Source organism: Amblyomma americanum, chromosome 2 (genome assembly GCF_052857255.1).
Source record: "Amblyomma americanum isolate KBUSLIRL-KWMA chromosome 2, ASM5285725v1, whole genome shotgun sequence".
NCBI classification, from domain to species: Eukaryota; Metazoa; Arthropoda; class Arachnida; order Ixodida; family Ixodidae; genus Amblyomma; species Amblyomma americanum.
In genome coordinates, this window is record NC_135498.1 from 110,019,840 (window position 1) to 110,308,197 (window position 288,358).

Here is a 288,358-nt window from a genome sequence, read left to right on the forward strand (position 1 = left end):
TAGGTACACTAACAGGGAATGCAATTCGCAGTCCCGGTAAGTCGTCGATAAATTTTATTTCCAGCCTTCTTGGTGAGTTATGCGGCCGAGGCCAGCCGAGGGAAGTAGGCAGAGGCCGGCACAGAGAGGCTAGTTCAATCTCTTGACGATCAATTTCTTCTGTCGTACATGTATTGAATGCCTGGAAGGCGAAGTGCTCGTGTCCTCTTCACAGACGCGCGTAATGCACCAGAGCACATATTCCACTTCATTCCTTCGACGTAAAATAAGCCTATTGCTTGATCGCTTCGTCGCTTGCTGTGCGAAAGTTCGCGTCGAAATTTTGAAACAGGTGGCCCCTAAAGCTGCATTGGAATCTTATAGGTCGATGACAATAAGCACAGTGTCGGCGGACAACAATTCCCAGAAGCATAAACTATGAGAGCTTGCGTACATGCAACGTCTAGAAGACTTCTAGCCGGACTTTTTCAGCAAGAACATGGTGGACGGAGGCAGCTTCCATAACGGAAGTGGGCGCGGTTCATTAGTATGCGTAGGCGGCGCCGCCAACGTTTTCGGTACTTAGGAAAGCTTATCTAGTGGCTTTAAAACTGACACATGCGCCGCACTCAATGATCAGCACGTCGAATACACTAACGAACACGGCATAGTCAGCCGTTTGTCCACACTTCCAGTGTGTTTCGCACGCCGTCAGTGAATGTTCGCATACGTAGCGTGAAAAATGTGGATTTGTTTACCCGGCACTGCGACCGTTCGATGGCTGAAGAGCCGTGGTGGTTGGATCTGAAGACTGGCGCACTCTGCCTTGCTGGTCCGTGGCTGGGCGATTGGTGCTGACCCGAGACTCGTGCGGGAGCGCTTTTATGTAGAGATGACTACGGCACGGGCGGACCGACGGCGCTAATCGGTCTTTATATATACGTCATGAGCACAGCAATGGCTGCACCGCATGTTGTTGCTTTTGCGAAAGAAGGGCCAGGCTGCTCAAGCTGGATAGTTGCTGCGTCCACTGGCATTTTCATACGCGTCTCCCGCAAAACTCCACAAATTTGCACGTGCAGGCATACGATAGCTTTACGGAATCAACTGATAATAAGGCAACCATGCTGTTAATCTCAAAGGTGTGTTTTGATTGGAAATCACTATTTTTCATTGTGCGGAATTCAGGCGCACTGCCTTTTTTACGACGTGAATCGCAACCTACACCTGCGTAAATATGATGGAATAGGAAACTTTATTGTGGATGTGGACACCTTGTGTCACTGCCTTACTTTTGTTTACGCATGAATAGTGTCGTGCTTTTAAAATTGTGCAAAACTCGTAACCTTGCAACGCACTCGTAGAGAAAGTTTCATTTTCGCTATAGGTGACGTTGGACGTCTGCCTTTTATGGTGCCTGTTTACCACTGTCATGTACTGTGCCGTGTCATGTTGTGCGTGTAGCTCATAACTTTGTACTTTATTAGAAAGGAGTACATTACCTTTACGAAATGCGGGTGTCCTTTAGATTTCATTAACATAGACTTCACTAGAACAGCTGTGCACGATTCTGCTTATGTTACCTGAGGCTGCTCAAAATCTGAAGCTTTGAAATGTACCTATTTGCTTGCAATAGTTTTAGTTGCCAAAATTCTAATAATAGTCTGAAAGATGTGGATCACGTTTCATTTCTTTTTTGTTTGGCATTAAATTTTAAAGTTTTTTGGCAGAAGAGAATTGGTGTAAATATATGTGAGGTGTAACATCCCGAAAACACATACGGATTGTAAAGTATGTTGTAGCGGAGCGATCCGTACTAAGTTGTGTCTTACGAAGTTCTTTAACATGCGCTTACATTGCGCACCATGGGATTTACGCTCCCCTTCCTTCGAATTAAGGTCGCCGCTCTCAGGATTTGACCCACGACGTTGGGTTCAGTAGCAACGGGTAGGGTGGCTCCTGTTACGTTATATGCAGGGCGTTTGAGTATGCGTACAATGCGTGTTCTCATTTCAGGGGTCTCTAAGCGCTTATTCCAGTTTGAACGGGGGCGTGCCGCAGGACTGTGTGTTTTCAGTCTTTCTATTTAATGTGGTGATGTCGGGGGTGAAACGCCAAAGCCGACAAGCCACCAGGGCGGGTAATTTTTGCAAGCTTGTTAACCCCTTCGGAAACAATGTTAGTTCCTATGTGTATAGCAAAAAAACGATATCTGCAGCTATCATTTTGTTAATGAGATGAAGTCGCACATCAACAGCCAAGCGTACACATGAACCAATCTGACCATGTAGACTAGTGCTCCCAAATCACAACTGCTGACAGGTGTCAGGCGAAAATTAACCACTCAACGCATTTGCTGATTTTGTTTTTTCAACCAAGATGTGCCGAGTGACAGAGGTTACAGCATACATTGTGTCGACAGTATCATCTCTGCTCAAATATTGAGAAGTTCGAAAAGTTACTATCTGAAACTATATGTTTTATAATGTATGTATTATTACGATGAGTTTTTTTCGATATTTTGTCTTATTGGTAGTGTGGAAATTAAGACAAACACTTCAGCTGTTTCGCAAAGAGTTGGACCTTGATGCTTTTACATATTACGTTTATCTCTAGTGTCATATAGCAGTGCTTTCAAAACGAGCACTAGAGTGCTGGATCCCTAAATACAGCGCAGAAGGCGATCATTTTTCTCTCACACCGTTTTGTGCAGCTGGCTCAGGCGTCAGTAGCCGACCGTGTTACGGTGGTGCCAAAGAATATAATTCATCGGGCATCAGATATTTTTGTCAAAACGTTTGAGGAACTACGTCCAAAGGTTCCCTTTCTCCACTGGCGTTGTAGTTTGCTGGCAAGCGTTGGACTGCTATCAGCAGCGTTGCATGCAGGTACGCATTGCCGGCGCTCCGTGGCGCAATGTTGCTGGACTCTACGACGGGCAAATATTCGACAGTGGCTTGACGTGTCGGGGCTTCAAAGTGAAGCACATTCAGCATATACGCGCTTGTGGGAAGTTTGAAAAATAAGTAACTGCAATCAATTGTACTTCGTAGTCGGGCATCGTTTCTCTTGCGCACTGAGCTTGCCACACTGCAGCGGCATCGATGATGAGACCACTCTCGCTGAGCACCGATCGATCTCTACTTCTTATTATCTCTGCAACTATAGAAATATTCTTTAGAGGAGGACATGAAGAGGAAATCTGAGCCCCTACCTTCAGCCACTGTGGCTGCAACAGCCTGATTCACAAATGTGTACCAATGAGGGGTAGCGCGGCCAGCGAACACCCCCCGCCCCCCTTCCGCTATTTCTAGAACCAGCCACAAAAGTGATTTCAGTAGCGCCTCAAGAGGCGGCGCTTATGACGTAGGGTGCGTCACGTCTGGTTTTCACATGTCTCGCATCGCACCAAGCCAGGCCCGCACACATACGTAGCGTCTTCCACACTCTACACCGCGTGGGAACCTGCTACAGACGATAGGTCAACCGACCGTCTCACAAGTTTGAAAAAATAGAAAGATGAACGGGAAGCCAGGGAGGTTAACTAGGCGATGCCCAGCATGATACCGTACACATGGGAAGGGGAACCGTGGGAGAGATAGAAAGAGAAGAGAACAAAAGGAGATCATTTTCTCACGTGTCTGCAGGCAGTAATTAACAGGGTACACAGCTCTTAAAGCTTACGACCTTGAAGTAAATCCTGAGTACTTCAAGAACTTCAAAAGCGCCTTCACAGCTGTCCTCTATGATGAAGGTTAGTCCAAGGAACCAGCATCTTGGCTTCTGTCAGGGGACGAGGACGTGGGCGGCAGAGCGTTGCAGCCAGAAGGACATGCTCGCGCTCAAACCGAATGCTTTCACAAAGTATGCGTCCAGCTGTCTCAACGCACCCACAGTTTACACACACAGGACAGTGTGCCATTGGGATTAAGTGAGTATAGGCATTTACAACACTTGTTCGGAAAGTTTCAAGACTAAGTCACTTAAAAAAATTAGTTTAACATTGAAATCATTTGTGCAGCACAGAGTCGAAATAGTCTCCATTGCAGTCTATACAGAACTTCCAATGCTTATTGAGGTTTTGAAACAGTTGGAAAACGCTTTTTTGGGATGGTCTCTCAGCTCCTTTGTCGTGGCGCTTTGAATGACATCCACGATTCCCATGCAGAGACCTTTTAGGGCCCTCTTCACAACAGGCAACAGGTAAAAATCACATTGGGAGAGGTCAGACGAGTATGGCGGATAAGGAAGTACAGTAATGTTGTGCTTGGCGAGAAATTTTGTCACAGAGAGAGCAGTTTGCGGCCTTGCGTTATCGTAGAGAAGGCTCCATTTTCCAGATGTCCATAAGTCCGGGCGACGCGTGCATCACGCATGTCTTGGAGCACGCGGATATAAAGCTCCTGATTCACCGTCTGCCCCTGTGGGACGAACTCGTGGTGTATGACACCTCTGTCCTTGAAAGAGGCTATCGGCATCGTGTTTGTTTTGATCCTCTCTCGTCGCACCTTTCTCTGCACCGGAGAGCTTGTGGACCTCCATTCGGCGCTCTACCTCTTTGTTTCAGGATCGTATTGAAAACACCACGTTTCGTCTTCAGCAATGATGCTGTTGACGAATGCAGCATCCTTCTCTGCCTCGAAGAGAAAATCAGTGCTCACTGATGCCTGCGTGTCTTTCTGGTCCTGAGTGAGGGAGTGCGGCACAACTCTGGCATTTAGCTTTTCTTTCCCCATGTCCTCACGCAAAATTTGGTGGCATGTTGTCTTATTAACGTCGAGAGCATCTGATAGCATGTTGACTGTAATGATGCGGTCTTGCTGTACGATTTCTCAGATCCGAGTCACGTTGTTTTCATTCCGTGAGGTTGAAGGGCGCCCCTGCTTTGTGTCGTCTTCCACCGAAACGAACCCCTTTTGCCTTTCGAAAATTCGCGCCCGCAATAATATCTCCTTGCCGAAGCGTCACGAAGGACGTCATACATGTTTGTGCGTATCTTGATAAGCTTCACGCAGAAATTTACGTTTATACGCTGTTCGATGTGGACGTCCATCTCTCCGCATTCACTCAGTTGAATGCGCAGAGCACTAGTGACAACGTATTTTTGTACATGTAATGCCATCTAGCGGCTGCCGCAGGAATTATTATATATAGCTCAGGTTAGCCTCAAAAGATATGCTACACATATGCGCAAACAATTGTTCTGGAGAATCATTTCTAGAGAAGAAAATGAACGAGTCTCGAAACTTTACGGACAAATGTTGTGTTGTGTTGTGTTGGGTTCAATGGCGCATAAGCATCTAAGGCTATCATGCGCCAAGCTCAAAGTGTAGGAAAATTGTTTTCTGCTGAATTTTACAAACGTGAAAACCTGTTAATTGTGTAAAGGGCCTAAAACTTTAGTTGATGCTTGTTAGTATTGCGAAAGTAAAGGAACTTTAAAAATGGTTATTAGTGAAAGGTTTAAGAAGAATGCGGACGAGATGGTCAGTAGCCGAACAAGATTTTTTAAACCCCCATTGATGGATGTCGAGAAGTTCAAGAGATTGAATAACAAACACCAGTCTGATGTTCACAACATTTTCAAACAATTTATCAAGACAGCTAGTAAGGGCTATTGACCTATAGCTACTGGGGGACGTTGGCGGCTTTGCAGGTTTCAGGAATGGTACTATAATAGCTTTTTCCACTCCTCAGGTATTTTTTCTTGTATGAATAATATGTTGAAAAAATTAAAAAGTGCCTCTACAGCAGGATTGCAAAGATGGACAAGTATTTCATGGTGTATTTGGTCGGGTCCTGGAGCAGTTTTCTTGCCAGCAGACAGTACAGTATTGATTTCTTGGAGTGTAATCAGACTATTGTATTTTTCATTTGCACGTCCACTTTATAGGAGCATTCGTTTTCTGCTACTTTTTGTACTTTCAAAAGAGTGGCTATAATGCAAGGAACTTGAAACCGCAGCGAAGCAGTCCCCCAATATGTCTGCCTGTTCCACTATACTTGTTTGTGTACCAGGTGTTGTTAAAAGAAGAATTGTGAAGGGTGAGTAGGCGCCATTTAGTTTTCGAACTTTTTTCACATTTTTTTATGTTGCTGAGCTGTTTATAGAAGACACGTAAGCTTTCCAAAATCATTTTTCGGCATTGCGCCCAATATAACGCGTTCGTATTCTTACCTTTTTGAAAACGATAAGGTTCTCGTGTGTTGGGTATCTGCGAAAAACTCCCCAGGCTTTCTTTTGTTGTTTTTTCGACTCCTTGCTTTCACTTGTGTGCCACACTTTATGGTTCTGGCGCACCACTCCTGAAGATTTTGGAATTGATAGATGTGCGGCAGTAAGAATGCATGTTGTAAACATTTCATTTATTTAGTATATGCTGAGATTTTCTGAAGCAGTATTATCTAAACTGGCGTTTTTTGTAAACAATTCCCAGTCAGCTAAACGTAACTTCCAACACCGGGGTTTGGTCGGTATGACAGCTAGTGAGGATGAGAGGCTTATTATGACAGGAAGGTGATTGGTTCCGTACAGGTTGTGAAGAACATCCCATTTAAAATCGGTAAAACACTTGGCGAACAAGAAGATCTAAGCAAATCATTTTCCCACATGCTTCTAGTGTGTTTGCCTGTGTTCAGGAGGCAGACCTTGTTGCAGATGGTACAATCTTCTAGAATCCGGCCTCTGACGCCCGTTTGCTCAACAGTGAGCATTAAAAATTCTCAGCTAAAAGATATCGTTCCGGCAGTTGTATTTAAACTCTTTCTAAATTGTGAAGTATGATGGCTAGGTTAGGTTCAATGTATATGGAACATATTGTTATTGTTTTAAAATCCAGGACAGTGACAGCAACGGTTCCATATGGGGTTGAGGTTTTACGGTCAATTTTCTTAGTTGGAACACCACCCTGAACCACAATAGCGGCACCTCCAGAGAGCCTGCTTGAGTTATCTCAGTCGCCGCGAGACTTGGTACATTTCAAGAATATCTGCAGCGGGAGCGAGGGAGGACTTGTGTCCATCACCTCACGAGAGGTGCTGGAGGAAAGTAGTGTTCAACGTTCACTTTAAGGTATCCAACATCAATAGTTTCTGGTAACGTGCTTGTGTTGAAAGTCTGGACCAAGTGTTTGGAATCTATTTCTTTTTTGTCTTTGCGGATTTTGATTCGGTATACATCTTTCACATTTTGGTCGGAGAGCCTTTCCAGCATTTCTTTCTCTGTGACATAAAGAAAATCATTTTCTGAGACGACGCCACGGACAGTGTTAAGGAATTGATGTGCTGTGATGGATACGGTAGTGTCTCCAATAGAACCTATGTTGGCGAGTTTAGAGGTTTGGACATTTTCTCAGAGTTCCAGTAGTAAAAAACCGCTGACCTTTTTCGACACTTTGTAGCCAGGACGCAAGGCCTGTGCTAAGCACTTCGATACCATGAATGGAGATAGCAGTCCAGTTTTTTTATCTTGTACTTCGCTGTGGACGACGTGGAATTTGGCGAATTTTGCTTTCTGTTTTGGAAAAAAGTTTCTTGCATCGGTGCGCACTCTTCTCAGAGTGCGATCATGTTTTGAAAGGAAGGCAGCCATGAAATGCGTATATTTTTTGGCCACGCTGCCAGCGACGCACCACGGAGCCCAACAAGGGGACAGCACAGGAACTTGCAAGCAAGCCCTGCCCCCGCCAGCTGTACAACCCAATAACCAAATATGACGCAACTCAAGGTAGTTGGCCGCAAAAAGGTTGACCCATCCCGACAGGAAAAAAGGAATACCAACAAGAGAGGAGAGGACTAGAGAGTCGTAAGAAAGAGTAAGGAAAGTGAAAGATAGAGGGGAGGACACGAAAACGCGACTGCCGATTTCCCCCGGTCGGGTCAGGCCGGAGGTTGCGTCTACAAGAAGCTGGGGCTTAAGTGGTGTGTTGCCTTCGCCGAGGGGCTTAAAGGTTCTTAACGCCCGGCATCGGCTCAACCACCAGGAAACCCTTTTTCCCCGGACAAGGCGATGCCACGCACGGCTAGGCGCGGGTGCTCGTGTAAGTGGTGATGAACTGTTCACCTTCATCCCCCTAGGGGGATGTCCCTGCGGATTCTCGGGAACCCGTGGTGTCGCCACTCACCAACGTCTGGAAGCTGCAGATGTCCCTCAGCGGGGAGGACAAAAGTCGTATAAACGGCACATTTGCCAATTGTATAAGCCACAGGCTACACAAGAGCGTAGCATCCCAGCGTTAGAAGCCGGCCAGTGGATTGAGCTGAAGGAAAAGGTTGATGTGGTGCAAACATCATGCCGAGTTTCCAGGGGTAGACCACGACGCTTAAGTGTCGTTTCGACAAGTCTCCCATGACAAAGACATTCAAGACGTGCGCAACGTGCAGGATCCGACGTTGCCCTCGCCGAGCGGCTGATATCCGTCCGGCAGGCGGGAGGCATTCTTGCTGGTCCGCTGAGCTCATCTAAAATGCTGAACGATTAGTAAATCCACACAAATTCGCCAGCCGGCGATGAACGGGACCTTGGTAAGCCATGCTATGCGTAGCTGACCGCAAGCTTAGAGGCCTAGTGGCCGCGCCAGAAAATATTTAAGCATTCGGCAATGGCCTTGAAAAACCCTGCCTTAGGGAAGGCACGGGCACACTTGCCAGGACCCCTTTAACCAGAAGACCCATCAGTGTACATACAGATCATAAAGCGGTGACGTTGGAAGGCCCATCAGCACCTACTTTGGGACAAGATCTGAACGTCCTGCGGACGAGGACGCCTTATTCAACCAAAGGCAGAGGCGAAACCGAGCGGTACCCAGGCTGTTGTCCGCAGCCTCGAAACAAGTACTGCAGTATCCTCGCCGTTACGACAGAAGCTTGCCTACAGCGATGTGGAGGAAGTAATGTGCCACCTCCAAAGATTGGAAATCACCGCCCACATCGGGTGGGAGAGCCAGGAATGATCGGAGGAATGGGGATGAAAGCTCAGGGAGTTCCCTATTGCGATCCCCATGGATAAGTACATTTACTTGGCTTTTCGAGCAACACAAGACAGCGCGGCCTTCGCTATGACGTATGCAAAAGCGTGCGGAATTTGTTGCAAAAGACCAAGGCTGCACTTTACGTGCAATCGGCATTAACCAAAGCAGCATCCGCATGCACCGTGACGACCCTGGGCCCGCAAGCTCATACTGATGACTGAGGCGGAGCAAATGCCGACAGGCACCTGTAAGGCTAATCCTGCCCGTATTTCTGCACCGCGATCACCACTCAAAGCGCACAAAAACACCATTTATTATGGAATGCATTTAAATTAATCAGGCGTATCGGCCAAGTCGAGGTGATGCTCTGTATTAGAGCGAGTGATGCATCCGCAAACGACGGAAGTGATAGATAAGTGTATAAAACGAATCCTTCTCTTTATACCATTTCAGGATCATTTCATAGAGAAGTTAGCTATACAAGAAAGCCAGATTTGTGAACTAATCTCTTCTCTCTTTCATTTAGAGGCCGCGCGATTTTAATTTATTAAGCAGCGTTTTCTTTGTCTAGATTGCAATGGCATCTTCTATTACTAATCTGCTTCTTTTCTTTTGTCAAAATGGTCTGCCGTTAAATCTCGGATTGGAATAGATGTGGTAATGATGATGATGTCCTCAGGCTAAATAGTACATGCCCACGGTGATAGATTGGCCAGGGTGCATTGCAGATAACGGTCGTTGTTGTTGTTGTTAGCCTATCAAAAGATGGCACATACCCACACTGGGGGATCGGCCAAGAATCGGGTGGCTATTCACCTGAACGCAGTTAACAAAAAGGAAAAGCACGTGGGAGCGCAACACCGGTGAATTTTTCGTCATGAACAGAAAAGGGATGAGTGTTTTGATTTTAAAATTTTAAGAATAATAATAAAGAGAGGGATTAAATATTAATGATTTAGTCAAAATGTAATAATTGATAGAAACGAAAAGGTTGGAACACTTAGCAAGGCAGTCGGTGAGATTCTATCAGGAAATTTAGAACAGCGGTACAAACAGATCTGTGACGGTCCGTGTTTGAACAATTGCCATCTTCGTCTTTCAAACATCGCACCAACTTAACTACTGTTTTCTTGTGCTATCTTTAAATGAGTCTTCATTCTCTTCCCTTCATATCTTCCGAATCCACGTATACGATGATGGATGAAAGAAGACACAATAAAAAGATGTTGACAAAGAGTTGGAAACTACTTTTGTCGCACAACTGACTCACTTCTCGGCGAAGTTCCCAACCAAAACGTTAGGGAAGAGATGAATGAGCGAGTGAAGGAAGGAAGACAGAAGGAGCCGCCATGGAGAAGGGCTTGGATGAAAAATTCCGACTACCAGGGGTTTTTTTTTACGTGCACTCAAACCACACACCACATGGACGTCTTTTGCGCTTCGCTTTTATCAAAACGCGATCGTCGCGGACGGGATTGCCATAGGATGGTCGAAAGAGGCGTTCGCATTGGGGTGTTTTTGTTGTTGTTGTTGTTGTTGTTACCTTGGGGTGGAACGCGCAGTTACGCTGACGACGACGAGAACCAGAAGAAGCTCGTGGCCGGCAGCAAGCGCGCGTGTCTCCGCCTCGCTCCGGGACCTCAGACGCTCGGCGTTCCAGTCATCTCCCGGCCCGCGGCTCAGCAAAGGCACCAAGGTGAGCTTCCTGTCTCCCTCTTTGGCCCAAAGGCCTTCTTTCAAGGGAGACCACGACAGGAAGGGCCCTGTACATATGGCACAGGCCATTCCATTAGTAGAAGTGATTGTTTTCAGTACAGGTTTAGGTATTCGGTTCTGGTACGCTCTCTCGCCGGGCCAGGAAAGACGCCTCGCGAGTCTCTTACGGAGGCTGTCGTTGCTCATAGCGTTTTCTGCTTTGCGCTCATGAGTAAGCCTACGGAATTTTTTCAAGGTTTTCTTTCACCGCCGCAGTGCGCTCCTCTACTAGCCTAACCTATAGCTCTGAGCCCATGGATCTGCCAACGGTCGCGAACATTTCGAGAATGCGCGCAAACCGAGACAACTGCAATCGTAGACAAACTGCTGCGAGCACACAGCCCATATCCTCTGCCAGAAATTGGCTAAGAGCTACTCATCTCTTTGTCAGCGCCACGCTGGTTCAGTTTCGGCGTAGGGAGGCCCGGACAACGCTATACATTGCTGGAGCGTGCAGAAGGCGTGTAGAGGGAAGGAGTTTGGTCTTTTGGAAAAACTATTGGTGTTCATTTTGTGGCATAGCTAAATGTCCCTGACTGGGAGCGCCACGATGCACTTGAGATGAGGGCAAATTTAGATGGAGCTTACATGAACAGAACAGATAATTTGGAATCCTCCCAGTAGCAGTTTTAAATGTCATATGCTTATCGTGCTTTTCACTGCGCCTTTGCATTCTCCTGGGGATAAAACATTGGACTACAGCTACACAGCTTTTTCTGGATACAACGCAGATGCCTAAAAACCGCGCCTGCACTGAGACAGCGTGCAAATAACCATGCGCTAGCATACAAACCGCATGGTCTATGTCTTTGCTCGTTCTGACTATCGCTGTTGCTCTTGAGGCTGCTTTCGCATTCATGAGTGCTTTTTGACCGCAGAACGGAAATGCAGTGGCTGAGCGAATGCTATATTTTTCGTAGATGATTTGAGGTGGCAGCTTAAGCATTTGATAGTGCTGTCGTTCTGCCAATCCACTACTTTAGAGTGCAGCATCTACCACATTTTTGTTTTAAAAGTACGTTTGGCAAGTTATCGTCGCAGGTGACTGGTAAATCATGTAAAATGAGTTTCGCAATTCAAGGAGCGGTAATGTCAGATCGATGAACTTTCGAATCATGTTGGCGACCGGTTTAGCGGGGTTACTAATGCAGGCTTTTGCGTGCACAGAATACGTGCATTACTTCTGGATTTCGGTCCCTCTGTTAGGGCGTACATTGGGTTTGTTCGTTTGATATTTTTAAACAATTGCTTTAAATCAAGTCGTAAGGCGCGATCAGCCACCTTGCTTCCATTTCGTCATCAGCTTTCCAGAAAACGCATATGATGAAAGCAGCCGCTAAAGCAGCACCGACAAGCAAGTGCAGAAATTAGATCGCAATGCCTTCGTCGCGGCCACGCATGCTCAAACGAAGAATGCGTCTAACCAAGCCTAACCGCTGCATGTCGTGCGTGCTGGATGAGCGTTTTAGTCGTTTTCAGGGTAGGTCGATAAGCCAGAACACATTCAATCAGCAATTATGTTGCTCGTGCTCAGCCACTGCGCTCTAAACACAAATACGCCTATATGAAAGCAAAAGGGGAGTAAGCTGTCCGCTAGCGCCCTAATTTAATAAAAGAAATGGCGCTAAAGGAAAGCTTTGTCTCTTTGTAATCAGTTCTGTATAGAGTGATTCTGTTGCGTCACTGAATTAGCGAACTGCAACGGTTGACACTTGGACCATGCTGTTTATGCCAGGAACAGGCAGCCTGTGCTGCGCCGCCGAAGGACCACATGTTCGAGTGTTCTCGCTTACGTGGACAGCTCTGTTCGCTCGTTCGAGGCTCTGAGGGCGATGCTTCCTGCGGAGACATACGCTGTGCAGCTTAGTAACAGCGTCGCGAAACCATTTATGCCTCTGTCGACAAGAAGATTGCGCAGTTGAAAATGCGTTTTTCGCCAGTTTCTAAGCCAGCTGACAATTTTGTACAGCCTGACTAGAGAGATTACGAAATTTTAAAACATGTCGTTGCGAATAGCGTTGCAAAGTAATGAGGTGGGCGCAATAGGTGACGTGTATGAAACATTCTAGGCGTTAGATGAGAACACATCTTGACGCGCTGAAATGTAGGCGCTGCAAATGCGCATAAAAGCTTTTCCGACTCACAAGTAGAGCTAATTTAGCACTATCTAACGTAGGTTTCTTGTGTGCAAGCGTGGCCTGCTGCTGCTGAAATTTCAAAGGCCTGAGCGCGTCAGCCTGTGGCAACATGTGCCCGAGCACATTAAAAGCTTTGTGAAAAGCATCGAGGCCACTATGACAAGCAGATAGAATAAGCAGTGCTATCTCAGGACGGCCTTTAAGACGCAGCTGTTATGGATTTTATCTACAGCTCAGAAAAGCATAGGACGACCACCTTAGCTCCGTTGCTAATGACAGCTGCAGCTGGGCCGTCACGTATAGGTTAGAGCGGCAATCTTAAACGGAATGATTCATTTATTTATTGTTTATTTATCATTGTACAACAAATTAGTCGTAAGCAGTGTTGTAGGGGGGGGAGGGAATGCTAGGGAACGGGAAAACGCGAACCCTGGTTATGGGAGCAAAGTGTCCTGGCAAATAAAACAGGCGCTATCGCAACATGCGCTATGGAAAACATCTGCTGTCCCAAAGGTGGATTCTTAACATAGAAGTGAGTTTCAGGTGGTTTTCATAGGAGGATTTGATATGAGGGTCCAACGCGGGTATGGTGGGGGGGGGGGCGGGGGGGAGCGATGCTGGTAATGAATTCCATGAACCAGAAAAATAAAGGGAAAATAAAAGTACATGAGCGTTGTCAATGCGAAAAAAATTCTTCTCCAGGGCAATTAGTTAAATATGATTTGTTACTAGCGAGCATTAGCCAGAAAGTGGCACAACGTCTGAAAGGCCTTTCCGGCTATGGTCTAAACTCCGATGGGTGAAGGCCTTTAGGAAAGAACACACGACAGACGCGTACTTATAAATTGCTGTTCTAACCGAGTTATCACATCAATTCCCGTTTTGATAACGTCACTTGCGGTCTGATGACGTCACTTCAAGTTCCGGGACCACGTCGACATCTGAATAAATTTTAGCGACCTGACATCGAAAATCACTTCAAAATAAATTTTATTTTTTCTTCCATGATAATTTAGGCACTGCTGATGACGTCATGAGGTCACTGGGGGGCTTTGACCCGTTTCTCATGCAAAATCGGTCAACGACGAATTTTCTGATTGAAAATTTTATATTGCTCTCGAATTAAATTATGTAATAGGTGCGTGTTTTATTCAAGCAGCTCTGGAGGCGTTTTGACGCAGGCGTGAGAGATGACGCCCGTTTGCTGTGCGATGTTCGTCCACGTTAAGCCGAGGCGTGTCACATGGGGTACACACTGGGTATTTGGCTTTCACGCAGCCCTAATCTGCACTGCAGGGCTACCGGTAGCTGCGAAAAGCGTTTTTTTATTACGTTTTGCTTTTGACTTCTTTCTTTGAATTTTATTATTCGAAAAACTTGCGTCAACACAATTTTCAAATTTTTGGGTAGCCTCACCCAAATTTCGATTGGAGAAACGAAAATGTTGGGGGTGTCCTAACTCTTTTACAAAAGCTGGTCTACACAATTTTTCAAATTTTGGGGTTGGTTACCGAAATTTCGGAGGCGGGCGATACCCATTTTGGCGCTCGCCCAGGTATGTTCAGAATGTCGGTAAACTCAAATTTTGAAATTTTCGGGAGTGTACCACCAAAATTTTGAAGATGGCCCGCCCGATTTTTGTATGGGCCGATTCCATTTTGAGATTAGGTCAAGCATGCCATCCACATGAGGGCAACCAGGTTCACGGGCAGTCGAAATCGCCCCGTCATTTCATATCAAAGGTCGAGCAGAAAGCCTATTGTTTGTAGGAAGGGTTCCAGGCGATTGAGAATGACATGCTCGAAGAGCTTGCCGAGACAGCTAGTTAAGGAGATGGGGAGCAAATTTTGAACGCTGATGAGTTTTCTTGGCTTGGGTATAAATCGCATGCTGGCATGGGTGCAGGCTGATGTTCAATTTGGCTTCCGTCCAACATTTCGGTGCAAGACATACTTATCGCCCTTAAAGAGTCTCTTTTACACTAAGCGCTGTACAGCCGCTACGTGAGCCACACTGGCCCTGGATATTCATGTCTTTCGACACAATCAGCCAGGACCATATCCTGCGGCACCCGCATATGGCAAAATGTTCTGGCTTTCCTTCAGGGACGCATGGCAGAACTCCACCTTAGGGATATCGCCTCCCAGCCTTTCCCCTTGTCTAACCGGGGAACCCCACAAGGGACGTCTCTACACTTTTAACATTGTTCTGGCGGCACTGAACAATGCCCTTGCTGCTCTCCCAGGACTCCACATAGCCATATACCTGCGCAGATAATATAACCCTCTGGACAACGGGAGGATCCCTTGGAACAGTCCAGGATATCCTGCGATCTCATCACAAACATTCATTTAGCAAACACAGGCAAGCGTTGCTCTCCAACCAAATCGGAACTTTCTCAACTGGAACCCCTCCCCTGTGACCCTTCCCCCCATTGAACTGCACATGTACCGGAATTCAGTGCCCAGTGTGTCTGAGGTGGATTCTCGGCCTTTTCATTAACAACACACTCGATGCAACCGCTACCCTTCAGCTCTTGCAAAGAGAGGCTAAACAAGTCGCTACACTAATCACGCGCGCGGCAGCACGCAAACATAGGCTTTCTGAATGCGAGACCCTCAATATGATTAATGCAAAGATGATTAGCCGCATCACATACCACCTCCCATAACACCCTCTCACTCAGCACCAATCACAATAGGCAGGCATCCTAATACGCACCTCCGCCCTATAGCTACGTCTTCCACGGACGGTTACCAAATATGTCTCCTGGCCGCTGGTACCCGCTATACCGCGATCGAATTAATAGAGGCTCAACGCACAAACCAATTATTCCGCCTGAGTCGCACGGAAGCTGGGCAACTACTGCGACAACTCCTTCTCAGTCAACCCACTCGCACCCCAACATGTACTGTACCATAGACGATTTCTTTGCGCAAGCAGGATCACATATATCAGAAGCCCCTACCGCGCAATATACGCGCCAGCTTTCATCAGGGTAGGCGGCAGGCTCGAGCGAGCTATTGCACTTAAACATACAGGAACCGCTCTGATAACCTTTATGTCGACGCTGCAGAAAATAGAAAAGTAGGATTTTTCACGTCAGTCGCCGCCTATGAAGACGGCACAGTGGAAGCCAACGCCACTATTCGAACTAATCCGCCTGCAGAGGCGGAAGGAGCCGCCATCGCACTTGCGCAAGCCTACTCCACCATTGACAAAAGCACAACCGAAATTTTCTTAGATACCCAGACCGCATACCCCCACTACCTATAGGGCGTGGCGACAAAGACCACACATCATATTCTTGCCACAGCCACCTCTCGCAACCGAACGGTTACTCTGTTATAGATCCCTGGGCATGCCTCGATTCCTGGTATTGAGCGCGTTCATGCACTGGCCCCAGAACTCTCCGCGCGGACCCCGGACGATCAAGCACCCAGCCCTGCGCAAGAGGCCAAATCGGTCCTTCCTACATTTCATCAAATCACCACATTCTACAAACTCAGCCGCATAACATTGCCACCACCTCAAAGTATCTTGTCGCTCTTATCCAGCGACAATTAAAGACGGGCTGCTTTATTTCACCCTACAGTCTCTCGTGCTTTCATCGCAGCTTCTTTCCTTATTGTAACTCCTGTGGCGTGCATAGATCCACAATTTTCCACTACCCTTGGGAAGGTCCTTCCCCACAGGCATTACCCCCATCCTGAATCCCACTCATTCTTCTTGGGAGGCTGCTTTACAGACCGCTCAGCCGACTGGCCAGAAAGCTCAAGCCCTTGGACTCCTGGACTAGTAGCGGACCATCCTGAAAGTTGTCTTTTCTGCCTAATATAAGTTGTTTCCATCCATCCATATCACAGCTCGAAGCATAAGAGATCTATCGGCTTATTCAGTATTGCTAGTGAAGTGGCGTTGTTGCACTAAAGGAACTATTAGCCTACTGCACCGCGAAAACCTTCGGCGGCCTATTCCTTCAGTGAGGAATAGGCCGCCGGCTTTGATTGGGGTTGGCGTTAACAACCTAGTAGGCTGAGTTGCTTTGAGAAAAATAAAACGTTTAATTGGCTCATTGGCTCAATGTGCACCTCAACAGCGCTGTGACATAGGTGCTGACAAAATGCTTTCTCACATTATTTTGTACTTGACAATCTAAACTGCCAGCCATTTTCTCCCTTCCCGTTTTCACTGCGGCAGGTGTTTCTGAGACACCTTTACGGCTTACACATGCGTTTTAGAGTCACCGGAGGAGTTTTATCTGGTGACCTATGCGTAGCTTCATATGCTTTACTACTTTTGTTTTATTGAACTACATTTATTTTCATCAGAAAAGATGTTTCTGCACGACCCCCGACACGCAGGCATGGGAGACGGGTTGTGCGGCGCCTTTTTTGATGAAATGAAAGGTGCAGTAACTCTCACTACTCGGTGGACATCTCATATGCTCTGCGAGTAAAGTGAGAAACAGTAGTAGATGGAGGAGGATAGTTCGCAGCGCTTGGAAAGATTAATTTTGAGGAACTGAAAGGCGCAGTTAGTATTTCGCTTCTTTGTGGACACCCCAACTGTGCGGTGAGGAAAGGGTCATGGTGGTGGTAAACCTACAGGCAGGATTTTGGGTCAGATTTAGGGTCTACAGCCTAGGTATTCGCGCGAAATGTTGGTATGATGGTTAGCACGGTCGTTACGGAAGGACAGTGAAGTGCGCTCGGTAGGTTGACTATGATGTTCTGCGTGGTAAAAAGCTAATCGCATAGGCAGCTTCGGATCTGCAAGCCACGCTGGCAAAGCGGTTCGGCCGCCGGGCTCCTTTTTGTGCAGACACAAGAGGATCTCGATGGCTGGACGCCAGCAACAGGTTCTCGTGGTCGTGTGCCCCAATTGCAAACACAAACATCGCCTCGTCTTCGAAGATGGAGTGCCGAAACTTCTCCACGCCGAGCCCGAGGTGTAGCAGAGATGCAATAATACTTGGTTTTTCGGGAAAGGAAATGGCGCAGTATCTGTCTCATATATCGTTGGATACCTGAACCGCGCCGTAAGGGAAGGTATAAAGGAGGGAGTGAAAGATGAAAGCAGGAAAGAGGTGCCGTAGGTGAGGGCTCTGGTATAATATCGACCACGCGGGGATATTTAACGTGCACTGACATCGCACAGCAAACGGGCGCCTTAGCGTTTTACCTCCATAAAAACGCAGCCGCGCGGTCGGGTTTGAGCCCGGGAACTCGGGATCAGTAGCCGAGCGCCATAATTAGTGAGCCACCTCGGCGGGTAGAGAGATGTAGGACAATTCACACTTGCGTAACAAAAAGGTCACAAAATAATCAGGTTAAAATAATTTGAATAAATTCATTCTGCGTTATGTGTCAAAGATCAGGGAGTATTTTCTGTCATAACGTAACCTGGGATGCTCAAATAGAATAAATAAAAAAGCTTTTTTTAATCGGCCTTTTCAAACGCTGTTTACCCCTCGTGAACGCTGAAACAAGACACAGCGCTTACATCCCGCTGTGCAGGTTGCCTCTTGAATGCGCCTATCTGACATGGCATCGTTCTCACGTGATTCTTAAGAATGCTCTTGAAGCAGTACAGAATAATGTCGCGAGCTTCATACTGTCATCTTACGTCATTGAAGCATGCCAGCACCGAAGCACACCCTGAATCTTCAACTACTTGTTACGCGTAGAAAGGTTTCTCGGTTGTTATTCTTTCACGCGTTACACAATAGCGACCAGCCATTCTGCAAAATTATCTTTCCTGCGCCCCATCGCTCAACTGGCATGGATCATGTCCATAAAGTGCGCCCGATTTTCGCTGGCACAGCCAAACATCGGAAGTCACCGTTGGTACTGGCAACAAATGAATAGAACGCAATGCCATCCAGCATCATTAGCCATACCGAATAATCGTTTTTTCAAGCAGCTTTACTAAAATTCTTCAAAACAATAAATGCTTCGTACATTGCTTGATTCCGGTGTTTATTATGAATGTCTTTATATTCTGCCGCTACCTTTTTGCTTTACTTACGTTCCGTTACTCCTTTGCTATACTGCAGAATTCATGAGCGTTTTTTGGTATCGCCGTGTGTTCAGAGTTCATGAATCATCTGTAATGCCGATATGATAACTCAACTTTGCATGCTGTACATTTTCTATCATTTTTTATCGTTTGCTGCTTTATTTGGAATATCCCCCCCCCACCCCTATATAATACACGTAATACCGGGTTCAGGGCATTTATGGTAAATAAATTATTAAAGGCAAATTTCGATGGAAGGGTGTCACAATCCACTTATTTTCGCGTGCCATCATCCCATGAAGTCTACCTGAAATATCTTAAGGTCCTGAAGGCATCGTATAGAGTAGAGAAATTACACGGAGCTTAACAGATCAAAACTTTTATTTTCCTGGGTCAGGTGCTCATCTTTCGCACATTAAAAAATTTCATCACAACCGGTGAGTGCAGTGGCTAAGCGATCCCATGTGTGTGGAACATATCTTGTGTCGAACATATGAAAATGTCAAAAGGAAATAATTGCGTATTTTTTTGCTGTGCTGAAATAGACATTTGAATATCCACATATCATGCCACATAGTTCGAATAACAGATGCGCAGCGCGAACGACATGACTTTATTTCAATCAAATTACATCTTGTAGCGCTACTGCCGCGGTACAGCGTTATCAAGTCTAACGTTCTACACCTTAGTGCCGAATCAGCTTTACTACTTCGTTGCCTGATATGTGAAAGCGATTGAATTCCCTTTGTCTGCGGAACGTTATCTAAATGTGGCGTGACGTAATCGTCAAAGAAGCCATGCTTGGAAATCTGTCATGTCCCCAGAGGGCAGCATATACTGAGGTGACAGTCAGAAAATATGTCTTAGGGTTATAGTAACAGAGAAAAGACGGCGGAAATACATCACTCAGGCACAAAAAGCCTTTAATCAATATTCCATGCACTGTAAATTTACCTGGCCGAACAGAGTTTGATTACGCAGTAAAACAGCAGTACCAAGCACCTTGTTGGGCGAGTTTGTCCATAGCGCATTCCCCTTCGTCCCTTCTTCTGTGTGCTGCCTTTTCTTCTCAAATACAAGAGGAGCAGCTAATTTTGCCAGTTGTCAGCAAGACGTTTTGCCTGCTTCTGTACCGCTTTAGCAAAGCAGCACACAGTCGTGCTCTCTACGGCTGCTGCTTTCTTTTTATACTGCATCATGTCATAAGTTTTTTCCTCCCCACTGCACACGAAGGCAAAATTACTTGAAATGCACATGCGTTTCGAAGTCTAGTGAGGCCTCTGTAGCGTAATAAAGACAGGGAAGCTGTATCATTTATTTTGCGGTACCTTTCCCACGTTAGAAACCGTGATGGAGCCGTGCCCCTGATTATTGGGCCAGCCACTCGTCTCTGTCGACCATATTTGCAGGATAAGCTTCATAGTGAGGGTTTCGTATTTGAGCGCCAAGTATAGGCTTAGGAAAACGTGAAAGCGATTCGAATGCCAGCTAAAAAAAGTAGTAGGAGGCACGTCTTATCACGTAGGAATGCGTGACAGCTACCACAGTATGGCACTTAAGGTATCATTTCTAAAATCAAACTGAAACTTCAACGCACGTTGACAGCACCCGCGAAAGGCAGAGCTTGGGAGCCAATATTACTTAAGTGGATATCGGCAACTAACTCTTACTGTCCATGTGAGATGTATGTATTTGTAAGCGCAGCCTCTCACTAAAGCTGGAGAGTTATGGGTGAGTATGCGACACTTGTGCGCCTTGTTGAGCAAAGAAAATTAGTCCTAATGCATATCCTCCCCGGCGTATTTGGTCTTCGCTGCTAACGGACAACACACGCTCGTACAAGTTAATTCAATTCACCTTCTAATGCATTACAAAGGCTGCTCTTGAGAATTCTGTAGCGCTGGTGTTGTGACAGTTCGCAGCGACTACCATGTTGCTGTGCTTGTTCATCACAATGTTTTTGATATGGTTGAGTAGGTGGATTTTTACTGCGTCCTCTGTGACCACGTGCTGGGTGCCAGTGTGGCGCATGCGTGTTTTTGGAGCAGGGCTTCGTCAGGAAAGGGGTGGAAGGGGATGGTAGATTTTAAACGCTTGACGGACGAGACAATTCATTGACGGTGGCGCAGTATCTAAAGATGCGTTTCTGCGAGACATGTGGTTGCAGTGAGGCTGAATATCTACAATCTCATTGTGATAAAATTTTCCATTTTTCAGTCCTTACGGGATGCGCAGCATGCATCTTACTCAGATAGTGTATGCGTTGTAGTTACGTTTTTATTGCATCGCAAATTATTCAGTGCACCGAATTGTGTACATATGTTAATCACAATGGTGCTCTTTTATCTTACAGATGGGTGAAAAGTCTGAGCTGTCGATGTCGGTCCAGAGTGCCTGGTAATCTATTCCTGATCTACTTGCCTTTATTTTAACTTGAACCTATGTTGCCCTAAAAAGTGTGTACAAGCTCGTACCGGTACTAGTTGCAGGGGAACATGGGCACATCGGTATTGGTGTTAAGAATAGCCAGTGTGCGCTGTTGCGGCGCAGTTGTGTTAAAAACGACTGCGGTTTTTTGCGAGCGCTAGTTGCAGTGGGGTCGCAGTTTGAACGGTTCCCGGCCACACCATGCTGAATACGCCTATTCTCGTCCGTCCGACCGAGGCACAATCAATGTTTTCGCGGTAGAGCCATCAGTGTGACAAAGGTTGCATCTACATATTATTAGGAAAAATTCATGCGATTTACGAGCCCACTGAAAGGTTTTACATGGTACTCATCAGTGGATGATATAATATATAAAAGTGAAAAGAGATGTGAAATGGTCTGTAAGCAGGGGGCGTTAGAAATAGTACTTTAGACTTACCATAGTATGCTTACATGTGGGCAGTGACGACAGAAACGAAAGATTGCGCTTTTGTCTTAAATCTTAGTGACGGGTGTGTAGTATTTTCTACGGAGACAATAGATCCGCGGTCGCTAAACCGGGTATAAACTTTATTTAGAATGTAGATTGTCAGCGCAACGCCCCAAGAATAGGTGGTTTTTAAGTTACCAATAACGTATCAACACTACTCTAGAACTGAGCGGCAAGAGTTACTGAAAGAAAAACTTCCAACCGAAACTTTCACCCGTTTTCACGACACTAATGTCGATCGCATTGCGATTGACTGAACGACTTGGCTTGGCAGCCGTCGATGCACTTGTTTGGAGCTCCTCACTAGAGGAAAAGAACTAAGGATAGCGGCGTAAAACGGGCTGTAATCAACTCCGTGCTGGCTCAGAGGTTACAGCGTTCGCCTCCTCAGCACGAGACTGCGTTTTCTAATGCGCGCAACGACAGCTGCATTTTTACGGGAGCGCAAGATGCAAAAAACATCAGCACGCTCTGCTTGTCAGTGTGCGTTAAAAAAGACGAACAGGTTGTTGAAATAATCCGCACCCCTCCATTGCGGTGCCCCTTGCTGTTTGTCTCTGTTGCCACTTCCCTTCACCTCACGTTGTGGTTCAGTTTCCATCAGGAGTGCTGGAATCACTGATTTATTTCTAATCTCAGGAAACACTCCAAAGCACGCGACTAGAATCTGGAAAGTGGCGTTCTGTGAAAGGGAGCAAGACAGCAGCAAGACTTTAAACCATGCATTCCGCCAACCTTTCATTCGTTTTATTTTTTCAAGCCATTCTTGAACCCACGTTTAACTGCTGATTTTCTTGCATCCTCCACGCCATTTTCAGTTAGTGACGGGATACGTATGATAGGCAAGGTTGAGTTAGAATCTAGAAAATGTAGCACTTCGCTCCACTGTTTACTTTCTTTGCAAACTGAAAAACAATACCTTCCATTTTTGGTGGTGCTATGGGAGGAAATTCGCCTGAAAAAAAGATGTAAGCAGCATTGCAGTTGAATCACGAATGAAGCCGAAAGCTCGATAAAGTGGGTCAATGCAGTCCACTGTTACCTCTTCAGGTAATCCACAAAACCTTAAGATTTTTACGACGCACCATCAACATTAGTGGCGATCACTTCAATGTTATACCAGCAAGAAGGCGTTTACGTTCAAAAACCGCAGTATTGTGAATTTCAGGCCGTATTTTCAAGATTCGATTAACTTTCCACTTCCGGTGTCCGTGAAGTCAGTTCTGACGAAATCAACAGATGGTGGGGAAATGAGCAGAGTATCGGAGACTGCTTTTGAGGTCGCAGAACCACCGCCAGCGGACGATTTCCGCCTCATGCATTCCGCTTAAATGAGAAGTACTACTGTGCCCTAAACCTTCACACAACCCACACCATTTCTGCACAGCGGCTGGACCGCACCGATAGAGCTCGTCAGGAGTGTTAAACAATATTCAAATACGTCGTCCTGTTCCGTCCTTCACTGGCATCGGCACCTCTGTGCGAATTGGTCTGGGGCCACAGGACACGAAGTGACTTGATAGCCTGTTTGTCAGTACCAGCGTGAAATTTTCTATCATGGTCATATACCACTGGCTCAACGACCAGTGGTATATGACCAAAGTGGAGAAAAATGATATGTACCAAGAGAAAATACTGCCTTTGCTTACTACTACACCCTGTGACCAGTTAGGCAAAAACGTTTCTCCAATCCAGCATTTACTTCGACAACGCTGGGGAAGGTGCTTGGCTAGCTAGGCCTCTGCTAGCGGACTTGGTCCAATCCCTCCCCCTCTATCCCCTTTGCTTTTATAAGAATTGTAGAGACCAGGCACTTAAATAAGAATGACATCGTTACATAATACGGCCGCTAATGTCGCAGCCGGCCACATATTTTTACGTGACCCAAGGCGAGAACGGCCAGAGCAGAGCACACAGGCCGAGAGCACAAGGCCTGCACAGATCACTCAAGCCCAGAACACGCGCCACCTAGGCACTTCGTTCACCTCGTCAAAACAAGGAATATAGACATGCAGACAAAATACAGGAAAAGCGCAGACAAAAAACAGGATTCTGAACGGTAATAACACTGAGAACGGATCTTCGTCAAAGCACGGAAGAATATATATTTAAGGAAAAATATATAAATCGACCATGCGCGCGAAAAAACATGCGACAGTATGTCGCCAAGGCAGTATCTATCAGCATTTTATCAAGAAACGCTGCTTCACTCTTGCAAACAGACCTGAAGAGTCGTTTCCGCAGGATTTTTTCCACGCGAGTTGATCTACGGCTCTCGCCTAGAACTGTAATCTCATTCAGATGTGGGCGACAAGTTTTGCTGGCCCGGAAATTCTTTCAGGCAAATTAGAGCCCTCACCCGTCGAGAATGACAGGTCATGCTCTCCTGCACGATCATGCACGCGGCGTCCAGTATGGACTGAGTACGTTTTACATTTCTAGGCAAGAGTCGTAATACTATCACTCAGAAATTGACGGAAAGGTACTTCGTAAATAAAGAGGGTGCGACTGCATCAACGACTGATCAGTTGGGCATTAGAATAGCGAGGTAGCTGTAAGTTATACTTCCTTGTTGTGTGCAAAGTTCTGCGTGTTTTCTGGCCTCGCATGCTCCATTTCTGTCATTTCATCAAAGGTGCTACCGAACATTCAATACAATCAATTGTTAGCGTTGTAGCCATTCCGTAGCGTGTCATGTTCGCTCAACCTTATCATATCTGAGATGGTACACTAGCTAGCTGGAAAACATGTTCTACTAGTGCGCTGAACGCATTGAAAGTTTTTTTTTCTATCAATCTATTAAAGCCCGCCGATGATTATCGTTCTTCTGCATGTCAAAAAGAAATTTTTTAGGAATTCACGTTCTATTGCTATTGACAGAACTAGCCGGACTTCCAGTACTGGCTTCCACTCTGCGCAGTCAGTTTTCTGTACTTATCTGTGCGTGTTCGTCAATTGGACATCACACCGTAGTGAGTCAATTGACGTTCCACTACAAAAACTGACAAAAACTGGTTACCGCTGCTGGATTCAGTGGCGGTCATAATGTAGACTCTGCAAATATGGACAGGGGCACAATATTCGCTTAGGTCTGGCAAAGTGGAACTGTAAAGAATCGCAGTGTCAAGCATGGGAGATTCCGAGAAAACCACCCAGTTGTCTACCGGGTTTGGCAGCTAGAAAAAATATGCATGTCAATCGCTTGCCATTTGACTGCACCATGCTAAAACTAAAACTAAACTAGCGCCACTGCGAAGCTAATCAATAAATGCAAAATTGAGACACTTTTTATCATCTTGAAACTAGGTCTGATTTTCTTTATTTGCCACAAAGCGCTTACTGGTAACAATAAAGAACGGGTTCAATATAGTTCCGCCGCGCTCGCATCAAGCATGAATGCACTACAATCAATCCTGTGCCTGTCTGTCTAATCTCCGGCGAAAAATTTGCGCGCATGCTGGCGGAATATACAAGAAAAAGCATTCCCAGAGATAGCCTCGGCGGCACCTTTCGAATTAAATTTGCGGGTGTGCCTCGTCGTCGTTTGCATAACCGTCATTATCCTTTGTAGCAGGTGGTGTGGGCGTTCCCAGCGGAATTCGTTTAGTCTGCCTTGGTCAGGTCTTAAGGCCGTTTAATGCGGCGGTCGCGCTTTTCCGCTGAGCTCTCAATGATGCGTTTCGTCGTCTTCTCGCCCCGTGTGCAGCCGTCTAAATTTACCGTTCCCATTCATTTAAATGATTTTGTGCTCCGGCGTCAAACGCGAGCAGCGCTTCATGGCTTTGGCTTTAGAAGCCTCCTCTGGCTTTTCCATGAAGCATTGCTGACCGGCTACAACACTACTGCCGTCATAGTCGCCGCCGTATTTGCGTATCCTTCAATGAATTAGTCAAGTCTTATTCCCCCTCTTGCTATAGTTTTTCTTTGCAATCTATATTTTTTAAAACTTACTGTCAGTAGCTGCGCCAAAAATAAGGATGCTCTGAAGTGCTTTCTGAGATACGCTCAATACTTGCAGATAAATTTTGGTATAGCTCTGTTGCGCCATGCACGCAGGGAGGACCTTATTGTGGAGAACCCGAACCGTCGCAAGCTGGAGGCATGCCTGGTGACCACAATCATGATTGTGGTCGTCTGTATCATGGGCCTGCTGCTATTTGTGGTCATTGAGCTGCAGCCCGCCAGTGAGTAGATCAAACCGCTGGTTACAGACTTTTGACCTCCGGAGTGAAACGCCTAAACTGCGAGTGAGCGTGCGAGTGTTATCTTTACCGCCGCGAAAGGGCTGTCACTGACATGATGATTGTTTCCCGCGCCTAATAACGGCCGCTTGGGTCACAGTGCTCGTTTAATACTAAACGCCCCTTTTGTGTTTCGCCACGCCGAGTGTGAAGCCACAAATTGGCTAGAAATTTTCACAGAAGTACTAGTGCTAGCGACAAGACAAACAGTATTGCAAGACGCATACACGCTTCATAGACAGTGTCCTGACACTGAAATATACGGTCACTTCGTAAAACTAGAAGCGAGCCGGATTCTGGATCAAGCAGTCAGCACTTTCATTCCTTACGTGTGTGTCAGTTATTTGCTGAAGTCCGCTGCAGGAAGGCAACTCCTGAGCACCCTGAATACTATTGATTGTGTATGAAGAAAAATCTAGATGTGCGCGCCGAGAACATTTTCTATTTGTATAGCCGTTATGTTTTCAGCACTATGGTGAATGTTAGTGTAGATTTTGAAGAGTAGCATTAGAGTGTAAGTTATGCAAGTGGGATATATAATTTCAGCTATACTTTAGGGATCAAAGGTTAACAACTTACAGCTAGTTAATGGAGTACAAAATGCCTGCTGGCGGCGTTTATAACGCTCCTACTCTCGACTACTTGCCGCTGGTGTTGAATTGCAAGCTTCAAGTGGCGTTAGGGATTAATTAGCCCAACTTCCAAAGCAGTTGTTGTGTTGAAGGAAAAAAGCACGCACTGTCAGCAGGCCTAGCGCTCAGATCACTGAGCTTTTTTTTCCATACGGGCTTTTCATACACGTGGAGTCATCCGCGGCAGGTCTAAAGGACCCCCCCCCCCCCCCCCCGCACTCCCCCCGCTGTTTTCCGGAAAGAAGCTTCTAACCTGCATGAATTTATTTATTTTCGTAAAATATTATATGTAAATACCTACAATTATCAAGGCCATCGCTTTCCTGCAGGACCGCAGTTGGGCCCTTGAAAAAGAACGCATGTACGTGATTAGCTGGTTTCTTGACTATTATGTGGAAGGTTGTAACATTAACGCAGTAAGCAGCACAGGGATGTCACAAGACACTTACCATCACAGAATCCTGGCGTGTTTCGGAATTTAACTTCCCCCTCACTGTGACAGGCTGCCACTTTTTGTGTCTTCAGATTACGTCACGTTGCTGATGTTCCTGCAGTCCAGCGACGAACGAATTCTGGCTGTCTGTACTCCCTAAGCCTTGCTTTTAATCCTTGCAGACAACCTTAAACGAGTGGCGAGGCGGCCTAACGTCGAAGACTGCTCCAACGGCACCTGTCCGGAATTCGGTGAGTGTCATGAGAGAGCTTAGGCTCACTGCGCCAGCTTTTGCGCGAGTCTGCGCATGTTGTGCATTGAGCTTTTATGATGCATATCTACAAATGAGCCAAATATCTTCCGCCCTGCTTTGCTTACTAGTGTGGCGCAATATTTCTGTTCTGAGAGGCTTAACGCTGTTCTGTGCGTGGTGTTTGGGGCATAACACGGCATTGCACGTTGGCCGCTATGGTGCCTTTGGATGCCGGAGGACACTCCGAAAATTTGACTGCACACTACGAGCTTATAGTTCGACGTGAAACAGGGGGCTGCCCCCGCAAATCCATTGGTAGACGACTGCGTGCAACGTGCTGTGATCGTGGGTTGGTATCACGCTGGAGGAATGCTGCTGTTATTTTTGTACTTCCTGTAAAGTTATCTACTACTTCCAATGATCTGCCTGTTAATTTTCTCCTATAAGCTTCCGTAAGAAGAATTTTTAAGCCATTATTAGCTGAGTTTAATAACGACCAACCTGTCTGAGGTGTTGAGCACGCGACATGCGGAAATTGTGAGTTCTGTTCTCAGTAGTGATGTGTGGCTGTTTGTTTTGCACTCACTGGGAAATTGTCGCCTCCATAGAACCACCACACTGTCAAATTTCATATTAAATACCTCCGTGAAAATAACTCTTGCCTTTTTTAAAATGTATATCCCAACGAGAGCCGCATGGTTCAAGCTTTCTCTTATCCAAATCATATTTCAGGACCGTTTAGTGCATTCTTTACGTGCGTCGAAAAGATGAAGAAACAAATAAATAGCCAGTTTCATAAAACTTTCAGTACGCGAAAGACAGGTTGAAGTTTAAGCCGAACTGCATTTTAGTTGTTTTCCATGTTAACCAGAGGATGGAATACCTTCTTAATAGCGTGCTGTTTGATTTATTAGAGCGTTCGAGTGGGGTAAGTATATCAAGTGGTCCATCCCGAGTTGGAATAATAATAATAATAATAATAATAATAATAATAATAATAATAATAATAATTGGTTTTTGGGAAAAGGAAATGGCGCAGTATCTGTCTCATACATCGGCGGACACCTGAACCGCGCCGTAAAGGAAGGGATAAGGGAGAGAGTGACAGAAGAAAGGAAGAATGAGGTGCCGTAGTGGAGGGCTCCGGAATAATTTCGACCACCTGGGGATCTTTAACGTGCACTGACATCGCACAGCACACGGGCGCCTTACCGTTTTTCCTCCATAAAAACGCAGCCGCCGCGGTCGGGTTCGAACGCGGGAACTCCGAATCAGTAGTCGAGCGCCCTAACCACTGAGCCACCGCGGCGGGTCCGAGTTGGAATAGATGAATTCAGTATCCTGCTATTTAGGTGTGTCAGGCATTGTTCGATGTATATTAAGCTTACAAACGCTCACATGTACAACATTCTCGGACAAAAGCATTCAATTTTGCAATATTGTAGGGTACTGCTACAGAAATGTTGCAGGTAAAGGTCTGCTCTTCCCATGTAGAGCAAAAGGCTAGTGCGAAAGCACTCATATGCTTCTTTATACCGACAAAGAATCTTTTAATTTTTCATCTTGTGCCGTTGCGCAGCAACATTGGCACCTGGTTAAGCTTAAAAAGAAATCGAATTAATATACATGAATGGGAGTCGCACCCGCGGCGGCGCGAACACATCGGCTCCTTAGGCAGCTGCACGAGAGCACTAGACTATCGCGGCAGCCGAACACGTCTCTTGTTAATCTTCAGCACAGTCTCATGCTGTGCATTGCACATTGTCTTAACTTCCATCTGCGGCGTGAGCAGATCAGGTCAGCTTAAGCTCGATCAGAGCTTAACCTATAACTAATTTGTAGCCAGACTGCTGACGACCAAGCAAAGCAAAACTGTAAGCCAGTCTAGCTAAATACACGCATTCGCATGCCTGCACGGCTCAAATACGTTAAAACCCTACAAATTTTCTACCTCGACCGCATCTTAGCCCGACTTTGCGCTTTGCTTAGTTTGCGTTCGTTTGCGGCCTCACTCCATTCTGCAAATAGATGGCTTTCGCTCTTTGCACATTCGAATTTTCTCGGAAGGCACTTGTTTCGCGAAGTGGCTTTTAAAATTTTAGAGCGAAATCTTTAGTACTACCTGTCTCCCAATGTTAATCTTAATGCGCGCTAGACCTTGAGGACCTGGAGCACAGACGATTCACGTGACTCACCAAGCAGAGGCGAGTCACGTGCTTTGTCACAAGTTGAACTCAGCAGCGATATCATTCAGCACATAAAGTGGTGACGTTGCCATCGTTGATTGTGAGAGCCGTGTTTATTGTCTCCATTTGAAGATGTGGGCTATAAAAAACTCGTTCTTTGGAGCGCACTCTGAGTCGACTTGTTTAGAGAACTCGCCTACGTATGAGTTCGCCAGTGGTGAAACTTTACGAAGGAGGGGGGGGGGGGAGGGGCACTTGATGAGCTAGCTACCCGGAGCAGGATTCCTGGCGTTAACTCTTATTGAGACGCTCACTTGTACTCATAAAACTTGCTCACTCAATTGACGCTTTACAGGCAGCGAGTTCCGGCATTTTACGAATGCTGCCAGCAAATCGCTTTTGCCAGCGGTCATGCCAAAATACGTGACCCAAACAGCCTAACATATTTTCTAATTATTTAGGCAAAAGCTGAACAAAATGCCTTATTTACCGCACACAAGTAAATAGTTTCCAAGACCCACACCAGACAAGATCAGCAGAGTAAAGCGTGGAAGCGTTGAATTGCATAGGTATATACCATTCTTCGTTTCCTGACGTCTATTAAGGAAACATTTCATCTTTAAAGAAGTACAGCTTTCGACGTCATCTTATATTAGAAGACTGTGGGAAGCTGATGCCTTTCAAAAATGCCGGTGCCCTCTCCACCCGATTTATGGCGAAATCCGTGTCCAGCCTCGGCTGAATGCCGGAAATGTGTCAGCTATGGAATAACGTTCAAATGGTTTTGACGCACGAGATCTGAAGAAACCCAAAAGTTGATTTTGTTTCTCCTTTGGCGTTCGCTTTCCCGCGCCCTTAAAATGCCCTTGCACCAAACACGTCGAGTCAGCTCGCTTCGTTTTCATACTTAAAACTTTTAATATCATTTGCTATTACTGGTTTCACCGTTGAACACTTACATTATCAGGTTGCGGTGTCTACTTTCTTAGTGTCCGCTTTCCCATATGCGCACACTTTTCTTTCCAAAACTTGGGTGCTCATTACGGTTCTGGCACAATTCCGGAATGACACTAAATATAGCGTCGCGCTGCTTGCACAGTGGCGTAGGTTCGAGACCTGACTATTCTATCCCAGTCAGCTGGGAAGGAGGAGCAGAACTGTTGATTTGATGTTAAGGATGCACGGAAATCTTTGGCCGAACAATGCCATTTCCAACGCGTTTCATAAATTTGATGTTAGAGCGTTTCACCCCAAAAAAGGGGAGCTTTAGCCCAAGCAAAATCGTACTTCATACAGACGCGACACCTTGGTTAACCCCCCCCCCCCCTTCCTAATTACACCCGACGCCTGTAACACTGAAAATCGAATCACTACGGACGAGTACGAGGCAGATGCTTAAACTGCTACGTGGAAGAAGACGAAATAGAATGAGGCGAAGAGAAGATAGCTTTCATGAAATCCATGAGCATAGAATACATTGTAGAACCCGGCACGTATTCATTTGCTAGTAAGCATATTATGTAAGCGCAGCCAAATATTTTTCAGGTGTTTCTAATTTTTCGATAGACTTTTTTATCAGAACCGCAAAAGAAATGGCAGCCTGCTCTATGCAGGAAAATAGTACGGTGAGAAGAACATTCATCAAATGCTATCGCTTTTCATTAAGCTGTCACAAAAAGGAAGTCAGCATTGTCATCTTCATAAAACACATGAATTATACAAGCATCAATGAGCAATTTATTGAAGTGGGATGTTTGATCAATGTAGAATGTGTACATGCAAAGCTCAGGTGCATAAAGTGTTTTTTACGTTCCAGATCTGGAACCACACTGACGAATCAGACATTTTTAAACCTGAGGTTTTGTTTTTTGTGCATGGCCTTCAATCTGACAGTATAAAGTGGGACCCTGAAACCGACAGTAAAAACTTCAGTGCACCCGCCGCGGTGGCTCAGTGGTTAGGGCGCTCGACTACTGATCCGGAGTTCCTGGTTTCGAACCCGGCCGCGGCGGCTGCGTTTTTATGGAGGAAAAACGCTAAGGCGCCCGTGTGCTGTGCGATGTCAGTGCACGTTAAAGAGAGCGATTGTCCGGGCCCGTGGAGTATCTGTTACGGGTCCAAGTTGGACTTATTTTTAGAAATGTGGCGGAGAGTTTGAAGGATGCTTCACTCCCGCCACCGGTTGGCCCGGTATCGCACTACCTCCGGGATCGGCCTTGTCTTTAGCGCGTCTTTACTATCCTGTCTTTCTACCCCCATCTTTCAACTCTCCTTCTATCTGCACGTGGTAGTGATTGTGGCTCGGCTTGAGCCAGTGAGGAGGCCTGTACACTTTCCATTCTTTTCTTCCTGACAGCAACATACATTTTTTAAAGAACCCCAGGTGGTCGAAATTATGCCGGAGTGCTCCACTACGGCAGCTCTTCTTTTCTTCTTTCACTCCCTCCTTTATCCCTTCTCTTACGGCGCGGTTCAGGTGTCCAACGACACATGAGACAGACTGTGCCATTTCCTTTCCCCAAAAACCAATTATTACTATTAAACATGAGTGCTTTATTTTTGTCAGCTATTCGCATTTTATTCGGACTTCAAGAATAGACATCCTTTTCTACTATGAGCCCCACACTCCACACCATCATTTCTTTCATAGTTCTTAAGAGAAAAATATGTATCTAAAAATTTCAACTCTTGGTATAACGTAGAATACACCGGTACGCTCTGCAAGCAGTACGGTAGGCTATCTTACAACGATGAGCTTGGAGAAAGACAAACTAGTACGGAAATAAATATACTTGAAAATACAGATCCCCCGCAATTAAAAACAAACAATCCGCTTGCAAAAAAAATACAAGTTGTTGGTTATTTCTCCCCCAAAAGTTCAAAACGACAGTTTGGTATTATACACTGCGAGGTATATTAGAAAACGAAAAATACCCTATGGAGTAATCATTAATCGAACGCTAAAACCCTGTTCCCTTTTAAATTAGAGGGAGCTGAATACGTATGATGTTAGGTAAGCAGCCGCCGGTGGAACGCGAAAAGTGGGAAGTCTAGCCCACCGAAAGCATCCTGCACAGAGTGCCGAATTCCGAATGTATCCTGTACAGTAGAGTAATTTTGGCGTAACCAGGATAATTATGAGTCTTTATACTCTCTCTACATTGAAGAACGAAGCGATTTGTGATACTTGGGACATTGCCCCACTGTGCACGAGTCATGGTGCATGGGGCCAAACGCGTGAGTTTAATTGGCGCTGGAGGTGAAATTTTAGAAGGCTGGACAATATAAAGCTTCCGCGGTTTTTTTAACGAGCGTGCAATGATAATAACTGCCAGAAGTAGTATGCGAAGCTTGAAGCAAATGGGCTTTCTGCCTCCACCGATGCCGATATCGGAGGCCAGAGCTAAGCGCACAGGATAGTTAAAAATGATTGATGCTGCTTACATAAGCTACAGTGACGCTGATAAACCAGTCATTTTATGACATGCGTGTACCCGTGGCGGGGCCAGCAGTCAGATGTAAAATGATAATCGAAGCATTGAAGGCTGTCCAAGCGTCGCGGAAGTTAATTAAACCTCATTAGTGCGAGCGTAGGGAGAGCGCTCACTATTTCCGGCGTTCTCTGCGCAGGTCACCGTGTGCTCGGCTGGCTAAACTTTCGCGGAAAGCCTTGCAACAATTTCCACGATTATGTCTGCAACAGCCGCTTAACTGACTCTCCCGAGGACACCTTCAGGCAGACCGCCGAGAGGGCTGGCACGCACACCGCCAACGCTGAATTCTACAGGCTCTTCATGCGCAACTACCAGTATGAAATAAGTAAGTCTGCAGCGAGGTCTTTGCTTCAACTTACCCGCTCACACAGGATACTCGCGCATCTCACTGTGACCGACATAGCTGACAGATTATGTTGATACGTTGGGAAAATATAGCTTTAGCGAATGCCCGAAAGGAACGTCCTAGAACGCCAAAATTAAAATGCTGGTTAAAACGCTAAAAAACACGTTTCAGCACTTACACTACAAGCCTCTTAAATGCGAGAAAATACTTCGCAATATTCAGTTCGATGAATCCTGTTGTGAATGAAGTCTCCTGAGTGAAATTGCACATGCCCAAGTGCGTCGCATGTTTAGCATTTTTAGAGGTAGCAAACCAGCAGCCAGAATATAAGGGCTCTTGCTCAAGGTGCGAGACTTGCCGCCACTCTTGTTATCGTACGTAGGTGACTGCGATCTTCAACGCGATGACCGCCACAAAGTCTGACGCGTTCCTTTGGTGCAGGACGCTCTGGATATTTTGCTCCTGATATGCTGCTTCAAAGCCTAGATTCCGACTGAGTGCAGAGAAATTCGTATAGTTATGGAGGATATGCACTGCCACTCCATGTTCGAGTGCAGTTTTTTGCGCACTCGGAAGTCGCCTGTCCACTTCGCTTGCTTCCAACAACTATAAACACGTTGCAGGTTGTTCTCAAAGCGGGCACCTACCTAAAGTTACGGCGGCAAAAAGAAGCAGAAGAGGGCGCAACTTCCTCGTCTTCACCTTCCAGGTGCTGGTTAATCGGCGCAAAAAGTAAAATGCCGAAACAGCGTAAATGCTTGCCTTGTATCTTAGGGGTATCATTATTAGCTGTGCGACTAATGAAAGGTAAACAATTTAGAAATGAAAATTAGGGTAGAAAAAATCCTTTCAGTTAATTTTGTTAACGCTAACAATTCTTTCAATTCACGAATGGGCTGCTTTGAGTTCTGAAAGACAGGGGAATGAAAAGAGGTAAACACTACAGCTGACAATGCTGCACAGGAATTTTTCACATGACAATTGAAAGCAAAGCACCTGCATAACGGAAGTATGTACGGATCACGTGTAAACAGCACGTGATCTGTACATCAGTACAAAACGAGCAGCAATGAGATTATTCGATTAGGATTTCGACAGCAGGTAGAAGTGCCTGGCCACCAAGGGTTACTTATTTTGATCTGTAATTAAAGGATTGGAGCAACTTGTGAGTGCGCTTCGCACTGATTCTGCAAGTCAGGGTGGAGTGAAGTGTGTTCGCTTTGTGGAGCATTTTATGTGGCGCATCGTGCGTTGTACGTGTGGGTTTCAGGTAACACAGGTAAACCGTGCATAACCATTTTGTTTAATTCAGAAGGCGAGTCATACGAGAAGAATTGTTTTTTACACTAGCCATCATTCCGACCGATTTTTATAGCAACAATTTTTAACGCGTAAGCGTAAAGGAGCTCGTGTCGCAGAAGAGCCGGCGCCGCCTTCATTGTCCATGAGTAAAAAATCCACAAAAATCCCCAGGGAAGGAACCTAGGAGGCAGATGGGCCACCTAGGTCACACTGCCTTGTGGCGTCATCACAACCTCTCCACTGGATTACGAGCAAACTGTGCACCACAGCAGGTGACAGTTAAGTTGATTGGTGCGAGAGGGTAGTCAGGAAGAGCTACCTGGATCGCAAGTCTTATCGGTGGCAGCACCACTCATCATGGGGCAGTGGCGCATCGCTTAACCACTGCACCACTGCATCAGGGGTGGTAAGATGGATATGCGAATGTTTCGTACAGAATGACCAATTTTGCATACATGGGCATTGAAGCTATCGTCGAGTCATACCGCTAAGGCGGAACTTGAGTGTCCCCTAGAATTTCTCGACTATTTTAACCCGCCTAACACAAGCGCCACCAAATGCCATCTTTATCAGAGTAGATACTGTAAAAAGTGAGAATAAAGTCTTCCTTGCCCTTAAATTTATTCAGGTAAGCTCAATGTGATAAAATGATTCAATGGTGGTACAATGAGCACGAGCTTTCCCCTGGCCTGGTCCTTGCGATCTTTGGGATGACATGCTTAAATATCGCAGATACTGCTAAATGTAGCAAATATCAGAGGATGAACTCGGACAGTTCATAGGAAGACATAAAAAACCAGTGATTAAATCACGGGTAATCTACGGGGCATTGAATTCCTCGATCAACCTTTCCGAGCCTGAACAAAACATTATGTCCGAGTAGTCATCGATAGGGGCGCGGCGATCCTTGGTAACGGATGGAGATCTCACTCCCGCTAGCCTTGGAGTGCTCTGTCATCGCTGCCGTCCAGAAGAATGGTAATGGGGTAGTCCTTGAAGGATTCATTTCGGACCTTCCGGTAGTGCTGCCCGTGCTGTGGACTCGAAGTTCAAGAGATCTTGCCGCGATGGCTTCAGGGGGATTCCTTTGTTGGTTTCCTTTGGAGAGTGCTTGAACTTGACCTATGGCGCATCTTCTGAACAATCTCATTGGAGCGTTTACACTCCTGCGCGATAAGCGTCGCGGAGATACCGAAAAATTGGCGCTTGATTCATCTATGCAATGTTTTTGAACTTCTGCCGGACACTGACCTTATCGCACCGGCACTTGCCTGGTTTCTTTAGAAAAATTCAAAACCTAAAAAAAAGGGGGTGGGAATTTATTCGAGCATAGGCGGACTCTCGGTACTTTGCGGTAGTTCGGAACGGCGAGCGCTCGCGGAATTCTGTCGTGCTGTCCAAGCGCTCTCCACTGTTCTTTTAGTGCGATTGAGCTTACCAATAAGTCGTTGCGTGTTTGCCTGTTTGTGTGATTGTTTCTTTGTTTTCATGAAGCTTGCTTTCTGGCAGGCTGCTATCCTGCCCTCCGGTTTGTGGGCAACCTGCCAGGTTTAAATATATATTTGCATGTCAGACCAGCTCTAATATAGGACGTACTGCGTCCACCACTTATTGACGAGGGTGGCACTGGTGAGAACACTCTAAGTTAGGTCAAAGGTGAACTTGAATACCCCAAAAGCAAAAGATCCCACAGCGTCGTCGTAGCTCAGTTGGTGGAGCACTGGGCGCGGAGTTCGGAGGTCGTGGGTTCGGTTCCCATCGGTAGCAGGTGGCAGATGAATTGACTGGTTGCGAGAGGTTGCTCTCGAAGTGCAAACTGGGTCTTAAAAGCTCCACCGAAGGCAGCATCTGCCACCTGCCATTGCAGGGGCTGTTGCGCATCTCTTAGCCGCTGTACCATTACGCCAGGAGGGGTATCAGGACTCCAAGGGATATATGGATGTAAAGTAGAGAATAAGCGATTCGGCATATATGGACAATGGCCCTTTATAGTGATTCCAGCAACTTCCATAGGTGAAGAATGGATCAGAGCAACGGAACGGAACTGAAAGCTGAAGCTTCAGCGCATCTAATTCGCATTCTGCTTAATTACGTAAATCTACCGTCCGTTTTAATTCCACCATCTATGTCTTTCCAGTTAGTATATAGAATTGAAATCATCCAGGTTTGTGCATGAAGTACAATTTACAGAATGAAATTCTAAAAAGTGAGTAGCGGCAGTTTTATTTTGGTCATTAGTGCGCCAAAGGTGCTACTTGTTGTCGGGGTTAACATAACTCTTTGTATTCTAATTTTGCAAGCAGTTGCCATGCTGCGTCCTTTTTTTTTTCTAGCGAGTTTAATGGTGGTTTTCCACCTGGGGCATCATTGCGCAGCCGTTCAGTTTTTCTTTGCAGTTTTAAATTCCTTGTGATCGCTGCTATTGCATTAAGGTTTTTCTTCAGGTTCATGCGATAAATGCAGCTTGATTTGATGAATTTGACATCAGTGTCCGACTCCTGAGTATGCGAAATAATCAGCTCTTGAGCCTTGTCAAGTTTTTTTTTATTTTCTTCAAATTACCTTACACGGCCCAGAAGGGTATTGAGTAAGAGGGTCAAAATAACAGATTAAGTGCGATAGGAACATTTTGTTTACTTCAATGCGCAGTACAAGGCAAAAAAGTAAACACAATTATAATTACACAGGACAAATTGTAACGACAAGACATTCATCGGCGCGAGCAATAAAAAAGTACATAAAAAGTAGCAAGAATGCATTGCATCTGCCCAATACACATCTAAAGAAAAAGCAGTAGACATAATAAAAATGCCACTTGCTGAAATTGCACAAGAAACCTAAACATAATACATTAGCAACGAAGAGAAAAATAACTTATGGGACACAAAAACCTATAACAAGACACCATGTCGTTAAAGAAAGTGTTTGTGCAGCTGGTCTTGGATTGGATGGTGGTAGCAGATAGTTGCGATACCCTCGGGAAGGTCATTCCAAAGAACAATGGCACGCGGAAGTGCAGATGAATTGAAGGCTTTGGTTCTTCCGTATATGCGTTTATAGCTATACTGATTATGTAGGCGGCATAAAATGCGTGAAGGCTCTTCAAAGGGCAGGGAAGATGGCCTGGTGCTGTGTCGATATTTACGAAGTAAGCAAAAAAGAGCGAAGGAGCGACGAATATCTAATGGTTCGAAGGAGATATCAAGTTTTATTTTAGATCACGTTATAAAATCTACGTGTTTGGCACGTAGTTTGCACATCACACGGAGCAGCCAGTTGGCCAAACATAATGCTTTAACCTTTTCATTACATCTTCATCATTCATTCGTTTATGGATACTGTCAGCCGATTCAGGCTATTAAAGGAGCGGAAACATTTGAATAAGTTCACAGTGAAAAGACAGCACAGTTCAAAACTATACAAATCCGACACAAAACACAAGCAAATGCACTGGACATAAAAGAACAAAAATCAAACAATAAAGCACAAAACACATATACAGGCACAACTATCATATAGGTGCGCGGAAGTTATGATTTTAAGGTTCGAAGAAGGACATCAATGGAATCTTCTTTTTTTTTTTTCAAACGGAGTCTGGCACAGGTTCTACTCTTTAACAGCTCAAGGAAAAAAAAGTTGTATTTAAAAATAATTATGAGAAAGCGGCACAGGAATATGTATACTATGGCGATGACTTGATGGCTCATTGGGGTGTTTTGCACCAGGCTGCAGCCCACTGCAGTTCGAAGGCCTCTCCTCTATCTTTCCATTTAACCTCTCCTGTGCAAGCGGCGGCCACACTATCCCTGCAAACTTCAGAATCTCATCCGCACACCTAAATTTCTGCCGTCCCCTGCTACGCTTGCCTTCTCTTGGAATCCGGTCCATTACTCCGAAGGACCATCGGTTATCTTACCTGCGCATTACATGCATCCTGTACAAACCAATTTCTTCCTCTAGATTTTGACTGGGATGCGATTAACCTGTGTTTGAAGCCTGATTCACTCTGCCCTCACCCTGTCTCTTAACGTAACAAGCAACATTTTTCTTTCCATAGCTCACTGCGCTCCCATTTACTTAAGCTGAACTCTTTTCGTTAGCTTCCAAGTTTCTGCCTCAAGAAGAGCACTGGTAAAATACAGCTGTTACATACTTTTCGATTGAGAGATCCTGCTTATCTTCTGTTTCTCTTGGACAAAGATTGAAACACACCCACGTAAAAGTTTCTAATGGTAAACCCCAATACTATATTAGGATATGACACGTGTGCAATGTGCAAGTCACTATTGGCTAACTCCGTGCGGCCGGTTGAATGAAGTGTGCTCGTAAATTGGAAATTCTTAATGACACTTTTGGGATTAGTGTGTGCAGTGCACTTTCGAATATGCCAGACGTGCCAGGGAACCTCCCCCCTGAATTTTTGAAAGTATAAGGTATTAAGATGGCTTCTGCGGCAAATACCACTGTCGGCGGATATGAAATAAACAGATTTAGCGCACATCACTAGAAAGCTGGTTAACTAGGTTCTGATAGTTAATCTTTTAATCCAGTACTGTTAGGCGCCTGGGTGCAATTGAAGGTTTGTAGAATGCTATAAATAACAGCGGTGTCCCCTGTTGAAATTTCAAAAATGCGATTACCTTCGCCGCAGAAGAAGCCCGCTTCTTCAGCGAGCGCACAGCACACCCCCTCCCCCCCCCCCCCCCCCCCCGCCCTTTGACTCACGTGATTCCTTGGTGCAAGTTTCCCGTGACATTGTTTGTTCCTCCCGCGCTACGGTGCTTGCCTCTGCACGGTGCACCAACCCACACGGGAGAGATAGCGAGGGAGCAAAAAGGAGAGGTCATGTTACACGCACATCACGTAGTGACGCTCGTGTGACATGCTTGAAACAAAGCTCAAGCTTTTTCAGTCCGTTTTTCACGACCAAGTCATATGCTCGAAGCTTCCGTGAATTTGATAATTTCCCTGTACTTGGCCTTAGGCAAGTGCTTGGAGAATACCTTGCTCCTTGTGCAAATTTCGTCCGGTGTTGATCTTTATTGCATGCCCTCGTGATAGCACGCGTCGCTAAAGCCTCCCCTAATATAATGAACAAACCGAGAATGTTAAATATTAGGAGTGATGTTTTTCTCGTTTTCAGTAAACGTACGAAATAATTGGCCTAGACCCGCTTGACCGCTTGTTCCAAACCGCGCTAAGAAAGTACATAGAACAGAAGGAGCAAACATTCTTCCGAATGAAGATAGAAAAATGTATTATAACAAATAAAAGTGCCAGGAAGGGCTCCAACACCGAAATATCGTAACGCGCAGAGTGTCATGCCTCTTGGCGTGTCTTCGCATGTGTTCGAAGCTAGCGCAGCAGAAAAAATTTGTGTGCATGCATGCGACGCTCTGTGTGGATCAATCCAGCATTCACTGGAACCGAAGATAGCACTAGGGAATGTTCTTTGTTTTTATTTTCTGGCTTTGATCAATACAAAATTAGCAGTGTATACCTTTTAACCGGAAGATACCTGATTATAAATTATATGAAACAATCACATGCCTCCAGTGGGATCTGAACCCATGACCTCGGCATGGAGCGTGCGTGCTCTACCAACTGAGCTACGAAAGCGGCTATCACCACTATAAAATCCGGGCCTACATGCACCGAAAGTTGGGCCGCGCGATGTAAAATGGCTATTCGTGCAGAAACAACATCGCCAGCTAAGCATCTTATCCCTAAAGAGCAAACGGTGAAAATGGACTTCTAAGACGAGCTCACTTTTGAAAGTCGCTTTGTGGCGAGATTTTACATCGTCCTGAAAAAAAAATATTTTTCATGTAACTTAACCTTAAGAGTGCTCACCAGCGCCACCCTCCGTCGCAGCGGGAGAAGTAGAAACGTCCTGTTATAACTCAAGTGCCGCGTAGTACGTCATCGAACGGTGGTAGAGGCAGCCTGTGTGAGAGGCCTCTTAAGCTTCCTATGGCATGAAGACTCCCATAACCGAGACAAGCCTGGCTAAGATAACTAGTAGATAAGGATAAGGTATCGAGGAGCTCTTGAAACACACATACCAAGAAAGCCGGCAGTCACTGATTCCGAGAGAAGCACATTTTTTTTTTCCTCTTCTAAAATACACTAAAGACAGGGTTTACGCAGTGAGTGAACAGGATGGCATGCTAACGTGGCCGATGACTGAAGACCGGAAATAAAATTGCTTGAGTAATCACCAGTATAAAAGCCGGACCTACATGCACTGAAAGTTGGGCCATGCGATGAAAAATGGTTATTCGTGCAGAAACAACATCGCCGGCTAAACAATCTTTTCCTAAAGAGGAAGCGGTGAAAATGGACTTCAAAGACGAGCTCACTTGTTAAAGTCGCTTTGTGGCGAGATTTTACCTCGTGCGAAAAAAAAAAATTCGTTGTATTTATTATTTTTTTTTAATACAGCCAAGGCCACCGTCAATGTAAACGCTGTCAAGTACATCGCCAAGCTGTATGACGTTTGCATGAATGGTAAGTGTATTTTCTTTTTTGCTGCATGATGTGTGGTTTGGTGCGACATACTTTCGTGAGCTCATAGCTTACCTGCATTTACTACTATAGAGTTACAGTGCACGTTCGGCAGCAGCTTCTGGGGTGTCCGAACTAAATTGCCATTCGCCGATGTTCTACAGGATCGTGACGACAAATGGAATTGAAATTGGATAAAACCACAAATAAATTGTGATTATACTGCCGCAGCATGACTGAGACGCCTTTGTAATATGTAAGAATGTAACGTACACTACTTGCGATGAGAATAAAAATTCAACGCAGGGCCTTTGGGTCGTGAGTCTAGCACGCTAAGCCAAGGCTATCGAGGCACGTTCGATGGACATGGCTAAAAGAAGGTCTTGTGTGTATTGTGTTGAATAAAAAATTGCCCGAAAAATAAAATTAAAAATATTAGAGCAAAATAAAAATTATGAAATTCACGGGAATTCATGATAAATAAATAAAACAAAGAGAAGTTACCATGTAAGATAAGTGAAATGCAAAGAGGGCCCCAGGGCACTGAAGGGACCTATTAGCGCTGTCGCGTCATACCCTTAAGCCAGAGTTTAAGCGTCCCCCAAATTTTGTCGCGCCACCTACGTGGCAGCAGAGACCGAGTGGTTAAGGCTAGAAATTATTTGATATCTGCTCGCCTAGGTTCGCACCCTAGCGGTTGTGCGAGCGGTTGTACCTTTTTGTTTTACCTCTTATTTTCTTCTTCTGAGACGCAAGGCTGGAAAGCAAGTGCCAAGAAGTGTAATCAGTGCTTGTGCATTTCTCAGAAAACGCCATATTACCCTGGTGCCCGGACGAGGACTAAGTTTTCTGCAACTCCGAAGCTTCTGCAAAAGCTTTACAGCTTTTCTTTGCAGCCGCGTGCCTTCAATTGGGTGTATGTCTATGTGTATTTACTTCCTTATTACATATCCGCTCCGCATTGTGGGCTTTCCCATATAATTGGGCCATTGCCGAAAAAACTAATCAAATTTTTTGGGTTACACTTGGGGTATGCACTGTATGCTCGACACAGTGGATGGCTGGCGCTTCCGACTTCTTTATTGGAAGTATTTCGTGCACGCAACACAAAAGAGAATCTGATGAAGGCAGGTAGAGTCACACCTAATTTATACGCTATGTGAAAATCGCAAGTGGGGTTGATGCTCCGGAAGAAACCATAATAACGGTCTGGGTCACACCAAAGTATTCGTTGTGACCGCCTTCGCCGCAGTCCCGCAGGTCGCGCCGCCATCAGTCCGTGAGTTGCTAATGGGGGCCACCTGCAATGCGTGATCGGTGCTTGCCTTGCCCCAGTGAGCAGGCAACAATTACAGCGCAATGATGTAATGCATCTAGCTTAGTACTATTTAAAAAGCGGGACACCACGTGAACGCATTGCCACAAGGTTAGAGATAACACCAGCAAGGATGAAACCTACTTTGAAGTTACCTCGCGGTGCACTGGTTGAGAACTGTCTGTTGAATACAGTCTGACACCTGCATGCATTCCTTTGTCATGGCTCAAAAGTATATAGTCTGCTCAAATATTAGCCCGAGTGTGACTGCAGATCGTATGTACTGCTAGCCGCTTTGAAATCAGCGGGTCGACATTATCCAAATAAACACACAGAAGCGCGGTCTGGGTGTTTTCCTTATCACCTTTACAGCTTTACTGTTACGAACTAGCACGTTACAGTACCTTTAAGTTGTTGAGATTGAAAGGTAGCAGCTGGAAACATTTATGTTAATTCTTGCTTACCTGCACGTTCGAAATGTGTATTATGTTATGTTTGGGAGAGGCTGAGAATTCAAATTTTGGTGGTTTCGTTACTTACACTGCGGTTATTACTTTTTTTTAATCATAATTATTGGGGGAGCTCTTCATGGGACAGCCACATTCCGAACACTCCCTCTTCTCTCCTTCAAAGGGAAATTGGATATCATTCTCTGCACTTTGCAACCATCCAACCGCGGCAGGTGGCTCTTCAGAGTACGAAACCTGACCTACGCCGGCATCGGTGGGGGCTCAGATTAAGGCTTCTAATGCTAATGCACTAATAGTTGTAATGCGTTTTCCTTGTTAACTCTCTCCATCGAGCCCCGGCAGCATTCCTTTGACGAGACCTGCCACCGTTCTAAGTCCTGGTGTGTTGAGGCGTAGTTTCCTCAAGTGGCGCGAATGCCAAGGTTGCGGTCTACCAGCAGGCCATGCAAGCAGATGATCTCGAGAGTTGCAAGATTTTGGAATACATAGCAGAACACGACTCATTACCAAGAACTTCACTCAATCGCACACACGTACGGCGTGTACATTATTCACAACGCAAAAGAACGAGCTTGCAAGCCTACAAGCCGCGTCAATATGCACTTTTTCATCTCGTACAACCATATGTACGCGCCCTTCTGTAGCTATTCATTGCTCGGTGCGCTGGCAGAAACACTGCACATCGAATCTTCCAAAATCAGTCGTCCGCAATGTGGGATCAGTAGGCGGGTCCTCTGGCGAGAGTGGCTGTACGTGACAATGATATGCAATTTTCTGAATGAAGCCACTGGAGCCACCGGCTGAGCTTCATTTATTATCATGTATTCGAGATAGCGCACAGCTAGTGTCGCTGAGCCAAGCGCCACTAGCCAAGAGCCAAGCCTATTAGGTTCGATTATGCATGCAATAGGTCATTCTTCTTTTCTTACGTCTCGAAAGTTGTCAACACGTTATTTTCGAATATTAAAAGCTCTGAGTGATGGGGTGATAGCGAAGTCTTCGTCATAAATAAGCCAGACCTGGCCCACGTACACCCAGGGATCTTGTTTCACTAAGCGCAACGTTTCAAACAGCTCACTTCCCGCTTGAGCAGACAGGTTATAGCCACCTGCTGCAGCATGTCTCGTTACGGGCCCGTCGAGGCACACGCCATCCTGACGACATCGTTGGCCCTAAAGCCAGCGGACCCGCTTTTTCCCTTTAATCGAGGACGGCGAACATTGTTCCACAGGATCTTCCGTCCCATGAAGCGGTCACTTGGATCGAGGGCCAGAAATTTTTAGGAGGGATTGCTCAAGCTCTTTCTTTCGACCGATAACTATTTTCCTTGAGAATGGTGCTGGCTTGCCCATGTGGTAGCAGGTTGACCTGACCTACAATGTTTGCATGAAGCCTGCGGCCCCGCTGAACGTTTGCGCAAGATCCCCACACCCGACATACATTTTTTGGCTTATGGCGTTAACATCCCAAAGCAACCCAGGCTATGGGAACACTGTAGTAAAAGGCTCCAGAAAATTTCGACCCCCTGGGATATCCTTTAACGTGCATTGAAATCTCGCAGTACGTGGGCCTCTAGCTTTTCGTCTCCATCGAAATGCGACAGCCACGGCCGAGATCGAACCCGCGTCTTTCGGCCAGACAGGACATTTTTGCAATATTCTTGAATACTTAAGGCACATGATATTGTCTCTGGTCGGTCTGGGCTAAATTTCTTTCCATTCTCCGTTGCGGCTGCGAAATTTACACGCCCGAGAAATTTCTGGACAGCACCAACCAATGAAGTCGCCGGTGAGACTCCGCGAAGTGCACAGTTTTCCCTCACTATGGAGCATATCCAAAGTTGCAACGTTGTTGCCAGCAAAAGTATGCAGCTTCCTTTTTGTGGAGAGAGAGTGCGGGGAACACGTGCCACAACGGACTGTACAGAAGGCCACCCCACTTGAGACATTCACCGAAGAGGAGTGAGGGTGTTAACATTTGCGAATTTTCATATTTGAATGCCAAGTAAGATGATTATTTTTGACACGCGGGCAAGTGCGAACCTTACTGAAATTGTACCATAAGACATACTCGCTACAAAAGACTTCGCAGACATCTATCAGCAGGTAACGCCATGCTTCCTTTATTTGACCCTAAAGGCGTTCTTTATGGGGTATCGTACCCCCGAGGCGAGAACAGTGAACTACACCATCTGTAGTCAGACGTGCTGAAGAACCGGCACAGACCTTCAACAGAAACAAACCGACGTGGACTGCTGACTAAAAATGCCATTTTTCAGCATCACAAGTATCGAACTCGTAACTTTGCCATATTTACGACTATTAATGACTTGCATAGTTTTTTTTTTTGTTTCACGTCCTGCGAGTCCTTGCTCCCTGACTGCCTAATGTTTGGACAGCGAAAAGCGGCAGTGTTCTCATCGGATGAGGAGATACAAAGGGGTGCATGACTGTATGCGCAGCTGAAATTTTTTACTGAACTCAGGAACGTTGCAGGATTTCCGAATTTTTATTGCACGTGAAGGAGCATATGTAGGAGGACGCTACAAATGTGTTCCAGTTAGGTCAATCAATTGGTCTTTGATAAATAGATGATCTATTTGAATGGCGAAATGAGGTGCCTTTACCCAATTTTGTCTGAGCTGGTCGGTCGAACATAATTTAAGGATCCTCAGCCTTGTCCGAGGTGCCTATCGGCATATCCACCGACATTCACGGACGTCAGAGTGCACATGACAGTTATTGCCATGTCACCACACCCACCTGGAAACAACTGCGCTTGAATGGCGAAATGAGGTGCCTTTACCCAATTTTGTCTGAGCTGGTCGGTCGAACATAATTTAAGGATCCTCAGCCTTGTCCGAGGCGCCTATCGGCATATCCACCGACATTCACGGACGTCAGAGTGCACATGACAGTTATTGCCATGTCACCACACCCACCTGGAAACAACTGCGCTTGTTAGCAATATCGACATCAGGATTTTTGTTCAGCCAGGTTTATCTTCGACCATGACGTCATTGTGCAGTTCACCGCTGTTGCCGTTTGAGACGGAAATGGTTTAAGGAATTGTAAAAAACGGGCTTCAAAATACTGTGTTCGTACCTCGCTGGATGGTTTTTACGGGCTTTTTTGCGACCAACGGATTTTCGCGCTTCAGGTATTAGAAACTGACCACAATATTGCACCGGCGTTTACGTAGAAGGCGGCGGCAGATTTCTTAGCTCAGTTACACACACAGCTCGCGGATGCCGAGCTCTTGATGCACCTGAAGCACGATGCTCTCGATCACTAGATGTTGCATGCCTCCGGAATTGTGACAGGTGCTTAGCTTCACCACCATATCGCAGGAGTCTGGAGAATTCTCAGGTTTTCCATCAAGCTGGCGGGCACGAAAATATAGTAGAGAGCTTCCCGCCCAACAATCGAGGATGTGCTGTGGTTGAGGCGTTGATGCGCACTCCTCGGCGCTGCCCACCGAAGAGAGCACGCTTTCCACTACACAAGTGTACCCTACAGGCCGCATGGCACTAGTCGACTCGCATTGCTGCAAGACATACACTTTAAACATTTCGGCCAATGCACCCGGACGTATGCCGGCCACAATCACGTGCACAACTTTGCAGAAAGAACTGACCATCGGGCGGTAAAATGAGTATTGACAAAACTCCTGATCAAACGTCAACGAACTTACAATTCGGCGGCGTGGCATGCTCAAAGAAACAATGCCATCACTTGTAGCACATATTCGACTAGCCGTCACTTTGTCTGGAACACACTGAGATGCAGCAATTAAGCCTCACTGCGTTCTTCTGGCGTGATAGTTTCACTAAATTTCTTAGCTAGTGCTTTCTTACACTGAGAGCGTGCGAAAAAAAGGCTCAACTTTGATCGCCAGATATTATCTGGACGAACACACATTAAATCCTCTGCGCCCGTTCCTATAAGGAAATAAACGGTTCTTGGATGTGCACTTGAGTATCATAAGCGCGATTCCTGCTTCTATGCAAAACTGATGCGTGCTAGTCATAAGATTCGAATAAAATTTGTCTGGCACAGAACAACCTATTATTGGCTGTGTCTCCCACGGCCACAACTTTGATAACACTCAGAAATGAACCATGAACTCGTGAGCGCATCAAACCACTCAAAACATAGCCGTTTTTTGACGCTTCCGCGGGCACTGACACAAGACAACGCAAAATCTCGTATCGGCCAGCGACGAGTTTCAAAATATGCTGCTATCGAAGTGCAACTCTTACAATATGACCCAATAGACGTGGGTTCGATCCCGGCGGCGGCGCTCGAATTTCGATTGAGGCGAAATTGTAGAGGCCCGCGTTTTGCACGATGTCACTGCACGTTAAGAACCCCAAGTGGGCGTAATCTTCAGAGCCCTTTACTACAGCGTCTTTCACAGCCTGAGTCGCTTTGGGACGTTAAACCTCCATCATACAAACATGTTCCCAATCTTACACTACAGTAGCGCAGCTTTCGCTGTGATATTGCAACAGATAATCTCTGTAAAGACGACGTGAAGGACGTGTCCGGTCTGTGCGCGCTATCCGCTCGGTGTTTGCTGTGATCTGTGCCCTGTGCTCCGGTCGTACTTGTGCCTTCCTGGACTTCGGGCCACGTAACATCTTAGGTGGAGGTACGGGGTAGACGATCTCTACGCCGCGAAGCTTCGAAGCGGTCGTCAGGTCGGGCTTGCTACCATCATGGCTCCATCCAGCGGGTCACGAACCACTCCTACTGCTCCCTTCTTGGTCATGGCTCTTCCCTGTGACCCCGTTACCTTTTCCGGGAACGACGGCACCGATGTAAACGACTGGCTCAGCCTGTATGATTGAGTGAGCACCTATAACCGGTGGCATCACACCGTGATGCTGGCGAATGCTATCTTCTATCTTATTGGCACGGCCCGGGCCTGGTACAAAACTCACAAAGACGACCTGACAAGCTGGGGCACTTTTAACGCAAAGCTCCGCACTTTGTTAGAAAAACCCGATGTCCTGAAGCTCTCCACGAGAAAGCAGCTAGCGTCGCACGCTCAGTCGTCTACAGAAAGCCATGTCCTATATATTAAAGATGTCTTGGCAATTTGGCACAATGCTGACGCCGCCATGGCCGAGTCCGACAAGGTGGGCCATGTTTTGAAAGGGATTGCGGATGATGCTTTTAATTTACTTGTTTGCAAAGACTGTACTACCAGGATACAATCATAAAAGAATGCCGTCGCTTCGAGCAGGTTAAAAGCCGCCGAATTCCCCAGCAGTTCTCTCGGCTCCCTAATACGGCTGCCACCTCTACCTGCGAGGAACAGTGATTACCGTCCCGCACGTCCTCCAATGATGTCCCCGTAGCCGACACTGTCACTCGCATTGTTCGCCGTGAACTGGAGGCCCTTGCGCCTGTGATGCCCCGTCCGCCCGCACCTGATAACTTTCCACAGGCCGTCGTGCGGCAGAAACTCGCTGACCTGAACCTCCCTCCAGCAGTGTGCGCCGTCAGAAGCCCGAACCCCCCTTAGCCACCTACCTCTGTTTTTCGTCGCACCTACTATTCTCCGCTGCGTTACTGCAATCCAGATAAGTGGCGCACGGCACACGACCACCCCATCTGGTTCCGGTGCTTTCACATTGCCACATAGCTTGCCATTGCCGCAGTTCATGGTCTTCACCGCCCCGCAACGGCTTCTCCTCCTTCTATAGTCCCGCCTTGTCGTGCAGCTTCTCGCCTCGAGCCTCGTCCGAACCATCCAAAAGCAGCCGTTGCCCATTCACGCCAATTCTCCCGCTCTCCGTCGCCGAAAGGCCTCCGCTCTCGTCCCCCACAGTCACCGTCCAACAGCCGCTCGCATTTAGAAAACTAAATGGGGAGCTGCATCATCGACCTGGACCACAAATCCGCTTTCAACCACTCGATCGAAACTCCTGGACTTCACTGTCGAATGTGTTCCTGTGCGTGCTCTGATTTACACTGGTGCTCATGTGTAAGTGATGACTGCTGCCCTCCGCCGTCGCCTCCGCTAAGTCCTCACGCCTGCAACGTCCCGTGTGCATGTCGCAGATGGTGTCAGGCCTGCTCTTGCCGGTATGTGTGCTGCGCGCGTTGCTACTGCCGCCCAGAGTATACCGGTTAAGTTCACAGTGCTGACCACCTGTGCCCATGACCTTATATCCTCGGCTTGGATTTTTTGACTGCACTTTCTGCCCTCATCCACTGCTGGAAGGGTGTCTTAATTCTCGAACTTCCACTGTTGGATTCCGACCCAGTCGATGTATCATTGCGACTGGTCAGTACCGAATATACTCGCCTATTATCCCGAACCGCCTCTTTCGTTCCACTGACCCCATCCCACCCAGTTTCCGATGGCGACTATTGTGTTACGCTCAATATTGACATCCTGCTCTCCCGTAACGTTGCTCTACCTCATACCATAGCCACCGTTCATGCCAACGCCTTCCCTCTGTCTTGCCTCAACTTCGGCATCTCTTGTTAAGTGCTCCCGTTCGGCATCTGCATGCCTACGCTATCCCCTCTCGCTCCTTGCCACGCCGCTAAGTAGGCCGCCACCCCTGCTCAAGGCACCATCGCCCCGTGCCGGTAGTCTCGACTGTCGACGGGCGCCTTCACGACCATGATGGCCACCAACATCTGTGCCGACCAAACTGTCCAGCTACGTGCCCCTCTCGATTTTTTTCGGATATTTTTGATATGAACAACCCCGCGCTGGGCCACTCTCTCGCCGTCAGCACCGCATTGAAACCGGTGATGCCCCTCCCTCCAACACCGCCTATTCCGGGTTTTTCCCGCCGAGCGTCAGAATATCATTGAGGATGTTATGCCCACGAAAAACATTATCGAACCCTCACACAGTTCTGGACCCCACCCGTCGTAATTGTCAAGAAAAAGGATGGCTCCTGACATATTTGCTTTATCGCCTCATGAATAAAATCACTAAAAAGGACGTGTACACCCTGCCGCGTTTCGATGACGCACTTGACTGCCTCCAGGGTGCCAAATTCTTCTCATCCATAGATCTTCGATCCGGCTGCTGGCAAATTTCTGTAGATGACCAGGACCGTGAGATGACCGCCTTTGTGACTCCTGATGACCTTTATCAATTTAAAGTTGTGCCTTTCGGAAACCAAGATTTTTTGTACGTTGTGAAGGGTTTAATGGTACACATTTGAATATCTTTCTCAATGCTTGCTGGATACAAGGAAAAAATTTGCAGAATTTTTAATGTATCAAATTATCCAATAAAAACAACGCCACAGAAATTAGTGGATACAAAGTGCGCGAATGGAGCAATGAGACGGTTCTGATATCCGGATTTTGTTGTGTTTTTTGTGCGCAGACAGCCACAGCTCTGCATCTGTGTTTGCAGTGCTGAGGATGTTAGAACATTAACGTGAACCACGCTCTTAGCGAATTTCCGTTCTCATGGACATTTACCACGGTTCTTCCTGCAAGCTACACAACCTGACTGAGTGTCTTTGGGCATCCGGGTGTAGCGTTTCTCTCACTACAAATGAATAGAAAAGAATACCTTTGTTATCTTCTTTCTTGCACGACAAAATTTCACCCAACCTATCTGTAGTTGATATTAGGGCCTTGTAGGCATAGCAGATAAGGAAAACTTCCAGAAGGTTTTCCACTGTGTCGACAAGCAGCTTCGTTGTTTGGACACCGCAGCTTCTCTGAAAAAGTTTTATGGATTCCTAACACAATGCCGAAGCTTCTGTAGAGCTAAGTGGACATGGTGCTCAAATAGTTCTCAGTCACGTCGAGGGATTGGGTGACGGCAGGTATAAATGGCTGCTTCAAGGCGTAAAGTCTGCCTGAACCTCACTGCTCAACCGCGCCTTGTGGGATCGTTCATTACTGATCGGTGCGATTAACGTCACGCGCTCCATTGTCTTGCAAGCTCCCTGCCTTCAAGGTATGGATGACATCTGCAGAATCGGCGATGCACCTCGTTAATATCAGGCCGGCAGCACAGTTTTCACCTGTGAAGGCTCCACGAGACTAGCAAAATGAGCTAAAGTGAAACTTTCTTGCGGCAATTTTTTTCCTTATTGACTTCTTCAAAAAGGCATTTCTGAAGTGACAGCAATACTTCATAGAGGTATTCAGCACAATCTAATTAACTGGCGGCTGCGGCGTTTCCCGCTCATAGTTTTGTTTTACTGACACATTTAGCCAGCGATGCATACAAGCAAGCCAGAAAAAAGTCACGTAGTGAAAGGAGAGAAAACTCTATGCATAGACAACTGCCCGCTCACAAATAAAAGAATGGACTGGGCCAGGTCGGGTAGCGGTCGTTGTCCGGGAAGAAAACCGGTAACTGGTCCTTGTAAATGCGTCAAGTCAGATCTACAAAGCCAGCAGCAAGGGGTGTGCAAACCCTTCCAAAACGCTAGCGTGCTTTCACATATAGATAAAGCATGTTCTACTGAGGAGAGCAAGAGGCCGGTTCTGCTACTCGCACGATTGCGCTTCGGAGTGCGTGCCGTGACAGTTGGCTTGATAGCATTGGGTTCATTTAAACCAACAGTGATGTTTGGGTGCCTTTTCTCAGTACCATGCTAAACTCGACCCGCTGCTATCGGGTTCATGTAAACTAGGCATAAGCTGAACTGTAACAGCTAATTGCAAATTGCCGAGCGCCATACTTTCTTCTCGTCTTCAATTCATCGCGACAAACAAGACATTGACTTTTAATTGATTTTATGGTTATCCTGTGTCGATCGGCCAAGAGTTACGACGCCGGCAAAATGGAAGCCCACCATTCATCTAGGGACTTGGCTAGCCGAAGCAATTTTTTGTGAAGCATCACGAGTAAAATAAATGTTAAGCTTTTATATGCTGTTGGCATTTATTCAATAAGGTTTTAGTAACTAATGAACATCAGACTTGTGCCGAAAATCTTTAACCTGTGTATATTCCTTTTATTTAAAAAATGTCGATTAGGAAAGGGGTGTTGCGTCATGAGAGAAGGTATAGAAAAGGTATGTTCTGTTGGTATAAGCACCGCTTTGGTGCTTAAAAAATCGCAATTTTCGTACTGGAAGCCCAGCTGCCAGTAGCTATCAGAGGCAATAAGTCGAGCAGCGAATTAATGCAATATGTGCACCGTTGTAGTACAAGCACGCAAGACAACGATACTCCCAGTGCGTGTGATTTGGGGGTCAAAGTAGTAAACTAACAGTCTAACTAACTGTTAGACTAACTAACGCAGGTGTGGGCAAGACACCTGAAAACCTGCACAAACTTATCCCCTTCTTGGACAAGACACTCTGGGATGGTACGGTCAAAGGCCTTGCTGGAGCAGATCAGGCCAGTGCGTTCGAAGAATACCATGTAAAGCTTATGAAGGAATTCAACTTCCACCCTTTTGGCCGTATGCTGAAACAAGATGAAATCTGGGTCGTAAGTATGGCTGTTCTCTTGGTGTGTACCAGCATACAGTGGAGGCAGTGTAACTGTCTCCACTGATTGAATATATATTTATACAGCATGGTACTTGCTTCATTAGAATGACAATTGTAATTGTTCACCTCTATACGTAGTGAAGGTGGCCTTAATTTGCTAATTTATTCATATATATTTTGAGTCCAACTAGTTCGGTGGGACACATTACAATGGAGGGTAGGCTGAGGAAGACAACTCGGCAGATAACTGGTCGCCAGTTGTACAAGAGTGAAAATGAACAGAAGAAGGGTGAGAACAGAATGTGCAAATGGAACTGAGAACTAAAATAAAACGAACTGCAGATCTATGGCGATACAAGTTAAACAGGGGCTGTAGAAGTGCGAGATAGTAAGGGAAAAAAATACAGGGTAAACAGCAACATTGAGCATGAAATTAGTTGCATGTTGTGTTTGACGAGCCAAATTAGTAGATAATACAAATATTTCACAGGAAATATTTTTCGGGGAACAGAAGTAGAGCGTCTTTTGACCCCCTTTCACACGAGACATTTTTTAGGGAGTAAGCTGCGCGCGTACAGAAGCATTTGACCGATGTGAAGCTATATACAGGCTGATAAACTGCAGCAAGCAAGGTGTATTTATGAGCATTCGTGATGTCCTGTCACGCATCATGACTCCAAGGGGTGTGTAGAAATTCTAAAGGCTCAACAACACTGTCCGAAGCGAAGGGTGCTCAAAATGCCAGATATTCTGAAATGAATACCTTAAAGAAGCGTGAAGTCAGCCCAAAGGTTTTGGAATAAGGGAAGAATTTTCTCCCGACATACTTGGAACATTGTATTCTCATTGAAAACGATGGCTCGAGTGTTCAACGAAACGAACGTGCCTTCAGATCAGGTACAATTGAGATTCTGTACCTATAGCCTACTTAACGCTTCTGATCGCATAGCAAGAATATCTCCTACTGCCTGTGCACTAATCACTGGTTGTGATAAAAAACTGCGTTATTAACCTAAATTCAAGGAACACTGTTAACCAGTTTCCTTACATCTGTTCAATAGGAACTTCTAATTCCGCACTCATTGTTAGGCTGCATAAGCATGGTTTCAGGAAAGCGTGCATGACTCGAACCGGTTTCAGTTTGGTGAAAGCTGGAGCTATAACGGGTATCGTTGAAAGTTTCTTCTTGTATTTAGAATAAAAAATTTGTAGCAGCTAACGTTATTTAACGGAGCCAGGTTTCGAGCATCGAGGAGCTTCATATGTCAATAGAAAGACGGCATGACCAACAGTGACAAAAGAGAGAAACGACCGGATTGGAGCTTGTCCGGTCGTTTGGACATTTTTGTCCGCAATGATCATGCCTTCATATTATTTCAACCATAAACCAAGTAGTCAAAACAAAAATTTTGCTTGTGGATATGATCCCAATTTAAGACACTGAGATATGATCATCGAATATAGTTATGTGACTACAGTACACTTGGCATTCACTTGCCGTTGTTATCTCTTAAAGGGCGCGCTCTCTCAGTTCGCAGATAATTAAAGTATTTTCTCTCTCCTCGCTTAGACTAAAGTTTTGCAACACGCAGCAAGCACTGTCTAAATGTGATTCTCTTTTTATATGCCACTATTTCGGAGAATTGCGCTGACTGTGAGATAACATACTTGAGACCCTTCCTTCTGAATATCTTTTGATGTCCATAAACCCAAATATATTGTTCTAAGATTTCATATTTAACACTCGCGGACGATCTGCGACATTGAGCGAATCGTTTAAAGGGTTCCAGGACCTATAACCAGTGATGTGAACTAATTTGTTTTTTGAAAACATTTTAAAATCTTGCAAACACGTATTCACAATCCACAAAGCCACACAGAAAAATTGTTCTTTCCTTTACTGAAAAAGAATTATTTCAACTCTTATTTCGTGGAGCAAGGTTACGCCAGCCAAAATGCAGCAGTGGTCCCGGCAGAGCCTAGTTCTTGAAGGAAACTAAGGAGGAATATGAGATTAAACCAAGAGTGCAATCAAATTCTATTACTCTGACCTTGAGCATGTTCTATTAGTATTCTTATTAGTTTGACCTTGAGCAGCCAACCTTTTAATTTTTGGAAATAAGTACGACCTTCAGCACGGAGGTGGATACCTTCCTGATTAATAATGTGCCGAAGGGCGACCCTATCTCTCTAAAGTCTGAATTCAATACCTACTTTCAATGATGTTCACTAGAAACGGTCTCGAATTTCCTCTCTTTCACTTGTATTTTATATTTACCTGACGGTTTGGATTTCTAACGCACGTGTTCCTAATATGATCTGAGGCTTGGACACTAAATAAAAAGAGGTGTCGAACCATTGAGATAAACAGCTTTTTTCGCAGATGTCGGAGATGTCACACCCCTATATTTAATGAAACTCGATGGACCCAGTTCCTTCATTATGAAAAAGAAAAAATCTTGCCCGTGCTCAAATCCGGCTATACGCAGATATTGTCCAAAACAGAATCTTTCTCTCGGACGTTCATTCATATAGATTCTTACAGCATCGCGTTTTCCACCATATCCTACTTTTGCTCAAGTCCACGATGCCCTGAGAAATTTCTAGATTTGCTCTCTTTGTAGATTCAGCACCATAACATGATTAACCAAATACTCTCACGACAACAAAATACTCTCATGACATATATTATTTTGACAGCGCTGAGTATGTTCATTGCATATTTTTTTACTCTTTCATAAAACTCTTGGAAAAGCTTATTAGCAGCAGGATCCAAACTACACCCATTGCAGGACAAATGATTCTCCCATATTCCTCCAGTTAGCTCTTTCTTGTGCGAGCTGCGGCTTACTGATCGCTGGAGACTCCATCATCTCACCCGCCAAGCTGAAGCATTCGGGCCCATGTAAGGCTTGGTCTCTCTTGGGAGGACCATCGGTTATCTAGGCTTCGCAATACATGCCCCGCCCTATTGTTTTTCTTGACTTCGATTCTTCTATTCTCCTCTTTTGCTGTAAGCTACTCCTACGTTTTTCTTCTCATGATTCGCTGAGCTGTTGTTAATTTACCCTGGACGCTTTCAGTTAGCGCGCGTTTCTGCCTCGTACGTTAACACCCTGAAGATACTGCCTTTATAGTTTCATCTTGAGAGGTACTGGTAAACTGCTGTTCGTCCCCCGAGAAAGCCTGCCAAATGCACTCCGGCCGATTATTACAGTCCTTGTTATTTTACTCTTGTGGTCTCGATCTGCGGCATCAGCCTGCTTAATATATATCTTCTCTTAATGCTTCCAGAGCGTGGTTGCTGGTCGGAAACTTTCGTTCCTATCCGAAACTGATGAAAAAGACAAACTATAAAATGATATTGTTCAGATACCAAGAACTCTAAGAACAGATAATTATGGTTGTAAACTATTTCTATTGTTTCATATTCGATCCAGGCATAGAGCTATATTAAATATTGCCACCAAAACCGGAAGAGCGTTTAGCTAAGAACTTTTAGTAGGCACGGCAATGCCAATGGCGCTCAAGCGGGGAAGACGATGCAGTCATGCGGGCGCCAATAAACCTACAGCAATCACATGGCAGCCCCAGCAGAGTGCCTAAATGTGTGGCATTGCCCCCTCCCCTTTGAAAAGGAAGCCACCATATGCTGCAATGAAAGGCTTAACACGGTGGGCTTGAATAGAGTGCCTGACGCCAGGCTTCGCTGGAGTAGTCCTAGAGGACATGACACGTAGGGCATTCTGGTGATATGTCGAATTCAGATCTCGCCTGCCTCATGGAGGAGCGGACGGTACATTTCGGGAGCACTTCATTATTGACTTCACTGAGTTTAAACAGTTTGTCTTAAAGACCGATGTACCCGAGATGAAGTTCACGAAGCGACAGTGTTGGAGTGTTGGCTTCTGAGCGTGTACTGAAGAGGGAACGGCGTGAGCCGCACCGTCTCTTGGAACGCAGTGTTATAGGTGAACTAACACGGTATCTGACAAGTTCTTATGGTCAGCATCGCCGTACGCAAAAATCATATCGATATATATATATATAGTGATTATTTATTTAAAATAACAAAAAGGAAGGTAAAAGATGTTTGCTCACCCCGGCATCTGCCATCACTAAACGGCGGCACCTGAGCTGATCGATAGGATTGTAAGAAATGGTTTTACGGTCACTTGTGTCACTGAGCCGCATATTCTCCTGAGTAAGTGCTGGTGAAAATGCCGTACCTCTGTTCTTAAAACGATGCTCAAGCAATGTGACGGAGGCTTGTGCTATAGTCGAAAAGTTAACAATGTCAGCGGCATTCCACCATAGCACTGCTACTTCGCAATACCGGTGATGTAGTCAGTGACGACCACCTCTCACGCAATGATGGCGTCGGAAATGGGCCAAGCATGTCCGTGCTGAGCTGGTGGAAAGGGACTCACGGCATGTGAATGAGCGTTAGCAGTCGGGCCGGCTCTGGCAGATGGTGGGTCGCAACGTTGGCACTCTTGGAAAGTCATAACTTGGCGCTTGCCAAGTAAAGCAAGCCTCGGTCAGTAGGTAGCCGTGCTACTGGTGCCCGGGATCCGAGGGGCCCGGAAGGAAGCTTCTTGTGGCATGCTTGACGAACTTCGTCGATCAGTATTGTAGAAACTACTCGTAGGTACAAACCGTCCATAGGGCCTGGGTTTCTCTTGTCGAGGGTGCTATTCCGCAAGCAAAGCAACAGAAGTCGGCGCATGAAGAGACGAAGTGTCGTTGAGGTGCGTTTTTTGAAGTCCCCAACTTAGGCGCGGCCCCTTTGGGATGTAGCGCGAGGGCGGATATGGTTTGAGCGCCAAGAAGCGGGATCTTTTTTGTGTCAGATGAACTGTTCGAGAAAGGAGCACAGGACAGGCAGTCAGCATTTGTTTAATGCGTGACTTGTAATGATGGTGACGTCGAATTACTGTAACCCAGGGCGCTAACTAGCTCGCCCCGAACAGAGTGCGATAAATACTCACGGTGCGAAACAGGCGACTATTCAAGTGTAGTCAAAATTTCGTTGGCCCCCACACGATAGCAGAACACTCATTTTAGGTTTACCAGATTTCGCCTTGGATCGCGACCAGGGGCGGGCTCCACCAGCAATCACATGCTAAACACCATCTCTCTTCTGAAGGAGGGCTGCGCTGAGGGCGAAGATGCAGCATCAGTGGCAGAGTATGGACGTATTTTCAAGATTTTCGCTCTGCTCCTCGAAGACACTACTGCTGTTCTCAGGCACAGATAAAAGGTTGCTCGTACTATGCCAGACGAGTTTGAGGCTCGGCTAGCCGTGAGAAGTCTTGCTCAAAATTTTATAATACTATCATGTATTGGTGACGGCGGTACAGCAACAAGCAATAAAAGGCTTGAAAAAACACCATTTGGCTAGCCTGAGCCCTCACAGCACTGTATGACTCGGTGGCGGAGGTAGCAACAAGCGTGATAGGTGGTCGTCTAAAAGAATTCGTGTGGCTCCCAGCGGAGCTTAATTTAAAGCAGGGAAAGAAACTTCGAGATAAATGAGCGAAAGTAACAAAGTTCTGGAATAATGTGGAATCAGTTATACGTGGCCGCGATTAATTGAGAGAAGTTTAATCGAATCTCGCGGCTCACGCAAAATGATAAAGCCTCGTGCGAGTGGCTTTTACCGTGAACACGGAAACGGTAGAGACTTTCGTGGGATTACTACCATCTCAAACAAGCATCGTCCGATGCTTTACAATAAAAATTAAAATGTGAAGAAATAAACACTGTAAAGAGAAAATACTCAGGATACAAACGCAAGAGTTCATTAGCGTTCCTAATAATGGTTAAGGCGCACAACGTGCACATCTTCAGGGTGCGAACCGTGCCATTAATATACTGTCACTCCATCGAGGAAGACCTCGTAGTCAAGTTCTCCGATTCGACGTACAGTATTGTACGGGCCGATGTAGGGACGCAAAAGCTTTTCACTGAAATCGGCGCCAAATGGCCGTTCAAATCCACACACGCTCACCGGATTCGTATTGCACGTGGCTTTGGGCGTCGGTGCGCTTTCCGTGCATGCTCACGCAAGGTTCCGGTAAACCAGAGGTTCTCAGCTGTTGGTGCGTCGTGCAAAGCATGCAGAATTCCTTCTCGTAGGCTGCTGGGAACGGCGGGGGGCAACTGCTATTTGTCGCAGCTGCTAATTGCTTCCAGAAAGGCGACCTAATCGTACTCATCCGGCGAATTGTCGACGGGAGCTCGCAGTAAACATAGATTATAATGGGACAAAAGAGAAAAAAATTGTCGCAGCCCGCAGTCCGCGTTGGTGTGCTTGTGTCCAGATGTGCAGGCGACGGTGATGTGTAAGTCTTGGAGGTGTTGGCTTCATTGAGCGAGGCAGCCGGATGCGTCCATAAAATTGGAAAGCCAGAACTGCGTCGTTGGGAGGCGCTCCTCCTAGGTCTTCGTGTATGAAGCCTTGGCCTTCGAGAAGGAACGGGCGCAGTACGCGGTCACTTCCTTCAGTGTCAGTATACAGTTTAGTCTCGCCCTTTTCATCAAAGTGGCCGTGGTCCGGAGAGGACTGCAAACGACGCTGAAATTCTTTATTTGCTTACGCTTGCGGCACTTCCTATTTACGAGTATGACACATCTGCCTTTGTCGGTTCAGTCAGAGGGCCGGCGATGCGCGAAAAATTCTTGACAAATCGCTCGTAATACGCACAAAATCTAAGGAATGTGCCCACAGCTTTGTTATCGGCCGGTGACCGAAACTGTGTTGTAGCAGCTGGTTTCGGCGGGTCTGTGTGTCCTCCACCCTGGCTTATGGTGTCGCCTAGAAAACTTAGCTATTCAATAGCGAAGCGGCATTCATCTGCTTTCAATGTTAGCCTTGACGACTTGAGTGCTTCCAGCACTAATCGAAACCTTTCCAGGTGGTCAACAAAGCTAGATGCGAAGATAACTATGTCATCTAAGTATAAAAGCACCTCTGCTCATGCAGTTCGGAAACGTGTGATACCTCTAGCGATGGGCAGTCCGTGATCTAAGAGGAAGACCATATTTACCTCAATGGAGCCCTCGATGTTCTCAGTGATTCCGGCGCCCACAGAGACAATGACGCTTGATCGAGGTGGAGCGCTCGTTTCTTCATCGAGCACACTAAAGGTGGCGTGATGGTTCACAGCTGCCTTCGAAGGTGGGGCTTTCTCCGTCGAAAACGTGATATACTTGAACGTCAACAATTGCTCAATGCTCAGTCAAAAAGTTCATGCCTAAGGTCACCTTTCGCGAATGTATTTTCAGAACTATGAAGGCTGCGGGTACATACTCGCATGTACGCTCACCTTTACTGGTGGTGTGCATAGTCATGACAGTGAAACTAGGTGGCCTCCAGAGGTGCGGATTCGTGCCCCAAAATCCCGGAGAAAGGAACGGAAAAGACGGCTTGTTATAATGTACATCACGGAACCAAACAATCGCAGAAACCAAGGAACTAGGAATGTGGAAGTTTGTCTTCTGCTTTCTAATCGATTGCCTTAAAACTTAATAACGACTTCCCTATTCATATTCCACTGAACAAAAATTCCCTATGTTATATGGTTTGTGTGACTGTTGGCTTCCATCATGTAATTTTGGCCAGGACCATTTATAAGCAGGAAATTGTTTATGTACGCAATTTTTCCATATCATGTAAGCTTTCACTATAACAATCAATATATCCGCTGATCACCCGACGGCAGTCTTCCATTTTTTTCTGGTAACGTTTTTGCTATCATCAAAAGTGTTTCCAATTGGTATTGTATGGCAGTCGATGCCATAGATGGAAACCCCTTAAACGAAAGATTTCTCTACATAACACAAGAATGAATTATTGCCTTCGGCATTCACATCAGAGTATCTTAAAATGTTTCAATTTTCAAACAATTGTGTGCGAAAGAATGTTTGACATAAGTTGGCCGGCGCAAGTGGCCGCCCCTTTCTTAAGCTCAAGCCATGAAGAGCCACTTTAAGATTTGTAGTCCGTGTTTTCGCATTGAAAATTGGTCTTGATGTCCGGCTTATAGGCGCCTTCGGGTGATGTAATCGTGGCTGCAGTGCGTTGATGAGAATTTGCTGAGCGCCGGCGTTGTTTCATCTCATGTGGCGCAGTCGTCGAACCTTTATTTGTGTGCGGAATCAGCATAGTTGGTGCGGCGTCTTAGCCGGCGTGGTCCGTAGAGGCTCTATGGCGTTTTGCTTCAGCGTCACGTCACAAGGCTGCTGCCTTCAGCTTCCCTTGCCAGGGCTGGGAGACCATCCTCGCACTGCGGCTGCGTAACTGCGGCGTGGTGATGCGAAGCTCGAGGCTGACGGCGTTGGTGAGAGCAAAAGGTGGTTCGGCACCCTCTCCTCTCGACGCAAGTTGTCGTCGATCTCCAGTCATCACTAGCCAGGGTGCGGTCGCAGATCGTCAAAGCAAAAGTCACGAACTCCCATTCGGCTGTACGGGCATGCAGTGGCGACGGATGTGGCCGGAATAACCGCAGTGAAAGCACACTGGGCGGCACTGGTCGGGAGTCCTGCTTAGTTTGGATTGACAAAACAAGGAAGGGCGGCTAGGCACCGGAGGTCGTAGGAATGGCAGAATTTGCGGTGGACACCTAATACTTCTTATGTGCTTTGAATGCGAAAACATTGATTTTTTCTGTTTTTATGTCTCTTTTATGTTTAATTCTTAGTTTTCTTCTTCTTTTCTTTTGACACGCCCAATAATTAGCATACAGTCGTATGGCTGAGTTTTTTAGGTTCAACTTTGTCAAAGAGCAACGCGCGTTTGTGACCTATGAATGCTCGCGTCGCAGTCTAAACGTCCTGGGTTGAATTCCCCGAAGCCTGTGAAAAAAAGCATTTTTTTGGTACCTCGCGGACGCCGACTCGGACGTTTCACGACAGCTTTTGCGGTCAAAGAAGCAGGGTTTCGTTGCCGACGAGCCGTATAATGGCTTCGCATTAATAAAGCTCATGGGGCGGGCTTACCGGGAGCTCTATAAATGTGTACCGCGGCAGCGTAGGTGATGGCCATGGACTTTCGATGGAAGCGCTCATCTGAGGAAAGGCCAAAGCCTGCTGAACTTCCTCACCAATGAAATCCGTCAGCGTTGCAACTTGAGGTTGCGTCAGCGTGGGCATCAGACGGCTTAGTTGTTCTAGGTTTCGCGTACAATTTCTTTCAGGTTACAGTTGATGGCGGGTGATGTGTCCAGGTGTATTGCGGACTGCTCTGCCGGGTGGTTGTGTTGGTGTTTCCGAGTGTCTAGGGTCTTCTAGATAGTGCTTGCATTTGTTTTGCTCCTTCGCATGAAGTTTCAAGTGGTTAACTTTCTTCTCTTTTAAGTAATTTGTTAGGCGTGTGCTGTTACTATCTCATTACTACTGCTGAAATTACGGCAAGCCTCCTCATCTTCGGTATAAAGAATAGCTTTAACTTCACGTCGTGTAACATGCTTGAATGCTCCTAATGTAAAAGAAAAAGCTATATATGAGAGAAGCCGGACAATGATTGAATGAGTCTAAATAGCCAAAATGTTGGCACAGGAAAGACGTTGAAAAGCGTGTCAAAAGATTTTATTTAACGTGGCGACGAGTTGGGTTGACTAAAATTGTTCATTCTAAATTAGTCTTGAAATATTCAGAAAATAGAAAATAGAGACACACTCCTAATCAACAAATTCTAAAGCTGACCACCAGCAGAGAAAAACAAACCCATAGGAAACTTGGAATCTCTCTAGTACCGTCCGGTACTAACATAATTCTTTAAAAATATTTTGCACGTCATCAGAGAAAATAGGAAAAGTACACTGGCTTTTCAAGGGCTACTTATCACCTGTTTGCCCTTCCACTGTACCTTTCCTTTCATTTCTTTTATTATGGTTTATTGTTATCTACTTTTACCTTAACCTCAGCACCAGCAACTACCAGAACTCAAAAGCCCCTTGCTTTTACATTCCCTCCCTTTCTTTCTTTCTACTGAACTGAGGTATTTGCTTTCACTTTTGCAAGTCAACTTGTTTACCCTTCTTAGCTGCCATTATTCTTGGACAAAATTTACACTCCCTAGCCTAACTTCCTTCCCACACCAAGAAAACTCTCAGCAGGTGTCGCAAATTTTAGAGAGCGTGTTAAGAAGAATACCTTACGGAGGCAGTTGGCTTCGACAATGTCGCCATGTTTGTTACAGAAGAGAGTGAAAGTAATCCTTTTGGGAATTTCGGCAAGCTACCTAAGGTTTTCTCCTTTATTGTTCATTTTGTGTGCACGCATTAAGGCACGACGATACTTTTTGAATTTTTTTCTTATTATCGCGAAAATGTTTTCAAGATATTAAGAGGGTAGATAGGAAATCATATTAGAAGTGAAGTGCAAAATTGCAGCGGGATATAACTGAAAACACATCAGGTCACTTGCTACTTGCAAAGGAAAGCAATAACTGAAATGCGACGCAACAAACAAAAGGGAAGTACGAAAGCACACAAAGGCGCTCGCTACACAGACAAGTGAAACTCAAATAATGTCAATGGAACTTGTGTTACCATGGCATTAGTGAGGTTATTCCATTGAATAATACTTGTAGGGAAAAAATCGAAATATTGAAGCAATTCTTTCTTGTAGCTAGCGTTGTTACTTCAGCGAGTGCTGTTTTCGTAGGGTATAACCAGTGAAAAAAGCGAAGATGCGCGAGGTGTTTATGTTACAGTGTTCCTTTATAAGCTGAAACATTTTAGGCGGCATGTTCTGTTCCTTTGTGTCACGGATGGGAACCTACTTTGCTTCAGGAGCCCAGTAATCAAAGTAAATAATTGTCTTACTGCCCTTTTTCACTTTTCTAATTTAATATCAAACGGACCCCATACGGCTATTGTATAATCTAACATTTCACGAAGAATCACATTGCAGGCAAAAAAACTCGCACCAGGTGTCGCAAAATTCAAAAGAGCGACTTAAGAAAAATAGTTTCCCGGAGGCAGTTGGCTGCGAGAATGTCGACATGTTTTTCACGTTAGAGGGTGTTAGTAATTCAGACACCGAATTACTTGTACTCGCTTATTTTTGAGAGAACATCCCTGTCATCATTACAGGGTACAATAAAGGGTTCTTTTCAACTATCCTCATAGATTGTTTCATCAGAGTCAACGTCCATTTGCCATTCATTACACCATGTGATTATCTTTTAAAGTCAATTCAGCCTGGATCAGCAACACAAGAAATGTTTCCGTGTAGCACAGACTCGTCAGCGTAGAGCTTATGTTTGAGAGAACATCCCTGTCATCATGAGAGGCTACAGTAATAGGCTCTTTTTAAATATCTTCATAGATTGTTTCATCACTTTCAACATCTATTTGCCATTTATTACACCATGTCATTGCATTCTGAAGTCACAATTCAGCCTTGATCAGCAACACAAGAAATGTTTCCGTACAGTACAGACTCGTCAGCGTAGAGCCTGATACCGACGAAAGCATTATCAACGATTTATAATATCTAAAATCAAAAGCGCACCAAAAACGACGCTTGGAGAACGGAAGAATCAGCGGCCACCTAATCAGAAAAGGTCGAATTTAGTGCTACAAATTGATGTCGGTTTTTCTAAGAACCTCTAGTCCAGATGAGTAGTTTGCTATTTTGCAAAATGTGGCCTAGTTTATGTAACAATTTGTTGATATAAGAAATCAGGGTTAGCAGGTTCAGAATTTTGTGTGAGCCTTTGTAGATGTTCAGATTTTTTTTAGCATTGCCTCTGCAGAAGGACCTGAATTTTATTGTACGTTGTAGCAGGTAGTAAGCAAATGAACAAAACATAGTATATTGTTGAAAGGACCGCCACGAGAGGGCATGGGCTGGGCAAATGCATTAGACCTACATTTTCACTGCGGTAAGAGAAAAACAGAGCGTTTATTTCTCGCTTCAAAAAGAAGAGGGGGCAGATTTCATATGAACACGGTCCTAATGCCTACGTCCAGCCCAACGAAAGTGATCCAAGCAGCAGCCATTTTTTGACATGCTGAAATTTTCGGCCTGGTTGACGGTGGCGAGAGTTCCACCGCATTAGAGGTGTGCGAGAGCACGCTCCCGCATATTAGTTGTTGACTTCATATTCTGGTGGAACCCAGTAGAAGCAAGAGTGATGAGTCCATTTTCTGGTAAAGAAGTCCCAATACGCCCTCTTCGATGTAGATTTCGCATTGTGGAAATGAACGACCTGTTTAGGGAAAGGAAAGAAATTTGTTGGGCGCAGAGTCCCAGCGCATCCTTATAGTCCACCTCGATCTGGCAGTACCCATTGCCTACGCCAATGATGAAAACAATCTCGCATTACAGATTCGGTGGAACGAGTCGTTGATCCAGGGCAACGTATAAACAAACGTCCTTTCTCGTAATAATGTGGAGGCGTCGGTTGGCGACGCAAAATTTGGGCCTCGCGTTCGTCTTCGGGACCAGCGCAGCTTGCGAAGCCCATGGGCTTGACGACTGTATTACTTTACCCCAGATAATTCCTGCAGCCGAATCGCCTCACATTCGTTTGCCGACACTCGAAAGTGGTGTCTACGTGTAGGCCTTTTGCTTTCATCAAAGATAGTGCGATATTTTGTTACTGACGCCTGCCTGATCTTAGAGGTGGCCGCAATGGAGTCGTGGTAAGAAACAAAGATTTTTTGCAGGTGTCGTTTCTGTTGATGTTTAGGTCAGCATTCAAACTTAACCTGCCATACTAATGCTCCTGAGTTGAGTCGTTCAACACCGATAACAGTCAATGGACGACTGCCTTGTGAACTTCATCGAAATAGGCTACGGCTCTTGCGATCGTAAATTGACATTATTTGGTGCTCGAATTGGTTACCAGAAGCAGCGTTCGCTTGTTGTGGAGGGCAGTGACACTGAGGGCAACGCAGGCGTTTTGCCTAAGTGGTAACCACACTTTTCTTCCGCCATACTGTGGGGCGCGCTGGAGTAATTGCCCTCTACAGTAATAAACTGGCTGGAGCGCGGCAGACGCGTGGCATGGTGGTCGCACACGCAAAAGGCTGGCGTGCCTGGCTCAATGTCGTCGGCAGTTCCGCACTGGGTTGAAAATGTCGCTATTACTTCTGGAAGGTCGGTTATGACATTTTCGCGATGGAGATCGAGCGCGAAGATGAGGTTCTTTGAGCTCCGAGCAAACATAGTTAAGCAGCCAGTGAAGAAAGCCGCGAATTTCTCGTCTAGGGGTGCACAGTCTCTGCGATGCCACCACTTGGCTTTCAGCTGTCCATATTTGCGTTCCGTGCCGAAGTGCGACAACGTTTCTCGGGACAACTGGAAGTCGACGACTTGTAAGAGAAATCGCCACTGCTCCCTACAAGCGTAGTCATGTCAAGGTTGTCAGCGACTACAGGCATTTAAGCTAAACTTAGTTCACTTAATGTAAAGCGCGCCTTCAAGGAGGTGGCACAGGGGTCGGTCGGATTTTCGGTTCTTCGAATTGGGGCGTCAAGCGGATGGTGCTCGAGTTATCAGAGGTCAGGGAACAGAGGTCGTTCAAAATGACAATTGATTCCAAGCCTATTTCATGACGTTGCTTCCCTTGCCTTCCCAGCGCAGACGAGAGGATTGCCTGAATGACGACTGATGATTTGGTGAAAACAGCCGTCGTGGCGACGGCGACCTGGACTAATTCTTATGGCGAAGGTGCACGTGGAACGTTGAATGTCAGATAGTGCGAGAGGGTCGACGTCCCCGAGTCAGTCATCATAGCTTGGTTGTGGTGCATCTGGAGAAACCGTCGCAGGCCTACGGGGCGGTACGGGTAGTGGTGTAGGGCGTGTCATCTTTCGGGGCTGTTCAAGCACTGCAGTCTGTTGTTAGATGTGCGTTACACGTGTGTTTTTGTACGGGCGGTTAGGCGTCAAGCCGCGCCGTGGTATTCTGGAATCGGTTGGTGGCGCATAGCTGCGTAGCCCGTCGCTGTATATCATGCATACAGCGCGGACAGATGGAGAGACGGCGTTGGCTTCATGGCTCGACTTATTTCTGCAGCAAGGATGTTGCAGATGGCTCCAATTCCAAGGCGTTACTCGACAGACTGAAGCTTCTGCAGCTGTTAGTGTACAGTGCTGCTGAAAATCTCAAGAATAGCCTCTCACTCGTAATAGGGCTTTGGCATGTGGAAGTCCAAAACAACTGTAATCGCCAGAAGGCCCCAATCCGCGAACCATTGCTGCGGGGCACACTTTATTCTTGTTGCTTCCTTTGCATACGATGGAACACGTTTTTCGCATCCGACTTAATTTTTCGGCGTGATTGAATCGCCGCGATGTGTTCTTTAGGATTACGTTGACGCTCCTCTCGTTTGGCCGCCGCGTTCTGAACTACAGGCTAAGTATGTCCTCTCTTTCAATTAGGTGGTACTGAAGGTTAAGAGCAACCGCAGCCGGTAAAATTGCCAGTTGGTGATTTCGGACATTTGGTTCTGAAGCCACGTCTTGGCGGCGCATCGAAGGGCAAAAGAGACATTCCGAAGCTGTCAGTCTTCGTCCCACGTATTGTACGCAGCTACATGGTCGTAGCTGTCCAGCCTCTTCTTAAGATTCTCCAATTGGCGCCACGAAATGGCGTGGGTGTACGAGGCGCATGGAGGAGCAGCGGTGGGGAACTCGCTGAGTGCTGGATGGTATTCCTTACAGTCGCCGACGTCATGGATAGGGACGGTGTGGTTGGAGGACAGAGCTGGGATCTAAGCTTCTCAAGCGGCGCCTTCTCTCGGGAGAAGGTGTATTTTCCACGATTGTAGCTGAGCGGTGCATGCCCCGGAAGCTCGTCGTACCAGAGGCAGCACCCCAATTAACACCAAAATGTTACGGAAAGCCGCACGAACACGAGGAACGAGCTTCGCGTACGGGGTAGTAGGCACGGCAGGAACTGGTCTGCCAAATGACGCTCTAGCGGCCTCTGTCCTTCCTTCCATCTCGTGATAAAGCAGGTGGCAAATAAATGATTGATGGATCGAGAGATGTCACTTTGCCTGCCCATCCATTCGTGTCCCCAAAAAGCAGGTGGTCCACCTGCCATCTTGAAGGTCTCGTTCCAGAGAAAAGACTGCGTCTGCCCTCCGTGTCATGAAAACCACGCGGCCAACCTGCCCCGCTGGCTTAGTGGGAACCTGCCTACCATGGCACTTGGTCGAAAGGTGACGTTATCTTGAGACGTGGCGGCTGTGACATAGTGGTTATCATCATCAACCTGACTTCGCCCACTTCAGAGCAAAGACCTCTCACATGTCTCTCTAATTAACCTTGTACTTTGCCAGCTGCTACCACCGTATCGCCGCAAATACTTGATCTCAACCGCCCATCTAATCTTCTGCCGCCCACTGCTACGCTTGCCTTCTCTTGGAATCCACTCCGTTACCCCTTAAAACCAGCGGTTATTTTGCTTTCGCATTACATGCCCTGCCCAAGCCCATTTCCATCTCTTGATTTCGACTAGGATGACATTAACTCTTGTTTGTTCCCTCAACCACTCCACCCCTTCCGGTCTTTTAATGTTGCACCTATAATTTTTCTTATTCACCGTCTGTTTACAGGAGGTATTCCGAGGCCTGAAATGGAAGCAGTTGGGGATAAGATTTAATTTACGATTCGCTGACGACGTCACTCAGGAGATAAACTACAAAGCATGATCAATGATTTAAGACAGGCAGAGCAGAACGGTGGGTCTAAAAATCTCACTTGCAGAAAACTAATGTTCCACAGTCCAGCAAGGAACAGCAGTTTACAATTAGCAGTGAGGCGCTGGAAGTCGTAGAGAAAACGTGCCCTTAAGGCAGGTAGTGTCCGCTGATGCAGATCATACCGGTACTCAAATATGGGGCAGAAACCTGGAGGCAACGAAAAGGTTACAGATTTAGTTAAGGACAACGCAGCGAGCTATGGAAAGAAAATTAATAGGTGTAACATTTAGATTCCGGAGACGGGCAGAGTGGGTGAGACATATTCGTGACCGTAATGCAATGAAATACACACATCTTGTGAGGATAGGAATGAATGCATTTCTATGATGTAAGGGCAATGAGAAGACATATATATATATATATATATATATATATATATATATATATATATATATATATATATATATATATATATATATATATATATATATATATATATATATATTACTGTAAATGACATAGCTCCTTAAGGTATGAATTTAGCGTCCTGATTTAATGATCACTTTACAACTCTGTGTGACACCACCAACTATAATCTAGATTGCACGGCTTTCTTCTGAATTCAGGTGCATGAAAGCGCGTTTCTAACTTCAACCAGTGAAGAAGTAGTCACCGCGTCTAGATCCTTAAACTGTTCTAGCTGCACTGATGTCAATGGATTGCAAATTAAATCAGTAACAGAATGTTTAGGCGTAATTTTCGTTAACGTTTATTTTTAGCCTGGCCTCCACGGAGGGAAGCTTTCCGAAACGAATGGAAGACGCGAAAATAACTAAAACATAAAGGTAATGATAAAAATATTTTTCAATTATTGACCAATATCTATACTTTCCGAATTTTGAAAAGGTTTAGAAAACCGAATACATACACGCATGACGTCCTTTATCAGTAAGCACAATATAATCACTATTGCGCAGTTCGGACACATGACATGGCATTCAACAGGACACGCACTTTTGTTACAAAACGAATACTGGAGTCTTTTGAGTACAAACTATGCACTCTAGGTGTGTTTGTGGGCTACTAAAGAGAACTTGATAGAATTAATCATATTTCCTTGTCAAAAAACTGAATCCCAATGGTTTCCGAGGGGTATTTTATAACTATTTGTCTTAAACACCGCAAACAACAAGTATGTATTAACAATCATGTCTCACATTTCAGCCATTTAACAGCAGGCGTACCGCAGGCAAGCATACTGGGCCCCTGCTCTTCTGTCGTTATATAAAAGCTTTAGTTAACACTGATAATGACACCGATTTTATAATGTATGCGGACTATACCACACTGCTTTTTACAGGGCGAGATCCTGCTGATGGGATTAACGGCGCCCGTCGTGTGGTATGGAGTACTGCAAACTATCATGCCAGTAGTACAACGAAAACAAATGCCCTGACGTTCCGACCGAAGAACCGCCGAATAAACGTTTACTTAGAATTTAAATATGGAACATCGCATATTGAAATTGTCTCAACTTAAATGCCTTGATTTTCTCTTTCAGCAAGGTATGACTTAAGACATGCAATTAGATTTAGTCGCAGCCAGAATTTTGCGTGTGTGCTGGATACTAAATAAATTAGTTATATTTACCAAGAAGCATCAAGCTCATGATATACAATAGCTTGTTCATGTCCCATGTAAACTATTGTCGTTCAGTTTGGCCAACCGCCACTATAACCAATATTAACAAACTTCACAAGGTTCAACTTAATGAATCCGTGCTATAACTAATTCTCTAGAGGAATTCCACACAGAATCCCCAATTAAAGACCTCAATATACCTTCAATACCTGGGCATCACAAAATCATGCTTCTTAGGCGCTATAAAATAGCCATTATGTTTAATAACAATTTATTTAATTTAGTTTAGTACCTCCAAAAAAGGAAAAGATTGTAGGACTCGCATACTGCAAGAGTGGGAAATTCCAGCTCGAAAAAAAATTCCAGAAATCAGATGCTACGTTTTCTCCCCCCAAGTTATTTAAATAGTTCTGTATGAGCTGATTTTGCAATTTATCTTTGTGTTTTCCTTTACTTTCAATTCTTTTTCCTCTTTCTTTTTTCAGTATAAATTAAAGTGTATAAGTTCATGCACTGCTAACGTTTCTTGCTGTGTTAGCTTATGTCAAGTGTATGGGGCCGTGGACCTCGTCAAGCTGTTGTGTGGCTTTGTCTCCACAACACAATCGTGGAGGCCAATGAGAATGTTGCATCTTTACTTAGGTATAACGCAGCGAACTATGTAAAGAAAAATAACAGCTGTAACGTTTAGAGTCCGGGAACTAGCAGAATGGGTGAGGTAACAATTGCGGTTTAATGACATCCTAGTCGAAATTGAGAAGAAAAAAATTGGCGTGGGCGGAGCTTATAATGCGAAGGCAAGATAACCGCTGGTACCCAAGTGTAACGGAGTGGATTCCAAGGCAAGGAAAGCGTAGCAGGGGAGGCAAAAAGTTAGCTGGGCGGATGCAATGAAGTTTCCGGGGATGTGGTGGCCGCAGGTGGCAAATTACATGGTTATTTGGAGAGCCATGGGAGAGGCCTTTTCCCCTGCAGTAGGCGTAGGCAGTCTGATATGATGATGAGTGTACTGCTTGTTGTGTGCCTCATATCATAGGTAAATGAAAACAAATTCTAAAAGACTCTCATCTTCCGCAATGTTTTTCTGTTGTTTTTCTTTTCAGGTAAATGAAAACAAATTCTAGAATACTCTCATCTTCTGGAATGTTTTTCTTTTCAGGTCATGCCTATGAGTCTGTTGGGAACTGCTGAGCAGCTAGAGCTTGGGGGCTTTCAGAAAGAAATGGCTGACGCATTTGGCGCCTTCCTTGTGCATTACAAAAAAGGGAATTCTGATGACGCCAAGAATGCTCCAGAGATCGAATCAAAGGTCGCAAAGGTTAGTCACAAATCGTTCTGTGTGGCTTTCCAGCCAACGCTAGAACCGCTGCTGCCGTGGTGCTCGACTGCTGATCCGCAAGACGCGGGTTCGGTCCCAGCTGTGGCGGTTGTATTTCGATGGAGGGTAAATCCTAGCGGCCCGTGCACTGTACGATGTTATTGCACGCTAAAGAGCCCTAGTTGGTAAAAATAATCCGGAGATTTCCACTACGACGTTCGTCATAGCCTGAATCGCGTTAATCCGCATTAAAACCAAACCAAAAGACTTAAGCACCACATGCTGAAGCAATATCTGTGTTTTCTGACTTTCAGACTTTCAGATAATAAAAAAAAAACGAACGCGCGACCTGTGATCATGCCACGCTGTACGATGAGGAGAGCTATAGAGCAATAGGGAGGCTTCATTTAGAGGAATTTATAACAGTACAAGCCTGCACTTCTTTGTGCTTCTAATACTCAAGGCCCGAGCCCGGATACGCTATCGTCTACACACAAATATAAACTGTTTAATGGCTATCATAGTTTTTTGTTTTCTTTCGTGAGTATTTATGAGCTCTTGTTCAAATGGCGTGGCCATTGGTGCAACTGAGTGAACAGAAAAACTCGTTATTATTAGCTAATTATGGTGTCAGAAGCTACATTGAATGTTTATTTGCTGTCAGAATAAATGCTCCAGTATCACAAATTCACAGTGCACTATTATGTAAGTGGCCAGATTCAGCACCACACAAGTACATATCGACCACTGTCATGCGTCGTCTCAAAAATTTGTCCCAGAAAACTAGTGAAAATAATACACAATTTCTGACACTGACCGTTTAGTTGCTTTCGGAATATATTCTGTTGAGTAGCTCAAATTAAGCGTTGAGTATTATGGGAGCATCCTATACGGCAGCAAACCAACCCATATCGAGAACCGTTCTGTGTCGTGTCAGAAATTCGGACCACAAGTCCCCGAACCGAGCCATCCGAAACGAGTATATTAGAACAAACTGGCATTAGACAAGGATGTAAATGAGACAGTTGCTCATTTGTTGTTGGTTAACACGCAAGACGACTGTGGATTAGAATAATGCTGCAGCGCATGCGCAGAAGAAAATGACAAATAAATGTTATGCACTCGTGAACCTGGCTAGATAAAAGCTTTTTGAAACAGTTAAAAAATTCCATATTTTCATGCTGAAAGAATACAGATGTGAAAAAATAGTTTTTGGCACCTCGCCGTTAGTTTCCACGCCAACTGCGTGCGCTTTGGCATGTGTTACTGCTCTCTGCCGGAACCATATCTAACATAGCTGTGTCGAGTGAAGCAAGCTAATAAAGTTATCAGCTAAAAGCTTTTTTCTAGACGTGGAAATGGAGCCTTGCGTTAAGAGCCAATCGAGCGACTGACGGCAGCAGTTTTTTCCCGCCCAGTAGAACTAATTTCAGCGCCGTGTGCACGAAGCAGGTAGCCTGTATGGTGCTGGCCGTATTTCTGTGCCGTTAACACGACAACTGTCGAGGTATTCGGAGGACTAAGGCAACGTTGTCCTTTATCGCGCCTGCTGTTCATGCTTGCTGTGACATGAAAAGAAGTCCAAAAGAACATAATCTAAGTTGTGATATCTCGTACATATGAGGCACAAAGGTCGTAGAGCAAAGGCTGCTTGGTGTAATGTATGTGGACGATATTATACTGGTAGCAGATAGCCAGGAAGATTTCCTATCGAAATTGTGGTTAGTTCTGGAGCTGAAGGAGAGGCTCCAGCCTTCGCTTTTATCTCAATTTAGTCAGGTCTCTTGATACTGAAAGATTCAACTAATCAGTTGCTTACAATAAAAGACCCAGAGTGACTGAATATAGATAATTCGGTGTATGAATAGACGGAGAACCGATCTACACGAAAAAGCACTGTCTGTTAGAGCAAAATGCAGAAGAGTAGCCTGGATAATGAAACATAGGGCATTATTCGGGTAGAGTAAATAAGTAGTACCTTGAGGTATCTGAAAAAGAGTAATGATGCTATGGCTTACGATGAGCAATGCGGTTTTGTGCCTTTTCGGTCAAGATTACAAATAAATCAGAGAGCGGTTAGAAGATTAGCATAGGTGCCCAAGGCAAAACCACAAACGAGGCAATACAGGGGGACATGTGCTGGGCATCGTTCCATGCACGGTAAGGTTAATGTATTTTATATTGCCGCGAATATTTGTAGTGTTTGGTTATTCTTGAAACCTGCCTCACGCCGCTTTATCTCTTTGTTTTTTCATAGAAGGTGCGACCAGGTTTATTTCAGTTGATCATATCCAGGCGGAGCAGATTCTATGTTGTTTCAGAATGTTATAGTAACTCTGCAGGTCGCATCTCGAAATTTACGTTATCAGCTTGAAATTGAGCACTGCCGGGAGCGGCGGCCATTCCACTCGACGACCGCCGAGCAGGCTTGTTGCAACGCCATCGCAGAGTCATTCAGTTATTTTCGGGCGCAAGTCAGCCCATAATACAGAATTTTCTTTACAAGATATTTTCACTCTCTTTCTGCTCTCCGGGCTGCAGCGATCACTACGTGACATATAGCGGAGGTGCTAACGGATGTCCCTAAAGCCCTAACCCCCCGGGAGCTGCAAGAGCAGCTCGAACCGTCTCGAAGAAGTAGATCTCTACAAAACCGCATAAGCCGTCTCAACCGAAGACTAAGTGTGAAGCAGCCGTCGTCTGCCGAGGCGTTCACCTGAATATGGACTACTGCCGGCCACACGCAAGCAAAGAAGGACTCCTCAACGCCGACGTCGGCCATGGCTACGACGCCAGCCCCCATGTTTTTGCACTAGCCCCTACTGCCGCCCACGTTGAACGGTTCACCAAGCGAGGATCCTGAACAATGGGTGGATGAGTTTGATGATGTCGCCGTATTCAACACTTGGGATGACCAGACTAAAGTGAGCTACGTTTTCTTCGCACCGGGAGGACTAGCCAAAAGTCGGTCCAAAATCCAGGAAGCTTCTCTGGCGACGTGGGGATCAATCAAGCGTAAGTTCCTGACAATCTTCGCAGCATCGCCAGGAAAGGAAGAGCTCAAATGTATCTACAGTCGCGCATCCAGCACCCGAATGAGACGCTGACCGCATACACAAAGACAAGCGGCGTCTTTTTCGAAGAGTCGATCATAACATGACAGAAGGAAAGAAGAGGGACCTTTTGATGCGTGCTACTAAAGTTGCACTTTTCTTTGGTCTGACCCGCTGCCCATCGAAGAACGTCGACGAATCACAACCAAAGCAGCCACCATTCAGAAAACTTTGGAAGCATGAGGCCGCCATTTCCCTCAACAGCTCCATGTGACCTCAACAACCCTTTCGGATGGCAGAGCATTTAGAGGCAACCTGCAGGTTGTCATCCGCGAAATTGTGCGGGAAGAGCTGTGGCGCCTGTTATCTTCAACCAGATTGAACTAGCGACCCTTGAAGAACTCATCCACGAAGAAGTGCAGCATACACTTAGCTAACCGTCATCGACGCCTCCAGCTGACTCTAGCCGCGACCTGCAGTACTCAGTCCTCAGCCCAAACGAGACACCCTAATTCCGGCACTTCGACACGAATGATCTCTTCCCAAACGCCGCTCTCCTGCCCCTGCCCGCTCAACCTATGAACGACGCTCAAGTCCCAGGGAATTAGGATATGAGACGCCTGGAGGTCTTCCGCTTACCACCCGCTGTGCTTCCATTGTGGTAAAGGCGGGCATATTGTTGGTCACTGCTCGTATCGCCGTATCGGTCTTAGTGGCTTTGGAATTACCGCACCACGACCACGCTTCCGCGAGTACCAAAATCCGCGAGTACCTGCGTCGATAGGAGTATGCGCCGAACCGACTTTCGAGCTCACCATCGCCGTCAGCCTCGCGTCTTGCGTCGCCACGCCGCACCTTCGTAGCCGCGGTGCAATGAAGGTCTTCCAGCCCCCGCAGGGGAAACCAAAGAAAGTAACCTCTGTAGGTGAGGTTGCTCACGAGCTGAACGCTGAAGATCCTCAAACGACTACGCCGCATGAAAGCGCCGCCCCCGATACTCCGACGCCACATACACTGACAACCCCGACCACGACGCGAACCGCGTTCAAAACAATGCCCCAAACAGCAAAGTTTCGACACGCCCCATCCACGATTCACATACCCGACAAATCCGTCACTCGACGCCAAGGACGACCTGTAACGTAAGAGCGAGGACATTCGACTTAGAAGTAGTTATTGACGGCCGAAAACTCGCCGCACTAGTCGACACAGAATCCGATTGCTCAGTGATGAATGCAACATTTGCTGCACATCTGAGGAATGTCAAGGCCGTTTGGGACAGCCCATAAATGCGCGCCACAGGGGGCACCTCATTACGCCATTAGGATGATGCACAGCGCGAGTAACTATCAAGGCACATACCTATCCTGCTACCTTCGTTGTGCTACGGCAATGTTCCCGAGAAGTGATCTTGGGCATAGATTTTCTTAATGAGCACCAAGCGATCAACAACCTGCGATCAAAGCTGATCACGCTTTGGATGGACGAGTCTGTCCCTTCGATGAGAACTCTGGAACGTTGCTTTGCCCTGAGCGTCCTGGAGGAAAAAGTGAGCGTCCCACCCCGCTCAAGCATCATCGGCACCATAGGCGCCACGGAAACCAATAACACAGGGGCCATCATTGAGGGGAGCATACAGTTGCTTCTAGACCGAGGAATCAGCATCGCAAGAGGTATCGCATGTCTCTCCAATAGTCAACCTGAAGTACTGCGGACTAACTTCAGCCAAGAATGCCGGTACGTTAACACAGGAACGACGGTTGCTTTCTTCGACGAAATATCGACGTACGATATTCCTTAGGCTACCCCGACCCATCCGTGAAAGATTCGCCTGATCATGGGAACTAAACCACTTTCGACGCAGACCCATCCCTGCTCCGGAACAGACAAGACCACATCCGCAATCTGCTTGGAAGCTACAGTGAGTGCTTCGCATCACTGCCGAAAGGTCCGACAAACGCCATTAGCCAAGCATCGCATTGTAACCGACCAGCACACTCGACGTCTTCGCCAAAGCCGCTACCGTGTGTCGCTGCAAGAACAAGCCATCCCTGACCAAGTGGAAGAAATTCTTCGCGATGACGTTAGACGTTATCAGCCTCCAATGAGCACTTGGGTGGCATCGGTTGTTCTAGTGAGGAAAAAAGATGAGTACTTCGTTTCTGCGTTGATTACTGCCGCTTTCACAACATAAGAAGCACGTCTACCCTCCCCTCCCCATAATTTTAAACACACTGTACCGGCTCTGCAACGCCAAGTATTTTTTATTGATGGACCTCAACAACGGGTACTGGCAAATTCAGGTCGATGGAGGGGATTGCGAGAATACCGCATTTTTTATTCCAGATGGCACCTTCGAATTCAAGCTTATGCCATTTCGCCTTTTTTCCACACCAGCGACGCTTTAGCTAGTTTGGATACAGAATTGGCAGGTCTGAAGTTGCAAATTTTCCTGGTATATTTAGATGAAGCCGTTGTCTCCGCCTGGAACATTGAAGAGTAGCTCAAACGGCTTTGAACAGCACTAAACGCAATTAAGTCGCCCGGTTTACCCTTGAGATCAGAGAAGCGCCCCTTTGTCTACGAATACCTGCCGTTTCTAGCCCACATTGTCAGCAAGAAGCGAGTACACCCAGACCCGTAGAAAACAGCTGCGAGTTCAGTGTTTCCGCCACCTTCCATCAGAAAAGTTGTGCACAGAATCTTCTGACTGTGCGCGTATTGCCAACGACTAGTCAAAAACTTTTCGCCCATCACTTGGCCTCTGACGCAACTAACAAATGCAGGCGTGCCATTTAAATGGTGAGCGCCGCAAGTGGAAGCCTTCAAAGAAATTCAGCATCGTTTACAGTCCCCATCGATCCTCGCGTATTTTGATGAAAACGCCGAGACTGAAATTCATACCAACGCAATCAGCGCGGGCGCAGGCCCGACGGAAACCGACGAGCTAGAAAACGTAATCCCATACGCTAGCCGTTCCCTGACCAAAGTCGAGGCTAACTTTTCGGAATGCCTTGCCAAAATATGGGCTGCGTCGAAATTCCGCCCTTAACTGTACGCACAACCGTTCAATGTAATCAGCGATCACCACGCGCTGTGCTGGTTTGCAGTTTGAAAGACCCCTTTGGCCGCCTCGCTCGTTGGGCCTGCGCCTTCAGGAATTTTACATCACCATCATTTAATTCCGCTCTCTGACGCCCACTGCCTCTCACAAGCCCCTGTACATGCACCGCGGCCGGACGGCGGTGAGGACGCCTTCCTGGGACCCAGCAGCTCCACCTCTTTTGCAGAGCAGCAACGCTCCGACCCTGACCTAAAACACCTGATCGTGATTTCAACAGTTCGGCATGGGCCTGCTTGACCCTTTCCCGACGTCAACGTGCGTAAATAAGTGCATCATCATCGCGGCCGAATACCTGACCCGCTACGCCGAGCCAAAAGCGCTACCTAACGGAACAGTAGCAGAAGTGGCCAAATTTTCCCGCAAGTTCATTCTTCTGTGACACATCCGAAGAGATTTTTTCACTCCCCGCATCGTTCAAGCGCGGATAGCCTTCGTTCTCTGTACAGAATGATGTCTTCGTGAAGAACTTCGCAGCGAACAAAGGAGCCTACTTCCTTGTTGTACTTGCATGCCTCCGCGCAGTTCTAAAGGCTTCACACGACGAGCCGACAGCTAGATACTTCGGATTTTCTCACACCCTGCGCCGCATTCAAGACAAGTATTCCTAGCCGCGACTCTCTGCCGATGCCGCATATTTTGTGAACACGTGGCGAGGTTTTCAGGGACGAAAGACCTCTCCAGCAGAAATTCAGAATTTCTGCACCATATTGAACCGCCCTCAATGTCTTTTCAGCAGTTCGGCAGGAACCTGCTTGGACCTATCCCGAACTCAAAGTCTGGAAATAAGTAGGTGGTCATCGCGTCCGACTACCTGGCGCGCTATGCCGTGCCCAAAGGGCTACCTAACGGAACAGCAGCAGAAGTGGCAAAATTTTTCCTGGAGTGCATTCTTCTGTGACACGGCGCCCCCGATGTACTCATGACGGACAGAGGAACAACTTCTACGGTAGAACCTGACGCAAGCCAACCTGTGCTACAGCCAAACAATCCACCGGATGGCAACTGCATATCATCCGTAGACCAACTGATTGACGGGGGGCTAAAGAAAAACCATCGCTAACATGATCGTCATGTATATCGATACCGAACAGAAGACCTGGGACGTCATCCTGTCTTACATAGTCTTAGTTTCACCGCAGTGCCGGAGACCACCCAGATGACGCGTTTTAGGCTCGTCCATGGCAGGGAGGCCGTGACCACGCTAGACGCCATGCTGCCGAACGTTACTGAAGATAACGTCGACGTCGCCGCCTACCTTCAACGCGCAGAAGCTTGAAGACTTGTCCGATTACGGATGAAAGAACAGTAGCGCACCGAGGCCACACGCTGCAAACTACGAAGACTCAACGTGGAATACAAGCCAGAAGGCCCAGTCTGGGTTTGGACGCCCATTCGCCGCCGCGGGTTGAGTGAAAAACTTTTGCGCCGCTGTTACTGCCTGTGCAAGGCTCTTCGTCGGCTAGGTGAACTGGACTGAACACAGTCTAGGTGAAGTCCACTGCGAAGTCATCCCTTTTGAAATGACTGCATCCCATTGACGCCGCGTATTACCATGTCGTCCGTCTAAAGCCTTATTAAGCGCTCTAAATGATTTTTGCTTCTACACTCGGTGTTTATTTTGCACACTCCGTTTTATTTGTTCCAAGTTGACCTATTTGCTATAAAGCATCATGGCGATGCTTACTTGAGAGGGGAATAATGCCTTGAATAATTGTAGTCTTTTTTGTTCATTCTTGAAAGCTCCCGAAACGCCTCTTTATGGCTTTGTTCGTGATGCAAGACGCGACGAGAGTTACCTCGATTTATCGTATCCAGGTGGAGCAGATTCTACATTATTTCAGAATGCTGTAGTACCTCTGCACGCCGTTTCTTGAAAGTTCGCTATCAGCTTTAAATAGAGCACGGCCGAGAGCAGTGGGCATTCTGTTCGACCACTGTCGAGCACACTTGATGCTACGGCACCTCTCAGTGATTCAGCCCATTGTGGGCGCAAGTCGGCCCAAATAAACAGTATTATTTAGGCGCCATTTTCGCTATCTTTTTATCTCTGTAGATTACAGCCACCACTACGTGACAGTATGAAGAACGCTTGATGAACCTGGGCGCTAATAGCTGGACAGCTAAGGTATTTAACATAATGGCGGAAACTACTAGGGAACTATCCTGCAAGTTTGGGGGACGCAAGGACGAAGAAGCAAAGTGCTTTAAACGACAGGTAAAATCAAAGAAGGTAAAAACAGGCATAGGAAAAGGGAGATCAGGAAGGAATCGTTCCGTAATTAGTGAAGATGCAGTGTCCATAATAATATATATACAGTCGACTGGCCCTGTCTTGGAGTCCTTGATAAAGCACCGGAAATACGAGGAGAACGTGTAAAGTCGCGAAAAGCACGTACTTTGTCAGGGTTGGGCTTGGCTGCGGAAGCATCAGCCAATAAACCAAGGACCTCAATTTGGCTCTAGCCAAAGGTGCACTTCTTGGAGTTCAGTTGGAGACCTGCGCGGCGGAAGACACAAGTATCATTGAAAGGCTGTGCAGGTTATTTTCGGACGTGGAGAAAACAGCAATGTCATCTAGGTAGCAGAAGCAAGTCGTCTATTTAAAGCCACGCATGAGCGATTCCGTCATGCACTCGAAGGTTAAAGGAGCGTTTGAGGCTGAGAGGGATGACAGAGTTTGTGCAGGCCATAGGAGGTGACAAATGAAGTCAAAAATCCCGTTCGTCAACAGAAATATGAGAGTAGGCTGAATGAATAGAAGAAACTAGCTGGCGCCATGTAGTCGAAGTGTCATCAGTTCTTGGAAGAAGATAGACGTCTTTCATTGATATCTTGTTCAGATGGCGGTAGTAGACACAGAAGTACCAACTTCCATCTTTATTTTACCAACCCTACAGAGGACACCCAAAGACTGCTGGAAGGATCTGTAATTTCGTTCGACAGCATCTTGTCACTCTCGTCTGAACGACGTGGCGCTCAGAAGGGAAGACACGATAGAGCCTTAAGTGTATGGGGTTGGCATCACCCGTGTTAATGCGACGGGTTACGACAGTAGTTTGGTAGAGAGGACGATTCCCGGAATAGAAGACGTAACTCTAGGAAACTTAAAAGGATGTAGGGGGCGCTGCCTTGGTCAGGTGTCTAGTCCACCACGATTATTTAAGAAGTAGGGTTCAGATGCGAAGCGGGCCGGCGGAGAAGCTCATGCAGATCAAGTTGATGCGAAGCTATGAGAGCAGAAATGGTAATTACTGTCCAAGAAAACAGTTCGAGTGCGATGCCATAAGGTAAAACTTGAGCACAGAGGCTAAGTTCAGAACCAGAAAACAGGTGTGGTTGCCGATGACAGTCGGGACAGTGTGGAAGGGATGGCGTTACGCTGAAGGACCACGTCCTTGATTGGGTAAGCGAGGTACGTACTATGAAGAACGTGGAGGAATTGAAAAAATGGGAGCATAGACGCGGCCGACGAGTAAACTCAGCTGCACCTAACCGGGGCGGCTTGGTTGTTGGAGCTTTCCGAACAGAGGGGATGTCCAAGCGTAGAAGGCCAGCAGATGAATCAATTATTGCTGTGTTGGTCGCTAATAAGTCACTGCCGAGGATCACATTATGGGAGCAGCGGCCACTGACGATGAACAGGACAGGCGTAGAACGACCGGCAGTGTAAACGCGCGCAGCGCACCTCATAGCCACCGCCGCGGCACTCCCATCGGCGACTTGAACGACCAAAGAAACAGGAAAGGGCCGCAGTCAAGAAGCACGCAAAAAACTACGTCACACCAAAACAAGCTGCAATGTTTTCATCGTCGTTAACAGCACCGCGACAAAACAACGTCCTCCTCGTCTCTAGACTGCGTACCGTATTAATATCACAATTTAATTGCCACCTCTGGCGAAGGCAGGTAGGCCTCCTTCAAGTATTTCATCTTTTTTTTTGCGTGGTTCTATCCATGAAAAATGAACCAATAACAATATGCCCACCTTTAGTTTTCAAGGAGCAGAACAAAAAAAAAGCGCGAAAGAAGAGCAGACACGGAGAAGCGCTTGCTAGAAATTTCAGCGGCTGTCCTCCTCTGCCCCGTTGTTTTTGCGCCGAGTTCCTCCTTCACCAATTCGCCCACTTGCCCGACTCATCATGCCGCCTAAAACCATACCTTAATGTCCAAAATTTCGCTTGGCTTTAGGTCACGCTCCCGATCACGTCGTGGTCACGTAATCAAATGTTGACTACGTGACGTGTCACACCACCTGACTGTTGCTACTCTACGTTAACAGTCTATGCACTTAATCCTGTGCAAAAGGGTACATATAACAGGTTCGGCTGTATAAGTAAAAACTGTAGGAGAAGGAAATTTGTGGGCGGTATAGCTCTCAAGTCCTCATTAACTGAAAGTCGTTTGTTGTTCTCGTCCTTCAGTTAAAAGGTGTATTTCCATGCTGTTGTAATCACGTCACAGTGACGTAAACTAGGTGTCAGGTGACCCACCTGTTTTCTGCTCACAGCACCACCTAAGACGACGACATCGCCAACGACGCCATGTTTCTGCGAAATGAAAGCCGCGACTAATATCCATGCCTAAAACGAGTGAAATAAACATTGCCATGTATCTACTGCGCTTCACTCATGATAAGCAAACGCACGCAACAGTTATGATTACATTCGATACACTACTTTATTCACTTAACAATATCACGAGCTGTACCAAACTCCTGGCTAACAACCAGGCAGACCTCTTTTCTATTCATTAAAATCTCTCCTCCTCCACAGCCTCGCAAGTAACAAAGCATAACCACTATAAACGATGCAAAATAAAATGCAAAAAATGGCCACGCAGTGCATGCGCATCAAATTCACATTTGGGCTAACAGCGCTAAGCAACCATAATTTTGGTTTATGCTTAATAAATTATTACATTTCCCAACACATCCTCGGTGCCTTGAAGGCTCTGCGCATTCTGCTTCTGTCGCAGCCAAGCGGATGCATACTTCGCCCACAATTTGTGCACCAGCGCCGATCACCGTCGCCGCTCGTCATGTGGCGAGGAATTGGTGGGGGCACACCGGTATAGAGTTCCCGTAGCGCAGACTTTGCCGGCTGTCAGAATTAATTCCATGAAGTCTGTCTTTCCAGACGGCGCTAGCAGTTTGTCTCGTAAATCCCTAACGCTATTTTTCTTCTTTTGCAGGCAATGGTGGCAAAAGATGTGGATGCTGACTTTCCTTCAAACAGGGTTTTAGGAGGCTTCAAAGGTGGTCCAAACGTAAGTGCACTTGAGATAATGTCGAGCTGCGTTTTTCTTGCTGATATGTATGACGATATCGTCATCTGTCTGTGTGCTGACCGGCCTATCGCTTTATTTTACAGCCCTCTGCCACGTCTTCTTATTGGATAACCATAGTAGATATTGGGAAACTCGCGTATTCTCTTGCGTTTCCCTGGAGGGTGAGATCATACAGCCGGGCATAAAAGCACACGAAATCCATAGAATCCCTACATTTGGTTGTGATGCACCATGACCTGTAGTTTCATTGAAGTGTTTGGCATTTGCCTGGCTCGGAGAGGAAGGCAAGTGTCTCAGAGGCTTCTAGGAAACATGCGAAACATTGACTGGCGTTAATTCACAATTAAAGCTCTTACAAAACTTGCCTGAAAGGCTCTCTAAATCCCCAAATGCGCAGAAATATTTCTAGCAGGAATTGGTACGCTCTAGTTTCTAAAGGAGGGATCACACGCATGCTGGTGCCTTGTGTACCGTGCCGATGTGGCAGTTGAGAACAGCCGATCACAGAGAAATGGTATTTAATACAGCGAATTACATTTCACCAGAAACTGGGGTAAGCCTTTACTCTCAAATTTTGTGGCACTTACACCAGTCCAAGACTTCTCCTATTGTCAAAGCGGGCAAGCAGATGCCGAATTGGATTATGTAGAGCACCTTAGGGAGCCCGGAACCGAACCAGTCGGTTGCGATGTGCGGTCATGGAGCGTAGCAGACCGGACACTGACTTGACCACCGGTATCCATCAAGAATGTGGTACCGGTGGTCTATGTCGGTAACACAGAAAAGGCGACAGGGTTCGAGGCTTTGACCGCTCGTCGCCGCTAGCGGTCGGCCAGCTAGTTTCCTAATCGGGGGTGGTAATAACAGTGGGCGGTGGTGGGCGCCCAATCGGTGGTGGTAATAACAGAACGGTGGCCGATATGGTGAGCCAAAACGGCGTTCCTGCGAACCGGAACGAGAGTGTTCACGTTGTCGGTGATGCAGTCGGGACCCAAGGCGGGCTGGAGTCGACGTAATAGCGGTTAGCGGCTTGAAGCGTCGGCAGAGCTGATTGATAGATGCGGACGGGGTCATCTGCTCCGGATGGGAAGGGTGGGGTATTGGAGGAGCAGCGGGGGCGACGTTTGTAGAGCTGACTGCGGCAACCTAGGATGAGTGGTTGCCTATCTCCAGCATCTTGTCGTCGAGTCGGCTAGTTGGGAGAGCTCCATTGTAGAGGCAGCAGCCAGGGTCATCTGGACGTTCACTGGCAGACGTTGGAGGAATAACTCGTGCCATGCACAAGAGCAGTTGACTGGGTCGGCTTTCTCCAAGGTACACAGCAGACACAAGCTATTGAATACGCGCTCGCGTCGGCGCTGCAGTGCGCGCGAGGAGCTCTGCCTTAAGCTCATCTTATGGATGCGCGAGGGGGTTCATGCGGAACCAGGCCTGGAGATCGGCGATCTCTTCAGCTGCAGTCGGTGGTAGGGTAGAGACGACGACATGTAACTATCGTGTGGCTTGGGTCGTGACGTGGGCTAGTTCAATGTGGGCCTCGACCTGATGACCACAGAGCCCTAGGTTACTCTCGTAGAAGGGTGGCAGGAGAACAGCAGCAGCTGAGAGGGGTGCCAGGGCCTGAGGCGTCGAAGTCGGCACCGAGCAGTGTTCCGCGTTCTGCGTGGAGAACGGGTCCTGGTGGTTCTCTTTGGCTCTGCGTCGTCTCAGCAAGAGCAACGGGGACCACGCCCGGGTTACCACCTGTAGACTACCGTTGGGAGAAACGACTCGAAACAGTCGGTTGCAGACGATTTTTTTAATTCCTCGTCGTTATGAAAGTGCCATCTCAGAGCTCGAGCTTACTAGCACCCGGCTCGTGTCACCTTGTCTTTCCCGGCATTCCTTCGTCAAGAGAGGGCGCTGTTATTATCACAAAGGGAAGGGCTGAGGGGGCGATGTAGGGCTTATAGCCTCCTGAGTACGGGAGCAATTTTTGAGGAATTTCTGTGCAACTCTTCTGCGTGTCAAAATATAGAAAATAACTTTCTAAAATAAAGCAGTTCCGAAGCAAAAAAGGAAATCCTGGATCTTCTTTGCACAGTTCGGCACTCTGGGACATTTAGCGTGTCACAGTGCAGGAAGTGGCTCCAAGTTGAAAAATAAAGAAGTACATGGCATTTTGTCATTCCGTGTTGACTACCGGGAGAGGGTTCGAGTGATACTTCGGCTTCACTTCGAGAAGCTAAGAATAATGCTGTCGTACCTTGCCTTATCAGGTGTTAGTGTAATAACATTGACCCTCTTTCTTGTAGTCGCCTCTCGGTCGTTTTGCTTCTATTCTTGAGGTCGGCCCGAAGTGGTCACTTCTGCTTGCCTGAGGGAAATTAGTTACTGGTTTCAAAATGCACACAAAGGGACCATGTTTCTTGAGAACCGTGGAATTGTCAGTCCTGATTCTGCTGGTATCTTAGTGTTACATGCAGTATCCACGAAGTATGTAAGAACAATGTCATTTTCCTACTTCACGCAAATTCGGTAGTTGGAAACATAGCAGTCAGCCGGGTAAGCTTGCCCTTTGTGCTAATTTTAGGTGTCGACAACATAATATAGTGCTACTTCGTTTTTCCTCGATTCGTCATTTGACCACGTTCGGCAATTTTCCTATGGCTCAGGGCCATATGCAGGTGACTGTAGCGGGACTCTTTTTACAGAGCTTGTTCTCACTCGGCACTCCGCATTGTTTCACCTCGATTCACAGATCTCTGATTCGGAATTCTCTTTGCTTCACCACTCCAGCGCTTTTCAATGACAGTCGATGTGAGGAAAATCTTGTTTTAAGGAGAAACTCAGCCAGTTTCACATTCGCGAGATGTCTATCTGTGGAGGAAGGTTCTTGTCAGTGAACTGAATCTTAATAACTTTGTCACAGTTGTCATCAAAGCTCGAAATTTTGGCACAGATGTGATCAGACTTGTCGTTTTCATCCTGTCATTCATCTTGACCATCAGCGTTGAGAGTAGCAGTGCGTCATCACTATCTAATGAATACGCCTCACACTCCGCTAAAAAAGCCTGGATTTCGTTATCGGTCAAATGCTCAGGATAACCGTCAAATAGGACGACTTAGTCCTGATGTATCCAGTTGGGTATTTTGAATTTAAAGCAATGCCAGCTTCATTGTTTTCGCGAAAATTACTTGAAAATGGCATCAGCGCCAAATATTATTCATCTTAAACACTTTCGCAGCTCAAATTTTTCTAGCAGCTTTTAAGATTAAATTTAAAAAAAAACTTCATTCACCACGTGGAGGAAAATGCCATATTTAGGGTGTGAACTGCTGAAACGCTAAGACTGGAAGTAACATTAACACACACGGCTAAAATTGAGTCTTACCAATAAAACGTTGCAGGCCTCAATGCTGGAAGTTCAATTTCAGAGAAACTGCGAGAGACGCTTCAAACGAAGATAACGCAATTCAGTACTTACGTAAAAATGAGCATAGACGCCTTATCTAAACACACGACGGGGCTTTCGCTTCGCAGGGATACCAGGAATGAGGAGGACATTAATATATGGATTGCAGCTGTGTAAAACCAGAGAGAGAAGATTTCATAAGGTGGATTATCACAGTGGAAGGGCTTGCGGGCTACGGGCACTGAGAAACATTCTTCTGGGAGGCCTGAAGATAATAGGAAGTTCTAGCGAGAATCAACTATTCAAATTATCAAGCAATGCAGTACTTTAACAAAATTCTACTAAGCTTTGATCCTTATTCTGACTGAGTGAAAATAGTTCTTCGGCTCCCACGAGCAGCGATTTCAACAAAACTTTTGGGGACGGGGGAGGGGCTGTACACCCCCCTGTTTTTCTTAAGGCTTCCTTTCATTGGGAGCGGATATTTTTTTATACAAGAAGAGGAATTTCTACTGTCTCCTTACTGTTGAAATCATAACTGTTGCTTTTTCTACGCAACATATTGCACACTGGTGACATTGTTCCGTCGCCACCTGGTAGCCAAACCTGTCTCCCAGAGCGTGGCCGAACGTCTTCTTTGTCTTGAGCGAGCGCGACTGTTCCGCAAGCCTCGCCCCAGTAAACGGCGGTGCTTCCTGCGTCCTGCAACGTTTCTCGGTGACATTTGGTGGAGCCGTGCTGGGTACCACCCCATTTACGCTTCTCCCCGACGATATCGTTGACGCTTCTTCCCGACGCGCGGACGCCACACCAGTCCACAAAGCGAGCCGTCGCCTGCGAGGCCTGCAACCCGAGTTTGAGCCACTGACAAGGCCTGTGCGAGCTATGACTTCCACCACTGGCAGCCAGACAAGTCATTACTCCGGCAGTGCCCAGCCGTTCGTCCTTCTCGCACCGCGGTGGCCACAATCCTTCCACGGCGACCGGTTCGAGGATGTTGAAGATTGGTTGGCCAGTTTTGTCCGTGTTGCTGCATTCAACCAATGGGACGACGAGCGGAAGGTGATGAACGTGTATTTCGCATTGCAAGACTCGGCGGAAACGTAGTTTGAAAACCACGAGGCTTCTTTTTCCAAATGGGCAGCTTCTCGCCCGTTAGTAGCTTGCCACATTCAGTTCGAGCAAGCGTAAAAGAAAAAGCTGAAATTTTCCTTCGCTCCAGGTCACAGCAGTCTGAAAGTGTGGACATGTTTATTAAGGGCATGACCTGCCTGTTCAATCGTGCTGACCCGGCCATGCCCGAAGCTACAAAGGTGCGATACCTTATGCGCGGGGTAAAGGAGCAGCTGTTTGCTGCCCTCATGCGCGATCCTCCGGGAACTGCGCCGCCTTCGCCAATGAAGCTACGACCATGGAACGTTCACTGCAGGAAAGGAGTTCCCAATACAGTCGTCAGGCAAATGTTGCGGCCGCTCACTACTGCACGTCCTTGCCAGCCCCTGGGGTTGAGGCGTTGAGAGCTTGTGCGGAGCATTGTCCCCGAAGAACTGCGACACCTCCACTTAGATGCTCCGTCGGCAAGCGTAGCTTCTACAGGCGATGTCTTCCGTAACGAAATCCGGCGAGCGGGGCAAACACCGCCAGCACCACTATTGGAACCGCACGTCATGTCTTACACCGATGCCCTGAGCAGACCTGCCTCCGCGACGCACGCGTTTCGCCCCGTTGCAGGACCACGACCACCTCATCGTTACCTGCGTCCCGTCGAGCAACAGCAGAACGTGTGCCCTCCTTTCAGCAAAGCGCACGTATGGCGAACGTCGAACAATCGCCCGCTCTGCTACCGCTGTGGGGAGCCCGGCTATATTCTGCAGAATTGCCCGTGCCGGAGGATGGGTTTGAGAGGATTCCCACCGGACACACCTCGACCGCGCTATGGTAAACGACCGCAGAACATAGAGGTGTACCTGGCCACTCAGGTGCTGCCACTGACCTCGCAGCGGCGCCAACCACGTTCGCCGTCCCCTAGGCGCTTTGATTCGCTCAGACGGCCCTCATCCTCTGGACAGTTTAGAGGCATGTCCCCTCGCCGGGAAAACTGAAGACGGCGTCCTCCGGGGGTGGGGCCGCCGCCACTGCACAGTCAAGAGCCTCCACCCGACGATTCCACGCGAAGGCCCGAGCGGCGACGAGCCGATCCGGCGACCTTACCGGCGTGTTGCGAAGGATTAGTTTCTGGTGAAATTTTAGTAACCGCCGACAGTCATGAACAGTGAGGTATCGACAGTGACCGCACTCGTCGATACCGGCGGTGATTTTTCTGTGATGAGCCGGCAGTTCGCCACGACTCTCCGTAAGGTTCTGACGCCTACGTGTAGACCCGTGATCCGCACCGCCGGTGGCCATGTAGCGATGCTAACCGGCATCTGCACCTGTTGCATCGAGATCCGCGGTCTTACTTTTACTGGTTCCTTTGTCGTACCACGTGACTGTTGAGGAGATCTCATTATGGGCATGGATTTCCTTCAAGAGCATGGTGCTTATGGTATCTTATGGTATGGTATGGAGCTTGGTGCTTATGGTATGGAGCTTATGGTATCATTTTCCACCCAGCGAGCCGTTGACGCCAACACCGAGCCCAGCAGAGTAATGTTACGCGTATGCGACGACCACATAAAAATCCCTCCGCGAGATAGCACCGGCACGGTTGGCATCACTGAAGCGAACATGTCGCTGCTCCTCGCTCGGCAAGTTTGTGTAGCTCGAGGCCTATCAGAACTTGCCAACACTCGAACCGACTTCTGAGTCTCCAATTTTACCCGTGAGCCACCGCGTTAAACGAAGACAGAGTTCGTCGATTATTTTGACGAGCTTGGAGAGTGTACTAGGCAGTGCTTTTTGTCCACCTCGTCGGACCTCGACGATGCAACGGCTACAGCCATACCGACCGACATAATCCTTCACCTCTTGGCCAGTCAGAAACGGTGCGTGGAAACCTCAGCTATTCCTTCCGCGACTCTTTTGCATCAAATTCCAAGATGCGACAGACGCCGCTTACAAAGCACCGAATTATCGTTGCTGACGACCAAAAACCACTATGCTAGAGCCCTTATGGGGTGTCTTCAAAAGAACGGGACGCCATCCGCCGCCAAGTTACATAAATGCTCCAGGACGACATCTTACAACCATCCACGACCACCAGGGGATCGCCTGTTCTCGTCATGAAGAACGATGGCACCCTCAAGTTTTGTGTGAATTACAGACGCCTCAATAACGTCACAAAAAAGATGTGTACCCTCTGCTACACATTGATGACTCCCTAGACCGCCTGCGCCATGCCACCTACTTTTCGTCACTTGACCTCCACAGTGGGTATTGGCAAATAGAGGCCGACGAACGCGACCGAGAAAACACGCTTGTATTACTCCTGACGGTTTGTACTTGTTTATTAAGGTGCTCCCTTTTGCCTTTTGCTCGGCCCCTGCCACTTTCGAATGAATGATGGACACCGTGCTGTCTGGCCTGAAGTGGCAGTCGTGCCTCGTATAACTCGACGATGCCGTGATCTTCTCTGACACGTTCGATAAGCACCTGAAACGTTTGCATGCTGTTTTGAGGCCATACGTTCTGCTGGTCTCTCTCTGAAACCGGAAAAAGGTCCTTTTTGTGTTTTGTGTGTTAATTTTTTGGTCACATTATCAGCGCTCGAAGTGTTAGCCCAGACCCCGTAAAGACGGCCGCCGTAGCTGCCTTCCCCAAGCCAACAGACAAACGGCGCCAGCGTCGTTTCTAGGGCCTCTGCGCGTACTATCGCCGGTTTGTTCACAATTTCTCCAAGCTAGCAGAGCCTCTGACCCACCTGACGAAATACGCTGAACCCTTCTTCTGGGGCCAGGACCAGGAAAGAGCCTTCACGGGACTCAAGTCCCATCTCCAATGTGCGCCTGTGTTTGGCTTATTTCGACGAAGAGGCCGGCCCGGAAGTGTGCACTGATACCAGTAACGTTGGCCTCGGTGCGGTCTTTGTTCAGCGACGGGATGGTCTAGAACGTTTGATATCTTACGCTAGTGGCACTTTATCTTGTTCCGAAGTCAATTATTCTACCATTGAAAAGGAATGTGTGGCTGTGCTGTGGGCAGTTACGAACTTTCGACCGTACTTGTATGGCCATCCGTTTCGGGTCCTGAGCAGTCATCGTTCACTGTGCTGGCTGGCGAACCTGAAAGATACCTCGGGGCGGCTTCCTCGATGGAGCCTTCGCTTACAATATTTTGATGTCACCATCGTGCACAAGTCCGACCAGAAACACAGTGATGCTGACTGTCTCTCCCGCGCTCCTATTCCCTGCCCCACGGCCCAGTCCGACGACGACTCCGGTGCTGTCACCACGTCCACCCTAGCCTGACAACAGAGGGACGACTCCAAATTGCTGCCCCTGATCGAGTACCTCGAAGGAACCGCTTCATCTCCACCTCGAATCTTAAGCGCGGCCTGTCATCGTTTTGCTTTCGCGATGGTGTCCGCTGCAAAAAGAACTACGGCCCAACGGACACTGTCTTTCTGCTTATAGTGCCAACAACGCTTCGTGACGAAGTTCTGCGTGCGTGCCACGACGACCTTCCTTCGGGCCACCTCGGGTTCTCCCCCACGTTGGCGCGCATACGCCCCAGATACTACTGCCCCAGACTTGCTGCGGTTGTCCACCGCTACGTGCGAACCTGTCGTGAGTGTCAGCGCCGGAAGACGCCGCCGACTAAAGCAGCCGGGCTTCTCTAGCCTATCGATCTCCTGCGCCTCCCATTTCAACAGGTCGGCATGGAATTACTCGGCCCACTTCCGGCGTCTTCCATGGGTAACCGGTATATTTCTGTTGCCAGCCATTGCAACACTACAGCTTACCATCCGCAAACAAACGGACTGAGCGGCTTAAGACAATTGCCGATTTGATTTCTATGTATGTCGACGATGCTCATGCGAAATGGAACCAGATACTGCCTTACATCACTTTCGCGTACAATATAGCACTCCACAAAACGACGCGCTTCACTCCCTTCTACTTTGTGCATAGTCGCGAAGCCTTGACCATGCTGGGTGGTGGTAGTGGTGTTTTATTAAAGTAATAGTAAAAAGGAAGGAAAAGATTTTTTGCTAGTCCCGGCATCTGCCATCGATACTGAAGCACCTCAGCTGGCGCTGCGGAAATAAGGAATAGCAGGCATCCGCTATTCTTTATATCCGCTGCCCCAGCTGAGATGCTTCAGTATCGATGGCAGATGACCATGCTTGGCGCCATTCTTCCTCCGGATCCTACTCCCTATTCTGTCGTGGACGCTGACCAATTTGTTCGTGACGCCAAAGCCGCTCGCCAAGTTGCTCGCCAGTGAATCTGATGCCAACAACAACGCAACGCCAAGCGCTGCAACCTCCGCCACCAGGAAGTTTTTTTACACACTCGGTGACAGTCTGGGTATGGAGTCCGATCCGTTTGCGAGGGCGCTCTGAGACGCTTCTTCGCCGTTACTTTGGTCCATACCAGGTAGTCCGCCGCCTAAGTGCGCTGACCTACGAAGTTCTCCCTCAAGGAACTGTCCGGCGTCTCGACAACCGACGTCCGATGTTGCCCAGTGGCGCGAATGAAGGCGGATTACTCCCGCTAGCCCCTTGCGTATGTTTTTCCCTTTCGCGTGCGGCATCACGTCGATGCCTCTTTAAAGAGAGGGGGGCAATGCCACACTGCTGGCATTCTTACGGCGCCACCTGGTAGCTGAACATGTCTCCCAGCGCATCTTCTTTGTCTTAATGAGCGCAGCTGTTCGGCATGCCTCGCCGTAGTAAACGGCTGTTCTTCCCGCGTACTGCTACGTTTGTCGGTGACAATATTAACAAGCAAGATGAAAAATTTTAGTTATAACTTAGTACTCATACTTCCCTTTCTACTCCCCAATTTAAATTCCTGAGACTTAGTTAACAGAATGCTGGCTCAGCGTGCGTAGCTTAGTCAGAGCTCGTCTATAAGCTTGCCACTTTCACCGGCGTTGCCAGCGTTTAAATAGGGCTTGCTGGTGAGGCTGTATTTTGATGACGACTCACCGTAAAATGGAAAACGCACGCTTTTTGCTTGCTTCATTACCTGCTTTTTCCTTCCTAACTATTCTGAACTGTCTCGAACCATTTTGAGCGGTCTTTTTCATAAAGCTGCATGCACTATTTGTAACATCAACATTGAAATTTATCACCTGGCTACACAACGAAATCTAGATTTTGATGATTCGTTCATTATCCAGTTGCTCCTTCCCTGATTTTATCTGTTGGCACAATTATCTTTCATGCAGCTATTTACATGAGCATTCCTAACTCCGAACTCTGCTCTGTAAGCCGTACACAACATACACGGGGCATCTGGGACTCCAATTCCTAAGCGAACTTATCCTTTCCGAGTTGTGCGGTACTTGCACACTAAACACCTGAGCTGTGGTTACTAAGAAACAACACGCTACCGGCTGCTTTCGTGTGGATCTTCGCTCAGCAGTTCTTTTCATGATTCACAGCTGGATCTATATGGGCTGGTGAAGAATGTATTCGGGGAAGACTACGCAGGAAAGTTCTTCGGAAGGCATCCTACCACAGGACCGGCTCTAGAAGTCTATAACCAAGGGTACGTACATTATTAGTGGAGCGCCATTTTTTAATCAGCAGAATAACAAAAACTACGCGCTCATTTTCGGTGGATATATGGCACATTCAAGAAATTTTCAATAAGTTGACGGAAAAGTGCAGGAGATCGCCTTTGCAAAAAACTCAGTTCCAATTACCTCGGCCTTAAAGCCGTAGGCCGATAAGGATCTTCGCTACCCTAGAAAGCAGGCGATGGAAATTTAGCGTGCCCAGTTTCAGATTAAAAGAGGACGCAATTGCGCATGTGTACTATAAAAATCTGTGCGCGGGAAAGATAAACTCCAGCCGCCAATGGTCGCTCAGGAGGCTGTCGTCGCTGCTGACTGCGTGTCCTGCTACATTCAAAAGAGGTAACGCGAGTCGGTTATAAATCCCAAAGATTCACAAAGTGATACACTTGCAGCTAGAGCTGCAAATTGCAAAGGACCACTTCACAGCTCTAAATAGGTGCAAATAAATTTGCTTTGACTTGACCGAGGCCCACGCGCCTTCTTTTCATCTTCGAGCGGGAGAAAACACTTGAATGTGTTTAGTCGCCTCCGCTCCTTGCTTGGAAGTGTTAGACCTTTAAAGACTGATGGCGGCCCTCTTTAGGCAGCGAGCGGTACATGGAATGCTGCTGCAACAACAGTTTACTGCTGACGAGAGCGAGGGCCAGGAGGCCACCAGAAACGATTTTAAAAATGTTCGAAACCCCGGTTCCGACTTAACCGGCTCATTTTTAAGTGAATCTTTAACCATATTCATCTTATTATTACTATATTGGTCAGCTGCATGAACAAACTGTTCATTTGTTGACCAGATTTCAATACCAGAGGCATCGTGGAGGGTTGGAAAAACTGTTTTGGTTTTAAGGTTTTACGGGGTTCAACACCCCATATATATTTAAGCGAAGAGAGACGCCGCAGTGGAAGGCTGCGGGTAATATCTACCACCTGGGGTTCTTTGACATGCACTGACAACCCACAGTAAACAAACCTCTACCATTTTACCTGCATCAAAATTCGACCACCGCGGCCGGCATCGAACCCGCGTTTTCGGGTCAGCAGCCGAGCAGCATACCCACTGAACCATCACGACGGGTTACATAGGAACGATGCTGAACAGTTAACAGCAACAATATAACTGCCTTTCTGTCTTTTCTGGGGCTTGCTATCAATAAAAATGTCGGTTGCATCTTCCATACATCACTAATGCCCTATGCTGACTATGACCAGAATAAAGTTTCTCCGTTTGATTCTATTGCGTCATTTGCGAGCGCCATAGCGCGCGCCGGACTAAGACGTGTGGCGTGTCGGCTCTGTCCTTTCTCGGCTGGAGCCACGGCTAAAACTTCTTCACCCCTACTGGACCGACGCCCTTCAACGCAACAAGCAATCTGGATTACGTGGACACAAAATTTCGCCAGGTATGCCAAAGTTTGCTAACTTTATGGCCGAATTACACGCGACCACCCGAGCGACGCAGTTTGGCTAACGATGTCGGCGTTCCACGCCGACGCGCGGCGGCGTGGAAACGGCCTCCCGATGTAAAATGGCTTACCCTGCATTATTTGCGAGGCATTACGATCCCGACGGCATGATCTCGACGACAGTTTCAACATCGGAAGGGGACAATTCTGCTTCTGTTCCGAAATGTCTGCACCAATCTCTCAACGAAGCGGTCGCGCGCCGCTCGATCGTTCAAGCCAAGCTTGCGGCCACCATCGCTGCCCCGGCCTCCGGCACACCAGCTGGCAAGACGCAGCCTCCTGCCTCACGCGCTGCAGGAATCTAAGGCAAGGCCCGTCGTAACTGGAAGCTTTGCCCACTCTCAAGACCGGGCCCAGGCGACTTCGGGGTTGTGCTCAAGCCATGGAAACATATGTCGCTGCACCAAGCCTTTTCAGAGAATCGCTACGGCGCCGCCATTAAGGTCTACATCGGGCCCGAGGTAGCAAGGTCACAAAACCTCATTGTGATTTACCCTCCGAACCCGTCGACACCTGATCGGCTTCTCGGGGACATCTCCGTTATCACCAAGCATGGGAAGATTCCACTCCACGGATAGCTTCGACAAGGAGGCTATGTCTGCCACGGCGTCATCACCGTCAGCAACTAGGACACTGCTGAATCGCTTCGGAAGCAGGTGCAGTGGAGGGCAGGCGCCATCGCCGAGGTTAGGAAATTCGGCTCCTCTAATAAATCTCGGATCACCTTCGCCGGGAGGGAAAAAACGCGTTTTGTGCACTACGAGAATATTCTCATCCCTGTGGAAAAAACTACCGTAGGATCCCGGCCTACGGCCTGTGTGGGGCCGTTGGCCACCGAGTGGATGCTTGTCCCAACACGCAGCTGAACACGTGCGGTCTGTGTGGGCAACAGTCCCCTCTTCAGGAGGGGGTGCGGGCCCCTCACGAGTGTGTGCCGCGGTGTGCGGTTTGTGCCGGTGCACACGCCACTAACTCGCGGGAGTGTGCGGCGAAATTCCGCAAGCACAAGATGACCACCCCAAAGAAAATAGCTGCCAAGAAGAAGAGCCGCCATCTTGGCCGCCCCGGTGAGTTACAAAAACTTGGACAACAACATCGAGAAGCTGGTGACACCTACCCGAGGTGCCGACAAGCGCCCGTCAACGAAGCTGCCACTACACGGCAGCACTGGAAAGCAGTCGACAACGCCACCACACGACAATACCAGGGCCTGGGTCAACACCGTGAAACATAGAACGCAAGTGAGCGGTACGGACAGGGCTTCCACCTCCTCCCCTCCCTCCTGCCCTCCTGCGGCACGCAGTGCCCAGAAAACTAAAATAGCAGCTCTTGAGGGCAAAATTGAGATGCTCCTCGAGAAAATTGCGCTCCTAGGATCTCAATCAAAGCAGCCTATCATTCCCCCCTCTCGCCCCGCTACCGAGGCAATGACTAGCGAGCCCGTGACACCGAACGCAGCACTACTGAACGCGGACGCTGCACTTGAGGCCCGTCTAGGGGCCCGCATGAACGCCCGTTTCAATGCCCTAGAAAGTCAAATTTCCGCGGCAGTGACCTCCGTGATCGCCAAAATTACCGAAATTGTACCCACAATCGTCGCACAGCACGTCGCACAATCTACGCGTGGCGTCCGACGAGACAGCTGTGTAATCGAAGACGTGTCTGGCCACTATCCCAAAATGCGTCACGCCATGGAAACACTAATATTAGTAGAAGACGACGACAGCTGCTCGCTCTCCGGAATAGAGGATGGCCGCCTCAGCGCGAGTGCTTGCTCCGGAGCAGCGTCCCTACAATCAACCTCTCACCTAACTGACCATGGCGGAAAGGCCTCAAATTAGGCACTCTCCTCATACCAATTCGGCCACCCCCATCCTAATTACCCAGTGGAACTGCCGCGGATTCCGTTCCGGTGCCAAGCAGGCGAACCTCAGGCTTTTTCTGTCAACATTCGATTCACTTCCTGCGGTGGTTCCAGCAGGACCCCTCTTCCTGTATCTGCGTGCACAAAAATTATACAGCCAACTTGGTTGATTTGTACCTGAATGCTGCATATTCCTTTGTGATGGTCGCTCTTCTTCCGCTTAAGGAAAAAAACGCAGCCTTGCATATACTTAACATCTATTGTTCTCCCAAGATAAAAGATGTAACTTTCGGCGCTCTCTTCAGTCAGGCCCTGAAGGCTGCGAGCAATGACCCCCCGGTGATCGTGGGTGACTTCAACGCTCAAAGAATTCTCTGGGGGTACGTGCGTGAAGATAAGCGCGGCCGCAAGCTAGCGGAACTTGCGTCCACGCTGGCAATGACCCTTCACACCGACCCTGCACATCCAATGCGGGTGGGTAACTCGGTGACTCGGGACACGTGTCCGGACCTTACCTTCACCAAAAAAGCTAAGACACGCAGAATGGTCCAACACCAAAGAAACCCTCGGCAGTGACCACTGCATACTCAACACTAGCGTTAGAACCAAACCACTGGTAAGATAACACGCCCAAGCACGCCTACCCAACTGGACAAAGTTCCGGCAAGCCTACACTAATTCGGCCTCTATTGACGAACAAGGCTACCAAGCGTGGTCAAGAGAATTGGTTACACACCTTCGTTCGGTAGAAATCTAATTTCAACTATCGGAGACCACGGCGGAGGTGTACAACCACTTCCTGCACATCTGGGAGGCGCGGCACAGCCTCGTCTGCAGATAGCGCCGCCAAAAACATAATCGGAAGCTCAAAATTCGCATCGCCGAGCTCACCCAGCAAGCGGCTGAGTACGTAGCACAGCTCGCCAACTCGAATTGAGTGGACCGGTGCAACACGGCTGCTAGACATATGTCTAGCCGTTGCACTTGGCGTCTCTTACGCGCCTTGATCGATCCGACTAAATCCAGAGCCGAGACACAAAAACGTCTCCAACGGGTTATCCATAGCTTCGACGGAGATACCTCTAAATTAGTATGGATATTACGCGATCAATACTTCTGCATCCCAAAGGACTCCTGAGGGCCAGCGTGCTCGTATGCAGGCTCCGAGAACACGGAACTGGATCTACCGTTTCGGCTCCACGACTTGAAGGCGGCCTTGAGTAAAATGAAACGAGGAACAGTGCCGTGAAGAGACAAAATAACTGAAATTACTTGCCAACCTTCGCGACACGGCCTACGAGACATTCCTCGCATATATAAACTCAATCTGGCAAGCTCAGGCACCCATCGCAATCGAATGAAAGACCGCCCTGGTCACCTTCATTCCTAAAGCGGGAAAACCATAAACACTGACAACCTCCGCCCCATCTCCCTCACGTCTTGTGCGGGAAAGCTGATGTAGACTATGGTTTGAGAGAGGCTGTCCGAGCTTTTGGGAAACCAAAATGTATTCGCAGACACATTGTTCGGGTTCCAACTACAATGGTCCGCGCAGGATGTCCTGCTTCAACTACACCGCGAAATTCTGAATCCCGTCCAATACCCCCTTAATGACAAGGTAGTACTCGCCCTCGATTTTAAGGAGGCTTTCGACAATGTAACACGGGACATAATTTTGACTCACCTCTCCCAAACCCACGGTGGACACAACACCTTTCACTACATTAGACAATTTCTCTGCGCCCGGCAATCGTGTATCCAGATACAAGACCAAGAACACTGCCCCTACATTTACCGCATGGTATGGGCATGCCAGTGAACCTCGCACCTTCCCCCTATCGCCAACGTTACCCGGGAGGACTGGGAGGCGGCCCTGCTCGGCTGCTCTGACATATAGAGCCAAAAGGCTCTGGTCGGGCGCGCCCGAGCAGCAGCTACCGCCAATGGGCTCTTATAATGAGCAGCCCACCTAGGATTTGTAAGGAACGGACCCTTAAGAACCGCTCCACTAGCTCACTGTATATATTTTGAAAATAACGTTTTTCAGTCAGTCAGTCAGTTCTCCGTTTTGTCTTAGCAAGACGTAAAGAACCGTTCGCCCACCTGCCGAGCAGGCACAGTGATAACCATAAAAGTTGCTGATGCAGGCTTTCGCTGCGTGGTCTGTGAAAAGAAAACGCGGTGCATTCATGGCGCGGCGATGGCACTGTCATCCCTCCTAGAATCCAGGAAATGCTGGAGCCCACTCACGCACATATGGCCACAAGAAGTTGCATGGCCAGAGTTCGTAGACGAACCGTAAATAACGTTTGCAGAGACCAAAACCTTAGGATTTAGAAATAGTTGCAACGGTAGCAAGGCCTAATGGTTTGCTGATTGCAAAAGTTATGAACTGTTTTTCGAGTGGGCCGCGCCAAAGATTTCGCTGCAAGGTTTTTCTACGTAGCTACCCGACATCCAGTCTGGACAAAGAGCCCACAGTGATCTTTAAACCAAATATCACGTGATTCCTTTCCTCATGCTTTCTGATCAAAACGGTTCTAATAGTACTACTACTTCTAAGCATTGGGCTTAACACTCTGGGGCTCCTGTACAAAATTATAAAAGAGGACACCCAGGTTTTGACGAGGGTACTCTACTTTGGGGTAACTTCCAGGAAGTGGAAGCAGTTTAAGGCGAATTTAGCATCCTTTATTTTGGAAATTTAGCTGAGGTCGCACAGTGATCGCAGTAAGTAATTAAAAAGCAATGAACTGTGTACGACAACGTCCACCATTCTTAAGCAGATAAATTCCACGGGTAATAATAAAAATATTTTTCCCTCAATTTCAAGAGCCACGGCCATCTTCGAAACAGTGCGATTCCTCCGTCCACCAGCTGTTTGAAAAATCCTTGTAGGAGTTACTCTATCTGAGCACTGCGTCTCACTGTATGAAATTTTGCATATCTCTATTAACACCTTCCGTTCTTATTTTGTGCTGCGAAACTAGAGCGCTTTTTTCAGGCATGAGTGTGTTGTTCTGCCGGAATGTTTTTTAACGATGGCAGGAAAAAATGACGCCTGAAAGGATGGAACCAGACTTTGTGCGTCATGAAGCTCTTAGTATTTTCGTATTCGCAGGTTTTCACCGAAGCCTGACTTGAGCAAAGCTGTAGAATGCATTTCCACTGGAATGTGCGGCTTGTCCTGTGCGTTGCCTTTGCGACGTTTATACTCGTCGACTGCGTAACTTGCTCACGCAGGCACGCTAAAACTGAAGACTTTTCGTGCGACTCAGGAAATTCCTCCAAGATACCGCCTAATTATCCTAAGAATCATAAGAGCTGGAGCCATCACTCTCGGATAGCTGTCGGGTCATGCCCAGAATTTAAGACAAAGCTGAGACAATGTGAACGAATGGAAGAAATTTATTGCATAAGTAGGGCAATGTTTGTGTTCCCGAGGAAGACTCGAGTAGCGCCTTTCCATAAAGACTAAAAACATTGGAGATGACATTTACGATCTGTCTTATCCGTAAGACGCGATAGTCTTAAAATATTAATTCCTAAAGATGCAGAATTACTCATTTCTTTCATTAGCATTCACAGGCTCTTGATGTCCTCGTACCATTCCTGGCGCAGGTGCTGCAGGTGCAGCGGTTAAGTAATGCGCCACTGTCCTGTGATGGCAGTTGCTGTCAGCGGTGTAGCTGGTGCGACCCAGGTCCTGAGAAACCTCTCGTAAAGAATGATTAACTTGACGTGACCTAGGTGACCCACCTGCCACCCATGTCGCTTTTCTGACGCCGACGATGAGGCTGATTTTGTGCGCCACGAATTCTTTAACGCTAACTCGTTAAAAAGGCAGATATATGTCCAATTTATACTCACGCCAATCAGGCGTAGTCCAGTAGTGAATTTTTGAGAGTAAAGTGTCGTGAAAAAGCCTGCTACATATTCCCGTGTGGCTAGCACTGTAGGACCGCTTGCGTATACACTACAGAGATGTATTCTTGCCCCGCTCTTTCCAGTGGGGCGAAGTCCATGAACCTAGCCACTTTCAAACTCCTACTGTCGCTCTCTCTCTTCATGGACGAAGAAGAACCGGCGCTTGCCCCCTTTTTTCAATTCGCCAACAAATACCATTGGGGATCCAAGGTGTTGCCCGTCAAGGTCTACCGTTGCGGTAGCTTCATCGAAAACTACTTAAAGCCGGCGATGATGCACTTCATTGCGGAGTACGACAAAGTTCGCCTGGAGGCTCTCAAAAACCAGGCAAGTAACGGTTGTGCTCCACCCTCATTCGGCATGTGCAAACGTTAATTTCTTCCTTGAGTGACTACGCATGGAGTGCATTATAAAGAAGAACTTCTACTGTGGTGAGATGACCCATCAGTAAGAGAACCTATTGGGCTATGCTGCTTTTGTAGCCCTCCGTACGGAATACACAAACGTGTCAAGGAGCGCTCTAATGTATTTACTCAATTATGACGCTTCTTTGATTCTATAGCACACCCGTTTTTTAAGTTCAGGAAAAAAAATGTGCAGAGACCTCAATCATAATGCGCAGGCGAGTTTCATGCTTCGATAATGAAATGAATTTTTTCACTGGCAACGACCAACATTTATTGCAGTCACTCTGTCCGCCGATCAAGCACATACGTTTCGGGAATTAGTGAGGCCAACCTCCGTGCAACCTTAGCCTGCGCGCACAAGATCACCGTATTTTAGAGCATTAGCTTTTATCAGCTCATTCCTTCGTGCCCTCGTCGGCGTCCGTGCTGCAGACATTGGCAGAGTGCGAAAATATTACTGTCGGATCACATCATGGCGCTTTTCTTTCGGCGGGAGCTCGGACGGCGTTTCCGCGTTCAGCAAAGCTGGTAGAGAGCCAATACGCTGTGCACCCTGGGCGGGAGAGCCAACCGCCGATGCGCGCTCGGCGCGAGGCTGCCGTGCTGCTGTTGAGTGTGTTCATGAACATTCCGCACACAAGGTCGCCTTTTTTTTCAACCCGGCGTCGTAATAAACTTGGCGGGTCTTTGTAACTGACGCTACCATCCGGGCTAACGTTCAGGGCGTCGCCTTGCTACCTGGACACTCCAGATGCTGGCGAGGACTATTGGTATCAAAAATTGCTGTAGGCTAGATTGGCGCCACCTATAATATCGTTGCCCAAGAAATAGCAAGCAGACTTTTTTTGATGCCGATGGCAAAAGGCTGTTACTGGCTTAGTTTGATTTCGTATTCAACACAACAAAAGTCAATTCTACAAATTTTTTTCTTGGAAAAAGGTGCAGAATAATATGAAGTAAATACGGTACGCCGGAGCAACCAAGTGCTCCACAGCGGCACAACCTGATACTATGAATGTAACAAGGCCTGGTCACCATTGAAGAAGTAAAATAAAACTTGGTGCGGGCAAGATGCTGTTTAAAAGAACGAATGAATTATAACGAATCGCAAGCTGGGTTGAGAAATGCGAGCATGATGTTATCTGCATCTTGTATTAGGACTAGTGCGCGGCAGAGACCTTAAGAAGTACGTGTAGAGTAAAGCCTAAAATTGTGACAAACTTCTGAGCCATATAAAATGGTTTGGTCCCGCACCCTTGAACAAAGAAAAGAAAAACCATGTTATGTATCAGCCGCACAGTGTACTCACTGAAGCCTCACGGGGTTTATGCTCGCCCGTGTAATTTATTGGCACCTGACTTTAGAGCTGTGCACAAACTTTTGCGCAACAGGATGCGAATAAGCTGTTTGCTTGTTAATGTAAGTGCAGAGCAGAGAAGCGTATTTGCAAAATTTGGCAAGTACTCTTGTGATTGGTCCTATTTTTTGGGAAAGGCAAAGAGGCGACAGCATGAGTATGCAGATAACGAAAGAGGCGACCTGCTCATTCCTTCTTTTCCAGCGAAAGCAGCACAGAGGGCTATGCGAAACGATGTCTTTTAAATATGGATGGAAATTTTGATCAGGTTAGCTTTCACAGCATGCAAAGAAACCTGGGTAACCGAGTTTTCTATTCTGGCACCTAGGAAATGAATCCGCTTAGGCTAGATTAGAGCTTTCAAGTTTGGGTCCTCCTCTGTGCTGCTGTGAGCTTTCATGTAACATTCGGCTTTACGCCTTGTGCACATCGCCTGATTCATGCAGAGAGGAGAATGCTTGGAATTATTGACTTTAGTGCGCTTTAGAGAAACAGCACCTTAAAAATGAGCGCAAATGTTTTTATATCCGCTGGAGTAAGCAGCTGGCATGGATGTGCCCAAATCGCCTCCGTTTTGTGTGCTCCTACAAGAGATGCTTTTAAGCAACTGCAGACTACCATTCCTGCTGTATTCTTAATTTGTGAAATGTATATTGCGTGTATGCCACATGTTGTAAAACTCTTTTTCAGACAATGGGAACGCTGAAAGACTTCAGTGCTTTCGACCCGGCAGACAAGAAATCACTGTCTCCTCTTCAGGGTTCTTTGAAGAATGCTAAAAGCAAATTCGCAGATGTAAGTGCACCTGGTTATATTCCCTCTAATCACTGCAGACTCCTTCAACGTCGTATTTGTAGTTCACCAAAACTACATGAAAATGCCTTGTCCTCTGGTTTTGCGCCAACGTTACTACCTCTTTCTCGCCCTTGGGGCAGGTGCGGATAGACTGCGCGAGCTTCCCGTAGACGGCACCTCTGGCCTGGCACAACTGGGAGAAATCAGCAGTCACATTTTCCTGTCCCTTCTCGTTCTTTAACATTCCTGTTGCTTCCTCAAACCTTTCCTGTCTTTTTCTTCCTTCTTTGGTCTTTACTTTTTTCCTCGCGGCTAGAATAATGTGTGGTAATGTTTTGGCAGCCTATATCAAGCAATAGGCTTCCTCCTTGCTTTCGTATGATTCCCCTTTGAAAAGGGGGTGCACCCAAATTACCTCTGAGTTCTTTACCAAAGAGATAACAGCTCTCTCAAGGAAACACATCGTTCACAGTAAACAAAAAGGAAAAGCAATAATGATAAAACTTACTCTGACTCCTCGCGCTGCTTATTCAAGCCGTGTCCTGCCTGGAAGAAAAGGAAATAATTACCGTAAAGACGAAAGGAAGTATTACATTTAAGCACGTAACAAGGCTTTACACAATGACCCAGTGCGTTTTTTATTTTGCCGCCCATACAAGCTTTGGTGATGTGGTGCGTGGGCGCGGTATACCAAACCGGTCTCGGGCACCTGCCCAGCTCACACACAGTGAGACTGAGGCTGCCATAAGCAATACTGTATGGAAAGACACAGCGAAAGCTGGTATGCCAACCCGGAGAAAAGGCCCGCCAGCCACCAAGTAGGCAGCCCGCAAGGTTTCCCACGTTTAGGAGAAGCCCAAAATCCCTCTCTCCTTGCGTTTGCAGAGAGAGAGAGAGAAAAAAAAACTTTATTGGCGCCAAAAATTGGTCGATTCAGTGGGACCCGGTTGTCTTGATGTTAAAGTTCCGAGTCTTCCAGGGGTGGTGCCCTTATTCCAGGGCCCCACTGAGTCTTGCTACCTCATAAGCATGCTGGACCAGTCCTTTTTGGACCGCCAGCACGCTGCGCGTGAGCAGGTTCTCCCACTGTTCTGCATTGGGCTCTTTTAGTTTATGGATTGAATAATTGTTTTTACACTCCCATGTAATATGGTATAAAGTGGGGGTGGCTTCACACCACTTGTATCTGTCCGCGTACTGGTTCGGAAACATTTTGTGAAATATGTGTAAGTTATGAAAGCTTCCTATTTGCAGTCTACGCCAACCGACTGCCTCATATTGCGTTAATAGCTGGTGTGGTGGAGGATACGCTATCCTATGTCCTCTGTAGTGATCTAGGATTTCTGCGTACGATGGTTCACGAAGGGTCACTTGATGTATCTGCTCGGTTGGTAAGCTCGCGAGCTAGATCGTCGGCCCTCTGATTCCCAGTCACCCCGGTGTGCCCCGGCACCCAGAAAATTTTGTGCTGAATTTATTTGTTCGGGGGTCCCGCCTGGAGGATGATGCGTAGCGCTTCCTTGCTGATCCTACCATTAGTGTAGTGCCTGCATGCTTTTTTGGAGTGAGTGATTATTGTGAGCGATTTATTTCTGCGGTATCCTTCAGCTACTGCTAGCGCAACAGAAGCTTCTTCTGCGTCGGATACTTTGCAGCCGCTCTGTGATATACTGGTGACAAGGTCCCCTTGATGGTTCACCACCACGGATACTACTCTTTCTTCGTGGTTCTGTTCCATCGATGCAAAGCCACATCTGTGTATACTACATTTGTTTTTTCAGCTAAGTGCTTTTCTACATACTCTGCTCTCGCAGCCCTTCTCTCTGCGTACAGATTAGGGTCCATGTTGCGAGGGATTGGGCACACCCTGAGTGTTTGGCGAATGTTATCAGGTATGCCCGCAACCCTATCTTCCACTTCTTCACTTAAGTAGCCCAGCGTTCGGAGGAGCGCTCGGCCCGTGGTTGACTGCTGGAGCCTGTACATTTGGGCCCTTCTTTGAGCTTCCTTAAGCTCGTCAAAGTTATTGTGAACTCCCAACTTGAGGAGCTTCTCTTTTGACGTAATTCTTGGTAGATTTAGGGCCGTCTTGAAAGCCTTCCTGATTAAAGTGTCTGCTTGTTCTTTTTCGTGCTGTGTCATCTTGTGGTAGGGGAGTGAGGATGTTTTGCGGCTGACCACCAGGCTCTTGACTAACTTGATCGTGTCACTCTCCTTCAAGCCAAATCTTCTCTGTGATACTCTGGTTATCATTCTGCTGACCGGTTGCATTGATTTTTGGAGAAGGCTTAGGGTGTGGCTGCACTTCCCGCTGCCTTGGATCCACATTCCCAACGCTCTGATCATGTTGCGTTCCGGGAGGACCTCCCCTTCAATTTTTATGTTGTATATTTCTTTGGATGGTCTCTTGTCCACTCGTAGAATTACCGACTTCTCGTTGGAGCATGCCAGGCCTCTCTCTCTGACGTAGTTTTCCACGCATGTGGCTGCCTGCTGCAGGAGATCTTGTTTTTGCCCTGGGGAGCCCTGGCTGATCCAGATCGTTATATCATCGGCGTACATAGCGTGCTGTCTCCCCTCTATCTGGCTCAGCTGTCTGCCTAGCCCAATTATGGTTATGTTGAAGAGGACCGGCGAGTTCACAGAGCCTTGGGGGGTGCCTTTGTTTGGTGTTTCAAAGACCTTGCTGCCTAGGTCCCCCAGTCCAACCATAGCTGTACGGTTTGACAGGAAGGCCCTTACGTAGTCGTGTACTCTTCCGCAGTTGGTGGTGGTTAGCCCTTCCATGATAGCGTCATGGCTGAGGTTATCGAACGCGCCCTTGATGTCCAGTGCCATGATGATGTTCTTTCCTGTTTTGGGGCGGCTTCTGCGACTTCCTCCTTGATCTGTAACAGGATTTCCGGCGTCGGTAGATTTGTTCTGAAGCCGAACATACAGTGCGGGTACAGATCTTCATCTTCCAGGTATTGTTGTATTCTCCTTGTGATGACTCTCTCAAAAAGCTTTCCTAGTCACGACGTGAGCGAGATAGGGCGCAAATTGTTTATCTCCAACTTCTTGCCTGGCTTGGGAATCACCACAACTTCTGCATGCTTCCAATCCCGTGGCAGTGTGCCTTCTGTCCACAGTGTATTCAGGTAGTCTGTGAGTTGCATCACCGCTTCATCGCTGAGGTTGCGAATTTGCGAGTTTGATTTTATCGGCTCCGGCTGCTGTGTTTCTGGTAACCGACCTGATGGCCGCATAAACCTCTTCATTGGTTATCGGCCTGTCGAGGTGCAGGTTCTCCTCCCCTTGATATTCTCCTTGGTACCCTTGCGGTTTGTCTGTGCCATAGCACTTCTTCTTGACCGCCTCCAGGATCTCTTCATCTGACTCTTTGCTGTTGTGGACCAGCCTCTGGATTGCTTTCCTACTTTCTGCTTAGGTCTTTTTTGGATCCATGTGGGCTTTGAGTATCCTCCACGTTCTGGCCGTGCTAAGGGTGCCGTTCCGAGAGCTGCTAAACTGCTCCCACCCCTGTCTGGCCACGTGTGCCGCATACTCCTCTGCCTTCTTGGTGACCTCTGCGATCTTGAGTCGTAGCTTCCTGTTAAGCTTCTTTCTTTTCCATCTCTTTGTGAGCCCTCGCATTGCTTCCCATATCCTAAGCAGCCTCGGATCCACTTCCGGTGTGACTTCCGTTCTGTGCATCTCTTGCGTGTTTTGTTCCTGCAACTCTTTCAGCTGCTTGCTCCATTCCTCTGTTGAGGTGATTGCGCCTTGCATCTGCCCACAATCGCCCCGGAAAGCGTCCCAGTCTGTTATGTGGGTGGTTGCAATCTTTCTTTTAGTATTATCTGCTTCAAGGGTGACCTTGATTACATAGTGGTCACTTCCCAGGTTCTCCAGCAAGTTCTCCAATTCGATCTGCCGCGCTCCTCTGACAAAAGTTAGGTCTGGGCACGTGTCTGGGCTAACGCTGTTCCCTAGTCGCGTTGGTTGGTTCTCATCTGTTAGTAGGGTGCAGTTTGCATTTTCCGCTGCTATACAGATTAGTTGTCCTTTTTTCTCTCCTTTCGGGTAGCCCCAGCTGGGGTCTCTCGCGTTGAAGTCTCCCGCGATAAGCAGAGTGGTCGATTTAGCTAATCTTCCCACCTCCATGAAAAGCTTATTGAAATTGCATCTCTTCTGTCTGGGTGGGCTATATAGGTTTATTTTAAAAGTGCTTTTGGCTTTATGCTTCCTTTTGGGAATAACTTCCGTTATAACGTGCTCTATCCCCGTGTCCTCAATTTCGTCATGCGCTATGGTTACTAGGTGGTTGTTAATTAGAGTTGCCGTGCGTCCATTTTCCGGGCACTGGTATCCTTTTAAAATCGGAGATATATTAGTTTCTTGTAAGAGAATTATCAGGCGGTGAGCCCTGCGTGTATATGAATTGCTTCAGTAGTCCCTGATTGCGCCGGTAACCCCGAAAGTTCTACTGCCAGATAATTAGTTCGCTGTTGCCTGCCATGTCGTTGTCTTATTGTTGCTAGTTTGTTTTTCGTTCCCAAATCTTCTTTCGTTGTAAAGCCTATCCCGGGCTTCGCTTGTAATTTTTTGAATAGTTTGGCTTTTGATATAGCTGGGAAATACTGGTTTTCCTGCTGTTTCTGCTGCATTTGCGACTGCATTTGTTATATTTGATTTTGTATGCTGCGTAAAAGGCTTTCCATGCCGTTCTCTGCATTACTTTCCATTACGACTGGTGGGGGAGTTGGACTCCGTGGTGGCGTTGGCACGTGCACCGGCGTTCTCAGAATCTCAACGCCTCCTAAGATATACAGACACGAATCAGAGTTTGCCTGCGCCCGAGAGACGGTGGAGCTCTCTCTTGAGAAAAAGAAAAAAATCCCAGCAATGGGCCCCCAAAAAAAGCATTGACCTAAGTTTCTGAATATATCAGCCCTGTATTATCATGGTGTTCCCAATTCCTGGAACTGATGTGGAATAAGAAAACACTATACCGGTGTAACGGGCCTCTAAAATTTTCTGTCCCTTAGCAGTGTGTCGACAGGAGACGAATTTAAAATCTAATATAAAATATAATTTAAATGAAAATATTTAAAAAAATTCATTCGACGTGTCAATGAGCAGGCGAAAAGACTCTCTGGAGGCGTTGATATTGAAGTCCAGAGTGGCGTTTCAACCCAAGAAAACAAGCTTAAAAGAAAATATGGAGAAGCTGAAGTCACCATTCTTCGTTTTAAATCTAGAACAATGTGCTCAGTGTATCTTCAACCACACCTCTAACGCACGGTCATCTCGAATTGTTTTGTAATCAGTTATTAGAGCCATATCAGGGAGTAATCCTAATGCGTACTCTTCCTATTGGGAAGTGGACAGATAGATACTAAAGTCTGTATGTAGATTATTTTGATCAGAGAATGTCTGCCTACTCAGTGCAGGCAAGAGCACTTACTGCTTCCTTAACTGAGATAAAATGAGCTGTTTAGTTTCGGCTTCAGTTCACCTTCTGTTCGTACTGAATTTAAGTGGGATGTTCTCGACAACCCCTACAAGTGATCACCTTCCCGTGGTAATCACCATATAATCCTCACCCTTAACCTTCCCTGGCAAACTCAGCCGTTGTATACTGCACCCAGCCTACTGGCCACTGTTTCGATAAAAGGCCAGTCTGGATCCAATATTTTCCGATAGTCTTTGTGTCGACGAACTGAACGAAATATTCACAACCTGCAACACTGCAGCTGCACGCCAAGCTGTTCTGCAATCATCAGAAGCAGTGCGACAAAATATCGCCTTCTGGTACACACATGAATGCAGAGCTGCAAAAAAAAGAAACAAAAAAAGCCTGCGGAGTTTTCTAAAAAAATATCTAACACACGAAAATCTCACACATGTTAAAAAGGTGGGTGCCAAAACAGGGCACGTTCGTCGCAATGCTTAAAAAAACTTTTTGGCAAAGCTAAGTACAATACATAAATAGCTCAGTTACATCCAAAGAAACGTCAGAACATGTTCTAAATGAAATTAAGCATTTGTTCTTTTAGAAATCTGTTTAGGAGAGATCGTTGTGCACAAAAATATTTGCAAACAGGCAGGCATATTAGGGAACAATTCTCTTAAGTTCCTAGTTCTGTTCTATAACGCAACAGAAGAAATCACTGCCGAAAAGTGGCAGTACAAACCAACATGACAATAACATGACTACACCGTTGGAAATCAGTACATTATGGTCCACCGGCAAACCCACAGCACCCAAGTCTAATGAAACACGTTATGAAATCCTTGTCCGCCATTCAGAAACATGAAAAGCCTTAATAATTCCATTCCTGAAATCTGCAAATTTGCTAACCTCTGCTGGAAGTTACTAGCTGATAGCACTCACGAGCTGTCCTGCCAGACATTTAGAAAATCTGTTGAATAATAGGTCAATCTATACACTCCGATCCCGTGAACTTCTTAACACCCATCAACGTAGGTCGAAAAAAGCACGTTCATCAACTGACCACGTCTTCCGCTTTGAATACACAGCCCGGGAAGAGTTCAGTCAAAAACAACACTGTCTGGCAGTTTTCTTTGGTACGGATTAGGCATACGATACGACTTCGTGCTTAGGAATTTGCTCGACCTAGCAGACTTTTGGTATCCGCCTGGGTTCGACTCATTCTAGAAGCTTCGTTCCGGAAAATGGGGTACCGCTGATGTGTATATTACTCTGCTCTCTATATTCTAGAGGCCCTTGTACTGTGCGATGTCAGTGCGCGTTAACGAACCCCAGGAGGTCGAAATTTTCAGAAACCGTCACTACGGCGTCCCTCATAGCCTGAGTTGCTTTGGGACGTTAAATCCTCATCAACCATAGACCACCCTTATACACTAAATATGATATTCATATGTCTAAAATAATCCTAAATTCCATTATGTATATCGCAAATTGTTATAAGTCGTTAACGTGCACTGAACAAAGTAGCCATTTGAGAAGAATAAGCTGGTTCTAAGTTTTCTCCACAATAGCAGCTGCTGTTACTTTCTCGCCGAACAGAGGTTTGCAGATTAATCCCACGCTGTACTTAAAGGAAATTGTACTTCCGTAATAAACATAAATTTTTAGGCATAAACTTCAAAAGAAAGCTCGCATTCGTGCCTCACGTAAACACCTTTAAAAAGAGCTTCCTGATAAATAAATTATGTGAATCACCTTAAGTAGTAAGCTGGTTAAGCCAAATTTTGTCGAGCCACAGCGGCAAGGCTTATCGCGTTTTTGAAATTCTGAAAACTGAAGCGGCTATTACTGACGACCGGCTACAAGTCTCTAGTTACAACTAGGCGCCTGACTTTGCTAGCTAAAAAGATAATTAAAAGAGATAACAGCCGGTATATGTACAAGTATTCTAAATCTCGGCTGCTTCTGTCAAGCCCATCAGTGTGCTGCTCCTTGTACCTTAGACTGCAAAACTTATAGGAAATGTCGAAAACGCAATGGCGGTAGCAAAACGAATACCAGAGGAACTACCTGGCAAAGAACATTTGTGCTGTGTCAACTATTGACGCCAGCAATGCCTAAATGGTTTACGCTAAAACGAGTATTCATAGTTCAATGAGTAGCTACAGATTTCTTTCATATTCTCATAGCTAGGCGTGGGCCCAGACGGCTGTGGCAGGTGTATGTTATTTTTGCAATGACGCAAGCACCAATACAGCTTGTTCTATATTTAGAACTTTGCATACTTAGGTTAGTTCTCCACAACGACTGCGTTCCATCTCCCCTTTACCTTTTGGAAACAATGTGCCACGTCGTCCACTCGCACGTGAAACAGCCATCGAAAAAATGGAGAAACAAAAAAGAACCTATTGTTTCTACCTGCCCTGTTAAGCGCAATTAAACGTGGAGAAAACATGACGCAGAAGCGTATTGAGGGGACGCCTCTGGCTTGTTCTCTTGTTTTGTTGCTGTTTCTACTGCGCAGTATTTCTGTGTGAAAAATATTTGGCCAACTAGTGCACGGCCCTGCCATTTTCATTGTTCACTCGCTTTTGCAGCTTGGCGCCGACTTACAGGCCTTGGAATTCTTCTACTTCGCAGACACGAAGAAACATTCGGACGATTACTTTGTAAGTATGCGTTATTTGCTAGCGTTGCAAGGGCACCAGACTGTACTTAGCAAAAGCAAGCCGTTTTCAGAAATCTGAATGCTGGAATCCGATATTTGTTATCTGGCGTAATGGGATACTTTGCTTCCTCTGCTGCCCTTGTTATAGGGATTCTATATTTTGCGACTGTCCTCGTAAAACATCTCTGTAGGGCGTTATTTTTCGTACCTCGAACTCGCGTGGAGTATCTGAACCCCAATGATACTCAATAAAAAGTGACTGCTTTGCCCACCTCGACTTTTATTACGTTAGAAACACTTTGATTGCCAAGGTCAAACGGAGAGGTTTAAAGGAATGTACAAGATTTGCAATGCGGCCAGGCTAAGACGCGACCCAACGTGGGGTGTAATGTGCGTTCGCAAAAGTCAATTTAATAAATACGAGATTTTGCGCGGTATTTTTAGTTGATTTTGCATAATCACAGTTCTACAAAGCACACGCTGCGAAATGTTTTCCTAAGTCTTGTAAATTCTCTTGAGTGCCTGACGCCCGAAAGTGTGTGTTAGGATGCGAAAAATGCTTATACCAGGAGGCGACATCTTGAAAAATGGCGTGATTGCGCACTGACGACGCGCGGGAAAAACGATCGCACTCAGCATGCTTCATGGGTTCAAAAAGCCCAAGGTCCCTGATCACCTTTGCTGCCGAAAAGAAGAGAGCGCAGTGACGGGTGTCTCATGATGTCGCATGATTCGGCGCTGGTGGCTCGCGCGTGACCATGTTGCCTGGACTAGGGCGGTAGTGCCGACGACCGCTACGAAAACAGTCAGCTTCGAAGATCTGACTTACCGCAGCCCAAATCTCTAACTGAACCCCCAAATATTTCGATTACGCCAGTCCTTGTTTATTCAAGCGAGGTGCCTTCTACTCTACCGGTAACACAACTCCTTTATTTTAAAAACCATGCTTTGCATTTAGTTCGCATGCGGGTCAGGCAGTAACAAGCAACTCAATCATTAGATTGTCATTGTTTGCTTTCAAAATGGCTTAATGTGCTGGTGCACCAGCCAAGTTAGCTAGTGTCTCTAACACGCCTTCGTTTGCATGACCAAAGTGCACTCTACCAGCAGTTGTAGGTTTATTTATTTAAAAAAAATTACTCTATCACAAATGGTGCACTTAGTGTCACAGATTTTCAATACAAATTCTAAAGTACAAATAACTGTTGGGTGCATCTGTTGTGGGGAGGGCTAATTTATCGAAATTCTATGCAGGCCTGCGGTAACCCTTTGCCCGATTGGGACAACGACGCTGAAGGAGGCTTTCTTACACACGTCGTCCTGCTGTCCAAAATCTTCGCCTGCAACTACAATAAACAAGAATACAGAAAGTAAGATTTTTTTAAGCAGTGTGATCCGCCGCGGTGGCTCAGTCGTTAGTGAGCCCAGATTCTACCCCAGCCGCGGCGGCCGTGTTTCGATGGAGGCGAAACGCTAAGGCGTCCGTGTGCTGTGCGATGTCACTGCATGTTAAAGATATTATAAAAGTAATATTAATAAAAATTATAGTTGATTTTTGGGAAAAGGAAATGGCGCATTATCTGTCTCATATATTGCGGAAATCTGAACCGCACCGTAAGGGAAGGGATAAGGGGAGAGTGCACGAAGAAAGAAAGAAAGGGGTGCCGTAGTGAAGGGCTACAGAATAATTTCCACCAGCTGGGCATTTTTAAAGTGCACTGCGATATACGAGACTTAGTGCTCTATTGCCTGTCCTCAGAAATCAATTTTAAATTTCAATAGTGTTCGAAGCAGCAGCGGCGCAAAAAATTTTTTGGAATACTATTTCTGCTCAATTTTAAACAGCCGCCACACAAAAAGCGAAGAATACGTTACAATAGGAATGACAAAACTCAGTTCAGGCATTATATGGCAATTGCACGCGATGTGTTTGCCACCTAAAAATGGCGATTTATGCTGCTGAGCATAAGAAGGCGGCGTGGCGTCGATAATCCCCTGCGTCTGTTGTATTATCCTTTGTTTTGCTCTATATACCTTCATGTCCCCTATTTATGGCAAAGCAGCTGTTTGTTAAAAATTGTTCATCCGTAGCCTTCGCATTGCAGGTGATGGCAGCGTCAAAGGTATACCCAATCTGCAGCTAGAACTGTTATCAGGGGCCTGAACGTTGAGAAAATTGTTTGTATGTCCTGTGAGGAATTTGTATAAAAAGAAAAAGTGAACCATTGACATGTCGAAAGGAAAGAAATATTCCGGAATGCCAGGTCTTAAGCTAACTTTTTTCGCATTCTAACTCGAAAGCAACGGTTGCTGCAGCCATTTCGTCGCCGTGTGCGCTGAACTTGTCCGCCGTAAGTACTTCTGAGTAGAATGTTTTTTTTTTTAATTTAATTGGTTTTTGCGATAGGAAACGGCGCAGAATCTGTCTCATATATCGTTGAACACCTGAACCGCGCCGTAAGGGAAGGAATAAAGGAGGGAGTGAATGAAGAAAGCTAGTGAGAGGTGCCGTAGTGGAGGGCCGCGGTATAACTTCGACCACCGGGGGTCTTTAACGCGCACTGACATCGCACAGCACACGGGCGCCTTAGCGTTTTGCCTCCGTCAAAACGCAGCCGCGGCGGTCGGGTTCGAACCCGGGAACTCCGGGTAGAATGTCGCGTTACAAACTTAGTTCATGTGCGGAAGTCCAAGAGGTACTCAATGGTTTCCGAGCCTCTTATTACAGGTTTTCTCGTACTCTTTGATCTAACGCAAAGCGCTTCTCTCTAGATGACTGGCGCTGTTTTTGTGTAGCAGGCATTCAGCAGAATAGAAGTCCTTCCATTTTGTACGAAAATTTCTATAACTAGATATAACGCTTCGTATATAGTACCTAAATTGCGACATCGAATCCTATTTTTGCATATTTTCGCTCACCTTTGCTCTCAACACGTATATCTACATCCGGAAAACAAAATGCGCTAACATACCTTCTGCGAAAAAAAGTAAGGAACGAAAGGGTGATCTGTCGTCCGGCACAGCTGGTCATTGTATGAATGGCCACTTTAAGGTAGCACGATAAATCATAGGTTGGCGCATTTTTTGGTTGATTTTTCTGGTGTGATTAAATTACTTATAGGTTGATTTTGTGCTATAGTATGGCAGAAAGTTGGGCGAGTTGGTGATGGGTCATGACTAGTAGTAACTAGTGAATGGTTTTATTAAAGTAATATTAAAAAGGAAGGAAAAGATTTTTCCTGACCCGGCATCTGCCGTCGATACTGAAGCACCTGAGCTGGGGCAGCGGAAATAAAGGATAGCAGGCGGAATGGAGAATTAAAATGAAAGAGTTGAGAGGACAGAAAGAAACGATTGTGAGAGAGGTAATATACACAAACTTATTACACAATAAGAAATATGTCCAGGTTATGCGCGTGAATAGTTCATGGTGGAGCAATAAAAACACACGTGCACAGCACTACGTTGACTACAACTGGAGTGGAGCGTCCAGTTGTTAATCGTCCATGGTAGAACTCGCGCACCGTTCGATCACTGCGAGTAACTACATGGCGGAGAACAGACGGGACGTCAAGCCCGTCTGTTCGAGGAACGCACAGAGGCTCAACAAGGTTCGCCCACGGGTGCGCGCTCTTCCCTGCGGCCACAATAGCGTCTTAAGTAATAGCGTCATGACTAAAATAACGTTATTGCGCTAAAAAGACTATCCACTATGTAAAAGACAGGAGATGCGCATGTCATGTTTTTTATGTGGTTCGTCTCATTAGAACAGTAACGTTCTTTCCATCACAATTTTGTGCCGCCTTCAGAAAGGAAATGAAGCCCACTGAACCGTAAAAATTATTGCGATTGATACGGAAGAGTATGGGTTAGCATTAGTGTTTCCCTTGGACCCAGGAGTCGCTTACGCTGACTGGTTCAGGCCGCACGAGGAGGTGGCGTGAATCCACTCCCTCCATGAAATCCAATCCAATAGAGCAGTCAGTCTGCCACACCGCACACTCTCTCCTTTCTCTCCCGCCTGCCTATTACCTTCTCTTCGTCTTTCCTCTCCCACTCTCTCTCATACTGCTTTCCCATGAAGGTGGAGATTACTTTCTCTGTGCCGCCTGTCGACTGAGGCTTCAGACTGACGGACCGATTTTTGTCGCATCCAGGTTCCACTGGTGACGCAACAAAAAATTAATCCGCTATGACGCTAGTAGAGAGATAAAAGGGAGTGCGCGCTTCGACGCATCTAATATTAGAGCTGTATTGAACAAGTATTAATCAGGCAGTCTTTGTGTGCAATATGCGCGAGCGGAAGAAAAATTCTTCGTATTAATTCAGAGGCGCCTGGTGGGAACTTCATCATTTGTTTAGGGCAAAACTTTTGCGTTGAAGGCCGCAAGCGGTTCTGTATATTGCGCGCATAGCGGCTTGTACGAAGGCAAATGTCTTTTTTTCAGCTGAGAAAAGAAGAGCGTATGTAGTGGCTCGACACGACCTTGTAAGTTTAGGTGGTACAGTGGATGCAATACATGGAGCTGAGGTATGACACGTACTTGAAATATTACCAACAGGACAACAATTGGGGTTAGTCTGTGTTTCACTGTAATAATTTTGCGACTCAAGAATAATAAGAACCCAGGGCCCACATAGAGAACGTTAGTGTCGGTCAGATGAGGTATCCTGGCAATGCATCTAATGAGTTCATAATTTGCAGGCGTCGTTTTCTGCTTTACAAAGAATTATGAAGCACCTGAAAAGAGCTGGACTGCGCCTATTCAGCTACTCGTAGGTTGGCATACTTCCTGCGGCCACGCATACAGAGGGCTTTTTGCATCGGCGCGAATAGTAGTGTAGCAAGGCCGTCCTGAACTAATATCGAGCGGCACAGCGGCGAAAAGGAATACCCTTTAAGGACCCAGGGTTCAATATCACATGGTTTTTTGGTGTCCGATAGAGCCAAAACAGTCCAGTTGTCGAAACCAAGAGGAAAGCGGCTGCACTCCGAATATTTGAAGCTTGATCTTGCTTTCGAGAAGGACAAATTCGAACTGAACTGATTTATTAACTGTGACGCAAAAGAAAATTGTACATAGGTTGCTTCACCAAACGCAGGCGCAATATACTGCAGACTCTTCTTATATCGAGTGATGCGGGATTCCTCCACCTCTCTGTGCCTATTATGTATGTTAATGGCGTAGAAAAACGCGAAAGGTTGTGTGGGTTAAATCTTTCCGCGTCTCGGCTACCGGCGACTATCCCTGCCAAGGTCTCTGTTCCAATCACCTCAAAATTTTAGTGCTCACAGGGACGAGTTGAAGAACGAGCTTTGTGGGTGTAAATACTATCCTAGATGATCTGTTGACGCTATATTTGGCTTTAGGCACCTAGCTTTCCCGAGCTTCTGAAAAGGCTTAACCAAAGAGAATGTTGTTTACACACATAGCATGGGTGCTGGCAGCAAGAAATGCCCTCTTTAAAATCCACATGTTCGAAATGCCGAAGTGTGCATATTTTTAGCGCAAAGAAGACAGGCCACAGAAACAGCAAGCACGAAAGCTAACATGCAACGGATTTATTGAGCAAAAAACCACGGCATATATATCCACAGGCCTGCGCAGGCGAATTCTATAAAGTAGGTGGAAACTAGTCAGCAAAAATGTCAGCACACTATACGCGATAGAAAACTCCCCTCAGTATTGTAGAGGGCAACTGAAGTGTCACCCACACAATCTGATCTCTCTTATAAAAAGTGCCTCCAAGGTTTCACGGGCGGTGTTTTGATCACTAGTGTCTAGGATTGACACGTAACGGAAACGCGGTTCCCATGATATAGAAGCAAAGCATTGGTCAACAAGATTCGTGCGCTCAGTATTAGCCAGGTCTTTTGCATGTTCCCTGAGCCGATCGTTAATGCAGCTCCCTGTGTGGCCGATGTACGCTTTGCCGCAAGAGAAGGCGATCTCATAAACTGTTCACGGCGCACTTAACAATATGTTAAGTGCGCCCTGGTTCTTATGACGTACCCGTTTTTGTCTTCGCATGTGAAGCGGCCGCACAATTGAACGGGTTTTTTCGGGGATTGAAGAAACCATCGGCATATCAAACTAATTAGCCACTTTTTTTAAGTTGAGGGTGACCTTGTGCACCCTTGTGGATCCATTTCCGGTCTCTGTTATCAGTCCGCGAGCTTCATTTTCTTCAGGCGCATTTTCTTCGGTAGCCAGCTGTAAACAGCCTAGCCAACTGATGATCGAAGCTTCGCTGCATCTCATGGACATATGATCTCTTTCTAACAGCACCTTCAATGCCAACCTCTACAGACCGCCGAGAGCAATACATGCGCGATTTCACAAAATCAAACAAGCATGCTCCAAGAAAGCGGGTAACTCTAACTTGTTATAGTAGGGGACATGAAATCAAGCTCACACGGCTTGGGGCTATGACACACTCCAAAAGATTCTTCACTCTTAGAAGCAACACACAGGGAAGGTATCGACCTGGCCACGAACCTCGCTACACCCACCAGCATAGGGAACAGCGTTTGTGGAGACACCACACTGGAAATCTCCTTCGCGAAATATGTCCACAGGGTAACCTGGACACATCTAGGCGAGGGTTTAGGGAGCATTATGATGCATCGTTCTGGCGCACGAAAAAACACGGACGAAGGAAGAACAGACAAACATTCGCCGGACACTTTATCATTGGTACAGCCATCTCCACGTGCAAGCTCAGGAGAATACTCGGAAAAGCCAAAGTCACAAATTGGTACAACTTCCGAAAAAACCCTGTCGCCAAAGAAGGGATCACTAACATCAGAGAATGGACAACACACTTGAGGGAAGCACACGCAACCCGCACTCAAGTGATCAAGCGTACAGTCACGGCGCCAGATATAGATCGCCATTTCGTCCAGTTATGGGAAGATAGAGAAAAATTCATTAAACGCTGTAAACATCAACGTCTCAACAGAGAACTCACGGTGGAATCTCAAGAATACTTGCCACAATTGGCCATACAAAATTGGGCCCAGTTCAATTTATTCTTTAAGGGCACACTCAGCACAGCCCAGACATGGGCAATCCTTCGCAGTATGATTGAACCCGACAAAACCAAAACGGCTACAAACCGAACGTTTCAAAATTTTTCTAATCAATTCTCTAGCACGGGTGAGGCGCTGACGGAAACTCTGTGGACGCGCTATGTAGGCGACACTCTCATCCCTCCCTGTACGCTTCATTACACCGGCCAGCCCAAACCTACACTGGACGCCTCTATTACAGTGGCAGAGGTCCGAGCGGCAGTTCACGCTTGGCAGCAAAACACTGCCCCCGGAGAAGACAAGATAACAAATTCTATGATTAGTTATCTCAGTTGGGGTCATATTCAGGCTCTCACGGACTACCTCAACAATGAGCTATGGGGCAAAGGAGTAGTGCCTTAGGACTGGCGACACGCTGCCATTATCACCATTCCAAAATCAGGCAAGAAGCATATGTTGGATGCGCTATGCCCCATTTCCTTAACGTCTAGCGGAAGCAAACTCTACGAAAGGGTCGCACACACCCGCTTTCAAACTTACATCTAGGACAACAACCTTTTTCTCTCTACCATGATTGGTTTTCGGCCGAGCCTCTCGGCTCAAGACCCTTTTCTCCTAATAAGAGAATAGGTCCTCCGAAATATCCCCAAAGGTTATGAACACCTCATTCTGACCCTCGATCTAACGGTCGCATTTGGTAACATTTCGCAAGAAGCAATCCTTCAAGCATCATCGACCTTAACTGTGGCGAAAAAGTATTTTTCTACGTACGCATATTCCGCACGAGACGCACAGCGATGATAGGCTTAGGCCAAACACGCTTCGAGGCTCGAAAAGTGCCACACAAAGGCACGCCGCAGAGCTCAATCATATCACCCTTGCTATTAAACATAGCGATGCTCAAGCACGCTCAGCAACTCCAAACACTCTCCAATATCGAATATACGTTGTATGCTGATCATAAAATGATATAAACCACTAAGGGCTTCTTAGGCCACTACCAAACAACGCTACAGGAAGCAGCACAAGTCGTGGAATGTTTCGCCTCTTAAAGCGGTGTTCATTGCTCCCTAGAGAAGTGCGAAGTAGTACGGATTCATAATTCATGATACATATCACCGGGACCGATCAACTTTACGGTAGAACGGCGGCCCTCAAAGAAAGTAGAGCTTATGCAGTTACTTGGACTTTCGATCCAGAGCAACCTCCACACTAACCACACCTTTCGAAAACTTAAAACCACCATTACTCAAAGAACCCGCATGATTAGTCGTATCATGCGACATCTCCAACTCATGCTAGAAGGGGGACACAATGCGATTAGTCCAAGCGATAGACCTCACTAGAATAACGTACGGACTTCCTTTTCACAAGACAACGAAACAGGAAAGCAACAGATTGACATCATCATAAGACGGGCACACAAAATGGAGCTTAATATTCCGCCCAGCACCTCAACAGAAAACCTTCACGCTCTTGGCCTTTTCAGCAAATATTGCGAACTCCAGGAAGCAGTCCTCATATCGCAAACAGTCCGACTCAAACAAACACAAGCCGGCCACGCCCTCCTTAGGCCTGTAGGCACGACAGCGGACATACGAGCCCTGGATTCTAGATAATTCCTTGAGAAACTACAAAGAAATAAAACGAAAGTAGCTCCGATACCGAAGCATATGTTGAAAGATGTCCACACCGGCAGGCGGAAAGCAAAAATTTCCTAAACACGCCATCTCAGCCGGCGCGCTTTCTGTGGCTTTGCGTGACAGGGCATTGCGTTAACGACTTTTCTCGGGGGAATGCAAAAGATTTCTCTAATAGGGAGGGCACGAATCTTGTTGACCACTGCATTGCTAGTACATCTTGTTAACCGCGTTTGTGTTGCATTTCAGTCCGAGGCAGAAGTTATCAAAAAACCTCTCGTGAAACATTGGAGACAATTTTTATAAGCGGGATCAGATTGCGTTAGTGACACTTCATTTGCCCTCTACAATGCTCAGGAGAATTTTCTATCGCGTCCAGTGTGATGACATTTTTACTGGTTAGTTTCTAGGTCACTTGTTAGGCTGCGCCTGCGCAGGCCTGTGGGTTTATTATATATACCATGGTTGTTACGTCAAAAACTGTCTGTTTCTTTCTGTGTAATGTTTTGTTTGCGCTAAAAAGTGTGCGTACTTTTCCAGAAAACCAACTAGCTATACATCTCTTTCGAAATGCCGCCTTTGCGTGCCGCTCTTTTTGAGTGATGGAGGGATCCTGCACGGATTGCGGATATCACTGGGACGCTAGATTGTGAGAAGCTGCGTCACATGGATCGCAGTCGACCGTAAATCATTCTATACGATAAAACACAGCACAATGTACTGCACATTAGAGTATCGGATTCAGTACTAATGGCTAGTGAACAAGTTATTGCGTGCATCTTGCGAAATGGCGCCACCGTGAAAAGCCAGCATAATGTAGTACTCTCAAGTACGGTTCATTCTGAAGTTATGCTTAACCTATAGCAATAAATGTGAATTAGCTCAGCTAATCCAATATATACAAAGCGAAAGCTGTTGGCGTTCAGTGTGTTCATTGGGGCGGGCGTTGACAACATGCTAGACTGATAATTTTGTGCAAACGAAGGACGCATAGCTCGCTCCCTTGGTCAGTGGACGCGTCCGTTGCGCTTTGAGGTACGTGTCGGTGGTGTGAGATGTGGGCAGCATGGTTTAGCGCTGACAACGTTGTGGCAGACACGCGGCACTGCAGCAATAGGTCGCAGCGTTCATTGGGCGGTCAGCCTCTCACGAGCAAGTATTAACTTCACCTGCCAGGGTGGCAGGGTGGGCCCGCTGCCAATCCCGTAGCGAAATGCAATTAAAGCAGGTTTTTTGCAGGTGGACACAAACGCCACGCCACGTATGAAAGTGAGAAGTGAGATTAAGATGTTCACTGAACCAGGGAGCCAGTTGCGCGCCTTTTCTTTTGAGAAATTGAAAGACCTCTATAACTTTGCAACGCCAATTAACCCAATGAACACCGGCGGCTCACTTGTTTTGTTTGGCTTTTGAGGGAAAAAAATGGCGCTGTGTCCTACGTATCTCTGTGGCCAATCGAACCGCGCCTTAAGGGAAATAACAAAGGAGGGAGTTAAAGAAGAAAGTCAGAATAAGGGAATTGAAAAATGAAATTTGGATTCGGAGGAAAGTCACGGCGCAGCGGCGGAACACCTGTGGCTCGGTGCAACTAGCAGCACATGCGCAGTAGTGATTTGCGACGCTTACCCGAAATCTGCCGCTGCCTAGCCTAGTGTAGCTTTCCCTACAAAAGCATGGCCGGCAGCGTGATCTCGGGGAGGTCCGTTTGGTAACAATTACGCGGGTGCCGCGGCCGAGATTGACCTAGCACTGCGTGCGGCTGGAGTGTAGAGAGGGTTTATAGAGCGCTGTGCACGACAATACGCGCCCGCCTGATCGATAGCGCCGTTCTGTACCATAGACTGCCCGTTTCAGTCCTTATCCCGGCACTGACCAGGCGCACTTTGACGAAGCAAATTAAAGCCTAGTTCCTTGCCAAGCCTTATTCACAGCTGGAAAACGGTGCTAGAAGTGGTCTCCAATGGATTTGAGGAAATGAAAGGCTCATAACTGGCTTGCTTTTGCCTGTGGAAATCTAAACCCAGCTAAGTGAGAAAAACACAAAAGCAAGCTAGAAACAATATTTTAGCCTGCGCACGTGTTTTTTTTTCTTTCTCACGACAAGGTGAGCTAGTTGCGCGCTTTTGCTTTCTTCTAACCCATTGGAGGCTGTAGATTGCAAATGAGAATAGACTGGTAACTGCACTAATCTTATTCGTGGGGTAAATACACTCTCGGTTTTAAGAAAAGGAGAGGTTCAGTAACTCGCTTTTCTTGGCCGATACCTAAACCGCACCGTGAGGCAAGCGGCGTTGATGGGAATCAAAGGTCACACTTCGCAAAGCAAATATTCTTTACACTGGAGTGTGCCCCTACCAAGGTCGGGCGGCTGCGGCAGCAACCGTCACAACCAACCTTGCTGAGCAGAGAGCCAGCGCCACGGTTCAAAGCCGAAACAGCGGAGCGTACAGTGACGAAGTCGCAATCGCGCTTGCCATCAAGCACGCTTAGATCACAAAGCAAATGGCTACAATCTTGAGCTACTCACAGCAAGCCTGCAAGGCGTACGTTAATGGGAAAGTCTGCCAAGCGGCCGCCCAGATATAGAGGAATCACAGTCCCGGTACACACACCAGACACAGTATTCTGTGGATCCCTGCCCAAGAAGTCATAGAGAGCAATGAGGCGGTGGACAGGATAGCTCGAGGCCATACATTCCGAGCCCCGTCGCCGTCCACATACGAACCTTCGTCTCCATTAACATGCGGCGAAATAATAGACTACCACCTACTTAGTTGCAGGAAATACACATCCCCCCACAAAGACCTCACTCGTCAGGAATCCGCTATATGGGGAAACATGCAAGCCCGCACACTGCCAAACTTAGCTCGACGCAATAGGGTCGGGCCCGCGTAATACCCAACAATGGCATGAGGGATTTCAAACATCCTCCACATTGTTCGGAACTGCCCGAAGCAAAGTAAAGCGTACTGTTCACAGGAACTTAGCTATGACCAGTGCGAGGCGAAGTTGGCTCACACAGAGCTCCCTCTTTAGCGCCAGCTGATCGGTCAGGCCTGGGGGTTCGTATTCGCTAATGGTTTCCCTGATCTGGGTGAACCACCATGCGTAAATACTTTATACAAATAAAGTTCTCTCTCCTTCAAAGAAGAGTTGCCGTATAGGACGGTTCCGTAATAACTTCGACCACCTGGGAATCTTTAACTTGCAGCGATACCACACAGCGCAAGGAAGCCTTTAGTGGCGCCCGTGCTGTCGCAGTGTAAGACATTCCTCGTTTAAATGCCGTTGTACACTCGACCTTTCGTTTTTTTGCCAAACTGCTACTGCTTTCATTTGAGAATTTTGAATGACAACACAAGAATTTTTTGCTGAACGAAGATTGAAACCAGTTATGGACACTGGTTACTTGATAATGTCTTTTGCCGAGTAATGATCGTGATTGAATGACGGCTGTAAATTAAAACGGCCGTAGATTGCGCCTGGTCTTGCATTTAGCTGTAATTTCTGGAACCTCTTCGTGTTTAATGCAATCTCCAGCATCCGTAAGATGCTGACATCAGTTTCTCACTCATTTTCTGCTTTCTTTTTTAGGCAACATGGAATGCCAGTCCTGAATCCCGAACCTCACTTTGACTTCGTCTCGGGCATGACCTGTAAGAAATTATTTTGTTCATTACTAAAGCGATTGCGCAAAACAGCTCGTGTCGCATAAACGCCGACGTCATCGGCGTCAGTATCGTTCAGCGTGAACGAAAAATCCCTGAAAAATCTTCACAGGAGGAACTTAACTGGCAAGTGGCCCACCTAGATCACGTGATTATGTGGAGTAATCAAAACCTGCCCATCGGCAGGGGCAGTTAATAATTGCTCGCGACAGTTTCTTCGGAAATAGCAGCCTGGCTATTATAAACCGATGAGAGCACCGGCCATCTCAGGGCAGTGGCGCATCTCTTAACTGCTCCACTACTGCGACAGCAGATGCTAGGAGGATCACTGCCAGGAATCTATGAATGTGAAGCAGATAATGCAAAATTGCACATACATAACCCTAGCCTTAAGGTGGAGCTTAATGAAATGACAACACTAACACCCAATTATTCCCCTGTGACATCTTGGAAGGACAAGCGGATGTCCCATCTGCCTCTATATCCGAGAGTTTTCCGCAAGAACTCCTTGATGATTTTCAATGTTCCTAATAAAAAAATTATGATTATTCATTAAACAGCAATAAATTTTTCTGAAGTCAATTGTGGGCCCAAAAGAAAAACTTGTTCGGCCTACGCGAAAAATATTTGCATTCTCATTCACAGGTTCTGAGGGTTAGGCGTCAAGAACAACATGATTACAGCAGCTTACAGTTGAGTAGTTGCTTGGACCAGTGCTGACATTTTGAAAGGTAAAGTCTGCCTGGTATTGGACGCTGTCATGGCGAGCATGTCTAACAAAAAGCAAATGTGAAACACAGATCAGGTTACAGAAACGATACAACGCCTAAGTAACATGGCACCAAAATATTGCCGCAAATATTTGCAATGTTTGTTCGTTCTTCAAATCTGCCGCCACACACCCTTATCACTTTCTTTCCGACGCATGACGCGACTAGATTTATCTCGATTGATCACCGCCAGGCAGCGCTGATTCCACGTTGTTCCAGAATGTTCTAGTAACTCTTAACGCTTTATCTCGAAAGTTCGCTATCGGCTTTAAATTTAGCACGGCAGACAGCGGCGGCAATTCCAGCGACATCTTGCTGGAAGTTATCCGCGAAATCGTCCGAGAGGAGCTACGCCGATTACTGCATCCTCCCCACAGCCACAAGCAGTGACTCTGATGGATGTGGTACGGAAAGAAGTGCAACAGGCACTTGGCACTCCGGCGGCCACAGAACCCCAGGCCATGCCCTACGCCGTTGCAGAAAGGACTCCTCAGCCCCAACGACAACCCCTGCATCCTGTCCGACATGAACAACTTGTTTCCGAACGCCACCTCCCTGCCTCCGCCCGCCCAGCCTACGCTCGACGCTCAGGCCCCAGGAAATACGACGCCTGGAGGACTTCCGACAACCGGCCGTTGTGCTTTCATTGCGGTGAGGCCGGCCATATTCTTCGTCACTGCCCGTACCGACGTATCGGTCTTCGAAGAGATTTGCCGTTAACGCCCCACGACCACTCTTCGGACAACGTTCGCAGGAAATCGACGAGTACCTGCGTCGAGAGGAGTACACGCCGAACCGCTTTTCGCGCTCACCATCGCCGTCAACCTCGCGCTTTGCGTCGCCACGCCGCAGCTACGCAGCCGCGGTACGAGGAAGGTCTCCCGGCCCGGTAGGGGAAACTAAAGACAGCATCCTCTGGAGGTGAGGTTGCTCAAGAGTGAAACGCCGAAGATCTTCCACTGACCACACCCCATGAGGACGCTGCACCCGCGACACCGCATGAAGAACCTACACTCGCTACACCGAAGCCGCACAAAATGACAACCCCGACCACGACGCAAACTGCCTTCAAAACAACGCCGCCACCCAGAAAAGCTTCGACCACATGCCCCACCCGTGACTCGCATACGCGACGAAGCAGTGACCCGACGCCAAGAGGGACAAGCAATGAAAGATACAGGACCTCCGACTTAGAAGTGACTATCGACAGCCGGAAAGTTACCGCTCTAGTAGACGCTGGAGCCGATTATTCGATGCTGAATGCAACCTTCGCTGCGCAGCTTAGAAACGTCACAACGGCTAGGGACGGCCCGTAAATTCGCATTGAAGAGGGCCACCTCATTACGCCATCAGGACGATGCACAGTGCGAGTGACTGTCAAAGGATATACCTATCCTGCGACTATTGTTGTGCTACCGGAATGCTCCCGCGAACTGATCTTGGGTATGGATTTCCTTAATGAGCATGAGGCGATCATCGACCTGCGATCCAAGCTGATCACGTTTTCGATATACGAAGCCGTCGCTTCGTTGAAAACTCGGGAAAATCACGTTGCCCTCAGTATCCTGGAGGAAGAAGTGAGCGTCCCACCCAGTTCCAGCGGTATCGTAACCGTAGGAGCAACAAAAGCCATTCACGCTGAAACCATCATCGAGGGGATTGTGCACTTGCTTCTACACCGAGGAATCAGCATCGCAAGAGGTATCGCACATTTCCGCAATGGCAAGGCCGAAGTACTGCTGACTAACTTCAGCGAAGAATGCCATACCGGCACAGTAACAGAGAAAGGACGATTGCTTTCTTCGATGAAATATCTGACGTAGGAGACTCCTTAGCCCTCTCCGACCCCTAGGCAGAAGATTCGCCTGACCAAGAGAACTCGCCCACTTTCGACATCAACCCAGCCCTGCACCGGAACAGACAAGACCAGATCCGCAATCTGCTTCGAAGCTACAGTGTGTGTTTTTCGACATCGCGAAGGTCCGACAAACGCCAATTGCCAAGCATCGCATTATAACAGACCAACACGTCCGACCTCTCCGTCAAAGCCCCTACTGTGTGTCACCGCGAGACCGACAAGCAATCCGGGACCAAGTCGACGAAATGCTTCACGACGACGCCATCCAGCTCTCAAACAGCCCATGGGCGGCACCGATTGTTCTAGTGAGAAAGAAAGACGGCGAACTTCGATTTTGCGTCGATTACCACCGCCTGAACAACATAACAAAGAAGGACGTCGGCCCCCTCCAAGGCATGGACGACACACTGGACCGCCTCTGCAACGCCAAATATTTCTCATCGATGGACCTCAAGAGCGGCTACTGGCAAATTGAAGTCTAAAAAAAGATCGCGAAAAGACAGAATCCATCACTCCGGATGAGCTGTTTGAGTTCAAGGTGATGTCATTTGGTCTCTGCTCACAACCAGCGACGTTTCAGTGAGTAAAGGATACAGTGCTGGTAGGTCTCAAGTGGAAAATTTGTCTGGTATATTTAGATGACGTCGTTGTCTTCGGCTCGAACTTTGAAGAGCACCTCAAAAGTTTCGAACAGTAGTAGACGCCATCAAGTCGTCTGGTCGAACCTTGAAAGCAGAGAAGTGCACCTTTGCCTAAGAGCTGCTGTTTCTAGGCCACATCGTTAGCAAGGAGGGAGTACGCACAGTCCCGCAGAAAACAACTGGCATTGAACAGTTTCCAACACCGGCCGACACGAAAGCAGTGCGCAGGTTTCTCGAACTGTGCTCATATTACCGACGATTTGTGGAAAAATTTTCGCGCATGGCCGAGCAACTTACTCAACTGACGAAGGCAAAAGTGCCGTTCAAATGGGAAGCGCCGCAAGCAGAAGCCTTGAAGGAACTTCAGCGTCGCTTACAGTCCCCACTGATCCTCGCACATTTTGATGAAAACGCCGATACTGAAGTTCATACCGACGGAAGCAGCGTGGGTCTAGACGCCGTCCTCGTTCAAAAAAGAAACGAGCCGGAGAAAATCACCCCGTACACTAGCCGTTTCATTTCCAAGGCAGAGGCGAACTATTCGACAACTGAGAAGGAATGCCTTGCCATCATCTCGGCTACGTCAAAAATCCGCCCCTACCTATACAGACGACCGTTCAAGGTGGTCAGCGAACACCTCGCACTGTGCTGGCTAGCCAATTTGAAGGACCCCTCTGGCCGACTCGCTCGATGGAGTCTGCGTCTCCAAGAGTTTGACGTCACCGTCGAATACAAGTCCGGACGCAAGGACTCTGACACCGGTTGCCTCAAACGAGCCCCCGTAGATGCACCACCGCCGGACGACGATGAGGACGCCTTCCTATGACCCATCAGCCCCAGCTCTTTGCTCAGCAGCAACGCTCGGACGCCGAACTAAATGTCCTCATCGAGTACCTGGAAGGCAAGGTTTCTTCACCCCCAGCTTCATTCAAGCGAGGACTGTGTTCCTTCTGTGTGCAGAATGAGGTCCTTGTGAAGAAGAACTTTACAGCGAACAAAACAGCCTACCTCCTTGTTGTACCTACTTGTCTGCGCGAAGAAGTTCTACAGGCTTCACACGACGGGCCGACAGCTGGACATCACTGGTTTACTTGCACTCTCCGCCGCATTCAAGACAAGTATTATTGGCCCCGACTGTCTGCCGATGCGGCACACTAAGTGAAAACCTGCTGAGATTGTCAGCGACGAAAGACTCCTCCCACACGACCAGCAGGATTTCTGAACCCCGTTGAACCTCCCACAAAGTCCTTTCAGCAGATCGGCATGGACTTGCTTGGCCCTTTTCTAACGTCAACATCTAGAAATTAGTGGATCATCATAGCGACCGAATACCTGACCCGCTGCGCCGAGACGAAAGCTCTAGCGAACGGAATAGCAGCAGAAGTGGCCAAATTTTTCGAGGAGTGCATTCTTGTTCGACACAGCGCCCCCGATGTGCGCATCACGGACAGAGGAACATCATTCATGGCGGAACTAACGCAAGCCATCCTGCGTTACAGCCAAACCAGCCGCTGGAGGACAACTGCATACCATCCGCAGACCAGCGGACTGGCCGAGCGCCTGAACTAAACCATCGCCGATATGCTCGCCATGTATGTTAATGCCGAACACAAAACCTGGGATGTCATCTTGAGTTACGTCGCCTTCGCCTACAACACCGCAGTGCAGGAGACCACCCAGATGACGCCTCTTAGGCTCGTCCATGGCACGGAGGCCACTACCACGCTAGACGCCAGGCTGTCAAACGTTACAGAAGAAGAGAACGTCGGCATTGCCGCCTACCTTCAAAGCGAGAAACATGATGACTTGCCCGATTACGGATCAAAGATCAGCACCGGTCCGATGCCAGACGCTACAACTTACGAAGACGCAACGCAGAGTACAAGCCAGGAGACCAAGTTTGGGTTTGGACGCCCATTCGCAGCCGTGGATTGAGTACAAAGCTTTTGCGGCGCTATTTCGGCCCGTACAAGGTTCTTCGGCTAGGTGAACTGCACTATGAAGTCATCCCGGACGCAATGACTGCATCCCAGCGACGCCGCGTACGACCAGAAGTCGTCCATGTAGTCCGTCTGAAGCCGTATTATGCGCGCTATAGGACGCTGCATTTCCATACTCTATTTTCGCAAGATCTGTTTTATCTCTTACTTGTCGTATTATTTGTTTTTATGCATCGGTTCGATGCTTGTAATGCCGCGATTATTTGCAGTGTTTGTTCGTTCTTCAGATCTGCCGCCACACCACTTTATCGCTTTGTTTGCGACGCAAGACGCGATTAGATTTATCTCGATTGATCGCAGCCAGGCAGAGCTGATTCTACGTTGTTGCGTAATGGTCTAGTAACTTTTCACGCTTTATCTCGAAAGTTCGCTATCAGCTCTAAATTGAGAACGGCCGACAGCGGCGGGCATTCTGTTTGACGACCGCCGAGCACGATTGTTGCTACGCCACCGCCGAGTGATTCAGTCCATTGTGGGCGCAAGTCAGCCCCAATAAACAGTATTCTTTTAGAAGACCATTTGTCCGTCTTCATTGCTCCTTCGACTGCCGTTAGCACTGCGTGACAATATTGAGCATACGTCCTCAAGAATTTCTACGAGCTTGTAAATCCCAAATCTAAGACCCTCTTTTTTATAGCCAGTGGCTCCTGCACGTCAAATAATATTTCTTCGTTCAATTTTGAATCTGCGTTCACAGACGCACAAGAAACAACAATGAACGGACCACGTTGCAGATATCTTATATCCACTCACCCATTCTTTGTCGCCAACATTATCCAAGCGGAATGAAACAGTTCAAATAAATGGCCGTATTGTAAGCAGGTTGGAATTTCAGCCGTATAACCTATCAGGGCATCTATATATACCGTATTCATAAGAAGTTCGTGTCCCTAATATCAACCAAACTGGATATCCAAACAAGTACAAAAAGGTATTTGAATGTTTCGCTAGGATGGGATATCTCAGGCACTAGGTGGGTGTCCCCTGCAAGTTTTTCTTAGTGTACAATCTTCAACGCCGGTTCTCTGCGTTCAAGGAGTACATTTATGCGTAGGGTAAGGACAGCAACCTAGTATGTATTTCACTGTCGAAAAATATTCAGACTAGACAGGAGCTGTGTTGTGTTGTGTTGAGTTTAAAAGCACTTGGGCAGTTAAGGCCATCATGCACCAAGCACACCCCTAGAGAGGAGTTTAAAAACTGCTCCACAATCTACGAAATCATGTTTAAAAAAACATACACTATGCACTAACTGAGCTTTTTTTCTAATTGAGGAAAAAATGCGCTTTGTGCACAGTCAACAGTTAAATTTTGCTGAGGGTTCGTTCTTTCGGCTGTATTCCAACGCGCAGCATAAATGGCTGGGGCACCACATGGGACTCATCCTGAGAGCACATTCAGATAAGGCGCCGCCGCAGCTGTATTGATAGAGCATTGCATGCGACTTGAGAGGCCTTTTTAGTGCGATGGCAGTGAAGTTGTCGTTACACCAAAACCATGCCGATATGCCTGATGAAAGTCGCTGATTGGTCGAACGAGGTCACGCGACTTTTTGACATCGAAGCCTGCCCAGCGTGGCAGGCGGCAAGAGGGCCAGCTGATTGTGAAAATCCTGAATACCGTGGCAAGTGGCAAATAATGAATGTTCGAAAGAGGTCGTTTACCATGCGACATCACATAAGCTACCAAGACAGATAACAGAAACGAGAAATAAAAACTAACTAGAGGGGACAGTTATGCTCCTCCCTGGAGTTTTGATGTGATATCGGAAATGGCTCAATGCCCATGTAATGAGAATGTCATTCTGTGCTTATGCTTTGATCTATGGGAGTCCTCATAACACTCCTGACACTGTACTCTAGCGGATAAGCAGTCCCCGTTAGGTGGCTTTTTCAAACACACCTGTCGGGCTTCAGACCTGCCTTGCTATTCACAAGCAGCCACTCGTGACCATTTATGATGCGTAAGCATCGCTTGCCACATCAGTGAAACAATCTTGCGTTCTGTCCACGAGAAACGGATGCAACATCCACGTAACCCCATGATCTCAATCGTCAATGCCTTCATCATCATCATCATCATCATCAAAGAAAGAAAACTAGAACATCTTAAATAAAAATTTTCAAAGCGGGTTTCGAACTCACCCCGGCACGAAAACATCAGTTTTGCTGCACATTTCATAACCAATACGCCACCACCGCAGAACAATACCCTGTGCGCTAAACAGCCAATCTCTCGCGATAGGCTCGGGTATCGCCTTCATCAACTTCCATTCGGTAGCGCGAACAGATGAGGTTCTATGGCCATTGCATTAAAGCAGTAGGCCATCGCCTCAGCCGAACACACCGAATGCATGCTCTCACACTAACAGCACGTACGTAGTAATAAATTCCTTCCATTCAACTACAACCTACCATGGGGAGCAGGTTGAGATGACATCGCACGGTGGCAGGGCAGTCACCGACTTCTTCGCTCGCGACGCCACCACCGCCGAAGACGATGAAGACATCTCCGAAAATTAACCAAAATTGCAAAGTGCCTGCTTCAGACAGTCGCGCTAGCACAAGCTGGAGGAACTGTACTCACTTGCTGAAACTGCTTTATACAATGCTGTGGATACGATGCGAAGCCCAGTGGGCCCTTCAGTGGCGCGGCACGCTCGCGGTGTTGACACCTTGCCGCATTCTTTTCCAGTCTTGAGCCCGCCGCAACGCTTGTACATGTCCAGTCTTTATTATCCCATTTTTGCAATATGTTTGAGAAGGAGCGCTGCTCATGTGGTCATGTTTTAGATTTAATGTGGTTCAATGTCCCAAAGCCACTCGGCTATCTAGGGACACCGTATTGGAGGGCTCTAGATAAATTCTACCACCCGGGGTTCTTCAACGCGCATTGGCATTGCACAATACACGGACTTCAAGGATTCAGTCACATCGAAATGCGACCGCTGCAGCCGGGATCAAACCCGCGTTTTTGGGGGCAGCATCCGAACGTCATAATCACTGAGCCACCGCGGCTGCAGTCTCGCATGTGGCCGGCCAGCTGTCAGATCATGGTGGTGCGAATTTGCATGGGCTCTGCCAAGAACAACGAGCGCCTTCATGCGACCTATTATCTGTGCTCCGGATACCGGCAGCAAAACAACGATATTCAGAGGTGAGGTGTTCACTTCTGTTTCTATACCACAACATCGACATCCGTTTTCTTCGCTTGGTGGCTCTATAGATTTAGCGTGTTGTGGCAAGGGGAGCAGAGTAGAAGACGTGCAGTACGTGCGTCATGCTTCATATCCAGCGGGTCGCCGCTTGTGATTGTCGACAGCGGCATTTTCTTGCACCTCAAAACCAGCTTGCCAAATATATTGCAGCGGTTGCCATTAAGCGCCAATTACAGGGTTTCGCTTCCTCGCCCTAGTAGTAGTATGCCTTAGAATGTCGTATCCGTCGGAGTAACCGGTGGGTGCATTGCTGTGGAATCCACCGACAAAACTAGCTGGTCTACTGGAGCCTATTCATCGGCCACAAGTCAGGTTCCACAAAATCGGCATGCACTTACTCGGTATATTTACTGAGTCCTCACTGCCAAATCTTTGCATTGCGGCCGCCACACTCAGCCGGTAGGAAAGCTCTTTCCCGCACATTGTGCTTCGTCATGGTGCACCAATGATCATTTTAAATGAGAACAGCGTTTACGTCGGTACTTAAGCACAAGGTTAAGTGACCGAGCTGCGGATGTCGCAGAATTTTTACAACGATAGCTGTTAAGTGCCCGTTGCTAGGTTTCTCGTCTAAGAAGCAGTATCATGTGGTAGTATGGAACAGTCGCCAGCTTAACCGATGGGCACAGTTGCCATGGAAACCACTCGGATGGTGCTATGACATGGCGGGAGAAATGTGTAATAGTCGGGAGTTTACCGTGCAAAGGGGAGAGGACTGGGAGAGCAGATGATAACCGAACCAGAAAATGCTGACCGCGCGAGCGTAAGGAGGCGCAACCTGTGGGTGGTTGCCACGGGTATCACCCGGAGTGTTACCCACAAATTCGAGTAGAGCTAGCATGTAAGGAAGCTTTTAGGCGAAAGCGTAGGAAGTCGTAACAGGAGTGTGGTGACCACAAGATTCCACTGAAAGGTGGTTTTTGTGGAAGAAGGAGGGTGCGGGGAGAGCGTAAGAAGGCGTAACCGGAGGGTGTTTACACCGCGATCCTTCCGGAATTTGGTTACCGCAAAACAGGGACGGTGTGGCGGGAGCGAAGAAATCAACTTGTGGAGGATGATTACACTGGAAGGCTCAGGTTGTGGAGGACCATAAGAAGGCGCAACCAGAGTGTGGCTAACTACAGGAGGAGGAAATTAAGGCGACACCGTAAAAGGGCGATGCCGGTGGTTGGTTTTAACGAAAACTACCCGGAAGGTAGTTAACCTGAAATGGCTAGGAATGTTACCATGGCAGGAGGATGGTATAGCGAGTGTGTGGGCAGGCGTAAGGAGTAGGTGGCTACAGCACAACCGTCCAGAAGATGGTTACCGTGGAAGAGAAAGGCTGTGGTGAGAGCGGATAAGTAGTCAACCAGGGAATGGTTACAGTGGGAGAGGTGTAGGTCGAAAGGAAGTGGATATGGCGAGAGCGTAGGAATGCGTACCGCGGTAACCATCTGGAACGTGGTTACCGTGGAAGAAGAAAGGATGGTGTGGTGAAATTAAAGAAATGTAGCACGGTCCATCTGCTGCAGCTGCTTCTAAATGCGTCGCCAGGGGAGAGTATCATAGGCATTACTAACCATGAAATGTGGTGCGAAAACTGGTTTTTGCAGGTGGTCCCCAACGCCGCGAAACTGAAAGCTCGATTGAAAGCGCGTTTGTTTTGATTTAGTGTCTTACATACAGACGGAAGTTCATGGAAAAGATGACGTGCAATGCATATCGGGAGAGTGTGGTGCTGTTCACCACGAGGCGTGATTGAGGCGACCGCATAGTGCTTTCGTGCATTGGCCAGCGGAGCTAACGTTTTCGCGCAACCGTGAGATCAATACCCAGTCGCGGCAATATTTACTTTATTTCTCAACGTTGATCATGGTTTGGCTCTTTGGTCTTGCCTTGGGTTCAAGTTGGTCAAAGCTGGCCAAAGTATTGATTGCTCGCAATTTTCGGCATTACTTGACAGGCTTCAGCGATGAATCCGCGTTTGCAGCTCTGGACATGAAGTAGAGCTGTCACTCCCAAAAAACGCTCTAAATCTATACAGATACGAGGTCGCTTTCATATTGTCTACCACAACATATAAAAAAACGTATAGTATAATAAGAACAGAAAGTTGGGCTAGTTTGTGTGGATTCATACTTAGCAGCGCCAAAAACGAGGAAAAAAGCAAACGAGGAGACACAACACAAGTATCATCATAGCATCGTAACACAACATATCACAAGCATATCGTAAGCAGCTGTTGCTGAATCTCACTTTAACCATTTAACCAGTGGTAACAGTCCTGTCAATTTTCTGTGCTTGTAACAACGCCGCTCCTTGACCTTCATAAAAATGTTCTCACGAAGATATCCATGTCATTCATATCGTATTCAACAAGGAGTCATATAAAAATATTTTTGGTTTATGGCGGTTTAATGCCCCAGAGCGACTCAGGCTGTCAGAGAAACCACACTGAAGAGCTTCGGAAATTTCGACCACTTGGAGTTCATTAACGTGCACTGACATCGCAGAGTACATGGACGTCTAGAGTTTAGGCTCCGTCGAAATGCGACCGCCACGGCCGGGATCAAACCCGCGTCTTTCGGGTCGGCAGCCGAGCGCCATAAACACTGACCCACCGTAACTGTCATATGAAATGGTCCTAAGTTCTGGCAGGGGATCCCACGGGTAACGTAAATGACTTCTCGCGCTGCTCCAGCATACGCCTTCGCACTTCCGGTGCAATTAGACTTTGCTTCCGCCACCATGATAGAGACGCTCTAATTGTTCATAAGAAGTGGAGGCTACACGCACCTTGGACTTGTTCAAAGTTAAAAAAATACTCAGATAACGCATCAGGTGACTAATTGTTAAAGATATGCAATTGTTATGTCCATGATGTAGCTTGCGATTCCACCTCCTTCGCCGAAAAAGCCGTGGTTTGCCTACTTGTTTCGATGACGGCTGGCTTGCCTCACCAGGAGTGCCAAAGCGTACTTTTTTTTAAATCCCAGCCAGTCTTCACTTCATTCGCGTTGAGAAAGGAAAACAATGTACTATGACGTAATGCACAATGAGTGAGAAATGTAGATCTGTACTCAGATGTCTTCATAATAAGAACGTGTCGAGGCGGTACTGATATTTGCCTCTGAAAAACACTAACTTTTTGCTCGTATGAACTAATTTTGACGTATTGTACCGAAGCTTTCAAGTTATTGAAAATTAGAAGTCCCAACAAAGCAACGCTGGACATATATGACCACCGACTGAAGATAATGTTTTGCACATTGCACTGGACCTGTACCCGCCAAACATTATAGTTGCTGCGATTGGTATAGCTTTATCCACAACGACCGCTATTAACACCACGTCTGCCGTGATCGTGGCGTAGAAAATGTAAAGTTTGTTTTGAAGAGCGAACTGACGCCGCTCGCTGTGTCTCAATTTGTTGCATCTAGTGCACGAGGTTTGACTGGGGCATGGACACAGTGGCCTGCAAGGGTCCTCATAAGTCGTTTAATATGCACAAGGGATGCGCAAATTTATGGACAAGGTTATCAAAATTTTGGACAACCTCGACACCTCAACTGTGCAGTCAGGGAAGGAATGTATGAGGCAGTGAAGGAGGGCTGTGAAAAAAGTGGCGTAATGGAGGGCAGCGGAGTTCTGCAGCTCGCAGATTTAAGTTAAAAACTGCACTTACAGCAATTAGCGCGCGACTGCTTGTAACGTTTCGCCTACTTCGAAACGCGGTTGCTGCGGCAAGGATTGAACCCACATCCTCGTGCCGTTGGCGCTGCCTGATTGAGATGACGCGATGGGCATTGTATGGTGCGCAGTATGAGCCGCTGTGATGAAACTTCGAATGGAAACAAAGCGAATGTAGGGATATATATGGAGCCCTTCCACTAAGCCTCTAAGAGACAAAATAGGCCACACTCCACAACTCGACTCACTGAGCATCACATAAAAATCTGTCTCTTTGTATTATCCGTATGATTAGTATAAGTGGCTGTTAGCAGCTTTCGCTTCTTAGCTACAGCTATGTATTTGGGTAAGCGACTTCCGTAAAATCTTTGGCTGAGAAATTCCGCTACAGGCGGCTATGATAAATGAAAAGTACTGCCTTGAATTTAATAAATATCAGAGTGATAGAGCTAGTCTTGCATTTTTTTTTTGTCCAATCGCACTCCTTCAGCATATTATGGTTACTTTGGGAAGACGAAACTACTTAGTGATGACGCTTTTTGTCGGTCTTGTCGCTTGAAAAGTCAATTCATTACGAAAGCTGTTTTTGGCACATTAACAAAATTGACAAAACCGTGCACTTCGTCTCAGTGTCTCAAGGAGAGAGAGTGCGCCATTGTTCGCGTCTTGGACCTACCGGGATAACGACTTCGGCAGATGGCGTAGATACCAACAAATAATCTCGAGATTGATTTCTTGTTTACATTCTACATTATGCAGATTGTTCACGCGCCAACTCACGTTAATAACAAAACGAGTTCACTTTTAAACCTAATCTTCGCTGGCGACCACGTAAGCATAACAGGTTGAAACACTTCAAGGAATATCATACGAGGAAAGATTACTGTATAAGTAGTTTATGCCTAACCTTAGTCGTCCAAATTGCCTGCTATCCCTGACTACTACTCTGGCTTAAATTTGGTAAATGGCCGATATAATAACGCGAAGCTGAGTGCAGTAAAACTTCGCCGAGGCGGTTTTGGTGAAGTCCTGATATCATCTCTGGTGGACGAACTCAAACATGTACGTTCAATAAAAACTTTTAGTCAGTCTTCGCTGTTAATGCCGATATTAGGCAGGCTCCGCTACATCAGTATGGCCGCAAGAATTTGAGGCGGTAGTGCTAATCTGGCTCTAAAGTCTTAATGAGAAGATAGTAGCCGACCCAATGATATACTTGACAGTTTTATTAAAGTTATGTTGAGTGTGGTAAACACCTTTTTTTCCTATACCAGAAGTCAACCCGCGAATGCCGAATTCTCTCTGAATGAAAAATCTCGAAATTAATCCCTGTGCATATTTCAGGTGACACACTGAATAATTATAGGTAACGTCTCACTCATGGGTATGTAAGAACAATCAGGAACATATTATCGTTATATTTCTAACTCACCACGTAGGAGGCTAGTAAACTAATGCACCCATGCATTCATTGGCTGAGAAACTGGCAATCTACTATAACACAACTAAATTCAAACAAGAAATGGCGCAAAGTATTAACAATATGTCTCAGTTTGATATTTCCTTGATTTTCCCTAAGCATTTGTTCGAGTATTGTAGAGGACATTGATCTACAAACTGAAGCATATAATTGCTGATAGTCTCGTCACCCAAAGGATAAGCAGTTGTTCAACTTACCCTTACAAAATTGGTCACCTCGATGAACACGTCTCCGACATTTTCCGTATTATCTGTAGTCGCTCTGAAGGATATGTGCTTGCACCTGTTATTTTTTCTTTTTAATAATAATATAGCAAACAGACGTACGAGAGATACCATTTGCACGCAACTGTATGCTCTACCAAGATTATAAACGTTAGTTTGAGTCAGGTACAAAAGAAAATTCATTATTCAGTTCATCTAACGTTTTGATAACACTGTGCTGCGAACTGCAACAGAATACGGATATCTGGGTATCCTTATCACATTGGATCTGAACTGGACAATCGACGTTAAGTACGTAGAAAAAAATGTCAGGGACAAGCTCTTCTTCCGCAAACGTGTCTTGAACAACCCGTCTCTTATAGTAAAGCTTATGGCATTTGCCATTTTTCTAGCCGATCGAAACCCTATTCCTTGAAATCCATATAATTCTGCAAAATTCACATAAGCATAACTCCGCGTCAAAAGAAGCCAATCAAAAATAACCAGTCACTAACACCATTTATTTATTTATTTATTTATTTATTTATTTATTTATTTATTTATTTATTTATTTATTTATTTATTTATTTCAGTACCCTCAGGGCCCGAGGGCATTACAGAGGGGAGTGGGGTACAATAGACAAAATAACAAAAGAACAGCAGTCACAAGTAACACAAAAATGTGAACAAAAATATGGCTCGCGCAAATCAGTAGGTTACAGCAAATACAATCAAACAAATTAACAGTCATTTAACACGAAATTATCAGCAAAGAATAAAAGCAAGCATAAAAGTAAGCATACCACGCAAACAAACATACTACGCAGACCAGGTCTGTTTGAACTACCACATAAGCTGAAAAGAATAAACGGCAGGGCGCAAGAATTACATGTACTATGTTACAATCGAGTTAGTTAAAGCCGATTTAAACAAAGAATGGTCCCTTATTTCGACGACCGATCGGGGAAGGTGATTCCATTGTGCCGATGTGCTGGGGATGAATGAGTTGTAAAAGTGGTTTGTTTGGCATGAATGAATACCAACTTTATGACGATGATCGATCCGAGCTGAAACGTAGCAAGGTGGCGTTATAAATTTTCTCTTCAGGATGGGGTTATCGTAGTAAATCTTATGGAATAGACAAAGGCGGGATATATTTCTACGTTGCGACAGTAGTGGGAGTGATAAGCTTGATTTCATGGCACTGACACTAGAGTTACGGTGATAATTCGAGTGAATGAAACGGGCCGCACGGTTCTGTATAGATTCGAATTGGTATATTAGTGTCTATTGATAGGGGTCCCAGATAGATGCAGCGTATTCTAGTTTACTACGAACCAACGACTTGTAGAGAAGCAGTTTTACGGAGCTAGAAGAAAGATTAAAGTTACGGCGTATGTAGCCCAGCATGCGGTTAGCGTTATTGCTTACATAGTCTATGTGTACTTTCCAAGAAAGATTATGGGAAATGAAGACACCTAAATATTTGTGAAAAGGCACAGACTCAAGGCTGCAATTATTAAGACGATATGAAGGCAATGTGGTGTTACGACGAGAAACCCGCATGTACTTGCACTTTTTTATGTTTTGTTCCATGTTCCATTTGTTAGTCAATATACGATTGAAGAAGAGCTATATCAGAGCCACTGTTAATTTTGCGGTATATGACGCAGTCATCAGCAAAAAGATTTATTGTTGAACATAGATTGTCAGGTAAGTCATTGATATATATAAGAAAAAGCAGAGGCCCTAGAACAGAGCCTTGTGGTACTCCAGATCCAACTGGAGAAGTGAAGGAAGAAGCATTATTAGCGGTGACAAATTGTGAACAATTAGTGAGAAACGAATGCAGCCACCTAAGAACGTTAGGGTCGAGGTTAAGTTTACTAAGTTTAAAAAAAAGCAGTTGATGAGAGACCTCGTCAAACGCCTTTGAGAAATCGAGGAATATGCAGTCGACAACGCAACCACTGTCGAGGAATGAGTTTAGATCATGTGTGAAGGTTAAAAGCTGTGTTTCGCAAGAAAACCACTTCCGAAATCCATGTTGACTGTCCGTAAAAAGGCATTAGAATCAAAGAACGATGCAAGGTGAGAGTAAATAACATGCTCCATGATTTTACACGGAATGCTGGTAAGTGAGATGGGTCGAAAATTATGCGGGGAATTTTGATCACCAGATTTATGCAAAGGAATCACCTTCCCAACCTCCCAGTCATCAGGTATACATGCTGTTTCAAGAGATTGCTGAAATAGGTTAGAGAGTATTATTGCGCTGTATACTTTTGTTTTAATCAAGAACTTAGAACTAATGTTATCAACACCACATGATGAAAAAACCTTTTGTTTTCGACTATTTTTTTCCGCTCCAGCAGGATCAAAGACAATAGAATCCATCGGTAAAAGTCAGCACTGTTATATGCAGGGGTTACCGAACACTGATTTTTGGAAAAAGCTGGAGCGAATACACTGTTTAGAACATTTGCACATTCATTAGGATGAATTAGTTGGTCACTGGAGTCTTTAAGGCTGATCGATGAATTGTCTTTTTTGTTAACTACGCTCCAAAATTGCCTAGGGTTATTTATCAAAAGGGAAGGTAATCTGTCCTTGAAAAACAAATCTTTGGCATCCTTCAGTGCACTTTTATAATCAAGGGCCGCGGCCAGATAAGCAGTCCAACGTTCTTGGGAACCGGTTACTTTTGCAGAGCGGAACATGCGTTTTTTTCTTATTACAGAGCCATTTTAAAGATTTAGTGAACCATGGTGATTTACAGTTAGAGGTGATGACTAAGCGTGGAACATATTTTTCAGTGAGCGCAGCAACTTTTTCTTTAAACAGGCCCCAGTTAGCGTTCACGCAGCGATCATGAAAGCTTAGCAAGTAATGGTCTAGAAAAACAGACAGTTCAAGGTTAATAGCATCAAAATCAGCATATTTGTAATCATGGATATATTTACTGTGGGTACGTTGATGGGGAACTGCTGGTTCCTACTGGTTTTGCGCTACAACACTTTTTACCTTTTTTTACGCAAGCAGTGCGCGTTTGGTTGGTTGGATGGATGGAAAGAACTTATTACACGCAAAAAAAACAGAAATCTTCCACGGTGGAATCCTACTCGTGCAGAAGTCCTCAGGCTTGAGCTTCGCACAAATCTCGATCCCCATGCCATTTCAGGCCGGCGAGCTAAGCGGTCCGTAAAGCAGCCTCGAAGGAAGAATGAGGGGGTTGGGGAGAGGCCACTGCCTGTGGGGAAGGACGTTTCCACAGGTAGGGAAAAAGTGTGGATTTGGGCACGCCACAGGTGTTACAATGAGGGGAGAAGCTGGGGTGAAAGCTTGAGAGACGGGAATGTGAAATAAAGCAGTCAGTCTGTAATTGTCGCCATGTTGCGCTTGATAAGGGCCACAAGGCACTGTGGGGTGGTGGCAATCGTGTGCGCCTGAGTTTGTAGATTGTGGTGATTTGATATGTGTAAAGGACCGATGTGGCCTCTTGCGCGTGGCTGGGAGCCTAATCGTCCGTGGTCCGGGAGGAGAGCTCTCTAAGTAGCGCAAGAAAGCGCTGATTACAGGGGATCGAGGCATGCTCTGGGATCCACGACAGAGAAACCGCTTGGTTGTTCGGTCAAGAGGGGTGGCTGTGTCAAGAATATGCCGTGTCTGCCGGCGTCGCCGCGTCCTTTAGGTAGTGGCGGTATGCGGCCTGGGAATCTAAAAATTTCGGTTATGTTTTTGTCAGTGGTGGAGTGGGCCAGCGCAAGCGCTATGACGGCTCCTTCCGCCTCTGCAGGTGAATTAGTTCGGATAGTGGCGGCGGCCCGCACTGTGCCGTCTTCATAGGCTGTGATTGCCGTGTACAAGTCTACTAAACAATTTTTGCCGCGCCGATATAAAAGAGATCGGAGTGGTTGCTGTATGTTTTGGTGTAATAGCTCGCTCGAGCCTGCCGCCTACCCTGATGGAGGCTAGCGCTCATATTGCGCGGTAGGGGCTTCTGGCATATGTGATGCTGCGTACGCAGAGAAATCATGTAAGGTGTAGCACTTGTTGCGGTGGGAATGGGTAGATTGAGACGCAGTTCTCATAGTAGGCATTGTCCTGGATCTGTGCGACACAGGCGGACGATTTGGTTCGATCCTCTATTAATTCGAACACGGTATTGCAGGCATCAGTAGCCAGGAGACGTTTCTTGCTAACTGTCCGTGGAAGATGGAGGGCAGTGGTGACAGCCGTGCTGTTATATTGTGTGCCTGTCGTGTTTGGCGCTGAGTGAGTATGTGGTATAGGAGGTTGTATGTAATGCGGCTAAAGAATATAGCATCGGTCACACTGAGGGTATCGCGTTCAGACAACCCATGATTACGTGCTGCCACGCGCCTGATTAGTGCGGCGACCTTTGTCTTTGCAAGAGCTGAAAGTTGGCGGTTGCATCGAGTGTGTGGTATATCAGAAGGCCGAGAAACTTCACCTGAGACACAAAGTGCAATGGATTCCTCTATATGCGCAGTTCAATGGGGCGGGGTGGTCACTGAGGTGGCGTTTCAGCTGTAAGAGTTCCGTTTAGTTGGGGAGCAACGGAGGCCTGTCTTTGCTAAATGAGTGGCGGTGACGTCTATGGCAGATTGCAGGATATCCTTGGCAATTCTAAGGGATCTGGCCGTTGTCCACAGGGTTATATCGTCGGCTTATATGGCTTTGTGAGACCCTGGGATAGCAGCAAGGGCCTTTGCCGGTGGCGCTAGGGCAAATTTAAAAAGTAACGATGATAGGACCTCCCCTTGTGGGGCTGCTTGGTTACGCAGGGGGAAAGGTTGGGAGGCGATATCCCCAAGGTGCAGTTCTGCCGTGCGTCTCTGAAGGAAGGCCCGAACATATTGCCTTATGCAGGGCCGCAGCCCGTAGTGGCTAATGTCACCAGAATATGGTCATGGCTTATTGTGTCGAAAGCCTCATGAATATCCAGGGCCAGTATGGCTCGCGTACCGGCTGTACGGCGCTTAGTGTAAAAGAGGGACTCTGAAAGCGTGAAGCACGTCTTGCGCCGAGATTCCTGTACGGAAGCCAAATTGAACGTTGGAGATGAAGCTTCTTGTCGCTAGGAACGGTTGCAGGCGACTGAGAATGACATGCTCGAAGAGCTTACCGACAGAACTCGTTAAGGAGATGGGGCAGAAATTTTCAAGGGTGAGAGGTTTGTGCTGTTTAGGTATAAATCGCATGCTCGCATGAGTCCAGTCTTATGGCAGCGACCTAGCGTGTTTATTAAACAGCTCCGAGAGTTCCCGGAGGGAGACTTCTTCCAGATTGAGTAGTGCCTTGTACGTTAAGCCGTCCGGCCTCGGTGCCTTAGAGCGGCGGATACTAAAGAATGCTCAGCAAACTTTATATAAGGTGACGTCGGATTCAAATTCCGGGTTAGGTGGAGGTAGACTGAAAAGAAGTGAGTATATAGGTGTCTCGTAGTTGGCCAATTACGTAGGTGCTCTTTTGGTGCTCTAGTCATGTTAGACGTTGTGTATTTACTCGTGTATGCGATTTAGTGGCTTTTTAATCTAAGAGAACGCGTAGGGGGGCCCACGTGCGTTTAGTGCTGAATGTACAAAAGGTTGCCCAGTTTGCGCGGGCTATCGTGTTCGCGCGTTCTTCTCCCTCACGAGTGAGAGCGGCTATGCGGAGTCTCAATTTACGATTGTGTCGCTGGTGATACTCCAGCGCTTGAGAAGTCCCTGTCGGAACTCCAATTGATGAGCCAGATGCGGATAAACCTGCGGTGCCGGAGGGGTGTTTTAATGCATTTGCTGATCGCCTGGATGGCCTCCACCGCACTGTCTGTCCAGTCGGTGACAATACGGGGTTCGGTAGAATCAGCTGCCAAGTATGAGTGCAATTTATCCCACTTAAGGGCAAACTCGAGTAACCAGCCTATAGTTGTACCTACTTTCAAGTCTCACCCAAACTTCACCCAACGTCCTGATGTAGTACCGCATAGGCAGATGCGGAAGACTCCAAACCACAAGTTGCGTTTTCAGAGCGTTAGCTCTACTGGTCGCGTTTCGAGTCTCCGAGTCTCCGAGCTGATTCCGTGCATAGAATCCAAGGTGCCGGCCTCTATAGCAACAACATTGTATCCACGTAGTTGCCCTGATATCCAACCGAGGTGCTTGCATAATGGAATAAATGAAAAACAGGTGGCAGCGAGATGCCGGAGGGCCACAACTCTAAACGACACTGCTGCTTCTACTGCTATTTCTGTCAGGAAGAATGGAAAAGAAAGTGCACGTGCCTGCCCACTGGCTCAAGCTGAGCCACGTGCTGAGCCACAGCTGAGCCACATGCTGAAAGTAGGAGAGTCGAAAGATAGGAAAGGAAAGATAAGGAAAGACGCGCGCGCGCTAATATGTCCCGGGCTGATGCCGGAGGCATTGCATTACCGGGCCGACCCGTGCCAGCGGCCATAAAGCACTTAGCCATATTTCGAAAAATAAATTTATTATCTGATTGCAAAAAAAATATTTACATATGTACATAAGCCAAGGTTACCGGATACATTGACATTCACCAGTTGACATGACGCTAAGCATGTAAGGCGAGCCAATTAAAGAGGTATCATAAGCATCTTTGAGCAACTAACAGGAATTGCTTGTTAGCGATTTACGACGGGATAGCAGACCTATTAACAGAAGAGTGAAGCAGCAATAATCTGACACGGAGAAAAAAGACGTTAGCGCCAGTTTGGTCTAAAGTCCTGAACAAGACGATCGTTGTTAACAGAAATAAATGGACACGACCACTGCCGGAGGAACTCTTCCTCTCCCAAGAAAAATAGTTCCTCTGAGAAGAAACTGATCAGCTCCCCTCGAAGACGGCCAGGTATTGGCCACACAGTGTGGCGTCGTGAGCTACCAGCTACCGCGGTGCATCGATTGCGCCATAAATTAAAAGGCCCGCATAAATTAACAGGCGAGCAAAACGGCCGCTGGGGTAGCGGCCGCGGGAGAAAAAGCTCGAGATGCCCTGCCCACGGAATCTCGCATGAAACGCGCGTAAAAAGACGTGCTACCACTCAAGGTGACTGTAGCGTGGCGATTAGATTCCGGAAGCGGGCAATTCGGAGAGGTACAGCGTTTCGTGCTTCATAAACTTACTATTTAAGTTACACCCTAGCTCGCGGCAGTGATTCGAACCGGTCTCTTATGTACCCCCAATTACACTTATTTACGAGTCTTCATGTGTACCTTCGTCTCAACCATTTTCTGCAGAGTGTTCGGGGTGGCGACACATGATTTCGCGTTTTGTGCAGCATAAGCCTACTAGTTTCTTCGCGGTAAGGATTCAAGCGGGCGACCTACGTTAGGTGTGTTAACGCTCGATATTCGATTGCTGCCTCAGCGTCGGCTCATTCCTTTCCCGCAGGAACTGCCTACGATGTCCTACCGCCCTTTTGTACAATTCGGATGTTGTGTTGAGTTGTATGCTATGCCGCCAACTTGTTAATTTGAAGCAATTCTCATTTCCTTTCAGACATACCATACGGATTCACGTTCCCACCGAACTACCACCCCTTCGTGAGAGGAATCTCATTGTGAGTTGCCCATTTTCTTAGTGTTGCCTTTCAAGAGTGCATTAGGCTTAATTAAAAGTGGTAAATGCTTTCCAGATTAATATGGGACTTGAGGTGTACCTCAATGATGAAGGCCTTCGCATCTAAAACGGCGCGCCTACTCAGGACGCCATGCAGATACATGTTAAGGGATAGGCACACCGCAAGGGAGAACATTAGGGTAAATAATACGCGCCTTGTCTACTGTTCAGTATGAGCCATGGGCAGGCACCCAGAGACTTAATTCTTCGACGGTTTGAAGGGGGCTTTAATGAGCGCACCCTAAACCAAGGGGCAGTCTAGAACGTCCCAGCGCGTGTCCCTTGGCGCACACTCCCAGCTGTCTTCCCCTTCTTCGCTGGCTGGGTAGCGAAGACGAGGAAAAAGATTCAACGCTACAAACACAGAGAATATCCTACACCGAAGGCTGTTACAGGTTTTTCCGCTTTTTGCATTCCACAATAGTGCGACCACCCACTACACGTGCGTCTCACTGATATTGTCTTTAGGTGGGGTGTGCATTCAACCGCTATAACTTGCCGTACGCAACCTGAGGTTCTAGTTGCGTGCAGTCTTTATATTCATTGCAGGGACGCGCTGTAGTAGGAAGCCGCCTAATTCATAGAAGAGCTACTCAGGCTTTGCAAGCGATAGGGATGTTCTTCCCAGTCCCGCTGTTTGACAAAGTTTTCAAGTATGTGAGAACACATGTAGTTGGCCGAATGAAAATGAAACTTAGTGCAGTCACTCAGTTTCCCGTAGACGAAATTGGCCATGATAGAAGGGATGAAACAGGAAGGAAAAGAAAGAAGTGTGATTGCGCACGGGAGAGAGGGATTTTTACAGCCATCTGGGACGTCTGTCATACTAAGTATTATTGGGAGCCGATAGGAGCGTCGGCTCTGCGCTGCGGTTTAGCCTTTACGCTGTTTCTCCCATGCCCTAACCAAAGCCATATTGAATGCGCGTCTGTGTAGGAAAAGAAGCAATAAATAGTGAAGCTGATTGCCTTGATCTTACTGTCAGCGGAGGCGTGAAAAGGGCAGAGATTTTAAAATGTGTCGATATTTACAATGGCTCTCGCTGAATTTTGGTTCTTATGCTGGAAGTGTAAAGTAAAATAAAAATGTTCCCTTAAACGAAGCGTATACTTCGATGTATATTATATTAAGCTGTCAAGTTCCTCATGCTTTCGCAACAATATATATATATATATATATATATATATATATATATATATATATATATATATATATATATATATATATATATATATAATGCCAATGCAAGATAACCGATGGTCGTTAATGGTAACGGACTGGATTCCAAGAAAAGGCGAGCGTAGAAGGGCACGGCAGAAAGTTTATGTGGGTGAATGAGACTAGGAAGCTTGCGGAAATAAGGTGACCGCAGCTGTGAAGGGGCTAGGTTAATGGGAGATATATGGGAGAGATTATTACCCTGAAATGGGCGCAGTGAGGCTGAAGATCTCGATGATAACAAGAAAGGCAGTGATACTGCGGTGCTCCGACGGTGCGTACACCTTAGAACCCTGGTCGTATCGAAGACACTGGCTTCTATGGCGTGTATTCTCCACTGGCTCTACACGCTGGGCAGCAGCTATGTTTATCCGACATTCGTCTAGCAGCATTCATTCAAGCACACACGAAGTGTACATCCAATGTTGGGGGCGTTTATCGATGCTAAGCTTCTTTTATTTAAAGACCTGCCACATTTCTTGGTTTTTCATGTCCGGCTGGAGTGCACTCATTGCCTTGAGAGCAGATATCTCTTTTTTTGGATCGTGCATCTTCAATTGCCTTAGGGGAGGAAAACTTTTACAGCATTTGGAAATAGTTCTCGTGGGCAGCCGCCGTTCTTCCTAACTGCTCGTGTAGGTGTTTGTTTTGTTTGCATGGTCCGGGAGTCATTTAATATCTCCTGTTTGGAGATGAGCGGCCGGATCTAATGCACTCGGTTTGTTATGCATCCGAAATCGCAGTATCTTTGAGGATTCTAAAGCAGGAATATCATCACTAGCCACACACAGGCGTGGTACTATTATTCGCAGATAAATACGGCAATACATACACACCCCGAAACTTGTAGCCCTACAACTGCTGCAGCCAGTCGCACACTGTTGCAAACACGCATTACAGTAAGGTTCAAGTGGAATGCAAGTAAACAGTGTCAAAACGAGGAAATACGGTAGCTTGTGAAACTTAGCCCACAACCTAATATTCTAAAAGACACACCTAGCTTTCGAAGTCGGCCCACAGCAGAAAATGGATTAATGTGCAGGAGCGGCTTTGCTTATTGTAACCCATTATGGCAATCCTGTGGAAGGTGTTTGAACATTCTAGGACTAAGATTTTGAAGCTTGGCATTTTGGATGACGTCGCGACCTTATCGAGGAACCTGGAAATTTCGTTACGGGGAAACCGGATGGCTTTTGCTAGACAACCTAAATACTGTTGCATTTAAAGGGTAAGGTTTATTAACCCAAGCGCCAAATGGGCTATGATGGAAACCCTATCGGAGCGTTGCAATGCTTATTGCGATTTCCCCTCTATCCTTTTGGCTGCACTGACCTCGCAGCGCACACGCCTATTTTAAGATTTCGCTGCAATCAAATACGACCGGCGCTGTAGAGCTTTCTGTACACAATTTGCTTTCCTCGATGAATCGGAGTCATACAGTACACCTAATAACTTCGTATGTCAAGGTTCATTCAAAATTTTCTGACCTCCTCTATGTGATAAGCAAAATGCCGACACGGTAATTGGAGGAAAGACATTTTCATAGTTGAAATCTGACAGATTACATGAATGGCTATGGCAAGTCAACCACAACCCTTGTGTTTCCGGCCGTCCGCAAAGGGCGTTGGTTTTTTTGGTTAACATTCTATCACGTTATTTTGATAAAGACGCATTTCGAACGGCTATCTGCGTTGCAGTAAGTGCGCATTTTTTTTTTAAATTCAGACAATGAAAACTATAGGCCACGGTTGTGACATTAGCCTTGTGGCATTGAAATCATTGCTGCCATATCTGCGTCCGGCGTGAGCTGGACGCAACACTAAAATACCCTGGTGTAATATAACGTACCAGTGAACATTGGAACGTACACGCGACAAAAAATCTTATCTCGGTTACCTCCAGTAAGGCGAATTTCAACGATAGTGGTCAGTACTGCGAATGAAATTTAAAAAAAAAATGTGTGTTAAATGCGGAGATCGGACGCCAATTACGGGATTTAAATTTGTTTCGCAATTTTCGCCATACATAAATCAATAAACCTAAACCCACCAAAACGAAGATCAGTTTTAAAGGACAGAGTAATAAGATTGCAAAATGGTACCGCCGGAAAACGTCGCATAAAATCAAGGCGGAAGTCATGCTGACATGATGGTAGGAATTTAGTAAGAGGGACGAAACATGAATGAAAAAGTTAAGAACACGACATTTTCTTCTATTAGCGTTCCATCTCTGCGGCTGACAAATTAAAAGGGCGCTTTGCTTAGGCCCTAATCTGATTGAATGATTTTTTGTGTGTAAGAAAAAGGAGCGAAGTAAGGTCAAAAGGCACTAGTCTGAAGAGAAGGCCTTGCGACTTCGTATGCAAGGGCGATCCTAAGAAAGTTTGTTTCAGTACGCCACAGATGAAGTCTAGCTTTATTATTACCTCACTTCGAAAGATCGCTTCGTCGCAATCATCATGGTAACTGAATGCCATGCGCACAGACGCCATGCGCACTGAGGAGAACAGAACATTGAGTGGGGGAGGGCAGCACCGGCGAGCGTGAAGTGCGAAATCTTGGATGAGTAAAGTGGATATGGGGAGAGTGGCCTTCGTATGGCCTCGGGGCCGGCATGTAGCTATTAAGGACAGTAGAGGGGTCGCGCACAGTGAGCCAAGCTTGTGGAGCTTGTGAGTTTGTGGAGGTTTTTAGCGGGCGGTTTATTGATTTATGTTGCATGGCTTTTACCTCACAACCACACTGAGGCTCTCGGAAACTAAACGTTAAAGTCTTTGGGGGGTGTTTTTGCTGCAGTCCATTCACCCTCTGAACTATGAAACGGCCATGCCATCGGGTTCGTTGGTTTCCGATTTACTTTGTGGCAAGAATAATGTTCTTTAGAGGTTTTTATTTCGAGAAACGAAGTACTGAACACAAAAGATTCAGGTAATTGACAACTGTGAAAGCAGATACCTACCCTATTCATTACTGTAGTTCGCTGTGATATCCTCAGTTAAACTGCCACCCTTTTTGATAGCCTCCAAGGTTATGTCCTTAAGGCGCGTGCTAGATAAAAACAATTATTCTATTTTTACCTCTTGACGGGTACTGCTAAAGTTATATTTGTGGCGAGAGTAATTGAGAGAGGGCTCAGCTGAGTGCAATAGTCGTGTGTGCAGAAAGTTGGTGCAGCTGCACATGCATGGCCGGTCTTGAGCGGCAATGTGTTGCAATTAGCCAAAGTTTGACTCCAGAATTTTGTCGGGTGCGCTATCTTTCTTTTTGTACCTTTTTCGTTATATACCTTTTCTATTGGCAAGAGAGTGCACTTACTCGCCAAACAATTATGCGATCTTATTAAAAATGCCCGACTACTTGTTACGAATTTCGTTTCCCTTAGCTACTTGGACTCCCGCTCGTCCGTGTCGATCACTGTGTTCAATCCCTTCGGCTATTTATCTGTTTGCTAGAGCAAGGATATGCTTTCTAGTCTTATTACTTAAAATAATAAGTTTGAGCTCGGGTTTCTGGATGGAAGCTCGTCGATACTGTCACGTCGCTGTTCTCAAGCTTTCGGCAATAGAAGGCGCCCGTTGTCAGATATAAATGTTGCTTAGCGTTTACACCCGTTTTTATAACCAGAACAAAGGCTTTGCTTGAAAGGGAACACGGCGTCAGCTAGGAAGGCAGCCCTAGGAGATCTAAACTAGAATTACCAATTTTCTGAGGCTGCTATTCTGTTCTGGAGCTTACGTTTGCAAGCGTTCCGCAGTACGGCTGAAGAGCCTTGTTTTCTAGTTTAGATATCGTTTTTTTTTGTCTTGACGCAGCCACCACTACGCACCTGGATTTTACTTCCGGATAATCGGTGAAGTGATCAAGGCAGCCATCTTAAGAAGTGAGTATGCCCCGTTCAGTCTGCAACGTATATTGACGGGCTAGTTTTTTTCTGCTAGCGGTCTTTCCACACGTTACCATACGTACTCTCTTGTATGTATTGGTGTAGCGCCGTGTTTAAACAGTGCCTATTAATAACTGCGTATAGAAATTTCAACAGTTCTTGATTTGTATCGCCATCGGTTACTTTTTGGATGAATGCGCCGCGAATGAGTTGAGATTAAATTTTAACTCCTTGAATAACGGAACGGAACCATTTTAATCGAAGCGTGCAAACTAAACGCCAAAAATTGTTTTCAAGAAAGACGATTCCACGTTGCACGGAAACATGCTGCCTACACTCCCCTCCCTTCCCAAATCCCTCCTTGTGGTTTGTTTGCCGTTTGTGAGCTTCCGTCGATAGTGGCACAAAAATGTGTTGCTGGTACGTTTAAAAAAATCAAGACGGCTTCGACTACAGAAGAGTACATTGCGAGTAATGGAGAGAAAATTAAATTTTGGTCGATTTTGGAATCGAACGCTAAACTTTCACGTTGCTTAGGATATCCGGTATGAATTTCAGAGGCAACCGGGCAGTTTACGATAAAACGGTTTCGGGTTGGTTTGGTTTATAGGGGTTTAGCGGTCCCAAAGCGACTCAGGCTATGAGAGACGCCGTATTGAAGGGCTCCGGGAATTTCGACCACCTGGTGTTCTTTAACGTGCACTGAAATCGCACAGTACAAGGGCCTCTAGAATTTCGCCTCCATCGAAATTCGACTGCCGCGGCAGAGATCTAACCCGCGTCTTTCGGCCAGCAGCCGGCGCCATAATCACTCAGCCATCGTGGCGGCAAATCGGTGTAGGATCATTTGCTGAAGCAATAGATTTACTTACGTGCGTTATTGGACGCGAAACGTTTATTAGCTCGGAAATAAGTATATAATTTAGCAGCTTATTTCATGTGAGATGCCACCTGGTCAGCAAAATGTTTAAATATATTTTTACATTAGCAATGATAGCAGATAGCACGTTCACATTTAGTGTTTCAAGTCCGGTAATACACAGATTCGGACCTCAAAGTATGCCGTATGTTATCCGACAATTTCCAAATAGGCGGTGTGGTTCACACTGGCAGCTAGGTATATAGGGAGGTGGCGAAGATCGGCAAGGGTTCAATGATTAAAACAAGGTGCATTCGCATCGTCTTAAAGAGAGCCAAAGTTTCTACGTCATGAATTCTATTAGGCCTCTTATTACCTGATTTCTGAATACGTACAGAGCAGTCGTGGCCCCCCTAAAGCTTTCGCTATAAAGTTGCCGATTTTTGAAATGGTGCTCATTTAGATTCTGCAAAGAACAGAAACTTGATCAACAGACTATATTGTTTTTGACTTCTTCCAAGACTGAGACTGGTTACAGATAGATTCTAGACAAGCGTACAACACCACATATGAACACCACGAGACACGAGCTTTTTTTGTCTTCAAAAACGTAAAGTTCTAAGTTCTTAAACTACACTGGAGATTCTTTGGGCGTTGAAACAAATTCCTAATAGTGTACTGAAGAAAGCCAAGCCGATAACAAGTAAAAAGGAAGACATTCAACGCACGTAAGCAGCGGTTTTGAAGGCGAAAAGGATTGGCCTTTCGTATGTTGCTTGATAGGGTTTATATCCCAATGCTACTCAGGACATGAGGCACGCCCCAGCGGATGTCTCCGGGCAGTACAACCCCAGGTGGTTGAAATTATAGCGCACTTGTTGCAATCTCAACAACTCCGCAAATGAGCCGAATAAAGGGCTTCCTTCAGTGACACGAACAACGGCCTGTTCTCTTACAGGCAATGTCGTGAATACATGAATATAACGTTAAGGCCTCAGTACATATCAGATTGTTACGAGTGAAAAACGCCGCAGAATGAAGCATTTTTCGCTTTTATAAACAACATGCAACTTCTCACTGATGCGCAAGTATTGAGCGGGATAAGTTGTTTGTACTTAACTTAATGCATAATGAAGATAGAAAAATCATTATGTTGCAATAGAGTGTGTTGACAATATTCTGGTGCATAGAAAGGAAACCGCTAATGATTTCCGTGAGAATCGTTTTTCTTGTTTGTGGGAAAGCAGTGGGAAATGTGAGAACGCTTGTGAAGGCTTTACACATAATAAATACCTTAGAAAATGTTTTAGACATAACAAACACCAGAACCGTTGTCACAGATCAACACAATTTTACATGCTGAAGTAAGATTCAGCCTGAATCCTGGGACTCTACTTTCAGTTCTCTTTGTGTCCTTTATAACAGATTCTCTCTCTCAAAAGACTTTGCAGAAATGGTGAAGGGTCCTGTTAAATTAATTTTCAAGTATTGCGCACGCCGAATGGAAGCCTGATTTCTCTTTACTTGCAGCCAGTCCTCTCAGAAGGAGTACTGAGCCCTCTCTGCCAATCCAGAATTGATACAGCGGTAGCAGAATGGAAGGTGCTCACTCAGTACAAAGCCAACCATCCGCATTAGAATACGTTTTTTTTTAGTCAACGTTAGTGCCTTAACTATCGTATCAGTGGTTTGGTTACGTTGCCTGATTAACCACAGCGACATACGGCGTGAACTTTTTAGCTCTGATATACTCGAATATCAAAGGAATATGTGTCTCGGACAGTCGGATATTACGAATGCACAAAGATTTGTCTCGTCGTTATCTTAAATGCATCTTGATGTATCCTTAATTCTCTTGCCCATCTCGGAATGCAGACGCGACAGTTGGGTCTTCCAAAGGCCCTTGGAAAGCTGAGTCGGGCGAAGTGGACAGCGGCATCAAGTGTTACCAAAAGCGCATTAAGGTAAGATATTAGGGATGATTTGGGAAGTAGAAGTGAGGAATATTGTTTTAGAATTCTTTAATAAAAAAATATACTTATCAGAGCGAGTATGTCTTAGTTCTCGTACTAGACAATTATTGTTGTGATTACTTGTAAAAAAATTTGTTATAATATCTACTCGAGCAGAAAAAGAGAAGTGGTAACTTAATTTTCTACTTTATAAAAGCGGTCTAATCTGTGTACATGTATGCGCCATACACAATCAGCTGAAATAAGTGTAACCTTTTAAATACTGAGGCCATAATATTTGAAAAGCTGATCTAGATTGATCCTACTGTTTTCAGATCCCTGGGTTTATTTTCTAGTTCATTCCACTCAACGCATCCTAGAAACCAGTGCGCCAAATTTCAAACAAAAATCTCGCTATGTAAATATAGGACATACACGGAAATTAAATATATGCCCGTTGTTTACCTGGGTAAGGTAAAAGCAACTAAGGCGGACTGGCACGTTGACCCCTGTTTATCTGTTCATCTTTGGTTTGCTTTTTATAAGCTTGAAAATTCGAGCTGCACATAATTTCTCTCGCAGTCGTTCCTCGGCTTTCTCGCAATATGCCGCCTGAGGCGGTCGTTCTCCATCTATTTAGCGGTCTCGAAGCCATTTCTAAACGCCTCTGGACAGTACCTTCCTTCGGCGACTTGATCATTCGCTGTTTTTTCTTGGCTCATCTTCACGTTTGTCGCTGCTCATGTTTTCCCGCGTGCTGTTTAACAAAATTATACTGTCTCTACCGCTTTGCATTGGCTTGCCGCATCGCTATATGTGCAAGATTGGATGACTTACACTGGCGCTCACTGCTTTAGCTTTGCTGTTCAGCTCCTCGTGCTGGTCGTTCGGCTTTGGAGTTTCCGAAGGGCAGGCTTGATCCATGATATAGCACTTGCTGCACTTCATGTCCACTGAACCTTGTTTCTCACATTTTATCTCCTTCCTTCATCTTTCTTCCCATTCGCTGCACCGGCTGAGAGGCTCCGTCAAGCTTATCCGAGCTTACTGCTTTTGCGCGGTGCTCCTCCGTGCTTACCGCAGCTTCCTTCCATTGGCTGCAAATGGCGCGGCTCTCGTCTGAGCTTACCCGCGTTACTGGAGGCTTCTTCTTCAGAAAGAATGTCATTTTGCAACGATAGCTACAATACACCAGCATTTCTATCCTTCAGCGTGGAGGCGCTGCCACGGTCACCTGGTTGGTCACGCGGTTCGCGGTTAGTCACGTGGTGCGGTGCAGCTGCCGGCGCCGGTCGAAACCGAGTGGGGGGAGTGGAGAGGGGGAGAGAGTGAATCCACGACCAGGGACGATGATGAAGGAACGCCCAGCAAAACGGAGCAACGAACGACTTACTTTGAGTGAGTTCCACCTTGCCAGCTGCAGCTATCGCGTCGCTCCAGATTTAACCAGAGCTGAACCACAGCCATTTTTTTTTTCTAATGAGGTACCTAGTGCTAGTGCGCTAACATATAGGCCGCACTAAAATATTGGTTGAGGGAGGGGTGCTGAGCTGTGCTCGCGTGGCTGTATTTGCGTTCCGTCTGCTTCCCATATTCAAATCACTAGCAGCATCATGCAAGATGTGGAATACATATTGGATGAACCAAGCACTACACCGATTACTAGTTGTTTTGCAACGCTTTTTCTTTCACAGGAGTTGATCCTACGAGATATCACTGTAAACAGCTGTCACCTTCCTGATCATGTTGTTTGGAAGACCACTTTGGTGCGCGTAGCTCACTTGGTGCGCATAGCTCCGAGAGCATAATGGCCTAATAGATTACACAACACGGAGGGTAACTACTTCCCTATAGTGATATTTTTTTACTGCTTATAGTCCCTGCAAACTGAATTTTTGACATTTCGCTGCTTAAGAATTGCACAAAATATTTGTGTACTTTGATTATCATTGTGTTATTGACTAATGCTTGAACACAAAAAATATACTATCACCAAACTGATAGCACGAAATTACTAGCACGCTAGCACCAAACTACTGCTACAAGCGCGATTGCTACTACTAGCATAATAATATATGGTGTAGTGCTCGTGCGTCAAGGGAATAAGGTTAAGGAACACAAAAGAAGTCTTGAGAAAAACGAGCAGCCTCTCAACTTGTCTTTTGGAATGCGTTTGCCTATAAGCTATTCATTTGCGTGTTTCTCATTCAGTGCGTCATTCCACATCTGTTGTCTCTTCCTTTCGCTTTCTGTGCTCTTTCTTTGAATCCATTAGTTTGTAGTCTTCTTTTTTGTTGCGTAGAGGCCTTCGTCATGCATCTGATGTCAATGTGCTCGTACAGAGTAATCCTGGGCTAGCCAGAAACTCCTTGAACTCACCGAAATTATTTGCTTATATGTATATTTGGCATGCTAAGTGGCGACGAACGCAAGCTAAAACGAGATATCCAGCATCAAGCAAGCATTCAGGCTTCAATGAAAAACCTCTAAATTCAAAACCTAAGAATTGCATGCGTAAACAATAAAGGTTTTGGTTTACAATGCGGGAAATTAGCATTAGCAAGAAAGAATAAAACGCAGAAAGCAACAGTGAAAGTGCGAACGTTCGCATCCGCGTTGTGAATGCTGCGAAGAGTCAACAGTGAATGTTTCGACACTGTATGTGTCGACAGAATACTCCTTGCTCTGCTCGTTGACCAAGCACCGTGTAAATTCTACATGGGTAACAAGTATTTGATGGGACGGTAAACATTCTCGAAGTTACTGCAAGGAAACGACCGTGCTTTTGAGTGTTGAAGCAAAGAGCTAAGACGAGCATGAGCGTGCGAGGTCAAATTGATGTCGATAGCACTTTGATTGCTCCTTTACTTGTTTGCCGTTGAATACTTTGATTAAGCTAATTCTGGCACTTTCTTCTTGATTTCAGACAAAGCAGAACGTAACGGGCTCAGTTCAGATCTTCGCCGACAGCTTTGCTCTGCCTTTTGCCTACCAAGTAAGAGTTCCATTTATGTCTTTGCTCAGATTGTGCTAAACAAAGCTCCGAGAAGGCAACTGTATACGTAGCCATCCTTACTTTGGTGGTTCCATTGGACATAGAAGCAATGCGGTTGTGGTTGGCAAACATGTTAATTGCTGCGAAGTTGTCTCGGGTCACAGCAGGATTTCGAAGGCAGTGTTTCGCAATTGATGGGATGTAGAAGACCTCAGAAGGAAGCGCCGTAGCCATGGCCGGTTTTAAGTTACATTGATGATAGGAAGCGAAATACAGTTTTGACGAATGACACTACCTTTAGCCCTTGATTCGCGTCGTTACGTAGGATGTGTATCTCGCCATACCATTGATTGTACGACAGTGGTGACTGCCCGCTTGTGGTCTCTTCGGGCGTTTCGAAGGACCACATATCAAGCGAAGAAGCAACATAGCCATGCATTGCGCAACGATTCTAAGATCTGTCAGTGTCTTGGCTCGATGTGACTAGAAAGACCACGGCAGCTCACATCCTAAAAGAACGTCCAATTTGAAGGAGACCACTCCTTACATCAACAGAAAAAGCAAATTTTTATGCCATAGCGTGAATCTCCACTTCGTCTAAACACCCAGACTCAGTTATATTATCTGGCCACAGCCGGTTGAATCTCAACACACTCACGTCTGTCACGGGAGTAGTATAGGTAGCCTCCACAGCATTAGTGCCACATTTCACTAACAAATCTTGCAGAGGGAATTTACGTCGGCCTGGACGAAATCGTTGAAGCCAAAGAAAGTCCTTTAATGACCCACTATAGGCAAAAACGCGGCGTGCTTCACATGCATACAAATCACCGATTGGCATTCAGCATGGCTACATTAATTGTATTACATCACTTTCAAGGCATTTCCCCCATTAGGTTTGTAGAGAAATACAGTAGACATCTGTAAAACTGACTGTCCAAAATACATCAATTTTGCTACGTGTCTTTATCTCACTCTTTCGACGCATAGATACTTCGAAGTACTCTGAATTTAATGATTCATGCGGTAGGCTCGAAACGTAAAATGACAGTAAAAATGTTTTTTCTCCTTCACGATGTTTCTCGTACAACTTCGCACCCGCGCTTGTAAAAACCAAGACAAAAACGCTCCCAATGGCTTATTTGACAATTCGGCAGTATTCAGCAAGTGAAAAAGATTGTGCCTTCGAGCACCGTTTTTCGTTTGCCGGTACTTGAAGCGCGTGAGACGCATTTGTCCCGCTGTCGTATAAGTGTCGAAATAATTGCCAGACCCCATTCGCTGGATATATTCTGCACCTTTATTATCCCTCAAATGAATTTTAAGTTGCTTTCCTTTATATGTGAACATGTATTAGGACCGCATTTTTGTGAAAACACTTGCTTTATTAGCATTGCTTCCTCGGTCTCGCATGGGCTTGTACCTGTCCTTAAGATCCATTAATTAGTGTAGTAATGCAACGGCTGCTGGGAGCATAGCCACTCCACCTGAGTCTCCAGTCTCCTGCAAAGGCTTACTTGAGGATCTATATTCTAGTCAGAGGCTTAAACTCTTAGAGGGCTGTGTGGTATACATACCGCAACCACTAATCGGTACAATCAGTCGTAGTCTACTCTAGTTATTCGTGCTTGTTCACTGCCTGCTTTGTGACAGCGACCAAGAAGTTCAGTGGTGGTTATGTGCGACGTCATCAAGTTCTAATCATTTTGAAGAACCAGCCAGCTGTGATCACTTCTATTCGAGAGTAAGCGGCTCTAACTTTTGTAGTGCTCGATATTCATCGTCGGCGCGCTCCCATGAGCACGCGCCAAGATTCGCTCCTTTTTCAAATGCGTATTGCCCTAGCGCTTACTATATACTGGTATGGCATTGTATGTAATTGCATGGCATGAGCCATGTCATCTGCATGAATACGTACAAAAAGCAGGGTTTGGAGTATCCTTGCAGTATTTCTCAATTAGCGCCCGCAAGTCTTACGAAAAAACACGAGAAAACTGCCGCCTTTCACCACCAAGAATCTTATACCTTGAAAGCATAGAGGTGATTGAACTGATATGAACACAACAGTAGCTTGATATTCTTTGTTGCCATTCAGCCGCATAGGATTGCTCAATTGGGTCAAAAGAGATTTGTCAGAGAACATTTTATCTCGTGCGAGAGTCGCGGATGTCTGAACGAATCAGTGAATGCATTCGTTTTGCCCATCTCCCGTGAAAATAAGCATTGCCTCATTTTGTTTGCAGACGTATCCGTGATAGCAATGATCTGCTTTCTCACACAGCTTCTTAGACACTATAACCATTCGCGGAAATAATAATTTTTAAGTTAGACTCCCGTTCGAGCCGCTTCGGAGCCAAAGACAATACCTGTGACGTTGGCCGCGTGGAAAGGAGGAAATGTCTATGCTTTTTCTGTATAGGCGCAATGGTTTGTCCCAGCAACATACCGAGGGTGTGGCACATCGCCTAACCGCCACACCACTGCGCCAGAAGTGGTATGAGGCCTTCCCGCAATCTATGCATCTCTGGCAGAGCACGTTTGTAACGCGATATCCATAAGAGTTTACTGCTGCAGAAATGCCTGCGTCGTCATCGACTTCTGTCTTGAAAAGCAGGCCATTGAGTAAAGAGCACCAGAAGCAAGTTGTTGTGTTGTAAAGATGTAAAGGAATAGCGCAACACTCGTATAGCTGCGAGGCAGTGTTCGTCTAAAATAAATGCTTGGCAACTTGCTTAAAGTTCAGCTTTATCGAAACATATGACTGCTATACGAAGGAAGTCGTCGTGTCCGTATTCAATAGCCGATTTGATCGAGACTCAATACCTCTGTCACATTCCACTCTTAAAGGGGAAGCTCAAGCGCAGTCCCGTTTTTTATTAGTTTGAAATTTAGTTAGTTTTTATTAGTTTGATAAAGGCAAGATATTACTCCAGCGCCCTTCCTGTACCTATGACACATGACATTATGAGCTTTGTTTGATTAATACTTGTATGTTGTAAATAGGTTTTTCATTATGTTGTCTACTGATGTACTACGAGTAGAAAGGAAGATAATAATAATAATTGGTTTTTGGTGGAAAGAAAATGGCGCAGTATCTGTCTCATATATCGTTGGACACCTGAACCGCGCCGTAAGAGAAGGGATAAAGGAGGGAGTGAAAGAAGAGAGGAACAAATAGGTCCGTAGTGGAGGGCTCCGGAATAATTTCGACCACCTGGGGATCTTTAACGTGCACTGACATCGCACAGCACACGGGCGCCTTAGCGTTTTTCCTCCATAAAAACGCAGCCGCCGCGGTCGGGTTCGAACCCGGGAACTCCGGATCAGTAGTCGAGCGCCCTAACCACTGAGCCACCGCGGCGGGGTAGAAAGGAAGATTGTTCACATATTTGGACGCGGTATCAGAGATAATACGTGAAGAAACGCTGGGTTAATAACGCATCTGAGGATGTGATGCGGGTTGTTATAACCTATCGGTAGAGTCCTTAAGGATTTGCGTTAAATATTTTGTGCTGTGGATGTGAAAAATGCACAGAAGTGACATAGAGATTTGGCATTGTTTCCGTATTATGTGCGGGCAGTACTATGCATAAGTCGTATTCAAACATACTGCAGTTCTAAATTAAATTTCGCAATGTTCCCTCCGTTTTCCGCCTTGTTTTGTTTTTCTTGGGTGATGAGGGATCACGGAGGCTGCCAACGAAAAAGCAGAACGTGCGTGTTGCGAAGTACGAATGCTAGAAATATAAAACGTGACGCTTGCCGCTCGCAAATTCCGCGCGGCAAACAGAAGTTGCAAATGCCAATATGAGGCCTTCTGTTGTTTTGTCTTTCGGTTCTGCACACGGCTGATGATGAACAGAAAGTTTAGCGGCGCCAAGCAGCAATTACTTAGATTACTTGCGTGATTATTGTGATTTATTGACCATCACCTTTGTTCCTTAAGGGCGCTCCTTTTTTGGAAAAAAAAACGTCTGCGTTAAAATATTCTTGCCTTCATTTCGCAGTTGTACAGGACCACCTTAAACCATGCCTCTTGGGATGTCAAGAAACAAGCCAGGGTAGCATTGATCCCCATGTTCACAGAAGGGCAGTTCTTCTTCATTCAAGCAGCACAGGTAAACTTCCTTTCTACCAAATTTTATAAATTTAACCACGTCACTACGAGGGGAAAAACACTCGCGCCAATGTGTCTGTAATACCACGCTAAGTAATATCAGCGTTTGCGCAATACGTATATGCCTTGTTCTTGTGCAATCTGCAGCGAAAACCTTTGCAGGTAATTGTACACAGGTATTGTGTACATTTTGTTTTCACCCGTGTGGTGTAACCAAAATTACCTAACTTTAATAACAGAATGATGTGCATGAAGCACTTTATTTTATAATGCACTGAACATAACGTGGATGCATCATAATCGCGTTAATACGCAACGTAACTGGTAAGTTCAGTTAATGTTTCATGAGGGAGGAGCAAAACTACTGAAAGCCACGTAAAAAGTTCCGCGAAATGTATGGAGAATACACGAGTAGAAAGTAAAAAATATATTGCAGAATTACATCAAAGGTGGTTAATGAATAGTTCAAAGCCGGCATGAAAAGAAAGCGAAACAGATGAGAATTGGCGCCATTGTTGCTCATGAACGGCCTGCTGCGAAGGGTTTACGAATTGTTTTTTCTTTTTTTTCAGGGCAGATAAAGTGGCACCTCTAGCATTTTACACGCTACCTTTTAGGGTTTTAAAAAGAGCACAAGTAAATAATAATATCGTGCGAAAAGTGGAACTGGCTGTTTCTGAATGGAATAAATAATTTCCTCTTCGCCACCTTATTCTTTACCCTTATGTTTTATTAATCAATTATTTTGTACTTTAGGCTTCAGAAACAAACAGCACGACTAAGTCTTCTGAGAGACAACCGCACTGAATTGGTGTCATCTGTACAGGACCGTTCGTTTTATAAATTTTTGTTACGGTTACTGAGGCACCAGGTATATTATCAAGAGGAGGCTGCGCATCGATGTTCAAGGTCACGGCTACCTGCCTTTCTCAATGCACAGTTTTAGGGATCGCCTACTGCTTTTTTCTCAGTTACATGCGTTTGCTGTGCATTCGCAGAGCGCTTCAATGAATCCCATGTGCAACAAATTATTGTCGCATATTGTTGCATATTGTGCCATATCATTTACATGAGTGCGTCGCCTTCGCAGTGGTGCTGGTTATTGTTGAATAATTCGCGCTTATACATTTGTGTTCGCATCGCATCCGGAACATAACTGGGGAGGCGTGAAGAGCGTAAAGCGAGGAAAGAGTTGACAGGGCGGCTGCAGCAATGCCGGCCTGTAGAAGAGGAAAAAACATAACCAAACAAGCTCCAACGGTGATGGTGTGGAGGCATAGGGTAATAAGCGAATTGATCGCGTGCGTATTATGGGACCTTCAACAATTTAAAGTTGGAATTATTAAGGTGGAGAAAGCAACGATGGCGACGACGAAGCATAAAGGTGCGCGAAGCATGTTCAGCCTGCTCGCCTTTACGAGCGTTTAACTCTGCGCATTGGAGGCATGTCGCCGCTGCTTTTGTCGTATCATGCACCCATGTTTGCAGTATAGACAGAGTAAAAAGGTCTCTTCCGGGAAACAGGTGCTATGCCATCGAAATGAAAGCTGAATGACGGAGAAGGAGTGGCTCACGGGCAGGCTGAATGTAGCCGTCATTGGCTGCCTCAGTCTACAGAGAACAAGCAAGGCGAAAATCGATGCTCGGAGCAAAGTGATAGAAGAAAGCTGGAGAAGCGGAGATAATTTCATTGTGGGGCGCCATTTAAACTTAGACACATAGAACAGCAGCTGGACAGCACAATCTCACAGCAATTCGTTTAACGCGCTGTGATGACCCCCATAATGCGCAGGTCCACACGGGACGGAGAGGCAAAGAGACACCGTATGGCTCAGTTTAAACAAACAGGTATATTCAATAATTACACATGATTAAGGTTATACATCAGAGGCTGGGGCGTCCGAGCTTACGTGCCGACGACTTCATGGGGGCGATGGAGTGGCTCCGGAGTTGGGCTCGAGCGGTTGCTGGCAGAAGCTGCACGCCGTCGGGCTTCGGCGCTGAAGGCCCTCTTCGCTAACGATGTCGTCCTGAGCGTGTATGCAGTAGAATTTCAATAGTCGTCCGTTTCTTCGAGGATGGTTCACAAACCCTTCCTCTAGTGTCGTTCGGCTTGGAAGATGAACAGGAGGCGAGCTTGTAGATGATGACAGCAGAGCATAATTTTACAACAGAACAAACTTTGCACTACTTTACTCATCGACCGGGCAGGTTAGTGCCTAAGTAGCATCACATTACATGCTAAGCATGGAGCCCCAGCTCAGACTGGCCTGCATCCGTTTACATGTGCTTTTAAGCACTTGATTAACAAAGGACTAAGGGCGGTCATTTCCAGTGGCCCGCCCAAAGCATCAATTCTCCAATCCAAAATAACATGCGAGATGGGGACCACCCCTTGGGTGGGGCTTAGCCTCGAACCCTAAGTCTGTTAACAATACAAACTAAATAAACAACAAAAACGCCACCACTCTCTCTCAAGTGAGAGTATACACAGGCTCTCTCTTCGGAGCTAATTCACTAGCGCCTGTCTTTCCACATTCTTGGCGAGTACTGCCTGTCCGCCATGACAGGTGTCCGTCGCGGCCCTTCTGGGAAGCTGTGGGTGCCTTCCCGGCAATAGCCCACGACAAAGGGGGGGGGAGGGAAAGAATGTCGTCTTCGCGGTATCGCATAGCGTCGGCTGTGGTACGGGCGCTCTGGCCCGCTGACAGCTCCCTTGTCCTGGAATGTGCCCGGAAATTGGGGAGGACAAAGCCTGTTTCCCCGGGGCGGCGGCGGGTCCGGTTGTTCTGGTCGTCACTCAAAGAGCATGGCTGGGTAATTGATGATGCCGCTGTCACGGGTCTCCGTCCACGCCGCGCCGTCGAACGTGGATCCCCGCAGCACACACGGATTGTCACACTCGCTCACCCTCCAGAAGAATGTTCTCCGAACATTTGAGTCCACGCAGCTCCCCTTGTCTTTCTGAATCGCCTCGCACAGTGCGTCCGACAAAACACTTTTCGCTGCACTCAACACCACTGCACAACACCATATGCCTCCGCTGTCAATACTGGCGTCTCCAGGAGCAGCACTGATCTTCTTTTACAGATAAACATGAAACTCAGCACCCAAGCCTCTCCTTTCTAGTCCAAACTGGACGAAATAAATTTACCACAGTTACAAAGGAGCTCCCACTTCTAGCACGATCACGGCACAGACAAAAATATAGATAACGAAAGGAAGTAGGGCAGGTTCTGCATGCGCTCCGCATGCTCTCCTGTGAAGGTGTTACTTAATGACAGAAAGGTTTAACTACCAACTCCGATAACTTAACACATAAGCACATAGCAATGTTATGAGCTGTGGCATTACACAATTCTAACCAGTTCAAAACTCCGCTCTGTTTACGCCATTAGTCCGACTTAGCTTTCCGATTTCGCAGCGGATATCGGTCTTCATGAGTCATACTAAGTAAGTCTGTACCCCTTTGTCTGCTTTGGGACTCGCGAGGGCTCGTGGCAGGAGCCTCTCCTGGCGTTATCTGCGCGGCAACCTCGCGCGCTTCTTCTTCTAGCAATGCATGAAGTAAATCCGGTGGCATTCCGGCCGTCACCTCGGGCGCCTGCCGAACAAATGCAGGAGAGGGCGTTTCTTGCGAACTATCTGCGCGCTCCGCTTCACTTCTGTCCCCATCAAAATCCGCGCTTTCCCATTCCTCATTTCGTGAATACTGAACCGGTGCCGACTTGAGGCGATTTGCGTGTATCCTTATCAAACGCCGGTTCACGTCTCGGACTCTGAAGTTTACCGGAGAAAGCTTCTCGACAACCTCGCACGGTCCTCTCCACTTCGTCTGGAACTTACGAGCTAGCCCAATCTGCCTTTGGCCGTTTTCAATGTACACGCTGTCCCCCACATCAAACGGCGCGTCTCTAGCACTGCGATCGTGCACCTCCTTCCTGCGCTTCGCCGCTTTCTTTAAGGACTCCTTTGCGATGTCCCTCGCCACTTGCAAGCGCGATTCTAGCTCAACCTTATAGTCGTCCAGTGAAGCGTATGGGACACGACGGGGGCCCTCTGGCACTTCACTAGGCTGGTCCGGGTCTCGGCCGTAGAGAAGAAAGAATGGCGATTCGCCCGTGCTCTCGTGTGCTGCGGAATTGTAGGCAAACATTGCATACGGGAGCCACAAGTCCCAGTCCCGCTGGTCGCGCGAAACAAAATGCGACAGGAACCCGGCCACGGTTTGGTTCAGTCGCTCCACCGCGCCGTTGCAAGCCGGATGGTACGGTGTTGTCTGCTTCTTAGCGATCTTAAGCAGCTCGCAAACTCTCCTCATTAGCTGCGACACGAAGTTCGTTCCCCGATCTGTCAAGAGTTGCCTCGGGGGTCCATGTCGGAGCACGATCTGTTCGACAAATGCTCTTGCAACCGTGTCTGCCTTCTGATCGGGGAGTGCTACCGCTTCCGCGTATTTTGAAAGGTGGTCGACAAATACTAAAATGTACTTGTTTCCGGAAGTGGTCGTGGGCAATGGGCCCATTATGTCCATACCTGTCCGCTCGAAGGGAGCCGAAACCTCAGGGAACGGCTGAATTGGAGCTGGTCTTCGTCCCTTGGGTGTTTTTCTTTCGAGACAGGAATGACACTTCGCACAGTAGTCTCTAACATCCTGTCGCATGCCCCTCCAAAAGTACAAACGCTCCACACGCCTGCGTGTCTTCGCTACGCCAAAATGACCGGCGCATGGCGCATCGTGAAACGCGCGAAGAACCCTTTCTGTCCACGACCGAGGTATGACGACTCTCTCCCAAGCGGTTTTCTCTGGTCTCCCTTTCCTGGTTGGCCTCGTGCGCCGACACAGGGTGCCGTCTTTGCCAATGAAATAACCTAGCTGTTCGGGGTGAGACGGTGCGTCCTCTAAGCTTTCGATTATTCGCTTCAGGTCCGGATCTTTGCACTGCTCTGTGCGTAATTCGGCGGGGTCGACTACGGGGACAAACTCATCTATAGCTGCCACGGCAGCTGTGCGGCTGAGTGCATCAGCATTCAGATGCGTCTTTCCTGACTTGTGCTCAACTTCAAAGCAGTATTCCTGCAGGTGTAGATTCCATCTAGCGAGTCGCGAGCTAGGGTCCCTGACACTCATCACCCATTTCAGAGGATGGCAGTCTGTGACTAGCTTGAATTTGCGGCCGTAAAGGTAGCATCTGAAGTGCTTTACTGCCCAGACAACGGCGAGGCACTCCCTTTCCGTAGCTCCGTACTTTTGCTCTGTGGGGCTCAGCTGTCGGCTAGCAAAAGCAACGGGATGTTCTTTGCCCTCGATAATCTGAGATAGCACGGCACCAACTGCGAACTTTGACGCATCTGTGGCCATAACGAAGGGCAAATTAAAATCCGGGTGGCGCAACAGCGGTGCACTCATTAGCTTCCCTTTCAGGGCCCCAAAAGCATTCTCCGCGTTTTCGTCCCAGCGAAAGGCGACATTTTTGGCTGTTAAGGCGGTGAGCGGCTTAGCGAGCTTGGCGAACTCCTCTATGTGCCTTCGGTAGTAACCGATCAGGCCGAGAAACTGCCGGACCTGGCGGACGCTAGTCGGGGATGGAAAATCCGAGACACACCTTAGTTTCTCAGGGTCCGGTCGCACGCCGTCAGCTGAAACAACGTGCCCGAGGTATTTCACCTCGCTTTTGAGGAATTGGCACTTAGAGCTTGAGACCCGCTGCTCTTAGTCGCACCAAAACCTGCTCAATATCGCGCAAATGGTTATCAAAACTGTCACTGTATATGATAATGTCATCCATATACACGAAGCACAGCCTCCCCAGAAGACCTGCCAGGATAACATCAGCGGTTCTCTGCCAGACAGCAGGGCTGTTGGCCAGACCCATCGGCATTCTTTTCCATTCATAGTGCCCTGAGGGCGTGTTGAATGCCGTTTTCTCGGCATCTGCCGGATCCATTGCTATCTGCCAGAATCCCGCCGCCATGTCCACTACCGTGAAGTACCTGGCAGAGCCCAGCTGAGAAAGCGTCTCCTGTATATTGGGGATGGGGTATGGATCGATGCGAGTTACGGCATTTAGTTTGCGGTAGTCCACTACCAATCGATACGAGCCATCTGGCTTTTCCACCAATAGTGCTGGTGCTCCCCAGGGTGACTTTGAGTGTTCGACAATGCCGCGATCAATCAGGTCCTGCACCTGCCGCTCGATCTCCTCACGTTGGGAGTAAGGAATCCTGTACGCACGCTGGTAAACGGGCGATGAAGTGCCGGTTTCTATCCTGTGCTTTATAACGCCACAGCAGCCCAAATCCAGGTTGGACGCGGCGAATACTTCCGAGTAGTCGTTCAGCAAACCAGCCAGAGCCTCCCTCTCCCTGGATTTTACGTGAGAAAGATCGAACGACACCTTTGGAACAGCCGAAGGACTAGCATGCTCTACAGTTGCGAGTACCGTATCGGTGGGCTCACGTTGCTCTATCGCAGAGGTGAAGAAAGCCAATGTTTTGTTCTTGGGAAGGCTCAGTGGCTGCTGGCTACAGTTAACCACCCGTAGGGGCACTCTGTGGGCGTCATTAACTGTCACGAGGCACGCGGCTGCCTTCAGGCCATTGCTGAGAGAGTCGACCGGCTCAAGCACTCCCACGGCGCCGCTCTCTACATCTGAAGGCACAAACGCGTACAAAATGTGCTCCGACCAAGGAAGGACGACCGCCTCATCGACCAGCCTGACGGCAACCCGCGAATATACCTTCTCCAATGATCCCACTGTTTGACGGGTGTCAATATCGGTAATGCGAATCTCAGCCCCTCTCCTGTTCAAAAACGGAACTTTTGATCCGCCCGCATTAACCTCTTCCTCAGAGAATGAAACTACTACCTTCCCTTTTCTCAAACAATCCTGCCCTAATATACCTGACACTCCGTTTGGCAGAGACACCGTGTCCGGGCATACGTAGCAGGGGTGCTCCAATGCAATTCCGCCGAGAGAGAAGTGTAACCGGTAGAGTCCACTTATGCCAAGAGGATCCCCCGTTATGCCTACAAATTTGGTTGCCATACCACCAGACGCTTCCAACACCTCGCGGTCCCCCTTCCTTCGAAGCGTGTTAAAACTGCTCTCCTTAAGCAATGTCACCTTTGACCCCGTATCTATCAACAATTCCATACAACAACCATTTAACTTGCAACGCACAACAGGGCATGCCTCGTCGGCCACACAAACTACCACCACCTCATCATCTACTGCTCCCTCCCCACGCTCCTCAGGCTGGGGAGGACTAACTAGTTTTTTGACTCGGTATCTGGAGCCCCGCTGTAGGCTTGCTTAGGGCGTGTCTCGCCTGCTTCTCTTTGTGGCTCCCCACGGCGCACGTTTTGGCAGAACCTGGCGATGTGTCCGCGACCCTGGCAAGCGAAGCATACGATTTCTTCAAAATCTCGCATACCGCGCCTGTAGCTTTGTGGCGGTCTCCGGTTTCCAGCGAATGGGCGCTGTTGAGCGCGCGCTTCAACCTGGCGTTCTACCTGCTGAGTTAGCAGCTGTTCCAAGCGATCTAACCGCTCTGTCAAGAGAGCAACCTCAGGGTTGAGCACCGCTCTCTCTATGACGCGTACTCTCGCTGCGGCTGTCGTTAACGCCTCATTTCGTTCCTCATCCAATGCGGCCTCCCCGGCTTGGTCGAAATTGCTCGGCTTGCGCGAGAGCACGAACCGGCGCACGGGGTCTTGCAGACCAGCCACGAACAAAGCGGTCATTTCCTCTTTAAGTATATCCTCCGCGTATTTCTTCCTTAACTGGTCTCCTTCCTCCTCCCTGCTTAACGTATCGCGTGCTAGGCGCTGAAGCCGCGACGCAAATGTTCGCACGTCCTCCCCTACCATCTTTCCGGCGTCACGGAACCTCTGTACCCGCACGTGACGTGGTTCAGTGTCGAAATGCTCAAACGCGAGCTTCTTAAATTCCGCAAATGATTTTGTGGATTTTACTTTTTCGTCTCGCCAGGCAAAATCATGAGCAGCTCCTGCCATCTTACACCTCGCCATTCCCAGCATTTGAGCATCGGACCATCCCCCCATTTTCCCAATCTCTTCTAGCATGGAAAAGAAATCGCAGATTGGAACCCCTGTCTTATCTCCCGTAAACGTCGGAATGACGCTTCCTAATGCCAGCATGCTTGCTCCGAGCGACGGCTGTGGAGTGGGAGCTCCCTCAGATACAGTCATTTTTTTTTTTCAAGCCCTCCAGTGCCTCAAGCCTCTCAAATGGGGGTAAAAGTCCCACAATCAGTCCCGTGATTCCCTTTTGATTACAATTTTGAAGTCATGAATGTCACAGCATTCAGAGGACATTTGCTTTTGAGACCCCACTTCTGACACCAGTGTGATGACCCCCATAAAGCGCAGGTCCACACGGGACGGAGAGGCAAAGAGACACCGTATGGCTCAGTTTAAACAAACAGGTATATTCAATAATTACACATGATTAAGGTTATACATCAGAGGCTGGGGCGTCCGAGCTTACGTGCCGACGACTTCATGGGGGCGATGGAGTGGCTCCGGAGTTGGGCTCGAGCGGTTGCTGGCAGAAGCTGCACGCCGTCGGGCTTCGGCGCTGAAGGCCCTCTTCGCTAACGATGTCGTCCTGAGCGTGTATGCAGTAGAATTTCAATAGTCGTCCGTTTCTTCGAGGATGGTTCACAAACCCTTCCTCTAGTGTCGTTCGGCTTGGAAGATGAACAGGAGGCGAGCTTGTAGATGATGACAGCAGAGCATAATTTTACAACAGAACAAACTTTGCACTACTTTACTCATCGACCGGGCAGGTTAGTGCCTAAGTAGCATCACATTACATGCTAAGCATGGAGCCCCAGCTCAGACTGGCCTGCATCCGTTTACATGTGCTTTTAAGCACTTGATTAACAAAGGACTAAGGGCGGTCATTTCCAGTGGCCCGCCCAAAGCATCAATTCTCCAATACAAAATAACATGCGAGATGGGGACCACCCCTTGGGTGGGGCTTAGCCTCGAACCCTAAGTCTGTTAACAATACAAACTAAATAAACAACAAAAACGCCACCACTCTCTCTCAAGTGAGAGTATACACAGGCTCTCTCTTCGGAGCTAATTCACTAGCGCCTGTCTTTCCACATTCTTGGCGAGTACTGCCTGTCCGCCATGACAGGTGTCCGTCGCGGCCCTTCTGGGAAGCTGTGGGTGCCTTCCCGGCGATAGCCCACGACAAAGGGGGGGGAGGGAAAGAATGTCGTCTTCGCGGTATCGCATAGCGTCGGCTGTGGTACGGGCGCTCTGGCCCGCTGACAGCTCCCTTGTCCTGGAATGTGCCCGGAAATTGGGGAGGACAAAGCCTGTTTCCCCGGGGCGGCGGCGGGTCCGGTTGTTCTGGTCGTCACTCAAAGAGCATGGCTGGGTAATTGATGATGCCGCTGTCACGGGTCTCCGTCCACGCCGCGCCGTCGAACGTGGATCCCCGCAGCACACACGGAATGTCACAGCGCCTTTTCTTAAACTCAGTTCAAGTCTGCGTGTTACCTCGCCAAAAAAAAAAAACATTACTCGATGTGGCCTGGAGTTCTATTGTGAACGTGTGCCGTGGCAAAAGTGCGTGGCTTAAACAGTTTAGGGTAAGAGAATTTGGAGACAGAAAAAAACATTGCAAAAATAAGTAGACCAGAGTGGATTGTGGGTGGGGTCCTAAGTGCCGGACACCAGTAGCTTGGGAGAATTTGGACTACAGGGACTCCAATGATAACTCCAACCACCAATTATCGTAGTCTTCTATTTCGTGATTGGCACAGACATTCTTAAGCGCTATGACTTCGATTTAGGAGCACTTTGTTTCTCATTGATCTATTTTGTGTTGTGCGGTAATATATTTGAAGGAGTGGTAGATTACGTATTCTGTAGCTTTGGCTGTGCATAAACTGGGTGCACCAAAGACTAGCCTATCCGCTAAAGTCGCTTTTGCCTGGTACCGCGTGATGTCATTCAGCAGTGACGCCAAAGACGGTTTCTACAAATTGTAAAACGCCAGAAGGAAAGACAACTAAGGAAGACAGTAGTCCCTACAGATGACAGGTGTTTGGAGTTGGGGAAGTTGGTGAACAGTCAATAAGGCAGAAAGCAGAGCGTAAAGACAGGACTACAAAGAGACGACATGCACAACGCTTTGTATGTGTGTGAATATTAACTGCCGAATGTTTATTTATTGCTTTCGGTTTCTAACATGTGGTTTCAATCTCGCAGTATGTCTTGGGCAAGAATTTGTTAAGTTTGACAGGGACTTTACTGAGTGTATTTCGAGTCTATTCCGGTTTTCTAACATACTGTGGTCGACTCTGGCGGTCGCATTTCTACGTAAGCGAAATGCCAGAGTACCGCGTGCCGTGCTATGGAATGCCAGTGTACGTTCAAGAACGCTATTGGATCGACATTATCAGGGGCCCTCCAGTGCAGTGTGACTCACAGCGTTAGTCGAATGTAACTGTTAAGTAGTATAAAGCCAGCCATAAAATACTGTGGTGCTGTGGTGTCGGGAAAGGAGCCGCAAATCATTCTTATATATATTTAATAGCGTGTTGCTCTTCCCCTGCGCAAGAGGCAAAAATCGCAATGAACAATAATTATTGCAATAGTGTCTCGCGTTCCTATAATTGGAGAACAGTGCACCTTTTCGCATTGTGGTTAGAAAATTTAGCATCTGTTACCGTTCCCTTGGGCCTTAGGAGGCGTGTAGTGTATATTTGTTTATATTTGTTTTTTTTGTGTGTGTGAAATGTGGTGCAAACAGTCGGACCAGACTACTGTTTCGGATGGCCTTTAGATGGATTTCCACAGGAATAACTATGCAAAGCATCACGAATAAGGCTGCCGATAAGACAGTTTCGTCTCGATTTAAAAATGTGCCGTTTCACGTTTGTGTGGCATAGGTGACCTCACGACAAAGAAATTCATCCCTTCGGCGGGAGGTGCCAAATACAAACGCCAGCAAAAAGTTACATGGGTTTCATGACCCTCATTTTGAGATAAGTAATTCCCGCCGTTAGCGATATTTTACGCCACTTTTTCTGTGTACATGCTGTGAAGAGTTTCTGCTACCGCATCACTGGTTTGGTGGTAGTGTTAAATTTTTTGTGTGGAATTTATTCGCGACCTTGTTTCTGGCAGTGTTGGCTTTCGGCTACTTTCAATCTTGTTGAAAAGCTGTGTACATGCTGTGAAGAGTTTCTGGTACCGCATCACTGGTTTAACGATGGTAGTGTTAAATTTTTTGTGTGGAATTTATTCGCGACCTTGTTTCTGGCAGTGTTGGCTTTCGGCTACTTTCAATCTTGTTGAAAAGCTGTGTACATGCTGTGAAGAGTTTCTGGTACCGCATCAATGGTTTGGTGGTAGTGTTAAATTTTCTGTGTGGAAATTATTCGCGACCTTGTTTCTGGCAGCGTTGGCTTTCGGCTACTTTCAATCTTGTTGAAAAGCGGCCCTGCGCTCTTTAGTCCAAAGGATTTGAAAAATTATACATTAGTGAACATTTTTTTGTTACCACACTTTTTGCAGGCGTCTACGGTTTGGGCTTTCATTCACAATGTTTATATCGCTTACAAGACACTGCCTATTTTTGCTCTTCGCAGACGCGGTGTGAGTACATGTATCAGGACCCCAAAATCGAGTATCCCAAAAGACTCAGCGGAGCTTCTCCAGAAGAAAAGTAGGACACTTTTCAATTCATCTCTTCACTTAGTCTTTCATTGTTATATTTTAGTTCGGATTTAATAGTATCTTGCATGAGTTCTAACTACGCAGCCATAGAAGAGTCAATGATGTCTGCACATTTTCAAGATTATAAACGAAATATGACTATGGTTGAGGTAGTTCTTTTAACTCTATTATATTGTACCAGACAAGTAGAACTATTTATGAATGCTTAACCGCGGGAGCAAATAGTTGTTCTTCGTCTTTTGAATGAAATATAAAGCACGTCGTTTCACATCTACAGTTAATTTTATTACAGTCTGTGTATTGCTTCGCCTTATAAAAAAACCTTCAGTTACAAATTCTTGCCAACTTTTCTCATTTTGATTTTGTTTTTGTTGTGTAATGTGGTGTGAATTGTAAATCATTGCAAGGACTTTTCGGTATGATGTGAACTTATCAGTTGCTCGGTTAATCGATTTATTACTGTGCTTTGTGTGGAGTTCTTTCCTGACACGCAGGGCTCCGCACTACAAATTCAGTTTATGTTAATGTTTCCTTCCACCATTATTTCGAGTGCACGTATTGTTCCCGGCACGTCTCCTGCACTCTGCCTGCCATTTTACCAAGTCCAGCTCTTTACAGAACTTTACACTGGCGTAACACCACCTACCTTCGGAAACAAGAGGAGGGCGGGGAATCATAACTGGAGTGTGTGCCATACCTGTCATAAAAAACGGTCGAAAATTTCCTATTCCCTTACAGTGTTTCCTAACTTGCGGCACACAAAAAGTAAGAGGCGGAAATGATTTGATATGAGAGCAAGCTGGCTATATAAGAGGTCTTTTGTTCCCGGTGTCGTAAATCACGTAAAATGTTTTTTAGCACTCCTTTCTTTGTGCGGTGCAATGACTCAAGTTCAAATGAATTTTTTGGCGCATTTATCAGCTGCAGCTTGCAAGCATGAAGCGCGACCCGCTTCACAAAATTAATATTGATTTTCTTTGTAGGATCAACCTTGTCTTTGCACAGAGCAACCAGCTTTTCGCCAACCGCTTTGGCTGTGGCAAAGGTCGCCCAATGGCCACGATCGTTGACTGCAAATTACCAGTGCTCCTACTGAAAAAGGGAACTGAGAAGGACTATCCAGGAGTGTATTTATAGACGGTGCCGCAGAGTGTGTCAAAATAAAAACCTCTAGTGTGAGTTCTTTTAAAGTTGTTTTCTTTAGTTTGAAACTGCCTGTGTGGCTAAGCCGATATTTATAAAATAGGAATAAAAGAACAGTGAGCAATGCAATGCACCTTCTTCCATGATACATGGAAGCCGGGGCCGACACAGCAGTTGCACTGTTACTTTAGTGATTCACTAGTGTGTTGCCGACTAATAAAGGGGCAGAGTTTTTGTGGCTTCTTGCATGTAAATTTTTTCTTTCACTGGTAACGTGTTGACTTCAGTACTTGAGCAGTAGTAGTGCTGATTGCGAATTTTTATGGTGCAAAGGCTACTATGGCAAAAGAGCCCCATGGCAGAAGGTATTTTCGATTAATCAAGGTGTGGTCAAAGATCCATTTTCTAAGCATCTCACCCGTGATTAGCCGAGTACAGGTGAGGGGAAATGTCGTACCCAATGTATCACCGGTGGGTAAACGGCGGCCCTGGGGATCGAACACCTGCGGAGGGAGGGGGGGGGGGGGACTCCAGTGCCGACGGGTAGTGCGTTAGTGCGGACAGTCAGGTAGGCAATCGGTAAAATAAATTTTTTCCTCAGCGACCTGCCAGGTTTCATCGAAATCTAGAATGGCAAAGAAAAATTGTTACCCCACTATATGTCTATCAAGGTCATCCCGCGGCGATTTTATTGAGCTCACGAACGTCAAAAGCTCACCTGTTTGAGTGTGTAGCCTGGAATTTTCCACGCCGAGTTTTTTTTTAGTTCTTGAAGTTTTCTTCCAGCACATTTAACGGTTCGGAATTACATTGATTTTTATTTCAGTGCAGCTAATTCTTTTTGTGCATTAAACAGTGCAGGGACAGCGTGAACGACCTTCACCAAATTAAATCCCTGTCATCTCTTCCCACAACGTTTGACGACACGGGAACAGTACTAAGCCGAAATTATTACTTCTCTTAACATTTAAAGGAAGGTATGCAGACATCCGCATAGTAAAATGAAGCGGTTCAGAGAAAGATTGAAACTACTGTCTTGCTCAAGCTACCAAAAAGGATGATAGGGGGAGTGAAAGGAGGCTCGAAGAATCCGCGGGGAGGTGGGGAGGAGGGGAAGGGGAGGAAGGAGCATTATGATCATCAGCCTAACAACACCCACAGCGGGGTAGAACGCATCTCCAATGTCTCTCAAGTTAAACCCATGCTTTTCCAGCTGCTTCCACCGTATGCCTGAAAACTTCTTAATCTCATCCGCCCACCTAACTTTCTCCAGCCCCCTGCTATGCTTGACTTCTCTTAGAATCTACCCCGTTATCCTTAAGGACCAGCGGTTTTTTAGCCCTCGGTTTGCATGCAGGAGGAAAATACTTTATTGCGAGAGAAATATAAATAATTGTTGGCTTGATGTGCAATTGGAAAAGTAATATTTACTTGAAAATTAAATAAACGCCCCTTAATGTTCCCTATATAACGCGTCACAAGACTTCTACTGCCAAAGCATGGCCAATATGCTTCTGCTCGCCACTGTAGAGGCAATAAAAAAAACGCGAACAGAGCGGATGATAGCCATATGTTGTTCGCATTTCTTTTGATAGCGCTTTTAATTCGGCGGTAGGAAAAACACGCAGATGTGGTCCTTGATGGATTTTAAGACGTCTGTAACGTCTTTTTTCTACCACGCAGGTATTAGCGCTATCAAAATAAATTCGAACAGTGCACCGTATAGGCGCCGCATTGTTCGAGTTTCTTTCCATCGCGACGGTACTTTCCCAATCCAGGGCGTCATATACTCTTGGTGCTGTCCCGCAACTGTCGATCAGGCTTATTAGACCTTAAACGGTATCGCTGAACAGGAATCTCCTAGCCCTCTGGCATATGGCTGTGTCTCTTGCATTGCCTTCGTGTTTACCTGGCATTCTCATGCTATGTCAGGTATTTCACAGAAGATTTTTCAGAGCTTCAGAGAAAGACTTGGATGTACCTTTCAAAAATATGCTTTTTCGGGTAAAAACATGGCGTTTTGCAGCATAGTATAACCAGTGTTAGCGGACACCGGAAAACCGGTGAACTGTCTTAAGTAGTAAGCTGGTTAACTATTCATGAGAATTAATTTTTAGCTAGCACACCAAGGCAACTTGTTGCAATTAGAGAATCGTAGCCTGTCGTTAGTAACAGCCACATCATTCATGCCCCGCATTGCCGTACAAAAAAAATTGAAAAGGAAAAAGTTATAAGACGTTCGTATGAAGTATTGAATGCATTGGTCCATTGTTCTGATTTATGTAGCAAAAGTTTTCGTTTAAAGTATTTACATTGGTCGCATCGAACAGTTAAGACTGCTTAGAAAACCATTGAGGAACGTTTTTGCCAACGGAAAAAAATGTTAATAAAAATAAAAATGCAACACTGTCGCCGGTTGATGCGCAAATATATTGATTGTTGTAGTGAAATATTACATTACATGAAAACACTGCGTTCATAAACGGTTTCCCGCTCAAATATGCTTCTGTGTTGGTTGTGGTTTTTGAATTTTTAAAACGGGATTACCATCGGCACACTGGCTGGACAAAATATGGCTACATTGTGCCGAAATGCATACGCTTTCGGAAAGCATGCAGGCAAAGTAATCTTTCGAGTGCGCGTACCGAGTCTACAAATCGAAATTTGTGGAGCCACATCAAGTGTAACCGCGTTTTCTGAATCATTAAAACTGATAAGGCTGAGCACCAATATTTAGAAGGTAAGAAGTTATGTATTCAAATAAGTTAACCTGCTTACTACCTAAAACGATTAACCGGTTTTCTGGTTTCACTTAACACTGGCAATACAATGCAGAAAAGTTATACTTTTGCCTCAAAAAGCTTACTTTGGAGAATTACTTTGGCTTTCTTCGGAAGCCTGGTACACATTAGATCACCAGTAGGCGCGTTCTTCCGAAGCCTCTCTTCTTTGCCCGGTCGTTGTATCGAATTGACCGAAGTCTAACGACAGCCGCAGAAGGCAACTCGTCTTTCGTCCATCCTGACGTCTGGAAGACGTTCCTGAAGGCGTAAGACTGCTGAATGTTATCGTTGTGACTGAAGAAAAGTGCACGGGCCTGCCGACTGGCTCAAGCTCAGACACACACGCTGCCACGTGCAGGCAGTAGGAGAGTTGAAGGAGATGTGGGAGGAAAGAAGGAAAGAAGGAATGAATGAAAAGTGCAACCCTCATTGCATATTTCGTATTTGATCTTGCGGTTTAATACTGGCATTTTGAGCGTTAACAATTCACTCTCCCTTATACCTAGCCTCTCACAACGGTACGTCAGTTTAGGCTCATGAAGGCGCGAAAGGCCGCGCATGACTACATTGAAAGGCAGCACTGCATGCGCGTTGAAGGCCTCGCATGAGTGCAAACTCTGAAGCCAGCGTGCAAAATCACCTAAACGGGGTCAAACGAAGCCAGCGAAGTCACCTGTCGTCAACCCAAGCTCGCTAAATTGGTGCTGCCCTAATTAGGGTGATTTAAATCTCACAATGCTTTGTTAACGAAATGTCTGTCATTGGGAAGCGCATTCATGGCTGTGGGCTATTGAACCTCAAGAATTTCTGCTTCGCTGCCCAGGATCTAACCATATTAGGGTACGTGGTTTCCAAGGACTGGCTTCTCCCCGGCGGATCCTTCCAAACTTCGCGCCCTGGCTTATTTCCTCAAGCACCCTCCCTTAAAGAGCTCGGCAGCTCTATTGGCACCTCCTTTTTTTTATGCCGTTCCGTCCGAAATTTCGCTTCCATTCTAGCTACTCAGAGGCATACTTTTTGGTAGCTCCCACTTTCTGTTCAGCCACCCGCAATTCAAACTCCTCCACAAAAATGCCTCTGCAATCGAAAACGTCCACAGGCCAGTCCTGGCATTCATTAGCATTCGTTAGGCCTATACGCAGATATCCGTCAATTCGGACGACATCCCGAAAATTGCAATCATTACACCTTTCGGATTGTTCGAGTTTCCTTTCATGAGCTTTCACCTGAGGAACACTCGACGTACATTTCAACGCTTCATCGACGGAGTCGTCCGTGGCCTCGGCTTCCACTTCTTCTATCTTGACGACATATTGGTCTTTTCCCATAACGTCGACGAACACCACGCGCACCTCCGCCTATCTTTCCAACGCCTCGATGACCACGGCCTACTCGTCATTGTGAAAAAGAGCACGCTTCAAAATTACCACCAACCCATCACAGCTAAAGACCTTCGCCGTTTCCTTGGCATGCTCAACTTTTAAACGCGTTTCTTGCCCCAACCAGCCGACTACCAGGCTCCCCTCCATGATGGCTTGGCTGGTCTACGACAAAACCAACCCGTCACGTGGACACCGACTTTAACGCAACTTTTCGAACGATGAAAAGCTGCTCTCTGCACCGCCACACTTCTCTCCCATCCCGTGTCAGAAGCTCTTTTGGAGCTCTTCACGGATGCCTCCGTCGCCTCCGTCGCCTCTTCAGGGACGCCTCCGCCTTCGGCGCCGCCCTTATGCAACACGTAGACGCCACCTGACATCCCTTGGCGTTCTTCTCCAAGAAACTCTCAGCTCGGAAAACGACCGCTTCTGCGGCCAGTCTCACCAACGAAACCGCGGCCCCCGCCCTATCGAGTGTACCAGCGTACTACAGGGAACTTCTGGCGATATACACATTCTCGGAGCACAGCACTCCACTATCTACACCGACCTCTGACCTACGCCTTCTTTTAACGCCGCGACAACCTCCCGCCGGTCCAGCAGAACCAGCTCTCGTTCATTCCCCAGTTTACCAGCGACATCCAACATGTCCGCGGAAAGGACAACGTGGTCGCCGACGGGCTTTCACATGTGCCAGCTATCAGCTCTTCGCAGATAACAGCTGACGTCCTCGCCTAGGCTCAGACTACGGACGTCTAACTGCAAGAACTTCTTAAGGGCGGATCCCAACTGCAGCTGCAACTAGACACCATACCTGGATCGACAACGACTATCTACTGCGACAAGTCAACAGCCCGAAGCAGGCCTTACGTGCCCCTTTCCCATCGCTGTGGCCTCTTCAACCAGGTGCATAACCTCAGCCGTGCCGGCATACACATCTCTACACGCCTCGTGGCCGACCGCTATGTCTGGCCCTAAGTGCAGCGCGATTGCCGCACTTGGGCACGCTCTTCCATTGAATGCCAGCGCGCTGAAGTCACCAGGCATGTCACGTCACCGCTCGGAGCATTCGCCCAGCCCTGTAGTCGGGTTTAAAACGTCCGCTTTAAAATAATAGGACCATTTCCTCCAGCTGGACCCTATCGCTACTGCCTCACCGCCATAGATCGGTATTCTCGATGGTCTGAGGCATGGCCCCTCGAGAGAATGGCCGAGGAAGACGTCGCCTCGCCCTTCTTCGCTGGCTGATTACTCGCTTCAGGCCCCCTCGCTGGGTCACCAGCGATCAAGGACGACAGTTTAATCGTGCCTTTTCAGACTCCTCGGGCTGACCATCGGGTTCGAACGCTCGAGGACCACCAGCTACCACCGCTTCGCCAACGGTGTGATCGAGCGTTTCCACCTACAGTTCAAAGCATCCATCATGTGCCACCAGGACTCGACCTGGCTCGAAGCCATCCCAGCCGTCGCGCTTGGTCTTCGCGCCACCTTCAAACCGGACATTCCGGCTACACCCGCAGAGCTCGTCTACGTGGAACCACTCCGCGAATTTCTTGCTTTACCGCCACCCACCACTGCGACCTCAGATCGCACCATTTTCGTCGCCCGGCTCAGACGCACCATCGCTGCCCTCCACCGTTACCTGCAGCTCACCGCTGTAAGATTGCCATTGTCGTCTTCAGGGATATGGCAACGTGCACGCCCACTTTTCTCCGCGACGACACCGTCCGCAGGCCTTTCCAGGCACTTTACAGCGAATCCTACCCAGTTCTACGTCACGACGACAAAACCTGCGCCCTGCGCGTTAACGGCGGGAACGACGTCCGCATTTTGAGAGACCGGCTGAAGCCAGCCTGCGTCGATTCCGCTGAACCAGGAAATACCAGTGAACCCACAGGCATTCATACACGACCACCGACATCGCAGCCTGCTTCCGTCACTACAAGCTATGGACGTCGGGTACGCTGCAGAGATTTTTACAAGCCTTGACGGCTCTCCACTCAGCGAGGGGGGGGGGAAGAGGGAGTTATGTGGCTGCACATGTTCTGCATATTTCCGCGCAGCCTCTGCCTCGTCATTATCCGGCCAAGCGTAACACGACCACACCCTGTACGGGTTACTGATAAAACACAGCGCCCCCGCTGCGTCACCCGAGGCATGCATCACCGACGGTGGCTACAAAAACGGGCTGCCCGGCTGGGAAGAGCGGCTTTCTTCCTTCCTCTACCGAGACGTGCATAGCGTTTGTATGATCGTCCACTGCCATTGAGAAGTGATTAAACAGTTGCTACGTTTATGTTGGCATCCGCCCTTCACAAAACAACATCCCACAACCTTTTCAACTTGTTGCAAAAATTTATTGCAGATTTGGTGCGTCTTTGTCGCCTTGTGTTGCCTTTGCATACTACTTAGTATGCACGCTGGAACAATTTTTTGCTTGATGAAGGTTTTGCATGAGCAATTTCTATTTCCGTCACAAAATGAAAGCGCCTAAATATTTTAATTCTCTCGCTTTGTCTGCTGTGCTGTACATTGTACACAAACCTGTTTATTCAATGTGTAGCTTGTTACCACTTTAGAATTGCATTTAACGTTACGATTGTTGTAGTGATTCAAGTATTCTGATTTATGCTGTCATTCTCATCCATGAGGTGCCTAGGAGATTCATAAATCGTTTCATGATTTTAGAAAAACTTCCCTTGCTACAACGAACATAAGATAAATACTTAAACTATGGTAGGCTTTGAATGCAGTTTGAATAATCGATAGGTCATTGCTGGGCTGCAAAAGAAACGTTTTTCGGCACTTTTGCTTGCGATATTTCTGCTAGAAACGAAAGGAGCCTTCACAGCGGCACAAAAGAACGGTTACGCTCTTGCTTTTCTTTAATTGAAGTAATATTTAAAAAAATGCCATAGGTCTAAGAATACTCTGCGGCCCACCCCACCATTTCATTTCTTTACGGCACTCAGCAATCAGCAAAAAGTAAGTGCAGAACACCACCGGAGCCCAAGGCTGTCTCACAAAGAACTTCGATGCAAGCTGACACGCCGTCTTTAGCGTGTGTCTTGAGAACCACCTTCACTTTAGCATCTGACGAAGATTGCTTGTGAGATCAGTAGACGCATAAAAGTTGGCGGCGACCTTTCGGCGCTGCTCCGCATTTCCTGAAGGCTTCCTGGTATTTCCACAGCGATGCAGCGAGCGAAGAAGCAGTGTCATGTCTAGAGTACCGTTAGCTCACATCGCAAGCTGGCCGGCCTAAAGGCACTGTTCTCAATACTAACATCATATCTGAAGCAGAGGGCATCGCAGTGGTTACTCTGCGCCCCATTCGGTGCAGGGTTATTAATTTCCAAGGACCAGTCAGACCTTGACCGCATTAAGGAGGCTGTCAACTACATAGACGTGACTCGCACCTCGATAACTCTTCAGATCCACGAGCAGACAAACCCTCAGGCCTGGCATAGGAGACCAAGATTGCTGCTCTAAACTACCGGAACCAACTGCTGCAGCTGAATCCTACCACCTGCAAGGTGCGCGTTGCTTATGAAGATAAAGGCGGCACTTCTGCACTCGTTATTGAAGCAAACCTTGATGCGTTTCGCCGCCTGATGGCAGCCAGATGTGTGATTGCTTGCTGGACCTCAATCGCAGTCCTTGAGGACTTCCATGTTCCCCTTTGTGCACACTGCTCTGAACATGGGCACGGGCTGAGCCGAAGCCCGCACGCCGACGACCCGTCAACAGCCGTCTGCACGCAACAGTCACCGAAACCAAGGTGCATAGGAGAATGTTTCTATTTTTTTAATATCTAGTGCCAATCCATTAGATTTAAAGAAAATTACTTATAAAGCAGCAGAAAAAACAACCATGCCGCCGGTGGAATCCGAACCCACAACCTCCGAATATCGCGTCCGGTGCTCTTACCAACTAAGCGACGGCGACGGCTATCCAATCTGCTGCTTTCGTGCGTATTTATGCTTTGCGTGTAAGCGAACCTTGAGAGTGTTCACCAGCGCCACCCTCGTCTATAGCGGTGGACGTAGCACGTCCGGTAATATTGCAAGTGTGACGTAGAACGTCATCTAACGGCGAGGGCGGAAACTGTGCGAGAGCTCTCTTATGCTACTTATGACCTCATGACTGCCAGAACCGAGACCCCCGTTAAGCTATTAGCAGACGAGGTTCTGCTGCTTTATAAGTAATTTTCTTTAAAACTAATTGATTGGCACTAGATAATAAAAAATAGAAACATTCCCCTATGCGCCTTGGTTTCGGTGACTGTTGGCTTCCATAATATATTTGTCAAACGAGCCCCTCACTTCATTTGCCTTGTCTGCTAATAGCTTAACGGGAATCTCGGTTCTGGCAGTCTTGATGTCATAGGTAGCATAAGAGGGCTCTCGCACAGTTTCCGCCCTCGCCGTTAGATGACGTTCTACGTCACACGTGCGGTATTACAGGACGTGCTACGTCCACCGCTATGGACGAGGGTGGCGCTGGTGAACACTCTCAAGGTTCGCTTACACGCAAAGCATAAATACGCACCAAAGCAACAGATTGGACAGCCGTCGCCGTAGCTCAGTTGGTAAGAGCACCGGACGCGATATTCGGAGGTCGTGGGTTCGGATCCCACCGGCGCCAAGGTTTTTTTCTCCTGCTTTATAAGTAATTTCCTTTAAAACTAATTGATTGGCACTAGATATTAAAAAAATAGAAACATTCCCCTATGCACCTTGGTTTCGGTGACTGTTGGCTTCCATAATATATCGCTTCCAACAGTATCGCGAATGGTATTCTCTTCGTTAGGGCAGACAAGGCAAATGAATTAAGGACTCGTTTGACAAACATATGAAGGAAGCCAATGGTCACCAAAACCAAAGTGCACTGGGAAATACTTCTTTTTTAAGTTGTAGTGGCAATCCATTCTTCTCATCGATTACACTACAAATTAAAAAGAAAAAGATTTCCCTATGCACCTTGGTTTCGGTGACTGCTGGCGGCGAAGTATACGCTTCGTTTAAAGGAACATCTTTATTTTACTCGACGTTTCATCGGAGGACTGACCTCCGAGTGGTGGACTGCGAGTCATCACGCACTGAGCACAAGCACGTGCCATTTTTTAACACTTCTTTTTTCATTTCTCTTTTTTTGGGGCATTAACTCGGGAGTAGTAGCAGTAGTAGAAAACATTTATTCCAAAAAGGTAGGATAGAGAGGCGAAAATACAGATTTTGGGTGGAGTCCTTACTTCAGGACCCCAATGTCCACCGCAGTTGCTCTTGCTTAGGATATCAGCTTTCGCTGCGTCGCCAAGTCACAGCTGAGCAGGGCAGAATCCCACTTTTCCTCGGAGAGATGTTTGTCTAGTTCGGGGGGGCTTCGGACCGGAGCAGCCCCATGTTACATGATATGTTGTTGGAATTTCGCCACACCAAGGGCAGACTCGGGAGCATTCTAGGAGCTTCTGTCCAACTCTTGTAAATACTGGTCTTTAAGAGTCATGTACCACTCTTATGAAGACTGGTAATCAGTCGAAACATGAAACGTTAGCAAACCCGTAACTGTGTTTCTCTGTATGAGTCTATTTCACACACACACACACACACACACACACACACACACACACACACACACACACACACACACACACACACACACACACACACACACACACACACACACACACACACACACACACACACACACACACACACACACACACACACACACACACACACACACGCACACGCACACGCACACGCACACGGACGCACACGCACGCACGCACGCACGCACACACACACACACGCACGCACGCACGCACACACACACACACGCACACACACACACACACACGCACGCACGCACACACACACACACACACGCACGCACGCACGCACACACACATGAAGTTTTTGATTAAAAAATACTTCCTTTCATTGCCCCACCTCGAGAACCGCGGAAGAGAAGGGTTACTAATATTATATCAAGTAACTCAGCACTGTAGGCAACTTCTCTTGCCCTATGTGAAGCCTAATAATCAGCGAACGGTGGCATGGAGACGTCTTCAAACCGGCGTCTACCCGCACCCAATATTATTTAAACACATTATGCCGGAAATTCACGATTAAAATTGTAAGAAATGTGGAGCGAGAGGTACCCTCGACCATAATATTTGCGAGTGCAAGCAATCGCCAGGCAGGGCGAATAAAATAGATAGTAGAGACGCCTGTGAGACCTTGCTGCGTAGCGAAGTTAGGAGGACAGGTGAGGTGTATACAGTACTAAAGGATGGACACATACTGTGCTATCGCGGATTAGAGGATAGACGAGAACTAGGTGCGGGATTCCTCATTAATAAGGACATAGCAGGCAATGTAGAGGAGTTCTATAGTATTAACGAGAGGGTACAAGCTATAGTAATTAGGCTCAATAGGAGATACAAGCTGAAAGTGGTGCAGGACTACGCACCTACATCCAGCCATGATGACCAGACCGTTGAAAGCTTCTATGAGGCCGTAGAATCGGCAATGAATAAAGTAAAATCGCAGTACACTGTACTGATGGGCGACTTCAACGCGAAGGTGGGCAAGAAGCAGGCTGACGACCACGCGGTAGGTGACTATGGGATAGGCTCTAGAAATAGCAGGGGAGAGTTATTAGTCGAATTCGCGGATGGAAATTATTTAAGGATCATGAATACCTTCTTCTGCAAACGAGAAAACAGGAAGTGGACCTGGAAGAGCCCCAATGGTGAAACTAAAAATGAAATCGACTTCATACTATGCGCTAAACCTGGCATCATTCAGGATGTGGCCGTCCTCGGAAAGGTGCGTTGTAGCGACCACAGAATGGTAAGGTCTAGAATTAGCTTAGACTTGAGGAGGGAACGGAAGAAGCTAGTGAAGAAGACGACCATTAACGAGTTAGCCGTACGAGGGAAAGCACAGGAGTTTAGGATAGCGCTGCAAAACAGATATTCGGCTTTAACTGAGGGAGACGATCTTGATGTTCATTCAATGAACGATAATCGGACATCAATAATTACGGAGTGCGCAGTAGAAGTAGGCGGTAGGACAGTTAGGAAGGATACTGGGAAGCTATCTCAGGTAACGAAAGATCTGATTAAGAAGCGCCAAAGCATGAAGGCGTCTACCCCTACCGATAGAATAGAACTAACGCAGCTATCAAAGTTAATAAATAAGCGCAAGGTAGCCGACATAAGGAAGTTTAATATGGAGAGAATCGAGCATGCTCTAAAGAACGGAGGTAGCCTAAAAGCAGTGAAGAGGAAACTAGGCATAGGTAAAAACCAGATGTATGCATTAAGAGACAAGCAGGGCAATGTCATTTGCAATATGGATAAGATAGTCAATGTAGTTGAAGAGTTCTATACAGACCTGTACAGTAGCCAATGTAATCAGAGCGCCCATGAGAAAGACAGCAGTGCACAGCAATGCGTCATCCCGCCACTAACGAAAGATGAAGTAAAGAAAGCCTTAGAAGCAATGGAAAGGGGAAAAGCAGCTGGGGAGGATCAGGTAACAGCAGATCTGTTGAAGGATGGAGGGGACATCGTGCTAGAAAAACTAGCCACCCTGTATACGCAATGCCTTATGACCTCGACTGTACCAGAAGCTTGGAAGAATGCAAACATTTTCTTAATTCATAAGAGGGGAGAGGCCAAGGACTTGAAAAATTACAGGCCGATCAGATTACTATCCATTGCCTACAAAGTATTTACTAAGGTAATCGCTAATAGAGTCAGGGCAACGTTAGACTTTAATCAAACAAATGATCAGGCAGGCTTTCGTAAAGGATATTCCACAATAGACCATATTCACACTATCAATCAGGTGATAGAGAAATGTGCAGAATATAACCAGCCTCTATATATAGCTTTCATTGATTACGAGAAAGCATTCGACTCAGTGGAAACCTCAGCAGTCATACAGGCATTGCGTAATCATGGGGTAGAAGAGCCTTATGTCAAAATACTTGAAGATATAAACAGCAACTGCACAGCTACTATAGTCCTCCATAAAGTCAGCAATAAAATTCCAATAAGGAAGGGCGTCAGGCAAGGAGACACGATCTCGCCAATGCTGTTCACCACATGCTTACAGGAGGTATTTCGAGGCCTGAATTGGGAACAGTTGGGAATAAGAATAAATGGAGAATACCTAAATAATCTGCGATTTGCTGATGACATTGCCTTGCTGAGTCACTAAGGAGGTGAACTGCAAATCATGATCAATGAGTTAGACAGGCAGAGCAGATAGATGGGTCTAAAAAAATAACATGCAGAAAACCAAGATAATGTCCAACAGCCTAGCAAGGGAACAACAGTTCACAATTGGCAACGAGAGCCTAGAAGCTGTGACGTAATACGTCTACTTAGGGCAGGTAGTGACAGCTGATCGGGATCATGAGAGGGAGATAACTAGAAGGATAAGAATGGGGTGGAGCGCATATGGCAAATTCTCGCAGATCATGAGTTCCAGTTTACCAATTTCCCTCAAGAGGAAAGTGTACAACAGCTTAATCTTACCGGTACTCACCTACGGGGCAGAAACTTGGAGGCTAACGAAAAGAGTTCAGCTTAAGTTAAGGACAACGCAGCGAGCCATGGAAAGAAAAATGATAGGTGTAACGTTAAGAGACCGGAAGCGGGCAGAGTGGGTGAGAGAACAAACACGCGTTAATGACATCCTAGTCGAAATCAAGAGAAAGAAATGGGCTTGGGCAGGGCATGTAATGCGAAGGCAAGATAACCGCTGGTCCTTAAGGGTAACGGAGTGGATTCCAAGAGAAAGTAAGCGTAGCAGGGGGCGGCAGAAGGTTAGGTGGGCGGATGAGATTAAGAAGTTTGCAGGCAAAAGGTGGATGCAGCTGGCAAAAGATAGGGTAAATTGGAGAGACATGGAAGAGGCCTTTGCCCGGCAGTGGGTGTAGTAAGGCCGATGACGATGATGATGAATTGAAAGGACATGTGCCAGACAAGTATGACGAATTATTTTCCAGGAATCTAGGTGCGATTTCTGAGTTTATAACTCCAGTAAGCAAATTTCAGCACTATAACTAATTGCGAACTTCCCGAAGAGTAAAGGAGGATACCGGTCTGCGCGCCTTGAGTAAAGACGTATTCACACTGGCGAGTCATGTAAGTAGAGCCACTGATGAAGCTGATTCGCTCCCCCCCCCCCCCTCCCCGCAATCCTGGTGCGTCTTCAGTGCTCTGGAACCGCTACTAATTGACTAAAATGGCTGCATGACATCCGAGACTGGCCAATGAGAATGTGCCCTAAGTTTGGGCCCTATCTGTGCAGCCACCAGAAATTTTACTGTGCAAAGCTGCCTGTGACGTTCTTTACCACAGGCATATACATATTTGACGGAAACGAGTAAACAATGCTAACAGTTTCGATGGAGAATACTACAGAGTCGTCTCCATCAACAAGCACCATCCAGCCCGACTAAGCACTATTCCTGAAGATACATGTTGAGACAACGCAATGAGAAGGCATGAAGGATAGAAGCAATGCAATGCATAAAGCAGCAACCAGCGCCTTTGTTCGCTAAAACGTAGTGTGGCAGAGCAGAACGAAAAAAAGTCGAAAAAGAAAAGGTGTCGTTTCGGGCTGTAAAATAAAACTTGGCCAAAAAACAAACAAACAATAAAGGATAAATAAAATGATTTCTTGCTGCTCTGTTTTCGGCTCCCCACTAGAAGCGAAAAAAACCCTTATTTCAGCTCTAAACTGCGGTACTTTCAATAATATATTTCAGTCCTTAGTTGAAGAATTTTCCCAGGGCTCTCAACAAGTCCCGAGGAAGCGACATTGAATTTATAGATGAGATACTACTCTCGTATTCCATTGTCGTTGTGCCTGCGGAAGTTTGAGTGCAAGATTCTTATTTTGCGTTTGCTGAATTCGTAAACGGCGATGTTAACACGTCTCTGTAAGGGCAGATTAGGAAGCAATTTAGGGTGTTCAATGTGGTTGTTGAACAATATTCCAAAGCTGGCCTGTCTTTGGCCAGTATATTGGAGCAGACACGTTGAACGCGGAAGAAGTTATACCGCTTGAGAGCTGTAACAGGCGAAGATGCGTTTGATTGTGGTGGGAAATGCCGGAGGCTGTGGTGAAGTCGGAGGTTCATCCGGTGATAAGGGCGCAGACCTGACAGCGAGGCTTATGGCAGTGTGCGCACCCGGAAGTCAGAGGAATCCTCATTTTGAAAGAATTTTTTAATGCTGCGAAGATTTCGGTTTCGTCGACACACATCCCATGGTCGCTCGGTAAAAGCAGATTTGTAGCGTTCACTTTGGGCGAGTCTGGTTAGATTGCGCGAGATACTTGGAACTGAGGCAGAGAGTGGTAAAACTACACCAGTGTGGCTGGATCTGTCGACAGCAGTGCAGATCCTGAGACTCTCTTTGCAGCTTATTCTGCCCGGTCCTTCTATGGCATCTTCAATTATTTCTTCCCGCTGTTTCTGTCGAAAATGTGCACCTCTTAGTAAAGCGCAGAGCTGAAGTCGTCATTTCTTGAACATATGCGTCTGATGGAGTGCGCTTGGCTGTAAGTGTTGGCCTTTAAATATTGTCGCGCGTGGCTCCTCGTAAAAGCAAAATCCTGCTGAGAACCGATGGGCTTTTGGTAGGGCTCAGCTTTAAGCCTATTTTGAGAAACCATTACTGTGATGTCAACGAAATTGATTTTTGAGCATGAGTAGACATGCGAAAATGTAGAGAAAAAGTAAGTGCTGTTTGTTTATTCATTTATTTTATTCTCGATACTGCGGGCTCTTTCACAGGGCCCTAGCAGCTGTGTATATGCAACGTTTACATTGAAGCAAGAACTACTTAAAAAGTATATGCAATGTTAACAGGGCGGAAAAAACACGCGCGTTCGTTATTCAGAAAGGGTAGGTATTCCAAATACATCTATGAGGACAATAATATGTGAATGGCTCTTGGATAGTTTATCAATAAAAAGTAGTTAAAGACGGTTAACATTGTACATTATGCGCATAATGAGCAGGCGAAAAATACGCCCCAAACAAGTTTATTTATTTATTTATTTTACAATACTGCCGCTCTCAGCCGAGAACTTAAAAGAAGGGCATGAAAAATGATTTCTTGCACGCGTACAAGTATACGCGTGAGTGACACAAATCACGAAGAAACCACATAATTCATCAAAATACAAGCGACAAGGTAATTGAAACATACAATAGAAAACAACGTAATATATAATGACATCAGCGGTGCGCGTCAGTCATAAGCAAAAACTGGAAAGTTTAAAGAAGCAACTGCATTTCAATTTTACTTATTGAGAGTGCTACTTAAAATAGATCGAGAACAAAAATTCGAAAATCTTAATAATCTTTTGTGATTAACTCTAACTGTGAAACAGACCTGGATAATGAATTTGTCGCTGTTAATAATGAGGTGAGTTCATTCCATTCTCTGATCACGCGATGAAAAAATGAGTACCTGAATGTGTCGTTAGAGAAAGAATACTCAGTTAGCGTATGCTTGTGTTCATGCCGTGTTTTTCTAGCTTGCGAATATGAAATGTACTGGGTGGTATCTATTTTATACTGACAATGCGGAATTTGAAAAAGGTGACTTAAGTCGAGCTTGTTTTGCTCTCGTCGATAGTGTGTTAAAGCCCGAACAGGCTAAGAGACGCGAGGGTGAGTCAGTAGGACGGTATAGTTGCGGACATTTTGCTAATAATGCAAATAAATGAGGACACTGGAGCCGACGAAGGCAAGCACAGATGACGCAAGTCCCTCATGGACTGGTTAACTTGCGAAATCAAGACTTTCATTCCTTTTCTGTTCATGAGGAAGAATCCTCCGGTGTTGCTAACGCGCGTGCTTTTCATTTTAATTACCTGAATACAGATGAATAGTGGCCGATCCCCCAGTGTGGGTATGTGCCATTTTTTGATAGGCTAACAACAACAACAGCAACTTGAAAAAAACAAGGAAACAAACCAAAATATCGGGCCAATATCCATTGCCTCCTGAGGCCCCCGTGTGCATGTATGGGGGCGTTACTATCTAAGAATAAAGTCTTCGACCTTCGTAGTGAACGCTGCGATATTCGGCGCATGGGCAGTATTGGCCGCGTAGTTTGTTCCATTCTCAGACGGGAACCGGAAAAATGGATGCTTAAATACATCCGTGTAACAGGAGTATACAGGTGACGCGTGTTCATGTTTGAGACGTGTCGGTCGAGACTTAGATTGGAAAATATTTTTTGACACATAGGTGCGGTAAAAAATCTGTGATTGCTCATATATAAAATCACAATGGCGCGTTCCTTGTGCTTACAAGAGAGCCGCAAGACCTCAAATAGATGCAAGGTCAGCAGGAAAGTCATGACGCTTAGAATTGCTATAGATCAGTGAGAGTGCCTTTCGGTGTATCTTTTTGTAGTTTTGCTTTGTTACTGAATGACTGACGAAAACACTTAGTGTTTGTACACCGTGGAACTGATGCTATGAAGTTTATGAAAGCTTGTATGAAACCTGAAAATGCTGTTTCACCGTGAGGCCAAATTTAAGGAAAATACCATCGACTAAAGTGGTTTGGGATTACATTCTGCGCGGAAACCCTCTATGACAGCCATGACAATAATCGCATATACAGGCTCTACTCTTGTTTCTATGTTGAAAACCCTTCATCTGTATTCAGCGATGAGTATTGTTTAGGTGATGGTCTTTGAATACTTACGTATCACGAGTTTTCTCGTGGTCTCTGCAGGATTCATGGGCGACATAGAACAGTCTAAAAGAATACAGTACGAACGAGAATTCAAATACTTACTAAAAGTCTGTCAGACGCTAAAAAAACACAAACAGGCATTTACTAAGTTTTTGACTGGGAACCAGTCTTCAGTCGGGTGGTACATGATTGTTCCAGACCAGTTTTTATAGGGGTTGTACAATGGCAGCTGCGATGCACCTCAGTTTAACCCGAAAAAGAGAGCAGGACAAAGTGATTGACTATTTTCCTAGTGAGGAAAAATGCGATTGAGTTGCGCTAGCATTTCAGAGTTCACTTCGCTTTCGATGTTCAGACAAAGTGTTCACGGATGGCAGTTGTTCAGACAGCGATAGTGGATTAATGTTCATATATGCCGAATTGGTGCTTGTCCATACTGTAACGGGGCTCAGGTCAGCGCTCAGGCGCCGGCGGAACCACGGCGGTGACAGTCTCAGGTCTGTCCAGGTCAGCAGGCTCTTGCTCTGTTGTTGTTACCCTCATACAATGGCACACTGAGCGATGGCAGTGCGGCTAGGGTAATGCCCTTCTTCTTCTTCACAATCGCCGCGGGGGAAAAAGTAAAGGAGCCATCCTGGCGATTCATGGTGCCGACAACACAACCGAGTCGTAGTACGGCTATGGTCGTTGGGCATGCACAGTCACGCGACCACGTCCGCGGTGATCGGAAGGCGTTTTGAGGAGCTCAGTAATGTAGTTTACTGAGGAGATGCGCTCCAAGACGTGGTAGAGGCCACGGTACTTCAACAGAAGTTTCTTCGAGAGGCCGGGAGCAGTGGCAGGGATCCACAGCCAGAGGAGAGAACAGGGTGGGAAATCGGGATGAAGCTGACCTTCGTCATGGCGGTGTTTTTGTCGCCCCTGAGTGTCTGACGGGAGCGACTGTGCAATCTGGCGCCAGTCTTCAGCGCGCTTGGCAGCTTCAGAAACAGTTGTACGCTAAGATGAGGCAGGGCAGTATGGGAGAACTGCGTGGATGGGAGCGGATGGATGCCGGCCGTAGAGCAGAAAAAAATTGAGAGAAACCGGTTGTTGACTGGGTAGTAGTGTTATAGGCGAACGTAATATAGGCTAGAACGACGTCCCAGTCGTGTGGTTGGCAGCAACGCGCATAGCCAGAATATCGCCCTGAGTGCGATTAAATTGTTAAGTTAGACCATTTTTCATGATGGTGGGCTGTACACGTCCGACGAATCATACTGCACTCGGCGAGTAGGGGGTTTTAACGATGTCAGACAAGAAGACGCTTCCTCTGTCACTAAGGAGATCACGCCGAGCACCATGGCGAAGTATAAAGCGCTGCAAAATTAAGGACGCCTCTTCACGAGCTGTAGCAGCCGGGAGCGCGGCTGTTTCTGAATACCGGGTCAGGTTATCAATGGCAACAATAACCCAGCAGTTGCCAGCAGCGGTGTACTGCAGAGGGCCGTATAAATATATGCCAAAACGGTTGAAGGGGCGAGGAGAACAATGTAGTGGCCGCAAGTCCCCAGCACCGTGATGAGGCCGTTGCTTACGGCGTTGGCAGGACCGGCAGGAGCGGAAGTACTTCAGGATGAAGTTTTGCATGCCACTCCAGTAGTACCGGAAACGTATGCGACTGTACGTCTTGAATACTCCTGCGTGGCCGCAGTGCGGGTCAGCGATGGAAACAGGTGCAGATTTGGGACCGCAGATGTCCGGGAATGACGACACGCCGTTTCCGTCCAATAGAGTTATAGTGGCGCCGATAAAGCAGTTTATCACGTATTGCAAAATGTGAACCTTGGCGACGATGCAGCCGTAGATCGGTTCGTGAGAAAGTCAAGAAAAGAGGCAATACGCTGCTCAGAAGGCATGTCGCAGGTGGGGAGCGAAGGCGCAGAGGATTCGAGGGTGGAGAGGCCGGCAAGCTCGGCCTGTAGCGGGGAGCGGGACACAGTATGAATATTCATAGATCTCTTGTAGTCATCCTACCCCTCCTGGTGGGGTGATAGAGCGGTCAAGCGATGCGCCACTGCCCTTATGTGGGTGGCGCTGCCTACGATGGGATTTGGGTGGCTTGCGTTGGGTTGCGAACCACGTTGCTCTTCCTGAGAAGTTCTCACGATTAATTTGCTGCCGCGGAACACGGTGGGCAGGTGAACAGCATACGGTTAAGCAGGCTTCACGAAACAGACAAACAAACAAACAAACAAACAAACAAACAAACAAACAAACAGACAGACAGACAGACAGACAGACAGACAGACAGACAGACAGACGGACGGACGGACGGACGGACGGACGGACGGACGGACGGACGGACGGACGGACGGACGGACGGACGGACGGACGGACGGACGGACGGACAGACAGACAGACAGACAGACAGACAGACAGACAGACAGACAGACAGACAGACAGACAGACAGACAGACAGACAGACAGACAGACAGACAGACAGACAGACAGACAGACAGACAGACAGACAGACAGACAGACATGGCTGAATGCGGAGCTGGCCACTGTAAGAGCTACCGCAATAACAGATTGAAAAGCACAAACGCACAAAACGCCGAACACACATGCTCTGGAGAATGCACAGAACAACACTCGCCACTCGAGTGGAGAGTTTCTAGTGAGTGCATGGTGAGAGAACCCTAGCGCAAATGAAAGTAATAAACGGTTGGTTTCCGAGCAAGGCGAACTCCGGTTCTGGCTGACTCAAGAAGCGCACAGCGGCGTCTCATGTGGGCCATCCAAGTTATTTTCCTTGCTTCCTTGTGTAAGTGCAAGCTCCAAGGACTGCCCATGCTCCCTCAACTCTGTTTTCCAAAAGGCTCAACTGGGATAGTAGTCGGCCTGTTCTGTTCCCAAATGGATTGCACCCCCTTTATGCTCGATGCGTGTTAAAGTATTCTGGGAGGGAATGACACAGTGCGCAATGAAATAGCGCACAACAGTAGCAACGCACGCATTACAATCTGACGAAAGACGCACACCAAGGCATTGCAACAAAAATTTGCCGGTGGTTTAGCTATTCTAAAACATGGAGTGACGCGATAGAAACAGCTGGCCGAGTGGAACTTCCTCAGTTGAGTTGCAAAGTCAGTAATTCGCCGCTCTCTTTCACTGGGTGTTCCTTCTTCATCTTCGTCCCACTTGACACGGCGCATGCGCAGAGCTGTGGCAGCTCGGTTTCTCCGGCGCGCGGCGCCGCCGGCAGCAGGAGCTGCTCCTCACCACGTGACTGGTCACGTGACCAACCAGGTGACGCACCACGTGATCAGCCACGGCTCCGCGCCACCGGCAGGTGCTCCGCAACACGTAACCAGCCACGTGACAGCGTGGCGGCGTATCCACCGCTAAGGCGCCGCCACGCTGAAGGCTCGAAATGCTACCGTAATGTAGCTAACGCTACAGAACGCAGTACACCCAACATTACTTGGAAAGGGTACCAACGTATTTCTTGACTGCTCGCAACGGAAACTAAATACGAAATGCATAGAAATTCTACAAAAACAAGTTATTTTCTAAACCGTGTTCGTTATGCTTTACATGTCATGCTTCGAAGAAGCTCGACCAACAGCTCTTTGCACAAGGCTATGCAATGATAATTAGATGGAGAACACTGTTACAAATTGAGCGATAGTCCGCTTGTTTTCAAAGCTGTTGTTTTATGTCAGCGCTGATAAACTTATTAAGGGATGAAGTGCCAGTTCTGACTAGTGTTAGTTCAGGTAGAGCATTCACCTGTTGTCGGCGAGCGCATTGTCTCCCTGTCTCCTCGTCATAAAACATCAAACATCCGAGCTTCTTCGTTTTTCGCTGACTGCAGCTGCGCAGTCCAGGGCGGACTTCAGGACATCTCATCACCATGCTCTTCAGGAAAAAAACAGCGCAAACAGATGATGACTAAAATTCAGTGCAGTGTTAATAAGGAGTAAAATAGCTATGGCCACTTTAAAGAGTTGTGCTGCAGATTTCCTGCAGACGATTGGTTTTTCACCAATATGAACAAGAATCGAATTCAACAGATTACCATGACGATGACTTCATCGCGACCAGTGAACTTCGGATACAAGTCGGATCAATGAGTATTTGTTTATTCGTTTAGAGCTAAACATGCATTGAGGGCTTTTATTTGTTATTTTGACCACTCTGCACTGCAGTCCAGTTGCGATGGAAGAAAATGGGAAGACCCGCAATTTTCAACAATATCATAAGGGAAACTGCACTTTACATTTTGCAGTTAGATGCTAGAAGCGGCAAGAGAATACGTCTTCATATCGTAGGTAGTGGCCGCAGAGTATCTTCACGAGAGTGAAATAACTACAATGATAAAAATTGGGTGGAGCGCATTTGAATAGTTCGCGGAGATCATGTAAGGAATTTTACCAATGCTCCCCAAAAGAAAACGAATATATAAGTTGTATCTTACAGGTGCTTACCAATGGGCAGAAATCTGAAGGTTCAACCTATTCTGAGGAAATTTCTGGAAATCTCAGGAAAAAAATTGATAGGTGTATTATTAACAGGAAGAGGGCAGAGTGGGTCAGCAAACAAACTCAGGTTAATGACATCCTAGTCGAATTCAACAGGAATAAATGGGCTTGGGCAAGTCAACTAATTCGAAGGCAACATAACCACTGGGCTTTAAGAGTGATGGTCTGGATTCCAAGAGATGAAGGCGTAGCAGGAGGCGGCTGAAAGTTAGGTGGACGGCTGAGATGAAGAAGTTAGCGGGTGTAGGGTGGCCATAGCTGGTGTTGGACAGGGTTCACTGGAGAGATATGCGAGAGTCCATTTGCCTGCAGTGGGCGTTGCCTGGCAGATTATGATGATGATTATGGTGATGATGATTACATTGACAATCTCAGTCTTTACCTGTTAAGCATCTATTGCCTGTCGCCACAAGTTTGAGTTGTGTCTATTTACCAGCGCAGAGTCTGCATAATTATGCTGGGAAATTGGGCGGAAAAATTACATCTGCACAACGCGTGTTTCAAATCACAAGATGCAATGCACAAGGCACCAACACGAGCCACTCAGCAAAATGGGAGCTCTGTTGATGTCTCCGTAACAGAATAAGCGAGTAGCATTCTCAAGAGGCTTTCAAGCATAATTCCAGGTTTCATTTCGAACTCGGCAAGGGAATACTATAACCATGCAGAAGAACAAGTTTTTTTTAATTCTTTAGAAATAATCTTTAAGGCATAATTTAGGTTCCCGGTGCAGTATGCAACGTCGTGCAGGCCATTTTTGTGTATGAAACTTGTCGTGAGCCACTTAAAGAAGTCTTTCGTCAATCTGCACGTCAAGAGATGTTTGCTCAGGACTTTACGGATCTGGAATATTTAACTTTTATTTATGGAATTTTTCCCAAGAACGATGAGTTAGATTGCATTCAGGTACCGTCTACAACGTGAAATTCATCACGTAAAATTTGATGGCGCAGCCGTTCTTTTGGCGACAGTAGAGATTATGGTTTTCTCAAGAATAACTGTGGCGCGCTTATCCGGGTGCCCTTCGATGCTGTGGGGTGCTTTGGTGCTTAGCTTTCTTGGGTCGCAGGGAAGAGAACTGGTCAAAGGAAACTACAACTGAGTACCAAACTTCATATAGGACACAGACGGCACACCGCAATTCCACTTCACGCAATAAAACAGAATCAAGCAGCAAAACATTCAAGGGGCTCTAATACAGAGAGTGATCTTAAAACTTTAGTGTGCAGGCACACGATAGAGCGAAATGAAAGAAAAACGCTTTTCTCAGGCACTGCTACAATACGATGATCGGACAATTACGAAAGTGCCATTCCAAACGCTAACGCCCCTCCCTGCAAAGGCAGTCATTTGCTAATGCTTTCTTTGAAGCAATCGTATCAGCATCAATCAATCAATCAATCAATTTATTTTTCGCATGGAAAAATACAGCGAAAAAAAGGTGACTGAAGGAAAAGCCGCCTTGTTGCGGCTTGACTAACCTCCAGTCACCCATCACCCATTAGCAGCGACGAACATGTTCTTATGTGAAAAAATACACAGCGGAAAGAGAGAGAGAAAAAAAGAGAAGCATACATCAGAAAATACAAGAACTGAAAAGCAAAACAAAAACAGCAAAAAGCAAACAAACAAGGCATATTACATTAGTGCAATATATAGTGGCAGCAGTATACAAAATTTATGTTAACAGCTCGGTAATACGTTTAAGGGATAGTTTTTTAATGTTTATTTGTGAAGCATTCGAATAGTGATTTAATATTGTTGGTAACGTATGTTGAGTCATCATTTTACAGTAATAGTAGGGCATAGGCCACAGCGGCACAAAACAACCTTTGTTCATAGACGCGTCACGTCTATTAGTTACTTCGCGCCAAGGCAGACGCGCATGAACAGAAGCGCTGCAGTACGCAAGCTCTTACCAATTTTTTACGGGGCGCACATGGCATACGTCAGGGCAGGTAGAATATTCCAAGAGAGGCCAGTTGTTTAAACCCCGGCCGCGCACCGCCTCTCCAGAGCGCATCTCTTAACTTGCGCCAGGTTGTTGACTCTGAAGGTATCGTGCTAAGTTGCGCACTTTTTAGGCGAAAATTTGATTATTTTTTGTTGTCCTCGAACATGCCGGCGCGCTCCTATTCTTTGCGATGTGGCTTACTTCATGAAAATAAATTTTTCTGACAGCGGCAATAATACAGCTTTAATGTATTGTACAATTTGGTCGGAATGCGCAAATTCCTCGCAGAGCATATAGTGCTATGAAGCGTTTTCAAAGGTAGCTTGTATTTAAGCATTCGTATCATGAAAAACTACAGCAACGCGCCAAAGAGGCATAAACGCTAAAACAAGAAAGTGCGAAGGAAAAATATTTACCTGTGCTATCTTATGATCGCAAGCAGGAAAACTACCCAGACACTAGAGAAAATTTGGTTTCTATTAAGAGTAATGATCTGCAAAGTTTGGAATGTTTATTTATCTTTTTCTGCCTGACACCTCAGAACATGCACTTCAGTGCATGCCATTGTTAAATTATCTTCAAGCCCAAGCGTAAGCGCATAATATTGAATGTAAAGAATATTGTTCCCAAGACTCTGAAAAGATGATACGTGGCGCGGATATACTACGATATGTACGATGTAGAATTCTTCATCTAAAAATGCTTTATTTAGGTAGAGATTTGCTTGAGTCGACATGTGGGATGAAGGCCGACTTTTTCAAGTTTAAGGTTACATTCGAGCCGATGTTCTGGACGCTGTCTTTTGTTTTTAAGAATGATAATAGATGGCTCTGTAACCATGTAACCTGTCTCGAACGGCGGCCTCGGATCGAAACATTGTCTCGAAATAAAGCTCTATATAAATGAAGTGTTTCTCACCATTACGAAAACTTTAGTAACATTGTTTATAAATTTTTAGACTAATCATGATAGAACGTGATAAAACGAATACATGGTCTTTTGTATTTTTCGTAGGAACAAACTATAAACAGTCCCCGACAATTGACCACCAATATTCAAAATATTCAAGCGCGTAAAAATTGCTTATACTTCATGTCATCGACTCGTCGAGTTTCAATACACTACCCATGTTACCGGTAATACCTGTCAACAACCTATCGACGGTCTTCCGACAACTGGTCACCGGTATTCAAAACTAAATTAGATAGAACCTTAATACACCTCGTTTCATCGACATATCGGCACTTTCTATATACTTCCTATGAAAGACTTACTAATAATTTCTATCAACGACATATCAATGGTCTGCCGAGAACTGGCCACCGGTATGCAAAAAATTGAAGTATCAAAAAAGTGTTTGCAATTCCTACCATCGGCTTATCAACATTCGCAAAATAGTATGTAATGATAATTGGACACGTTATGAACGTTGCTTTATCGCTTTAAAATCTTTTTTTTCAACACTGTATTGCAGACTCTAAAGCATTAATATAGGCAAAATGAAAATTAACACATTCATTTACTGCACACAAGTGCTAAGGTACAGAAGCGCTGCGAGACATGCCAAGCAGTTGAGAGAGAACTGACGCCAACCAATATTTTTTTTTAATATTTACCCAAAGCTTGTGGACCAACTCGGTCCCTTCTGCAGCAGTGACTAAAGTGTGCCAGCAGCAGCGGGGTGCTGCTTTCGCTATTCCTTTGTTAGCACTTGGCGCAGTCCACTAACATACTCGGAGGGGAGCGTTCATGGACTCCTATTCATCGCTGCCTTTGTCAACCGGATGTGCCATGACTCGACATGTCGCCTCTTGAACACCTTCAGCGTGTTCGGCGAGGGGGTTGGCTTCTGAATTCATTAGCCGGAATTCACGTCCGTTCCCTTTCCGAGAATGTAACCGGCGGCAGCGCTTGCCACGAGTTCTCTGTGAGCTTGTTTTCATACGGCCTGCTGTGTGTGCGCACCGCACATACCATAGATGTGTGCGCTCGCACACACCTGCACACACCGATGGCAGAACCGGCATCGCTATTCTGGTGCTGCCAACGACACCGCCTCAGTGCCGATTTTATTGCCATCGCCGAATCATGGCTTCCGCTTTTCGCTGCCCATCATCATCCGCAGCATACATTTTTCCCCACGTTCCTGAGATCTCTTACCCCGGTTAGCTGCTGATTAAACAAGGTGTCATACCTTAAATGAACGTCTTCTTGGGCGAGTTGGTCACAATTCATCTTTGGTACTAGGCGCGAACACACACAGAACACAGAACACACACAGAGCGCTTTCTCCCGTTCCCTTCCTTGTGTTCTGTGTGTGTTCGCGCTTAGTACCGAAGGTGTCATACAGTCCTTGTCTGAAATTTGTTCTCAGAGGCATTTCATTTCTTGAAAATAGAAATTAAAACCATCGCGGGGTCTTGGCTCGCCACTGCTTCGTGCCGTGTTTGCGTTGAAGGAGATGCTACTGGAGATGCGGAAGAGGCACTGCGTCGTTGTTTTAGCGGTGCTAAAACCGGGGATGCTCATATCCTAGGTTATGGCAGCAGAACTCTTACAGGTTTTGCATACTCAAAATCCCTCTGTCGCTGAGTACGATGTTGCTGGAGCGCTGAAATCAGTGAAGGATGGGAGCTTAAATTGCTAATAGCCGTGTGTCTTCCTAATGCGCAGCCCTTGTTACCGAAACTGAGCGCAGCGGACCGCATTTGCCTGGTTTGGGTCTCTGCACTTCTCTTTAGAAGCGGCCACTGAAAATGAACGACTCCCAGCTGTAGGTTAAAAGAAAGCAACAACCAAGGTCAATTATATTACTCGTCGCTTCTTCACTTTGTAGATTGATTTCCCATGTAGTACATTCGTTGTAATAATGCAAGAATTTCTCATTTTTCTTGTTTCAGTCTTCAAAAATGCCAGCAAATGGCTTTATCGATTTGTTTGTGATGCAAGACGCGACCAGGTTTATCTACTAAACGCTCCCAGGGGGAGCCGATTCTGCGTTTTTCCAGACTGATGTGGTTGCTTTGCACACCGTATATTTTAAAAAAAATTTACAGTAAGTAGGAAAAAATGCTGTTAAGGCAAAAAGGCAACGTCACATACCATCGCCATCAACAGGCCCTGGCCAGAATTATGAATCTGCAAAAATGATCCTTACAAGACGCGAACCTTCTTATTTCTCGCGGTTTAAGAATTAAAAGTAACTTACCCACAAAGCTGGAAGAGTACCGTTTCTTCGGTGCGTTAGTACTGTCTTTCCTTCAGCCGTTTTGAGAAACAAATCTCTAAGCCGTACTTCAGCCAACCCTCGGATTCCCCCAGTCTCACATAAAACGCAAATTGAGCAGCCGCTAAAGAGAACACGCAGGTTTTCTCTTAGTACCCGCCGCGGTGGCTCAGTGGTTGTGGCGCTTGGCTGCTGACCCGGAAGACGTGTGTTCGATCCCGGACGCGGCAGTCGCATTTTGATGAAGCCGAATTGCAAGAGGCCCGTGTACTGTGCAATGACAATGCATTTTGCAGAACCTCAGGCGGACGAAATTTTCGGAGCCCTTCCATACGGCGTCCCTCGTAGCCTGAATTGCAATGGTACGTTAAACCCCCATGAACCACGAACCGTTTTCTCTTAGTCTATTGCCTCGAATCTCTGTGCTGTTTGTATGCTCACTGTCAAAGCCGCCGGCACTTGAATTTATAATTTTATTTGTCACCCGAGATACGACCAGATGTGTCTCGAATGAATCCGACGATGCGAATCTGCTTCCACACTGTTTCAAATTGGTGTAGTTGATGTGTCGCCTTATCTCGATGATTCCTTGCCAAGTTTTAAATGAGCACGCATGAGAGTGTCACGTATTTTGTTCGACGACCTCCGAGCACGCTTCTTGGTATCGTCGTCAAAGAGTCATTCACATTTTTGCGGGCGCGAGTCAGCCCAATGAACAGTTTCTTTTCGAAACCGCCGTCAGCACTGCGTGTCATATGGTGGAGGTGCTGCATAGTCCACCCGCTATGCTCACGAGGATGGAGTTTGGCGCTCAGTCCGCGCTGCTCGTCCTGCAATAGCTGTGGGGGCCACGGGCATTCCGCGGCTTTCCTCATGAGGACGTGGAAGAATGGTTGGACCAGTTTTATCGGATGAGAACGTTCTAGAGGTGAGACGGTCACACCAAACTGCGGTGCGTCTTCTTTGCTCTGGATCGCACAGCACGAACGTGCTTCGCGGATAACGAGAATTGGCCACTAAGGTGTGAAGAATTCAGTAAATAACTCTTGAAGACATTTCACTGCACATTCCGCAAAGAACAAGCCGAATGGATGCTCCAGATTATACATCGACAAGCAGGGATAGTCTGCGGGATCTAAAACACAAAATTGATCTCTAAGAGTTGCACCGGATGCTGTCATCTCCCTCTCAGACTCAAGTAGCGACTCTCACTGGACCCCCACAGAAATTCACCGCGAATAAGTGCAACATGCGCTTGGACGACTCCTACGCAAGATGAATTCATGAGTTACGCCGCTACACTACGCAATCCTGCGCCCCGACGAGACCCACTCATGTCCTTTACCTTGGGACTTATCTCTTCCAGAACGACCACCCCTAGTTCCCGCACGCCCGCCTTAAACGCGACGCATCAGCCTTAGGAGAAGCGACGAGTGAAGGACTCCCGACGACCACCCACTGTGCTTCTATTGTTTATGTGCCGGCCACAACCTTCGGAACTGCACGTAAAGACACACCGGCCTGTGTGGTTTTGCCACCGAGACCCCATGACTACCCCCAGTAAGGGAAATCAACGACTACCTGCACAAGCGATAGTAGAAGTCGTCAAGCCGTTTGTCCCGCTCCCCATCACCGTCCACCGCACGTTTTGTGCCATCGGGCCGCAGCTACGCAGCGCATGTGTGAGAAAGTTCCCCTATCCCCCGTAGGGGAAACTAAACAAAGCACCTTGTGTAGCTCAGGTTGCTTGCCGTCGAAATGACAAAGTTCCTCCATCAACCACGCTGCATGAAAACCAAGCACCCAGTACGCTGACGCCGCATGCAAACGTGAGCTCGACCATGACTTGATCCGTCTTTCGAATTAAATTCAAGTTTATTTGCATTATACATGTACACATGACGGGCGTACATACAATAAGCCAAATGAATTCGGCTTGACGAGATCTGTACCCCCTACAGAAATGGTGCTATACAGAATAAAGAGAACACAAACATACAATAATAGATAAACAAAAAAATGCATTCGGGAACATTCTATAGCAGAAATACATACGGGTAAAAACAATCAACGATGGAATGCTGCAAGGAATGAAATTACAGAAACCGTATAGTATAAAATGATACAAATACCACAGCTTTGAAATCCACATCTATAGATGTTATTTACAAGCACAGAAAATTGTATCAGCATTCAAGGCGTCAGTGTATACCACAGAGAAAAAATGTAATCCACAATCAGCGCATTGAAGGAGAGATAGGCGTCTATTGAGTTTCTATTGAGTTTAACAAAAATGGCAGCCTGTTGATAATCCAGGAACACATTTGCAAATGGGCGTCAATATGAACATTTCTGTTTTTAGGTTGAAAAAGTATAGCCTTTGTCTTGTTTTTATTTATAGACAATGAATTCAATGAACTCCATTGATTAAGTACTCTTAAAGCAGCGTTCGCAAGAGCCAGCAGGTCCCTTGCACAACCAGATCTAAATAACAGACTAGTGTTATCAGCGTATATGATCATTTGGGCAGCGGTGTCAATATTTATTATGTCGCTAACGTAAATATTGAATAACAAGTGCCGGAGAATGCTTCCTTGAGCTACACCAGTATTAATGCTTATATAATAAACTGTACATCTCCAACCAAAATTTTAACTTTAACCGAACGTTTCGAAGCCGACTCGGCTCCTTCATCAGAGGTGACTGAGGGCAGTAGCTAGCGTCTCTTAAGTATGGAGGGGAGGAGGCGGTCAAAGGAACGACAGCTCTGATGCGAAAGGCGTGGGGGAGGGGGAGGGAGAAGGTTTAGGCTGTTAGTCACGCTGGCGCGCTGCAGGGAGGTGGTGAATGGCGACATTTTTTCCGTTGAGTTGAAGAGCGAAGTCTCTGGGCATATATACTGGTGGCAGGTTTCCTTTTGTGCGATTGATGTTGTTCGGGGTGGTGTGGATGTGCCAGGATTCCAGAAGGAGCCATTTGTGGTAATTTGTTTGGGTTCCGAGGATGCGGATTTCTTCGAAGTTGATGCTATTTTCGGAGTCCTCGGAATGTTCGGCTACCGGATTGCGCTCTCTTGCGAATTTGCGGACGTAGTTTTTATGTTGCCGAATTCTTTCTTTGAAACTTTTCGTTTCGCCGATGTAGCTTGCGTCGCAGTCGGCGCATAGAATTTTGTAGTCAAAGTCTTGGGCTTTTTCTCTCCGCCGCCGGTCTTTAGGAACAGGTAGCCAAAGCCCAACAGTGTTTGTGGGCTTGTGCGCAACCTGGAGACCAGCTTTTTTCATGATTCTGGCTATGGTTTTGCTGACACCTCCGACATAGGGTAAGGTGACGTATTTTGGTGGCGGCGTTGGTCTCTGTGCGTTGATTTCTTTGCGAATGTTGTGTTTTTGACGTCGAATGGTTTTTTGAATAAACTTTTTGGGTAGCCGTTCATGATGAGTTCATTGAATATCGTGCGTTGTTCTTTTTTTCTGTCAAGTTCTGTGCAGCAGTGGGTCACAACTCTTCTGAACAGCGTCTTCACCACTGATGCTTTATGGACTGTCGGGTGGTTCGAGGAGAAGTAAAGATACCGGCCTCAATGAGTTTGTTTGCGGTATACGGAGAATTGAAGGGTACTGTGCTTTAGGGATACGAGGACGTCCAAAAACGGCAGGAAGTTTTCTTGTTCCACCTCTAGCGTGAACTGAATGTCAAGTTCTACAGAGTTTCAGTGACAAAGAAAATTTTGAGTCTCAGTTCTTTTGATGACGGCGAAGCAGTCGTCGACATACCTGAAGAAAATCTTTGGTTTCGGGTGAAATGAGTTGAGGGCTCGTTGTTCACTGTGTTTCATGGTTAAATTGGCCATCATAACCGAGCTGGATGCTCCTATTGGTGTTCCTTCCACTTGTCGGTAAAATTCTCCGTTTGACGAGAAGTATGTGTTTGATAGGCACAACTCCAGGAGGCGGCACACATTTACACTCAGCGGGGTTTGTGCACTGAGTGTGTCGTCGCGTTGTAGGGCGTCTCGGGTAGCGGTCACTGCAAGGTTCACAGGAATTTTTGTGATCAGTGACATCATGTCGAAGGAGACAAGGTCATGTTTTCAGCCAGCAAACTGGCGAACCAGGTTGCCGGACTGTGCCCGGGAAGACATAGCCATTGCTCTAAGCCTAAAAGCCTAAAAAGACATGACGCCTCACCCAAAAAGGAAAAAACCTGACCAAATCTCCCACTCGCAGAACGGCCTCACCAGGAATTGACGACAGGCCAGAAGACGCAGAAACAGTCAGAGGATTAGCAGCATCAAGACACACTTCAGCGCCAAGGCTTCTTTGAAGGACGCAGGAATGAACTGCTTACTTTGATGATGTTCCGAGGGAGAGTTAGAATGATTACAGTTACTGGTAACTGGCGAACATGCTAGACCTCTCCTCCAAAATCCGTACCGTGTAGGATCAAATAGATAAAATGCTTCGCGACGACGTCAACCAGCCATCTACGAGCTCCTGAGCGCTACCAGTTCTAGTTAAAAAAAATACGCACCTCGGTTCTGCGTTGATTACCGCCGCTTGCACAACATAACGAAGAAGGATGCCTACCCTATCCCCCGCATCGGCGACACACTGGATCGGCTTCGCAACGCCAAGTATTTCTCATCGACGCACCAGAAGAGCGTGTGCTGGCAAACTGAGGTCGATGATGTACATCGCCAGAGACCGCATTCATTACTCCGGATGGCGTCATCGAGTTGATGGTGATAACATTTGGTCTCTGTTCCGCATCAGCGACGGTTCAACGACTGAAGTATACAGTGCTGACAGGCCTGCAGTAGCAATTTTTTTTGTATATTTAGCTAACGTCGCTGTCTTCGCATCGAGCTTTAATGGCCACCTGCAAAAGGCTTCGAACAGTGCTGGAGGCGTGCTTGGTTGGATATGAGGACAAAAAGTCTCATTCCAGAAGAGATTACTGGTCGCCTATTTATTGCATATCTATAAACCAGGATTACAATTCGCACGACATCTTCAGCCCATTATGAAGTCCTTCATGTACGTGATTGTCCTCAGAACATACCGCCCATCCTTGGGAAGTCCATGTGCACGACGTCCACAGCGCTGAAATGAAGGAAAAAATAATATCAGCCGAAGAGGTCGAAAGCCATATGCGGTTTGAAGACAATTGTTCTGAGGGTTCATTTTGTTAAAAAAAGCTCAAAAATTTTTCCTTTATGCATTCATACGAGCTCATATTTCAAGTACTCCACGTGTTAAGAAGCCATCTGCATTGCAGGACTGGTTGTTGCTAATACGCATGGAAGTGCTCGACGAGCGGGATTATACGCATCTCTTTAGTCACTTGCGATTTGTGCAAATCCCATAGTTACAGAAGTTCGCTGTGTAAAAGCATCTAATGGAGCCGCACTACCTCGCCTTGTACACATTTAAAACTGGAACAAACCAAAGCTCAAATTTATAGTGTTTACGTACCGCAAATGCAGCTTCCAGCGCATTCGCATCAAGGTTGTACCTTGTTTCACGCCACTGAAAATGCACAATGAAATGGGAGTTTTAAGATCTTGAAGCGCTTTTATACAAATATGCAGGCACGTCCAGAAAAAATATTTATTTTGCTCTGGAAAGCGCAATAATCCTGTAAGCTGTGTTTATTCTTCACTTAAGAAAGATTAAGGGTCCTATGAGCTAACCTCAAAGGCACACACTGTAACAGCTGGCACTAAATAAGTATGCCTTCGACCAAAGTTCCATGAAAGGAAGCAGTAAGTATGTTGAGCATTTTTTTGCGTATTGGGCTGTTGGTAACCGACAAGCAGCCACCGCCAATTATTCTGTCGACTGAAGTCTCTAATGTTACCGGTTAATAAAAATAACCCGTCATCCTATTTTTATGCTCGGTCAAAATTTCCAGCCAAGACATATTACCGTTCCGACAACTTCCACCTTCTGCTGAGAGGAACCTTCCATGTTGGTACATTCCCTTCATAGTAGACTTTTTTCTGTAGAAGTTTTTCTTGTAAAATTAAATAAAACGAACGAAAAATTACCGTCAGAGATTGCGTTTCGTATTTTTTGAAAGGGCGCGTTGAGGCCGGGCTTATTTTCTAAACTTTATTTTCAGCAAGAGAATAACCAGGAAGTGCTCCTCCGCGATATGTGTAAACATACGAGGCCTATTTTATCGCTAGGAAAATTTATTGAATGAAATTCTGTGGAGGCGTACGAAACAGTATAGCAGTGTTCGACCGCTTTTCTTTCTTAGGCTCAAGTTGAACCGCCTGAGGCTATCTTTTCTCGTTTTCGTGCGGATATATTGCTGCTCTTTCAGCGAAAAAAATAGATGCTTCAATTTGTGACCGAAAGCGTTGTAACACAGTACTCGTTGCCTTCGTTCTCTTTGTTGACAGGGTTCTTCTCGGCATCAACTAACAAGTGCAAACTCCGGGCAACGGACATGGGTGCAATCAAGCGCTTAATTAGTCCTCTGTAATCGATAGACTGACAAGACTGATGGTTTATAGAATATATATGTGTAAACTGTTATTGTCCACTTCTGCTCTGACTAGTACAGCTATCAGGAGTTGTACTTGCTCACTGGTGTACTGCTGCAGGTTGTTGCCTGTGTTACGGGTGCAGAAAGTTCATCAGACAAACACGAATTCGTGTCTTCCAACCGCAGTGTAAATTCCGGCAAATAAAACCTGACTGATCGACTGACCGTCAGAATTATTGACTGACTTACTGAGTGACAAAGAGTAGTAAACACGGGCTCGCGCCGCTGTACCACAAACCAGCGAAACATACCGATTGCGTGACGAGTTGATGGCGCCTTTCATGTCCAGGTCAAATTTGAACCTTCAAGGAGCCATAGTTTGAGTTCACTCTCTGTTGTGGCCGCGATGCAATGTGTCCAGAATCGCTGGCGCCGATGTGATCTATCCAGACACTCGTGGTCCGGACACACAGGTAGGGAGTGGGTGCGACTGGCGAAGCTCATGTTGGTGTCCACGGAGAGCTCAGAAATATTTATGAACATCGCGACTGCAAAGAGTACATGTGTACGGGACACAGCCAGTGAACTTTGATTCCGTTTTAAGGTGCACGCTACGCAACCCGCCTTGTGTAATGAGTGTATCCACTTTGTTTACGTTTTTTTATATCACAAGAGTGATTCTGCTATTGCTGGTGTGGCGCATTATATGCTCTCTTACATAATTTATACAACATCTCTGATGGCGCAATGTTAAAGCCCGATTCATTGATCGAGTTACCCAGTGTGGTGCCACTGGGCCCTTTTGAGAAGTTGAAGAGGGTTCTCTCAGGAATCAAAAGACCTTTGCGGAATGGGCGAGCTGAGTTTCGGTAGTCAACGCCAAGGATGATAGGAAAAATCATTTCTCACCGCTGCTTTCTGTTCCATATCTATCCTCGTGTTTTTTTCTTGACCGATGTATCTATCTTGCAGCAACATCACACATTTAATGCGTCTTCGCAAGCTGATTTGGACGTCGGCCCTTCTCTGGTTCGTGTCGAGTACTCAAGCGAAATGCTGGCTAGATTGCAGGATAAAGCTGGACCAATGGTCTAGCCTTTTCATGAGCACGGCATGCAATGCGTTGACTAAAACAGCAGTGGCAGCCTTTATGCGGTGTGAGGAAAACGTGCAAATCTTCAAATCATTTTTAGAAAATTTTTATCAACTTACACGATTCAGCAATTCAGCAAAAATATACATATAAAGATATTCCTGAACAGGTGAATCGTGTAAGTTGATAAAAATTTTCTACAAATGATTTTAATATGGGGATATATATATATATATATATATATATATATATATATATATATATATATATATATATATATATATATATATATATATAAATGATTTGTCTATCAGGTTTTACCTCCCTGGTATACTAATGCTATCAGGAGAACCGTATTGGAGGGTAGTGGATAGTGTACAGAATCTAAAGGCACTTTATTATGCACTTATAATGATATTAATATGCACCATCATCATCAGACTGACCACGCCCACTACGGGGAAAGGCCTCTCCCATGGCTCTCCAATTAACCTAGTCATTAGCCAGCTGCGGCCACCGTATCCTTACAAGCACTTCTTAATCTCTTCCGCCCTCCTAACTTTCTGCCTCTTCTTGCTACTCATGCGTTCTCATGGAATACTCTACGTTACCGTCAAGGATTAGCGGATATTTTGCTTTCGCGTTACATGCCCTGCACAAGCCTATTTTTTCGCCTTGATTTCGACTAGGATGTCATCAACACGCGTTTGATGGCTGATCCGCTCTGCCCGCTTTCGGTCTCTTAATTTTATACCAATCATTTTTCTTTCCAAAGCTGGCTGCGTTGTCCTTCACTTAGCTTAACCCCTTTCATTAGCCTCCACGTTTCTTGCCGACAGGTGAGTGCCATTAGCACACATCTGTTCTATATTTTTATCTTGAGGGATATTGATAAACTGCCACTGATATGCGCTGCACCCCATTCTTGTTCTTCTAGTTATTTCCTTCTCCTGATCTGGATCAGCGGACACTACCTGCCCTAAGGAAATGCATTTCTTACCACTTCCAGCACGTGGCTACAAATTGTGATCTGCTGTTCTTTTGATAGACTGTTAAACATTAATTTGTTTTTCTGCAATTTACTTTGAGCCCTGCCTTTCTGCTCTGCCTTTCTAATTGATTGATCATGCTTCGTAGGTCATCGCCTGAGTGACATAGGAAGAAAATGTCGTCAATGAATCCGGAATTACTTAGGAAATCTACATTAACACTTATCCACAGCTGTTTTGATATCCAGACATTGAAACAACTCCTGTAAACATACGGTGAATAGCATTGGTGAGGTCGTCCTCCCTGCATCACACCCTTCTTTATTGGGAGGTTATTTCTGACCTTAGGAAGGACTATGGTATCTGTGTGGCCGTTACCGATATTTTCCTGCGTTTTCGCATATGAATCTTATACACCCTGATTCCACAATGCATGCATGACTGCTGAGGTTTCGCGTAATCAATGAACGCTATATCTATAGGAGTATGTTATATCCAGCGTATTTCTATATCACCTGATTGATAGTGTAAATGGGGTCAATTGTCGAGAGTATCCTTTACGAAACCGTGCCTGATCCTTTGGGCGATTGAATTCTGATATTTCCCGGATTCTATTTACCATTATCTCCGTATCTAACTCGTAGGCAACAGACAGCAAGCTGATCAGTCTCCAATATTCAAGTTCTTCACGTCTCTTTTCTGATGAATTAAGATATTAGCGTTCTTCTTAGCTTCTGGTACCCTCTAGGACATAACGCAGCTGTTGCCTGGTGCTCACCAGCTGCTTTCCCCCATTTTAATTGCTCCTAAACCTTAATTCAATTGCTGTGCCCTACTCCCTCTCTCACTAACATTCTCTTTACTTTGGCTACTGTATAGATTTCTGTAGAGCTCTTCTTGTGCTTTAACTACCTTTTCGATATTGCTAATGACATTGCCCTGTTTGTCCCTTAGCGCATACACATGGCTTTTACCTATGCCTCATATCCTCTTGACTGTTTTTGGCCTAGCTGCGTTCTTTAGAGCATGTTCGATTCTCTTCATTCTAAACTTCTTTATTTCAGCTACCATGTTCTTCGTTATGCACTTTAATAGCTCTGCCAGTTCTATCCTGTCCATAGTGGTAGACGGTTTCATGTTTTGGTGTTTCTTAATCAGATCTTTCGTCACCGGAGATAGTTTGCTAGTATCCAGCCGGAATACCCTACCGCCTACTTCTGCTACGCACTCCGTAATGATAGCAGAAAGATTATAGTTCATTGTTTCAACATTAAGATTGTTTCCCTCAGTGCCCAATATCGGATCTTCAGCGATATACTGAATAAGTCTACTTTCACTCTTACCCCTAACTCGCTAATCGGTTCCCGCCTCACTGATTTCTTCTGTTCACTCTAGATAATTCTGGACCTTACATTCTGTAGTCTCTACAAGGCGCCTCTCCGAGGTCCTGTACATGCTTCACGATACCACAGTGAGAGGGTAGTATGAAGTCTACCTCATTTTTAGTCTCACCACTGGTGCTCTTCTACATCCATTTCCTGTTAGTTCGTTTCCAGAATAAGGTATTTATGATGCATAAATTGTCGCTGTCTGCGAACTGTACTCAAAACTCCCCCTGCTATTCTCCGTTCCCGTGTTATTGTCGTCTACCACCTGATCTCCGGCTTCCTTATTGCCCACCTTCGCACGGAAGTCCCTCATTTGTACAGTGTGCTACAATTATACTTTGTTCATTGCCAATTCCACGTCTTCATAGAAGTTTTGAACGATCTCGCCATTATGGCTGGATGTAGGCGCTTAGGTCGTCACCAATTTTAGCGCCTACCTATTATTAAGCCTAATTTTGATACCTTCCACACTCTCGTTAATAGTATAGAACCCATCTATATTGCCAACTATACCCTGATTGATGAGGAATCTCTCACCTATTTCTCGTCTGTTTGCTAATGCGCGATAGCACAGTACGTGCCCGAACCTCAGTATTGTACGAGTATAAGTCTCATATGCCTTCCTAACCTCACGAAGCCTTATGGCATCCCATTTATAGCCAGCTTTTTGCTCTAACAGCACTGACTAGGCTAGCTGTGGCATTATCGACCCTCGTGTCATAGTATCTACCTTAGCAAGTGCACATCTACTCTTCTGAATCTCGGCGCATGCGTGATGTACTCAGTGTCTGTATATATACTTGTCAGGTTGAAAAAAAGAAGGCTTTTGGTACTTTAGCGTGAACCGGGGTGGCCAATGCACGAGCTTTCATCGAAGTGTCGTCCCGCGAACACCACATAATGTCAGGAGTGGTTGTCCTGGCTATAGTGGGCCCACTGCAGATGTAAGGTTTCCGCCTGTTACCAGTCGCCAGCATCATTGTATACCAGCTTCATAACAGCCTTTTCTGGTGCACCCTCCGACGCGCGTCAACTTTGACAAGGCGTCCTAGTGGTCGGGGTGGATAATAGAATTCGATGACTACTGATTAGCCTCAGGACTTAGTGAGCGGACTCAAGAGGCTCAGGTGCGTACATTACTGTACAAGATGAACCGACTGGCCCGCCACATTCTCAATACTTACAGCTTGTCCGAGGAAGGTCAGACTATAGATCAGTATGTTACGGAGTTACATACGGTGCCGATAGATGCGACTGCGGGGAGATGAAAAAACGAGTAATTCTCGACCGTTTTGTCGTTGGACTACGCGACACAAAGTTGGAAGCTGTTCAAATGGATGCGGCGCTGACTATAAAAAGTACATTTAACAAGGAACGCCTGAAAGAGGTGGTTCAGTGACAGCAGCAAGATCTTCGCAGCACTGAGGACCGTGAAGAGCATGAAGCTCTGACGAGTGCTGAAGTCGACACCGTTTTTAGGCGGACATTGAACTCCAGACGTCCGGAGCCCAAAACGTTTGCCGCTTGCGGTAGGGGCCCTCATTCGAGGTCGTCGTGCCCTGCCAGAGGAACACTGTGCTACGGGTGGCAGCGCCGGGAACACCTCGTAGCTGTCTGCTCACGGACACGCTGAACCACAGAACCCAAAGTATGGCCTTCTTAGATAGGCATTTGCAGTGCTCGGGTTGAGCAACCGAACAAGAACTATGGTATGTTTTCCGTGGCAGATTTGGCTGCGGCATCTCCAAAGGCTCGCTTTGTTCATATTGCTGTTAAGGGTGCAGTTGTTTCCGCCAATGTTGACATGAGAGCCGAGGTAAATGTTGTCCCAGGGTCGTTTCCAGCGTTGTCGAAGGTACTATAGCCTATTGATGTTATTCAGATAGGACCAGGCGGTGACAGGTTGTACTTGCAGGTAAGGTTTACTGCTGACATTCTGTGTGAAGCGTGCTTCAGTTAGACAGAATGTTTTTGTTGTCGTGTCGTTGAGCAATGTGATTCTTGCCTTACCCGCAATAGAAACCCTGGGAAAAGTTAAGTTTGTGAACGAGGCATCAGTTCGCCAGGTAGTGCAGACAAGATTTCGTTCCTTGTTCCGCGGTATGGGGATCATGAAAAGCGAATACTGTATTCGTCTTAAACAAGACGCGGTGCCCTATGCCATTCACACTGCTCGTCGCATATTCATCCCGCAGCGATACGAAGTAAAATAAGAGCTGGAAGATATGGAAAGGAATGGGGTCATTCGTGAAGTTTAAGGGTCTGCGGTGTGGTGTGCTGGCATAGTGCCCGTCTTGAAGCCGTGAGGACAAGGGCGAATATGCGTTGACCTGACTCAATTCAACAAATCTGTGCAACGCGGACGGTTTGTGCTATCAACTGCATATGGCACGCTCTGGCTGCTCAGTTGTGCAGTCAAAATTTTCCAAACTCGACGCAAACCCTGGTTTCCAGCAAATGAGATTAGCCGAGGAATGTCAACTGCTGAATACATTCGCTACTTCGTTTGGCCGTTATTGCTTTGAGCGGCTACCACTTGGCATAAGATCAACTCTGGAATATTTTCAAAGACAAATGTGGGAGATTCTGGATAGAATTCTAGGGGTCGTGAACTTAATGGACGATGTCCTCGTCTTTGGCTCCGCCCAGAAGCAGCACGACGACAGGTTGTTTCGCACATTGGAACGCCTGGCCGAAAACGGCGTGACCCTAAACAAACAGGAGTGGAGTACAGTGTAAAAGAGCTTTGTTTTCTGGGGCGCCGCGTGAGCCAAGATGGTATACGCCTTGATACAGTGAAGGTTCGCGGAATTGCACAGATAAAGCCGCAATCGAGCGTTGCAGAAAGACGCAGATTTCTATGTCTTGCTGACCATTGTTCACGAATCATTCCAGAGTTGGCTGAACAAGCGATGCCTTTCAGTTAACTGCTGCAAAAGAACACTGAGTGGGCCTGGGCAGCGATTCAGCAGATAGCTTTTGATAGAGTGCTATGTGCTCAGATAAGTCTATGGCTACGTTTTACGCACAACGCCCAACGATTATTTCTGCAGATGCTTCGGTGTACGGCTTAGGATCATGTGGCATTGCAGAGAAGATGTGGCGTTGCGGAGATGATGTGGATGATGTGGCAAGGCAGAGATTCTTAGTTCACTCCGATGCGTCAGAGGTCTGACCGCCGCCTTGATCAGTTGCTCCACTACCGCTGTGGACTGAAGGCTGATGATTAATTGGTTTGTTCATAGGTTTGTTCATATTCTACCATTTCTCCTGCACAGAAATGCCACTGCAGATGCCAGGGCTGGACCCGCGTATTTCGAGTCAGCATCCGAGAACCATACCCTCTAAACCGCCTCGGGGGCTGCTATAGAGACTGGTGGAGTAGACGCATTAAAAGGCGCGGGCTTGAAAGCGGCTTCAGCAGATATCTGCAACATTGAACCTACGCCGACGTATTACCAATAATGGTGCAAGTCCCACAATTCAGGAGTGTTTACTGCGGCGCTCTAGTGTTGTATATACGCTGCACGCGCTGGTCTTGTGCCCACCCAGCGCAGTCAGTAATGCCATAGAACAAATATAATGGCGAATTAACAGTTCCAGCCTGTAGGGTGACCGCAGACCGCTATAATGAGCGCAAGCAGTGGAGGAAATTTGAAACTGCAAGTACTTACCAGGCGACTTTCCAATGATATTTACTGTTTGTTCGGAAACGCTGCTCAGCCGTTTAATTCAGCCCTTATCCCGCGTGAGTGAATCAGCAACCCAACCTTCGTGTTTTCTCTTTAAGCGCAGAAACAGGACATGTTGGGGTGCGGGGGTGCGCATGAGGTCGTCTTCTGTTAACGATCAGGCGTAAAAGGTAAAAGGCCTCCCTGGACGAGGCACACACACCACAAAACGCGCACTAGCGACGCGCATGTGCTGCGGGCAGCAGGATGAGAGATGCAAGATGTAGCAGCGTGCTGGCAGGAAGGTGCAGACGGCAACGGTTAATTTCATTGCCCTTCGAGAACGAGGCGACGGGGAAAGAGGAGCGCGCTGGTAGCCTGACATAACTTAGCGAATACAATGCATGCGCTGGGGCGAGAACAAATCTTGCTCAGGCGGCTTCCACTCTAAGCATGCGCTTCCACATGAACGGGACAACTCGTGGCCTGTATTCCTGAAAGAAGGGTCTGCAGTACAGGGGTCGACGTTTCAAGTGTGTTTTTCAAACGGACATGCAATGAAGGTTGTGAGCGTTCGATAGCAGATCTGCTGGTCTCAGTAGTTAATTATACGAGAATAGGAAAACGAAGGTTCATGCGAGTGAGCGTGTCATGTGCAGGAAAGAAGTGTGAGGAGTTTTGAATTTTTTGTTTCAATTTCAGGGGGTTTCATAACACTGCGAATATATTACGCCAGTGATGTATGGTCACAGATAAATCATCTCAGGTGTTGGTTGTGGCTGGCGCCGCAAGTCAACCGGACTGCTAGGGCTTAAAGCTAAGGCATGGGGTCCTGTTTTGCAATGTGCTCTAAGGTTTGATGCTCAGCACGTGCAGTCGTGCCGACAGTGGAGTATCTCAGAATTAGACTATAACAAAACTTTTGCGCTTCCTAAATTGATGCATCATCAATCACTGTAAATGACGTCTGTGTAAACTTCTCCCTAGAAGTTAAACCCATTATTTTGCAAGTTGTTTTGTTTGCCTCGAGAAAGATGCGTGTCCGACAGGTGTACGTATGATGAAAATGGCCCGCGACTTGGTAGACCAACCACGAAGCCTGCCTCCGGTTGGCATGGAAGAAAAAAACGACCAACCAACATCACTCCTACGTAATGTCTACCTTTAGCGTTGGAACCTTAGTTTACAGTCGGCACTTATTCAGTGTTCCCTGCAATCATCCGTCGTTCTATTTAAACATATAGGAAAAAATGGATCACTTGGTGAACTGTGAAGATAAAGTCTATGTAGAGATCTGTCTCAGTAGCGTGAGAGGTTTGACCCGCTGGTTATTTATGATGTAACATTTTCTGGCGCGGGTTTTGCACAGAGTTTCAGGGCAACACGTCAAGCGAACCCTCACTCTTAGACCCTATAAAATACTTTAAATGTTGGAACGCAATTTTCTCTTGAATGCTATAGTGCAAGGCCAAAAGCCATCAGCCTCCATGGAGAATTTAAGGCATTCCTAGTTGAACTTGTGCACCTTCAAAAGCCTGCAGGCCTGCCACAGCGAGCAGGTTCAGTGCGTGGGCTGCTAACCTTAAGACAATATATAGAGACAGCCTTTTCTGCATGTGTCATGATTTCACTAGGTCGCCAGGAGCAGCCAGAAGCGACCTAAAATCTCGCTTCGTCTAAAATCTTGAGCAATGCAGAATTGTTTCGGAAATATTTTTCATAAACACCCACGCTTTTTCTGCGGTTCTTTTGAATGTGAGAAGGCAGCCTTCTTGCTTGAAGTTGGTCTAGTGTGGAGGTAGGGCAAGTAATTTCTATCACCACTGCTTTATGTTATTTTTTACCTTTACAATTTTCCCGTAGTCATGCGTCTAGTATACAAGCGCGCTTTTGGGCATTCTGACAAATCTTCATATCCAATACATTATCCTGATGACATATTTTTTTTTACCTTGCTCTAGTCGTGCAAAAGACAGTCACTCTGGACCAACTAGACATTTCAGCATGCAACGCGCAATCAATATTTCGGCTCAAGATATGCAATCGTTTTTTGAGAATGGTTACCTCGAAGAAAACCGTGTATTATATTTCCGACGAAGAGCGAGCACGTTTAGCCCATGTGGAGTGTCCACTTGGGAACCTGATAACGGTGATATCTGGGGAAATTGGGTGCGATGACTCCCAAACTGAGCGTGCGCGCAGTCCAGCCCTGCAGTCTTACTTGACAGAAGCTTGAAACACGTAAGTGTTTGAAACTTAAAACTGTTGTTTTGAAAAGGCGCCTGCTTCAAGGACTGAAATTCATCAGTGAGCTCAACACTGAATCATTCCGCACCGAAATTTTACGAGACTCGGCTGCACGACAAAAAGAATGTCGATATCGTGGTGGCGCAAAGCAATCGCCTAAGTTTTTACATATACGTTTAGACTCACTTGCTTAGCCATTGGCATTATTATTACACGATTGGCTCGAGAGGTATAGCCAGCATGTAGATATTGCCGAGCACACGCGGCCCGTAAAGATTTGCAGTTCACTGTACATTGCGCATGTGCACATTCATGAAATTTTTGGGCAATTCTACTTGTAGCGAACGTTTTGGAAACACGGCAGATGCAGGAGAAAGATGGGAATAATACTTAGGAGGCTATTACTTGTTCATTGCATTTTAGTTCATGTCGTGAAGTCTCAAATACAATTCGTACCTTCCAGCAGCACTACGCTCCAGTTCGCAATTTAGTACGCGCTAACTGCCGCGTTGAGTTAAGCTTGTTTATGCGTGCAAGAATGCTACTTAAAAATAAGCACTAGCGACACTTACTGGGTAAAGTGTCACAAACGCCCGCATAGTCTTTCCGTAGCATTCCGCCAACCGCTCAGTCCAACTGCCGGATACCTGCGGTTAATTCAGTGAGAGAAGACGACGAAGCAAAGAAACCCGCATTACCCTAATGGCTAGGACTAAGAATAATACCTTGCTATTACTGCTACGTTCCCTGATTAATGTGCAGTATTGGGTGTTTTTTTATTTCGAAGTCAATGAGTGGCGCATCTCCGAAACCTCTGCGTTGGCCACAGTGCGATATATAGGCACCGGCTGAGGTTTCACGTTACGGCTGAATATTTTCTCACGCGCTGCGGCGTCAGTGGCATCGAGTTTTATTTTTTCGTAGAATGCTGGTCTCACAGAGTAATGTGCAAAAACCACCTCGTGTTGCTGTGGGGCCTTTCTTTACGACTAGGCTTCCTGGCGTCGCCACTCGTCCCCCTGCCTTTCATCCATGGCCAACGTTCTCTTTCACTTCTTATCGAATCTACTACTGCAGCTGACGTTAATTTTTTTTTAGAGGCTACGATTCCATCATTTGTGTTTTCGAAATAATGCATATCTTTTCGTTGGGCTTGACGGTGCATGTAAAGCTTTCTGCAGCATTATTCCTTTCACCATGCTCAGAGCACTTGCTGCCACTCACAAGCAGAGTGGTCGGTGCGTCTTCTGCAGATAAAAAGCATAGCTCGAGTCGGCTTTCCGAGTACTGCAGGAATCCTTTTGGGGTCGCGTGTACCACGGGGCAATTTTATCAAAGGTGCGAGAAATTAAACCAAAAGCGTTCAACCTATTCGTGAAAATCCTATTTGTGCGCAGCTGGAAGTGAGAGTTTCATGGCGTAGGCTACGTTTAAGGAATGGAGCATGTTTTGTCGCTATTACACAAATTTATTTATAGGAGGCGTAATGCAGCAACGTGTAGAAGCAACAAGTGTAATGAATGGTGTCATGAATTAAGCAGCTTTTAATTTTTCGGGCAGCATCGCCTGCTTGCATGGGTGGTTGCTAGTGGCATGGCAAGTGCATTCTGTCCTCTGGATCCCTTCGCTGTGATATGCAGATGACATGGTCCATTTGTCTCCTCGGCTTCCGACATGTGTCCAGGTTAAAGCAACATACTAGGCGCACAAGTTTTGAAATGTACGCCACTTAGTTCTTAGCAACTGGCGCAGTGCCTTTTCAGCACACTCTCTCCTCATACTGAATGAAGTATAATTCCACTGCACTTTCTTAGCTGTGGCATTAAGACGCTAGTCGCAAACCAACTCATAAAGTCGGGTTTCAATTTACATGCTTCCGTTGACAGCGCCGCCGGACATTTCTTGAGAAGGCATCATCGGCTGGTGAAGTTTTTTTGCCTGCACCGAGGACTACCGACTTCTACGAACGTGCTGTTACATCCAACCGTTTATACCGCTGGAGAAGCATGCTCGGATAATTAATTTTCATTAGCCTACTTAATTCAGACCTGAAATGTTGTAAATCTGGTTTTCGTACTGAAGATATACGTGCTCCAAGAATACAAAAGTAAATGTGAATAAATACCGCATGATAAAATATATTTTTTGTGGTCTTGAAAAACTTCACGGTGCTACTGTGGAATCCACCATCGGCCGGCAGGCCATTCAACACCACTGCTGTCTGAACAGTGATCGAACTAAATGCGTAAAGTATCTTAAAAAAGTGGGTAATTGGCTTTAAGGAATGACGCGACAGCAGCCCCAATAATATTGTTTTCTATCTGCAATGTAGAAAACACCATTTCCCGAGTAAATTAGAATGGAATGTTTTCGTAGGCATTTCACGTATATTGAGAAAAGAATATGATACAGAAATAACAGCACACAACCCTTTCTATTGCAGGGAATTCTCTTATTGAACTGGCGACAGCAATTAAAAATTTTGAGTTGCCCTTTCTTTCCGAATATTTTTTACCGCGGCAAGGCGCCTGTGGCGACAGCAATTAAAAATTTTTATTTGCGCTTTCTTTCCGACAACTTTTTACCGTGCCAAGGCGCCTGTTTTGAACAACCGATCCCAGCGACCATAGTATAAACAAATAGGTTTTTTTCAGCACTACAGTACAGTTGTTTTTCGAGCACTGCTCAATGGGCGTTGAAAATAATTGCGTCGTTTATTCAGTAAAACAACCATAATAAAGCTAAGGCTCCTGCAAAAAAAATTATCTCGCTGGACCTTACGTTCTTCATGTCCTCCATCAAGGCATAGCACAGCCTGGAGTAAGCGCATATTTCTTGCGCCTCCTGAAAAAAAAAAATTTAGTTAAAAAAAAGTGTCAGCAATCAATATCTGAAATTCCAGCTTATGTGCAAACGACGTCATGATGGCGACTAGTTTTCTGTGTGCGATAAAACAAAATCCTGCACGCGTGCGGGTCCACAAGTTCAATCTGACATAGTGAAAATGTTAAGTAGCACTCAGCTATTCAGAAATGTCGAATAAAATACAATATATGTTTTAATGTCTGAAGCTTAAAATCCTCCAAGAGGCAATTGTAAGACTAACTAAATATTATGAAGCTGTTGCCTATTTAATCAATAAGTCTAGAAGGCGCAAAATTAGCTTTGTGGTTATGAAGACTTCATACCCGGCGAGAAGTACCAAGCCTATGCCCACTGCGCATTTCATAAGACATGGACCAATACATGCAGTTGACCGCCATTTTGCGGTATAAAGAAGCCAGCACCAGAATCCACCTCACCACACCTCATCACATTCTCTTGAACAGAGCTGAAGCGATGATGTCTCAAAGTTATCGGATAAAAAGAGGGGGAACGCGAGCTTTGTTTGCAAAAGGAAAAAAAAAAACGCTCGGCCAGGGCTAGTGTGGTTACTCACAACACATGGCCAATCACATAGATGAAAACCGAGAGAGAGAAATGTGCAAGTAAAGAGAGTCGAAGCTACGCCTCTCTTTAGTGTGACCCGTGTAATGGCAAGCTATACTTAATTATGTCACCTTTCTAAAATCGCAAGGAACTCCTTTTGGCGAGTGTCACCTTCGGATCCACTTCTGCTAATAGAGAAATAAATATGTCCCTAGAAAGAACTGCTGCGAACAGACATGCTTGGGGGCATGAAATACAGTAAGCACGTCTTGACGAATTGCACGACACGACTTCGTACTGAGCAAGCGCCGCCAGCTATTCCAAGCCGGCTCACTGCGTGAAAAAAGCGCGTCGTTTCCTCCGTTTTATCTTTGGTTGTCTGGCGACTTCACAATTCCGTGCATGAGTTCAGTGATCAAAACAAATTATCACACTCTCACCTGAGTTTTCGCAAAGTAACAAGGTAGACTGCCTGCTAAGAGCTGTTGCGTAAGTGTACTCACCGTTCGACAAAATTGTGTATACAAGGTTTTTGTTTTGTCAACGCTGCGAGTTTTCCCCAGAACACTGTCTATTTGAAGACTGCGCGTTTTTCAAGGAATTGATTACCCAGGAAAAATGAGAAGCATCGAAAGCTGGCGTGTCACCTTTCCCGCCGCCTTATCAAACACTGCACGCGAAGCTGCTTACGCCGCGCTGCTTTATCAAAGCCAGCGAGACATGGGCCATCTGCAGCGACGCAAGCCTTCTCAAACGCCGCGCCACTGATACCGAGAACGCTCTGCGGCTAATATCACCCATAGAGTCTTCTAATATAACTAGAGGGGAAGCTGGCTGCGCTACACTTCATCCACCATGGCAAGGCGCAGGAATGCCGGGAAGAGGTGGCTTCTTAATTTGCTTGGTTATTGTTGGGCGTAAAACGCGGATACAGAAGTAAAAATACCCCTCTTCTCGAAGCGAATACCAAAATAATTCTTGCGAAAGTTCCCGTATCGAGCTATAGCGACGAACTTTTACTTGCGAAGTCTATAAAAGGAGTGGAAATTGCAGTGTTAAAAAAACCTGATCTGCGCAATGAGGAGAGCATTGCGGCGCAACTGCAATGTCTAGGCAAAATCCACATTTTCGCACTAACACTAGGCAAGCCAAACGCGAAACCTCGTCTTGCCGGCCATCCGGCGATAGCTAAAGTACTCTTTAGGAAACTCGCTTAGACGTTGGCGCCAGCTGCTACTGTAGGTAATATTTATAAACTCTATGGTATCCCCATTGGCACTCATGCTTGTAAACGACCATACCGCGTATTATCTGGGAGCCCTTGCAAATTCCTGATAAAGAACACGCACACTCATCGTCTCAAGTACTTCAGGATGGTGGCATCTGTAATGTATGCCGTTCATATATAGCCACTTTCAAGCTGGACGTCATGTCTCTGGAGGATTCATTCGGGCTATTTTTACCGCGGAGCCCCCAAAGCGTGAGGCATTACGGTTGTGCATGCTGCTTCGTCAAATATTAGAGGCGACAGACACTAGTTACTAGAATACTTAGTCGGCCATTGCAGCCATTCGAGAAAAGGCAGCAAGTAACACATTTTATACACAATGGAAAATGATGTAATTCGTAGAACTGCAAAGCTCATTTATTATTACGCAAATTAGTTGCTTCTTTTATCACAACTGGAAATTTTAAGCTTTACGGCAAGTAAAGAGGATATTTATTGCGACAATCAAAACTCCATGAGCGCTACCAAGCATAGTGGTATATTATAGAGCGCCCTCCTCCCCTTCCCGTCCTGAATACTTGAGAAAATAAACAGTTTGAAGGGCATTAACTTCACAAGGTAATTGTGAACATAATCGGCACACTCTTTCCGGACAGCTTTAGAGAGGCCACTTGGGCAAAACTGTCTGACGATTGCTCAAATTGAGTTCGGTTTCATCTTCAACCGCATCTATGGGTCGAGGGAAACGACACAGCACTTCTTTGGATGATATGTGGTGGTCAGTGTGTTTTTTCCAAAGGCTATATGGCAGGCTTTTGTTGGCAGCGAAAATTCCGCATTAGAACCCATTCGCGGGGCCTAAACGGCGATCAGTGGCGACGTTGGAAATTGGTGGCATATATCCCACGTACAGCCTTTCCATAAGAGAACATTCTTGTCTGGAATTTCGACCTCTCACGCCCAGTCACGGTTGCTTTATACCGAGCCGAACCTGGCACCTATATTAGGAGAGTGCTATAGCAGATTACTATTGTTTATAGTTTTGCTACTCGTCACATTGTGATGTACAAAAGAGGAAGATGAATTTTATTGTACTCTAACTTGTGCTTGGCGCATGATGGCCTCAACCGCCTACATGCAATTAAACCTAACACAACGTTTTGCTCTTACCTTTGCCACCTCCGGTCGCAGGTTCAATTTTAGAGCCTCGTCTTTGCAGGCGTAAAACAATGACGTAGCGGCCGCAGCAGCCTTTCCTTCTTCCCATACGTCTGCGCCAAGAGAAATTGTTTAGGGTAGCTGAAGATATGTCAGTGACAGAATCTTAATGCCTATATGCTATTCAATCTGCAAACATGCAACGGCAGAATGCGCAATTCGTTGCTTGGGCTGTAGCACTTGGTTTATCTGTCTGCTAAGCACAGCAATTCCGCGCGCCCTCAGCATGTTTGTGTTTCCACCAAACTTGGACTGAACTTAAACCTTCGACCTACACTCCAGTTCGTTTACTAGACTTCACGGGAGGCATTCAGTTCACAAATTTAGTTCTACACGTGCTGCGGATTAGGATTTCATTTTTGCAGCGATTTTATTTTCTCTTCATCCCGGCGAACTTGCTCCGTCTATATATCTCGTCAGCGTGGCTCTACCAGATGCAGGTGGAGAAAACACCCACCTTTGCCATGCAACGTAAATATGTGCAATTGTAAGTCCTCGGCAGAAATATTGTCAGAAAAGCTTTTCACGTATTAACGCACCGGTTGTGAGACACGTTGCAAAAAACCTTTCGCACTGCATATCATGAACTTCACGTAGAACTAACTTTGGTTTGATGTTTTTTCCATGCCGTCATTCGTAACAAAATGGAACGAATGAACAACTGCCGATTGTTTCGAGACAAATCTCCTAATGTGGGGGAAATTTTCAACTGGAAAAATTACTCATTATCATTCATCCCAGAGCAGCCGGTTAAGGAGAAATGAAAGGTACACAGGTTTTACTTAAGACTGGAAGGGCAAGGAATACAGAAGAAAAGGCGAATTTTCATTCAACTGCGAGCCTTCTATGAAAGCTGTGTAGCTTTCATTGCAGCCGCATCGCTGCGCTTGGGTGGATGCTAATGAGTATTTCCTGCCTTTAGAAACAAGAACTCAAGCATAGCCTATACTGCCTTAGGTTCGGCGCCACAGGGGGAAAATAAACACACACTTTATTTTGGGAGATTCGCGCTCAACACATGCACATTGAGAACTCTACAGCGCGCTGCATATATAGCAGTACTCGCGCTATGGCACATGGTTTCATTTTTCATGCTTTATTGAAGAGGACTTTCTATGATGTGCAACGACAATGAAAATTTCCGAATACGATGTTCCGAACTGAGCGCTACGAAGGCTTGTGGCGTTCATGAAGGAATTAGGAAGAGAGCGAAAAACAAGCACAAGCATGAACTCGACGCTTAAAATTTGTGATGATGTTTGAGCAGCATGCGAAAGCGGCACATAAAACCACCACTGCTGCCGTAAAAGTCACGTCGTATTTAATTGGTAGTCAAAATTTTTCCGCAGCTTCACACTGCGACTACTTTTATATTTCCTTCCCTCATTCCAGCTGTCTCTCACAGTGCGGTGGAGGTGTTAACTTTAGGCGTTGTCGGCCTTTCTAGCTTGTCGCGGTTTAGGTGGCATAAAGATGGCCTACGCCGAAAGAAGCGATTCAAATCGGAGGATAGAAAAATATCAGCGAAAAAGAAGGACCTCAGAAGGCAGCACAAGCGCATTGTGCAACGTTTGAAGGCCATTTATGAACTGAGGCATGCAACTGATGCGAGAACAAAAAAGAGAGTGGGGCGAAATACGACATGAGGCAAAACGCGCCATTTAGATTGTAAGCGCTATCGAACGTTCATTCATGGAGACAAATAACTAAATATTTAGCTCAAAAGAGCCGCGTGTGTCATCATCATCTTCATCATCATCACCAAAAGCCTGACCACACCCACTGCAGGGCAACGGCTTCTTTCATGTCTCCCAAATTAACCCTGTCCTTTGCCAGCTACGCCCACCCTATGCCTGCAAACTTCCTAATCTCATCTGCCCACCTAACCTTCTGCCGACCCCTGCTACGCTTGCCTTCTCTTGAAATCCACTTCGTTACCCTTAAGGACTATTAGATAAGATTCTATCGTTAAACATTGCCAGGCTCAGATTTCAAGGCGGCCTGTCCGGAGCCACAAATTCTTGGCACCCTCCGCTGCGTAACAGATATGACCGCCGCCTTGGTCAGTTGCTCTGCAGCAGCTGGGGACTTTGGGCCGAGGGTTAACAGGTTTGGTCATAGAAGGGTTTGGCCAAGCAGTACACCAGGGTAGAGTGAACTAGGAAATTGGGGAGTGTGCTCACTCCGCGGAAGCTCAATGGGGAGGGGTGGCCCCGCGAATGTCGACAGGTTTCTGCTTCGCGGCTCCGACACGAGGTGGCGCCACAGTAGACTCCACGGTAGGATTTGCCGTCGCTGACGTTGCGCCGCGTGTGAACTTGCGGGCTCGTTGTACAATAAACTGTTTTTTTTTACGAACGGAAATGGCGCAGTATCTGTCTCACATTTCGGTGGACACCTGAACCGCGTCGTAAGGGGGGGGGGGGGTGGAGTTAAAGGGGGGACTGAAACAAGAAAGGAAGAGAGATGCCATAGAGGAGGGCTCCTGAATAATTTCGACCACCTGGGGATATTTACGTCCACTGACATCGCGCAGCCCACGGGCGCCTATTGTATTTCGCCTCCATCGAAACGCGGCCGCCGCGGCCGGGTTCGAACCTGGGCACTCCGGATCACTAGCAGAGCGCCATAACCACAGAGCCAACGCGGCGGGTCTCGTTGTTGTTCTGTTGTGCGGTTTTACGCTGGTTTCCGCGCTTCCTGGGGTCACTTCACGTTTTTGTTCACGTATGGTGACGTTCACGTATGAAGACATTATTAACATTTCTTGGCAATTGGGAGAGGCTGGTAACAAGAGGTCGTTGCTTTCTGAGCACCTCAACTGCCGCTGTTCTTCGTTTGACTATTTTCAGGTCACTTCAACTGTTGGCATACCTGACAGGAAAGCTGAAGTACATAAATCTGGTGACTTCAAAGCTTAGCCCCGATCCTCTTGGGAATCTGTTTGGAATCATAAGGCAGTCGTCAGGATGCAACCAGCACCATACATTGACCCAGTTTTTAATCCTAGGCAATTGTCTTTCATTTTATGCCCTCATTTTATGAGGGCATAAAATCATCCTGAGAAAGTGATAGATTCTCTGCTAGACTTTAAAGACAGATGTGATGGAGCATGCCCAGACAATTAAACAGCCTTAAAATGCAGTGTCAAGGCCTTCCACTCATGAGCAGAATTCATGCAGTTTGTATGCCAGCACATGAACACAATGAACACGCAGCTAAAAGTGACTGCAGATTTTTTTTTCTCCATAGCAGGGTACGTGGCACGAAATTGTGTATTGAACAGAAATTAGCAAATGTGCATAACCTTCCTTACAATGCAGTCTCCTGATTAAAACTTTTTCCTTGCGAGGCTGACAAAATACCGCGACCACAGAGGACTGCAGTACTCATCTGTGCAGCTTTATGGCTTTGTGTTAAAACTTGAAATCTCATTCACAGAATGATTAAGTGGAATGAATTGCATTCCAAAAGTATTCTTGATGTGATGAAAGCGGTTAGAAGTACACTGCAGCAAGAAGTTTGCTGCCCCGTTCACGCAGATGACCTCCCTTAATAAGCCATAACGTTTCATTAAGTAACTATGGGCTGCATTTCTATGTGAATTGTGTTATTTAAAAAAGACAGAAAAACGCGAATGGTCGAAGCACCCTAAACTGAGCCGTTCCTAAACGCTGCTCTGAAGTGCCAGAGCAAGTTGAAGGAAAACGAGGCGAAATGAGGAAATGAGCGAGCATATACTTGCACTGGTGACAAATCTGCCTCATTTGTTTCAAACAGCAGTGGCTGCATGGCTGCCCAAATAAATAAGAAGTCGTTTTTACTGTTGTGTCTAAATGGCTTGCGGATATGTGTCTATACGTGCAGAATTACTTCTGCCTATCGCTTTCGTACCTCTCTGTTTTCTGTGCATCTCGGTTCCTTACGAATGAAAATATTTGTTGCCGCCGTGACTCTTTTAATTCCGCGTTTGTCCCTGGCGTGAATCAAATGCCGATACACAACATGCTACTACTATTGACGTTAAGCATTAATAAAAAAGCTTCATAACCCGTCTGTGTGTAGTGCATTATAATCTCCAGTAGCACTCCCTCGTGCATAATTCCTTCTGAACCTTTGAGGAATTAGTAGACGTGTGCACAGGCCAAAAATAAAGCTCCATTCAAGGTCCTCTTAGCCATTTCGGTGACACCCACGCGAATGCCGCGATAATAATTCAATTTGTCGGCAGTCGGCGTGGCTACCACGCCTACTGCGACGCCAGCCGAATGCACCACTCGTTTTTACCAGTGAAGACGCGTGCCCTGTCGACACCGGTGGGGTCACCCCAAGCCATGCCTGTGAGCACACTACCCAATATTCTAGTTCACTTTAACCAGTGTGGCCAAATCCTGTTCTGGTAAAGGAGTACGTTGTCGGTTCTGGTCACCGAGAGCAGCCCACACGCCAGTCGTGCTCATGCAATTCGATCAGCACTCTGAGTTTATATTAAACCCGGTGGAGAATTGCCCGGCACCGGGATTCGTACCCCGGTCCTCTTGCACGCGAGGAGGACGCTCTACCTCTACGCGATCGCTGATCTCTCTGTGTTTTAAACTGTGCCCTAAATGTTTTTGATTGCTTGCTCCTTAAATCAATGAATGAATAAATAAACCAGTCTCCTGGTGCTTGACATCAAACTAAACGAATTTTCTTAACTAAGCAGAAAAATCAAATTTCTCTGTGTGCTTTCCTGAATGAGGAACAAAAAGAAGCGAGTTTCTGCAGGCCACTTTTTTACTATATAAAGCCACCGAAGAGGCGTCCCCGTTTAACGTAAACACCTAATTATTACAACTAGTTATTCGTCTTAAGCTATAAACTGTTTCAGATGGCTTCGTCTTGGAGTTCGTAGGACAAATTATTTTAACTACAGGCAATACGTGAAGCAAAACACAACACCAGGCGTTTTCAAGAAATTTAACTAAGGCGAATGAAGTCCTGCTTCCTGGAGCGTTCTGTCTCAATTTTTCTCAACATGAGGGTCCTAATGTACTCGAGAGGAACATCAGTGACAGATAGCTGTGAATAAGAAGTCAGAAAAGGGGTAGGGGTTTAACGTATTCAAACATATTAGGCGTGTGAAAGCTGGCGTTTACTCTTCGCCTCTTGCTTTTGACATCTGCAGACGCGTTTCTCGCACTTCTTCATGCCTTCTCAGCGTTAGACCGCAGCTGGCGTGACGTCCTCCTCCAATTCGCTAAAGCAGGTGCGACGCTCCAAAAACTTACACGAGCTTCCTTCCACAGGCTGCGGCTTGCGCGACGCTCCTCCGAACTAACCCGAGCCTACCTGAGTTACTTCGAGGCCTCACACAAAGTTCAAGTTTCGGCTCCACTGAGTTGATTCATGCTTTCGAACTAAAATTTCCGGAGAGCACCGAGGAGCACACGCACCCCTTAGCGCCTCGGTGTCCCTAAAGACGCCAACCGCAGAACAGTTGAGGAAATCAAAGTGTTTGAAAGGCAATAAGCAACAATGTTCTTTTTAAGCCAAAGAACCGCACTCTTTCCGACGAACTACAGCGACCTCTTGTGCAACAATTTTACAATTCGACCACTCAGTAGAACTACTTATAGATTTCACGATTACTGCCTGCAGAATATTAAGTCAGCAGCCGGTTGCTCTTACTTAGAGCCGCTAATATGAGAATAAATTCCTGCAGCAGTGTTTTGCGACGTATGCGAAGTATTCTCCAAAATCAGCAGGGCGTTAGAACATGACACATCTAACAATCAAGTTCACCGCATTATGAGGAGTGACCTACGTCAGCGATATTACGAATATTGAGCGGTACCAAAGCTATAAAAGTGCTGCAAGACTGAGTTGCCACGATCTGCTACAACATGGCGATTATTCAGCATGGCCAAGGAAGCCAATTCTTCAAGGGGGGAGGGGGAATTAGTTTACACCACATTCGGAATCTCAGGTGAACCTGCGGTGCATAAAGATAAAAATATGAAATACTAACTAGACGTGTGAATATTGTACGCTTCGGTATGCATGAAAGCTAGGAAGAAAATCCAAAGTAATTGTTTTGGGGTCTAAAAGTAACTGAAATATAATTGCGTTATTTGTCTGACATTTCAAACGTTATTTCATTGTGAAATATTGCGAATACATGAGAAAATATAGGTTGGGTCAATAGCTCACGCTAGTGTAGGTCGATAAGTATATATGCACATATGATGCAGCAAGAAATTGTTCATATAATTAATTAAGACGCATGATTTTTGGAAATAATGAGTAAAACCCTGAAAACACTTCGAAATATTACTTTCTTTACGTGGGCACTAGAAATAAGAAAGAGACGAGAAAGTGCCACAGCCCAGACCATACGAAAAACTCCCCGGTATCATTGCATCACTGTAATCATTCGCAAAGGGCATATCGCAGCTACTGAAAGGCACGCATCTCGACTCTTGTTCGTTGCGTCCTCCAACTCACTCATCAATTCCCGCAGGTATGTCTTTCTGTTAACCTGGGCCCTCTTTCTATTAAGTGAGATTTATTGCCTCAGGGCATCAATGATGGGCGAAGGTGTGATGAAAGATGTAGTAAACGATTAAATTATTGAAAAAAGGCTCGCTGATTTTATGAATTCCAGTAGAGAGCGATGGTCTGGTCCCTGCGTGCAGGCAATATATGAAGCAGAGTTGGGCGGTGGAAGACCCGCTACTTTCAAGTGCCGGTTCCTTGTAGACGTGAGAGCAGGGCAGTCCCACAGTAAGTGGTGAATGTCGGCTTCAATGCCCTCGCGTCTACAAATCGGACACCGAGGTCGAGGAAACAATTCTCGGTACTGAGGCCATTTCCTAATGGCGGAGGTGTGAGGGCAACCCTAACCCGGATCCTCCTAACCGGGGGAGGGTTACCGCATGCGGAGGGATGAGAGCACGTGTTCGGCGCCGAAGGAGTTAATTTCCTGATTAAAGGAGGGTGAAGATGTCCAAATGAAGAAGCCGAGGCAAGGTTGAACCTCGAGGAACGAGGCGGGTCGCTAAATCTGCCTGGCGTTGAGCGGTCAGCAGACCTCGTGGGTTCCACTCAATAAGTACTGGCTGCGGGATGCGTGCCACGATCCGGTGGATGTTGTCACATATACTAGAGAGAAAGAATTAGAAGTATGAACGAAAGAGATTTGAAAACGACGAGGATGGCGATAATGATCACGTGTATTAGCGAAAAAATAAAGAAGATAAACAATTCGGTGAGGTGGGGAGAGTTGATCGGTGGAGAAGATAAGAACAAGAGGAAGACTACAAGGATGACGTGGACCAACGCCAAGGTTATAAAAGCGCGAGAGAGAGCGAGGCACGGGAGGAAGAGCATAGAAGCGGAGGTTCCGGCCGGACAGGAACACCTCAGCTGGAAGAGAGCGTCGCCGGCTACTGCTCCAGTGATCTCGTGTTAAGCGGCGTCGCACCGTGGATTTCGGCGGTTCCTGAACCCGTTCGGGAGAGTCAAAGAATGACGCAACCACCTGCTACGGCCAGGGGTGCCTCCAGCACTGTTGCCACTCATTCGGGTGCTGCCCCCAACGCCAACATCAGCAGCATCACCTCCACGGGCACCTCGACCGGGAGCTCGTACGACGCCGCCAACGACGCCCGCCTGAGCGCTCCAAACGCAACCCAAAATCCGGCTACTGGACCCATTCAACGCTGCATCACCACCGAATCAAGAGTGAGCACGAACGCCGAACGCTAGTAGTAGAACAATAGTAGTAGACGCTGGTAGTAGTGTTCCCGGGTAGTGTGTTTCGCTAAACTGTGTTTTGTGCTAGTTTAGTTAGTTTTGTGCGATAGTGTTTGTGTCACGTAGGGAGCTTTAAATATGCGTCTCTGTGGGTACACCAGTCGCATAGTCCTTTCTTTCGGCCCGAGAGTTGTCCGGGGATCTGTGACAAAGTTAATTGGCGAGCCTAGGCCAGGATTCATTCCATTCATTGTTTTTGTTTTGTCTGGGATCTTCCCGATCTCTCGACGGCAAGAAGTATGAATTTAGAAAAAAACGTCAGAACTGGTGCTCGAGCAATGGTGAAGCAAGGAGGAGGAGATGCGTCTCTATGACGAGGAGAAAGAAGAGGCGATAAGACAGAGGGACGAAATGGCGCAAGCACGCACTGACGCTCGAGAAGCAGAAGAGCGGGAGGATAAAAGAGTTCGCGGGGCAGATGAACAGAAGAAAGGAATGACAGGCGAATAAAGGCCGAACTTGGGCGTGTTGGTTTTCCATGCTGAACGTAAAAGCGCAAAAATAAGGACGTAGAATAAGAGACACAACACGAGCGCTCGTGTTGTGTGTCTTATTCTACGGCCTTGTTTTTGCGTTTTTTCGTTCAGCATGGAATGATAGAACGGGAGAACTATCTTTTGTGGAAACAGGCGCATGTCGCGGGACGATATGAGGAGATCACGGACGATGGTAAGCGTTCCTTAGCGGCTACGGAATCTCCCAAAGCGGCCAGAGTTTCTTCAAGAAAGCTGAGGGCTCTTTTTGATGACAAAAGAGATTATTTGGACGCATATCTGCAACGATTCGAGCGGATAGCTTTGGGGCTAGGCTGGGAGCGCGGTGAATGGCCCGCGGCATTGAGCATGTATTGAGTCGGGGAGGAGCTGAATATGTTTGGGAAGATGCATGCGGATGATTACATAGACTACGAGAAAGTCAAGAAGGCACTCCTCTTAAAATTCCGCTTTACGGCAGAGGGCTTCCGCAAGAGATTTCGCACCGCGAAACCTGAGGATTCTGAAACCGATAAGCAGTTCTCCTGCAGGCTGACCAATTTTTTCAATATGTGGCTTGATATCTCAAACACACAAAAGAGTTTTGAAAAGGTGCGTGACCGTCTGGTAACAGAGCACTTTGTAGCATAGTGCAGCTCAAAGCTGGCGCTATTCCTGCAAGAAATAAAGTTGTGTTCATTGGAAGAGTTTGACGACACTGCAGACCAATTCCTCGAGGCTCAAGGGCTGAGAAGTATGAGTAAGTCAAAGCAGGGAACACAAAACCTCCTAGAGACAGATGCGACAAAAGCAAGAGCCTATGGCGGTGCGTCTAAGGCGCCAGTAAGGTGTTTTCTCTGTGACAAGGTGGGACACCGTGCAGTTGACTGTCGGATTGTGTGTTAATGTTGTAAGAGGAGAGGACATACTATGCATGAGTGCCGATATAAAACAGACGACCAAGCGGCATGCGCTGTTGACTCTCGGGTAGAACTTCTCACACCACCTGAAGTTGTATGGCTGAATGGAGAGCAAACATCGCTGGAAAATGAGGCGGTGAGTGTTACACCCAAGTCTAAAGCGGCAATGCTGGTGGTGGTTGGGCATTTAGGGGACCGTAATATATTGGTGCTTAGAGACAGCGGAGCACACACCGTTTTCGTTCAGAGAAGCCTGGTGAACGACGAGGATCTTACAGGGGAAGTGTCGGTCATCATTCTTGTAGATAGCACAGTCAGCTACCTTCAGAAGCCTGAATTCTAGTGCCCACGCCATATTATAGAGAACAGGTAGTGGCAAAATGCATAGAACAACCCTTCTGTGATCCCATCTTGGGAAAAATTAGGGGTGCAAGAAGTGTCGAGGACCCGAATGTCGAGTGGAGGATGCTCAACCTTGAAGAACGCACAAACGAGGAAAGGCCTCTGGCCTATGATGGGGCAGTCAGCTTTTCGTCGGCAGTGCAGACAAGAGCTACAATGACAGCCAGAACAACGCAGCATCCGCTCTCTGCTACGATGTGTCTGAGCGAAACATCGGGCGAAATTACAATTAGGCAAAGAGACGACCCGAGCTTAAAGTCTGCTGCGAGAGAGTTGGGGAAATGGTGAAAGGAAAGAGGGGTGGTACGTCATTCGAATATCAATCGAAAAACGGTTTTCTCCACAGGGAATGCATATTAAGCTCAGGAATGCGGTTCCAACAGCTGATATTACCGAAAGATATGAGAGAGACAGTGTTAAGCCTTTGTGGCCGAACATATGGGTGTTCAAAACAACAGTGCCTAGAATCACCAAGGAGTTTTTCTGGCCAGGTGTCTGGAGTGACGTTAAACACTGTTCGCTCACGTGATGTGTGCCAGCGCACAGTTCCGAAGGGAAGAGTTGGACCTGTAACTGTGGGAAAAATTCCAGTCATCGACCTACTGTTTCAAAGAGTGGCTATTGACGTCGTGGGACCAATCTCTCCAGTATGCGCCAAAGGCAATAGATATGTGCTTACTCTGGTTAACGTCGCCACTCGTTATCCTGTCGCTATTCCATTGAGGACTATTGAGAGCATTCAAGTGGTGGGGGGATTATGGAGATGGTTTCGCGTTTTATGTTCCCCAGGGAAATTAGGGTGACCCGGGTGCGAACTTCACATCGGAATTAATGAATGAATTTAACCGCCCTTTGTCAGTGAGGCAGTTTCTAACAACTACATACCATCCAATGTGTAATGAGCTTGTACAGCGGTTCAACGGCACTCTGTAAAATATGATCAGGAAAATGTGCCAGGAGAGACCTACTCCTTGGATTAGATACCTACCAGCGCTGTTGTTCGCTTACCGCGAAGTACCCTAATTTAGTCTTGGTTTCTAGCCCTTACTGATGTATGGGAGAATTGATAGAGGTCCAGTTACAATACTCAAGGAACTGTGGGCTAATAAAGTGATTACGTCAAAAATCAAGACAACATACACATACGTTCTTGAATTGCAGGAAAAGTTGGAAGAAACATGCAGGCTTCCAGAGCAAGGCCTGGAAAGGGCGCGCGAACGTTATAAGGGCTACTGTGACAGGAAAGCCAGCTACAGAACTCTGAATCCGGGCTGCAGGGTTCTCACCCTGCTACCCACGGATCACGACAATTTACTGATGCAATGGAAGGGCCCTTACCTTGTGGCGCAGAAGAAAAATGACATAAATTATGAATTATTGATAAGTAAAAGAAAGAAGTTTTTCCATGTAATAATGTTGAAAAAAGACGAAGAAAGCGGTCCCGTATAGTACCACGTTCGGTGCCCATGTCCAATAGGAAGAAAATGAAGACAAACAATTTGAATTAAGAGAAACGACAATAGTTCTACTGTAAATAGTGGGGACGTGTTTTCGGACGTGTTGGGCAAAACGGAGGTCACATGTTGCAAATTAGATCTCTCTACAGATAGAGCCAATAAGACAGCTTTAGCTGTATCTGGGATGCATCTTTTTGTTCTTGTTGTTGTTGTTGTTGTTTTTGTTGTGTGCTTACACAACGGTGGGTGTTGTGTACATTAACATGAGTATTAAGGACACACTACCGAAAACTGCAGTGGTGTGTTAAAGTTCCGTAGCTCAATTTGGTGTGTTGTGTCAGTGGTGCGCTTTTTGTTTGTGTTTGACATCTGAAGTGTGTTGTGTAGAATTTGAGATCACCGGAGCAGCAGCAGCTGTTGCCCTCTTCCAGCCGGCCGAGGTGTTCCTGACCTGCCGCAACCTCCGCTTCTCTGTTCTTGCCGCAGTGCTTCACTCTCACTCGCGCTTTTGTAATGTTGGTGTTGGTCCACGTCATCCTTGTCGTCTCCCTCTTCTTTTTCACTTCTCCACCAATCATCTCTCCCCACCTCACCGAATACTTCTTCATTTTCTTTATTTTTTGGTTAAAACAAGTCATCATTGCCGCCATCCTCGTTATCTTCTTAAACCTCTTTCGTTAATACGTATATCTCGAACTCACTATTATATGTGACAGATGACCTGACATGTCGGTGGGCAGCGGCTAGCACGTCTTAACAAAAAGGCTACTAGAAGAGCGCCGGTGCGGATGACAACGCGGGCCGCAGAGAGCATAGTAGTGGTGGCCACGGAGCAGAATGATTCTGCAACAAGCTCAGCACAGAAGGAAGTAGGGGACAGAAAATCTGCAATGCCCCTCAGCGGCGAAGCGGTCGGATCAATTGTTCCTCTCTGCAGCGTGCCCCACCGATCAGTTATTGTTGCCGACATTATTTATTATTGCTTTCCCTTTGCCATGTTTTCTCCCCTGCAATGTGGCCGTTTATAAGACAGCCCGAGGTTTGCACTCCGGGAGCCAGTGTAATGCCGTCCGAGCCCAGAAGAGCCGGATGTCAGCCCACTACTCAATACTCATGTAATTTAGAATCACCTATTTTCCTGCAGGGCATACTCACCACCACAGAACAAAGCGCCGTCAAAAGTAGGTAGCCTTTTCTTCCACAGGCTGTCCCGCAAATTGCCCTATTTTTTGGTGACATCCCATTCAATGCCATTCCATACAAAAATGCACCATTCCTTGTTGAGTATCCCCTCAACCTGCGCCCCCACCTCCAATTCGGAAGCAGCCGCTCTGTCTATAGTGGCCCAGGGCGAATAGTATTAGCTGAGCGCAAGGGTCAGCCGTATAGCTGCATCAGATAGAATCCTGTACTAGGGGCTTCACGCCCAGGCTATCCTGACAGAGGCAGTTTATGTAAATCTTTGCTCTCTCTCTCTCTGTCTACTTCGCACTAGCAGTCTCGCTGTCTCTCGCATCGTCGGTGGTGCATCCACCTGTGTGGGCTGATCACGTGGTGGGCATGTATGCGTGTGTTGACAACAGTGAGAAGTAACCAGCGCAAAGCAAGACCGGTATTTCGCATTTTAATATCAAGGGATTGTAGGTTACACGAAATTAAAACGCGCTGATATAGGCTCACATAATGGAACACCGCATTTTCGAATTTCTTCTAGACTCGCACCAGCGGAAAAAAATACACATATTAATGTAGTCCCTGATTTCATGCAATAAAGTTAACTGTGAAATCCTTCGCCATCATTAGATAGGGTCTAAATAGCACCTATCACAATATTTTTTCGGTACATCTGGACAGAGATTTCTGGCCACAATGAACGTTGAGAAGATTGTGATAGGTTTTCGGTGGCGCTCTACTTCTGAGGAAACCTATATCATGTTTTTCATAGTGACATCAAATAAACAGCCCCAGCAAATTACCGTTAGACTAGGAATTGTGCTAAGAGCCAAGAGTACTTTCTTTACTGACCACAAAACGCTAGCGTTCCACATTTACGCTTTCTTCTCTGGGGGCAAAAAAAATATCAGACGAGCCGAATTTTTCATTGCTAATGAGTGGTGAACACATGGGGCGTTCTCGCAGAGACGCATATAATGCAGTATCGTGGTGTCGACTGATAAAAAAATCAGAACTGAACACTTATTTGCTCCTTTTTGTCGTGCCCGGTAGAGTTGTATTTATCTGACGCTTGAAATATTACAAACAACGCAGTTGCTTTTGCTTGCTCCCTGCAACACTTCCGAACTGAAGGAATCCCGGCGCTAAGATATCGCCAGACATTCTTCATTCCCGCAGAGTGAGATTAGCTTCATAAATTCTATTTGTACACAGAATCGCATCCGCGTTGCTCACACTGCCGCTTTTTATTTGTGTATTATACAAGTATATTTCCAGCAGCAATTTAGGTGTTTAGCCACTCTGGATGCGAGCAAAGGCGGAGTGCGGTCCGGGCATTTTACCGAGCCTAGCAGATTGGCTAGGGTACGAGGAGTGACAGTTTTATGCAAAGCGGTTGATCTCCGGACTCAAGCCGCAGGTCTGGGATTTCTTGGCCTTTGAGCCTCGGGCACGGGCCGGGCTCATGCCTCAGAATTCGGTTCGTGCAGTGCTCTGAGAACACGATTTGTGAGAGGTCTTTAGCGGCGCGAATGATGCGAACAGGGCCCGGCAGATTTATAGGTACAAGTGGCCGAAACAGTGTAGAAATACCACAGGAAGCGCAGACTCTCATCCGCTTAGCCTTTACAGCTTGGACCTCACTTGCTACCATCCATTGTGTGAAGCTCGCATTCCTGTACGAGCAAGTTGTTCGCTATGGGAAACAGAATGCGAAAAATTTATGACGTGATTATTTCTTTTCCGCGCCTGGGACTGTATTTTCTAATGATTCCAGCATATTTCATTATATAGCATATATTTAACATGTGAGCTAGAATATTGGCAGCCTCGGCAGACGAAGATAATAGTCTTTAGAAAAGAACGGTAACGACTGATACTATCAGCATGAAATGTAAATGGAGGAAATACTTAATTAAAAGGGTCTTTTACTTTTTATTTCTCGTTGATGAAATATGAGACGTAACCTATCCACAAGTCTGAAGCCATAACATTTCGTGAAAGTGTTGGCACTCTTTTCCGTTGACCTGTTTCGTGGACCGGCTCACTAAACCGTTCTTGAACCGTGCTCTTGACCTCTCCCAGTCCCACCTCAATTGAAAGTAGAGCACCCGTTAAAGATAAGACGAATTTTTCTTTTAGGATATCAAGAGCGCTGAACCCAAGCAAAGTCTTGAACACCCAAAGCGAATGCCTACTGATTCCTCAATTCAAGACTCTCATAAACATCCTTCTGTACAAGGCAGAACTCCGAGAAGAATACTCACTCAGGGGACCACCACACCAGCGCATTTCCTGAGCGCTCTCAACAGTGAGCAACGACGTGATCCATAACATCACTCTAGACAAAAACTGGCGTCCACTTTTTGTGCGTTTCAGCGGAGGTCCCATCTTCAGCAAGAGGCTAGACTGCCCACTTTTACAGAGCGCTCGGCTAATATAGCTTTATGCTACGCAGTCGGAGAAATTAGTCACGTCAGTTCAGAGAGAGCGGTGCCTTTCATTAGGGCTAAATGGCACCCCCACCAATCTCTGCTGAGACTTAAGGTCATCTTTAGACCATTAAAGAGGCACGTGCCGATTTCTTCATCTTGATGGATTCACAGGATACAGGGAGGTTTAACTGACAGCTGGCCAAAGCGACGGGAGTTTGCGCAAAGCTGCGCTGAATGGCGTTTGCACCTGGAATTCGCGCACATGAAGTTTAATTACAGCGCTCAAACAGAAAAATGCAAAGAAAATAAAATATCTGAGATGGGTACTTCTGCAGGCATCCTGGTTTTCAACGGCAGGCAAGAGAAGCTCCGAGAAAAAAAAACGAGGAAGTTTCACGATGTACAAGAATAAAGAGCAGCTGTGTCGCTCATGAACGCCCTGCGCCCGCGCAGTTTAAAGCGAAATCAGTGCGTGGAACTTCGAGGCAAAGAAAATTGTTCCCCTGTGATACCACGAGAGATCAAACTGCCCAAATATAGGAGATATTTAATTCTGTCGATTATATAACATATTATGTGTATATTTTTGAATAAGCAAACAGTAAAGTTCATTTTGTGAAAATACTAATGTTTCAAGCAGATAAAAATTATAAGCCCCATCGTGCCGCAGGTAGTGTTTCCACTCACAACTAAGCTTCGCAACATTGCTATGGTGTAATAACTGAGATATTAAAGCCATTGAAGTCCAGCTCTCTCGGACCTAAATTTTGAATATTGGAAAGTTGTAAGACACAGCTGCCGAATTGCTTTAAGTTATTCTGATATGCAGATAAGTTTTTCTTTTAAAGTATTCCCAGCCATCGCATCGAACGGTAACACTGCCATAGAAAATCAATGGGGGAGCGCTTTTGACGATAACAAAAATTTTAGTAACAAAAAATGCGACTGGCGTCGGGTGATCGGCGGATATATTGATTGTTACAGTGAAATCTATCATTATGCGAAAAAATAGCGTTCATAACCGCTTTCCTGCTCAAAAACGCTTTTGTCGAGATTTTCGGGCTATGTGAATATATTTCTCGAGCTATAAACGTAGATGAAAAAGAATATTTTAGGCGTATTTCCACCATTGCAAGGAGGTTGTCGCTTTGTATAATAAAAATCGAAAACTGCGTCAGTCTCAACTCAGGCTATCGTCAAGAACTTTCTTCTCAGAAAATGTAGAGCACATCTTCAAATTTGCAGTATAGATAAGCATCTAGGTCCTTCAGGACTGTACCAACTTTCATTGTTATATAATGCAGAGGAGCGGTAGTCTTAAGTGTGGTATTTTTCAATGTAGGATTTTTCAAGAAGCAAAGGGAAAAGAATCACCAATTTTGCTTAAAACTTCTGAAACAAGTATCTAGAAGGAGTCGAAAAAGAATGCGAAATAACGTGTCGCATTATACTGTTTCCAAACAACATTTTCAAAGCATAAACCTGTAGCTTGGCGAGAATCGGCAGGAGCGCAAAAATTTAGGGACGGAACCAACAAACGCGCCTTCCTCTCCTTTAAGTCTTCACAGATTTTTTTTCCGAATAACCTATTTTGTCAAGAAAAAACATACCTTATTGCATTTTAGGAAGAAACACCGATCTGTGACGTAAGCAGGATTTGGTGGCCCTGCTTACGCCGGATGCGTGTAACAGCTGGTAATGCGGTTCGTAGTAACGCATGTAAACAAAAGTTTTAATGAGTGTAACAGCTGGGGGTGCGGCCCGTAGTAAGGTATGTAAACAATAGCTTTTAATGCTATTTTTTGGCTGCAAAGTGCATTCACTGTTCCTTGCGTGTCTCCAGGGACCTGCTTTGTCGTTTCACTGCCGCCATAACATGGCTAATTTCTTATCTAATTCGCTTTTGATTTAAAAAAAGCATAATTTGTATTTAATTTTTAGCTGCTGTTCATTATTTTGGTTGGTCTTTGCGATGACTAAGCAGGAGCAGGCATTACTTCCACTTAATTGCTGCTTTATCTAAGTGTTTTTCTGTCAGACCGACACAAACCTGAGTAAGTGAGGTCTTTCAAGGTTAATGAAAGACGATAAGAACTTAGAACAGAAGGCGCCTTTGTAACACGTCTATGGCAAGGAGATATCGGATGTTTTAAATGCACACGTGGTTTGAAACGACGTTGCACGCTTGCACGTTTCTTTTTAGGAAGAAAGCGGCTGTTACGAAATACAAATCCACAGCTGCGCTGTGCATTCAGAAAATTAATTTAATAGCTTTTGTTTAGAGGCAATCCTACTGGACACACTACCAGTTGTCTGCGTTTACCCGGTAATAGCAGTGCCACTAATGTATTACAAAACGCCTGATTAAGGAAAGTGTCTCTTCCACTCCTCTTTAACACATACCAATGAAGGTCGGCAGCCTTTTGAGCCAATTGGAAGCTTATCCTTTCTTGAAATTTCAAGATGTGTTCACTATTTGTTTGCAAAAATACCTTAAACTAGCCTTTTTGGAGCCTTTTCCTGTTTTCGAACTTTTTCCAGGGTAGCGACAAAAACCTCGCAATTGCAAAAATGCTTCTCACATGTGATTCCTCACCTGTAATTTTAGTGCAGAAAATATATATTTTATGGCTTTAATATCCCGATTCAGATGGCTTTGCAAATTTACGCAATTGGGCCGTGCACGAAAACGTTGCCTCTGTCATGATGTCTTTTGTAATTTTGTTCTCCTTAAGTATTATCATTTTCGCAAAACGAAATTCACTGTTGGCCAACTCAATATTGCGTGCATAATAAATAAAATAAACGATAAATTGAAATGTTAAGGTAGTTCAACTTCTCCTCCAATCACCCGCCTGTAATTTTGGAGTTTGCTCTCTATCTTTTTTTTTAAGAAACAAACAGCACGGTGTGGAGGAAAATATAGGCGTGAGATTTGACAAGGCAGCTGATCACCGATAAGACGCAAGGAACAACTTTTGTACATTTCTAAGTGCGGGCTCAGATGCTGCGCACGTTCCAGCTCTGCGTCTTCACCAAGGCTCTACGACAACAGGACAAAGCTCTGTTAACACGTTGGCCAGCAGCCAAGGCATTTTCTGCCATTGCTGTTGAAAAATGTGCTAGTGACCCGCTCCTGTATTTTGTTTGTGCACATCTTCCATATCTCGCTGTAAGGTGAACCTTGTAGGAACCTTCTTGTGATGAAAGCTTGTGCCTGTACGCTTGTCTACTTCCATGGAGTTTCTTTTGTAAGTAGGAGATTCGTGGGCAGGAGAACTGTCAAAAGGTTAGACAGAGCGTGTAGAAATTAATGAGTCCACGGTAGCTTTGAAGTTGCTTGACGTCCTTGGGACATGGAGCATTCACGACAGCTTCTATTTTCTTTGGTGTTGGCCTCAGATCGTGAGCGTTTATGACATGGTCCAGGAACTACATTTCTGTCGCTACAAATGAACACTTCTCTAGCTTGAGCTTGAGGCCTGCTTCCTGTAGACGCTGTAGTACACTTGCGACGTTACTCAAGTAATCTGCGTCATCTAATCCCATTTCCAAGATGTCATCAAAGCACACGGTACATGGCGCATGTCTTAAGAAAATTTTCCATTTTTCTCTGGCATATGGCCGGCGCTGAAGCACTCCAAAATATACTCTGAGATACATGAAGAGGCCCTGAGGCGTATTGATTGTCAGTAGCTTTTGCGAGCTCGTGTCAAGTTCTATCTGCTGGTAAGCGTCTTCCAGGTCCAGCCTCGTAAATATTTTGCCACCTGAAAGTTTCGTCCAGAGATCCTCGACTCCCGGCAAAGGATATTTCTTCACCACTGTGGCATCGTTGATTTTGACCTTTAAGTCGCCACATATGCGCACGCAGCCGTCTTGCTTGAGCACAGGAGCAATTGGGGCTGGCCACTCAGACGTTCTGGTGGGTGTAACTACCCCTACTCGTTGCATTCTTTGCAATTCTTCTGCAACTTTGTCTTGCATTGAAAAAAGGAATCGTTCGTGATTTGAAGAATTTTGGAACTGAATCTTCCTTGACAACAATTTTGGCTTTCACGCCTTGAACGTTCCTAACCTGTCTTAAAATACTCTTTTGTAGCAAGTCAGCAGCTCGTCAACGCTCGTAAGTGTGTCAACGGATCAGACGTCATTTAGGTCGAGCTGAAGCGCACTGATCTAGTTTCGTCCGAGAAGGGTTGGACACTGGTCCGGAGCAACAAACAAAGGCAGTGTTGCCTCTCTTCGTCTGAACTGGACTGAAACGGTAACCTTGCCCCTAACAGATGTCAGTCTTCCGCAATAACACTACAAAATTACGTCTTATGTGTCTACTGAGAGCTCGGGAAACCGCTGTTGGAATGCGGTCTCCCCTATTACGAAGACATTAGACCCCCTGTCTAGCTCCATTCTAAGAGGCCTGCCTTCGACTTTCAAAACTGCTACAAACGGAGGAATTGTTTTCTCGCTGTTTATCTGCCGCGTCTCGTAGACCTGTGACTGGATTTCTGGAAGATTTTCAATGTCCCCAAGGCTGTGAGCTGGCTGCTTTGTTTGCACCTGCGTACTGCGCTTCCTTGACACGTTCTTTTGCTTCCTGTAGGCACCGTTTGAGCGGCATACTCTGGCCAGATGCCCGATCTTGCTGCATATGTTGCACCTGGATTTGACATGCTGGCATACTGTGGCGTAGTGCGGCTCTCCACAGCGATAACAACTTATTGTCTTTTTAATTTGATCGTCTATCGGACTGTGGACTGGCTGCTCTTCGGTCATGCCCTGATCTTGCATCAACATCTTTGAGTCTCTTTTAGCCGTGTCCATTGCAATTAGGAGCTTGACTGCTGACTCGAACGTCAGGTTTACTCTTCAAGCAGGCGTCGTTGCATTGACGCCTCATTAATGCTGAAACGAGTCTGTCCCGCAGCTTGTCAGGAAGGAAGGTGCCGTACTCACAGTTTGCAGAAAGCTTTTTCAGTGATGCGGTATGGTCGCTGAGAGACTCCTCCGGTTGGCGAGAGCGACTATTGAATCTCATGCGGCAGACCACCACGGAAGGCTTCGGAATGTAGTGGTCCGAAAGCACGGAGAATATCTCGTCGAGAGAGACTTGAGCTGGAGTTTAGGCGTCAGCAGTCTCTGCAGTAAAGAATAGGTACTGGACCCGCAGTATGTCAGGAACACGACCTTTTCTTCTCCTCTGGAACGCTGCTGGCGTCGAACAGCTTGACTTGCTCCAAGTACTCCGTCCAGGCTCCTTCTTCCCCGTGAAATGGCTCATATGCTCCGTAGGTCGGCATTGTATCAGATGAGGCGACGCCGTAAATCTTTTACCTCGTCGCCAGAATTGTTGTAGTATTGTAAGGGGGTGAGCTTAAATGCGAATGCCGAAACGGGTCCCCGACGTGCCCTAAGGAGGGCGCAGGAAGAGCGCCCCGTAAAACCGACAGTACACTGCTGGCGGGAGTCAGACTGGCCCCTTTCCTTGAAAAGCGGACGAGCGTTTACTATCTTTCCCCTCTCCCTTTTTCCCCGTGGTGCTGGGTGCCGCTGAGAAGGCGCCTGCTGTGTCCTTGGCGTCTGCTGCCTTGGGGAATCTTCACAATTCGTTTCGTTCGTATTTTTTCTGCTAATATTTTCTCAAGAGTATTATGTAAACAAATTTTTCGTTTAGTTTTAACCCCTACGTGTGTCATAAAACCATTAAACTTGCCTGGCTGCTATAGCCCTTTGACCCTCCTTTTTAATTGTATCGTGCAAATACAGGCGCTGCAAAGCGCCCTTTGTAGGCTTACACGTCCCTTTCTGCTTGCTTTTTTTTTGTTTTCGTGTTGCACAATACTGGTAGTCGTTACAATGCGCGGTTGGCTTTGTGCTTCTGCTGCGGATAACAGCCTGTGGTTAGTACTCATGTGTTTCACTATGGCACTACCGTTTTCATAAAGCAGTTGCAATTTTGAGCTAACAGTTGATTTTTTGTGCTGTGTTATCATTTAGACGCTGTGTACTGCCGCCTTGTAAGAATCTTAGAGCAGTACGTTTACAAAATCTCAGTCTGCTACGAATTATATATTTTTGTACGATTTTATTACGCATCAGCATAGTAAAGAATTGAGCCGAATACGAAACAAATACTTTGTTAATGGTATTGATATTATTTCGGCGCTGATTATGAAAGACGGAAAGTACTTCATATAATTTGATTTAAAATTTGTTTCCGAAACAGTAGTTCAAATATAGAGCAGCGGCATGCTTAAACACAACTGAGATAAAATGTAAGAGAGCAAAACGATTGGACAATCCCGCAATCAAAAATCGAAGGGCTGAGTGATCTGAACAAAAGTTGGAGGTGTAATAAAGCACCATTGGTGGATGCAGTTTGGATCGATCCACAGCCTTACACTACAAAATTGCACACAGGAACTTGCGGGCTATTATGCCAGCATTTTCTCCCATAAGCGAAGGTTTTCGCACAATAAATAAACATTAAAAAAATTGAAACACACTTCAGCTCTGTTTTAGGGTATGACGCGATAGCGCTGATGGGTCCCTTCAGCGGCCTGCGGTCGTGACTGCGAATCACTGCACAGGTGCAAATACTGTTTTCTCTATATACCATTCTATAATCCTAAACCTGCCCTTAAAAGCACAGTGCGATAGCTTTAGGAATCACTCCCTGGCAATGCTTTTTCTCCGTCGCCGATTTTTTGCCTACATGCCTCATTATGCCAAAGTGATCATTCTATAATTTACATTCATATCCAAAGGAGTCCTTATGACAATCCAGGCCCATTGACGCAGATGTTAAGGAAAGCACCACTGCCCCGGCAGGTGGCTGTTTCAAACACAGCCACCTGCCACATTCCACTGCGGGCATTTTGCCGACAGTTCAGTGGGCAGGTAGCCGCCTAACACTGTAAGCAGGTTGTGGTGATGTCACAAGGTCACCTGACCTAGGTGGCAGGTGGGCCACCTGCTCTGTTGCTAATAGCTACTACGACGTAACCGACGACTCTGCAGTTTCTGCAGAAAGAGGCCCTTGGCGATGCCGCACAAAAAGAATACTTGACTTGATTTTTCCGCCAACACAGCTTCTAAAAGCCAGAAGAACGCAGAGACAAATCTAGTTTGGAATGCGGCTAATAAATAGGCAATAAATCACACGAACCAAACTGTCATAAGAGTTAAAACGAACAATCTTTTTACAAGAATAACATTTTGTATCACAAAAGGTGAAGTATTCGGAGTAGTGCTGAAGTTAAAGATCGCTAAGATATTAATGAGCCTACGAAATTCTGCCTATGTTCAAAAGGCAGCGTTATATCCGAAACGAATCTTTAAATTATAGAAAAAACAAAACGGAGTGTTAAGCTTCAAATTAGTAAAAGAAAATTTTCTTCGTTGACACATGCTTCTGGCGGATTATTTCAGTTGCTGTAAGTCTGCTAAGAAATGTAAGAAAGGTCGAGCGGTACTGACGTACATAGGAAGAGAAAAAGTTGTTCTAAACTATCTGCCAAATATGATTCGCGCCCAAAAGTTCGCACACTGCCACAAGCTGAGGAGTGTCTGGCTTTCCTCCTAAGAAGCTTTAACGGCGATGTCTTTCCTAGTCAGTATGGCAAGTGGTCTATACTTATTTCTTTCCCTCGGTTCCCTACTAAAGAAATGGACAGCTTTCATGACGCAGCAATGATGACTGAAGATATTGGTACATTTCCTGCATGAATGAACATAGCCTCCCTTCGTGTATTGATGTAAGCAATATAACTAAATCTCCCCTCACATTCCTGGTGTTCTTACTGATTGCTCTGATATTCTGCATAGGATACTATTGGCAGTAGTTGTGATAGCTTCTAACACTTCGAGTTCGTAAAGCTCGGATTACGAGAAAGATGGCATGCGCTTTTCTTGCTGGTCAACACCGACATATTTAAAGCCTGGGTCAAGGAGAGTGGCCAAAGCAAGGAGTATCTGTGCCTCTATGCGTTGAACATTTTGCTTTCACAGGTGTAGGAAGGCTCTTTGCAAACACCAGTTCTTGAGCTCCACTAGCCTCTATAGAAAGCTGGCGGATCCAAAACAAAAACAACTAAAGAAACAGCCGCTCCACCCTCTCACCGGCTCATCGTACACTAGATTGAAAATACAGTGCGGTCGCGCGGCAGCTGCGCACAAACTGCTACATCTCACCTTACCTCCATCGCTACAACCCTACCTTGAAACTCCCACTCTGATAAACATGTGCTGAGGCTGGAACCACACTCATACACAGCATGTGGTATGCCCTGAAACTATGGTAACTCCCCAAATACCCAACTCATCCCTTTCCTCACGGGGGGCTCCTCTGCGGTCTACTCAACCAAGATGGCCAATTATGTCTAGTGGGCAGAGCTCTACGTGAGCCTGAAGCCCGTGGACTATTGAACAAGTAGTTGTCCATCGTTGAGGACCATTTGGTCTTTTCTTAAAATAAAGTTGTCAATCCTCCTGCTTTAGGATTCAGCACTTGACTGCAGTTAAAAGGAGGAATAACAAATGACTACGTTTGCTAAGAGCATAATGCATTGGAGCGCTTCTTGAATCTCTTGCAGCACTTACAAAAACGCCGCTATCTGACGCCATCCAAGAGGGAGCCTAATTAAGCTAATTCAACTGACACAGCTGAATTCAACTTTTGGCACCGCGCAATCGTTAGATATTTTGTGTGAATCTTGCAGACGTGTCAACTATAGCCTACAGGAGCTATTTTGTCGATTCCTTGTGTTTATCACCGTGAATTTATTGCACACTTGCTTTCCTTGTAACGCCCAATGATACCCCGTTGTTTAGCACATATATTTGCGAACCCATTGCTTGCTTCGTCTTGTGCAAAAAATCCACCATAACACGTAACTAAAACTGCACACAACGAATCGGCCTAACAGCAGACAAGAAATTCCTGGCATTACCAGTTACTCAAAGCGCGAGAGTTCCACAGGTATACAGTATTTCTTCGTTTTTACATGGTTATCTCTGTTCTCTCTCAATGATTATACACTGGCGGCATAGTTTCCATGTTCCGTAGATACGACGTCTGTCGCACACATAGCAGAAAAACCAAGATGGGCTTTCCAGAAACTCACGTCTGAAGATTTTCCTCGCTGCAGCATTTTCAACACAACGTTCTTTTGATTTTCCCTTTCAGTAAACCGCCATCGCATTTCCTGCTGACATCTTTACTGCACATAATGTCGTTGTGCTTTAACTTCTTTCTGTGTCTTAGCCACGCAAATGGTCTCCGTAGTCTCCCGCCGTCGTTGATGTCTTGCCAGTTGTTGTTGCCGTCGTCGCACGCTGCGAAACTGTTCGACAGAGCCCAGATGGTACCAGGTTACCTCAATGCTGACCCGAGAAGAGCCATGGAAGAACGTGTTCAAACACGCCTAGCTGGGAATGCAAGGCGAGGCGAGCTTTCCCTATTCCAAGGTTTATTATCTGCGTCAAGAAGAAAATTTAGCTCATTTTTGAGGCCGGCGGACCGGATCCGGGCTGGCCATCCGAAGCGGATATGTAGCTCTGCAAGCCACCACTTCGGTTTTCGTGCACATGCGCGAAGTTCTAAATGACGATACATGCGTGGATAGTGGCCACAGAAGCAGCAGCTCGATCACAAAGTAAGCAGAGCCGAGCACAGCAGCTTCCTAAACACCACAGCATGGGCGCAACCTCGGCACGAAATAGCGCCTAGCGCCACCGGGGAAAGTTTTCCCGGCTTCTATCCACTAGTTTACAAATTAGTGGCAAGATTTAAAAACCGCCGAACAATCCCGCAAGGAAAATATGGCTCTGTACCCATTGGTGTCCTTGGAAATAAGGAAACTAAACGTTTTCAGCAGTCGTGTTTAGAAGGTGTCAAAATTAGTCTGACAACTTGGAGAGACATGAAAGAGAGCAAAAGGCCTCTCCCATGTCTCTCCAAATAACCCTGTTCTTTGCCAGCTGCGCCCAACCTATATCTGCAAACTTCTTAATCTCATCCGCCCACCTCACCTTCTGCCGCCCCCTGTTACGATTGCCCTCTCTCTGAATCCGCTCCGTTTCCCATAAGGACCAGCGGTTATCTTGCCTTCGCAGAACATGCCTGACCAAGCCTCTTGGTTTGACTAGGATGTCATTAACCCACCTTTGTTCCCTTACCCACCCTGTCTCCTTCCGGTCTCTTAACGGTACACCTATCATTTCTCTTTCCATGGCTCGCTGCATTGTCCTTAACTTAAGCTGAACCATTTTCACTAGCCTCCACGTTTCTGTCCCGTAGGTGAGTACTGGTAAGATACAGGTGTTGTACACTTTTCTTTTGAAAGATACGGCTAAACTGCTTGCCATGAACTTTGGTGCACCGCCAAGCATTTGGCAGACGCAATTCTTGTACACCAACTCCAAGCACCTCCGGCGCTCATCGTTACGTTGTACTCTCTTCCTTTTCTTCATTTTGCTCGCTGAAGAGGCTCTGTGCAGGTATTTTTTTTCGCTATCATCCCTGCAGAAATAATCACACGGACACGCCAACGGTCCACCCTGCGTCCAACCAAAAAAAAAATACTCAGGGGGACAATTTGTTGCAATATAGTGCGTTGAGGCAAAAACCTTCACCGCGGCGTTGCTGTTTGTGTCACTGATAGGTGGTTAAGATGTTGATTAAGTAAACAACTGTTTGTGAATTTTAATTTTGTGGAGACTGTTGAGCGCGTTTGGAAGGCAATCGTTTGATTCGACGCCTTTCCGCAAAGAATCTCCAGCGTGCTAGGCAAGGTGAACTACATATGCGTTGGTAGGAAATAACGTAGTCTTTAGCACGCTACGCTGCGGAACGAAAGGGTGGTGGTTCGAATCCCACCTTTCAAAAAGATGCTGGAGACACTAAAGGGAGGTTGGTAGGCATCCGTCTCAATCGACGCCTTTCTGCAAACACTCTCCAGTGTCTTAGATGAGGACAACTACCTATGCACTGGCAGGAAGTAGCGTAGCAGTTAGGCTGGCGTCGCCAGCGATGCCCGCCTTAGAACTTCGAACGCCACCTCGAAGCCGGCTACGGGACCCGCGCAAGGCTGCAACAGCACCGAACCGTGAGCACGAACGCCGATCGCTAATAGTAGAACGCTACTAATATACGCTAGAAGCAGTGTTCACGGGTCGTGTATATCGGTAGTCTTTATGTTTTGTGTTAGTTTTGTTAGTTTTGTGTGTTAGTGTTTGTGTCACGTAGGGCGCACTAAATGGGTGTCCGTGTGGGTACATCTGTCACCTAGTCCACTGTTTCGGCCCAATCGTTGTCCAGAGATCCGTAACAAAGTTAAGTGGCGAGCCTATGTCAGGATTCATTCCTTTCTTCGTTTTTGTTTCGTCTCGGATCTTCCCGATCTTTCTACGGCAGAAAGTATGGATTTAGAGAAAAACGTTAGAACTGGTGCCCGAGCAATGGTTAAGCAAGAGAGAGGAGATGCGTCTCTACGACGAGGAGGAAGGAGAGGCTATACGGCAGAGAGAAGAAATGGCGCAAGCACGAGCAGACGCTCGCGAAGAAGAAGAGCGGGAGGATAAAAGAGCTCGCAAGGCAGAAGAGCGGAAGGATAGAAGAGCTCGCGTGGCAGAAGAAGAGGTGAAAGGAATGATAGAACGGGAGAAGCAATTTGTTTTGTGGAAACAGGCGCATGTCGCGGGAGGATATGAGATCACGGACGGTGGTCAGCTTTCCTTAGCAGCTACTGAATCTGCAACGATTCGAGCGGACAGCTTTGGGGCTAGGCTGGGAGCGCGGTGAATGGGCCACGGCATTGAGCATGTGTTGAGTCAGAGAGGCGCCGAATATGTTTGGGAGGATGCCTGCTCCTGATTACATGGACTACGAGAAAGTCAAGGAGGCACTCCTCCAAAGATTCAGCATTACGGCAGAAAGTTTCCTCGAAAGATTTCGCACCGCGAATCCTGAGGATTTTGAAACCGATAAGCAGTTCTCCTGCAGGTTGACAAATTATTTCAATATGCGGCTTGATATGCCAAACACACAAAATAGTTTTTTAAAAGGTACTTGACAAGCTGGTGACAGAGCACTTTGTAGCATGATGCAGCTCAAAGCTGGCGCTATTCCTGCAAGAAAGATCTGTTTATTAGAAAAGTTTGACGACACTACAGACAAATTCCTCGAAGCTCATGGGCTGAGAAATATGAGTAAGGCAAAGTAGGAAACACAAAAGGTCCTAGAGACAGATGCGACAAAAGCAAGAGCCAATGGCGGTGCGTGTAAGGCGCCAGTAAGGTGTTTTCGCTATGACAATGTGGGGCACCGTGCAGTTGACTGTGGGATTAGCAGCGTTGAACAAGAAACACAGGCTGTGTGTCAAGTTTGTAAGAGGAGAGGACATATTCTGTATGAGTGTCGAAATAAAACGGTCCACCGAGGTGCATGCGTTGTTAACTCTCGGGTCGAAATATTCAAACCACCTGAAGTTGCACGGCTAAATGGAGAGCAAACATCGCTGGAAATTGAGGCGGTGAGTGTTACACCCAAGTCTAAAGCGGCAATGCCAGCGGTGGTTCGTCATTTAGGGGACCGTCCTATATTGGTGCTTAGAGACAGCGGAGCCAACACCGTTTTTGTTCGAAGAAACCCGGTGAATGATCCGGATCTTACAGGGGAAGTGTCAGCTGTCACTCTTGTAGGTAGCACAGTCAGCTACCTTCCTGAAGCCTGTATTCTAGTGTCCACGTCATATTATAGTGAACAGGTAGTGTCAAAATGCATAGAGCAACACATCTCTGATCTCATCTTGAGAAAAATTAGGGGTGCAAGAAGTGTCGAGGACTACTGTCTCGAGTGGAGGATGCTCGACGTTGAAGAACGCCCAAACGAGGAAAGACCTCTGGCGGGTGGTGGGGCAGTCAGTTTTTCGTCGGCTGTGCAGACAACAGCTACAATGACAGCCAGAACAACGCAGCGTCCGCTGTCTACTCCTGTTACGATGTGTCTGACCGAAACATCGGGCGAAATTGCAATTAGGCAAAGAGACGACCCGAGCTTAAAGTCTGCATCGAAAGAGTTGGGGAAATGGTGAAAGGAAAGAGGAGTGGTACGTCATTCGAATATCAATAGGAAAACGGTCTTCTGCACATGGAATGCATATTAAGCTCAGGAATGCGGATCCAAAACCTGGTATTACCGAAAGATATGAGAGAGACAGTTTTACGCCATTCTGGACGAACACATGGGCGTTAAAAAAGAGTGTCTAGAATCGCAAGGAGTTCTTCTGGCCAGGTGGCCAGAGTGACGTTAAACATTGTTCGCTCTCGTGATCTGTGCCAGCGCACAGTTCTTAAGGGAATAGTTGGCCCCGTACCTCTGGGAAAGATGCAGCCATCGACCTACCGTTTAAGAGAGTGGCTATTGACGTTGTGGGACGAATCTCTCCAGTATCCGCCAAAGGCAATAGATATGTGCTTACTCTGGTTAACGTCGCCACTCGTTATCCTGACGCTATTCCTTTCACGACTATTGACAGCATCCAAATGGTGGAGAGATTGTGGAGATGTTTTCGCGTTATAAGTTCCCGAGGGAAATTATGGTGACCGGGGTGTGAACTTCCCCTAGTAATTAATGAATGAAGTTAACCGCCTTTTGTCAGTGAGGCTGTTACTAACAACGACATACCAACCAATGTGTAATGAGCTTGTAGAGGGGTTCAACGGCACTGTGGAAAATATTATCAGGAAAATGTTCCAGGAGAGACCTACTCCTTGGGATATATACCTCCCAGCGCTGTTGTTCGCTTAACGCGAAGTACCCCAAATGATTCTTGGTTTCTAGCCCTTAAGTATGTATGGAAGAACCGTTAGATGTCCACATACAATACTCAAGGAGCTGTGGGTTAATAGAGAGTTTACGTCAAAGGTCAAGACAACATACATACACGTTCTTGAGTTGCGGGACAAGTTGGAAGAAACATGCCTGTAAAGGGCACGCGAACGTTGTAACGGCTACTGTGACAGGAAACCAGTCACAGAAATCTGAATCCGGGCGACAGGGTCCTCATCCAGCTACCCACGGATCATGATATAGTTATACTGATGCAGTAGTAGGGCCCTTACCTTGTGACGCAGAAGAAAAACACATAGATTGTGAATTATTGATAAATAAAATCAAGAAGGTTTTCTATGTAATAATGTTGAAAAAAAGAAGAAAGCGGTCCCATACAGTACCATGTTCGGTGCCCACGTGCAGTGGGAAGAAAATGAAGACAAACAATTTGAATGAAAACAAACGATAACTGCTCTACTGCAAATAAAGTGGACGTGTTTTCGGACGTGCTGGGCAAAATGGAGGTCACATGTTGTAAATAACATATCTACCGATATAGCCAACTAAACAGCTTAAACTATATCTGGGATGCATCTTTTTGTTGTTATTGTTGTAGTGTGCTTATACAAAGTTGGGTGTTGTGTACATTAACATGTGTATTAAGGACACCCTACGGAAAACTGCAGTGGTGTGTTAATGTTCCGTAAGTGCATTTTGGTGTGCTGTCTCAGTGGTGTGCTTTTGGTGTGTGCTTGACATCTGAAATGTGTTGTGTAGAATTTGAGATCACCGGAGCAGCAGCATATGTTGCTCTCTTCCAGCCGAGGTGTTCCTGACCTGCCACAACCTCCGATTCTCTGTTCTTGACTAAGTGCCTCGCTTTCCCTCGCGCTTTTACAACATTGGTGTCGGTCCACGTCATCCTTGTCGTCTTCCTCTTCTTTTTCACTTATCCACTAATCATCTCTCCCCACCTAACCGAATAGTTCTTCTTCATCTTCTTTATTCTTCGGTTAAAACACGTCATCCTTGCCGCCATCCTCGTCATCTTCTTAAACCTCTTTCGTTAATACGTATATTTCAAACTCCCTATTATATGTGACAGATGACCTGACATGTCGGTGGGCCGCGGCTAGAACGTCTTAACAAAAAGGCTACTAGAAGGGCGCCGGTGCGGATGACAACGCGGGCCGCAGGGAGCATAGTAGTGGTGGCCACGGAGCAGAATTATTCTGCAACAAGCTCAGCACAGATGGACATAGGGGGCAGAAAATTTGCAATACGCCTCAGCGGCGAAGCGGTCGGATCAATTGTTCCTCTCTACAGCGTGCCCCAGGGGTCAATTATTGTCGCCGACGCGCCGACGTTATCATTGCTTTCCATTTGCCGTCTTTTCTTCCCTGCAATGTGGCCGTTCATAAGACAGCCCGATGTTTACACCCCGGGAGCCAGTGTAATGCCGTCCGAGCCCAGAAGAGCCGGATGTCAGCCCACTACTCTATTCCCACATACTCCAGGGTCACCTATTTTCCTGCAGAGCATACTCCCCACCACAGAACAAAGCGCCGTCAAAAGTAGGTGGCCTTTTCTTCCACAGGCTGTCCCGAAAATTGCCTCATTTTGTGCTGAAATCCCATCCAATGCCAATCCATACAAAAATGCACCATTCCTGGCATCATGCAGTATCCCCTAAATCCGCGCCCCCACCTCCAATTCGGAAGCCGCTCTGTCTACTGTGGCCCAGGGCGTATAGTATTATTTGAGCGCAAGGGTCAGCCGTATAGCTGCAGCAGATATAACCCTTTACTAGGGGCTTCACGCCCTGGCTATCCTACCAGAGGCAGTTTATGTAAATCTTTGCTCTCGCTCTCTGTCAAGTTCACGCTCACAGTCTCGCCGTCTCTCGCATCATCGGTGGTATATGCATCTGTGTGGGCTGATCACGTGGTGGGCATGTATGCGTGTGTTGACAACAGTGAGAAGTAACCAGCGCAAAGCAAGGCAGACATTTAGCATTTGAAAAGCAAGTGATCGTAGGTTACAAGAAATTAAAAAGTGCTGATATAGACTCACATAGCAGAACACTGAATTTTCGAATTTCTTGAAGACTCGCACCAGCGGATAAAAATACATATATTACTGTAGTCCGTGATTCCATTCCATAAATTTCCTTGTGAAATCCGTCGCCATCTTTAGAGGAGGTCTAAATTTCACCTATCACAATATTTTTTCGGAACATCTGGATAGAGAGATTTGTGGCCACAATGAACGTTGAGAAGATTGTGATAGGTTTTCGGCGCCGCTCTATTTTTGAGGAAATCTATATCATATTTTTCTTAGTGGTATCAAATAAACAGCCCCAGCAAAATACCGTTGGACTGGGAATTGTGCTAAGAGCCCAGAGCACTTTCTTTAGTTACCACAAAACGCTAGCGTTCCACATTTACGATTTCTTCTCTGATGGCAAGAATAAATATCAGGCGAGCCGGATTTTTTATTGTTGACGAGTGGAGTACATATGAGGCGTTCGGGCGGAGACGCATATAAAACAGTATCATGGTGTCGACTGATACAAATTGATTGCAGAACACTTATTTACTTCTTTTTGTCGGGCCTGGTAGAGTTGTAGTTATCTGACGCTTGAAATATTACAAACAACGCAGTTGATTTTACTTGCTCCCTCCAACACTTCCGAATTGAAGGAATCCCGGCGCTGAGATATCGCCAGACATTCTTCATTCCCGCAGAGTGAGATTAACTTCTTATATACTATTTTACAGAGAATCACGTCAGCGTAGCTCATACTGCCGCTTTTTCATTTGTGTTTTATACAAGTATATTTGTACACAGCAACTTAGATGTTTCGCGACTCTGGACGCGGGCAAGGGCGCAGTTCGATCCAGGCCTCTCGCAGATCCTAGCAGGTTGGCCGGGGTACGAGGAGTGACAGTTTTATGCAAACGGGTTGGTCTCCGGACTCAAGCCGCAGGTCTGGGCTGTGCTTGGCCTTTGATCCTCGGTCACGGGCCGGGCTCAGGCCTCAGAATTCGGTTCATGCAGTGCTCTGAGAACCGGATTGGTGAAGAGGTCGTTATCGGCGCGAATTATGCGAAGAGGGCCCGGCAGATTTCTGGGTAGGAGTGGCCTAATCAGTGTAGAAATACCCCAAGAAACGCAGACTCTCAACTGCTTAGCCTTTACAACTTGGAACTCACTTGCAACCTACTATTGTTTGAAGCTGGCATTTATGTATGAACAAGTTGTTTGCAGTGAGAAAAAGAATGCAAATAATTTTCGTCGTGATTATTTTTTTCTGCACATATAACCGTATTTTCTAATGATTCCTGCGCATTTCATTATTTGGCATATATATTCTTTATGTGAACTCGAATATTGGCAGCATCGACGGACGAAGATATTGGTCTTTAGCAAAGAACGGTAACGCCTGATACTATCACCATTAAATGCAAAAGGAAAAATAATTAATTAAAAAAGGGCATTTCACTTCTTATTTCTCGTTGTTGAAATATGAGACATAACCTATCCACAAATCTGGAGCCATACCATTTCGTCAAATTGTTGGTACTCTCTTCCATTAAGCTGTTTCGTGAAACAGATCACTAAACTGTTGTTCAACCGTGCTCTTGGCCTCTCCCAGTCCCACCAAACTTTAAAGTAGACCGCCCGTTAAAGATGAGACGGAGTTTTTCCTTGAGGACATCAAGAGCGCTGTACGCAAGGAACAACTTGAACACCCAAAGCTAATGCCTACTGATTCGTGAATTCAAAACTCTCATAAACGTCCTTCTGTACAAGGCAGAACTCCGAGAAGAATATTCACTCAGGGGACCACCACACCAGCGCATTTCCTGAGCGCTCTCAACAGTGAGCAACGACGTTATACATAACATCACTCTAGACAAAAGCTGGCGCCCACATTTTGTGCGTTTCAGCGGAGGTCCCATCTTCAGCAAGAGGCTAGACTGCCCACTTTTACAGAGCGCTCGGCTAATATAGCTTTAATGCTACGCAGTCGGAGAAATTAGTCATGTCAGTTCAGAGAGAGCGGTGCCTTTCATTAGGGCTAAATGGCACCCCAGCAATCTCTGCTGAGACGAAAGGTCATCTTTAGACCATTAAAGAGGCACGTGGTGGTTGCTTCATCTTGATTGATTCACAGGCGACAGGGAGGTTTAACTGACAGCTGGCCAAAGCGGCGGGAATTTGCGCAAACCTGCGCTGAATGGCGTTTGCACCTGGAATTCGCGCACATGAAGCGTTCATTACAGCTCTCAAACAGAAGAATGCAAAGAAATGAAAATTCTAAGAAGGGTACTTCTGCAGGCTTCCTGGTTTTCCACGGCAGACAAGACAAGCACCGAAAAAAAAACGAGGAAGTTTCAAGATGTACAAGAATAAAGAGCAGCTGTGTCGCCCATGAACGCCCTGCGCCCGCGCAGTTTGAAGCGAAATCAGTGCGTGGAACTTCTAGGCAAAGAAAGTGACTCCCCTGTGATCCCACTAGAGATCAAACTGGCCACATATATCAGATATTCAATTCTGTCGATTATTTAACATTTTTGTGCATATTTTTAGGTAAGCAAACAGTAAAGTTCGTTTTCTGAAAATACTAATATTTCAAGTAGATAAAAATTATAAACTCCATCGTGCCGCACATATTGTTTCCACGCAAAACTAAGCTTCGCAACTTTCCAATGGTGTAATTATCGAGATATTACAAGGCCAACTCTTTCGGGCCTAATTTTTAATTATTGGAAAATTGTAAGACACTGCTGTTGAATTGCTGAAATTAATAGCCCGTTATTGCGATGTGCAGGAAGTATCTTCAACCAACGCATCGAACGGTAAGACTGCAATAGAAAAACGATAAGGGAGCGCTTTTGACGATAACAAAAACGTTAATAAAGAAAAATGCGACTGCGTCGGGTGATCTGCAGATATATTGATTGTTGCAGTGAAATCTCTCAATATACTAAAACATAGCGTTCATAACCGTATTCCTGCTCAAAAAAGCTTTTGTCCAGATTTTCTGACAATGTGTATATATTTGGCGCCCTCTAAGCGCAGAAGAAAAAGAATAATTTAGGCTTATTTCCACCATTGTGAGGAGGTTGTCGCTTTCTATAAAAAATTTCGAAAATGGCACTAGTCTCAACGCATGCTATTTTAAGTACTTTATTCTCAGAAAATATAGAGCACATCTTCAAATTTGCAGAAAAGATAAGCATCTAGATCCTTGAGAATTGTACCGACTTTCATTGTTACATAAAACGGAGAAGCGGTAGAAATCTTGTCTTAAGTGTGCTATTTTTTATTGTAGTGTTTTTCAAAAAGAAAAGAAAAAAATTGCATCCCCAAGTTTGCTTAAAACTTGTGCAACAAGTTTCCAGAAGGAGTCGAAAAAGAATACGAAATAACTTGTCACATTATATTGTCTCCAACAATGTTTTAGCAGCCTAAACCTGTAGCTAGGCGAGAATCGGCAGGAGTGCATAAATGAAGAGGCGGAACCATCAAACGCGCCTTCCACTGCACTAAGTTTTCACAAATTCCCTTTCCCAAAGACCTTTACTGTCAATAAAAAACATAACAAATTGCATTTTTAGGAACAAACACCGATCTGTGACGTAAGCAGGATATGGTGGCCCTGCTAACGCCGGATGCGTGTAACAGCTGGAGGTGGAGCCCGTGTCAACGCATGTAAACAAAAGTTGTTAATGCCATTTTCTGTCTGCAAGGGTAATTTACGCTTCATTGCGTGTCTCCAGACCCTTGCTTTGTCGTTCCACTGCCGGCATATCGTGGCTAATTTCTTATCTAATTCGCTTTCAATTTAAAAAAGCATATTTTGTGTTTTAATTTTAGCTGCTGTTCAATATTTTGGTTGGTCTTAGCATGCGATGACTAAGCTGGAGCAGGCATTCAGTGAAATTGATTGCTGTTTTATCTAAGCGTTTGCCTGTCAGACGGATTAAAACATGAGTAAGTGAGGTCTTTCAAGGTTAATAAAAGACGATAAGAACTTAGAACAGAAGGCGCCTTTGTAACACGTCTATGGCAAGGAGATATCGGATGTTTTAAAAGCACACGTGGATTGAAACGACGTTGCACGCTTGCACGTTTCTTTTTAGGAAGAAGGCGGCTTTTACGAAATACAAATTCACAGCTGCGCTGTGCATTCAGAAAATTAATCTAATAGCTTTTGCTTAGAGGAAATCCTACGGGACGCACTGCCAGTTGTTTGCATTTACCCGGTAATAGCAGTGCCACTAATGTATTGCAAAACGCCTGATTAAGGAAAGTGTCTCTTCCACTCCTCTTTAACACATGCCAATGAAAGTCGGCAGCCTTTTGAGCCACTTGGAAGCTTATCCTTTCTTGAAACTTCAAGATGTGTTCACTATTGGTTGACAAAAATACCTTAAACTAGCCTTTTTCGAGCCTTTTCCTGTTTTCGAACTTTTTCCAGGGAAGCGACAAAAACCTCGCAATGTCAAAAATGCTTCTCACATGTGATTCTTCACGTGTAATTTTAGTGCAGAAAATATATATTTTATGGCTTTAATATCCCGATTCAGATGTCTTTGCAAATTTACGCAATTGGGCCGTGCACGAAAACGTTGCCTCTGTCATGATGTCTTTTGTAATTTTGTTCTTCTTAATTATTATCATTTTAGCAAAACGAAATTCACTGTTGGCCAACTGAATATTGCGTGCATAATAAATAAAATAAACGATAAATTGAAATGTTAAGGTAGTTCAACTTCTCCTCCAATCACCCGCCTGTAATTTTGGAGTTTGCTCTCTACCTTTTTTTAAGAAACCAATAGCACGGTTTGGAGAAAAATACAGGCGTGAGATTTGACCTGGCAGCTGATCACCGATATGACGCAAGGAACAACTTCTGTACATTTCTAAGTGCGGGCTCAGATGCTGCGCACGTTCCAGCTCTGCGTCTTCACCAATGCTCTACGACAACAGGACAAAGCTCTGTTAACACGTTGGCCAGCAGCAAAGGCATTTTCTGCCATTGCTGTTGAAAAATGTGCTAGTGACCCGCTCCTGTATTCTCTTGGTGCACACCTTCAATAGCTGGCTGCAGGGTGAACCTTCTAGGAATATTTTTGTGATGAAGTTTGGTGATCCTGCAAGTAAATCTCACCAGGCGGTTTGGTGAACCTTCTTTTCCAGAAACGATGCTGTGACGTGTTTTTTTTTTCAAAACCTTCATTTGGTTAGATTCTTTTCGTTCGTACTTTCTTTTTTTTGCAAATATTTTTTCGAGTGTATAATGTAAACATTTTTTTTGTTTAGTTTTAAACGCTACATGTGCCACAAAAGCTTGACATCAGTCTAGCTGCTGTAGCCTTTTGACCCTCCATTTTATTTGCATCGTGCAATTCCAGGCGCTGCAAGCGCCCCTGGTCGGCTGACATGGCTGGTTACTTTTTTTTGTTTTCGTGCTGCACATTCTTGGTATTTGTTATAATGCGCGATTGGCTTTGTGCTTCTGCTGCGGCTAACAGCCTGTGGTAAGTACTCATGTGTTTCACTATGGCACCACCGTTTTTGTAAAACAGAATTTCGAGCTAACAGTTCATTTTTGTGTTGTGTTTTCGTTGAGACGCTGTGTATTGCCGCCTAGTAAGAACCTAAGAGGAGTACGTTTACAAAATTTCAATCTCTTATGAATGATATATTTTTATACGTTTTTATGCAAATCAACTTGGTAAAGAACTATGTCGAATACGAAACGAATACTTTGTTAATGGTGTTGATATTATTTTGGCGCTGATTATGAAAGAAGGAAAGTACCTCATAATTTGATTTGAATGCTGTTTCCAAAACAGATATTCAAATATAGAGCAGCGGCATGCTTGAACACAAGTGAGATAAAATGTCCGAAAGCAAAACGATTGGACAATCCCGTAATGAAAAATCGAAGGGCTGAGTGATGTGAACATTAGTTGGAAGTCTAATAAACCACCATTGCTGGATGCAGTTTGGTTCGATCCACAGCGTTATACTACCAAAACGCAGCACTAAATCTTGCGGGCTATTATGCCGTCATTTTTCCAAATAAGCGAATGTTTTCGCACAAAATCTATAAAAACTAAAAGAAATATTCAACACACTTCAGCTCTGTTTATGTGTAGGACGCGATAGCATTGATAGGTCCCTTCAGCGGCCTGTGGTTGTGACTGTGAATCCCTGCGCAGGTGCGGATACCGTATTCTCTATATACCATTTCATAATCCTCAACCTACGATTAAAAGTGCAATGCGATAGCATTAGTAATCACTCCCGGACAATGCTTTTTATCAGTCGCCTAGGTTTTGCCTACATGCCTAATTATGCCAAATTGATCATTCTCTAATTTACATTCATATCCAAGGGAGTCCTTATGACACTCCAGGCCCATGACACAGATGTTAAGGGAAGAACCACTTCCTCGGCAGGTGGATGCTTCAAACACAGCCACAGGTGGGGCTTGTGAGGCCGAGATTGGTTTTCTCAGCCGACGTGGCACCAGTCATTCAGTTACCTGCCATATTCCGCTGCGTGCAATTTGAAAACAGTTCTGTGGGCAGGTAGCCGCCTGACACTGAATGCAGGTTGTGGTGATGTCACAAGGTCACCTGACCGAGGTGGCAGGTGGGCCACCCGCTCTGTTGCTAATAACGTCGACGACGTAACCGATGACTCTGGAGTTTCTGTATTAAGGGGCCCTTGGCGATGCCGCACGAAAAGAATACTTGACTTGATTATTCCGCCAACACAGCTGCTAAATGCATAAAGAACGTACAGGCGAAGCTAGGTTAAAATGCCGCCAATTATTAGGCAATAAATCACACGAAACAAACTGTCTTCAAAGTTAAAACAAACATTCTTTCTAGAAGAATAACATTTCGTATCACATAAGGTGAAGTATTGAGTGTAGTGCTGAAGTTAAACAAAGAAGATTGCAAAGTAATTAATGAGCCTACGAAATACTGCCTGTGTTCAAGTGACAGCTTTATATCTGAAGTGAATCATTAAACTATGAGAAAAACAAAACGCAGTGTTAAGCTTCAAATTCGTAAAAAGAAAAATATCTTCGTGGACACATGCTTCTGGCGGATTATTTGAGTCGCTGTAAGTCTGCTGAGAAATGTAAGGAAGGTCGAGTGGTACGGACGTACCTTGGAAGAGTGGAAGAGAACAAGTTGTTCTACACTATATAATAAATATGATTCGCGCCTACAAGTTCACACACTGCCACAAGCTTAGGAGTGTCTGGCTTGTCTCCTTAGGAGCTTTAACTGTGAGGTCGTTCCTAATCAGTATTTAAAGTTGTCTATACTTGTTTCTGACCCTCTGTTCCCCACTACGGAAATGGACCACTGTCACGACGCAGCAATGATCACTGAAGATATTGGCACATTTCCTGCATGAACGAACATGGCCTCCCTTCGTGTATTGATGTAAGCAATATAACTAAACCTCCCCTCGCATTACTGGTCTTCTTACTGATCGCCCTGATATTGAGTATGGGTTACTAGTAGCACTTGTTGTGATAGCTTCTAACACTTCGAGTTCGTACGAGAAAGATGGCATGCGCTTTTCCTGCTGGTCAGCACAGATATATTTACAGCCTGGATCAAGGAGAGTGGCCAAAGCAAGGAGTATCTGTGCCTCTATTCCTTGAACATTTTGCTTTCACAGATCTGGGAAGGCTCTTTGAAAACTCCAGTTCTTGAGCTCCACTAGCCTCTTTAGGACGTTGGTGGATTCAAAACAAAAAAACACTAAAAAAAACAGCCGCTCCACTCTCTCACCGGCTCACCGTACACTAGATTGAAAATGCAGTGCGGTCTGGCGGCAACTGCGCACAAACTGCTATATCTCACTTTTCCTCCATCGCTACAACCCTACCTTGAATCTCCCACTCTGCTAAACATGTGGTGTGGCCAGAACCACGCTCATGCACAGCATGTGGGAAGCCCTGAAACTATGGTAGCTCGCCAAATACCCAACTCAGCCCTTTCCTCATGGCGGTCACTCTGCGGTCTACTCAACCAAGATGGCCAATTATGTCTAGTGGGCGAAGCTCTACGTGAGCCTCAATACCGTGGACTCTTGGAGAAGTAGGATCCACCGTTGAGGACCTTTCGTTCTTTTCTTAAAATAAAGCTGTCAATCCTCCTGCTTTAGGATTCAGCAATTAACTGAAGTTAAAAAGAGGAAAAACAAAGGGCTACGTTGGCTAAGAGCAGAATACTTAGGAGCGCTTCTTGAATCGCTTGCAGCACTTACAAAACCGCCGCTATCTCATCAAAAAGTGAGCCTAATTCAGCTAATTCAACTGACACAGCTGAATTCAACTTTTGGCACCGCGCAATTGTTAGATATTTCGTGCGAATTTTGCAGACGTGTCGACTATAGCCTCCAGCAGCTGATTATACCAATTCCTTGTGTTTATCACCGTCTCTTAACTGCACACTTGCTTTACTTGTAACGCCCAATGATATCCTGTAGTTTAGTACACATGTTTGCGAACCCGTTGCTCTCTTTGTCTTGTGCAAAAAAATCCACCATAACGCGTAACTAAAACTGCGCACAAGGAATCGGCCTAATTGTAGACAAGAAATTCCGAGCATTACCAGTTACCAGAAAGCACGAGAGTTCCATGGATGTAAAGTATTTCTTCGTTTTTACATGGTTATCTCTTCTCTCTCAATGATTATACACTTGATTACACATGGTTATGCTGTTCTTCATCTGGTGTGCTTCAAATTCTTTCTGTTTCTTAGCCACGCAAAGGGCCTCTGTAGACTCCCACCGTCGTTGTCGTCTTGCCCGTTGCTGTTGCCGTAGTCGCACGCTGCGCAACTCTTCGACAGAGCTCAGATGGCCCCGGGTAACCTTCATGCTGACCCGAGAAGAAAAGCAATGGAAGACCGTGTTCAAACACGCCTAGCTAGGAATGCAAAGCGAGGCGATCTTTCTCCATTCCTAGATTTATTATCTGCGTGAAGAAGAAAATTTATATAATTTTTTCAGACCGGCGGACCGGATCCGGGCTGGCCATCAGAAGGGGATATGTAGCTCTGCAAGACCCCACTTCGGATTTCGTGCTCATCAGCGAAGTTCTAAATGACGATAAATGCGCGGATAGAAGCCACAGAAGCAGCAGGTCGATCACAAAGTAAGCAGACTCGAGCACAGCAGGTTCCGAAACACAACAGTGCGGGCGCAACCTCGCCACAAAATAGCGCCAGCGGGGAGAGTGCCATGTATTTTCCGGCATCTTTCCATTAGTTTCCAAATTAGTGGCAAGATTAAAAAACCGCCGAACGATCCCGCAGGGCAAATATGGCTCTGTGCCCATTGGTGTCCTTGGTAATAAGGAAACTGTAAACGTTTTCAGCAGTCGTGTTTGGAAGGTGTCCACATTTGTCTGCCATCTTTGTGAGACATGGGAGAGAGCAAAGGTCTCTCCCCTGTCTCTCCATATAACCCAGCACTTTGCCAGCTGGGCCCACCCTATATCTGCAAACTTCTTAATCTCAACCGCCCACCTCACCTTTTGCCCCCCCTGCTACGCTTGCCTTCTCTCTGAATCCGCTTCGTTTCCCACAAGGACCAGCGGTTATCTTGCGTTCGCAGAACATGCCCTGCCCAAGCCCATTTCGTCCTCTTGGTTTCGACTACGATGTTATTAACCCGCGTTTCTTCTCTCACCCACCCTACCCTCTTCCGGTCTCTTAACGGTACACCTATCATTTTTCTTTCCATGGCTCGCTGCGTTGTCCTTACCTTGAGCTGAACCCCTTTCGTTAGTCTCCACGTTTCTTCCCCGGAGGTGAGCACTGGTAAGATACAGCTGTTGTACACTTTTCTCTTGAGGGATACGGCTAAACAGCTAACCATGAACTTTGGCGCACTGCAAAGCATTCGGCAGACGCAATTTTTGTGCACAAACTCCAAGCACCTCCGGCTCTCATCGCTACGTTGTACTCTCTCCCTTTCTTCCTGTTCGCTCGCTGAAGCAGATTTCTGCAGGTGTTTTTTTTTTTCGCTGTCCTCTCTGCAGAAAGAATCATATTGACACGCCACCGGTCCACCCTGCCTCAAACCAAAAAAAAAACACATTCAGGGGGACAGCTTGTTGACATATAGTGCGGTGAGGCGACAGCCTTTAAAGCGGCGTTGCTGTTTGCGTCACTGATATGTGGTTAAGAGGTTGATTCAGTACACAATTGTTTGTGAATATTAATTTTGTGGAGACACTTGAGGGCGCTTGGGAAGCATTCATTTGATTCGACGCCTTTCTTCAAAGACACTCCAGCGTCTTAGGCAAGGAGAACTACATATGCGTTGGCAGGAAGTAGCGTAGTCTTTAGCACGCTCCGCTGCGGAACTAAAGGCTGGTGGTTCGAATCCCACCTTCTAAAAACATGCTGGACACACTGAAGGGAGTTTGGGAGGCTTCCGTCTTATTCGAAGCCTTTCCGCAAACACTCTCCAGCGTCCTAGGCAAGGAGAACTACATATGCGTTGGTAGGAAGTAGCGTAGTCTTTAGCACGCTCCGCTGCGGAACGGAAGGGTGGTGGTTCGAATCCCACCTTGCACAAAGAAGCTGGAGACACTAGAGAGAGTTTGGGTGGTGGTGAAAAACATTTAAAAGCAATAAATTTTTTTTACAGAAAGGTGATTGGGGTAGGACCCTATTGGCCCTTTCCCCTCACAGTACTAGGTGAGGGGAAAGGAGGCATCCGTCTGATTCGACGCCTTTCCGCAACCACTCTCCAGCGTCCTAGGCAAGGAGAACTACATATGCGTTGGCAGGAAGTGGCGTAGTTGCCACCACGTTCGGCTGCGGAAGCGAAGGATGGTGGTTCGAATCCCACCGTGAACAATGTTTTTCTTTGTCTTATTGAATTGCTCGATGTAACGGACGCCGGACAGTTTTATGGCCGCGAGTATGAGCCAATAATGAATTTCGCTTTAAGCGCTGTGTTGACCTGCAGCGCAGCAGACGAAGGCGACGCTCCACTTAGGCGTCAAGAACTTTGACAGTCCGACGCATGCCACAGCGCATGCGTCGGGCACCACTCACCTCGCGAACCGCCAGAGCGGCAGCGTGGAGGGATTCTTTTACCAGAGTCTCATGGAGGAAGAAAAACCCGGGAGTGGCCCTCGCTATCCGAGGCATAGGCCAAAATGTATGCCAGAAGTCATGCGTTTTTGCAAACGCTACTGGGAGTCTTTGGCCGACTGGCCAACCAATTATAATGCTGGACGCAGCGGCGTCGTCTGCTGCATTGCCTGCTGCGCATGCGCAACTGCGCTGCGACGGTGGCCAAGTAGGAGGGAGGTGGGGGGGGGGATTGGGGCGGCTTCAAGAAATGGGACATAATCCCGTCTCCTGAGTTCTTTCCTCTATGCAGAGCCTAAACCAAATTCGAGCGCCAGCTACAAAAGACCACTTCAAGCTTTCTCCCATGTATCGACCTTAATTCTGTCGCCCATGTATTGACATTAATTCTGTTTCATTACCGCAGTGAGGGATTCTGTCCACATTATGAGATATTCTCATCGGCGATCCGAAGCAGCTATCTGAATTCGCGAATGAGCAATAACTTTTGTGCGGTCTCATAGATATCCAGTGTCTGACTCGAAATCTCCGGTCTACAGACGCTACCCGGCTTGGCGGAGAAAAATACCCTCGATGAGCCGATTAGAACAGCGTAGTTCTCCGAGGTTGAGAACTAAACTGGTCGGGGCAAACTTCCTCCTGTCCGTTGTTGTCACTGGATAGGAACGGGTGACAAGCGTGGCATCGCTGCGATGCTGTGCACCTATATTTATTAAGCACTGGCCGGCCTTCTCCCGTGTTATTAAAGATTTTAGACACGCAGAACTGTCTTTTTGTAGCTGCTTTTCTCTGAAGCGTGTGAAAAAGTTTTCACTTTTCAGATAACCCGCCATGTTTCTTCCGAAACTTTGGCGCAACAAATATGAATGTAGATAGACATCTTAGTCAATAAGTTCATGTAGCCGCCCCCAGCGCTGCAATCAGAGATAAACAATTATAGAATACGACGAAGTCCAAAGCCAAAACAAATGTGAAGAAACTGTCTATCATTGTCCATTTTAGCACAAAGAGCACAGCGCCAGACAGCCTTCCGTTGTAAAGAAAATGAAGCCAATGGGGTCCAAAGCCAAAACACGTGTGCAGCCATTTGTTATTAATGTCCTTTACAAATGCACACATTCTTCTCGTAAACATTCACGCGAGCTCATATCCTACGTATTCCAGAGTGTCGGAGTCTTGTGCAGTGCTGGCCTTGGTTGTCGCCAATACGCATGGCACAGCTCTACATGAGGCATCATGCACATCTCCTTAGTAACGTGCTATAGGAAAAATCCTTAAGAGCGGCACATAATTTTAATAGTGAAATGTATCTGATGCAGCCGCACATGCTCTCCCTTATCGAACTAAAGCTGGAGCACATCAAGGCGCAAACTAATAGGCTCTTCTTACCCTAATTGCAGCTTGAAGCACACTTTGATCCAGGTTGTATCTCGTTTCACGAAACTGCAAGTACGCAACAAAATGGGGGTTTTAATATCTTTATACCCATTCATGCTAGTGTTCAGGCCCTTCCAGGCAACATTATTGATTTTGCTTTGCAAAGCGCCAAAATTCTTTGAGTTATATTTATTCCAGCTGAAGAAAATTGCAAGGGTCTTGTGAAGAAACCTAAATACTATTTGACACTGAATATATGAGCCTTCAAACGAAGCCACAAATACGGTTACTTTTTTTTCTCACAGCATTTTCTGGCTGGTAACCGAGAGACGGTCATCTCTGGCTTTTCTATCTATTCATAAGGTTGACCCGTCATTCTATTTTGTGGTTGGTCAAGACTCCGCCAGTAGTAATTCTCCGTAGGTTGACCGCCGAGGGCAGCGATTTGACTGATCGGGACAGCACAGCAAGTTGAGGACGTCGCACGCAATGCCGGAAAAGCGGTTAAGGTGAACAAAAAACGTCGATTTTCACCCAAAACAAGCTTATAAACAAAGCCAGAGTAAATATAAAATATGAAAGCGTTTTTCTGTTGATGAATATACACCTGCGCCGACAGCACCCTATCCTACTGGCATTTCCTCTTGATACTAGCATATTTAGTCTCGAGAATTTGATTTGCCGAATAAAGCAAAATGAAACCAACGAGAAAATGAATGCAGACGTTTTGTCTCGTGCCCTTTGAAATGGGCGCATTCACGACAGGGTCCCTTCTACAACGTCATTCTTAGAAGTAGAAAACCTCGGAAAGTGCTCCACCGCGGAGTGTGGAAACATTCTCTGCCTATTCTGCTGCTAGGAGAAATTGATAGAATAATATTCTCTCCCGGCATACCAACCAGCATAGCGAAATTCACCCACTTTCCTTCTTTGTCCTTATGCTCATTCGCCTGTGGTTGTCTTTTCCTTTTTCTCCTAAGGATATAGTCCTCTTATTGCTCTTCAAGCGAGAACCTCTCTGCTCGGGAGTGAAAGTCGCATAACCTTTTGGACTTTGAATACCTTGTTTGGTTCTCTTAACGAGCTCCATCGACAATCTTTAAAAGCAATACTCACCCCATGAATGCGTACAATATGGAACGACATGAACGTTTAGGAGTGCAGATGAAATTATTCAATTCATATTTTGTAAACGCTGCCGGCGTAGGTTCATTTTATTCAAAGCCGTAGATACCCACGCTGTTGTAGTGTGTCGTGAACGCAGGCACACACCTCCTTGCGACTACTTCTGACGCGCTAAAATGCCCACTAAATCATCAGTCTGCACAGTACGCAGAATAAAGTTGTTTTGAAAATATTCTTTGGTCTTACGTCCACACCCAGGATGCTCCAGCAATAGCAAATCCAGAGTAACAAATGATTGTGACTCCCTGTTTATGGGCCGTTGCACTTTCGACTCAGGAGCCTCAGGATATTTGGAGGATTTTAGCGGAACTCTGTGATATTTGATCAAAGGCTTACGTGCGTTGCGGTAAGCGGAGGCTATAGTTCAGCACACCCTTGCCATTCGTCATTGCTTATTCTCGGAAGAGAGGATCGGAGTGGCTGAAAAGGCACCGAAAAACGTGAACAGCAGGCCGCGCCCCTTACAAGGATAGTTATGTCATAACTGCAATCGTCTAGAATGGTGAACGTATTTTCAGCACTGAAAATATGACATACTCGGCAAAAAAAACTATTTACGCTGATAAAGACTGCCACATTGGAGAAACAGTACTGACTTTATTGTAGTGCGCAATAGAAGGATGTTCCTGCTGAAATAGAGTGCTTATAGGGGTTAATCAAGAATCCCCTAAATAACCTGCCATTCGCTGTTGGTATCACTCGATGAGTCACTCAGGAGGCGGACTGCAAAGCATGATCAATGAGTTAGCCAGGCACAGAAAAACGGTGGGTATAAAAATTCACATACTAAAACAAAAGTAATATTCAACAGTTTAGCAAGGGAACCGTAGTTTACAATCGGTAGCGAGGTAGTGAAGTTGGTAAAGATATACTTCTTGGCGCAGGTAGTGACCGCTGATCCGGATCAAGAGAGGAAAATAACTAGAAGAATAAGAATGAGGTGCAGCTTATATGGGAGGTTCTTTCAGATCATGCAGGGCGGTTTACCAATATCCATCAAGAAAAAAGTCGTAAGGGCTGTGTCTTACCGATACTCAATTTCGAGGCAGAAAAGTGGAGGCTAACGAAAAGGGTTTAAGTTCAGGTAACGACAACGCACCGAGCTATGGAAATAAAAGTGATAAGTATAACGTTAAGAGACCGGAAGCGGGCAGTATGGGGGGGGGGGGGAGGACAAATGCGGGTTAGCGACATCCTAGTCAAAACCAAGAAAAATAATGGGTTGGGCGGAGCATGCAATGCGAAGGCAAGATAACCGCTGCTCCTTAAAGGTAACGGAATAGATTCCGACAGAAGGCAAGTTTTGCTGGGGGCAGTGGAAAGCTGGGAAAGCGGATGAGATGAACAAGTTTGCGGTGATATGTTGGCCGCAGCTGGCCCAAGACAGGATTAATTGTAGAGGCATGGGAGAGGCCTTTGCTTTGCAGTGGGCGCATGCAGGCTTATGAGGATGATGATGATGGCTGCAGGAAACTAGTAACCCCTGTTGTAAAGCAGCAACCTCTGTGTCGTCCTAGTAGGAATGATTTTCGTAAGTGCCTTCCCTGAAAAGAAAGAGCAGTAAGTCTACCGAAGGCTGGGTACATCTAAGTCGCACTACTAGATAGCTTCTGCAACTTCTTTTTCGCTCTCACTATATAAGATTTCCCGTTAGTCATATCAAGTGCAAATCTTATAAGCATAAAGTAGTAAGTATGGACGAAGTAAGTATAGACGAAGTTTAAAACAACAGGCTTGCAGCGCATCGGAAGAATGCGCAGTTACCTTCATTCTTTCAATAACATTACCTTGTAGTATTTCACACCTGCCTCTCAATAAAAATTGATGTCCAAGAATCCTGCAATTGTTGCGGGGAGCCTCAGTCCGTTATTCATTGTTTGGATAAGACGACTCGTCTTCGTCTGTCTTCCCTTCAACACAGGGGAAGACGTTTTGTTGTGGCAAAATAAGATTACAGACTGAAGTCGCCCCTCCGCCCCCCCCCCCTACCAGACCTTTGTTTTATTTCTTTATACTGCGAAGGCTTTAACAATCGCTTTCTAGAAGCCATTTAGTGGAGGCAATTTAGGAGGTACAAAGGCAGCCGAGTAACGCGCAGGCTGTGTAGCCGTGTGTGCTGTCCCTGGGAGCCAGTTAGATTACTTCTTTTCCACAAAACAAGAGTGTTTAAGGAAGGCTCTCAATATGCTGTTCTCTCAACACTCTCAGTATATTACGGGTGCGACACAAGGTCGTAGAGAAATATTTTAGTTGTTGATAAGGACTGGGTGCTCACCGGATGTGGGCCGGACAGCTTGGGGTGAAGAGAGAGTCTGGGGGCCCGGTCGGGAGATGTGATTAAATGTTCAGTTCTCAGCACCACCAGACCTCCTGGCAGTGGGAGTCTCTCCCTATTTGACTGCTGCAACGTTTTTGACCTTCTTTAGGTAATTCATCGAGTTTGGCTTAGTTTTATATTGTTCAACGTCTTAAAGCACCTCAGGCTGTTAACCACGCCATAGTGGTGAGCTGCGCACAATTTTGACCACTGGGGCGCATTATCATGCACTGAAATTGCGCTGTAAACGACTCAATAGCATGTCGCCTCCATGAAAATGCAACCGCGGCGCTGCGATCCAACCCGCGTATTTCGAGTCAGCGTCCACGCACTGTATCAAAAGAGCCACCGCGGCGACAAGTTCATGCATCATTCGCTGTAACTTTTAGGGCGACAGCCTTTCTTGCCTCATCCGTGTGCACAAAATATGTCTACCGGAAACGTGTAAAAGTAGTGTGCACTCCTCCTGTAAATCAAATAAAATGAAAGAAAAACAAATTTCGGCGAGGAAGGTATTGAATTAGCAGTCCATCGCCTTAACCAGTCGGCAGCCCAGTTCGACGAAGCGAGGGCATTTATGTAGTAACTGGAGAGCGGATATAACGAAGGTGTAGTATGTAGTACACTAATTAATGAAACGTGAGGCGATCGTGTGTAGCTAGAAAGCGACACAAAGCATTTCGCCTTGATACACAGATGGTGACGTAAGGGCTCCGCTGAATTGTTATATAAACTTCTCACTGGCGGTTATATCCATTCTTCTCCAAGGTCTTGTGCTTGCATGACGAAAGATTGGTCTAGTAAAGGTGCACCTCAAGGGCGAACGTTCTATTACTTGTAGGTCAACACTAAAGTCTGCCCCCGGTTCGCATGGAAAGGAAAAGACTCACCAACGTTAATCCTACGTAATACCTGCCGTTTGTAATAAAACTATAGGTGGGCATAGGTGGTAGTCAGGACTTGTCCTGACTTCCCCTTCATTCCCAGAAAATAAATCTTGTCATGAATGCACCAGCTGAAGTTATTGTAGACATATCTCTGAGCAGCGTCACAGTTTTGACGCGTTGGTTTTCGATGATGAAACATTTCCTGGATTGGGTATAGCAATAAGCTCCCAGGACAATACAATACGCTGACTCTTATTCTTACGCCTTAGAAGATACGACAAGTTTAGGCATATGTTTTCCCAAGATGTCTAGAGCAAAATACCGCACACCGTCAGCCTCCCTGCATAAATTTCAGCCTTCATAATTGGATTGGTGCACTTTCGCAAACGTTATTGCCTCCATGGCGAACACGTTGTATTCATGTGAAGTTATGTTGAACATAGTAGAAATTACCGCATTTTATGCACGAGTTAGCAATTTCATTGGCTGCCAGGTGTAGGCAGAAGCGACCTAAAAACACATTTTGGTTATAAATAGGAAGGAGGAGAAGAGGATCGGAAATATCATAATCGACATTAGCTTACTGCATGCCTTGTTACCATAACCAGAGCATGGAGTCGCCGCGGGTGGTGAGTGAGCGTGCGCATATCACCTTAAGGGAGCCAACTGGCACCAAGTACCCGCCATCTGCGCGCACGCCCTTCACACTGGGAACAATCAACGCATGCACACTGGTGGTGGACGGGCTTCCGGTACTCCGCAAACAGAACGCTAACTAGGTATGCTAAAGGTATCTATTTAACTAAATAACATCCATCTTTATGCGGTTTATGAGAACAACGAAGAATTTTTCGACCAGGCTGCTCCAGCGCGATGTTAACCCCAGCAATTCCTGGCACCACTGATTTATGTGTTTTTTCTATGATCGCAATATTCCCGTAGTCATACGTCCACTTTGCAAACGCGCTTTTGGGTAATCTGACAAGTCTTCGTTTCCAGTAGCGCATCCAGATGCCATATTGTTTGGCTTCACGCGGATGGAGAAAAAAAAAGATTCGTGTTGCACCAACTGCGCCTTTCAATATTTCGCGTGCAATGAATACTTCAGCTGTAGGAATGCAATCGCAATTTCAGCTATCCTTAGTTCGGCGGAAACCATGGTGCATATATCCATAGAAAGCGACGAAGTTGTGCCCCCGTGGAATGTCCACACGGCTAAATGGAAATGGCCTGCGGAGACATAAAAACTGGTCTTGCGCAGTCCACATTGGCAGTCTTACTTGTGAGCAGATAAAAACTCGTTAGTGTTCGAAATTTCAATCTGCTGCTTTGAAAAGCGGACTGCTTCATGAGCAGAAGTTTCTCAGTACACTCAACACCAATACGTTCCTTATCGAAAGCTCACCATATCCGGCTGTGAAATATAAACAATTACGATGCCACAAGGCTGCGACACTGTCACCTAAAGTAGATGCATACACAATCAGGCTCATATGCTTAATCAATTGTACGAAACTTCAGGCGATTCATCCAAGAGGTAGCACTGCCCTGTACTTTTTAACCAGCCCACGCGGCCTCTAAACTTTTGCGCTGGACGGTAATCTCCGCTCCACTTTAGCCAATTACCTTCGCTCCAAAAAAATAAATTTCCAAAAAGCCAAACATAAAATTTCGCTGTGTTTCTAACGTTAAGAGACAGGAATCAGACAGAGTGGGTAATGGAACAAGCGCGGGTTTTAGATATCCTAATCAAAATGAAGAGGAAGAAATGGGCATAGACAGGGGATGTATTTCGAACGCAAGATAACCTCTGGACCTTAACGATATATGAGTGGATTCCAAAAGAAAGCAAGCATAGCAGCGGTTGGCAGAAAGTTAGGAGGTTCGAGGAGTTTAACAAGTTTCCGGGAATACGTTGCCAGCAGCTGGCACCGGACAGGATTAATTGGAGAGACATGGGAGATGCCTTTGCCCTGCAGTGGGCGCAGTCAGGCTTATGATGATGATGCCGATGATGTATGTGGTAAACTAGAAACCCCTGTTGCAAAGCAGCAGCCTCCGTTCCGTCCTAGTAGGAATTATTTTTGTGATTGCCTTCCTTGAACAGAAAGTGCGATAAATCTACAAAATGTTAAATACATCTAAGTCACATTTTTAGATAGCTTCTGCAACTGTTTTTCCGCTCTCACTATATAAGATTTCGTGTCGCCATATCAAGTGCTTTTCTTATGAGCATTATGTAGTAAGTGCGCAATATTTATTGGGATTCTATGCAGAGTACGAAGAAAAAACATATCAAAGGTTTGTAAGTGCTTTTTTCTCAATCACGAGAGTCAAAAGTTATTTCCTGTTGTCTTTCACAAATACGCAGCCCTTGTGAGAAGATTAGTGAAGAGACACGACATTACGACCGCAGAAGTTTGGAGGTAAGGGATGATAAGAATGAAAAATCACAACAGACTTTAAAGCACGTACTCACCAATTTACTTGGCACCTGTCGTGCCAGTGGCGGCATAGATTTAGCTCATGCGCCTCGTCAGGAAGAGAACCAAAGTTCTAATACCGGTGGACCCCGATTCTACTCATTATAAAAAAAATATATTCTCTTGTCAATAGAACTGCATATCCAGGCCGGCCGTGAAGCTTAACCGCGGTGACCAGAACTGGCATTGAAATCCCTCACCAGAGCAGGATTGGGCACTCTTGGCGTAGAAGTAGTAGGAGGACAAAAGGCAGGGAGGTTAACCAGACGAATAACGTGGCCAGAACCTCCCACATGAATACATCAACTAACCCTCGGCCTTCAGTGCCCAGCGGCTGTGGTACAAGTGGCCAGGGCGGTGGTCAGAGCTGTCACGAAGCGTAGGGTGATAAGAATCTCGGTTCTGGACAAGCTACCATTGGAGACTGAACCTGGAAAATTCTAACCCTAGAACCAAACCGAATGAGTATAGTCTTGTAGGATTGGTCCTATAACTAGCGGGAATAAATTGGATGCCATAGTACATATCTAGTAGAGTTAGTACAGCAGTACGTTTCTAGGAAGTAGCTGGTATTAAGTCGGATGTCATAGCTCTCAGTGAGGTTAGGAGGAGAGATGAGGTGTGCGTACTGCTAAAGGGCAGGCACGTACTATGCTATTACAGATTAGTGTAGAGGACAGAACTAGGAATGGGATTCCACACTCATCAGGATATTGCTGGCATCACAGAGGAATTGAGTAACATCAACGTGAGCGTGGCAGTTATTGTATCTAAGCCTTATAAGTGATACAAACTGAAGCTGGTACAGACTTACGCACCCATCCAGCCATGAAGACCAGACCGTCGAAAGCACCTAGAAAGACCTGGAATCGGCAATGACCAAACTAAAAACACGGAACACTGCTGTTCGGCAACTTCAATTCCAAAGTAAGCAAGCATCTGGCTGGAGACCAGACAATGGACGACTATGGCATAGTTCATGGGATAGCAGCGGGGGTTATTAGTTGAGTTTGTAGTAAAATTAATTCGCGGAACATGATATCTTCGTCCGCAAACGGACGAAGCCCAAATAGTGAGATCAATAATGAAATGGACTTCATACTATGCACCCACCCTGGCATCGAGGGGGATGTGTATGTCATCAGATAGGTTCTTTGTAGGTTATTGAATTAGCCAATACTTGAAAAGGGAACGAAAGAGAGCAGTGATGAGAAAGCGCCTCAACGAATTCACAGTAGGGGGAAAATGGCGAATTCAGGATCTCGCTGCGGAACAGATATTCGGCTTTAACTGAGGAAGACGACCTAATGGTTCAAGCAATAAACGACAAACTCAGAATCATCAATATTTGGTCCAGTGGAAGTAGGAGGTAGAATGGCTCGGCAAGACACCAGAAAGATCTCTCAGGAGGTCAGGAGACGAAAGACGTCATTACTGGGCGCTAAAGTTTTAAAGCCTCTAGCCCTATAGACGGAAATGAACTACATGAGCAATCAAAGCTATTCAGTAAGCGCAAGGTTGCTGACGTAAAAAAATTGAATAACGAGAGAATCGAACATCGCCAAAAGAAAATGGGTAGCCTAAATTTGGTGAAGCGTAATCGCAGCCGGGACAAATTTCACATGTATGCGATGAGAGACAAAGACGCCAAGGTTATTAGCAATATGAATAAGAAAGTAACTGAAAAGTTCCACAGAAGTATACACCGCAGATTATGTAATCAGGGTGTTAATCATAGGGCGGTAGCACATAACAATAGAACATCCTGCAAGTTACTAAAAAGGAAGTAAAGAAAGCCGTAAAAGCAATTCAAACGGCGAATGCAGCTAGTGAGGATCAGGTAACACCAGATATGTTGAAGGACCATTAGGAGATTGTGCTGAAAAAACCAGCCACCCTATACACTAAATGTCTTATGGCATCGAATACTGGAAGATGGGAAGAGCGCTAACATCATCTTAATCGATAAGAAAGGGGGTGTCAAGGGGATGTCAAAGTGGTCACGGCAGCAGACTGCTGAGTTCTCTGTTAAAAAAAAAATCATTGTTTTCTGCTTCCACATTTCATTGCACAGGCAACACATGTTCCCTCTGAGCGAACCGCAGCTTGCTTCTTAAATGGCTCCCATTGAAATGGGGAAACAGGCTATAGGCGTAGCAGGCACCAGACACTGCTCTTACCTCACCTCGAGTCAAGCTCTTCCCCATGCGTCGGATCTCAAATGTACAGTGTGCGCCGCTGCACTACACAACCAAAAAACGCACAAGACACCAGCAAAAACAACACTAATGAAAGCTTAACTGAACAAACAGCAAAAATCCTATCCGTAGCAAGTCAACAAGCCACTAGATGCCAATTCGGTGTGCTGTCTTCCCGGCGTGCCTTGGGCTTTCATGGTGAATGAAGTGAAGAGCCGCCAGCTTTTCCTCTTGTGTACGGTAAGAAACTCTATGGCAGCCACCATCGGTAGCGACATTCATTTCGCTGCCCCAAGGACTGCCCTCTTCCTAGAACGCGTCGTTATATCCAGTGGCTTGGCCCGATCGAAAAGTATACCCGGATAAGTGACTTTGATTATATTATCTATTCCAGACAAACTCGCCTTAATAGAGTGGTTGCAGTAAAAGGGGTTCAAAAGGCGCCAAGGTATATACTCGAGCAACATAAACATAAATGAAAGAGAATAATGCAGGGTAAAGTATAGTTTTTCCATGGTGCGTCGAAAATTGCCTGTGCTACTGTGGAATAGAGCGTCGGAAGGCAAGCCATTGCAATGGACCATCGCTGAAGGAACTAAAATGCCTAAGCTAAGCTGAAGAGGATGATATGCGGATTCTTAGGAAATGATGCGATAGGAGCCTTCATTATATGATTTTGTACTGGCAGCATATTCGTAATAAATTTGTGAAGAAATTAGTAAACACATTTTAGTACAGAATTTTACGCCATTTGGAGCAGTACTAAGATTCCAAAGTAACAGTAGACAAGTCGTCCAATACAAAGAACTCTCTCTGCGACAAGTCGTGAGAGCCATTGTTTTTGTATTTTACTTCAGTTGAGACTGCTTTTAAGGTGACAGCGCAGCTCCTTTGGATATCGGGTTCAAGTTAATATAAGTGTAATGGGACCGACAGGCACAGCGCAGCGAAGAAGCGGACGAGTTCAAGCGGGACAACGAAGAAGCAGACGAAGTGCAGCTGGGTTTTTCGAACGACGCCTGTGAGTGTGCCCGTCGTGTCGCCGGTCAACCAAGACCAACCGACCTGTGCTTCAAATAAACGCCTTGACACTTGGTGGAGGTGCCTCGGTTCCCGTCCCGGTCCTCATACTGGAACTTCGAAGTGGAACGCTCCTCGTCTCCGCCACCATGCCGGAAGGTCCGAGTGAGCCATCGCAGCCCATCCCTGCCACCGTACTCTGTCACGGGGTGCAGCGCCAGCGTGACCCTTCTCCATTTAGTGGCACCGATGACCAAGACGTCGACGATTGGCTGGCCTCCTATGAGCGCATCAGCACTTACAATCGGTGGGACGATTCCGTGAAACTTAGCAACGTCCTCTTCCATCTAACGGACGTTGCCAACCTATGGTTTCGCAACCATGAGGCCGATCTTCCCACCTGGTCGTCCTTTAAAACGAGCTTCGCCGACGTTTTCGGCCGCCCCGCCGTCCGGAAGCTTCGCGCCGAGCAACGTCTTCGTGCTCGATCTCAGCTCCCTTCCGAGACGTTCACAAGCTACATCGAGGACATCGTTGACCTGTGCAAGCGTGTCAACCCCTCCATGTCCGAAGGGGATAAAGTCAACCACATACTTAAAGGCATAGCCGATGACGCTTTCCAGATGCTGCTGGCGAAGAACCCCACCTCCGTCGCTACCGTCATCCAGCTGTGCCAAAGCTTCGACGAACTCCGCAAGCAACGCGCATCTACGCGGCAGTCTGGCGCGCCTGCTGGCTTGGCCCTTGGTGGCTCGTCCGCTGAGCAGTCCCTGTTCATGCAGCAGGTTAAACACTTCATCCGCGAAGAGATCGCTCGCCAGCTTTCTCTGCTGCATCACATTCCCGACTTCGTCTGCCCTCCGCACGACCTGGCGCCATCTCTCACGCCCACTATCCGTCGTGCTATTCAGGAGCAGGTCGCTGCAGTTCTGCCATCCAGTCCCCCACCTCCTCCTGTGGCAGCGCCGCTCACCTATGCTGAAACAGTCACCGGTACACGGCGCTCGCCCACCTCTGCCGCCTACCCTAGCAGCCCGGCCTTTTATCCTCCACCGCCGTCTATACCCCCGCCGCAGGAACCGGTTCGTCGACCCCGCCGAAACCCTACGAACCCCTGGCGTACCGAGGACAATCGACCGATATGCTATTCCTGCGGTCTTCCGGGCCATGTCGCACGCTTTTGCCGTCAGCGACCTCCTCGTTCTGGCGATTTCATGCGCAATTTCCGCTACGATTCCGGGCCGCCCTTGCCTAATGTCTCTTCTGCCTCCTCTACACATCGCTCCCAGTACCCTACTCGCCGTTCGCCTTCCCCTCGTCGACGTTCCATTTCTCCGATGCTCCGCCGCCCGGACCCTCTCCCAGAGGAAAACTGACTGCCGCAGTTCAGGAGGCAAGAACTGCGTGTTTTGCCAACTTTTTAAGTCCTCCGTGTTCTCCTGCTAACGTGATTGAGATGTCTGTTGAAGGCGTCCCCGTTCTCGCGCTCGTCGACACGGGTGCTGCAGTGTCAGTAATTAGTGACGCTCTTCGCCGCAATCTTCGTATAGGTGACAACGCCGCTGTCTGACTTTTCACTACGTACGGCCACCTCTCAGCGCATCCACCCTATCGCAGCCTGCACGGTCCGCGTTTCTATCAACGACGTCGCCTATACCATCGAGTTTGTTATGCTGACCGCCTGCTCTCACGATGTCATCCTCGGCTGCGATTTCCTCTCGACCCACCGTGCAGTGATTGATTGTGCCCGTGCGGAACTTGAGCTTTCTCCCCTGTGTGATGTTTCGTTGTGTGACCTACCTGTGCGCTCCACTAAGCTTCTTGTAGCTGCCGACACCGACATACCTCCCTCCTCATCAGCCCTCGTTCCGCTCCGCCCCGACTATTTCCTCAGCGGCCCTGTTCTTTTCACACCTACCGCAGCAGCCACTCGCCATCAGCGCCTCCTCATTCCATTCGCCGTTGTCTCGATTTCCGATGGCCACTGCGCCATCTATGTCACCAACCCATTTTCTTGCCCGTCGTTTGTTCTTCGCGGCGAATGCCTCGGCTCTATTGAGAAACTGGACCCTGCTCTTGTTTCCGAGTTCTCCGATACCCGTGCCTGCTCCCCAGTTACTGCCTTAGCCTGTTGTGCGACAGCGCCCGATCCGATTTCCATCGACGTCTTTCGTCGTAACATCGCTCCCGACCTTCCATCCGCTTACCGTGACCAAATCTTGGAACTTCTCTGCCGCTTCCGCAAATCTTTCGACCTTTCCCAGCCCTCCTTGGGGCGCGCATTGGCCGTCTCTCACACAATTGACACTGGTATACACGCTCCCTTGCGTCAGCGACCGTACCGAGTCTCGCCGAGCGAGCGCCGCGTCATCCGTGACAATGTTGACGACATGCTTCGGCGCGGCATAATACAGCCTTCTCACAGCCCTTGGGCCTCTCCTGTTGTCTTGGTGACGAAAAAAGATGGCTCCATCAGGTTCTGTGTGGACTACCGCCGTCTCAACAAGATCACACGTAAGGATGTTTATCCTCTACCCCGAATCGACGACGCACTGGATTGCTTGCAGGGAGCGAAGTATTTTTCATCCCTCGACTTACGCTCCGGCTACTGGCAGGTCCCGATGGCAGCGAACGACAGGCCGAAAACCGCTTTCGTCGCCCCAGACGGCTTGTATGAGTTCAATGTGATGCCATTCGGCCTCTGCAATGCTCCAGCCACATTCGAAAGGATGATGGACACTATTCTCAGTGGCCTCAAATGGGAAACTTGTCTGTGTTACCTAGATGACATTGTCGTTTTTTCCAAAGATTTTTCTTCCCATCTGCACCGCCTTCAGCGCGTACTCACTAGCCTTACTGACGCCGGCCTCCAACTAAACTTGAAAAAATGTTACTTTGGTGCAACGCAGCTCACAATATTAGGCCATGTCATGTCACAATATTAGGCCATGACCCTGTCAAACTTCGCGCCGTCGCTGACTTCCCCAAACCAACCATTTTAATAGAAATTCGCAGTTTTATAGGCTTATGCTCATATGTCGCCGCTTTATCCGAAATTTCGCCAGTATCATCGCCCCTTTAACGCAGCTTCTTGCCGGCAGCCCGAACCTTTCGTCTTGGTCCCCCGCCTGCGATACCGCGTTCAGCACTTTACGCCGCCTGCTGGTCTCTCCCCCCATCCTTCGCCATTTTGATCCCGCCTGTCCGACAGAAGTTCACACTGACGCGAGCGGTGTGGGCTTGGGCGCAATTCTTGCCCAGCGAAAGCCTGGGTATCCGGAATACGTTGTCGCTTACGCCAGCCGCGCCCTCACCAAGGCGGAATCAAACTATTCTGTCACAGAAAAAGAATGTCTCGCCATCATTTGGGCAATTGCCAAGTTCCGCCCTTACATTTACGGCCGGCCCTTCTATGTCGTCACAGACCACCACGCCCTTTGCTGGCTATCCTCCCTCAAAGATCCTTCTGGCCGACTCGCCCGCTGGGCTTTACGTCTCCAGGAATTTGATATACACGTCATTTATCGCTCCTGCGGCAAGCACTCGGACCCCGACGCCCTTTCTCGTTCACCACTCCCATGCGAGTCAACCTCTGCCCTCGTCTGTGCCTACGAATTCTCTTCGTTCAACATCCCTGATATGCTCTCCGAACAACTGAAGGATCCTTGGATCACCTCGCTGCTAAACTTCCTGAACATTCCCTCACCGCATCATTCGACCCGGACCCTTCGCCGCCAAGCCCACCACTTCGCCGTTCGTGATGGCCTCTTATACCGCCGTAATTACCTCCCCGACGGCCGGAAGTGGCTGTTGGTCATCACTCGACACCTCCGTGCTACAATCTGTGCCTCTTTTCACGCCGCTCCACAATGCGGCCACGCCGGTGTACTGAAAACATATGCTCGCCTTCGTCAGCCATTCTACTGGCGAGGTATGTACCGCTGCATACGTCAGCACATTCGGTCATGCACCGCCTGCCAACGTCGCAAGAAACCTCCCCACTCCGCCGCCGCTCCTTTGCAGCCGTTACCTTGCCCTGGCCGTCCCTTTGACCGCGTCGGTATTGATCTTTATGGCCCGCTTCCAACTACTTCGGCTAATAATCGATGGATCATCGTTGCCGTTGACCATCTCACCCGTTACGTCGAAACGTCGGCTCTCAAATCTGCTACCGCAAACGATGTCGCTCACTTCATTCTACACAGTCTTGTTCTTCGTCACGGCGCCCCGAAAGAGCTTCTAAGTGACCGCGGCCGTGTTTTTCTCTCGGACGCCGTCGAGGCCCTGCTCAAGCAATGCCAAATCGTTCATCGCTACACCAGCGCCTATCACCCCCAGACCAACGGCATGACTGAGCGGTTCAACCGCACTCTGAGTGACATGCTCGCCATGTACGTTGACACCGCCCACTCCAACTGGGATCAAGTGCTCCCGTTCGTCACGTACGCGTATAACACAGCTACTCAGACAACAACGGGGTTTTCTCCTTTCTTCCTCTTATATGGCCAGGAGCCTACATCCACCATGGACACCATCCTTCCTTATCACCCGGACCCTTCCGAGACCACCTTACTCTCCGAAGCTCACCTGTATGCCGAAGAATGCCGGCAACTTGCCCGCTCTTTCACCACACAGCAACAATGGGATCAGAAGCACCGTCGGGATTCCCCGGACCCTCCAGCGTCATACCCATCTGGCGCCCTCGTTTGGCTCTGGGTGCCTTCCTCCACTCCCGGCCTCGCCACGAAACTATTGTCTCGCTTTCACGGACCTTACCGGGTTGTCCACCAAACTTCTCCGGTGACTTATATCGTTGAGCCGCTCGTTCCCTCTTCGGACCACCGTCGCCGGGGGCGCGAAACTGTGCACGTTGAGCGCCTCAAGCCTTACTATGACCCGCCCATCTTCTCCTCTCCGTAAGTCGCCAGGATGGCTCCTTTTTCGGAGGGAGAGTAATTGTAATGGGACCGACAGGCGCAGCGCAGCGAAGAAGCGGACGAGTTCAAGCGGGACAACGTAGAAGCAGACGAAGTGCAGCTGGGTTTTTCGAACGACGCCTGTGAGTGTGCCCGTCGTGTCGCCGGTCAACCAAGACCAACCGACCTGTGCTTCAAATGAACGCCTTGACATAAGTTATATAGGTGTTAAAATTTTGTTGACTTCTCTTTACTTTAGCTGGTTTCGACAGCCTCAACAAGTCCCTCGTCAAGAATTTGGCTTTTGGTACAATGCAACCGCCGTAATGAAACTGCTGCTTCTGCAAAAAAATTAATCTCGCTAGGTCTTACGTGCTTCCTGTCCTCAATGAACGCGTAGCACAGCCTGGTGAAAGCGCATACTGAGTGTGCCTCCCGAAAAAAAATTGTGCAGGATGGAAACGTTGGCAACGAACTACTGAAAACGCAGCTTGTGTGCAGGAATTGCAGTCATGACGACTACACTCAGTTTTCTACATGCGGTAAAACGATACCTGCAGATGTGTGCGGCGTTTTTGTGGCATGAAGCTCACAAAAAAAACGTCAACGTAAAACGTCGAAACGTCAAAAAAGTGGCAGTTACATGAATAACAAAACCCCTGCCGGAGCAGCTTATTCAGTTCTGAAATATAAAAGCGCAAATTAGCTTCGGGTATATTAAGACTTAAAGAAGGGCAATATGCCCAATTGCAGTTGGCGAATGCGCTAGATACGGCGTTGGAAACAACACGGTGCTGCACTGCTATTTTGAGGCCTGAAAAGATTTACACCAGCCTCCGCTTCACCTTATTATTCGTTTTGAAAGAATCCATAGCTATGAAGTATTTAATAAAATAGATAAGAGACAGGGAGCTCAAGTTTGTTTACTACAGGAGACAAAAGGCTCGGCCTGATCTCGATGACAGCCGAGAGTGAGTTAGAGAACGAAATACGTGAAGATACGATTAGAATGGCAGTGTAAATAAGCGGTGACTTGTCATGAGCAAACTACGTCCAATTCCGTGAGGTGTCTTGAATGGCAAGCGACTCTCATTTGCGGGTACAGTGTTCAGAGTCCCTTCAGCTAACTAAGCAATAAGCACGGCACAAGAGCCGCAGCGACCTGACGTGTTTGGAGATGTGACACCATTTCAGCACGTTTTAAAAATTAGCACGAACTCGACGTCGTACAGCCCTAGCGCTACCATTTATTCCATGTACAATCAGTGTGCGCAAAAGTGCGTTGGCTGCACACTGAAAACTTATTGCGAAAGGTCATTGGTGAAAATAAATTATATATCAGGGCCGTTCACAATATTGTTCGTAAGCTCCCCCAATGGCCTCAATGGCTCCCCCGCATGCTCCCAAAAATGGTCCCTTTAGGGTACTTGAAGGCAGCTGGAACATAAATGTACGCTCTGTTAGGGAAAAACTTCGTTAAGCCTAATGGGGGCTGTACACACAAAAGCGGCATGGTCTCGCATCACCCGTACCGGGGCTCGAAAGTAGACGTGTCCACAAGCTACCCACATCACTCTCATGTCGGGGGCCTTTGGGGCAGATGAAACACAAACACGGGAGCTAGACGAGAAAAAACGCTACCAACCCAAACGGGACAGCTGATTCATCACTGCAGGCGGTCCTGTATCGGCTACAACGCAGCTTAACCTACCAGCATGGCTCCATCGGTTTGTTCATGCATTTCTTCAATTCACAAATTTGTATTATGCGCATTTATATAAACTGGCGCTTGTAAGATTTCTCTACAGCAAAAAACAAAGTCCTCCAGTGTCTTCGTGTCTTGCAGCCAGTATGTTTTTCACCCTGGTTTTGGCTGAGAACTCTGCAGCTGTCGTCCAATTTCACTGCAGCTGGGATGAAAAGACAACGTTTTTTGCCGGTAGGCTGGAAATGAACGCTGGAATCAGCTTCGCCACGTTGCATTTTCCATTGGTTTATTATTCGTATATTACTGGTATTTGCTTGCCGTGCTCTGCCACTCAAGCCCTATGAGCCGTTTTCAGGGCGGATTTTTGTCGATTTTTTAAATATTTTGCGCAATAAAGTAACATTAATATTATTAAAAGTAATATTATTCGTGGCACCAGAACAAGAATGTCACGCGGTGGGACCGCGCTGGTCGTAGTGTCGGTTTAGAAATAGCCGGCAGTCCGGAAACTGGCAGCCGACACATCGGGCAAATGAACCATGCGCTTTTTTTCGGGGTCTCAGTTTGCAACGAAATAGAAAATAAATGCAATTTCTGGCTCTTTCAAGTGTGTAGATGGGTGAGTTGATCGTTCGTAACACTGGACCTACTGGGCGCCTCACTATATAATCCAGTGTCTTTTACGCGGATTTCTTTTAAACCTATAGAGTACACAGAACCAAGAAAGTGAGAGAGCCTGCTTTTGCAAGACAATCTGAAAGTTGAGGAATATTATTTCGGTGTCCACTCCAGCCGCATCCGTGGGCCGAAAGTAGCGACGAATCATGACTTAGGCTGATACCTAATTGTGAGTGCAATCTTCACGAACTCTATCTTCTAGGTCTCTGTGACGGAACAAGGAGAAACTTGGAAACAGTGCGCGGGACTTAAGCGGTCACGAGTGCCGGTGTTGAAAATTTGTGGTATTTTTTCGGCTACAGCTTAAACTTTTCCATGATGCTGCATGATACAATAATATTGTCGGGCATTTGAACCAACAAGCCCAATGTGCTCTTCTGGCTGCCACAGTTATATATCGAGCTTAACATGAAATATTCATTAAAAGCGTGCTGTACAAAACACAGTTCTTTATTTTTTGCTTTTCCTAACTTGATGATGTGTACTTAAGGACAATAGAAATTTTATTTTACCATTACCTGTGCCACTTCTGGTGGGAGGTTCAAGTTTAGAGCCTTTTTCCAGGCGAAAAACAATGACGTAGCGGCCGCGCCAGCCTTTGCATCTCCCCATGGGTCTGCGTAAAAAAAAACAATGTTTGAACATGATTGAATTTAAGCGACTGAATCTTCATTCATTGCTACTCAATCTGCAAACATGCGCCGACGCAAGGCGCAATTTGTTGCTAGTGTTATAGTGCTTGGTTTATCTATCAGCTAAGCACAGCAGTGCCACGCGCCCTCAGCATGTTTGTGTTTCCACTCAACTTCGTCTGAAATGTAAGTTTACGCCTTACACTGAGGTTCGTTTACAACACTTCACGGGAAGCATCCTCTTAACGAAGATCGTTCGGTACAAGCTGAAGAGTGAATTTTTGTTCTTGTCGCTATTTTCTCGTCCCGTCATCGCTGCGCACTTGCTTGAGCTCTACATCCCTTCACCGCGCCCGTGCCTGGTGCAGGTGTTGAAAACATCCTACATTATCATCGACCTGAAATCTGTACAGCTGTGGGTCGTTGAAAAAAATTATTATCTGAAATGATGTTAACATACGCGCTGGCTGCGAGATCGGATGGTTTGCACAAAGCCTTTGGTTGGGCAGAAGATCAACTTCAAGATGAACTTACATTCGTTTTATATTGTAATCCTTGCCGCCATTTCTAGCGAAATAAAACAAAGCAGTAACCGCCGAATCTTTGTATAGGAATCCTCCATGGCGGAGAAAAGTTTGGAAGTGAACAATTACTTACTAGCATCCGTGCCAACGCAGCATTTTAGAGGTAAAGAAAAGCTATAGAGCGTTTACTTAAGATTCGCAGGTAAATAAAAAACCCCTACAAGAACATTTTTTTGTTTTACTGCGAAGTATCTGTGGAAGCCGTATAGCTTTCATTTGTAGACGAATGGCAGCGCTTGGGCGGGTTCTAATGAGAAATTGCTTTCTTTAGAAATGGGAACACACGTGCAGCATTCTTCTTGCCTATCATTGAGCGCACACATGAAATAAACGCCCTGAGGACTAGGCACCTTCGGACTTCGCACACGGATATTGCGGCCTATATAGCACTCTGTATTCCTTGCAAAACTCGGGCAACAATCCATGGTTTCGCTTTTCATGGTTTACTGAAGAGGACGATTTAAGATGTTGCGTGTAAACGGAAACAACAAACACTACAGTAGACTGAGAAGACCCGCAGTGAACTCCACGGTCAGGTGTGGCGCACATGATAGAGATAGCGAAACAAGCATAATCACGAGCGCAGCGCTAAAAATGTGCTATGATAGTGGAGTGGCATGCAAAAGTGCTGCACAAAAGCAGCGCTCCTACAGTGAAATGCTTCACAATGCGATCATAGCCAAAATGTTTCAACAACCCCATCACTGCAACTACATTTACGTCTGATTTCCTCGTTCCTACCTTCTTTCCTGGGAGTCGAATTAGAGGTTCTTTATGTAGGGGTGGGCAGCCTTCTGAACCGGTCGCGTTTGAGGTGGCATAACATCGACCTGCATACGGAGAAGCAATGGGAATGGGGGAATGGGAAAGAGAGATCAACTAAACGGAAGCACAACCTGAGTGCAGACAATTCTATCAGCAGCTCGTGCACTGTTTGTGCGCCACTTATTAAACATGCACACACCTTGTGACAAAACAAATACAGGTGATAGTGGATTGACATACGACGCGGAGCAAAACGCAGCATGCTTTTACTGCTGCAGAAATTGCAGGCATGAAAACAAATAAATGAACATTTCGCCAAAATAATCCTTGCATGTGACCGCAAATTTGAGACATAGATGACGGGATTTCAGTTCAATTAGCAAAAAAAACTACCCAGTGGGCCATCGCGAAAGAGAAACAAAAAGAAACGAATTTCTGTCGGCCACTTTTTCACAGTACAGAGCAACCGAAGAATCTTCATTGATTAACGTAAGCATTTACGTAGTACAAGTGGTTATTCGCCTTAACCTATGAAATGCTTAACGGGGCTTTCTCCTGGCGTTGTTACGGGGAAATTAATTTAATGTTTCGCTATAACTTGGACGAAACACGTTATGATGTTGTTTTTAACAAGTTTATCTTAAGGCTATGATTTCATAGCTTTCTTCGGAGCTCCGCCTGTGTTCTTTTGCTCTTAAGTAGGGTCCTAATGTGTTAAAGAGGAACATCAGTTGCTGATAGCTGTGGAGAAAACATGAAAATTCTCTTGGAACTCACGAAGAGCCCCCGTACCACGTAGCGCATTGGTGTGCTTAAAGATGCCAACCGCAGAACAGTTGAGAAAATGGAACAGTTGGAAGGGAAATAACGACAGAAGTCTTAGCCTCAGCCTAAGCAACCCATTCTTTCCGATTAGCGAAGCGGCCACTTGTACATCACAATTCCACAATTTTTAACTCAGCGCAAATATAGGAGACTTTGCTATTGCTGCCTGGAGAATGCCGGCCTCCTGTGGTTGCACTAACATTGAGTGCCTACTATTCACAAGAAATAGCCGCAGCGCCTTGAAGTTCGTTTATGCAGATAAAGTGTTTTCCACAGTAAGCAAGCCGCAACTAAATTGCACAACGTGTGATAAAGTTCGCCGTCTAATAAGGACGACCTATATCTGCGATTTTACGTTTACTGAGTATAGGCGAAGGCTATAAAAGTACTTCAAGACCGCGTCGCCTTGATCTGCAACAAGAGGGAAATTATTCAGCTTGGCCAAGGACGCCATTTCTTCAAAGAGGGCCGAAATTTTCGGCACCCAATTTGGATTCGCTGTTGTTCCTGGGTGCATATATTAAAAATCTGAAATGCTAATTAGAGCCGAAAACATTGCACGTTTTGATACGCATGAAAACTAGAAAGTAATTTAAAAGTTTTTGTATTACCTTTTGAAAGCAATGGTAGTATAACGTCATTGTTGTTTGACGTTTGCCCTTGGGGTTCATCAGAATATTCTATTGCATTATGACATTTTCCTTCATCATGAAGCACGAGCTTCGGCCAATGGCGAAGCTAGTGATGGTCAATATGGTACACAGCGTGTCCTAGCTGACTTTAGCCAGGTTTTTAAAATATGCCGCGGCAGTCTGCCACCACGCGACCAACTGGATTTTGCTGGCTGTTCTTTGGAGCAACTCAAAATATTTTTGTACTGTGCTTAATTGCATAACCATTCGAGCTTACTTAACTATTTTCGCAATCAACGTAAATAGACGAAAATGTCCTTGCATGAAGTTGAAGAGCGGTCCGCGAAAATTCTGATTTAACAGTTTATAACTTTCCATCTATTACGTATTGGCTTTTTTTCGCCCACTGCATATGCCACGAAATATTAAAAAAAACAATGCGACATTTCCGCTTGCGCGCCGCGATTGCAGTGCTCTCAAACGTTCCGCGTAGGAACGAACAGATAATTTAGCCCGGTGGGCTGCCGCTTAAAATGTGACAGAGCATAGACGCAGAAGCTGGCCTATATAGCCAAGCGACATGCTTTCTGTGTGGCGCATGATAGCGAGAAGCAGACATAGCCCATATCGCTTGCGCTCGTGTGAATCGCAATGCCAGCGCCTGCGTAGCAGCCCTGTCACCATTTTAAGCAGTAGCACACCGCGCTAATTGTTCTGTTCGTTCCTAAGCAGAACATTTGAGAGCGCTGCAATCACGGGGCGTAATTAAAGACGTCACGTGGTATTATTTTCTATTTCACGGGCACCTGCTGAGAGCGAAAAAAAACAACAAAACGGAAAAGATGGGCAGTTAGAAAGTGTTCAATTGGACGATTTGCGGACCCTTCTACAACTTTCTCACAGGACATTTTCGCCTATCTTCTTTGCTTGCGAAGATGGTTAATTAATCTCGACTAATTATGCAATTAAGAACAATATAAAATAGCGTGAGTTACTACCTAAAAATAACCAGAAACATGAATTTGGTAGCCTTAGAGCGCCACGGCATATTTGCAAACCTTTGCTGAAGTTAGCTGGGACAAACTGTATATTCGTATGTGCTTCAGCAAACAGTTGTTAATGTAAATCAAGAGCTCTAGCATGTTTTAAGGGAAACGTGAGCAAAAAATTTCAATTCTTTTGCAAATGTAAATTTTTTCATGTACGCTCTAGAAATAGGGTGCCGACTGGAAAAAGTCCACTGACTAGTCTGTACGTACAACTCCTCGAGATCGTTCCATGATTATCATTAGTCACACATTTGAACCCGCAAATCCTCTCTCGTCAGCAAACCCCAGTACTTGTCTCTCTCTGGCAATGTGGCCGTTCATAAGATAGCCCGAAGATTATTCTCCTGGTGCCAGTGAAATTCTATTCCAACTCAGTGGAGGCGGATGTCAACCCTCTCATCCATTCCTATATACTCCGTGATCTAAGTTTTCCGCAGAAAATACTCACCACCAAAAAACATTTTCGTTGAGAGGAAGCGGCTGTTTCCTCCAAAAGCTATCTTTGTAATTTGCCATTTCTGTGGTGCATCCACCCTTACCATTTCACACGCGAATACCCGAATCTTTCACCAATATGCCCCATACCCTACAAAACATTTTTGAGAACCCACTGCCATTGATAAAAACACATATATTACAGTAGCCCCAAATTCCTGGTAAATAATTTCTCTGGTACATTCGTCATAGTTAAAGAGTGTGTAAATCAGGGAAATTACTATTTTTTGGAGCATCAGAACAAGGTGATTTAGGAAGAATATGGAATTTATGAAGATTTAATATGTTGTCGGCACCACTCCCTTTTTCCAAAGATTTGATTTCTTTAACATTTTAATTTATAGCGCCATCCGATGAAGAGAGAAAAGACGAACGGAAATGCAGGGAGGTTAACTAGGCAACGCCCGGTATGCTACCCTACACGTTGAAAGGGGAACAGAGGAAGAGAAATAGGAGAGAGAGCAAAGGGAGATCACTATTCCACATGTCCGTTGGCCAGTACTTGCAGCGTACACAGGGCACACACTGATAGTTCACAATCCTGCACTCAGTCTTGAGTCGTTTAAGAACTTGAAAAGTGGCTTCAAAGCTGTCGTCTGCGATGAGGGCTTACTACAAGGGCCAAGAATCTTGGCTTCGGTAAGAAGCCGAGGATTTAAGCGACGGAATGTTGCAGCCAGGAAGGCACGCTCACACTGAAACCGAGGACAGTCACAAATTAGGTGTTCTATTGTTCCGTCGCACCCACAGTTCTCACAGGCAGGAGAGTCTGCTATTGCGGTTAAGTGGGAGGCATTTGAAAACGCCACTCCCAGCCACAGGCGGCACAACAGCGTAGCATTGCAGCGGGAGAGGCCGGACGGAGGACTGAGTTGAAGTAAGGGGTCGAGGTGGTGCAGACGGCATGCGAAGATTCCAGAAGAAGAAAATGACGCTAAAATCGCATTTTCTGCAAGCATTCGCAGATGTATTGCTGCGTCGGCTCTTGTCAACGGTATCTGGACAATGTTGGCACTTCCGTGAGCCGCTCGAATTGCAGCGTCAGCTGCGTCGTTTCCAACAATGCCAGAGTGTCCCGGTATCCACTGGAAGACGATGTCATGACCCTCCTCCTGCGCCTGGTGCTGAAGACGTCTTAATTCACCTACGAGTTTATCGTTACCGCCATGGCGTAAAGAAGAAATAAGACATTATAGCGCTGCTTTTGAGTCGCGGAATACAGCCCATCTGTGGGGCGTTTGTGCACAGCCGCACAAAGAGCGGCCAATTCTGGCCCAGTAGAGGTTGTCCGATGCGACGTTTGCTGGTTAATATTACTGGTTAATAATGCAGGAATGACCATGGTGTAGGTTGAACTTGTGCCTGAGACAGAACCATCTTTATACACATGAGTGCGGTCACTATATGCGGACTGGAGTAGGTAGAGTGTCAACTGTTTAATGGCCGACATCGATAAGTTATGCCGTTAGGTTATGCCCGGAATTGTAAGGCGCGCACAAAGCTCCCGCAGAGGCCTCAGAGCAGACGAAGGCCATGCTGCCGGGGTGATCTGTGCTAGAATGGACAGCCGGTGGGCTGCAATAACTTTTGAAAATGCTGCGTGTGGTCTTTGCACCACCACTGACACAAGGTGGTGCTAGGGAATACTTGCTAGATGATGTATGTGGATCCGTATGGGTGTCAAGGGTTACATATGTCGAAAGTGGGTAGTCCTGGGCAATAGCAATGGTAGCATCTGCTGATTCGCTGCGAGGGAGAGCCAGGCATTTGCGAAGTGCCGCACCTTGTACAGTATAAATTCGTCTTGCACGTGCCTTAAAGCACGGGTGTGCTATATCGCAAGAATTTTAAAAAGAGTGCTTTGTACAGCTGCACCCTTGACTGTACCGACGAGCACCATGATTTTCTGCCAAGAAATCTGAGCAGGTGTGCGATAGAGATTAGCTCTTTCTTTACAAAGCTGCAATGCGGGCTCTATGATAAATTCCCGTCTATGGTAATTCCTAAGAGACGATGAGAAGCACAATAAGCAATGGCATGACCGTCAAAAGTTAGAGAACAATGAGTCATACTTTTGCGCGTAAATGCAACTATAGCGCACTTCTCGGCTGACACGCTCAGACCTTGCTTTCGGAGATAGGAGGAAGTTATAGCTGCCCTCTGAAGTCTCTCTCGCACCTGGAGACGCGTCACAAAGGAGGCCCAGGTGCAGATGTCGTCGGCATACATAAAGATATGGACGGTACTAGGTAGGTACTTCGGGAGTCTTGTAGTTGTGTTAGATTAAACAAAGTACGGCTGAGCACTCTGTCCCTGGGACATGCCCCGGTAGGTGTAATGCACGGGTGTGGAGCCATCTTCAC

At 46.4% G+C, this 288,358-nt stretch overlaps 1 protein-coding gene and 1 long non-coding RNA gene across 2 annotated transcripts; one reads left to right on the forward strand and one right to left on the reverse strand.

Annotated features, from left to right (window-relative positions):
• The first annotated feature begins 10,550 nt into the window (after positions 1-10,550).
• Positions 10,551-172,249, forward strand: LOC144119988 (uncharacterized). The gene is made up of 22 exons (XM_077652477.1): positions 10,551-10,644; positions 21,216-21,259; positions 25,836-25,963; positions 27,268-27,336; positions 33,155-33,343; positions 41,111-41,176; positions 52,208-52,398; positions 70,871-71,029; positions 82,396-82,470; positions 92,436-92,542; positions 99,908-100,151; positions 102,279-102,383; positions 110,418-110,489; positions 111,743-111,858; positions 122,756-122,817; positions 144,198-144,258; positions 149,347-149,414; positions 152,152-152,240; positions 155,155-155,223; positions 159,231-159,341; positions 170,981-171,057; positions 172,052-172,249. The coding sequence occupies exons 2-22, from the start codon at positions 21,216-21,218 to the stop codon at positions 172,203-172,205; spliced, it is 2,256 nt and encodes a 751-aa protein (XP_077508603.1). The 5' UTR covers positions 10,551-10,644; the 3' UTR covers positions 172,206-172,249.
• A 31,595-nt stretch (positions 172,250-203,844) lies between these two features.
• On the reverse strand, positions 203,845-215,356 carry LOC144118959 (uncharacterized). The gene is made up of 3 exons (XR_013312206.1): positions 215,288-215,356; positions 204,307-204,360; positions 203,845-203,934 (listed from the first exon to the last, which is right to left on the reverse strand). It is a non-coding gene; the product is annotated as an uncharacterized LOC144118959 (long non-coding RNA).
• Positions 215,357-288,358: the final 73,002 nt, after the last annotated feature.

What these genes read in the sequence shown, in the direction of transcription:
- LOC144119988 (XM_077652477.1), top strand. Translation starts at nt 21,216, where the DNA reads ATGGGTGAAAAGTCTGAGCTGTCGATGTCGGTCCAGAGTGCCTG. An exon ending in CAACTACCAGTATGAAATAA is followed by an intron (nt 33,344 to 41,110) that starts GTAAGTCTGCAG and finishes TTTTTAATACAG; the next exon opens with CCAAGGCCACCGTCAATGTA. An exon ending in GCTTCAAAGGTGGTCCAAAC is followed by an intron (nt 82,471 to 92,435) that starts GTAAGTGCACTT and finishes CATGATTCACAG; the next exon opens with CTGGATCTATATGGGCTGGT.